Source organism: Ammospiza nelsoni, chromosome 16, assembly GCF_027579445.1.
Source record: "Ammospiza nelsoni isolate bAmmNel1 chromosome 16, bAmmNel1.pri, whole genome shotgun sequence".
Classification (NCBI taxonomy): Eukaryota; Metazoa; Chordata; class Aves; order Passeriformes; family Passerellidae; genus Ammospiza; species Ammospiza nelsoni.
The window spans coordinates 18453700-18736679 of NC_080648.1; the positions used below are offsets into that span (position 1 = coordinate 18453700).

General features: G+C 52.9%; 3 protein-coding genes across 9 annotated transcripts; 1 reads left to right on the forward strand and 2 right to left on the reverse strand.

Moving 5' to 3' along the window:
• Positions 1-12679: 12679 nt before the first annotated feature.
• Positions 12680-113394, forward strand: ARHGAP26 (Rho GTPase activating protein 26). 3 transcript variants are annotated; one of them, XR_009419567.1, is made up of 23 exons: positions 12680-12971; positions 29638-29733; positions 30618-30679; positions 30995-31066; positions 32215-32316; positions 34470-34580; positions 34801-34905; positions 35477-35606; positions 35839-35939; positions 37780-37874; positions 44017-44095; positions 59132-59168; positions 64415-64480; positions 65176-65250; positions 69548-69635; positions 70715-70773; positions 71509-71614; positions 84861-85020; positions 86385-86523; positions 90134-90287; positions 103988-106758; positions 108843-108934; positions 110659-110702. XR_009419567.1 is itself a non-coding variant. In XM_059483644.1 (23 exons), exons 1-23 carry the CDS (start codon positions 12818-12820, stop codon positions 110745-110747), a joined length of 2283 nt encoding a protein of 760 aa, XP_059339627.1. In that variant the 5' UTR covers positions 12680-12817; the 3' UTR covers positions 110748-113394. The 3 variants fall into 3 exon arrangements, 2 of the variants coding, with proteins under 2 accessions (XP_059339627.1, XP_059339628.1); XM_059483644.1 differs by having other exon boundaries at positions 106648-106758; positions 110659-113394; XM_059483645.1 differs by lacking the exon at positions 103988-106758 and having other exon boundaries at positions 110659-113394.
• A 4721-nt stretch (positions 113395-118115) lies between these two features.
• NR3C1 (nuclear receptor subfamily 3 group C member 1) lies at positions 118116-179776 on the reverse strand. Of its 5 annotated transcripts, none has more exons than XM_059483280.1 (9): positions 179558-179776; positions 176553-177741; positions 142385-142548; positions 138433-138549; positions 134540-134818; positions 131893-132037; positions 126413-126543; positions 123132-123289; positions 118116-122281 (listed from the first exon to the last, which is right to left on the reverse strand). In XM_059483280.1, the coding sequence occupies exons 2-9, from the start codon at positions 177725-177727 to the stop codon at positions 122129-122131; spliced, it is 2322 nt and encodes a 773-aa protein (XP_059339263.1). In that variant the 5' UTR covers positions 177728-177741; positions 179558-179776; the 3' UTR covers positions 118116-122128. The 5 variants fall into 5 exon arrangements, with proteins under 5 accessions (XP_059339263.1, XP_059339266.1, XP_059339265.1 ...); XM_059483283.1 differs by lacking the exon at positions 179558-179776 and adding an exon at positions 179017-179073; XM_059483282.1 differs by lacking the exon at positions 179558-179776 and adding an exon at positions 178498-178979.
• Positions 179777-273196: 93420 nt separating this feature from the next.
• YIPF5 (Yip1 domain family member 5) lies at positions 273197-279524 on the reverse strand. Its single transcript, XM_059483779.1, has 6 exons — positions 279439-279524; positions 279130-279238; positions 277815-277981; positions 276778-276923; positions 275053-275234; positions 273197-274228 (listed from the first exon to the last, which is right to left on the reverse strand). The coding sequence occupies exons 2-6, from the start codon at positions 279228-279230 to the stop codon at positions 274066-274068; spliced, it is 759 nt and encodes a 252-aa protein (XP_059339762.1). The 5' UTR covers positions 279231-279238; positions 279439-279524; the 3' UTR covers positions 273197-274065.
• Between the last annotated feature and the right edge of the window lie 3456 nt (positions 279525-282980).

The following is a 282980-nucleotide window of genomic DNA, read 5'->3' on the forward strand; positions in this document are numbered from 1 at the left end:
AAACTGAGTCTTTGCATGACTAAAACTCGTTATAGGTCCCTGTGATGAGTCTCAGGAGATTCAGATCTGGGAGAGGCTGGCTTGGCACTGACTGCACAACACCAGGGGCAGGTGACACGTGGCACCAGGGGACAGGTGAAGGACAGACCCACCAGGAGAGCCTCCAGTCAGAGGTGGCTGAGATTTGGGTCACAGAGAAATGGGTCATCTCAGAGCTGGGCTACAGATGTGAAAAATTCAGGTCCAAAAATTAAATGTCACTTATTTTTTCAGCCTATTTCCGAGTCTTTACTTTAAAAAAATATTCCATATATTAAGTATATGTCAAATCTATTAAATATAGTTTAAATATGTAAAGCCATTAAATTGTATGGTTTGTATTAAAGACTTATTTAATTGTTTTCTTATTCCTGCTTCCCATTAAGCAGTTTTATGTGAAATAAGGAATTGATGTCTGACACTTACCAAGTGCTCTCTTTTTGGGGGAACTCTCAGCAGGGCCAAAGCTTTCCTCTTGCAGTCTCTCCAAATTGGGGTTTTTATCCTAACAAGGTGGGTTTTGGTGACCAGAAACTTCTACGGAGCCACTTTTCCCTTCAGCGATCTTTGAAGAGGGAAGAGGGGGAAATCCACTTTATAAAGGTAACAGAAGTTTTAATGAAGGAAAAGGTGAATAAAATGAGCTGGGAAAACCGCGTGGCCGAGGGAGGGAGGCGCAGGGAGGCTCCGGGGCCGCCAGAGGGCACCGCGGAACCGCAGCAGCGCAGCTGGGCACAGCTGGATGGGGACGGGCACAGCTGGATGGGCGGGCACAGCTGGATGGGGGCGGGCACAGCTGGATGGGCAAGGCGGGGCGGTGGCAGACACAGGACAGTGATTCTGTCTTTGCCGTGGTCTTGAACGCGGCTCTCTGTGCCGGCTCCCTGGCCCTGAGGATCCCCCTGCAGTTTCCCAGTCGCTGTTTCCCAGGAGGGAGCAGCCCCTCCTGAGGAATGACTCCCAGCCTTTGTGTTTTAACAGCTGACCTGAGACACTGACCCCAGCGCTGTTTACTCGCTGGGCAATAGCTCAGAGTCAAGAGCTGCCTCCCAGAGGGCTCTCCTGGATACCCTGACCAGGAGGCCTCTCTGTAATTGCATTCCAGGGAAAACAGACATCTCCTGATTCATTTAATATGTGCCATGTTGCATTTAGATATGTACCAGAAGCCCCGTTACCTTAAAAGTCCTGCTGTTATCAAGTACTGCCTTAATTACAGTTTTATCTAAAAATAGATCAAGTTAGCTTGACAGAATCCATTTGTCCTCCTCCCCTGCCTCCCAGACATGTCTCCTCCTGCAGCTCCTGCTCCATCATGACCAGCAGCAATCCTCTGCCACAGCTTTGTCCCAAAAGCTGCTCAGATCCCATGGGCATGTTTGCTATTCCCTCATTACAGTCCTCCAAAACCTGCCAAACACAGGATCACAGACCCATGGAATGGTTTGGATTGGAAGAAACCTTAAAGCCCAACTTGTTCCAGCCACTGCCATGGGCAGGGACAGCTCACACTGTTTGTATTTGTATTTTTATATTTGTATTTACATGTATCTATTTGTGTTGACTCCCACTGACAGCGGGACAGGCTGGAACAAGGATGGACAGACCTGGAGGATCCCAGCTCTCCCTGAGTGGCCCTGGGCATGTTTCTGTGCCCCAGAAGGTTTTTGCTCCCTCCCTGGGTGAGGCAGGGCAGGAAGGGCAGCCCAGGACCCCGGCATGGGGGCTCACTCAGAATGTCATTGCTCATTGAAGCACTGGATTTTCTGGTCTGAACCCATGAGGAAAACAGAACTGGGGCTGCTGTGTCTGAGGGCTGCTGCAGGGGATACCTCACTGCCCAAAATCTCCAAGAATTCCTCATTTTGTCTTTGTCAGCCCAGCTGCTTGTGCAAACACTGTCAAGCCAGGGCTGGGCACACAAAGCAAGGTCGGTTGTGAGCCATTCTCCTGGAACAGAGGCATTTGGAGCCGGCACAAAGGAATCTCTGTCTCTCCCCTGCACTGGCATCCTGGCAATTAACCCGGGGAATTGCAGCCTGGGCTGTCCTGGGCCGAGTTTGGGGCTGTGCAGGGCCTGCCCCGGCTGGGAATGGTGAATGGATGGATGGATGGAAACCCCTCTGCTTCCAGGGAGGGAGGGAGGGAAATCTGCTGGGCTTCTGCACTGGCTTTGAGAGATGGAGGTCTGAAAAGCAGAAAAATTAGCAGTCACCTAACCAGAGCATCATGGAAGAGCCTGAGCTGGAAGGGAGCTCCTGGCCCTGCATGGGACATTGCCACCAAGGACACCACGGATCCAACCTGGGCAGAAGGGAGCTCCTGGCCCTGCATGGGACATTGCCACCAAGGACACCATGGATCAAAGGTGGGCAGAAGGGAGCTCTGGCCCTGCATGGGACATTGCCACCAAGGACACCATGGATCCAACCTGGGCAGCTTGACAGAAGCTGGAAGGGAGCTCCTGGCCCTGCACAGGACATTCCCACCCACCACACCATGGACCAACCTGGGCAGCCTGACAGCAGCCCCGAGCTGGTGCCATGCCCGTGGAGCAGCATCCCCACCCTGCTGGGGACACGGCAGTGCCAGGGGAGCCCAGCCCTGCCCTGCCCTGCCCTGCCAGGACACAGCAGCCATCAGAGCTAAACGCAGCACCCTGGGGAGGGCTGGTGAGGCAGATAATGTGCAGGCACAGGCTGTGACAGCCTGCTCCAGTGTGTCACAGCACTGCCACCACCGTTATCAACACGGTAATTGGGTGCCCAGGCTGGGCTGGTGGATGTGCAGGGGAAGTACTCCTGAGTAGTTAAGGAATAGTCTGCATTTGTGTTTTGGGGTTGTTATATTAACTTTTTTTGTTTAATTTTTTGCTATGTAAAGCCCCTGGCAAACCTCCCTGCAGCTGATAAAGGCACAAAGAGTGAGGGAATTAAAAGTACAAAAAGGAAGGCAATGAGGAAGAGTGTAAGTCATGTTTAAAGGATATTGTAGAAACTGCAGTTCACCCAAGTCCAACCCACGAGGAAACAAATATTTAATTGTACAGTAAATAACATATTTTTATGGTTCCAAACCAAATCTCAGAAGCCACATGAATATAAACAGGAATGAGATCAGCTCAGCCCACCTGCATCTGCCATGGGATGGGGACAGCAAAGGGCCAAGAACAGGAGGGGAATGGACAGGGCCAGACCTGTTAACTGGAAATTGTGACTGGTGTCTGGGGACAGATTTGCAGGCAAAGGAACCACTGCTGTCTGCGAGGCAGGATTGGAGAGGAGACTGCTGTGAGGGAATGGGCATTTCCATGCTGGCCCTGGCAAGCTGGCACTCAGCTGGGCATGGGCAGAGTGGGCAGTGGTGCCCGTGGGATCCCCCGGGGCTGCTCTGGAGCCGGGAGCACCTCGGGACCACTGGAAATGCCCAGCTCAGGGGCAGTGCCCAGCTCAGGGGCAGTGCCTGGCCTGGGGGCAGTGCCCAGCCTGGGGACAGTGACCTGGCAGCAGGTATGGAGTGAGGAGCTCTGCAGGCACCGGGTGTTTTTAACCGCAAACAGAACTGCTGCCCATCATTGCTATCTTATCTGCACCTTTCAAGGGCACGTCCTCTGGCAGCAGCGCTGTGAAAGCCAAGGCAGGCAGTGCCTGGGCTGGCTCTGCCCAGCGAGGAGGGTGCGAGGGCTGGCTCTGTGCCCACCCCCGGGCTGCCCCACACCTCACACCGCACCCTGGGCAGGGGAAATCTGTCCCTGGAAAACAACAGAGATGATGAGGGTCATTTTGTTCTGCTGCTCCCGCAGCTGCCGCCTCACCTGCAGCTCCTGTCCCCTCGTCCTTGGCCCGGCGAGGCCACCACGGGGGACAGGCAGGACCTGGCCCGGGGCTGTGCCGCGGTGCTGACACGGGACAAGGCACCAGGACCTGGCCGTGCCTCCCCTGCAGCAGGGCTGGATGGGCACTGCCCATCCTCACCGCCACCGAGGGATGTCACACACCTGGGCGCTGCCACCTGCCCACCTTGCACCGTCCCCGGTGTCGCTGGGGCCGTGTCCCACCCCACGCTGCTCCTCGGGGGCCGTGTCCCACCCCCAGAGCCCCCGGGGCTGCGGGCACAGCCGGCCCTGGCCGGGAGGGACAAAACCGCCCTGAATTCACCGCTGGAGCCGCAGTGCCCGTCCTGCGGCTGCCGGACAGCCTGGCACAGCTCCCGGCTCTTGTTTCCCTTCCTACAATCATTAACTTTAAAATGTAAATGCTTTCTGGTATTTCTTCCCTTTTCTTGTAAGTCAGGCGGGCCGCAGCGGCTCCGTCCCGGCCCTTCCTGCCCCTCCAGGGGCTGGCCCGGCCCTGCGGGGACTCCCCAGCGATCCCGGCCCTGGGCACCCTCCGGGCACCCTCGGCGATGCCACCGCTCCGTGTGCCATGACAGCCCGGGGCATGTGCAGAGAGCCTGGGACAGGCTGAGGAACACGGGCACAGAGGGTGGGGACAGCACGGGGGTGCAGGGACACCGGGGTGCGCAGTGGCACTGGGTGGATGCAGTGACATTGGGGGGGATGCAGTGGCACTGGGTGGATGCAGTGACAGCACAGGGGTGCAGTGACACTGGGGAGGGGATGCAGTGACACTCGGGATGTGCAGTGACACCACGGGGGTGCAGTGACACCAGAGGGATGCAGTGACACTGGGGAGGGGATGCAGTGACACTGGGGAGGGGATGCAGTGACACTTGGGATGTGCAGTGACACGACGGGGGTGCAGTGACACCAGGGGGATGCAGTGGCACTGAGGGGGTGCAGTGACACTGAGGGGGTGCAGTGACACTCGGGATGTGCAGTGACACCACAAGGGTGCAGTGACACCAGGGGGATGCAGGGTCAGGCAGGGGGAACCAGGACTTGGCTCCTCCAGCCCCAGCCCCAGGAACAATCCCTTTGTCTGGGCTTCCGGGCAGGCTGGGATAGCTGGTGGGGATTTCCACAGGAATTTCGAGAAGCTGTTTGAAGATATTTTTATGCAGGAAAGGCAGTGGCCTTGCCTAATTATGATAATTAAAGCGATTTGCGCTGAAGCTGACAGGAGGGAGTTGCTGTACAGTGGCCCATGTGCAGGGCTGGTCTCTGGGCGCTGGGGAGAGAGAGGAAAATCCCCATCCAGATTCCAGGAGCAGAGGCAGAAAGAGAGGGAGCACAGAGGGCTGAGCAGCAGCAGAGGAAATTGCTATTTACACAGGGAGAGGCAGAGCTTCCATCCCTGAACGGGCTGCACCAGGGCTAATGCACAGCAGACACCTCTGGAGCCCCTCCAGAAAGGAAACTAGAGTTTGGTTTGGGAACTTCTGCTTCTAATTCCTGGAAACACAGCTTCAGCTCAATTTCACAGTGGTTTGTGACATTTTTCCAGTGGTTAGACAAATTTTGGGAAAACATTCCTCTCCTTGGAATTGTCTTGTGATAATATAACCCCAGTTAAGTGGTTGGGGGTTTCACATGGCTTCACACCCCTCCAGAGGGGCCGTGAGGAGCAGCCCCCATGTGCCTGGCATGGCTCCTGCCTCCCTAGCCGCAGGAATCCTCGGGCATGGGGTGTCCTTGAGACTTTTTACAGTGCAGGTGCTGAGCCCTGGCACAGGGTGCCCCTGCATCCCTGGCGGTGCCCAAGGCCAGGCTGGACACTGGGGCTGGGAGCACCTGGGGCAGTGGGAGGTGTCCCTGCCATGGCAGGGGTTGGAATGAGATGTTCCTGGATGCCTTTGGTGTCTCTGGGCTCCCAGGTGCTCCCAGGTGCTCCCACCTCTGCACAGGTGCTGCTGGGAGGGGCAGCAGCTGCAGCGTGTCAGTGCTGGTGGATCCAGCCTGGGGTGGGCTATAAATGCTGCTGCTCTGGTGCCTTTGGCTTTGCAGAGCTCCTGCCTGGGGCTGCTGTGCTGCTTGCCCAGCCTGGGGGCCCTGGGGCCTGCTGGGATCCCCCCTGGAATCCTGCCTGGAGCTGCTGGGACCTGCTGGGATCCCCTCCGGAGCCACTGGGACCTGCTGGGATCCCCCCTGGAGCCACTGGGACCTGCTGGGATCCCCTCTGGAGCCACTGGGACCTGCTGGGATCCCCTCTGGAATCCTGCCTGGACCTGCTGGGACCTGCTGGGATCCCCCCTGGGATCCCCCCTGGAGCTACTGGGACCTGCTGGGATCCCCCCTGGAGCCACTGGGACCTGCTGGGATCCCCCCTGGAATCCTGCCTGGAGCCGCTGGGACCTGCTGGGATCCCCTCCGGAGCCACTGGGACCTGCTGGGACCTGCTGGGATCCCCTCTGGAGCCACTGGGACCTGCTGGGACCTGCTGGGATCCCCTCTGGAGCCACTGGGACCTGCTGGGACCTGCTGGGATCCCCTCTGGAGCCACTGGGACCTGCTGGGATCCCCCCTGGAATCCTGCCTGGAGCTGCTGGGACCTGCTGGGATCCCCTCCGGAGCCACTGGGACCTGCTGGGATCCCCTCTGGAGCCACTGGGACCTGCTGGGACCTGCTGGGATCCCCTCTGGAGCCACTGGGCCCTGCTGGGATCCCCCCTGGAGCCACTGGGCCCTGTCTCCAGCTCCTGTGAGGCCCAGGGCCCTGGGGTGGCACACGGGGGTGTCCAATGCAGGGGTTGGCCAAAGCTTTCCTGCCTTGGCTCTGGCCTGGTGCCCCTCTGGGTGCTGCCTGCTGCTGCTCCATCTGCAAGGGACACAGGGGAGGGTTTTGGGATGGGATGAGGCACTCACAGCCCTGGATCCTCGGGCTCCCTGTCCTGCCCACAGCCCCTGTGCCAGCCTGTGGAGTGCTCACCCATGGAGCATTACCAGACCAAAGCTCCCCTGCAGAACGTGGAGAGAGGATGATCTCTTATGTTTGGAGGGGAAATGAATGGCAGCTGCTTGGCTGGGCCTTTGGGGGGATTTTGTATTTTTCTCCCAAAAAGGAGAGCAAGAATAGGCTGACTGTTCAGCCTTTCCTGACAATGAAACTTTGTCATCTTTATAATTAACCCTGTTATTTAAATACTTCTTCCATGGATATCACTGACAATTTCATAGCCCTTGGTTCCCTTACTTTTCCATTTCAGCTTCCTCCACTGCAGTGACTCCCAGGGGCGTGACTAATTTCACTTTTCCATTTAATTGAGAGCTTGTTTCTGACTTTGTGTGTTTAACTGTAGCTTGGCCAGCTGCTCAATGCCTTGTCACTGCCCAAAATGCACCTGTCAGGCTTTTTCTTTTCCTCCTAAGGAATTTAGAGAACATCTCTGACCAGCTCTTTTTTCAAAAACGTTTCCATCACAGTGAGGTGTGGTGGGTTTTCTGTATTTCTGTGTGCTGTGTCTCAGCACTGAAATAGGGGACACAAAGCACACATTGAGAGTGGCAGCCAGGCTCCAGCACCCTGAGGATCATCCTGGAAACAAAAGTCAAACTTGACATCAGGCTGGGAAGAGCCAGAGGGGTTTGTGAGTACCCTGTGCCCTGAGGAGGATCCTGGTTTGGGGTTCTCTCAGCAGGCAGGGCTGGGGTCAAATATTCCGACAGGAGGAGGGAGGTTTGCAGGTGCTGGAGCAGAGCTCGAATTTAATGAAGTAGTGAAAATGTAAGTAAGCTGCCCCTGAAATTGAAGAAGGGCAAGACAAGCAGCACTCTGGGGAATTGTGCCCAAAATCGACAGAGCTGGGTGAAGTGCCACCTGTGCAGGGTGACAGGAGCAGGGCAGCAAAGCTGAGGGCAGCTCCAGGGCCAGGGGTACACACAGCTCAAGAGTTTTCTCCTATTTTTAACAAAGAATCCAAGGAAACAAGCCTTCCCCACTGGCTGAGAGCACCAGGAGCCTCTCTCCAGCCTGAGCAGTGTCCCTGTGCCTCCTGCACGGAGCTGGGTCCTGCTGGATGTGCTCTGACACCTGCCAGGGCAATGAGAGGAATGTGCCTCTTCTGGAGACAGCTCCCCTCGGTGCACAGCCTGGGGCTTTGTCCTGGGGCTCCTGCTCTCCCTGGAGCTCCAGACCTGGCAGAGGTGGCACAGCCAGGACCTGGGCATGGCCAGGCGGGTGTGAGAGCGGCACAGCACGAGCAGGAGGTGAAGCCAATTGGCTGGAAGAGGAGAGGCTCAGGCTCAGCTGAGGTTACAGGGAGAGGAACTCACGGCCCAGGGTGTGAACGTGGGCTCAGGGAGCTGCAAGGAGCTGGATGCGGGCATTGCTGTGGCACCACGGGCTGACTAACAGGAGATGGCATTGATATTTCCATTCAACGGGAAACCAGCTCCAAAACCAGTTCCAAACCTGTGGTGTCTGGGCAGACTTGGCAGCACGAGTGGCAATGATGAGTCCTGCAAAAATTCATGGGAGGTTAATGAGCTGGGAATTGGAGAGGGGTTGGGAGCAGAGACCCCAGCCCGGTTTGCTTCTCGTTTCAGGGGAGCTGTCCCCCTGCAGGCACTCAGCTGTGTCACTGCTGTTCCCGTCTCCTGTCTGTCTCGCCCACCCCTGCAAATCTGCCTGAGGCCAGGAGGAGTGAGCGCAGGGAGAGAAGTGAGCTGCAGAAGGGAAAAAAAGGAATTGAGGGGGTGGAAATTCATGTGTGACTGTGAGAGGTGCAACGCAGCGAGGAAAAGTACTGTTCCACTCTGAAATAGCAATATCTGAAATCATGTTCTACTCGTGAGCGCTCGGCGGAGGGGGCACTGTCACGCTGGAGGTGTCACCGAGGCTGTTTGCTGCAGTCACATGGAGGAGTTTCAGACAAGAATATCCCCACAGCACATCTCAGGGTAGCGCAGGAGAAGGGGAAGCCCTGGCTGTCTGCCCCAGAGCTGCATTCACAGCCAAGGAAAGGCACAAGGTCAGGGATCAGCCCTCAAGGAGGGCTGTCAGTGCCACAGGCCAGCACACACCCTTTGCTTTACAACGGGGAATTCAAGGGCACGCCTTATGGTGGTCTGATGGGTTATCTGGAGCAGGGCTGTTTTATTTTTGCCATCTACAATGCCTCATCTGTGTCTAGCCCAACAAAAAGAGTCCTGGGAGCAGGGAAGATGTGAGTGTGATACACAGCCACATAACAAGCAGACCTTGAACATTGCTGCCTGAGGGCAATTCCAGGAATCCTCTGCTGTAGCTCCTGCATTCTGGCAGTCGGGATGCCTGCTGCTGCTGCTGTCTCCTGGGCTTTCATGAAATGCATTCGTGCCCGAGTGGGTGGTTTTCCACTCTCCCTGCCCCTCTAACACGGGTTCTGGTTTTTGCAGGGTGGGACAGGGGAGGGAGGCTCCAGGATCCCCCGAGGGCAGTCAGGGGTGAGGGTTTATCTCCGAGATGCCCCGAGGAGAGCGAGGGGTGAGGGTTTATCTCCCTGGCAAGGCTCGGGGCAGCCCCTCATGGGGCTCTGTGGCTCCGAGCTGCCCAACGGAGCCGGGAGATGCCGCGGGGCTCGGAGCTGCCTACGGGGACGGGGATGGAGCTGCTCCTCACCTCCCGCTCCCGCTGTCACTGCAGCTTTCCCCGATGGCCGAACCTGAGTGGCAGAACGCTTTCCCGGAGGAGAAGGGGCTCCTCGTGCCGCGTTAGCCGTGGATGTGTCACGGCAGCGGTGACAGTGCTGCGCCGTGAGGACGGGGTGCGGAGGTGGGAGGATGCTGCGCTCAGATCAGGGAGCTGATCCAGCCGAGAGCTCGCTCTGGAAAGAATTGCTGTTTTTCAAACAAACCGGTTGGATCCAGCTGGTTGTGGGACCCACCCAGAGATAACGCTGGGGAGAACAGCTGGGGCTGGGCTGATGCTACTGCAGGGAGAGAGCCCCAGACTGGTTTGGGATGGAAAGGGCCCCAGAGATCACCCAGTCCTAAGCCCTGCCATGACAGGGACACTTTCCACTGTCCCAGGCGCTCCCAGCCCTGTCCAGCCTGGCCTTGGGCACTGCCAGGGATCCAGGGGCAGCCACAGCTGCGCTGGGCACCTGTGCCAGGGCCTGTCACCCTCACAGGGAAGGATTTCTTCCCAATATCCCATCTAACCCTGCCCCAGCAGTTATTTGATCCAGAGCTATCTAATCTAGGTAGAAACTGCTCTCTCTTTTTAATTTTTTATTTTAATGCTGGAGAAGTTTTCTGCAGATGTTCCCTGGGCGAGCGAGCTGTGGGATGTGGGTTGGTGAGTGAGGGAGAATGTGCTAATGTGTGGTCAAGGTCGGCTCGGGGGTGGGAGTGTGGGATTAGGGCAGCCACAGCTCCCACGGCTCTGCGGGGAGGGTGTGTGAGCCCAGCCCTGCCGAGGCTGGCAGCAGGGCTGCCTGTGGCCGGGGCTCTGTCCTGTGCTGCTGGATCCCCTCACCGTGTCCAGCTGGGGGTGAGACAGCCCAGCTGCTCGGAACAATAAATCAAAGCAGGCAAACGTGGCAGGGATTACAGAGGGATGCAAGCTGTTGTATCCACAGGCAGGAGGATGTGCGAGTCTGGGGTGTTTGTTTGCTTATTTTTCCCTTCAGTGATAAACGTTCTCAGGAATGTGGTGGGATTAGTGGGGTGTCTGCGCAGGGCCATGAGCTGGGCTCGATGACTGCTGTTTGTCAGGATATTCTATGGTATTCTTTTGCAGTTTGGATGCACAATCCCAGGGAAATGGGGCTGGAAGATATCCCTGGCTCTTCCTCCCCAGTTCTGCTGCCCTGCTCCCACATTTGGAGCTCAAACACAACGAGTGTCTCCTGCTGAATGCAGCCAGAAAAAGGGGAGAAGATTCCTCGCTGCCTGCCTGAGGCCTCACTTCCAGTGGTATGTGTGGCAGAGCTTTGTATGGCCTCGATTCTGTCCTCATCAGAAAATGACAGTCTGAGCATCATCATTTTCTGTGGTACTGGAAAAGTGCTGAAAAAAATTCAATTTCAAGCCCCAGATATTTGCAGCCTCTAAGGCAGTGTCCTATAAATCTAGTTATAGGTTCTTCTCTATTAGCAGTAAGTGCTGGAGCACTTTTAAATATGAACAATGATGATGGAGAAGGATAAAACCAAAATAGTGCTCCCGTGGCTTTGTGCAGGGTAGAATTAGGGAGCATAATCCAAATAATAACATCTCATGCTTTTATGGGTGCATATGGCGTAAATGACAGCTCATTAAACTTTATATCCTGCCTACAAGATAAGCATGTAATTAGTATTACATCCTTTTTTATAATTAGGAGGCCTCATCCAAAAAAATGTGGCTCACAAGCCATATTTGAAGGCGGTGACTCAGCCTGAATTAGGCTGTGTTGTGAGGATGAAGAGGATCGTGCTTTAGAGGACTGAAAAACAGGGACAAAAGGTTGAGCCGGTGTCAGGCTCCTGTGCCTGCACCCACCCGCTGCAAAACACAGGTGGATGAGGTTTTTAGCACCAGGAGTGGCAGGAGCCGGTGCTGCCAGCCCAGCTTTGGGCCGGACCGAGCTCCGGGAGCGCTGGCCCGGTGCCGGTCACGGCTGGGCTGGCAGCAATGAATGCTCGGGGCCAGCGGGGCTCGCGTTCCCCGGGGCGGCCGAGCGGGGATCGCAGCCCCTCGGGGACTGTCCGCAGGTGTGGCTGTTTGTCACAGCCCGGGGGGACAGGTCACAGCCTCACAGCCCGGGGGGACAGGTCAGGGCCCGGGGGGACAGGTCACAGCCTCACAGCCCGGGGGGACAGGTCACCGCCGGCATCCCTGCGGCTCCGGCCCGGGGCTTGGGGCACTCCGCTCCCGCCTGGATGCCCGTGCTGGTGCCGGGTTTGTTTTGGGGTTTATTTTGGGGTGTGCCCAGCCCGGGGGATGGCGGTGCCGGTGTGTCCCGCTGTCCTGGATCAGTTCCCCGGCCCCGCGGGGAGGGGCAGCTGCCGTGTGCCCGCTCCGGGGAGCTCCCGGCCGGGCAAGGAGGAGGCTCCTGGCCCGGGCCGCATTCCTGGCGTGCTCCTCAAGGCTGTGCGGAGAAGCCACCGGGGCTGTGTGTATGGCGACAGCCATCGGCTGGGGGAGCAGTGACGGCATCCGTCCTCTATGGAGGGAAGCGGTGACGGCACCGGGGCCGATGCTTTTGGGGACACGGTGCGGGGACAGGGCCCCACAGCTCCTGCCGCGGCCGCTCCACATCCAGCCCTTCTAGGAGATTACGGCTTGATTCTCTCAGATCACACCACTAAGCCCGGGCGATAATCTCCCACACAGATGTGCGATGATGGGAGCAGAAACGTGCGAGCCGCCTCCCGGCCGGGCGCGGAGCGGCCTGGAGCGGCGCTCCCGCAGGCCGGGCGCGGGTTTCCCCGCGGCGGGGCCGGGCCGGGTCACGGGGAGCGGGAGGAGAGCGGGGCAGGGCCGCGGGGAGCGGAGCAGGGCAGGGCCGGGCCCGCCCCGGGCAGAGGCGGCTCCGCAGCGGCGGCTCCGGCCCAGGTGCGGGAGCGGCGGGGAGGGCACGGCCCCGCCCCGCCCCGGCAGCTGATTGGTCTAGCGGGCGAAGAAGGCGGGGATAGGCGGCTGCGGAGCGCGCCCATTGGCCGGCAGCGTGAGGGGCGTGGAGCGGGCGGGCCCGGCCCGGGCGGGGCCCCAGCGCGGCCGCAGCGGCTCCGCCCCCGCGCGGCTCCGCTCCCGCCGCTCCCCGGCCCCGATCCCGGCTCGGCTCGGCTCGGCCTGGACCGGCACCGCGCTCCCGCCGCCCGCCCGCACCGGCGGCCGCGCGCCTCGCCCCGAAAGCCCTTCCGTTCTGCATCTTGCCTGGATTTTTGCGCGCTCGCCCCCGCCGTGCCGGGCAGCATGGGGCTGCCGGCGCTGGAGTTCAGCGAGTGCTGCCTGGACAGTCCGCAGTTCCGGGAGCGGCTGCGCTTCCACGAGGCCGAGCTGGAGAGGACCAACAAGTTCATCAAGGAGCTCATCAAGGACGGGAAGTCGCTCGTCGCCGCCCTCAAGAGTAAGTGCGGGGCTGGGGGCGGCCCTGCGGGACCCCGCGCCCCCTGCCCGCCCGCCGAGCCCCGCCCGGCCCGCGCTGCCCCCGCACGGGGCTGCTCCATCCGGGACCACCCGAGCCCCCGCTGCGGCCGGGCCTGGGGCCGTGCCCGCTCCCGGTCCTGGTCCGGTCCAGCGGGACGTGCGCGGTGCCCGGGATATGCCGGCCGTGGTCCGTGGGCACAGCGCGGTCCTGGTTCTGGCCCATCACACAAGCACGGCCTTGCCCCGGTCCATGCAGGCATGTGTGCTCCATCAGGGCGCATCCATCGGGACGTGCCGGGCTCCGGCCCTGCTCCATCGGGATGTGCGTGGCCGTCGTCCCTTGGCACGTGTGTGGTTCTGGTTCTGCCCCAGCAGGTCCCGCTCCGCGGCCCTCGAGAGTCCCATCCTTTGGGAGCGGTTTTTGGGGCGATGCGTTGGTGCCTGGTTCCCCTGCCCCTCTCCCGGCTGGCCTCTGTCCCGTGTCCGCCCAGGGTGGGGATGCCCGGAGCCCCCGGGATGACCCCTCCAGGGCCATTCCTGGCTGTGACCAGAGGGTCCCTCCAGGGCCATTCCTGGCTGTGACCAGGGGACCCCTCCGGGGCCATTCCCGACTGTGACCAGGGGACCCCTCCGGGGCTGTTCTCTGTCTGCAGGGGAAGCGGAGGTGGCTGCCGAGCTGCAAACCGGGTGGGAGGGGGATGCAGCGGTGCAGCTGTGGCTCCGGGGCTGGGGACGCCCTCACCTGTGGCTGGCAGCGTCCCGCTCCTCCCTGATGCCCGGGCTGGGCTGCTCATGTCCCCACGGCTGGGGCTGGGGACATCTTTACATGGCTGCCAGCGTTGGCTGGGCTGTGCCCTCGGGTGCTGTGCTGGGTGCTGTGCTCCCCAAGCTGTGTTTCTGCTGTTCCCTCATGGGGTCATTGGGGTTTGCTCTGTTTTTGCGTTTATTTCACCCAAATCACAGGGTGTTTCTCTATCCAGGTGTGCCAGTACCCAGCACGCTGGCAGCACATGTTGTCACCAGGCTGTGCCGTGGGGTGACAGGGGCACGTCACAGACACAGGTGCCATGGAGCCTCTGCAGCATCACCTGCCGTGAGCCAGCCTGGCCGGGGTCACCCCGGGGTGCACGGGCAGGTGAAGCATTCCCAGCACCCTGTCCGTTCCCAGAAGGGCTGGTTCTGCTCCCTCCCCTCTGATCTCACAGCGAGCCCCATGGGTGTAGCTCCTCTGTGCTGAAATAGCAGCTGGTAACATCTGGCTCACAGGGACTGCCATTGTACCAATTCTTGGCATTTGGGGTTAAAAGAATCTCAAACCCGACAGCTGTGGGTGCATTTACGGTTCTGCAGGTCTGGGCTGTGTTCTGCTGTGGAGCTTTTGCTGAAGGCAGCAGTGTCTGGCCCTGCCTGTAGCATTCATTTTACCCCAGAACAAATCCTACAGCGTTGCTCTTCACAGAAAATACATTTTGGGAGTGAGCTGCTGAGTCGTGAGATGTCTCTGGCTTACTCAGTTAGCTTGCAGCAGGTGCTGGCTGGGGTGCTGGCTTTGTCTGGCCCTGGGCACACTGTGTGCAGGATTTTGGGGTGTGCTGTGAGCCCCCGTGGGCTCCTGTCCCCTGGCCATGCCCATGGCTCTGCTGCACGGGCAGGAAGAGCGCTGCTGGCCTCTGGAGATAAGGATGTTTTTATGGCTGAATTGTTTTGTAGCTCCTATTGAATGTGTTCCTGGATTAGCCCTTAATTCCTGCACAGGGCTGGGGGAGTTCCAGTGGTGCCCAGGCTGCAGGGACAGCAATAATGCTGATTGTGCTGCAGGGTAAATCAGTGCCCGCCCTGCCTGCCCTGTGCCACCTCCCTGGCACGTGTGGCACCGAGGTGACCCCAGGGTGCTCTGGGGGAGGCTTTGGGCCATGTGGGGCAGGGAGGCTGGGAAGGGGTGTTCCCTCCCTGGCTGGGATGCTCTGGGCCCTCTGTGCATCCTCCTCCTGCTCTGGGGGTGACTTTGGGGGCTGTGAGGCTCTGACTGATCCCTGGTGCTGGGTGGGATCTGGGCTGGCTCTCCCCACCTGTGTCACCCTCCGTGTGACAGCTCCAAGGTCTGCTGTGTTGTGTGAGCCCTTCCAGCCCATCCCAGTGTCCAGCTGCAGGGATGGAGGTGCTGTGCTGCCTGTTGCTGGCTGCTGTATCTGTGTCACTGCTGCAGGGGCTGGCGTGTCACCCGCTGAGCCAGTGCCCATCTGGGGCCATTCCTGACTGTCACCAGGGACTTGCTTTTCTAAGCCAGCTTTTATTTTTCAGTGGTGTTTCCAGGTGGTTTTGGTTTGTGTCCCCATGGCTGGGCATGGTGGCCTTGTCTCGCTGTCATTGTCCCCATGCTGCTCCTCAGCTGCTGCTGTGCCTCGTGGCTGTGGAGCTGGGCAGGCCGGGGCAGCAGACCCCAGGCTCAGGACTGTGAGTGAGTGAGGGGCTCTGGGGGTTTTGGGCCCTGGGGCAGTGCCTGCCTGCAGCCAGAGTTACGTGAGGGCTTGGCCATATCCTCTCTCCTTTTCCTTCCTCTTGCCTCTTTGGCTGAACGTTTCACATCCTCTTTGTCTGAGGGCAGGCTGGGAACAGCGTGTAACTGTGGGGCTGCTGGGCTGGGCAGTGAGGGCAGGAGGATGAGGAGGGAGGAAGAGCCCTCTGCAGAGCTGGGCAGAGCAAGGCACGGGCATGCAGGGATGGTGAGACTGGAGTGAGGACATGAACAAAGTCTCTGCCAGGCTTTGCTGAAAGGGCTGCTCTGCCCTGCTTTTGCCCTCAGTGTAGGTACAGAGAGAAACAGGAATGATTCACAACACTTTCTCCTTCCCTGAGAAGAAAGAATAAATTCAGAAGGTTGAAAATGATCCTCATTTGCTGAAGGGCTGGTCCTGCTAAATATCCTCAGATGCCAAGGGCATCTCTGGAGTGTGTGTGTGTCTGTGTGTACATAAATGCTGTTGGATCTTTTTCCCCAGCGAGTTTCTGTGCCTGTTTCCATTGTCTCCCTTTGCTGCTTGGCTGGTATTCAGTGACCTGGTTTTCAGCAAAACGTGTCCCTCTTCCTCCCTGATCCACCATCCATAAATTATTCAGAAAGTTTTGCAGATGCAGAGACTTCAAGTGTGACATAAATAATGAACTGGAAGCCTGGATGCCGTGAAACTCGTTCTCCATCCAGCACAGGGGCTGTGCTGGCCGTCAGGAGCAGGGATGCTGGAGGATTTCATCCCTTCGCATGTCCCTGTGCCCGTGTGAGGGCAGGCAGGCTGGTCCCTGTGCTGGTATCACCTCCAGCCCTGTGCTGGCATGGAGGGAGCTGAGCCCGGGCACCCAGAGGGTGATGGGGAGATGCCCACAGCTCACTTTGGGAAGCCAGCAGCACACCTGGGGATGGAGGATGTGGGGCTGCAGGGCTGCCAGCCACTGCCTCCCTTGTGCTGTGGCACAGGGCTGAGCCTGGCACCCTCCTCTTCCTCCTCCTCCTCTCCTCCTCCTCCTCCCTGTGCTGTCGGGCTCCGTGTCCCAGTGGCCGTGGGGCTGTTGTCCCCTTCAGGCCCTGCCTGCAGCCTGGTGCCCTGCCACGTTTCTGCTGCTTTGTTTTCCTTTTCCAACTCCCAGGGACTAATTTGAAGCCACCAAAGCCGTCCCCGCCCTGGCTGTTGCCCTGCTCCCATGGCACAAACTGCAATTTGTGTGCTGGGGCTGGGCTGGGGCGGCTCTGAGAGCCCCCTCCCCACAGGGCGCAGGGGCTGGGTCCCAGTGGGGCTGTGCCATGCCCTGGGCTCCCATGGGGAGGGCACAGCTGGGCTGGTTTGGGGTTCTGGGTCATTTTTCTGGCCAGGTCACTGCAGGGCTCAGCGAGGAGGGATGGGATTGAGGGGTGATGCTGGGCTGGACCTGGGTCTTGCAGTGCCTGGGAACCCCTCTGGCCCCCCTGGCTTCCTGGGGCACATGCTGGGCACTGTCCCACAGGTGCCCTGCCAGCTCTGCCCCCACCAGCGTGTCCCCTGTGGCTGTGGGGAGCAGCTGGGAGGTTTGCTGTCACAGAGGTGTGGTGTCCCTTCCGTCTGTGCCTGCAGGGTGTGATTTCAGTGAGCTGCCCCCTGTGTGCCTGCAGCATCCTGTGCTGCCCCATGGGAATGCCAGCAGGGCTTTGCTGCAGCCCTGGCGTGTTTCCTGGGACACATCCTGCTCTGGTGCAGCTCTAAACGTGCAGTTGGCTGCTGGGATGGTTCCTGGTGGTGCTGTTGGTGCTCCAGACTCAGGGATGTGCTTGCTCATGCGTTCTGTCCCCATCTCTGCAGCTGCTCGGTGACACTGAGCCCCTATGGGGTGTCTGTGCCCCTGGCTGTGGGGTGGCAGAGCCTGTCCTGGATGGAGCTGCCCCTGGATCTGCAGCAGAAGCGAAAGTGAAACTTTTGCCCAGTGTTTACTCAGTTCAATTGACACAAACAAGGCTTGGGCTTCGATAAGGAAACTGTCGGGGATTGCCCCCTTTGCCACTTTGTCATTGTTTGTGCATCCTGCTCCCCACGGCCTGGTCCAGCTCACCTGGTGCCCCTGGCTGGGTGGGCACAGGGCAGGTGGAGCACAGGCTGCTGTGCCCTGCAGGGCCCTGTGTGCCTCTGCAGGGACAAAACCCCGGGGTATGCTGAGATGGTCCCAGCCTGGGGCTGCTTTGTGACCTGCTGCCATCTGGGGTGACAGGCCCTCCTGCCCAGGTGTTTGGTGATGGGGAGAAGGAATCCAAAGCCCATCTTACGTTATTTTCATCCTTCTTGCTCTTCTGGTCCCTGAAGAAAACAGCCACAGCCCAAACCCTCTCACCACCTTGGAGCCCAGCTTTAGGTCTGGCCTTTCCAGGAGCAGCCCCTGTTTGTGCAGGTGCAAACCTGAGTGCCCAGAGCTGCGCTCCTGCCCAGGCAGGAGAGTGCTGGGCTCTGCAGGCTCCAGTTTGGAGCAGAGGGAGCCCTGTGCTTGCTGGAGGCTGCAGAACCAGCAGTCAGCCCCTGGCTGGGTTACCCTGACCGCTGGCACTTGTCCTGCTTGTGTTGTGCTGTGAGGGATGGTGCTGGGGGCAGCCCAGTGAGTCACCTGTGCCTGCCCAGGGCTGAGCCTGGCACCCTCCTGTCCTGCCCAGCACTGGGAGCTACTGCCTTGCCACAGGGAGGGTTTCCTGGAGCGTCCATGCCTTTCCAAGGAGCTCCGACACTTGGTTCCGTGCTTGGATGGGCAGGGGAAAGTCCCTTCCTGCCCCCCTGGGCTCTCCCTCTGCCTTGCAAACCGCAGGGAAAGCACGTGGCTTTGGGTTTGGCTGCTAAAATGATTGACTTTGATTTTTTCCTGCTTTGTTCCCCCAGCTGAGGTGTAATGAGTAACAAGGCTCTCCTTGCCAGGGTGCCTTTCTCCCTCTTCATTCCTGTAGGAAATGTTGGTGCAGGGAATACTTGGGGCTGTGGAGGTGGGACATGGTTATGGCTCAGCCAGTCCTGCACCAGCAGAGCCAGAGGCACCAAGGACTTCTCTCTCCTCCTTTGCATGACCTGTGTTGCTTGTGCAGCCACATCTTTAATAACTTGTCTGGGATTTTATTCAAACGAGGGACAGGACAGGTGATAATAGTGTGCTTCAGTTTGAGCACAAGCTGATCCTCCTCTTCCTCCCCAGTGGAAATCAGCAGCAGGAACAAATTCCTGCTTGGGAGGTGGTCTTGGTGATGGTGGGTCTGCACTGGGAGCCCTGGGGGGACCAGCAGGGCTGGCTCTGGGGTCTGCACACTGATCCCACATGGCAGGGCTGGCTCCTGAGGGAAGCACACTTATCCCACCCAGCTCTGCCCGAGTGTCAGAGGGAGCTCTCCCTGCTGGATGCTGCAGTGGCTGTGGTCCATGCAGGAGGATCCTCACACCCAGGAGTATTCCCTGTATCCCCAGGGAACATTCCCACATCTCCCAGGGGATCCCACAGTGCCGGCAGGTTTGGGGACTGCTGCAGGGAGCCAGGGAGGGCAGGGTGGGCTCCTGGGCTCCTGCAGGAGGCACTGGGGGGGTGCTGTGGGGCTGGGCTGGGCTGGGTCTGGCTGTCAGCAGCACTGACAGAGCCCCATGAGCACCAGGGCTGGGTGTGCAGGAGAGGCTGTGTTCGTGATTCCATCTTTCACACTGTGCTGACAGAGGGCTGGTTAACAGGGCTGGGAGATCTCTGTAATGGGGAGCATGCCACAGAGCACCTCTGGGCACGTGTCCCCATAGCTGGGCTGGGGACAGAGCCCGGAGCAGCTGCAGGGCCTGTGCTGAGCTCTGTGCCATGCCAGGCTAAACCCAGCCCTTTGGGATGGCAGGGGATGGCCTGGGACAGAGGGCAGCTCTGAGGGGCAGGGCTGGCACTGCCAGAGCTGGAGGAGGCTGAGAGTGCCCAGCTGTGTGCAGGGAGGGACTCTGGGCAGGGCTGTGAAGGGCCAGGTTGGATGTCCCTGTGTGACCAGGAGTCACCCACAAGCTGTGTCCTGCTCGTGCCTCCAGCATGGAGCAATGTGCCTGATTTGGGTCAGGAGGCTGTTTTCCCAGGGCTGCAGGTGTGCTGGCACAGCCTGAATCATCTGTCTGCATTTGTGTCTGCAGTGCTGCCAGACCCAGAGGTGCGTGGCATCACCTGTGGCGTGCGTGGCATCACCTGTGTGCCCTGGATGTGGGCTGGGAGGGGTGGGCTCTTCAGGTTTCCCCTTTTCCCTTTGCTTTGCAGTAGCAGCTCGCAGTGACGTTGGGAATCTGAGTGAGGAGATGCTGTTCCCATGGTTGCTGTGGAGGCTGGGAGGTGCCTGCTGTCCCTGCGCTGTCCCTGTGCTCTGTGCAGGCTGGCACACGGTGCTTGCTGTCCCTGTGCTCTCTGCAGGTTGGCACACGTGGCTGATTCAGTACCAGGGATGGCATAGGGTAAATTGGTTCTGCCCTTGCTCTGTGCCAGACCCTCCCTGGCTGGCACAGGGGGACCCCCAACCCCTTTGTTTGCACCCTAAAATTGGGGTGTGCTTCTCCCTGGAGCCCAGGAGCCACAAACCAGGGCAGGGCTGCTCAGGGGTTGGCATTCCTGCACGTGGCAGAGGGGCTTCAGTCACCCACCATGCCTGGGGGCAGCAGTGCCAGTGGTGCCAAGCCAACCCTGTGGATCTGGTTTGGGCATTCTGGGCCCCTTTGCAGCATCCAGCAGTGGGACAGACAGGGGACAGACAGGGGACAGGCTGTGCCAGGCATCCCTGGCTGGTTTGGCTTACTTCATCCCCCCTTTTCCCGGCTGTGATGAGTCGCTGTAGCGTGACCGTGGTGGGTGGGTGGGAGGGGAGGCAGAGCAAGGGGGAGCTCGTAGGAACCTGCACAGCTTGGAACCTGCACAGCTTGTTCACTGTGCTGTGAATCATCCCCTCCTCCTCCCCCGGGCACGCCAGCGGCTGTCACCGCCGGGACGGCGTGTATTCCATGGCTGCCTGTGACAGGGGTGCTCTCCTGGGACAGGGATGCTCTCCTTTCTTCCTGGGACAGGCGTGTATTCCATGGCTGCCTGCGACAGGGGTGCTCTCCCTGCTCTCCTGGGACAGGGGTGCTCTCCTTTCTTCCTGGGACAGGTGTGTTTTCCATGGCTGCCTGTGACAGGGGTGTTTTCCCTGCTCTCCTGGGACAGGGGTGCTCTCCCTGTCTGCCTGGGACAGGGATGCTTTCCTTTCTTCCTGGGACAGGGATGCTCGCCCTGTCTGCCTGGGATGTTTTCCTGGGACAGGGATGTTTTCTCTGTTTTCGTGGCACACTCCCTACACCAAAGGTGCTTCCACCTGCTCTGTGCAAGTGCTGGTGGCCCTGGGCCCATGGGCTCTGATAAGGGTGGATCTTTAGGGTATCACCCTGGCTGTTCATGGCAAGGATGGTCTCCATCACCCTGGCTGTTCATGGCGGGGATGTTCATGGCAAGGACGGTTTCCAGCATGGCTTGGAGGAGCTGGGAATTGGCTCCTCTGCCTTGGCTCCCCATGGGAGCTGGGGGGTCCTGGCATGCCAGGGTGCAGGGGGTGTGCTGGGATGCTCTGTGCTGTGGGGACTGAGGGGGAAGGGGTGTTTGTGCTGTGGTGCCAGGCGGGTTTCCAGCACAGCAGCCTCCAGACCATCTGGCCCTGGCACGGGGAGCGGTGGGCACAGCGTGGGGACCAGGGACAGCCCAGGGCTGGGGCTGCCCCCTCAGCCCTCCCTGCAGCCTCAGGCAGGGCTGGGAGCAGCCTGGCACAGTGGAAGGTGTCCCTGCCCATGGAATGGGATGAGCTTTGCGGTCCCTCCCAGCCCAGACCAGTCTGGCATTCCATGATCCACAGTGAGGGAGGTGTGAAGGGCTCTCTGGGCCAAGTGACCTGTAAAAAGAGCTGGTGTGTGCCTTTTCCTCTCACTGCTACATTGTCCCTGTGCTGGATTTTCATTCTTTTTCTCGCTGAAGCAGCGTCTGGCCAGAGCGATGCCCTCGCTGAGTGCTGGTTGCTAAGCAATGTTTTACAAAATCCCAGCCATTGCAGAGCAGAGCTTTGGGTGTCTCTCCCATGGATTCCAGGGGAAAGCCCAGGTTAAAGGCAGTGATTTCTTCCTGGAAAGGGTGGTTACATGCTGGCACAGGCTGCCCAGGGCAGTGGTGGAGTCACCATCCTGCAGGGGTTTTACAGGTGACGACAATGGTGATTGTTGGCTTTGGCAGTGCAGGGGGAACGGCAGGATGTGAGAATCTTGGAGGGCTTTTCCCACCTAAACTGTTCCGTGGTTCTGTGCTACACCCTGGGCTGCGCATCCTCGTCCTCACCCTGCATGCCTCCCTAGGCTCCACTAGAGATTTTAATTTATATTTCTCTTTTCCTGCCCAAGCAGGAAAAATTGACTCACTGGCCACTGATGTTCCTGCGAGCACAGTGGGATTTTTCCTGTTCTTGCAGCTGAGGTGGAGGAGCACCGGCGACAAAAGGATTTCCGCAGCCTCCTTGGGAGGAGGAGGAGGAGGAGGAGGAGGAAGGAGGTTGAGCAGAGCGGTTCTGAGGAGCTGACCCTGCCCTGGCTGTGGGATGGGGACAGGGGACAAGGGAGGCACTGCCCCGTGCCATGGCCAGGCTGGGAGGTGCCAGCAGGGTCTCCTGTCCCCCCTGCCCACAGGGACAGGGTGCTGGTCCCCTCCCCACCTGGGACACGTGGGTTTTTGGGCCCATCATCCCCTGGGCACCCCAATGCTTTGCTCCTGCCCCTTGGGAAATCAAGGGAGCTCCCTGTGGCCCACCTATTAGCTAATTAGATGTAATAACTAACTAATCCAGAAGCAGAGCCAGTGCCTGAGGCAATCTGCTCTGGTCTGGCAGGGGCTGTGCCTCAGCCCCCCTGCCAGACCCCCTTCTGCTCCACTAATGGGCATTGCCTGGGTCAGGAGCAAATTTCTTCTGGATTAGTGTCCTCTAAATCGATTAGCTGTCTCGGGCAGGGCGTTCTGTCCTAATGAAATGTGATTCCAGGCTCCAGTCGATGAAATATTGTGGTGACAAGGGTAAAGTCATCTGCAGCCTTCCTGTGGGTCGTGCCAGGCTTTGGAGGGGAATCACAGAGATACACCAAGACTGAGGGTGGAAATGACCTCCAGGATTATCAAGTCCAGCCTGTGAGCCATCAGTGTCTTGTCAAGCAGCCCAGAGCACAGGGTGCCACATCCAGCCCTTCCTTGGGCACCTCCAGCCATGGGGGCTCCACCACCTCCCTGGGCAGCCCCTTGCCATGACTGACCATTCTCTCCAGGAGGAAATTTCTCCTGATGCCAACCTGAACCTTTGCTTGGAGGAGAAGCTGCAATTACTGGAGCAGTGCTGTGCTGGTAGGGACTGACCTGCACTCCCAGCGAGGGAACTGGGGCCCTGGGGAGCTGTGAGTAAAACAGGAACACCTTTACTCACAGGTGTAAGGCTGGAGGCGTTTACATGACCTGCCCGGGGCAGTGGGGCGGTGTGCAGGTAGAGGGAGATGTGATACTCAGAATCTGGTTTTGGGATCAGTAGTCAGGGCTTGGGGTTTGAGGGTCAGCACTCAGTGCAGTGGCACAGCTGTGCTCAGCAGCTCTGACATCTCTCTCTGAGCCAGCACTGTGCCCAAATCCCTGGCCTGGCTGGGACACAGGGATGGATTTTCACTGCAGCTTCCTCACATTGTGTGCTGGTGCAGCCGGCTGCCCCTGGAAATGCCAGCCAGGGTGGGAATTTTCCATTTCATTACCACGTCCCTGATGTTTTCCAGGCACTTAGGCTGTTGCCTGTGTTTGCTGTTTGGATGCATCCCTGCTCTGGGTTGGACTGGTGAATATTTACCCTTGATTTTGTTCAGGGACCGTGCCTGCTCCCACCTGAGCTGCTGTGGCTCTGATGCCTGGCTCCCTGCCTGCCAAACTTTCCTGCAGGCTGGGACAGGCCGTGGGTTCTGCCATCAAACAACACCAGGATGTGAGCAAAAATAAGCACAGGGAGAAGTGCCAGACATGGGAGCTGGGTGGGGAAGTGGAGAAATGCCGTTTCATTTTGTTTTGCCGCTGAGTGCACGAAACGCTCCGTGTCCAGCACAGAGCCTGGGGATGGCACCCGGGGGATGCTGCCCTGTGCTGGGGTGGGCTGAGCCCTCCAGGAGCTGCAGGCAGTGATGCTCTGGGGCTGTGGGAGGGCTGGGATGTGCCATGTTCGTGCAGAGCACCAGGAAGGCCCTGGGCAGGGCTCTGCTCAGTGCTGGGGGCTCTGCTGATCCATGTGCTGGATCTCTGCATGGTGATGGTCAGCCTGGGGGCTGCCTGCCAGGGTGCTGGTTTGGGCCCCTTGTCTTCCAGGGCCATCCTGGGCTATGGAGGGGCTGCCAGGAGGGCTCTGGCCTGCCCGTGTTTCTCTGAGCCCCTCCTGGGAGTGAGGACTCGTTGGGCTGTGCCTCCTGCAGCTGCAGACATCTGTCTGCTCAGGCTCTCCAGGAATGGGAAACCTTTCCAGGGTCCTTTACATTCCTGGGTTTCCTATGTTTCCTGGCTGCAGGCAGGACGGGCCGTGCTGCCTGGCACCTCTGGTACACACCCCAGAGCTCCTGGGCACTGCAGCTGCCATCAGTGCCCTTCATCCCACCTGGCATCTGCACCTCTGTCCAGTCCCCACAGTGGTGTCTGAGTCAGGAGCTGCTGCAGCCCTGGCCCTGCTGCAGGATGGCACACTGGGCACACTGGGCACACTGGGCCGGCCCTGCTGCAGGGTGGCACACTGGGCACACTGGGCTGGCCCTGCTGCAGGGTGGCACACTGGGCACACTGGGCTGGCCCTGCTGCAGGGTGGCACACTGGGCACACTGGGCCGGCCCTGCTGCAGGGTGGCACACTGGGCACACTGGGCCGGCCCTGCTGCAGGATGGCACACTGGGCACACTGGGCTGGCCCTGCTGCTCCTTCTGCCTTCATTTCTCTTGGGTCTCCAGTGCCTTCCATCAGGAAGCTTGGGAAGCTTTGCAGAAGCGTCCTGGCCTGGCAAAGCTGCCGTACAAGTGTGAGCAATATTGATTTGGGGGTGCCCGGGGTGCTGGGCTGGTGGGCAGCAGGGATAATTTTAGCTGTGCAGCCAGGCAGCCCTTCCAAGGGACAGCTTTGTTTTTCAGGATGTGCAGAACCTTTATCTGTTAAAACCCTGTGAAACTCTCAGTGTCCTGAGCGTGTTGCTGAGCTCTGGTGTGCTGCTGGGGCCTGTCAATGGTGCCATTCAGCACACACAGGGCTCTGTGTCCCCGTGCCCAGCGCTGCCATATGGGGCCAGCTGAGCCTGGGGTCCGGGCAGACGGGGATGCTGGGCTGGCAGCAGCACCCAGGAGAGTGGCAGCAGCGCCCTGGGCTGGCAGCAGTGCCCAGGGGAATGGCAGCAGTGCCCAGGGGAGTGGCAGCAGCGCCCTGGGGAATGGCAGCAGTGCCCAGGGGAATGGCAGCAGTGCCCAGGGGAATGGCAGCAGCGCCCTGGGCTGGCAGCAGTGCCCAGGGGAGTGGCAGCAGTGCCCTGGGCTGGCAGCAGCGCCCTGGGCTGGCAGCAGTGCCCAGGGGAATGGCAGCAGTGCCTTGAGCTGGCAGCAGTGCCCAGGGGAATGGCAGCAGTGCCCAGCAGTGCCCTGGCTGCAGGGCAGGTCTGGGGCACCTCCTGGACCTGCCCTCCTGGGGCATCCTGGGCAGAGCTTCAGGTTTTAGCACATCTGAGCGATTTTGGGTTTTCTGCTCGAAGCGTGCTGTGTAGGAATGTGTGCTGGTGAACTCGGTGAAAATGAAGTGCTGGGCTTTGGCCTCCCTGGGTGTGCTGCTGAGGCAAGGCCCAGCTGGAGGCTGTGTGTGGAAAAGGCACCAAAATGGGCTCTGGGGGCCTTGGGGTCGTGCCTGGGGTGGCTGCAGGGACTGTGCCCATGGCCCTGCTCCTTGGGGTCACCCTGCTGTCCTTGGCACCCCCTAACCTCCATCTGTGCCAAGCTGTGGCAGCCTCTCCGTGGCTGTTGTGCAGAACACGATGGCAGAAGCTGTGCTGGAGGTGGGGTGGGCTCTGCCCATCTGGTTTTATGTGTTTGCTCATGATGATTCAGAGGGGGAACCTGCCAGCAGCTGCCAGCCCATCCTCAATCACTGATTAACTCCAACCACCTGGTGGAGAAGCTGTTAAATGAACAGATCTATGCTAATTCTGCACGGAGGTGACTCTGGGGCTGGGCCAGGTGGGTGTCTCACGGGAGCAGGGCTTTGCTGACCTTGCTATGAAGCTCAGAGAGGGAATTTAAACCTTCTGCAGCAAGTGAAGCGTTTGTGATGCTGCCCTGACGCTGGTGCTGACCCCAGTGCTGCTGGGGCTGGCTGGGGGAAGCTGCAAACAGGCAGCTGCAAACGCTGCTCTCAGGCACCAGGTTCTCGTGGCACCAGGTTCTCGTGGCACCAGGTTCTCGTTGCACCAGGTTCTCGTTGCTGGATTCCTGCAGGAACCACAGGCCCAGGCTGGGTGGGCGTCCCGTGCAGAGTGCTCCGAGCATCCCTGGCCAGGCCCAGCTGGCCTTCCCCAGCTCTGACCCTGCCCAGAGCCCCTCCCTGGGCATGCCCGGGCTGCAGCAGTGCAGTGTGAGCCCAGAGGGCTGCTGTGCTGAGCCCTGGCTGGCTCTGGGCACAGGCACCATGCTGCTGCTTGGTGAGCAGCCTCAGAGGCAGGCTGTAATCCGGCGCTGATCGCAGCGGCTGCTCCCTGGATTACCCATCCTGGCTGGGCCCTGGGAGCTGGGAGGAGCTGTGTCTGCTCCCTGCAGCCAAATGAGGGCTGGGAGTGCTGATCCCCCAGGTGTGCCCTGCTTTTGGGGCACAGGGGCTGCTGCTGGGGCTGGCATTGTCCTCCTGTCCCTCCCTGGGGCTGGCAGGGACAGACAGACAGCCCGAGCTGCTGTTCTGCTGCTCTTTGCTGTGGGGGAAGGAAGGGGCAGGAGTCTCAGTTCCTGTTGTCCACTTGAGCAGTAAATACAGGCTATTAAGCAGTTTTCTTTGCAGGAAGTGTAGAAATCCTGCTCCGTGTGAGCCCAGAGCCCCAGCAGCATCCTCTGCTCCCCCTGTGTGGCACATTAACCCTTCACGGCCACACTCAGCAGCAGGCTTGGCTCTAACCTGAGCCACCCCTCCTGCTGCTGCTGCTGCTGCTGCTGCTGGCCCTGTCCTGAGGCAGAGCTTTGTGCTGTTTGCAGCTTGTGCACAGAGTGGCTGCAGAGCCAGCTCTGGGCAGAGCCCCCATCCCCTCTGAGCCAGCAGGGTCCCTGTGCCCTGGCTGCCCTGAGCTTCCCAACATGGCACCAGGCTGCAGGGCCAGGCAGGGGGGATGTTTGTATTCCTGACATCTCAGTTTGATGGGCTGTGGTTCCTGCCTGTTGTTTTGGGGTGCTGGCTGCAGACCTGGCTCAGTGGGGTCACCCCAGGGTGTTGCACTCGTGGAGGAGGGGTGGGAAACCAGGACACAATCCTTCCACAAATGGCCTTCTTCAGTAGTTCCAAATTCCTTCAGAAGAGGCTTTTCATGTCAGAAGCAACCACTTCAGTTTAACTTTTGTGGTAACAGCAGCCACTTCCCAGAAAGTCTGAGCTGAGGGGGAGGAGGGACATGGGGAGCACAAGCTGCTCCCTTGCTGCTGATCCTTGCAGGACTCCTGGGGCTGGAGAATTCCCTTCAGGCAGGTTTGGGGAGCCCTGGAGCTGCAGTGTGTGCCTGGGATGGAATTCAGCCAGCAATTCCCTGGCTGCAGAGGGAGGGGGACAGCGGGGTGAGCCTGGGCTGGGTGTGAGGGAGCAGGGACGGCCACAGGGGTTATCTGGGTGTCTGAGCCTGCTTCCAGGACAGGCTGCTGCCCTCTGACCTGCTGGGAGCTGCCCCTGCTGTCCCTGGGTGGGTGTGCAGGATGCAGTGGAAGGGGGGGGGGGATGCATCACTTTTAAAAGGGCATTTATTTCAGATCCCTGGTTGCTGGAGCTGGGCAGGTGGGCCTGTGTGTGTGCCAGTTTTCTATCAAGGGCACTTTCCTGAGGGGATTGTCCCATCCTCACCAGCCCAGGTGGGAAAGGGGAGCCATGGAGGTGGTGATGGTGATGGTGATGATGATGATGATGATGATGATGAGACCTGCAGCCTGAGCTGGTTGTGTTGTGGAGGCAGGTGGGTTTTTCAGGCTTTTTGTGGTGGTTGGCTGATCAAGCCAGCAGAGATCTTGGGAGGAACACTTGCCAGCTCCTGGTGTGACTCATGTGCAGGGTCTGGGTGTTCTGCTCGTGCCTCAGAGGAAGCAGCAGATTCTGTTGAGCCTTTGCAGGATTTTGGGGTTGCTTGTTCACAGCCCTGGGGAAGAACAACCCAGAGGATTGTCGGGGGGGTGCCCTGCTCTCCCTGTGCCTTCCTGCTTCCCCTGCAGGGCTGCTGTCCCAAAATGCAGCTGAGGGGTTCCTGAAGAGGGGGTGCTGGGCATGGGTGGCCTGACAGTGGCCTGGGGAGGACAATGGGGCCCCAGGGTGGGCATGGGTGCCCCTCTCTCCTTTTCTGGCTGATCCTGCTGCTAATTTTATCCTTTATCACTGTCACTGCAGGAGTTATCTCCCTCTCCCCCTGCCTCTCCCTTGCCTATTTATAAGCACCATTGCTGTCAGTGCTGCTGGCTCCAGGGGCTTCCTGGCTTTGCTCTGGCTCCTGCCTGGTCCCAGAGCCCTGAGCTGCTCCTCACTCTCAGGTGGAGCAGAGGGTGACCCTGGAGAGGAGACTGTGGAGAAGGTGACATTGGAGAGGTCAGGACAGGCCTGTCCCTGGCTGGGGGAGCTCAGCCCCCCAGGTGTCCGTCCATCCATCCATCCATCCATCCATCCATCCATCCATCCATCCATCCATCCCTGTGCTGCAGGAGCCTCTCCAGCTCTGGGGTCCTGCCCAGGGCTGTCCCAGTGCCCTTTGCTCAGCCCTGTGCTGAGCTGGAGCAAACCCTCCCTGAATCCCTCTTCTCAGTCCTGCCCAGGAGCACTGGGGAAGCTTCCCCAAAAAACGTGTGTCCCATTTCTGTGGGTGCCAGTGGAGGCTGCTGGCAGCTCCAGGCACAGGAAGGGTGTAAAAGCTGTAAATCCATGCTCGTTCCATCCTCCAGGGAGCAAAGTGCAAATCCTGCTATGTGTGAGCCCTCTCCTCCAAGAAGCCCCCTCTGTACTTTTCCACTGGGAAGGCTCCCAGGATTTCCCTGTCCCTGCCTGCCTTGGCTGGGTGATTTCCTGCTGCCTTAGGAAGCACTTGTGTGGGGGCAGCTGGGACTGAACCGGGCAGGATTAACCCCAGGCTGTCAGCAGCAATACTGGGAAAACAGCTTTGATGCTCGGAGAAAGTTGCCAGCTTGCTTATCCCACGGGGAAAGCAAAACACTGGGACTCTGCTGTGGTTATCTCTTGGCTGTGGTGCCTGACAGGAGGAAATGGCCTTTGTGTGCACACACATTTTCCACCAGTGCTGGGAAAGGGAAAAACCCTGGAATTTTGGGTTTTGGGTGAAGAAATGCACTGGGGAGTGAGCACTGTGAGTTCCTCACACGGGCAGGGCTGCAGCCACACGGGGCCTTCGGTGGCCCCAGTTCTGTCTGTGTGTGCCAGGTTAACAGGGCTGGCCTGAAAAGCCAATCCTGGATGCACTCAGGTCACTGTGAGTAAGAACTTAATAGGATGCAGATCTCAGAGGGAATCTGCAGCTGGGGAAGCACCAAAGCTCTGTGCTGCTGCCTTCCCTGATGCCAGGGGCATGGCAGAGGGGCCATCTCCTGGGGGCAGTGTCACTGTGTGTCACTGTGCCCCATGGCTCTGGCTCTGAGCTCTGGGGTGGCTCTTTGGCTATTCTGAAATGCCATCTCCTGAAGGCTATTTTGGGGTGCTGAAGGGACCCCACAGAGCATCCCTGGGGTGGGTGCAGGAGGGCAGCGCTCTGGGGCTTCCCTGGGGCAGGGGTCCTTCTGTGGGTGTTTCCTGGCTGGGATCATGCCTGCATCCTGCTGTTGGGGCCCTTTGCCGTTGGTGATGTCCCTGTGTCCCTGCTCCCACAGACCTGTCGGCCGCCAAGCGCAAGTTCGCCGATTCCCTCAACGAGTTCAAGTTCCGCTGCATTGGTGACGCTGAGACTGACGATGAGATCTGCATAGGTGAGTCCTGCTGCTCTGCATAGGTGAGCCCTGCTGCTCCTGGAGCCAGCCCCGAGCAGGCCACCGAGGGAATCACACCAGGACACCCAGGGAATTGTCTGGGTGCCCTCTGGAAACGCCTTATTCCTCCTGGTTCCAGGAGCACAGCCTCCCCCAGGGAATCACCTGTTGCCTCTTGGCCTAAATCTGTCCCTGCCAGCTGGGAAAGGGAGAAGATTGCCTGTGTCTGAAACCACCTTGGTTAGCTGGATGCTTTGCACTGGAGAGGAGCATCTGGAGGTGGTTGTGGCTGGACACACTGTGAAGGGCTGTGCTCTGAAGCAGAGGAGCAGCAGAGTCACACCGGGGGGAATCAGCAGTGCTGAGCCTGGCAAGGCTCTCTGAGCTAAGCCTGGCTCTGCCTGAGCTTCTCCTAGCACAGGGCAGTGGCTTCAGCCTCTTCCCTCTCTCCTCCTGCCCCAGCTGAACTTTCAGAGCTTATTGTGCACATCGTCTGGAGCCAGGAGAGCAAAGAAGCTTTAGCCCTGATTTAACTTTGCTTGTTTATTGGTGCCCAGTCTCTCAGCAGAAATAGCTCCTCATGCAGGTCTCCCTGGTGCTGGGGAGCTGCCCCTGGTGTGCTGGGCATGGCTGGAGGCCAGTGCTTGCGGTGGGGCTGGTTGGTGACTTGGGCAGAGCAGGTTTGAGTGAGTTGTGTCTGTCTGGAGGAGGAAGCCTGGTCCTGGGGATGCTCTGCTGCCAGCTGTAGGCAGCAGGAGCCTTTATAGGGAAAGAGCAAGGATAATAAAAACCCCAACCTCCCCACCCAAAACACAGACAAAACCCCTCTGTGCAGTTCCTTTCTTTGACAACCGAGTGTGAAATGCTGCCTGTGTCCCTTCCAGCCAAGTCCCTGCAGGAGTTTGCCACGGTGCTGCGGAACCTGGAGGATGAGCGGATGCGCATGGTACGGCCCAGCTGGCCTGGGAGCAGGGGTGGTGGCACCTGGGGCACTGTGGTGACAGTGACTGCCTGGCCCAGTGCTCCTTCCCTCGCTGGTGTGGAGCCGCAGGGGAGGGCAGAGAGAGGAAGGAGAGGGTGGCTTGGTGGGGAAACACTTGGAAAGCATCAGGAATGGAGTCTTGCTGTTGGAGAGCAGCCGAGCTGCTGCTGGGGGGGTCACAGGTGTGCAGAGACAGAGGGGTGAAGCCTGGGGGTGTCTGGGCTGTGGGAGGGTTCCCATGGAGCAGCAGAGCTGAGCTGTGCCTGTCTTTGCCCCCAGATCGAGAACGCCAGCGAGGTGCTGATCACGCCGCTGGAGAGGTTCCGCAAGGAGCAGATCGGGGCTGCCAAGGTAACCCAGGCACTGCCCCCGAGCTGGGCAGGAGCTGGCACTCTGCAGGGTGGGCTCGGGCATGGCAGGGGGCGGTGGCTGCTCTGGGATGGGCACGGGGCGATCCAGCTCCTGGGAAATGCCTCAGTGTTCCGAGTTCACCCACAGCCAAACAACTGCCCAGGGCAAAAACAGCATGCCAACCAAAGTGAACTTGTTTCCTTACTCCGAGGAAGAATTAGGATTGTTTGGAGGGGCTCACACTCTCCTGAGTCCCCCAGGCTGCCCTCCCCAGCCCAAGGATGGCTGGGGGCTGCAGGGGAACTCGGACGCTGCTGGCAGGACGGGGAAGCGCCGCTGTGGCTGAGGGCAGCCATGAGACAGCCTGCCCCCCCCTTCCTTTCCTGCCTTTGTTCTGAAATGAAAACCACTGTCTGTGGCTCCCCTGTTGTTATAACAACCTGCTGCTGCCTGCAAGCAGCTCATGCCAGCTCCCCGGGCTGCGTTTGCATGGCAGCAGTGCCCAGTGCAGCTGGAAACAAACACAGAAACCCAGAGAGGGTCCTGCAGAGCACACCTGCTTACCTGCAAACACAGAGAGGGGTCCTGCAGCACACACCTGCTTATAAACACAGAGAGGAGTCCTGCAGAACACACCTGCTTTACCTGTAGCTGCTGGCATGGATTGAGGCCTGGTGTTGGGCTGGCCAGGCTGGGTCAGGATGCAAAGGAAAGTGAAGTTGGTGTCCTTAATGCTACTGCCACAAAGAGCTGAGGTGCTGTGTCATTGTCCCACGTCACACAGAGGAGAAGCTCTTGTAAGTGGTGGTAGAGCTGGGATGTGGAATTGTGACCAGGTTCTGCTTAGAAAGCACTTTCCTCGCTCTGTTGCTTTTGGAGCTGGATCTGGATGTTTTACCAAGCCCTGGGCCCCAGGAGCAGAGGAGGGGTTCCCTCAAGCCTTGGGGTTTGGCAGCACAAGCTGCTTTCCTGTAGCTGCTGATGCTGGCAGATAACAGCAGCCTCACCTGCTTCCAGCTGCCGCCCCCAGGTCCTGTCTCATGGTAGCTCCCACCTGGCACTGCCACGCTGCCCAGTCCACAGGGATGCTGTCACAGCTGCTCTGGGACCCTTGTGTTCAGTGTCACGCTTCTTGTCCTGTTCTGTAGGATGCCAAAAAGAAATACGACAAGGAGACTGAGAAATACTGTGGTGTCCTAGAAAAGCACTTGAACTTGTCTTCCAAGAAGAAAGAATCCCAGCTTCAGGAGGTGAGAGCGACCTCTGAGTTTCCATGTCTGGCTGTCACTGTGGAGAGCTTTTTGAATGCCTCACACTGTTTATAACAATGGTTCTCCTGGCTGTAAACTCATTTTTTCCTTCATTCTGGCTGCGGGTGCTGGGTTTTCCCCTTTTCCTGTAATGAAAGGATATGGAGCTTTCTTGGTGAGTAAAACAGAGAGATCCCAAAATGGATAGCAATCAAAAAGGAGAGAGGGTTTATAATTAAAGAGTGTAACAGAAAGGAACTGGTTCTGCTGCAGGCTTCCCATGTGCCAGCACAAATCATGGATGTCTGGTCTCCTTCTCTGCAAGTGGCTGCTCTGCTCTGTGCTCCAGGGGAGGAGGGAGCAGGCTTAGTGCCTTAAACCCTTTAGGAGCCCTCAGTGATTCAGGATGTGGTTAGCTGTGGTGACAAGTGCTCCCACTGGATGAGTATGCTGAGTTTTCAATCACTCCTTTCAAGTCTGGAGTTCCTTGTGCTGGCCCAGGGTGGGTTGGTCCTGCAGGGTGTGTGTCCTTGCCCTTGGGCATGGTGCTGGTGTGCTGCCTGTCCCTCACTGGGGGCACTGGTGGGCTCCTGTACCTGGGTGGTGGGACCATGCCCAGCAGAGCAGAAATACCTGGGACACAGGTGGTCATCCTCCAGCAAATGAGGGCTGAGGAGGGCTCAGCATCTGGGCAGGTGTGCCTGCAAGCCAGCTTTGTCCTTGGGGTGTGTAAATAACACCCATGTGTGTAAATAACAGCAATGTGTGTAAATAACAGCAATGTGTCCCAGGGAATGGTGGCCTTTAAATGAGCCCTGGTTTAGTTTGTGTTTGAGATGCTGATATGGGGCAGGCAGTGGAAGGAGTTCTGGCTGGGCAGGGAAGGATCCACTCAAGGCTGTCAGAGGTGTGATCTGTGCCCTGGACAGAGCAAGGCCCTGGGGGCTGCCTGGAGGTGCCAGATGGGTGCAGGTGGGATGCAGAGTGAGATGTGGGTGGGATTCAGTTTGGGATTCAGCATGGGATGTGTGCGGGATTCAGTTTGGGATTCGGTTTGGTATTCGGGTCAAGATGTGTTTGGGATTCAGCATGGGATGTGTGCGGGATTCAGTTTGGGATTCGGTTTGGTATTCGGGTCAAGATGTGTTTGGGATTCAGCATGAGATGTGTGCGGGATTCAGTTTGGGATTCAGCATGGGATGTGTGCGGGATTCAGTTTGGGATTCAGCATGGGATGTGTGCGGGATCAGTTTGGGATTCTGTTCAGGATTCTGTTTGGGATGTGTTTGAGATTCAGTTTGGAATTCAGCTGGGGATGTGTGCGGGGTAAGTCCGGGATTCAGTTTGGGATTCAGTTTGGGATTCAGCACAGGATGTGTGCAGGATCAGTGCGGGATTCAGCTCGGGATGTGTAGGGGATCGGCGCAGGATTGAGTTTGGGAACTCTTTGGGATTCTGTTCGGGATTCAGCACAGGATGTGTTCGGGATTCAGCTGGGCTGTGTGCGGGGTCAGTGCGGGATGCCGGCCCGTGCCGGTGCGCTGGAGCAGCGCTGCCTGCTGGTGCCATCTGGTGCCATCTGGTGCCATCTGGTGGCATCTCCCACCCGGGCCTGGCTGGGGCCGCTGCCGGGCAGGCAGGAGGAGCCCGCTGGAAGCAGCTCCAGCTCAGGGGCCGGCTCCTGTTCCCCCGTGCCGGGGAAGTGTCCGTGGTTTGTGTGGCTCAGACCCCCGAGGGAGGGCTTACCTTAGAAAGAGGATTTGGTGTGGAGCTGTGAACTGTGGATGTGGCATCCCTGGCGAGGGGAGTGCTCTCCAGAAAAGGGAGAGTTGTCTTTTCTTGTCAAGTTCACAGATTTCCAGAAAAGGGACAGTTGCCTTTTTTTCCCAAGCTCACAGTGATTTCCATTTCTCTCACCTCTACTGCATGTTTTGTACCCAGCTGTTGGGGAGGTGAGAACATGAGTCACACACCCGTTTTCCTCAGCTGAAGGAAGAGCTTGCTCGTGTGGGTCAGGTTTACGTGTGTTCCTGTGCCATCTGTGCCGCTGGGCCTGGGGCTGGAGCTGGGTTTGCTGTGCCTGGGGGTGCTCCCATCAGAGCCTGCTGTGCCCTGGTGGTTCCTGAGCTCTGTTTCCTCTGCACCCCCTGCAGGCAGACAGCCAGGTGGACCTGGTTCGGCAGCACTTCTACGAGGTGTCCTTGGAATATGTCTTCAAGGTGCAGGAGGTCCAGGAGAGGAAGATGTTTGAGTTTGTGGAACCTGTAAGTGAGCTCTGAGTCCAGCTCAGCCTGCACAAAGCTGGGGGGCTGTGGTGAAACGGGGTCATGGGGAGCCCTCACCCCACAGCCCCTCTCACAGAGAGCCCACCAGGGAGCCCCTCCATCCCGGGGGGCTGCGGGGCCCCCTCCCCTCAGCACTGGTGGCCCTGGGTGCAGCTCTGGGTCTGCACTGACCATCTCCATCTGCTTTTCCCCAATGCAGCTGCTGGCCTTTCTGCAGGGGCTCTTCACGTTCTACCACCACGGCTATGAGCTTGCAAAGGACTTCAGTGATTTCAAGACAGAGCTGACAATCAGCATCCAGAATGTGAGTGTGCCCAGGGTGTCCCTGTGCCCTGTGCCCATTGCTGTCAGAGTCTCCAAAGCCACGTCACCTTCTGGTGTATTTAATCACAGAATCCCAGACTGGTTTGGGTTGGAAGGGACCTTAAAGCTCATTCAGTGCCGTGGCAGGGACACCTCCCCCTGTCCCAGGTGCTCCCAGCCCTGTCCAGCCTGGCCTTGGGCACTGCCAGGGATCCAGGGGCAGCCACAGCTGCTCTGGGCACCCTTTGCCAGGGCCTCACATCCTCACAGGGAAGAATTTTTTCCTAATATCCAATCAAATCTCTCCTCTTTGAGTTTAAATCCATTTCCCTTGTCCTATATTGACCCATGTCAAAAATCACTCTCCCTCTTTGTGTAAGCCCCCTTATAGTTCTGGCAGGCCTTGCCAATTGTTTTAATATTTTTGCTTTAGCTTAAATCCAGGCCCAGGAAGCAAACCTGCCCTGTGGCTGCCCCTGGGCTCCCCACAGGGCTGTAGTGCCCTAGCTATGTCCTGCAGAGCCAGGCTCAGGTCCCTGCACTGGAGAACACATTCCTGTTTTAATTTGCAGACAAGAAACCGCTTTGAAGGAACAAGGTCAGAGGTTGAAGCTTTGATGAAGAAGATGAAGGAGAATCCCCACGAGCACAAAAACATCAGCCCCTACACCATGGAGGGCTATCTCTACGTGCAGGAGAAGCGTAGGTGCAGGGCTGGGGGCCTGGGGGTGCAGCCTGGGCAGGGGGACGGGGGCACAAAGGCCGATCCAGCAGGGACAGAGCCCTGGGAGTGGGGATGGGGCAGCCAGGGAGAATCCTGCCAGCATTCTGTTAGGTACAGGAGCCTGGCACGTGAAATGATGGTCAGACACAGCAGGGTCTGATGGGGGGCACTGGAACTGCTCTGGGCATGAACCCTGTGCTTGCTCTGCAGGTCACTTTGGGACTTCCTGGGTGAAGCATTACTGCACCTACCAGAGGGAATCCAAGCGCATCACCATGGTGCCCTTTGACCAGAAATCAGGAGGGAAAGGGGTGAGTGAGGGCTGGAAGCAGGAGGGAAAGGGGTGAGTGGGTGCTGGCTGGGAGCAGGGCCGTGTCCCAGTGCTCCAGGGCCGTGTCCCAGTGCTCCAGGGCTATGTCCCAGTGCTCCAGGGCTATGTCCCAGTGCTCCCAGGGTATATCCAGGGCCGTGTCCCAGTGCTCCAGGGCCGTGTCCCAGTGCTCCAGGGCCGTGTCCCAGTGCTCCAGGGCCGTGTCCCAGTGCTCCAGGGCCGTGTCCCAGTGCTCCAGGGCTATGTCCCAGTGCTCCCAGGGTATATCCAGGGCCGTGTCCCAGTGCTCCAGGGCTGTGTCCCAGTGCTCCCAGGGTATATCCAGGGCAGTGTCCCAGTGCTCCAGGGCCGTGTCCCAGTGCTCCCAGGGTGTATCCAGGGCTGGCTTTGCTGCTCTGTGCAGCAGGAACAATAGGCCCCTGCACAGAGTTCCCAGCTGGGACAGTTTGCAAGCACAATCCCCTTGCTGGGGAGAGCCTGGGGCAGCTGGACAGGCTCCCACACGGCTTCCTGCTGGCACAGGGAGCCAGCTGTGGGCAGGGAAGCTTCTAAAATTAATTTCCTCTTGCCTTGGAGCATCTTCATTATAGCTCAGCATTAACATATCCCAGCCCTGTAATCAGCAGTGGCTGTGTACTGTGTTTTGTCTGGTCCCTTCCCATCACAGGGCTCTCCCAGCACCCAGGGCTGTGCAGGGCCAGGCTGAGCCCCTGTGCAGGGCTGTGCTTCACCTGTGGCTGGCACCACCCTGCCATGAAATGGTGCCCGTGCTGGGCTCCAGGGTCTGTCAGTGGTGACCACCATGTGCATCTGGGCATGGAGCAGCGCTGGGGCTTGGGGCTGGGAATTCTGGGGTGTGGCTGGGGATTCTGTGGGATGGGCAGGACTGAGTGCCAGGGAGGGTTTGGGTGCCAGGAGATGAATGGTGGTGGCTCTGGGGAAGAGTTAATGGATAGGAACCAGGGAGTCACCCTCCCTGGGGGCATTTAATGGATGTGTGGTTGTGGCACGTGAGGACATGGATCAGTGGTGGGCTTGGCTGTTCTGGGCAGCTTTCACACTCTGATCTTTGAGGTCTTTTCCAATCTAAGTGATTCTAAATGTGTTTCCTGGAAAAATGGTGATGTCAGGGAACAGGGTGGTCAGCCAGGGTGTCATCAGGAACAGCACAGGGAGCCCAGAAAAGTGTCTGTCTCCAGGAACTCCTTCAGAATTCATTTTCTCTTAAGTCATGAGTGGAATTTCACAGTTGCAGGAGCAGTGTGTGTGCTGGCAGGGGCTGAGGCAGGATTCCCTCCAGCAGAGGACAGCAGTGCTCACAGATCCTGAGCTCAGCCCTCTGGAAATCCAGTTCAGCTGGGATGCAGAGAGGCATTCGCGGGCTGGGAGAATGGTTTTGTCATTGCTTTGTTATACAATAAACATTTTAGGACGTGTATGCTCCTGTTAGGAGTCCTCGTGTGCACAGTGCTGCCAAAAATGCAGCGTGGAGTGCAAACTGCCAGCAGGGGTGTGTTCAGCAATGGAAAATAAAGCTGATTTTGCCCATGGTCCAGCAGTACCTGCCCCATGAAGAATGGGTTGTGTGGTGCTTTATGCACAGATTGAATGGTGGGCACCCTGAAGGGAAGGCTCCTCATGAAAGGTGTTGGACTAAGTAAGGGTAAACAGACAAGTCCTCCTGTCAGAGATGTAAATGGATGTTTTTAGCAGGGTGCTGTTGCCAGATCCTCCAGGTCTGAACCTGCTCATTGACAGCTGGGGACAGGCCTGTGGCTCTGGTTGCTCTCAGCCTCAGCTGAGATTTTGTCTCTTCTCAGGGGGAAGATGAAGCTGTCACCCTGAAATCCTGCACCCGGCGGAAAACAGACACCATTGAGAAGAGGTTCTGCTTTGATGTGGAGGCTGTGGATCGGTGGGTGCTGCCAGGAACCTCCTGGGGCTGTGCTGGCCTGGGGAGGGAAGGGAGGGGAAGAGCTGTGCTCCTGCTCCTTGTGCTCCTTGTGCTCTGTGCTCCTTGTGCTCTGTGCTCCTTGTGCTCCTGTTCCTGTGCTCCTGTTCCTTGTGCTCTTGTGCTCTGTGCTCTGTGCTCCTTGTGCTCCTGTTCCTGTGCTCCTGCTCCTGGCTGTGGGACAGTTCCTGTGCAGTTCCTCTCTGTCAGTCACACCTCAGTGAGTGGAAAGCATTAATCCAAGGAGTCACACCTTTCCCAGCCAGGTGCTCTCCGTGTGTTGAGTCAGTGCTTTGGTTTACAAGCCTCTCTGACTCAAGTCTCTCTGGCTTTGAGGGTGTTTTAGCACTTCTGCAGCCTCTGGCCACACAAGGTGAGGGTTGCCAGCCTGGAGAAGGCTCTGTGGCTGTGCTGGAGGAATGTGCTGCCTCTTCCAGCATTGGAACAGTGTCAGCTTTCCTGCTGGGCTGGCTGTTACTGGTTCATCATGGATGCTGATAATGGACTCTGGCTCGTGCCTCCTTCCATTCCTTTTTCCTGAAGAAGGAAAACACTTCATCTGTGACTTATCCCACAGCAGCTGGACCAGAGGTGTGTGTGGGTTCAATCTCTGGCACCAGGAGTGGGAGCTGTACCATATCAGCTGGCATCATGCATGGCTTGCACTCACAAACAGGAAAGCCAGGCTGCTGTTGCTGTTCCAAGAGGAATCAGTCACTGCCTGGGGTCTCCTCACTGCAGGAGTTCCCTGCTCCAAAGGCACTCAGTGTGCTCTCCCAGTTGTGTGCCTGTCCAGCTCTCCTCCCATCTGCAGGAATTCCTGGAGGTCTCAGAAAAACCCAAGTTCATTGAAATCTGGGTGTTGGGTAATGCTGGAATGACCCCTGTCCAGCCTTGGGCAGCGTTTCAGTGCCAGCCCGTGGCAGGGAGGGTTGGGTGATGGAGCCCTGCCTGTGCTGGCTGAGGCTGGAGATAACCTGGGGCTGCCTCCCACTCTCTGGGGCTGTGCTTTTCTCCAGAAACCACCAGTGTTTCTGCTGACACAGAAAATTTTTTTTTGCTGTGCCCTGAGGATATTTTTTAATAATGTGAAAACCAAACGAAAAAGCGGGAGAAGGAGAGTGGAGCCTCAATAATTTTCTTTAGAGTGTTCAGAGGCAGCTGAAGCTTCCCTTGATGTTTGGAGCCTGCCAGGCATGGGATCAGGAGCTGCTCCAGAAACCTGCATGCTCCATGTAAATCATGGCAGTGGAGTAGCACAGGAAGGGGAAACCTGGGGAATTTCTCCTTTCACGTGCACGTTCCTGCTGCAGGGATTTGCCTGAGAGAGCAGGACACACCTGAAGGAAAAAGCTGTTTTTTCCCCAATATACAGGCAGCTCTGCATTCTGTTGGTATCGGAATTTGTCATTAGATGTCTAAAATATTGGATAAACTTAAGAGGAAGAGGAAACAAGTTTTGCTGTGCTGTGCCCAGCCTGTCTCCCTGTCCCTGGGGCGGATCTGGGTCCTGCTGTCAGTGCAGGCTGTGCTGAGATCGCCTCCATCCACCCTGCCAGCTCCAGGCTTGGCTGTCCCACAGCTCCCAGGCAGCCTGGAGGTGGCAGCCTCGGCCTTGCTTCACACACTGAAACACAGAAACTTTTGTCAGCCCTGCGCTTTGGGAGCTCAGACAGCACAGGCTGAGGGCTGGAGCTCAGCAGGAGCTCCCTAAATAGCACCAGCCAAGAGCTGTTCCTTCCTAGGTGGGAAAAAAAAGTGTGTTTTTCTCCTGTAAAGATGATTCAGCACAACCAAGCTGAAAATCTGGAGCCTGGTCTGTTATTACAGCATTGCTTCCTTGTCTCAGCATCCCAGAATAGTTTCTGTTGGACCTTAAAACCCATCTCATCCCACCCCCTGCCATGGGCAGGGACACCTTGCACTAGGCCAGGTTGCTCCAACCCCCCTCCAGCCTGGCCTTGGCATTTACAAATGGCTCTCATGTTCAGTATAGCAAGTTAGAAGTGTTGTTACAGCAAAATTAACCCCAAGTGGTGTTTTGGGTCTGCCTGAAATACACCCCCAGCATGATGGACCGTGTGTTTTACTGCTAATGCTCTTTTCTCATTAACTGAACTCGTTTGTAGTCTCTGCACATTAAATCAGGTTTGTAAACAAGGTGAGCAGGGATGTCAGGCAGTGTCTTACCCTGGGGAGGAGGAGGAGGATCTCATTTGAGTGATGACAAAGGCTGTGTCATTTAGGATAATGTAGGTCATTGCTGTGGGCCAGAAGCAAACTGCTCTGAGTGCCAGCTGGCTTTTAGGGGAGCAGGAGCCCTTCAGATGCAGGGTTTGGTGTGTCAGGAGAGCAGTGAGCTCTGCAGGCACCACCATTGCCCTGTGGGTGCCCCCAGGGTGACTGGCACCACAGCTGTATTTTTGGGGTCAATCTCCCCCTTAATTCCAGCTTTGCTCCCCAGCATTTTGGGGCACATTTTGGCTCCCCAGCATTTTTGGGGTCACACCTGGTTGCTGGTGCCAGGCCTGTGGCCATGGGCTCCTGTCAGGGCTGCTCTGCTCTGGGAACATCTCAGTGCACTCAGCCCCTGTTATTAATGCACTCTTGTGTGTTTTCATCAGCAGTTTAGATTGTCTCGCTGTGATAAGCTGCTACAGCAGTTGGAAGTTCTTATCTGTTTCTATTGCTTTCCTTATTTGTTTGTTTTCCTAGAAGAAGGAAAAGCTATTGCAGTTTCTCATTTTCTCAGTGTGCTTAGTCACAGCTCCTTAAGGCCAGGCCATTTGTCACAAAAGCTGAGATATTGAGAAAATTCAAATTTCCTGTGTGGTCTCATATGAAAAATCTTCCATTTTTAGATTGTAGCATATTGAAAATATTCTTTCTTATTAAGTGTTTGCCATGTTCTGCTCTAGTCTCACCCTCCTACACTCACCCCATTTATAAATGGATTTCTTCTGATCCCAAAATGTCCCTTCCCCTCCCTGTGTCCCAGAAAAAGGCAGAGGGCTGTGGTGGGAAGTGTGGAGTGCAGGTGGAGATGTGGGATGCAGCTCCTTGGTGTGTTTGCCACAAGAGCTCAGGTCCAGGAGGGTGTCCTGCTGCCCTGGGGGCACAGCTGGGGCTGGCTGGGGTGGGCTGGCTCCACCTGGGCACAGGTACATCCTGTGCTGGGAGGAGGTGGGAGCTGCCCACAGCAAAATCTGTATTTACTGTGTGTTATTTTATAAATAATTATCTGCATAAGTGACCCCCAGGATTCGGGGTTGTTTGTTGGGTGAAGGGACAAGGACAGATCAGTTTTGCTGCTCTTTTGGGAAAGGAGGGCAGAGCAGGGTTTTGCCATGGCTGTGAGAGGGGTTGGTCCTGAGGAGGCTCAGTGAGGATGGAGCTGTGTGCAGGCAGAATTTCCTGGTTCTGGTGAGGATGGAGCTGTGTTTCCAGCAGTGTTTCGTGGTTCTGGTGAGGATGGAGCTGTGTTTCCAGCAGTGTTTCGTGGTTCTGGTGAGGATGGAGCAGTGTTTCCAGCAGTGTTTCCTGGTTCTGGTGAGGATGGAGCTGTGTTTCCAGCAGTGTTTCATGGTTCTGGTGAGGATGGAGCAGTGTTTCCAGCAGTGTTTTCAGCAGTGGTTCCTGGTGAGGATGGAGCAGTGTTTCCAGTGCCAAACACCCGACCTGGCTGGGAGCACACAGAACCCCGTGGGCCTCGGCCACATCCATAATGGATGAGGCGTAATGTGTGGGTGCATTTTAAATTTATCACAGCCAGGAAGATGGTTCTGCTCAGGAAAGTGATGCAATGGGTGCCCTGGCAAATAAACACTGGGGGAGGAAATGCAGGGCTATTTGCAATGGAAATTGGGTTTGATTCAGTTTCACAGCCCCTCCCCTCATGCTGTTAAAGAAGTTTGACTTTGAAGTGAAGCCCGAGGAGTTGTTATCTGCTCAGAGGCCGAACAAACATTTGTTATCACCTCTCTGCCCTGTGCTGAGGGAAGCTGGCACTCCAGATACCAGCATTGCCACTCAGGCACCGTGCTCTGCTGGACTCCAGTGCCCAGCATGCCATGAACGGAGGGCTTAAATTTCTCTGCTCTCTTTCTCTGGCTAAAGAGACAGAAATGCCAGTATTTCCTTTCCTGTGTGTCTGTAGCTCAGCTAGAGCCCTTCCAGGGCTTTCTGACTGAGGTGTCTGTGCCTTCAGCAGCAGCTTGGCTTAAAGTCAGACCTAAGGCCTGGCTCAAGTGGCCACTGCAGCTCCCCAGGTACCAGGGGCTGCTCTTGAGTCACTCTGTACCTGCACAACAAGGAGCTTTGTGCAGTGTTTTGAGCATATTTGCTGCTGGATGTGGAGCATTTTCCCTCTCAGATGAGGCGATGGTTAAGTGGTTTCCTCTTCCCTCCTAAGTGAGTAAACTTCCAAACCACTAAGCTGGTGAGTATTGACTGACTCACCAGTGGGATTAGCAGAGATCAAGCACATTATGTCTGGTTTTTGGACCTGGGCACAGCTTCCCCTGGTGGGACAGGGCTGAGCAGCCGTGTGCCTGCTGAGAGCTGGGCTGGCTGGATGGGGAGTGCAGTTAGGAGAAGGGTTAATCCTCGGCCCCTGCCCTGTGCGTGCCACAGAGCAGCAGCCGAGGGGCCAAGCCCACCTCTTGAGAGCCCCTGTTAAAGTTTAATTTTCTTACAGGCTCTTATCAAGGACCAAAGGGCATCTGCAGAGCATTGGTGCAGCTCACGTTTTCTGGCTGAACCACCCTTGGGGAGTTCAAGTTAGAAATCACCCCTCTGCCCACCTTTATCAGGTTTGGGGGTCGAGTACTGAGCAGAGCCTACGTGCTCAGTGCACACTCTGCAGGTGGTTCGCAGCTCCTGAGGTTTAATCCCCTTCCCTTCCCTCCTTCCCTGTGCCCTGCAGCACTGGAGCAGTGCTCCTGTGTCCTTCCAGAGCCCCTGCTCTGCTGAGCCTGGGAGCAGCAGCACCAGACAGACACACAGACAGGTCTGTCTGTCTGGGAGCAGCCCTGGGGGGATGCAGACCAGCCCAAAGGCACAAGGCTGGGAGGAGCAGGCTTGGCCAGCTGAGCGTGTTGGGATCCAGGCTGCAGGATGGGCCGGGATGTGGGGATGGAAACCCTGGGAGCTCACAGCCAAGCAGGGCACAGAGGGATGGCAGCCCTGGGCTGGGGTCACGGCTCCCACCCTCTGTGTCCCCACACCTGAGGCTGTGCAAACACTGTGTCTGGTCAAATCCACCCCTCGCCCTGCAGGTCACAGAGCAGGCAATGGAGCTTTGACTCCTTGCTGGCAAGGGGTGTCCAGGAGCAGGCACAGCATCCACTGAGGAGCATGGAGGTGGCGTTGGCCCTCGGGCAAGGGCAGTGCCACTGCTGTCCCTGCTCCTGTGCCGTGTGTGCAGCGCCCTGGCCTGTCCCTTCCCCTCTCATTACAGTAAATGAGCAGTCCCAGGGCTGCTTCTTGGAGGCTGGGTTGGCAGGGCAGCCCAGGGCTGTGGTGTGTGTGACAGTGCTGGGGGCAGGAGCAGCACCCTGGACATCCTGGGGCTCCTGCCCTGCTCCTGGAGGGGGACACGGGCCAGCATCGTGTCACTGCCACTGCTGTGTCCTACAGCAGGGTATGGACAGGGCACAGCCATGAGGGCACAGACGCCTCGGGGATGAAACACTTCGCACAGCAGAAGGTCTCCTCTATGAGCCTGGTGCTTGGGGTGCTGCTGAGACACGGGCTGGGATGTGTGGGGCTCTGCTTGCTTGCTTCCCTTCCTTGCCTTCTCCTGCCATTGCATGCACGTGCTCTACCCAGTGCAGGTGAGCTGGCTGGCCGGGGGCCAGAGGAGGAATTTGGCACCCAGCTCTCACACAAAACCACTGGAACGGTGTGCTGATTGTCGGAGATGCCCTCTGCTCCTTGCTGACCCTGGCCAGGACCTGCAGGGGTGTCCATGGCTTTTGTCTTCCTGTGCTGGGGCTTGCCTGGGAGGGAGCTTGTCCTGCTTCCCTCTCCCTCTCATGAAACCTTCATCTCTGCCGCCCTGCTCCCCATCCTGCAGTTCATTGACAGCGTCCCCTTTCTCCCGCAGGCCCGGGGTCATCACCATGCAGGCGCTCTCGGAGGAGGACCGGCGGCTCTGGATGGAGGCCATGGACGGCCGGGAGCCGGTGAGCAGCGATTTTGGGGCACAAAGCTGAGAAAATCGTGGTGATCCCTCAGGAGCCTGGGCAGAGCACTCCCTGCAGAGCCTGCCAGCCAGGCAGGGAGCTGTAACCGTGGGGCAGCCTCTGCCTCCTGCCAAGAGAATCCTTTAATCCCTTGGTTAAATATTTGAGGTAATACTGTATCTCCCGTGCTTGGATCGCTTGGAGGTGCGGTGGAGAGGAGGAGGGTAGGCTTGGCCAGCACAAACATGCTGCTCTGCCGTGCTGAAAGGAAAACATGGCAAAAAGAGCAGTGGAAGAAAGTGCGTTGTAGATTTGCAGGGCTTTTGGAGTCCCGCGGCTCCTTGGCAGCCGTTCCTGGGGCTGCTGGAGGATCGGAGCTTTCGTGTGAGCGGAGGAGTGCGGCCCCCGTTCCCCGTGTCTGCTCCTGCTGTGCCAAAGGCTTCCTCACCTCTGGAAGGGATTCTGGAGGTTTGCAGAAAGCTCACTGTTGTTAGTTTTTATTTTGGAATGCATTTGCAAACCTCACTGCCGGCTTGGGGAGCGTTGGCTGGCTCTGAGCAGGTCCCTCAGGGGGTGCTGGGGTCACGGTGTGGCACGTCCCAGCTTTGTGGGGTGACTCTCCTGTGGCATTTACAGCGCTGCTGAGCAGCCAGGACAGTCTGTGGCCTCTGTGCCTGTGGCCAACAGCGTTTTGGGATATGGAGAGAAGCCATGTGGAGAGCCAGAGCAGCCTGGGCTATTTGAGCAGGTTTGAGCAGACCCCCCCAGATCCTTGGAAAGGTTCTTGTTTGTCAGGAGAAATGTTCATTGGAGCCAGGTGAGGCATGGACACATGAGGCTGTTCTGAGTGCTGGACCTGGTCAGGCACTCGCTTTTGGAACGTGCAGCAGCTGGGGGAGCAGGAGGCTGCGTGTGGGAGGTGCTGCCCTGCATTTCAGGGAAGGGATTGCGTGGTGGATTGCAGCCAGGTCCCAGCCTGGAGCTGTAGATCCATCAGGTAATTCAGGTAGGACGGGAGCTCAGGAGGTTTCTGGTCCAGCCTCCTGCTCAGAGCAGGTTGCTCAGGTCAGGAGCTCAGAGCATCCGAGGGAGGAGAGGGCACAGCCTGCCTGGGCTCCAGCCCAGCTGCTGCCCTGGCCTCCTGACCCCAAGGTTGAACCTCTCTTGCTCCAATTTACACCCGCCCAGAGAAGCTGTGGTTGCCCCATCCCTGGTCCAGATTCAGGTTGAACAGGGCAGAGGGTAGGACTGGATGAGTTTTAAGGGCCCTTCCAATTTAAACCATTCCATGATTCTCTGGTTCTGTGACAGCCTCTGCTCCCTTTTTCTGTCACCTGTTGGAAAGCGGCCCAGCCTGCTCCTCCACCCTTGGCTCTTTATCCCTGAGGCAGCTATAGTAGCACAACCCTCTCCAGCTGCAGGTGCCAGCTGTCTTGATCCCTCCTAAACAACCCCTGCCTTGATTCTGGTGGCACCATTTCCTCAGAAACAAAATGGGCACTGCTGCTCCTCATCTGAATGGAGTCTTGTGCTCCTCTAGCCTGCTCCCCTGCCTCCCACTGCCCACCCCTGCTGTGGCAGGGATGGCAAAGCCACTCAGCTGCCATGGGAGCCGCAGGAAAGCGGTCACCCAGCTGTGTGTGAGCTGCTGATGGTGCCAGGGGCAGCACAGGAGCAGAGCCGCTCTGCAGAGGTGCAGACACACATCCCGGGTGCTTGCAAAGAGCTGTGCATGCCAAAGGTTCTGTGGAGCAACCAGGACAGGGCTGTCTGGATTATCCTGTTCCACAATCTGGTCATGAGAGTTCCTTCCAAACCGCCTGTGTGCTGCTGCTCTCCCCTGTCGTGCCCATCAGCTGAGCTGAGGGCAGCTGGCTCACCCAGCACGGTGTCAGGGCTGTGGCTGTGCATTAATGCCATACCTTGTGGCACTTCATTGCTCACACTGCCCTTGCAGGTGTGGAGCGGGAGCGATGGGAATGCTGCCTGCATGGAAAGGGATCCAGGACACACTTTGCTGCTGAAGGTGGAGTGTGTTGACACATGAGGCAGCTCCCTGTCCTCAGCTATCCTCCTCCATCCATCAAAAATGCAGCTGTGGGCTGTTCTGTTTGGGTTCTTATCTTACGACACCGGGGTGCAGCGTGTTATCTTCGTGTTACCTATTCCATGGGGATTTCCTTGAGCAAGAGATGAGAGTTTGACCTTTGGACTCGTAGAAATATCCATCCTATGCTTTGACTGTACTTCTGTAACCAGAACCCTACTGGAAAGAATGTCTGGTTTTCCTTTGATTTGACTGCAGAGTGTGGGGAAGGATTGGCACGGTGGGGATGGTAATTCCATGAGCAAATTCAGCCTGTGCAGAGATTAGCGCGGACTGGAGTTTGTGTCTTAATTATAATGAAAAAAGTAAACCCAAATGTCAAATTACATCTTAGTGAGACTTAAACATAGAATGTGGCTGCATTAGCCAAGACATTTGTCACAACTTGAGAAGATTTACACTGTGTCTCCCAGTCAGAGCAGCTCCAGACAGCCCTCATCACGCCGTTAACTCTTACCACTTGTTATTCATTTGGATAAAGCCCCCGTGTTGACTTTGGGTTTTCTTCCATGTTGCAGAGGCTGGAAACAGGAGAAACTGCTAACTCCATGACGGAGCAGCGGTGTTTGGTTTTGTTAAGATACTCAGGATCAGTTTCTTATGGATTTTCTCCTCTGCTGATGCAGTTTGCAAATGTATGTGGTGGAGGCCAGGGCGATTCTGAAACTTCCTTGGAACCTGAGTCAGGAATAAAAGCTGTGTTGGCTGATGGTGGCTGTGCTGGGCTGTGGGTTTAGGAGAGGCACAAATTAGGCTGTGTCTTGTGGCAAAGAGCAAGGTAAGTGTTTAGGTAAGGTTGTGATGAATGAGTGAGGAGGAGGGAGGAGGAAGAGGAGGAGGAGGCTCAGGGGGCCCTTGTGGCTCTGCACAGCTCCTGACAGGAGGGGACAGCCAGGGGAGTCGGGCTGTGCTCCAGGGAACAGGGACAGGAGCAGAGGGAACGGCCTCAGGGTGGGCCAGGGCAGCTCAGGGTGGGCACAGCAGGAATTTCCCCATGGAAAGGGGGCTCAGGGTGGGCACAGCAGGAATTTCCCCATGGAAAGGGGGCTCAGGGCAGGCTCAGGGTGGGCACAGCAGGAATTTCCCCATGGAAAGGGGGCTCAGGGCAGGCTCAGGGTGGGCACAGCAGGAATTTCCCCATGGAAAGGGGGCTCAGGGCAGGCTCAGGGTGGATACAGCAGGAATTTCCCCATGGAAAGGGGGCTCAGGGCAGGCTCAGGGTGGGCACAGCAGGAATTTCCCCATGGAAAGGGAGCTCAGGCACTGGAGCTGCCCAGGGAGGGTTGGAGTGCCCATCCCTGGAGTGCCCAAGGAAGGGCTGGAGGTGGCACTGGGGGCTCTGGGCTGGGGACAGAGTGGGGAAGATGGGCTGGGAGGGCTTTTCCCCCAGCAGTGCCGGAGCCGTGGCTGCTCCCCACTAGATGGCAGCTGAGACCGGCCACTCTCGGCACCTGTGCCCGGGGTGACGCCGCGCCCGCACCCCCGGGCAGTGATGTGACCCCGGCCCACACCCAGGGGCTGAGGGGCTGCTCGGAGTGGGGACAGCGCTCACCTCCCGGCTGTGTCCCCAGACTCACAGCCCCAAACCTCCCGTGTCCCTCCTCTGTTCTCTGCCTCCCCCTCCTGCAGTGTGTCCCCTCAGTGTGTGCTGGCTCCTCCACACGGGCTGGTGTCACTCTGGATGTGCCTCTGGAGCTGCCCGTGCCCTGCCCCTGCCCCAGTGCTCCTGCTGGCACACCTGTCAGTGTCCCTGCTGGCACACCTGTCAGTGTCCCTGCTGGCACACCTGTCGGTGGTCCTGGCACATCTCTCAGTGCTCCTGGAGCTCCTCCAGCCCTGCTGCTGGAGATGCCACCCGTGTTCCTGTGGCACTGGCAGCAGAGCCCAGCCCCACATTCCTGCCCAGCACACCTCTCACCTCCTCCTTGGATATTGCTTCTGGGAATTCTTTCTGAAATAGTTTTTCGTTTTCCTTGTCTAATTATACAAAATGGTGAGAGATTTATTTCCCAGTGGAAACGCTGTCCTTTGAACTCACTCCAGTGCTTTCAACCTCGGCATTCCTGTTATTTTGGCTCATTCAAGAAATAAATTCACTTGAAGGACTCCAGTCCCAGTGTGGCTGCAGCAGGGGGAAGGACAGGCACCCCCTGCTCTCCTCCCAAGCCCTTGTACTGCCCTGGCACTCACTGGAGCTGCAGATGTGCTCTGTGCTGTGAATCCATCTCAGCTGTCAGGGATGGTGGAGGAAGGCTCGCCCAGAGCACCTGTGGGCACAGGCAGTGTCTGTGGCCTGAGCTCTGAGCAGGGGCAGCCCGTGGGCGAGCGCGGGTGATCGCCGTGTTCCTGTTCCCTGCTCTGCTCTCCCTGGGTTTGCTCCCTGCCTGCCTCTGCTCTGCTCTGCCTTCCCTCACAGCCCTTTTCATGCTCAGCTTTGATTAGGCTCTCAGTCCCACAGACGTGTTTTTGTCAGCTTGCTGGAAAATATGTTTTTTTGTGTACTCTGTCTTGCAGGTTTTCATGGCCTTCATCCTGCCTGGGTTTGTTTGCTTACAGCAGATTTCTTTTGTTGTTCTCTTTGACCTGAGTCATCCCTGTTGCTGCTTCTCCATCTCCCTGTCTCTCTCTTTAGTGAACAGAACATTTTTTCCCCACTCTGCCCACTCCTGTGTCTAAGTTTCTATTGTTTGCTGCTTCTCTTTGCCTCCACTCTGTTGCCCAGCCCAGACAACCCAGTGAACTTTCCCTGAACTGGGGCTCAGTCTCTCCATGCTCTGGGGGCATCATCGGTGCCACCCCCCAGTGCGGGGAGCTGTGGTGATGGTGAGTCCCCCTGGGACCCAAACCGGCCCAGGGCAGCCCCTGCTTGGCTTGTTTTGCATCCCACAGCTCAATATTGTTTCCCCAAAAAATGCTTTGTCCTTTTTGGGGACAAGATGGTAGCAGGGGATCCTCAGAGAAGCACGGTCCATGTCATGTTCTGTGTTATTCTCAGATCATGTGCTCTTGCTGCTGCTCCCTCCCTCTCCCTCTCCTGTTTGGTAACCCTTTAAGCCTGTAATAGCAGTAACTTTACGTGGAGTTTGTAAGCTTTTATTTTGCTTCTAAAGCACTTAAGCCAGCGAGGTCTTAAGCCTTGACTTCAGGCTTTTATTCCTGGTTCCAGCAACTGCTGCTGCAGTGGCTGACGGCTCGCCCAGCTGGAGTCCTGTGGCTGCTGGGGTTTGTCCTCTGCTTAAGAAGCAGTTTCAGGGAAAAATACTTAGAGAAGCATTATAGATAATTTTTAAAAGAAAAAAGAGCCCTCTGGATTGCTCTTACACACCTAAAAGTGCTGTCCCACCCAGTTCTGGCAAGTGAGTGACCTCTTGTTGCAGCTGTGCTGTTGGGGTGTCCAGGAGCAGAGCAGAGCTCCTGTCTCTGGTGTGAATACCTCACCGTGGCTGTAATGCATTCCTTGCTCTTCCTTGGGGCCTGTGCTGCAGAAATTGGCTGTGGAAGTTTGGCTTTGCCTGCATGCTGGGCTGGCTGGTCCCAGGACACCAGTGGGGTTTTGCTCTCCCTTTGGTTGTCTCTGGTGGGGACCCAGTGACAGCCACTGGTCTCCTTCTGTCACTGCTGATAACCCCAAGAGGAGCTCACAGGGTCAGGGCTGGGGATGAGGCTGTGGGTCCTGGTGCACAGGACATGGCACAGCAGTCATCTCCCACGTGGGACAGCCACCAGCTCTGCTGCAGGTGTGTTCAGGTGGGTTTGGGCTCAGGCTGGGGTGAACGTGGTGCTCAGGGTGGGCTGGGTCTGTGGGTGCCTGGGCCATGGGGATAATTGAACCTGGATTGCAGCACAGATGTGGAACAGGATGGAGCAGCTGCGTGCAGCAACTTGTTTGTGAGCCTGGGCCCAGAGAGGTGAGCCAGCCCCAGGGCAGGGAGCAGGGCGCTTGCATCCAGGGATTTGGTGTCATGGTTTGGTGGGAACGTGCTGTCCACCCTGCAGCCATGCTGGCAGCCTCAGCAGGGAGGCACAGAGCTCAGCTGGAGTGACACACCAAAGAGAGCACACTCACTTTCCTTTCCTCTCTTTATCACCTCTGCTTCAAGTTATTTGATCAGGCAATTCAACAAACATGTAGAAATTCAGGGAATAGCTCCATGTTGGGAGAACAAATTTCCCTGCCAATTTAAATAGACTATTAGAGTATTGTTTCCTACTTTAAATTAAAAATTAAAGTAAATGGTTCATGCTACAATGACTCACAAAGCCAGCCTCTTCCATTATTTCCTCCTTTATTGGGTCTTACATTTGGTTTTAAGCAGTGATTTACTGTCCTGCTGAAGCCCCATTACCATCCCTCACCCAGGGGTTTTTCTCCTCCCAGCTGCAGCCCCAGAAGAAGGTCTTTGGACTCTGTTGTTTTGATAATTTTATTTCTGTGTTCACCCTGGGTTTGTCATTGCTGGCAGATCTGTGTGTGGAGCTGGGCTCTGCAGGATCAGGAGCAGGACTGAGATCAGGATTGGATCAGGAGCAGAATTGGGATCAGGAGCAGGACTGGGATCAGGCTCAGGCCATGGCAGGGTGGATGTGTCCCGTGCTGTCTCTCACCAGTATTGTTTGGATGGTGGGAATGGTGGTGGGGAGTGCTGGCAGCCCCTGGGTGGGTCCAGGCAGGGCTGAGGGTTTCCCAGGGAGGTTGGGAGTGTTGTGGAATTTCAGGCCCTGTCTGGGAGGGATAAACGTGCTGCTGCACTTTTGGACAGGGACACCAGGAGCCTTTAAAGCTCCATTGGGCTGGCTCCCAAGGCCAGGAAAGAACCTTGTGCCACATCCCAGGATTGCCAAGAAAGCTCTGCAGCCACCCTGGGCTTAGAGAAGTCTCTGTGGGAGAGGAGGGGTGGGACTGTGTCCCCTTTCTGCTGCTTTCCCACAGTGTCCCCAGGTGCAAAGGGGGGTTTGAAAGGGGTCTCAGCTCAGGGTGTCCCAGTCCTTAAAGCTCCAGGCAGCGGTGCCTGAGCCGGTCCTGGCACGGAGCCACCCGGGCAGTGTCAAACCTCTCTCACAGAGGAGGAGCACCAGGCACGGCTGTGTTACAGTTGTTTTAAAAATAAAGATGACACTGTCATTTAAAATTAGGCTGGTTTTGATGTGTTGAGAGCCCGTGTTCGTCAGCAGACGTTGGGAGGAGGAAGGGCGTGTGTGCTGGCCGGGCTCCAGGCAGGGCTGCCGCAGGAGGATGTGCGAGCTGTTGCTCAAGCATCCCAGAAAACTTGGGGGAAGCTTAGAGCAGTGCAAGTTTTCACTTTTAATCAGTTATTCAGTGATCCCAACATGTCTGCTTCGCTGGACCCGCTTAGAAATGCCGCTCTGGGAAACTTTAGGCGCTTTAGTTATTCCAGAAATGTATTTTGTTGGAGCAGTTGACCTTTAGCTGGGTTATTCCAGGCTGCAGCGTATCTGACACGCTCAGCTCCCCTCGCTCCCACCCAGCCCAGCGTGGCTGCTGCTGCTGCATTCCCTGCTCTGGCTGAGCCGTGGGGAGCTGGCAGTGTCACCCAGGTGGTTTCCCCATCCTGACCCAGGTGATTGTTCCCTTGGGTGACAAACAGGGTTGTATAACTGCGCTGAGCTCAGCAGCCCAGCTGGCTGGCGGGGAGCCCGGCTGGCCTCGGCTCCAGGGGCCCTTGGGAATGCCTGCACTTGTAATAAAATGTGGGCTTGCTGTTAATTAGAACCATCCTTTAGCTCAGCTCCGAGAGACAGAGGAGCAAGACCCATGTAGGGGATTCATGCCCCCCGGATGCTGCATTTGTGATAGATTTCTCTTTTCTGTCCTTTGGTCAGGCCCAGGGTATAAGTTTGAAGCTGGAATTTGTGTTGGAAGGAAGGAGCAGGAGAGAGAAAGGGGGACACGAGGTGGGAGGTGGCTCTGACTGTGATGAACAGTAGGTTGGGAGGAAAGGAAGGAAGGAAGGAAGGAGCTGCCAGGGTCCCTGGCCACCCTCTTCCAAATGAACAGCTTTGTCTGCATGACATAAACCAGCATTTCACAGTGGGGTTCTGCTGCCCTGCCAAGTTCTCCACTTGGGAAAGTAAGGCATAATTTTCCCTCCCCTCCTGCTGCAGAGAGGTTTGCAGGGATGTGGGCTGGGAGAGATCATACTCCTATCTATATCCTTCTGGCTCTCAGAGCAGGGCAGGTTATTTCCAACCACAACACAGTGTAGTCTAGCTCTGAAAATCCTGCTTGTAGTATGAAAACCTGGCTCTCAGACAGAAATAGAACAGGGTTGATAAGGCAGAGCCAGAAACAAGGGCTGATTTCATCAAGGTTGCCAGGTGTCCTGCTTTTAACAAGGAAACAGGCTTTTTGTACATGAGCTTTGCTGGGATGCTGCTCCAGGGCTGTGTCCCAGTGAAGCAGCTCCCAGTGCCGAGCTCAGGGGCACGTTTGGAGGGTCCATCTCCCTTTTCTCTTTCTTCTCTCCATTCTTCCTCTGAGCCCTTCCTGCTGCTGCAGGGACAGGGTACAGGGTGCCCCCTGCCCCAGGCCTGTGCCATCTCTGGGTGCCAGAGCTCCAGCCCCGCTCTGGCCACCCCCGTGCCCATGGAGGGCCTGCAGGACAGGCTGGGGGCTGTGGGGACACGATCAGGAGCATCCCTGGGGTTCTGGTGGGGAAGGCATCAAGAGGAAAGGCAGCTGAGGTGTGGAGAGGGAAGTGTGGGGTCCCCAGCTCTCCCTGCTCAGGCAGGGCTCTCTGGGGTGCTGGGGGTGCTGCAGACACCCAGCAGCAGCTGAGTCAGCCAGGGTGGCCAGGCTCCAGCTGGAGCTCTGCTCTCCAGCCCATTTGCCCTTATAAAAGCGTTGCAAAACACTCGTGTGGAATGTCTGTGCTCCTCTGCCCATGGCTCCCCAGGCTGGCCCAGCGTGGCTGGAAAGCCACTTGGGCTACCAGTTCTGAGGGAATGTCATATCTATTTATACCCCTTGGGCTTGTGCATCTCTGGAGCTGAAAGTTGAGAGACTCATTCCTGGCTGTTTTGAGGATTTCTGAATATGAATCACAAGGAAATTGCATAACACTGCAGCATTTCCTCCCATTGCTGTGGACCTTGCAAACACCCCTCTTCCCCAGGGAGCCCAGGGAACTCTGGCAGGACTGGCCCACTCTGAGAGTCCAAATGGAAACTCTGGCTGGGAGGGAAGGTCCCAGCACCAGGGAAGGGAGGGTGAGGTGGAATCTTCCACAGCAGGACATGGAGCTGAAATCCTCCTTGCATGGAGATGCCCCTCTCTGCAAAGCAGGGCTGCTGGCCTCCTGCTCTCCAGCTTTCCCGAAATCCCTCTTTCCTCTGAGCAGCTGGGCAATCCTTTCCTCTAGATTCTAGCCATCAGGCAGAATCTCACACCAGTGTTGGAATTTGAAGGTTTTTGGGAACTGTGCTGAACACTGTGCAGCCTCCAAGGGATGCAGCTTAGGTTGGGCCATTTTGGATTTTAAAGGAAAGTGAATGAAACTTAAAATGAAGCAAGTGCCTTAGGAAATCATAGCCCGTGTCGTGTGGGGGTTAATGAGCACCATGGGCAGCAGCGTGACCTCTGAAATGAGGAAATAAAAATGAAATTACGCAACATCATCTTTTTGTAGTTCCCCTTCCAACCCCAGCTACTTCCTTTTCCTTTCCCACAGTCCAGTGTCATCCCAAACCATTCACAGACCCATTTGCTCTTTGCACGTCATGTGTGCAAAGTTTGGTTAGGATCAGGCTGGAAATCTGATGGGTTGAATTCTTCTTGATTTATCTGTGCACAAGCAGGAAGTGCATCAGGTGATGGAGAGTGGCTGTAGGACTGTTTGAGGCTCTGGATGGTGTTGTAGAGGTGTTTCAGGCTCTGGATGGTATCTGAGGGGTGTTTCAGGCTCTGGATGGTGTCTGAGGGCTGTTTGAGGCTCTGGATGGTATCTGAGGGGTGTTTCAGGCTCTGGATGTGTCTGAGGGCTGTTTCAGGCTCTGGATGGTGTCTGAGGGGTGTTTCAGGCTCTGGATGTGTCTGAGGGCTGTTTGAGGCTCTGGATGTGTCTGAGGGGTGTTTCAGGCTCTGGATGTGTCTGAGGGCTGTTTCAGGCTCTGGATGGTATCTGAGGGGTGTTTCAGGCTCTGGATGGTATCTGAGGGCTGTTTGAGGGTCTGGATGGTGTCTGAGGGCTGTTTGAGACTTTGGATGTGTCTGAGGGCTGTTTCAGGCTCTGGATGGTATCTGAGGGCTGTTTCAGGCTCTGGATGTGTCTGAGGGCTGTTTCAGGCCCTGGGTGGTGGCTCTCGGTGGCTGTAGGAGCATTTTAGGCCCTCAGTGATGGCCATCAGTGGTTGTGGAGGTGGTTGAGGCTCCAGATGGTGGCTGTCAGTGGCTGTAGGAGTGTTTGAGGCTCCAGATGGTGTCTTTCAAAGGGTTTCTGATGAGGAAAATCCACAGCTGACGCTTGCATGATGCACAGCTCCAGTGTGGGGTGTGTGGCAGTGGCAGGACTGAATCTGGAGGGCAAAGCACCTGCAGTGCTGCTCCTGCCCAGGCTGTGGTCCATGAGAGGTTGGGACATGGATCCAGGAGCCAGCAGTGTGGGTGGGTGACCCCAGCTCATCCCTGGGCGCCATGGAGCAGGGAGCTCCTCCTGGGCCCTGTGCTCCTCTACCACACCCTCCAACATCTCAGAGCTCTTAATCATCCCTATAAAACCATTTCCTCTGCAAAACAAAGCATGCGTTTGGTGAAATGTCTCAGCAAAGGAAATAACTGGTTCTTTGATGAATTATCTTAAATATCAAGTTCATAATAGTGCAAGTGTCAAAGTAGTCATGAGTTGTAACTGCTCTCATAAAATTTATCTTTTTGGATTACTTACAGATGCATCTTGGAATTTTTCAATAATAGCTTGCAAAGGTCTTCTTTAAGCTTCCAGACAGCAATTATCCTGCAGGAATGAAGCAGCAGTGGCTTCTGCTAAAAAAAAATTATACAATCTGGTTTTGTTCAGGATATTTTACCATCTACAGTAGGAGTTTAGAAAACTAAATACAAGACATGAAGGTCTGTAAGTTTTGTACTATCTCTATATATATTTTTTCTATACACATCATTTCTGAAACTGCCTGGGAGGATATTTTGGCTCTGGAAATACAATCAAAAGGGAATAATTAGTGTGAGAGACGTTGGAGCATGGCAGTGCTGCAGGGCAGGGATTTGTCTCCTCGTTAGTCACTGGTCCCAATTCTGGGAGTTTTATAACCCAGCCTGTTCCCACACGTGTCTGTGGGCCACAGCCCCTTCACCTCCCAGCAATGTTTCTTCCCTCTCATTTCTCATCCCTTGTCAGTGACTAATGCTGCAAAGTGAAAGAAGCTTTTCATTTCACGAGAAAGTCTCTGGGTTTGGGGCTGTTTCCTCCAGAGTGTGTTAACAACAGGACAAACAGCATGCGGGCATAAAAATACACTCATTTATTGGTGTTTTATTGTGTATTTATTGGTGTTTTATTGTCTGGCCCGTGCTGGGTGATGTGTGTGTCTGCAGATCCTGCCTGCCCTGTGCTGGGCAGAGCTCAGAGCACTGTGCTGGATGCTGTCACTGTGACAGTGGCACTGTGCTGTCCCCTCGTGCTCCCCTGGCCACAGCCTGGGCATGGCAATGGTGCAAGCACCTCTGAGAGAGGGGCTGAGGGCAGGGAGATCAAATCCAGCACTGGCAGCTGTGTGGAAGAGGGTTCAGGAGAGCTTTTCCAAAGTGTTCTCAGCCCATCTCTGCCAGGACAGAGGTGCTGCAGCCCTGGTGTGGGAATAGCAGGAACCTCTGTGGAATTCTGCACCCTCTCCCTCACCCTTGGTGCATGAACTGCCTCACGTGTGTGTGAGGCTCAGTCTTCAAGTGCATCTTCTGCTTTAAGCCGTGCCTGCTATCAGAGCTGTTTTGAAGGACTGGAATATCAGCATCCCTGGGCCAGGCTGGGCAGGGGAGCTTTGCCAAGGCACGAGCCCAAGGGCTCCAGCAGGGCAGGGCTGACCCTTGGGCCACTGGAGGAGCCTCACTCCTGGAGCTCTATACAGCAGCCCTTTCCTCAGACTTGGAAACTTTCTCTTATCCAGAAAAATCTCCCTCTAAAAGACTTGAGGCAGAATAGGAGAAGTATTTTTGAAAAAGGAAGGGATATTGCAGACTTGGGGCTTAGCTAAAGCCCTGCTGGTGTGGAGCTGTGTTAGTGGATTAACAGAGACAAGGGATAAAAGGTTTGTCCTTGATAAGATGGGTGTAGGGTGGCAGTGACTCTGTGTTTTATGGCTGCCGTTGACCTTTGTGTGAAACTTCCCTCTTGCTGTGTGCACACTTTGCAGTTAATGGCAAAGGCATATTGTGTTTCCTTGTCTGCCCTTTCCCCTTGTTTTATAGAGCAGTCTCTGGTGATAACAGCCTCTGCTGTTTCATGGATCCAGACTGGAAGAGCGCATGTGCAGGCAGGGGATGTCCCTGGAGCTGCTGTGCACCAGAAGTTGGAATGGTTTGGGTTGGAAGGACCCTAAGGCTCCTCTCATCCCACCCTGTCCCAGGGTGCTCCAAGGCTGACCCTTGGCTGTGTTTAGTGTTACCTGTGTGTGAGCCAGGGCACCAACTGTGTGTGAGATCCCAGGTTTGGGTGACTTTGGGTGACAGGCTGAGCCCAGTCCCTGCTGGGACCCCCCAACAGAGGCTCTGAGGTTGGAGGGAGAACTTCCCCAGGGAAGGCTGGCTGTGGTGGGCACTGCTGCCAGGGCAGCCTGCGGGTGTTTTCCTACCTTTTTCCCCTTATTCAATTTTCTTGATATAAACACTGTTCCTAGAGGAGAACTCTCTTGCTGACTGCAGCTGCTTTTGCTGCTGAATCATCCCCCGCTTGCCAGATGTGGCTGATGGATTTTCTCTGCAAACAATCCTCTCTGCTCGGGCTGGTGTTACACAGCCAGGTGTCCTGGCAGGGGGACAGGGAAGGAGCTCCTTGGAGGGGCCAGAACCTGCCCAAAGCCCAGCTCTGAGCTGCTCCATTGGGTTTGTGCTTCCCTGAGCAGGTCCTGGGTGGTGGAGCTGGTCCAGGGTGTCCTGCGGTGCCCAGCTCAGGAATGGCCTGGGTCTGGGTCACCTCCAGGGAAGGGATCTGTTTGTGTGCCCTGCTGCTGCCATGCCTGGGGTGGTGCTCACAGGAGCAGGGGAGAGATGACAATCTTGACTCCATGTTTCAGAAGGCTGATTTATTATTTTATCATATATATTATATTAAAAGAAAATGATACATTAGAACTAAAAGAATAGAAGAAAGGATTTAATCAGAAGGCTAGCAAAGGAAAGGAAGGAATGATAATAAAAGAATAGGAAGGAATGATAATAAAAGGATAGAAAGTAATGATAATAAAATCTTGTGACTGACCAGAGAGTCCGAGCCAGCTGACTGTGATTGGGCATTAATTAAAAACAACCACATGAGACCGATCCCAGATGCACCTGTTCCATCCCACAGCAGCAGATAATCAATGTTTACATTTTGTTCCTGAGGCCTCTCAGCTTCTCAGGAGAAGAATCCTATCAAAAGGATTTTTCATGAAACATGTCTGTGACACATGCCCTGTGGCACACAGCCTTGCTGGGAGCTTTTGGTGCTGGGGTGATCAGTAGGGCGTGCCAGCAGTGCCAGCAGTGCCCAGGCCTGGCTCTGACCCTCTGAGAGGCCCCAGGCTGATCCTGCAGCTCCTGGGGGACATCCCCAGCAGGGACCCTGGGGAAGCACAGAGCACCAGGGCTCCTGTCGGTGCCAGGGCTGGGATGCTGGAGCACAGCCCTGCCCTGTTGCTGCTGGTGTTGCTATCAACACGGCCTTTGGAGGCTTGCCCTGCTGGCTATTTTGGGAGGCAGCATGTGATGCGGGCAGCTGCCCTTGCAGGGGCTCCCAGCCCTGCTCCCCACAGCCTCAGCAGCCTGGGTGCTGTTCTGTGCCCCCTCAGCCACATCCAGGTGCTGCTGTGGCTCTGGGCTGGGTGGGAGTGCTCCTGGTGAGCACTGAAGGATTATCCTAAACCATTTTACTCTGTTGAGCTGGGGAAATACAGCCTGTCTGAGGGCTGATCTTCTTACAGCTGCTGTTGGTATTATCCTGGGCTTTTAAAGTGCCCTCACATGGTGATTAAACCTTGTGCCAGTGTTTTCCCTTTTTGTTGTGTCCACTGAGGTGTCCCTTTGCTCTCCAGCAGCCAAGCTGTGGTGATGGGGTGGGAGGAAGAGTGTGGATGTTGGGAGGCTGGAGAGGTTTGGGATGGAGCCCTGGTGGTGGCTGTGCTGGGAGCAGGGCTGGCTGCACTCAGTGCCTCACCCTGCTGCACTCCTTGTGCTCTCTAAATCAAGGACGTTTCTTTTCCTCTCCCTCCCTTTGCCTGGCTCTTTGCCCAGGCTGTAGCTGAGGAGGGGATGCCCGCTCCCTGCCCCAGCTGCACCTGCCAGGGGTTCCTGCAATGCCCATGAGGGAGTTGCCTGCTTTGCTCTGAGTTTACATCCTCTGTGAGTGGCCTTCAGGAGAGGAGTCAGAATCATGGAGCAGTTTGGAGGAGTCACAGAACCATGGAGCAGTTTGGGTTGGGAGGGACCTTTAAAGCTCATCCAGTCCAACCCCACCTCCATTTTGTTTAGAAGCCTCTAATTTCTGTTTTTACCTGGTCCATCCCATTTGCATTCTTTATTTCAAGAGCTGTCCTAGGCAGTATTTTAAATAACTCCAGAGCTGGGCCAGCCCAGCATTTGTGTGCAGAGGTCGTGGTGGTGTCTGGGGACCTGGCTGCTGGGGGAGGTCTGGCAGCAGCCACTCTGTGGTGGCACCAGCTGTGCCAGGGTCTTCACAAGGCTTTCTGCTTGTGTTTTCCAGGTGTACAACTCCAACAAGGACAACCAGAGCGAAGGCAGTGAGTATTTCTGCTCCAGCCTGACCCTGAAGGTGGCTGAGCTGTGGGAGGGTCAGCAGGGGATGCTGGTGGCACTGGGCTGGGGGGTGGCACTGGGCTGGGGGGTGGCACTGGGCTGGGGGTGGCAGGGCTCAGTGAGGGCACCCCAGGGTGGCACCCAGCAGGGACCAGGGGCAGAAAGCTGCTGGTGGGACCTGGGGCTGTGCAGAGCAGGGCCAGGCAGTGCCTGCATCCCTCAGGGTGTGTCCCCTCCTGCCCCACACCGTGTCCCCACCCCAGTGGCACTGCAGGGTGGCCTGGGGACCTCTCCTGAAGGTGACACCTGGGACCAGGCAGCTCTTCTCTCTGAGCCAGAATGTGCAGGGTGAGTGAGTCTTTCCAAGGGGGAATTGGAGCAGAAATACAGGAGTAAGGAGGTCCTGCCTTGTCAAGATTGTCAACAAGAGCCCTTAAAAATAAAAGTCTTTTTATTGTGGTTCGGGCAATCAAAGCCCTGGGTCAGGAAAGCACTTGTTTTCTTCCTAGAGGAGCAGTTGCACCTGGTCCTGCCTCTTATGTCCTGTGTTTTAAAACCCTTAATTGAGCCATTTCCCAGTAGGTTGGATTTGCCATAATTGCAATTCTGCAGCCCCAGTCCCTTCCCTCAGAGCCAGGGCCAGGCCTGGGTTGCTGTTCAGTGCTTGGTGCTGCCTCAGACACGACATTTCCATCTGCAGCCCCAGCATTTCTCTCTCAGTAATTGGTTTAATTTGCAGCTGATGTTCCTCACACCCATTCCAGCCCTTGCACAGAGCAGTCTCTGCCCCCTCTGTGGTTCCCCTTCCCTCTGACCCCCTCTGCCATCAGCTGCACATCCATCCTTTCCTGCCTGTTCACCTGCTCTGTGCCTCCAGGTGACCCGGCAGAGCTCAGGGCTGTGCTGGGAAGGGCAGCGTGGTCACTGTCCCTGGGCTGGGAGCCCTGCTGGAACAGCTCCCCTGTCCCTTTTTCCTGGGGGCAGGAGGAGTTTGTGGGGTGCAGAGCCCAGGGTGACTCAGCTCCGTGAGCTGTCACTGCTCCCTGTCCCTGCACACAGCTCTGCCAGCTCTGTGCCTGCTGGTTTAGCTCAGGACACCGTTTGGGCTTTCTTAAAAATGAGAATGATCCTTCTTGTGTGTCCTTGTGTGTCCTCCCTGGTTCTGGGAGCAGGCTGGGACCCTTGGCTGAAGGTGTTTCTGAACCTTTTGCTGGGGCTGGTGTGAGCAGAGGGCTGGCTGCTCCAGCCCCACTAAACCCCTGTTCAGAGCTCTGCCTGCCTCCCAGGCACTCTGAAATCCATTCAGCTCCTGCCTGGCTGCCAGCAGCCCTTGATGCAGGCTTTTCCTGCAGGGACCTGCAGTGAGTGTGGGGATGGAGGGGTGTGGATGCAGTTCCTGATGCACCCTCCACACCTCTGCCTCCTGCCTGCACCTCTGGAGCCTGGCAGTGCCTCCCAGTGCTGTGGAGGCACTTTCAGAACGCTGTGGTTTTGCAGAGATTCTGGGTTTGCTGTCCTGCTGTGTGGCCAGATGGCCGTGGGGCTGTGGGGGATTTATCGTGTGCTGTGGAGGGGCTGAGGGCTGTCACTGAACCATCAGAGCCAGGGGAATTGAGATGCTCTACTTTGCTAAGCAGAAGGACTTGCCCTGCTCCATGGAAACAAATCCTCCAGGCCATTTGTGCTCACTGCATGGAACAGCACAAAATTCCTCCTCTCCCTGCCTTCCTGCCATTTCACTCTCCATCCTCCGCATCCACTCCTGAGTCCCTTTGCCTGCCCTGTCTGCTGTGCCCTTGTCTCGGTGCTCTGGCCCTTCCCAGCAATCACAGTCATGGAATCACAGAGTATTTTGGGTTGGAAGGGCTTTAAAGCTCCTCTCTGCCATGGCAGGGACACTTCCCACTGTTCCAGTTTGCTCCCAGCCCTGTCCAACCTGACCTTGGGCACTGCCAGGGATCCAGGGGCAGCCACAGCTGTGCCAGGGCCTGCCACCCTCGTTGTAAAAATCTTCTTCCATTTCTCTAACCTAATCCGACCCTCACTCTTCCTTTCCCAATCTTGGCAGCTCACTGGTAGTCAGAGCCCTGAGAACTCATTTCTGGTGAGACCTGAAAGCTCATTCCTCTGGTCTCTGCTTCATGATTTCCCCCCTCCCCTGTGGTTCTTATTTCCAAAATGTCTCTGAAAGAATTCAAGCCCGAGGTGGTTGCATGGCCCAGTGTGGTGGGGAGGCAGAGGAGCTGCTCTGACCTTGCCCTGCCCTGACACGGCTGGAGCCAGGCTGACAGAGCTGATTCAGCCCCTGCCCCCTTCCCTTCACCCTGATGTCACACCAGTGTAAAGGGAGGGAATTAATGGATTAAATAGAAATAATCTGCCAGGCAAAAATAGAAGGGGATGAGAGCAGTTGAGTAGCCCTTGGAATGTGATGCTGCTGAAGGTCAGGTGAGCTGGGGGGGTGTGGGAACAGCTGCTGTGCAGGTGTGCGTGTCCCCTGTGCTGATGTGAAGTGTTCCTGGAGGGGTCCAGCCTGGGCAGGGCACTGGATGCTGCTGGGGGAAGAGCCTGAGACACGTGTGGGGGCCTGGAGCTGAGCCTCACACCTGGCCTGGGCAGGGAGAGCTCCAGGGAGGCTCCTCCACCTGGCCTCGGCCAGGCAGGGACAGCTCAGATTGGAACATAGGGAGGATTTCTTCTCTGAAGGGGCTGTCCAGCCTTGGCACATCTGCCCAGGGCAGGGGGTGCCCATTCCTGAGGGGTTCCACAGCCATGTGGCTCCTGGGGACAGAGCTTAGTGCTGGGGGAATGGTTGGGCTTGATGACCTTGGGGGCTTTTCAAGCCCAGATGATTCCATGGATCTGTGATCCCAGATGGAATCCCAGGTGATTCCATGGATCTGTGATCTCAGATGGAATCCCAGATGATTCTCTGGATCTGTGATCACAGATGGAATCCCAGGTGATTCCATGGATCTGTGATCCCAGGTGGAATCCCAGATGATTCCCTGGATCTGTGATCCCAGGTGGAATCCCAGGTGATTCCCTGGATCTGTGATCCCAGATGGAATCCCACATGGTTCCATGGATCTGTGATCCCAGATGGAATCCCACATGGTTCCATGGATCTGTGATCCCAGATGGTTCCATGGATCTGTGATCCCAGATGGAATCCCAGATGATTCCCTGGACCTGTGATCCCAGGTGTAATCCCAGATGGTTCCATGGATCTGTGATCCCAGATGGAATCCCAGATGGTTCCATGGATCTGTGATCCCAGATGGAATCCCAGGTGATTCCCTGGATCTGTGATCTCAGGTGGAATCCCAGGTGATTCCATGGATCTGTGATCTGGACAGCAGCAGGTCCAGATCTGCCTTTGGTCTGGGCCATTGCTGAACTGAGTCATGTGGTAAATGGCTGGGATAAAGAGCAGATGCTCCGAGAGAGGGGAAGCCAAGCTTTTACGATGCTCATCAGAAGTTAAGTTTAAGGATGAATAAAGGCACTTTGGAAACTTAATCAGATATTATTTCTGGATATAACTACTGCAAATAAATCCCGATCTTTCCCAATGCAGAGTATGACAGTGAGTGGAGGAGCCTGTTCCTCTGCTCAGGGGGATTGTGCCAGGTCACTTCACCCAGAGGCACTGCTGGGTCTCCTGCTCCTGCTGCAGGGAGGGATGCCAGCCCTGCCTGGCCCTGGGGTGCTGGGCCCTGCAGGGTGGTGGAGTCATGAATGGGTTGGGCTGGAAAGGACCTTAAAGCTGATCCAGTTCCTGCTGTGGGCAGGGACACCTTGCACTATCCCAGGCTACTCCAAGCCCTGTCCAGCCTGGCATTGGGGGCCCAAGCAGGCAAGGGGCTAAGGGAAAGCTGCTGCTCTGTGGGGTGGGCTGGCAGAGAGCCTGGGGCAGTGATCCAGACTGTCAGCACCACACAGGGATGCCCACAGGTCAGGGTCACGCCGTGCCAGGGCTGAGCAGACCTGCTGAGCTGGGCTTGCTGCAGCAGGACAGCTTCCACAGCATGGCTTTGAGCTGCTCAGGTACCCTCGTGTTTGTCAGTGCTTTGGGAATGGCAGCTGTGCCAGCTGATGGATGGCACGCTGGGTTCGCGCTGCATCCATGCTGGGAGCCCTGAGGGTGCCCAGCAAAGGGCCCTGCAGCCTCTGCATTGTCCTCACGTGCCGTGGCACAGCCGTCTGCACTCTGTGCTTGTGTTGGCTCAGCACTGCAGCCTGCTTGCCCAGACAAACAGAACGGAGCTGTTTTCCTTTGCACTGCTGTGGGTCCCCGTGCCACTCACCAGACAAAGCCCAGCCCCAGCACGGGGCTCAGAGCAAGGGATTAGGAAGGGCTGGAGCTGGCAGCTGCCCATGGGGCAGGGGAAAAGCAGGGAATGCCAGGGAGGGGAGCAGCACGTGCCTTGCAGAGGGCACTGCCAGCCTGGGCTCTGCTCCCTGCCTGCCCTGCCCTGCACTGAACGAGCTGTGTCTGTCCCATCACAGCGTCCCTGGGGTCTGGAATGGCTTTGCCCTCTCCCATCACAGCATTCCATGGGGTCTGCAGCCCGGGGTGGCTTTGCCCACCCTTCCCTCCCCTGTGGAAGGTTTTCCAACCCTTTCTCTAGGGAGGTACTAATTTTCCATAACAAATAGCTGGGCAGTGTTTGCCAGGCAGTGGTGGAAAGCTCTCTGTGGGGTGAATTCTTCCAGCAGCTGTTGGGGTTCCTGGATTAGTAATTCCTTGACCTTAGGAAATCCTGCATTGGCACAGGTGAATTGAGTGGTACATCCCATTAACTCTCATTTTTTAGCTCTCACTCTTGGGCAGAGGCAAGACACCTCATGTGCCATTTCAGGGATTTGTTGTGTCCAAATGTCCAATTTCATTTCTTCCCAAGCAACCCGTTGTCAACTTTCCAGACGAATTTGGGTTATCTCACCTTGATCCTAAATTAATTTTGTCCATCTGCAGTGGTAGCTGCCTGGCAGAGCCCAGGGCTTGGTTCAGAGGGATGTGGAGGCTGGAATGCAGATCAGTGGCTGTGTTTGCCCAGGTTACAGCTGGTACAATCTGCTGTACTTGTGTTACTGCCCTCATTTATCTCCTGCTGCTCTGGGCAGTGGTGCATTGCTGGGATGGTTCAGCAGGAGCCTGGTGCTCCCTGTGAGGGCCTGCCCTGCCCTGCCAGCCGCTCACCCTGCTCTCTGCCCTTCCCTGCAGCTGCCCAGCTGGACAGCATCGGCTTCAGCATCATCAAGAAGTGCATCCACGCTGTGGAAACAAGAGGTAGGGCAGCCTCGGGCTGGGCTTGCTCTGGGGCAGCTGCTGGCAGGGGAGCAGTTGCTTTCCTGCCCTTTCCATGGACAGAATGACTCACGAGCCCTGGGACCCACATCAGATGAGCCCATGACGTGCTGGGGCTGATGAGAGAGGCGTTTGCCCCACGGCTGGGCCAGCAGGACTCACAGACATGGGGCAGGGTGAGCCAATAACACCCTGGGACAGGACCAAGGGGGTGTTCACCTCAGCATCCTTCCTGCAGGAATGCTGCCAAGCACGTCCTCTCATGTGGGATTGTGTCCCCAGAACCTCTGTGAGGCTCCTTGGGCACAGGTGGGGTTGTCCCAGCCCTGCAGGGGCAGGTCAGATGCAGAGGGCTCAGACCTCAACCTGAAGAACTTGGCACAGTAAAATTTTCCCAGATTACCCTGGTTAAGTGCAGATCCTGCTTGGGGCTGCCATGGCTGTGGGAAGGAGGAAAAGAGTGCTCAGATCCTTGTTCCTGAGCTAACTGGGGTAACAGTTCTAATGAAAGGATACGTGAAAACCTTGATATCAACCCCAAATTTTACCATCTTCTGTGGCTTTGTGTTTGATAGGTGAGAGGGTTTCATGGGCTTTGCTGTTTGAGAAGGCAAAGGAGTGGAAGCAATGTCAGCAGCCCTTGTGACCCTGTGCTGACAGGTTCCTTGTTTCCCCAGGGATCAATGAGCAGGGGCTCTACCGGATCGTGGGGGTGAACTCCCGGGTGCAGAAGCTGCTGAGCATCCTGATGGGTGAGTGGATGGAATTTGTAAAGGCAGTGGGCTGTGCTGCTCTGAGGCCTTGCCAAGCTGGAGCAGGGGCTCCTCTCAGGGTCCCTGATGGTAGTGACTGTGCCCTTAGGACCGTGTTGAAGCCAGGAGGTGCTGGGCACCGTGGGCAGGTGTGAAGGTAGGACAGGACTCGTGTGGGACTGGCTTCACCAGGCCCTGCTGCAGTCACTGGTGTCCTGCTCACACATGCTCTGGGCTCTGGCAGCCTTCCCAAATGCAAACCAAAATCTTCAAAGAAATAGCTGAAAGCTTTGGCTTTTCATCTCCTATCTGCCCCCTTGTTCCCAGCACCCTTTGAAATGATTTTCTCTGGATGTTGCATGCTGCCTGTGGCTGTTCTTGCTTTCCCCACGGACTTTCTTGTGCCTGTTTATCTCAGCCTTGCCCAGAGTTTTCCAGCATGTTTCCCTTGTGTCTGAGGCCTTGGATCCTGCATTTCTGGATGCTCCAAGCTGCTGGCTCTTGGCACAGCAGAGCTCTGCTCTGGCTGTGGGGACAGAACCATTTCAGCCCTGACCTCACAGGCAGCATTTCCATCCCACAGCTGCAGCCCTGGACCAGTCTGTCCGTCTGTCCAGACATGCCTGAGACACAGCAGTGGAGGAGAGAGCAGAGCTGGGCAGCTGCCCTTGGCCAGTCCTGTGTGGTGCTGCTCAGACTTGGCAAAAGCACAGATGAAATAGCTGCAGGAATAGGGAAACAAATGCTCACTAATTTGTTAGTGCCCTGTTGAATGTGTTTGTTACTCCTTGGGAAGATGTGTGGCATTTCTGGTCATCTTCTTTCCCTGCACTTATTATCTTTTTTTCTACATGATTTCCTTTTCCTTGTCCTCACAAAACTCCAGTGCTCCTTTCTCTGCATATTTCTTCTCACAGAAGGTTTTCATCTGTTGTGTTTCAGCATCTTTTCCTTTTCCAATTCCTCCTTGTTTTGCCACCACTAAGGTGTTCAGTGAGCAGAGCCCATGGTGGCTGTCACAGCTGTCAGTGTTAACCTGTGGAAAACAGATAATGCAGGTGACTGGAGTGGGAGGGCACAGCTCCAAATCGGGGTGCAGGGCACCTCTTTGCTCTTGTGGCATTTGGAAAGTTCACATTTGCAGTCACGAGACTGGAGGCAGGTGCTGTTATTAGAGGAGTTTGGCACAGGCTGGGGATGTGAAGGTGCCCTGCAGGGCTGTGGGGAGCCAGCAGTGTCCTGTGGCACCCAGGGTGGGCACGGGGACAGCGCCAGGAGCACTGCTGACAGGAACAGCCAGGCTTGGCGCCCCGGGACAGGTCCTGGCAGGTCACAGGCAGGCCCTCAGTGATGCCCATCACCACATCCCACAGATGGCAGGGCCACGGACCCCTTCTCCTGGCACGGAGGTGCCAGTGCTGGTGTCAGCCCCCAGGCTGTGACAGATGGCAGAACTGGCCTGGGTGAGGAGCTCTGCCGAGCTGGGAGCGATTCAGTTCTGGACAGCATCCAGCATCCATTATCTCCTCAGCCACCGAAGCCACTCAGCTGTCGCCCCTGTGTCTCATAAGGAGGTGATAAATGGCTGGTGCTTTTCCTTTGTCCTGGTGTGTCCTCCTTGGCTGCTGGGGCTGGAAGCCCTGCTGGAGGCAGTCAGGGCTGGCACTGGGACCCCTTTTGGGAATCCCCCATGGTGTCCATTCTTGGGCTGCTTTGCAAACCCACAAGTCCATAATTTCTCCAAATTGTGGGGGATTAAATCTCCATCACCCTCGGCGTTTGGGCTGTGTGTGGAGTCAGTGTCACAGGAAACGTGTCCCTTGTCAAACCCATCTGTTCTCGCTGCCCTCGGGCTCCCGTGAATGGAGGAGCCAAGCTGTGCTCCCACTGTCAGGTTTCCCTTATATTTAGAAATGAATGTGGGCAGCCTCGCTGCTGCACATAGAGCTGAAATGGCAAAAAGATCGAGTTTCCCTGAGCTGCTGTCAGGGCACTGCTGGGAAGGGCTTTGGCAGGGGGTCCTGCAGGAGGGCACTGCTGGGCCAGGGGCAGCCCCAGCCCCTGGCTTGGCTTTCAGGGCAGATCATGTCGGGGTCTGGACTGGGGTGATGCGCTGGGGGTGCTCCCGGGGCTGGTGGGGGCAGATCCTCTCCCCAGCATTCACTGGTACCACGTGCCATCAAAATGAGGACAAATAATGGGACAAAACCCCACAAATAACCAAACTCTCACCAGTGGGAGCTCCCGTGAGAGGGTTTATTGTGGCACTGTGGGGCCCCAGCAGGGCCGAGCTCTGCAGAGGGTGAGTTACAGCATCTGATCTGCTCCTGCTCCTTTGCCACGTGGGCCGTGAGTGGGAGTGGGGCTCCTTCCAGCCCCTCACCGCTGGGATTTAGGAAATCTCTCCCTGATAATCCCACTGGGGTGATGAGGTGCTGCCCCTCACCCTGGAGAAACGGTGGGAGACACCAGATCAGGGGTTGGCAGCAGGGTTAAAGCAGCTGCAGGGTTAGTGCTGCCCCTGGCTGTGGGTGCCCTTCCAGCCCTGGTCCCACGTGCCCCAGTTCCTGTGGAAGTGTGTCCTTGTGGGAGGCAGGGCTGGCACAGCCCCTGCCTGGGGACAGATGCTGCAGCTGCTGCAGCTCCTTGCAGCCTCATAAATGTGAAGGTCAAGGGGAGCTGATTAACTGCGCTGAGCCCTTTCATGGGACCGACTGTGGAATTTCACCTCGTGTTCAGTGATCCAGCCTAGAAACTGCTGCCTGAGCCTTTGCAAAGACACACTGTTTGTTCTGCTTTGGGTAAAAAGTTTCTTGTAAAAAAAAGATGGAGTTTTGTTTGTTTTTATTTTTTTTACTATGCCGAACTTATCTTGACTCCTTATCTTAAAATTCTCTCTTTGCAAAGGCAGTGCTGTAGGAAGTTTCCTGGGCACTGAGTCAGGAGGATGGAGGTCATTTGTATGATTGCTGAGACACACATGATCTTTGTGTGAATATGCATTTCTTATGTATTTACCTTTCCAAGCTGCCTCTTGATGTTTTTTTAAATTAAAATAAACCTTTGCCCTGAGGGAAAGCTGAGCTCTATTCGCAGCATTCTTTTAAGTAGGTTAAAAACTGCCCAATGCTTATGCGGGGCTTTAAAACTCAGGAGTACATTGTTTGTGCGTGTGGAGAGGCAAAAAGGCCCTGAGCTGGGCCCGTGGGAGCAGATGGTGTTGGCAGCTGGGGCTGTGTCACCCTGGGCCTTGGGGACAGTGGCAGCCCTGGCACCCAGGCTCCCTAGGGACACCTGGCACAGGGGGGACCCTCACCAGGGACCCCGGCAGGGAGGTTCAGCTGGGAGCAGGATCCTGGCTGAGTTTCCAGATGGAGTCAGCAAAGACCATTGGAGCAGCATCCAGGCAGGAGAGATCAGCACATGGGGCACTTCCATGCTGGGCTTTCCATGGCCTTGGCTTGGTGCTCCCGGCCTTGGCTGGGTGCTCCTGGCCTAGGTTTGATGTTCCTGGCCTCAGTTTGGTATTCCTGGCCTTGGTTTGGTTCTCCTGGCCTCATTTTGGCACTCCTGGCCTTGGCTTGGTGTTCCTGGCTTCAGTTTGGTGCTCCTGGTGTTGGTTGGGGTTCCTGGCCTTGGCTTGGTGCTCCTGGCCTTGGTTGCATGTTCCTGGCCTTGGCTGGATGCTCCTGGCCTAGGTTTGATGTACCTGGCCTTGCCTTTTGGTGCTCCTGGTCTTGGTTTGGTGTTCCTGGCTTCAGTTTGGTGCTCCTGGCCTTGGCTGGGAGCTGTCACCATCTGGGTGTCAATGCTGTGCCTGAGCCCACTGTCCCTGGCCTGGTGGTGGCTCTGCAGGTGACTGTGCAGGTGACTGTGCAGGTGACTAACCCTAACCCTACCCCTAACCCAGGTGACTGTGCAGGTGGCTGTGGCTGTATTTGCCAGCCAAGGGCTGGGTGGCGAGGTGGCTGCAGGGTGACAGTGCTGCCCATAGTGGGGAGGAGGGTCCCTGGTCCCTGTGTCTGTGCCTGGCTGTCACTGCTGTGCCCGGTGTCCTGCACACTCCAAGCCACACAGCACTGTCCTTGCTCAGGATGGAGGATTCCCTTTTTCTTCTCTTGTCCCGTGTTGCTGAGTCTGGCCTGTCCTACAGCCCCACACCCCTGCAGACGTGTCCTGAGCTGGGAATAGCAATAAAATGGGGTGTGATGGTCTCCCCACACAGCTGAGCTGGCACCAGCTGGAATTGTCTTCAGTTTCCTTCAGTTGCTGGTTTTTTTTTGGTCTTTTTCCATAGATCCCAAGACAGCCACAGAGACAGACACAGAGATCTGTGCAGAGTGGGAGATCAAGACCATTACCAGTGCACTGAAAACGTACCTGAGGTAAGGAGAAGAGCCTCACCTGGCTTCAGGAGGGGTTTGGTGCTGGCCTGGCATTTTACTGCCTGTTATTGCAGACCCTTAACAACAGCACTTTTATAGAAACAGAGCAGAAACTGCTCTTAGGGAATTTATTCTGGCTTTTCCCTGGCTTTTTCCTGGCTTTCCAGTATGTTTGAGTAGGATCTGGAGAACACACTCAGCTCTGACAGATACACATATTATACAGACATGATTTAAAAAGCTCATTCTTGCATCCCCTGCCTTGATTAAAGCTTTTCCCTGAGCTTTTCCCAGTGGACTCCCACCTTCTGAGCACGTGGCGGAAGGGCAGGGCAGTGCTGTGTAAGGGCAGGGGCTGAGGAGCTTCTCCAGAACTGGTGCTGAGCTTTATTGTAGCTCTGATTTGTGTGTGTCAGGCAGGCCAGTATTGTCCTGGGGATCTTCCCAACAGTGTTGGGTGTTGGCAGGCAGCAGCATCTCATTATCCACAACGTGCTCCTACCTGTTGTGACCGCAGCTCCTCGCTCTCAGCGACTGCTGTGTGCAGGGTTGTGTTTGAGGGAGCACAAGAGAGAGCCTAAATCCAATTAGGGTGATAAGGGTAATTAGCCTGGTGGATCTCAGCCTAGAAAATCACAGAATTTTGCATGATTGGCAACCTTTGCTCCAGAGTCTGAACTGTTGGCTAAGCAAAGAGGAATGTGGGCAGCACCAGCGTGTCCCTCTGAAGGGATGCAGCAGTGGGAGGGGACAATGGGAATGGGGATTGGGAAAGTTTTACAGCTAGGCTTGTTTATTTTTCAATTTCTTTTCAAAGTTCCTTGGAAGTCATGGGCTCAGCAATGCACTGAAGCTGTGTTACTGAAGGAATGCTAAAATTAAAGATTAATTTAGTGGTGAATAAATCAAAGGTCCTTGCATAGATCTTACTCCTTTGGATGGGGGAATTAATTAGAGTTGGTGTTGCTTAATTCTGCCCTTTTCAAAGTGGAGCTGAGTTTATTGTAGGGGCAAAGCTTTCTCAGTGTGGATTGTGTTCCTCAGATGTGTTTTGTGCCTGTTTCCTTTTTATCTTCCAGAATGCTCCCAGGGCCCCTGATGATGTACCAGTTTCAAAGGAGCTTCATCAAAGCAGCGAGTGAGTCTGTTGGTGTTTGTGGCTCCCACAGAGGAGCCTCTCTGCCTGTGGCTGTGATCCCCCTGCCCTGCTGCCTCCCCAGGGCTGGTCCTGGCCAGCAGAGCAGGGCTGGAGCAGGGGCAGGCTGGTGTTGGGGGTGACAGAGGAAGAGGAGGGAGCGTGGGCAGTGCCAGGAGTGGTGCTGGTGGAGGCTCCTGTGGTTGGGACCATTGGCTGCTGTTGAACTGCACCATGGGGTCTGGGGGGCTTTGAGGGGCTCCCTGCTGCTTCACACATCTGGGCCATGCCTCCTTCACTGCCCAGGGGAAGGGGCTTTGCTGGGAGCAGGGCATTTTCTGTTGGCAGTTGTGCAGCCTTTGGATATCAGAGTGGGATGTCAGGAGAGCCCTGTGACCCATGGCCATGGCAGTGCTGGCCTCCTCCAGCAGCTCCCACTTGGCACCATGGACCCAAGCAGCCTGTGGAGCAGCAGATGCTCCAGCCTGGCCTGCACTGGGCACACTGAACACGGGGATGTGCCCATATTCCCATCCCTGGAATCGCCCCGGTTGCAGGCAGCCCTGCCCTGCTCACCATGCTGTTCACGTGGTGTCTGCTCTCAGCTCACTGCAGCATCTGCAGTGCCTGGCTGTGGGATGGAGAAGCTCCCTGGGATGTCTGTCAGGGACAGTGTTAGGCCTCTTCCCATAACAGCGCCCTAATGTGGAGATAAATCATCTTCTGTTCCCCATGCAGAGCTAGAGAATCAGGAGTCCAGGGTGTCGGAGATCCACAGCCTCGTTCATCGGCTCCCAGAGAAAAACAGGCAGATGCTGCACTTGCTCATGAACCATTTGGCAAAGTACGTTTATGACTGATGTGTTTTTCTCTCCTTTTTCCATTTCCTCTGAAAGTTAATAGTGGTGGAAAAGTTTCCTTGTGTGTGTGTGGTGTTGAGTCATTTCTGGTTGGCAACGGGAAACCCGTGTGTGAGTGAACCGAGGGCTGAGAGAGTGAGAGGGGTGGGAGGGAGGATGAGGGAGGGAGGGAGGGATGAAGGACAGGAGCTGCCCAGCCAGCCCCCCAGCCCCATGGCAGCACCAGGAACCCATTCCCTGCTGGGAACCTTGTGTTGCTTTGGATGGCCTGCACTGGCTTTGGCTCCCCAGGCTGCCCAGGAGGCAGAGCGGAGCTGAAGCTCCTCACGTGGTTTCAGAGCATTGAAGGACTAAAAGTGATTTCTTTATGCAACAAATGACTGCTCTGGGGCGTATTTTCTGCCTTTCTGCACCCCGATGAATCAATATTTTTGTGTTACCTTGAAACTTTGCGAGGGCGAAGGAATGGGATAATTTTTTTTCTTTCGGTGGTAGAGCTGACCTGTAATTTCCCACCTTCTTCCTGCTCCTGCAGGTTCCCATGGAAACCTTTGATTAGTGTTTTAGAAGTGAAAGCATCATCAGGTGTTTGTGGCAGCCTCAAGGCTGCAGGGTTGGACCTGCCCTTGCTGTTTGCACCAGTGCTGCAGGAGCAGCAGGGCTGGGAGAGCTGGGGAGTGACTTAATTGGGATAACTGCTCAGGAGGAGATCTGCAAGAATCCAAGTTATCTGTTTTAAAGAAAAAATAACAGATGATGCTTGAAATAGGCTTAAACACAACTCCAGATGCTATCTTGTCACCAGATCTTGTGTCTGCTCCATGGGGTCCTGACAAGGCTGTTAGAAACCAAATGGCTGCTTTAGGTGTTGGTTTCAAACCTTCTGCATTTGCAGCCTGAAGCCAAGGCCCCATGGTTCCAGGTGCACCCATCAGCCAGATGGGATTGCCCAGAGAAGCTGTGGCTGCCCCTGGGTCCCTGGAAGTGTCCCAGGCCAGGGTGGATGGGGCTTGGAGCAGCCTGGGATAGTGGGAGGTGTCCCTGCACATGGCAAGGAGTGGAACTGGGTGAGCTTTAAGGTCCCTTCCCACCCAAAGTGGGTGATTTTGTATGTTTTGTATGTACAGGGAATCTGTAATTGCTTCAGTGTTTTCCATCTAAAGAAAAACCTGGTGATGGAATAGAGATGTGGAGTCAGGTTTACAGTGGGGTTTGTGCTGCTTTAGTGGGGAAGGAATTCAAACCAAACAAACAGTGTGTGTGGTGGTGTGTGCTATTTTAGGAAGAGAAACAGCTCATAGTGTTATTTAATAGGAAAAAAATTATCTCAGAGAAGGGCAGGAAGCTGAGGAGCAAGAGCCTGCTGAGCTCCCCAGCCCTGGTGCCATTCCTGGGGGATCCTGGGCTGGGGGGGCAGAGACACAGCCAGCCCAGGTGTGGGCTCACAGCATCCCTCTGGGGCTGGTCCTGCAGCTCCTGCTCTGATCAGGAGCAGCATTCTGATCCAGGAGTGCCCATTGCCCTGACCCAGGAGCATTGCCCAGTGCCCATTGCCCTGATCCAGGAGTGCCCATTGCCCTGATCCAGGAGCTGTGCCCATTGCCCTGACCCAGGAGCATTGCCCTGATCCAGGAGCTGTGCCCATTGCCCTGATCCAGGAGCTGTGCCCATTGCCCTGACCCAGGAGCTGTGCCCTGACCCAGGAGCAGCATTCTGATCCAGGAGCTGTGTCCTGATCCAGGAGCTGTGCCCATTGCCCTGATCCAGGAGTGCCCATTGCCCTGATCCAGGAGCTGTGCCCTGATCCAGGAGCAGCATTCTGATCCAGGAGCTGTGCCCATTGCCCTGATCCAGGAGTGCCCATTGCCCTGATCCAGGAGCTGTGCCCTGACCCAGGAGCATTGCCCTGATCCAGGAGCTGTGCCCATTGCCCTGACCCAGGAGCATTGCCCTGATCCAGGAGCTGTGCCCTGATCCAGGAGCTGTGCCCATTGCCCTGATCCAGGAGTGCCCATTGCCCTGATCCAGGAGCTGTGCCCTGATCCAGGAGCAGCATTCTGATCCAGGAGCTGTGCCCATTGCCCTGATCCAGGAGTGCCCATTGCCCTGATCCAGGAGCTGTGCCCTGACCCAGGAGCATTGCCCTGATCCAGGAGCTGTGCCCATTGCCCTGATCCAGGAGTGCCCATTGCCCTGACCCAGGAGCATTTCCCTAATCCAGGAGCATTGCCCTGATCCAGGAGCTGTGCCCATTGCCCTGATCCAGGAGCTGTGCCCTGACCCAGGAGCTGTGTTCTGGTCCAGGGACAGTGCCCTGATCCAGGAGTGCCCATGGGGCAGCCAGGGCTAGGCTTTGTGTCCATTACTCTCTAAAAGAGCTGCTTGAGGCTGCAGTGCCACTGAGCCAGATTCCAGACAAGAATGGAGAGAAAGCTTCACATCTGCAGCAGATGTTTGCAGGGAGGGGCCATGCTGCCCCGGGATGCTGCAGAGGGTGGGACCTGCTGGGTCTGGTGCTGCTGAGAGCAGGGCACCCACAGCCAGCAGGGGCACAGCCCAGGGCCTCTGGCTGCCCCTGCCAAGCTGGGCTGCCCTGCTTGCAGGGGTTTGTCTCATCTGTTTCTGTCTGGGTTTTTTATTTTAAGTAACGTATGAATAATCAAGATTTGCATGTTTATCAGATGAGCTAAAAAAATATTTCTCACAGTCTTGCTGTGAAGATTTCTGACACTAAAACCAGAACTTGGGCTGAGTTGGTCAAGTAAAGAAAGAGCCTGTCCTGGGTGGTTTCTGACTTCTGTTTTTGGGGTGTACGTGCTCTGCTGCACTGATGGGGCATGTGGGGCTCCTCATGTGATGAAGCTGCAGTTTTTATTAGCAGTAATAAAACTGGTAAGAAAACTGAAATGTTCAAAAATAGCAATTATTAAGCCCAGTATCAGACAGGATGAGTGCCTTGGAGGTGGTTCAGCAGTGCCCTTCTCCATGTGGTGGGTCCCATGGCAGCTGGGGCCACAGAATTGGGGTGCAGATAGAGGGGCACAGAGGAGTGAGAGGACAAATCTCAGGAACAGGCACAGACAGGGTAGAGGAAGAGGAGCTTTTTGATAGACAATTATTTCAATTTCTGCCTCTTACTGCATCTCCAAGCCCATTTGTGCTGCCTTCTGCCTCATGCCCACATGTCCAGGCAGTTGTTCACCATGGCCCAGGGAGCAGGAGCTGTCCCCATCCCTGCTCCTTTAGCTTTCCAGCCTGAGCCAGTCTGGGATTCTGTGATTAAACCAATTTGTTTTAATGACAGATAAGTCAAAGTGAAACAAGGTGCCTGTGGTGCTGCTGGGCTGGTGGTTGCTGTGCCAGGGCTGCTGCTGGAGTGGAGCTGGTTGCAGAAAATTGCCATTTTTGTCAGTGGAGCTGCAATATCATCCCTGTCTCCTTCTTTTGTAGTGTACTTTCTCACCCAGGAGTCAATGCTGTGGAGGTGCAGAGCAGGGGGATTTCACTCTGATTATATTTCAAGCATTTAGGGAATTATTTTTCATGCATGGCCATAATTTGACACCTGAGCTTTGCTTTGTTCTTGTGGCAGCAAGTCCGGGTTCCCCAGCACAGGTGGTGCCAGGCTCATGCCCCTTCTGTGGGGCTCCCAGGCCCTTCTGTGGGTTGGCATCACTGGCCCATACACCCCCTGATCCATTTACCCCCTGCTCTTGTGCCAAGGTCAGGCCATGGAGGAGGCTGCAGCCGAGCTGGGTGTGCGTGTGTTTAGCAGAATTAATTATCTCTAATCACTCCCAGCTGTGGCCTGGCCAACCCTGGCTGGTTCCCTTTGGTTTTGCTGTGGCAGGGTTTTCTAGTTTACGTGTTTTAACCAAGATGACAGCGATTGTTATCTCCTGCACAAATTGTTTGCTGTTTATCAGGGCCTTGGTTTCCATGGGCTCTGCAGGGCAGCTGCTCATGGGGATCCAGCAAAACCCTCATTGGGGCAGGAGCTGGACATGGGGCCTGGCGTGTTCTGGAGGGCTCGCTGCTCAACCAGGGACGGCTGGCAAAGGAGGAGGAGAAGAAATTCCTCCAGGTCTTGTGCCTGGAAATGAAGCAGGGTTTGTTCTGCTCAGCGTGGGCAGCTCCGCGCTGTGCCAGAGCCGTGCTGCCCTGCGGGAGCTGCTGCAGTGCCCACCACGCTGCCCCTGTGCCCACCAACAGCTCCAGGAGCCTGCAGGGCGCGTGTGCAGGGCCAGGGTGGCTGCTTTCCCCCAGCAATGTGCTTTTCCCTGGGCTGCTTTCCCCCAAGGTGCAGCAGCAAGGAGGCGGACACCTCTTGGCACAGCAGGTCTGATTTCATCCCCGTGGCAGCTGTTTATGCTGCTGGCTGGTAACTATTCATTGCCTTGATTTATGTATTGCTTCCAGTAAGTCATTCTTGTCCAGGACGTTCTGGAAATTTCCACCAGCCGCTGAGGCCTCTGAGATGCCCCTCTCTCATGGGCTGCCAGAAGCAAACGGGGAGCTGTGTCTGAGCTGGTGTGGCTGGGCCAGGCAATGGGCCTCCTTGCTGCCTTTGGGAATGCCATTTTTATGCCCAGTGCCTGTTTCTGCTCCCTTTGGGTCATGGCAGTGCTGGATCCAGGCAAAGCCATGGAGTTCAAGTGACCCAAAGGATCTGGGTGCTCCTGTGGGTGGTAAAAGGGAGGTGATGTGGAAGGAGACTCCCTGTAGGCACATGCTGCCTTGCAGGGCAGGGAGAATCCTGCCTGGGGCTTGCCTGTCCTGGGTCAGGTTCATGCTCTGCTCTTTTACCCCTTTTCATTTTTCCCTGGTTGGAACGAGTTGGGCTTTGAGGTCCCTTCCAACCCAACCCATTGTGTTGTTCCGCAATTCCATGGTTTGTGCTCTGGAGCTGGAGGTGCCAGAGCCTTGTGGGGAGCAGCAGCACCTTTGGTTTCCCCTTTGCTCTCCTCTCCCTCAGGTGTTTTGGTGGAGGAGTCGCTGATGCTTCCGCAGAGGCGAGACAGCCCTGCAGGACTCTGTGCCTGCCTTGCCAGCTCTGCCTCCCTCTCACTCCTCTGCTTTTGTTTTTAATATAAGATACTGGATTCTGCAGAATTACAAACCACCACAAAAAGCCCTGTAGGTGTACGCTGGGTTTTTTGGGCTTGGCTTCCTGTAATGTGTAAATTAGCTAAAGGTTTTGTTCTGCTTCTGCAAATGAACTTTTAACCCCCTCTGTCTGGATTGTCCCTGGAGCAGCTGTGTGGGTGCTGGTAGCTTTTCCTTCCACGCTTCTCTAAAAGCTCCTTGTATTTCATGCAGGCTCTTCAGCTTTTAGCTGGAGGGAAATGTGCCCCAGAGCCTGCAGTCCCTTGTTGGGTTCTTTTGCACCCACATCCTGCACAGGACTCAAGTCTGGAGATGGGATAATGGGGTCTTGGACTAAAGCTGGCATCACCAGCCTGGCATGATGATTCAGCAGCTCGTAACAAAGCACCTGCTGGGCTTGCTGGGGAGTTTCTGTGGTTTAACATCTCTGCTGAGCTCCTCCTGGATCTCCAGGAGCAGCACCAGGCATTTTGCATTTCTCAAGTGTGAATTCTTGTGGGCTTGTGCCTGAGCTTGGTGTTGTTGGGTAGAGGTTGTTGATAGCACATAATTTTTTAATTGCTTATCACAGTGAAACTGAAACTGGATATGGAAAGAGATTGAATTGGGAGTGAGCAAAAGATTTCCAATAACTGACTGGAGTCTCCCTGGTGGTGTCTGCACCGTCCCCGCAGACAGAGTGGGATGGAGATGCTTCACGAGCACGTCCTTTGATGGCTCTGTATGAGCAGACCCAGAACCAAACTCAAAGAGAGAGATTTTAGTCAGACAGTCTTTCAGCAGAAGAAAGGAGACTGGAAATCACCATTTATCATGCCAAGATATCTTTGAGCTGCAGTTTTTGTCAGGATGCTTGAGTGATCCCTGGCCTGCAGAATCACAGAAAGGTTGGGGCTAGGAGGGACATTTAAAGGCCATCTTGTTCCAGCCCATGTGTGTGTGGCAGGGGGCTCAGAACTGGGGGAGTGAGGGCTGTTTCCAGTCATTGGGCAACACCTTGTCCCTCTGGTGAAGGTGAGAGAAGCATTTTTCCTGCTGCTGTTCACATCCTTAATTCTGAAAGCTCCTTATTCCTACATTCCCTTTCTTCCAGCACTATCTTCTAGGAATGCAGTATTGTGGAGGGATGAGCTCCAACCTTGCATTTGTGATGTGAATGAGCTCCAAAATACCTCTAAGGGACAAGTCAGCCCTCCTCTGCTGCTCTTCCTTTGTTCGCTGCACTCGTGCGAAGGTGCAGGTGTGCTCTGGCACCTCGTGCACGTGGCCCTGGGACCTGCCTCTGGCTTGGGATGGTTCTGTGGGGATGTGGGAGCTGCACTGCTCACCCCAGTGCTGCTGCTGCCGGGAGGCTCTCTGGGAGCCCGTTTGCTTTGGCTCTGTTCCATGCAGCAGGTTGTAGCTCTGGTGTGGCACTCGCCGTGCCGGCACATCTTTCAAAGGGCTCCTTGTTAACCCAGAGCTGCTCTGTCGGGCTCTGCTTGCCCTGCTGGCCAGGGGGGGTTGTTATTGCAGTGTCACAGCACCACTGAGGTCTGGTTTTGGAGGAAAAGCTGCCCCTGCAGCAGGGCTTTGCTGAGGCTCTGGCACTGGGGTACAGTGGCACGGTTTGCAGCCATGGCAGGCCCTGTTCCAGCCCCCTGCTGGGGTGTTTGAGCCTGAGGCCCCTTTGCTGGCTGTGTTTGTGCAGGTGGAAACCATGGTGACATTTCACATCAGCTCTGGCTGTGCCTGTGGTTCTCACCAGGCTGTCAGTGGAAACCTGCAGTGCTGCCTTGCTGGGCACAGGGAATTGCCAGCCCGGTGCTGCTCAGCCCTGGGCTGAGGGTTGGTGAGCAGGGCTGGGCTCGCTCTGAGGTCCCCCCTCCAGCTCAGCTTGCCCAGAGCTGCAGAGGATGGCTTTGGAAACCCCTCTGGCTCAGTCTGGGATGCCTGAGCCGCAGCAGCGTTGAGCTCCCTGCGTGTTTCCCTGCAAGTCGCAGCACGTTTGGTATTCACGCTGATCTGGCTCGCTGATACTGAGCCTCACATTTGGCCTCCGTGTCTTCTCAGTGCAACATGAGCCCTTTTTTTTTCCCTGGGAGTGAACCCGAGCATCCAGCTGTGGCCAGATCCACCCAGGAGAAAGAGCAAGTCGTGTTGGAGCAAGTCAGAGCACCCGGGATCAGCGCAGGCGCAGCTCTGGTCCCAGCCGAGCAGGGAGCCCGAGAGCAGCGAGGGGTTTGCATTCAGCAAGCTTCCCCTTGCCTTCACTGGGAGGTTTTGTCATTCCTTGGTGATCTGTCCTCCTTCTGGATCCACTGGCCTCCATGTGCATTGCTCAGGCTTGGCTCTGCTCTCTGGAGCAGTGGGGCTGGGGAGGCTGCAGAGCTGTGAGCCCACGGCCCAAACCTGCCTGCAGACAGTGGGCTTTGCCCACACTCCCCATGGTCCCAGGGGGCTTTGCCCACACTCCCCATGGTCCCAGGGGGCTTTGCCCACACTCCCCATGGCCCCAGTGGGCTTTGCCCACACTCCCCATGGTCCCAGCTCCCACTGTGTGCCTGAGTGAGCCCAGGTTGCTGCTGCTGCTCCAGGCTCCTCTGGCCCTTGCAGAGCCCCCCTGCATCCAGAGCAGCCTGAGGCAGGTAGGGATGTGCTGGATAAGCAGGCAGGATGGAGGGATGGGGGTGCAGGGTGGGAGTGTGGCCTTCTGTGCCTGTGTGCTCTGCCTTGGGCATCATGCAATGTTTAAATTTGGAAAAACCCACCAAGATCATCATCTCCAGCCATTCCCCCGGCACTGCCAAGGCCACCACTACCCCGTGTCCCCAGGTGCCACATCCACGTGGCTTTTGAACACAAGATGAAGCAGAGCTGGTTGTGCTCCCTGCTTCTCCATGGCTGTCTGCCAGCAGCCACTGCAGACCAGTGTCCCTGTCACCTCCTGCCATGCACATGTGCCTTTTAGGAATGTGTGATTGACTGATTTAGCTGCCAGGCACACCAGTGGGTGCTGCTGCAGCTGGAATTGCATCACTGGTTTCACCAGCTCTGTGCTGGGTGCCAATCACACATTCCTGCAATAAACACCTGCTGCAGTCCCAGCCATCAGACACATTCCCAGCTGGGAAACCCACCGTGGCTTTGGGTGAGAAGTGAGACACCCCAGGGAGCTGCAGGGCTGCCATCTCTGGGGACAGGCTCCAGCAGCCCCTGGAGAGGGGAGAGCCTGAGGGGTGCCCACCCAGCCCCTCTGCACTCATCAGTCACAGCCCAGTTAAACCCAGTAATGTGCAAAATGCACCCAGGACATCTCCCAGAGCTCATTGGATTGTATTCCACAAATGCCCCCAGTTGTGTGTGCTCAGGCTGCCGTGTCTGTCTGTCTGTTCCTGGTGAGGTTAACAGGCTGGGAGTGGGGGCTGCTATCTGATAAATGCCCCCAGTTGTGTGTGTCCATTGTCTGTCTGTCCATTCCTGATGAGGTTTAACAGGCTGGGAGTGAGGGCTGCTGTCTGATAGATACCCCAAGCTATGTGTGCTCAGGCTGCCATGTCCGTCTGTCTGTCCATTCCTGGTGAGGTTAACAGGCTGGGAGTGGGGGCTGCCAGGGCAGGGGTCCCAGCTGTGTGTGCTGCACAAAGCCCAGCCCTGCTGAGCCTCCCCAGTGCTCTGTGCTGCCCCAGGGGCAGAAGGGAGCTGTGGAAGGTCAGGAGCACAGGGCTGATGAGGAGCAGCTGAGGGAGCTGGGAAGGGGCTCAGCCTGGACAAAAGGAGGTTCAGGGGGGACCTTGTGGCACTGCACAACTCCTGACAGGAGGTTGGAGGCAAGTGAGTGGCATTCAGCCTTTTCCTGGGTTACAAGTGACAGGACAAGAGGGAATGTCCTCATGTTGCAGGAGGGAAGGTTCAGGTTGGATATCAGGGAAAATTCCTTCCTTGAAAGGGTTGCCCAGCCCTGTCCCAGGCTGCCCAGGGTAGCAGTGCAGTCACCATTGATGGAGGGATTTAAAACTGTGCAGATGTGGCACCTGAGGATATTGCTTAGTGGTGGCCTTGGCAGTGCTGGGGAACAGTTGGGTTTGATGATCTTGGGGGGCTTCTCCCACCTAAATGACTCCATGAGTTTTTGCAGATACTTTTATGGGAGCCAGGCTGGTGGCTCTGGTGCCACAGGTGCCTCTCCACCCACTGTGCTGCCTCTACTCCCTCTGCTTTTTACCTTCCCTGTATGTCCAGAGTCAAAGGTGTTCAATTTCTATCAAACTGCCCAAAACAGCCTCAATAATTTTGGGGATTGCTGGCTGTGTGACTGGCTTTTCACATTAAACAGATGCTCTTGTGGTGGCAGACAGGGGATGGATTTTCACCTGTGGCAAGAGGAATGAGCAGCATTATTTTCTATCCTAGGAGGAATTGCTAGGCCAGCCACAACAAGCACTTTGATTGCAAATGTTTGTCCCAGGCATGGAAATAGAAACACTCCAGACTTTCCTTTTGTTCCCTTCAGATGGTTGTTTGCTCAGGAGTTTTGTTCTGAATCAGGGAAGATATTTGAACTAATAATGGCACTTTTGGCTGAGATTCAGATACATGCATTCTATATATAAAATACGTGTTTATATATAAAATAAACACACGGTAGTTTATACATACATATAAATACATCTATAAAATTCATGTAGGAAGTAATTCCAGCCATGGGAGGCAGGAGCTCTGTGGGAGCAGAGCCAGGAGCCCCTGTGGCACCCACAGGAGCTCCGACCACCCTGGAACATTTTCTGTTCCCTGCTTCCCCTACACTGAACCTTGGCTACCAATTACCCCGTATTAAATTGTGTTTGGTCATGGCAGTGATTACACAGTATCCAGGCAACCCAGGCATAATCTAATTTAACACCCAACATGGATTTACTCGGCTGCTGCTCTCCTTTGTTGTGCTGGAAGGGAGTGAGAAGTGAGTGGTGTGCAGGGACACCCTGGGCATGGCCTGGGCACCGATGGTGCTCCCTGGGCTGGGCAGGGCTCTGTCCCAGTGTCACCAGCTGGGTGCTGCCAGTGCCCAGCACTGCCTGGGCATTGCCTGGGGATGGATGATGCTCCCTGGGCTGGGTGTCCCCAGGCTATGGCAGGGCTCTGTCCCAGCAGCACCATCTGGGTCAGATCTTGGTGGAGCTGCTGGCTGGGGAGGCAGTGCTGGGCACAGACCTTCCCCTGACGCCAAGATCAAAGGGGCTCTGCCTGTCCCACACCCCCAGGCTGATCTCCCCTGATGCCCAGAGAACCATCTGGGGATGGTTCTCTGCCAGGAGAAGGAGCAACCCAGAGTCCCAAAGCCACTGTGAGCAGGAGGGAAGTGAGGAGGTTCTGCTCATTCCTCCATCAGTTGTTGCTTTCTCCTGTGCTGAAGGTCCTCCTGTAGAGTGGGGAGCAGAAAAAGGACCCATAGAAATCAATGATAGTGCATCAAGGGCTGGAAGGAAACAGCAGGTTAAAAGGAAAATACAGTGCCTGCTTGGAAAACTTGTAAAGAGCAGCTCAGGAATGGCACTGACAGTCCCTGCTGAACAGCCCCAGCATTAAGCCCACTTTGGGCTGAGAACGGCCATCTTTAGAAACTGCAGCGTTATTTCCTAGTACAAAGGATGATGAAGAGCTATAATTTAGAGTGAATTATCCTGTGGGTAATGGATGGGGAATTTGAAGGATGTGAAAGGTGAATCATGTTTTGGAGCACGGCTGTGCTGACCTGGTACAGGGATGGCTATTGCTGGAAAAGTACCCGGGCTGCAGAGCAGGAGTTGGTGTGACCCTGAGGTTTGTTCCAGAAAGGAGCTGGGTTGCACAGCTGCAGGACAGCTCCAGGGGCAGAGCAAAGCTCCCTGAGCAGGGGGTGGTGCTGGAGGTGAGGGCAGCACCCGTGGGTGAGCGGGCAGCCCTGGGCTGGTGCTGTGGCACCATGTCCTGCCTGGGAAGCCATTAATAGCCCAGTCTGAAATAATTGCCAGGACCATGCTCAGCTGCCTCCCTGTAATGAGCTGATGACAGTGCAATTTATTAGAGTGATGTAGGACATGGTAACGGTAATGAGAAATGGAGGCACCTAATTTTGTGCGACTTAGATCAATTCAGTTGTTTTTTTATAAATGAACATTGTTTTACTAACCACAGAAGATCATTAAAATTATTATTTTATTAATGCTTCTGAAAGCCATTTGGACTGCAGCTGCGTTTTTCCCTATCCAATTAGGAGCATGTGAATGTGTGTCTGAAATGCAATTTTGCAATGCAAAACTGTCATTGGGGTTTGTGAGTGATGTGGGTGGGAGTGGGGGGTGGGTTTGTATTATTTAGTATTATTTATTGTTTGTATTATTTGTATTATTTAGTATTTAAGTATTATTTAGTATAAATTGTTTTTTATTTAACCTGTTCTGCCTCTCTTGCTACTCCATGAGGTTGTGAATCCCTCAGGAGAGTTTGTTTCCCCTCCCAGCTCAGCAGTGCTGGCATGGCCATGAGCAGCTGGGTGAGCTCTTGGCTGTGGTGAGGATGAGGATGAGGATGGGGATGGGGAGAGGCTCTGTGCCTGCCCAGGGGTGGGGATGGCCAGCCTGGCTGGCTGTGAGCAGCATGCTCCCCAGGGGTGAAATGTGCACCAGTGTGAGGCTCCTTGCCCAGGCAGTGGGTAGGGCTGGTGCTGCTGCTGGGGAAGTTAAACCAGCAGCCCTGAGCCCCCCTGAGATGTGCCCCTGCCTGCTGCCTGAGGAGCTGTGTGTAGGGATGAGTTCTTTGCTGGTTCAGGTGAGATTGAGATGGAAAAGGATGGAAAGCATCTTTTGTTTTTAGCCAGCCCTGGGCTTGCAGTGTGCTGAAATATGCTGAGCTTGCACACAAATGTCTTGACCCCAAGATCAATGTTGGAAACTCATGGCTGTAAATATTAGGGTCAGTCCAGCAAGGGAGTGTGAACCTCACTGTGTGCTGGCCTGCTGCATTTGTCCAGGGAAACAGGAGAGAAATAGAAAGAACAGGCACTAAAACTCCCTCAGGCTACAACTGTGTGAGCACACAGCCTGAAGCCACCACATTTCCTGGTTGAAGAGGTCAGGAGCCAACCACAAGAAAGACTCCTGGGGCTGCAGGGCTGCACTGCAGGTCACGGGCATGCACGTGTCCCTGTGTGACCCAGCAGTGCCCAGGGGCACACAGGTGTGACTCAGCAGTGTTTAAGGGGCACACAGGTGTCCCTGTGTGACCCAGCAGTGTCCAAGGGGCACACAGGTGTCCCAGCAGTGCCCAGGGGCACACAGGTGTCCCTGTGTGACTCAGCAGTGCCCAAAAGGCACACAGGTGTGACTCAGCAGTGCCCAAGGATGCCTGCCTGTGTCCCTGCTGCTGTGTCCCTGGGGGTGAGGCAGAGCACAGGACGTGCCCCATTAGGGCTGCTGGGGCTTTGCCCCTCTCAGACCAGGTGCCAGCTGCAGCTGCTCCAGGGTAACCCCTCAAACACCACGAGCAGGGTGCCTCATCCTCAGCGTGAGCTGCTTCATTTGCTGAGCTGCTCTGAGCCCTCCTGTGAGCTGACAGAGGTGGAGGTGGTGAGGAGGAAGGCTTGGGTGTCCCTGGGTCCCCATCTTGTGCCAGGAGAAGGGAACACATGGGGATCTGGGGGCAAAGCCCCATCTTGGCCTCCCAGCAGCCTGGCTGGGCCAGAGGGGACTGACCTCTGGTGCTGGAATGGCTGGGAAGGAATTGGCCTTTGGAACATATGAGGTCACTCATTGAGTTGGAGAGCAGCATGTGTCAGAGGTCCAACAATTTGTTTTCAGAAGGGTTTTAAGCATTAATGATTCAAGATGTTTTCCTGGGAGGGGTTTGCAGCATGAGGCTCAGTGGCTGGCGTGGGGCTGAAGTTTTATGGGATTAGTCAGTTCATGGGGGCTGAGAGGTCCCCAGGAACACAACAGTTAAATTTGTACTTTTCCACATGGCTGAGCCTTCAAGGAGCTCACCAGGAGCGTGAAAAATGTAAACAGGGTTGTGAGCCTTGTGCCAGCCACGAGGCAGGGAGGGCAGGGAGGGGGTTCCCTGTGGATTAGTCCCATCACCTACTTCATTCTCTTTCTCTTTTTTTCCCAGAGTTGCAGATAATCACAAGCAGAACCTGATGACTGTTGCTAATCTGGGTGTGGTGTTTGGGCCGACGCTGCTTCGACCTCAAGAGGAAACTGTGGCTGCCATTATGGACATCAAATTCCAGAACATTGTGATTGAGATTTTAATAGAGAACCACGAGAAGGTAATGGCTTCCCTTGCTTCTTTCATGTCAGGGGTTTATGGACAGGAATTGGTCTCTCTTTGCCCATGGCAGCCCCCTCTCTCCCCATGGCCAGTGGCACCACGATGGGGCTGTGCTGGGGAGGGGGCAGCTGGCACCTCATTCTTGGGCTGTGGTTGTGTAACCAGTGCTGCTGGTAGCCAGCCTTGTTTATGATCATCCCTGTGTGTCAGCATGGCTGTGATTCCATCATAGAAATTCCCTTTCTCCCCCTTCCCACTGTTTAATGGGAATTTGTCCTTGGTGTCAAGAGAGATGAGTGCTAAAGCAAACCAGTGAGATGCACACCTCAGCTGGCTCCTGCTTTGCTGACCAAATCCAGGTTTATCCAGTACTGGCTTTATCCACAGTGTTGATCTGAATCCTGATGCATTTGTGTTTGCTGGCCATGCATGTTGAGATCTGCAGTGGTGGCTCGGTGGGGCTGAGGTCCTGGCCAGCCCTCCCTGGCTACATGTGCTTTTTAAAAAATGCCATTTTCTTCTAAATGCAGCCAGTTCCCTGATTATGATCTTTTCTTAGTCTGGTTTGGATTGGAAAGGAGTAACGGATCTGTGCATTTGGGCAGCGAAGGCAGAAGTAGAAAGCAGCTTGGCCTGGCTGGGGAGGCATCACGGCTCCAAGTCCACATCAGTTCTGTCTTGAGCAGAGAGCTGTGCCAACGTGTGCTTTTCCTGTCGGGAAAGCCTGGCTGTGCCAGCTGTCTGTCTGGCAGGGGCAGGACAGCAGGAAGGACACTGAGGAATGGGTTTAATGGACTCCCAGCAATAGAGAGAGGCTTTGAGAGAGCTGGTCTGGAGGGGTCACTGCCCTTCTCTGAGCCTGCGGGATCTAGAAAAGGAGCAATACACAACCAAATATCAGCAACCAGCAGGGCTGCTGCCCTTTGGGCTCATGCAGTTTTAAAATTTCATCCCCTTGAGAAAAATGTGATTACTCAGTTTTCTGACAGCTGTAGCTGGAAGTTGCAAAGACTTTCCCAAGCTGGTCTGCAGCCGTGGGAGCGTGGGCGCTGGGGTCACGCAGTGGGGCACAGGGGGGACACTGCTGCTCTGTCTGGGCTGCCCATCATCACCTGCACCCCCAAAAAGTCAGCGGAGTGCCAGAGTTTTTAACAGCTTGCAATGTGCATCTTGGGTGAAAAAAGGAGGAGTGCAGGCAGAGTGGAAATGTGGAATTTAGGAATCTATCCCCAAAACGTTGCCCTGTTGAGTGCATGTCCTCCTCACAGGCTGTGCTGGGGAGCGGTGCAGCCCAGGCAGGTGGGCAGCTGTCCTGTTCCACGGGGTGATGCCAAAGAACAACTTGTTTATTATTTCTGACAGATATTTAACACGGTGCCAGAGGCTCCGGCGTCGAACTCGCAGCTGCTGTTATCGCGCAAGAAGAGCACGGAGTCGAAGCCTCCCTCGTGCAGCGAGCGCCCGCTGACGCTGTTCCACACGGCCCAGCCCAATGAGAAGCGTGAGTGCCTCCCTGCCTGCCTCCAGCTGTGCCCTAGCTGTGCCTCACAGACTGCCATTGCCCTGCCATTGCCCTGCCATTGCCCTGGCATCCCCCTGCCATCCCCTGCCACTGCCCTGCCGTCCCCCTGCCATTGCCCTGCCATCCCCCTGGCATCCCCTGCCATTCCCCTGCAGTTTTCCTGCTGTCAGTGGAAGGGCTGATTCCATAACAGGGTCAGGCTTTGGTTTCCTCTGCTGTCGTGTTGGTGGGGAGTGGAATCTCTGCTGGCATCCAAGCCCTTAACTGGGGCTCTGCATGAGGCTGCCTTAGCACAGGATAAAGTGTTGCTGTCCCCTCCCCACCTGACGGGCCCCTGCGTGTCTCCTTCTCATGTTCCTGGGCCCGTCATCGCTGCCATCAGCTGCCAGGACGCGGTGCCACACCTTTGGCAAGGGCAGCCACCACAGGGCGGCCCTTTTGGGATGCCCTCGGGCACTTTGCCTTTTACAGACAGGAAAACTCGGCCAGGAGGTTCGGCATTTTCCTGAGGATTATGTACCGTGGCAGTTTAAAAGTGTTCGAGCTCATCTTTCCATTTCTGTCACTAATTGATGCTCCAGATATTTGGGTGAAAGAGCCAAGGCCCCAGCCCTGCTCATGGGGTGGCAGAAATGTGTCTGCTCAGGCTGTTGTTTCATGTTACAGAGTAAACCCAGTTCCCAGCTCTCTGGTCCTTCCTGCCCGTGTGCTCCTGGAGCCAGGCAGCTGCACACAGGGAGCTCTCCCAGTTTGGTAAAAAAGCAGGAGAGACTCCTGGTGAGCAGGGCTGGGGATGGGCAGCTCCCCAGGGCGCACAGAGTGGCTGCTGTGGGCTTTGCTGACTCCCCAAACACGTGGGTTTGTCTGATTAGGTTACTGTTAACTAGCAGGCACTCTCCTTTCGGAAAGATCCGCGTGGGTTTGAGGAAGCAGAGGTGCCCCGAGCGTGCTCTGGAAATGGTGTGGGACGACTCTCGGTGAAGCCTCAAATATCAAACGCTGCTTTTGAAAAGTTTCAGCCCCAGTAATTCATCTGCTGCTAACTAAGCAGTGGCCTGTCAGCCTCCAGGCTCTCCATGTGCCATCCTCCCCATGCCTGGGAGAGGAACTGAGCTCATTTCTCTATTTCTGCATTTATTTATTCCCATGTGAAACAACATTTTCTTGGTGTTCCTTCTGACAGTCTATAACCTCCTGTGTCTTTGGGAAGCCACTACTGTTTTATTTGCCTTCCCTGCTGCACATCACGAGAAATATGTGAGGTTTCCTTTCTTCCTCTGTTCTTCTTCCTTTCCTTTTTTACTGGTCTGGAGACAGACCAAGGCTCTGAAGTCAGGGTGAAACACAAGGGCTTAGGCAGCAGCTCAAGCCCAGCTGAGCAGCACAGAAATTGAAAGTTGAAATTGAAGCTAGAAGTGTTCTAAATGGGAGCAGGGTGCACAGTTTTTAAGACTGGGAGCAGTTTGACATAAAAAGAAGTGGAGTGGGACAGTGGATTTTCCATCACTTGAAACCTGTTCATCCAAGTCCAGTATCTTTCTATTTTCACTAGCATTCATCATACCAAGCTGTGTCTAAGTCAAAAATTATCATGTTCAGCACAACAGGGAGCAGATTAGATAATCATGATTAATCTATGATTCTAGTGATTATTTTGTTGTTAAACATTTACATTTTTATCCGCATCTGACCCAGGGAGTAGCTCTTGTGACACGAGTGTCACCAACACAGCAAACACCATTTCCTTATCAGTTCTTTTGTCATCCCCTCTCTGCTCCCTGGGGTCACTGTCACCAAGGTGCCCTGGGTCAGTTGTCAGGGTTCCTGGAGACAGAGCCTCTGGGGAGGCTCCAGTGCCTCTGCCTGCCTGACCTCCCACCAGAGACAGGAAGGTTGGGTAAGGGTGAAAGGCTCTTTTCTCTGCAGGCTGGAAATGCTCTTGAGCTGATGGGCAGCTCTGCTCCTGCAGCTGTAAGACCAAATCAAATCTTCCAGCTAAGAATCCTTCACATGAGCTTCCAAAAACATGAAGCAAGGTACAGTTTCAGCCTTTTAACAAGGAGGAAATAAAATGAAGCAGGAGTTTCAGATTCTGCCATTCATCCCCCTGAGCTGAGGCACTCCCAGCTCTGTGGCTGACAAGGACTCCACTCTTGGCTGGTGGCTGCTCTGGAGATTAGAGGGACAATCCACACTGAGCTGCCAAGCTTATGGAGCTTATTCCCAGCCTCCAGCCTTGGGCAGAAGATGTTTGTGAATAATGAGCTGGTGTCAGTGCACGCTCCAGGGGCTCAGGGCTCAGCACAGGCAGTTCCTGGCCTTGCCCAGCTGTGTACAGGTGGCCTCTCATGGCCTGCCTAAAACTTCCTCTGGCACATGCAAAAACGGAGGGATTTGAGGTTTTTAAGTCCTTAGACAACTTAATTTACTTGTTTCTTCATCTGCTGGCTATCACATCTGCCTGTCAGTATTTGTGTGGAGGTCAGTACTCTGCTTTTCTTCACTTTTCCCTCTTTGTCTTCTGCATGGATCATCTTTTTCATCCCAGGGTGCTGGTGCCCTGAGAGTTGAACTTTTGCAGAGCTGGGGACAGAGAAATGTCTGTGCTGCTTGTTCCCATAGTGGCTCATTGCAGATGGAGATTAATGAAATCCACGTTCAGAACACGTTGACACGTATCAGTGTCACCCATCCTTGGCTCACCTCTGGAAGAGAAGCTCAACCTGAGCTAAACCAAGCCCTGTCCTGCTGCCCTGCAGGTGCTCATTCTGTCCAGGTGCCTGGGAAATGCAGCAGCTCCAGGGCTGATGTGGCATTTCCCTTTGGGGTGATGGCAGAGCTGCACCAGCACCCCAAGACAACCCTCCTGCCAGGCTGTTTTATGGCAGTTCCTCTCTGCTGTGTGCTCAGGATTAACCTTTCACACCACCCAGGAGTTCCTCTTGCACTCCTTTACCCCCCTTTATATGTGCACAGGATACAAATTAATATTGCACATTCTCCTCACTCAAAAAGAGGTGGAATTGAAAGAGATTGGGAGCAAGAATTCCCTCTCACTACATGCTTTTGGGTTGTGGTTTGTCCATGTTATTGTGCACCACAAAAATAATTTTGGACAGAGGTATCCTTGCAGTAGGACTGTGTGTTTTCCAGCTGGTGCCTGCCTTTCAGGAAAGCAGCATCCCAGAAGCAGCCACTCTCTGCCCAGGGCTGCTCTCGTGCCATCAGCATTGCTAATTGCTTCTCACAAGTGCAATTACTGCTCCAGTGGCAAAGGCAGCTCCTGGAAATGAGTTAATGGGATTTTGGGTGGCCTGGCAGAGCTGAGGAGGGGGCCTGGGCTCGGTGGCTCTTTGAGATGCACAGTGCTGTCAGTGCTCACTGCATCTGGAGCCCAAAGGAGCCAAAGGGTCCCTGGTATTTCTTGTGGTTTAGTGTATAATGTGTCTGTAACTAACTGAGCTCTGGGGCGTGTCCCTGTTTGCACTGGCACAGACTTTCCTGGGAATGCTCAATGCCTTCCCAGCCATTTGCTCTTCACTTTGGCTGCAATGGCAGCTGATGATTCTTGGGTTTTGGTGTTTTTTAGAGGAGAATAGGAACAGCATCATCAACTCCAGCCTGGAATCTGTCGTCTCTTCAAATGCAAACAGCTTCCTCAACTCCAACAGCGCTCCCCAGCCCAGCCTGAACTCGAGTGATCTTGAACTAGAAGTAATTAAGCCCAACAGGCCAAATTCCCTGTAAGTACAATGGTAATTAGTGTTTTATAGACTCTCCATCCTTAATCCTTAATCAGAATAGTTTCTTATTCTCAACTTCAGCAGTCTGCTGAAGGATACAGTTTAACATTTGAATTTTTAATGGGCACCAAACATTTGCCTCAGTTTTTAACTCGGTCTAAGCAGTGGAATTAGTTACTGTGGGTTCCATCTGCCATGGGTTCCAGCTCTGATGGCTTTGCCCATGTGGAATATTTTTGAGCAGAGCTCTCCAGTGCTGCCCGGCCCATCTGGTGATAACTCCAACACACACAAAGGACTTTTCTTCTGAGTTCAATCCTGTGACTGTTGTCAGTACAGTTGATCTCCGGCCAAATCTGTGCTGTTGCTTCTGCTATTGCTTCCTTCATCTGGAAAGTTCAAGGGAAAAAGCAGTGACCTTAGCCGTGCCTCCCTGGGGAGGGCCGGGTTATTTCTGAGTCCCCGAAGCTGCCGCGGCGGAGCCCTGGCCATGGCGGCTCCGCTGGGGGAATTTCCTTCCTGCCAGCCCCGGCCAGCCCCGCAGCACTTTCCCACAGCAGCTCCCCTCCCCACCACGCGAGGATCTGCTCACATCTCCAGGAGATGCAGCCTGTTCCCCTGGAGCTCTGGGCACGCCCTGTGCATCCCCGGGATGGGAAGTGGGAGCACTGGTCCCCTTCCAGAGCAGGGACACTGTCCTTGTTCCCCTTCCAGTGCAGGGACACTGTCCTTGCCATCCCTCCCAGTGCAGGGACACTGTCCCTGTTCCCCTTCCAGAGCAGGGACACTGTCCTTGCCATCCCTCCCAGTGCAGGGACACTGTCCTTGTTCCCCTTCCAGAGCAGGGACACTGTCCTTGCCATCCCTTCCAGTGCAGGGACACTGTCCTTGTTCCCCTTCCAGAGCAGGGACACTGTCCTTGCCATCCCTCCCAGTGCAGGGACACTGTCCTTGCCATCCCTCCCAGTGCAGGGACACTGTCCCTGTTCCCCTTCCAGTGCAGGGACACTGTCCTTGCCATCCCTTCCAGTGCAGGGACACTGTCCTTGCCATCCCTCCCAGTGCAGGGACACTGTCCTTGTTCCCCTTCCAGAGCAGGGACACTGTCCTTGTTCCCCTTCCAGTGCAGGGACACTGTCCTTGTTCCCCTACCAGTGCAGAACACTGTCCATGCCATCTCTCCCAGTGCAGGACACCATCCTTGCCATCTCTCCCAGTGCAGGGACACCGTCCTTGCCATCTCTCCCAGTGTAGGACACTGTCCTTGCCATCTCTCCCAGTGTAGGACACTGTCCTTGCCATCTCTCCCAGTGCAGGGACACCGTCCTTGCCATCTCTCCCAGTGTAGGACACTGTCCTTGCCATCTCTCCCAGTGCAGGGACACCGTCCTTGCCATCTCTCCCAGTGTAGGACACTGTCCTTGCCATCTCTCCCAGTGTAGGACACTGTCCTTGCCATCTCTCCCAGTGCAGGGACACCGTCCTTGCCATCTCTCCCAGTGTAGGACACTGTCCTTGCCATCTCTCCCAGTGTAGGACACTGTCCTTGCCATCTCTCCCAGTGTAGGACGCCATCCTTGCCATCTCTCTCAGTGCAGGGACATCATCCTTGCCATCTCTCCCAGTGCAGGACACTGTCCTTGCCATCTCTCCCAATGTAGGACACTGTCCTTGACACCCCTCCCGTAGTCCCTGATGCTCCCAGTCCCCACTGGGCCATGCCTGGGGTAGCTGGGGGCCAGTGGGTGCTGGGACAGGAGCTGTGGGCCTGGTGAGCTGTTGCCTTGGCTGGGTTGGGTTTGGGGTTTGGGGTGCAGCTCTCTCTCTGGCATTCGGGATGGCTCCAGGCCCTGCCAGGCTCTCCAGGCAGGAAGGTAAGTGTAGAACAGACACAGGCTTCATCCAGCTTCACCATCTGCTCTGCTTCCATCATCCTCCTCCTGCCACTAAACCCTGAGCTGCAGCAGCCCCACAGTGGCCTGTCCTCATCCAGGGATGCCCAACCCTGTGCCGTGCCTGCTCCATGGGGATCATCCCACAGCAGGACAGACCTCCCAAAGGTAGGACGCCTCTAAATCAAGGCTGTGCTTTACATATGATACCTACAGAGCAAAGATGCTTCTCTCTCTCGTGCCTGGTTGAAGCTCTGCAGTCACATCCCATTCCTCAATAGGATGGCTTTAGTTTATCCTTCAAGGGGGAAAAAATGGTGTGTCTTGTCACAGAATGAGGTTTGTGAGCGTGGGTCTTGCTGAGACCTTACAAGGATTGGCTGCCAAATTCACAGTTTTTCAGATTCCAAGAGTTGTCTCTTCCTGATGATTTCTTTCTTAGGGGAAGTTGCAGAGGAATTCAGCAGCATAAGTGAGTTAAAGCCATGTGAGGCTCTGGGGAGCGGAGGCACCGTGCTGTTCCCCAGGGATTAGGTGAGCAGGCTGGCACTCAACCAGGTGTTTGTGCCAGCTCCAGAGCCTTTAGCTCTGTGAGCTGAAACAGGGCTGAGCAGGACAGCACTGGCAGCTCGTGGCTCTGACTGTGCTGGTGGCATTTGGTGCTTTTCCACAAGCCCGGTGATTGTGAGATAATTTCTGCACATGCAGGAGCACACAGGGTTTTGGTCTGTGTTGGGCTGAAGTTTGAAATATGGATCCTCAGGGGGCTACCACAGGGCAAATATTCTCTGTGACCCCAAATATTTAAATCAAATGTCTTTAATCCAGTCTTTCAATGAAGCAGCTATCTTGATTTTATTCTAAGTGTGTGTGGCTGTCACTCCCCTGGCTTACCCAGGAGCAGGGACTGTGTTTGTGAGAGCTCCATGGGGTTCTGCCCTCGGTGGGGCTGGCTTTGGTGAGGATGAGGAGGGTGAGGAGGCTGCCAGCAGCGGGTCTGTGCCCAGCCCTGCCCTGTGTTTGCAGGCTGGGCCAGGGCAGGGTGTCTGAATGGTGCCAGTGTCCAGCAGCTCCGGCCCTGCTCCGCGGCCTGCCCAAATCCTGTGTCCATAAAGCCGCTTCTGTTTGGCCAGGCAGCTGAGAAATGTGGGCTCTGCAGGCAGCCCCGGGCAGCCACGCACTGTGCCCCGGGCTGGGGCAGCTGCTGCTGCTGTGTGGGGTTCTGGGGCTCCCCTGGAATCACCTGCCCACATTTAGGGTCTGTGGCCATGGGAGGGTCTGGAGCTGCCTCGGGGTTTGTGCTCCTGAGCTCTCCTTCAGAACTTTGGGGTTTTCCTTGTGTTCCTCACAATGTTCTGTGATTTTTAGCTGTGAACCAGGGCTGCAGTGCTGGGGAGCTGTTCAGGAGGGGATCTCTCCTGGCAGCCCCTATGAGCCCATTGGGAGCCTATGCCCACCCAAACTGGGAAGCTGCAGGGAAAGGAGTTGGGTCATTCTGATGATATATTGATTCAGAATATCCTACTGACATTCCTGTGGAAATAACTCCTGTGGATTTCAGAGGGAGGCTCCTTGGAGTGCAAATGTTGAGGCTGCAGGCCTGGGACATTTCTTGTGTCCCATTTGTGGCCGTGAGCACTGATGTGTCCGAGGTGGCCTTTAAATGTAAATGTGCCAGCTGTAAATTGTGAGCACCATCTGTGAAATGAGAGATGTTTGTTTGAGCTTCTGTTTACAAAAGCCCTTGGCTCCCTGCTAAATGCTCGTGTGTCCCCCAGGTCTGCTCTGCCAGGAGCTGGGCCAGCTCCTAAATCCCCCTGGTGAGTGAGTGTCGCTCCTTCCCAGCTGCTGCAGCAGTGGCTGTGCTGGGCTGGGGTCCCCCCACCTCGGTGCTGGTTCCCCTGTCCCCTCCCCAGGGGAATGGGCTCCTTCTGAAGTGCTTTCCCTGGAGCACAGGCCACAGTCTCCAATCCAGAGGGAAATTGTTTTGCTGCCGGGCTCAGGCTCTTCCTTCCCAGCCACCGATCGGGCTTTTACGATGGGAATGCATTTATTTATTAGGGCTGGGTTTATTTTTATGGAAAAACTGCTCTGGGCAGGAGTTGTACTGGGTGAGTCAGCAGGACTGCTGTCCTGTGCCAGGAGCTGTCACTGTGCCTGCAGCTGCCTGGGCACCAGAGCCTGGGCAGGGATGGTGCCCAAAGCACTGCTGGGTCTCACAGCAGGTTTGTGTGTCCTGTTGGGTGTCTTTGTCCTGCCCTGCAGAGAGCATCTTCCTTAGGAAAAGCCAAGCATGAAGCAGAAAGCAGTGTGCCTCTGGCAGAGACGTGTCCTTAGCTGAGCCAGGGGAAGGACAAGGGAATGGCTTCATACTGATAGGAGAGGGTTAGATGGGGTATTGGGCAGGAATTTTTCCCTGGCAGGGTGGGCAGGCCCTGGCACAGGGTGGCCAGAGCAGCTGGGGCTGCTTCATCCCTGAGAGTGCCCAAGGCCAGGCTGGTCAGGGCTTGGAGTGACCTGGGACAGTGGAAGGTGACCCTGCCTGTGCTGGGGGGGCACTGGATGGTTCCAGCCCAGGAGATAGAACCAGTGTAACACCCATCACATGTTCATTAGTGCCTCCAGGCCTGCCAGTGTTCCCAGTGCTGGTGCCCATCCTCAGCCCAGGGCACTGCTGGAGATGGGGCCATGGGCCAGGCTGAGCCCCCACACTGCCAGCCCTGGCCCAGGCTGATGCTGCCCCTCCTTCACCCCAGGGACTTGGCATTTAGGGAAATAATAACCTTGGGAAACTCAGATTTAGTCAGTGCATGTCTATTTGCATTTAATTTCATTTCCTCACTGACCAAGTATGGCTATTTCTTGCCCTCTGTGGGTATGGAAAGAAATGAGGAGCAGATCTAAGGTCTAGTGGACATGAAAAAATAACCCAGTTACTCCAAGGAAGAGTGGTTATTCCCACATAAATAAATCTTCATTAGGCATCCCAGTTAAAATTGAACATTTCTCTTTCCATGACTTCTAATGAGAGAAATTTCAACCATTACTGTCTCTATCAGGGACTTCTCCAGGTGGCTGGGAGGGAGCTGTGGGGCAGGGGGACAGGGGACAGCACACCGGAGCTGTGGGGCTGGGGTGATGCTGCACCTTCCTCCTATTGCTCCGTTCCTGTGCTCTGCCCTGAAGGCCCTCAGCATGCCAGCATCATGGAACACACACTGCTTTGGCTTGGGATGACCTTCAAGTTCATTTATCCCACAGGCAGGGACACCTTCCACTGTCCCAGGTTGCTCCAGCCCTGTCCAGCCTGGTCTTGGGCACTGCCAGGGATCCAGGAGCAATGGATCAAACAGGGGAGGTTAGAGTTTCTTTGGAAAAATGGTCTCTTAAAAATGCAGGTTTCTTTGACAGTTATCAGCTGGGGCACATGAAAGCAGGAGCACGTGAGGTCAGGCAAACAGACCTTTCCCTGCTGCTGGTGCCTGTCCTGGGGAGCTGGGCAGGGCTGCAGGAGAGAGCAGGCTGTGCTGGGCTGTGCTGCCCATCTGTGCTCAGCAGAGGGGCTGTGCTGAGCCAGGAATGAGTCCTTCACCTGCCTGACCTGCAGTTCCTGTCCCTGTGCTCCCAGGCCCTTTTCTGCTGAGCTTTCATGGCTCTGCTGGGTGGCTCCTGTTGTTTATATTCCTGAAGAATAATGGCAATTAGAGGTGCAGAGGCGCAGGTCCCACCCTCATCCTGCCTTCCCGGCAGCCACTTTGGGAATGTCCCTCTGAAATGGCATCTCTGGGACTTCTGTTTAAGAAATTTACTCATAAATCAGCTGCTGCTGTCCCTGAGGAGCCTGGATTCTCACCCGCTCTCCTCCCACCCTGATATTCAGCCCCACTTTAGCTTGGAAAGAGGCCAGGAAAATGCACTGGTGTTTTGTTTTGTTGTGTGTCAGTATATAAACAGTGACTTGTGCTCAGAGGGGTCCAAATCAGGAGGAATTTCCCCATGGAAAGGGAGCTCAGGCACTGGAACTGCCCAGGGAGGGTTGGAGTGCCCATCCCTGGAGTGCCCAAGGAAGGGCTGGAGGTGGCACTGGGGGCTCTGGCCTGGGACAGGGTGGGCATCGGGCACAGCTGGGACTTGATGCTCTTGGAAGTCATTTCCAGCCTGAATGGCTCTGGGATTCTGTGTGTTCCTCCTGGATGGGGAGCTGGTGCCCAGGGGGTGCCAGGGGATGGTGCTGGCAGGGGTGGTGCTGCCAGCCTGCTCCAGAGGCTCGCATTTTACACTGGACCCTCAGGGCCCTGCGTGGTTCTCGCTGTAGCAAAGACGTTTCTATTTCACATTTCTATTTCACGTTAATTTCGTTTTCTGGTTCTCTGTTGACATGGAATTGCAAACCCTGCGTTCAGCACAGGGGCTCTCCATGGCCGGGAGCTGCCTGGGGTGGGACCATGGAACTGCGAGGAAATAGGAACTTGATTGATTGCGAGGCTTTGGGCAAAACAAAGCTGTTTCTTCTTCCTTCCAGTGCATTGTGGCCGCCTGGCCGGGAGCCACGGCGGCCCTGGAGCAAGCCAAGAGCTGGGAGAGGCGTGCTGGGGCCAGCAGAGCAGGGCTGGGGCTCCCTGGGGACCCTCCCCTGCTGCCGTGTCCCCTGCTGCCCTTCCTGGGGGCTGAGCACCCCGGGCGTGCCGGGCACCCCTGGGTGGCTGCAGGGACCCAGCTGGACGCTGGGGCCGGGGGAAGTGTGTGCCCCCATCTGCTCCCTGCAGCCACTCAAGCTCAGCCCAGATCCCAAAACTGGGCTCTAATCTGGGTTTGGATCGCCGGGGCCAGCCTCGAGGGGCGGATCTTCAGCTGCCAAACAAGAAATGGCATTTTTGGGGGATTAGGTAAAATCTTGTCATCAGAGCAGCTCCAGAACAGCCTTATCTGAATGGCTCTTTAAGAGGAGCAGACCAGTTCCCAGCTGTGGTCCCAGGCTGGGACAGGGGGTTTTACACCCAATATCTGTGGTTCCAGCAGGGTGGGATGGCTGGAGCTGGTGCGAGAGGTGCCCTGGTGGCTCCCAACCCTGATCCCCAGCCCAGGCTTTTGCTTCTTGAAGTGTTGCCTTCCAGGCAGGGTCAGGGTACTCGATTATTTCACCTCCCCTCAATACCTCCTTGTGTGGCTGCTCAGGGTTGGCATCCTCTGTGCCTCACACGGGGTTGGTTTGTGCTCAGGAGGAGCAGAGATTGCTGCCAGGCTAGAACAGAACCCGCCTATCTCCCAATCCTCATACTTGAGAAAAGCTCCTAAAATTCCCAGTCTGCTGCTTGGCTGATTCCAGATGACATAACATTCAAACTATCCTGTGACTTATTTATTTTTTTTTGGTGCAGACTGTTGTGAGGGTGTCTGTGTGTTTGTTTCTTTTAGAGCAGTTTTAGCTTGGGAGCCCTAGATCATGCCTGTGGTGAGAAAGCTCCATAAACCAGAGTGATTCAGGGCTCTGGCAAATGTCCTCAAACCTGGCTCATGGAAACACAAGCAGCAAACTCAGTAGACTCCACAGATAAATATACTTGAGGCTTAGTTGCTGATGGCCATATAATCTTTAAATTTATATCTATATCTCCATATATACATGTATATGTACAGATTCCATGTAGAAGGTTGAACTTTATGATCTTGGAGGTCTTTTCCAACCTTAGCAATTCCATGAATTCCTTCCTTTGTTGTGCTTAAATAATGTATTTTCTGAGCATCTGTATCCTTCCAGGAGGAATTTTAGGATGTGTGGAAAGGAGCAATGCCTGTGGGCTGCAGGAGCAGGGGTCGGTTTGGGGAGGACAGAGGTGGATTTCCCTTTGAGGTGGGATGTTCCAGGCTGTTTGGGCAAGAGAAGGCCCCAGCATCTCTGTGTGCTGTGGGGAAAGCTGGGCTGTGTTTTCCTGCTGTGTGGGCTCTCCACGGGCCCTGGAGTTTGGCACAGCAGCTGTGCAAAGCTTGAGCTCCTTCACTTTTCAGTCAGCTCTTGGTCTAGAAACTTTCCACAAATTGAACTTGAAAGTGGAGCCAAATACTCTCATAAAAGAAGTCTCCAGCCCTGTGGGCAGCCCCATGTGACCCAGTCATCACAGATCAAAACATTTCCTTCATCCCATCCCCTCAAACAATGGCAATGTGTCAGGCTGAGAGCCCTCTGCTAACGGCAGCAGGAGGAGTTGGGTGGCTCTGAATCCTCTGCCTGGCCCTGGCCATGGGCTCTGGTGGCACAGGGGTGTGTGAGAGGCTGCAGATGGACAGACAGATGGACAGATGAACTTCAGAGGCTCTGCACTCCAGGCCACCCCGCAGCTCCTGCAGCCTGACTCCCACCATCCCAGCTTTTCCCAGTGCTGCCCCTCAGGAGACTCCTCAGTTGTTTCTGCCTTTGAAGAGCGCTGTTCTATTTGGGTGATGCTCTGGGAACATCTAAGGGTGCTTCTCGCAAGCTGAATTAATTTAGATTTCCTTGCAAGAGTTCTAAAAATGCACCTTAAACTTCAGCAGCACATGATGCTTAAGAGGCAGCTTTCTGGAAAGCCTTGGAAAAAAAAGAGATCTTGCACTTGCTTTCCTAATTCCTGTAATTAGTGTGGAGATCGCAGCATCTTCTTCAAAGAAACTGCCTCAGACAAATATTGGCTAATGGAAATTTTACTTTCAAATGGAGCAGGATTTGAAATCTGTCCCAGTCACTGCCTGCCTTCCCCCCTTTGATTTTGGGGTCCTGGGTGTTCTGCCTGCCCCAGCCTGCTCAGCCCCCCATCCAGCTCTGCTCCCAGCCCCATTGCTCAGTCAGTGTCTGAGTTTCCTTTGGGCAGAATCTCAAGTGTGAGCCCAGCCAAACCTTTCATTGAGCCTGCTGAAAGCAGAGTGATGGTACATTAGGTCTTCCTGCCACCTATAAATGTCACCCCAGGTGAAATATAGTAGAGAAATGGCCAAGTGCATTCTTTGGTTCCTCTTTTTGCAGAGAGGTCAAATTCAGAACCGGGGACATGGCCCAGACTCTCCCTTGTAAGTCTTTTGACAGCTCTGGGGTGTTCCTGAGGCAGTGCTGGGCTCCAGCCCCAGCACACAGCCCTGGAGTGCTGAAAGCATCCCACAGCTCCCCCGTGGCCTGGCTGGAGGGAGCTGGGCTGGCACGGGGGACGTGAGCAGCGTTCAGATGGGGACCACCCCATGGGCCACCCCTCCCACCCCATCCCATTTCCCCTTCCCCAGCAGAAGGCTGACAATGCCCCCAAAGGACTGAGCAGAGCAGGGCTGCTGCTCACAGAGACATCGTGTCTCCTCTGAAAGGGGATCCTTGTGCCTAATTAATCTCCTAAATTAGCTGGAGCTGCAAGGCCTCTGCTTTCCCCTCACGTGGGGGTAACCCAATCCCGTGGCTGCTGTGCAGACACCGGTGACAGGGCAGTGCTAAGCTGGGACATTGTCACAGCCCCTGCCTGTCCCCAGGCTGGCACCGTGCCCTGGGCTGGCAGTGGGGGATCCTCAGGGAAGGTGTCCTGGCTGGGCACAGGGGAGGGAACTGCTGGGGAGCTGGGTTGGACATCACAGCAGTGGGTGCAGCGCAGGGAGATTGGGGAAAGCACACAGGAAAAGGAGTGGAAAAATAGCTAACCATGAAAAAGTCAATTGAATGCATTAATCTCTGCTCTATTTGATTACTGGGAAGGTTCTCCAAGGCTACATGTCCAGCTTGATGGCAGAGAGAGAAATTGAGGCTGGGCCAGTAAACTGGGAGGGTTGTGGTGCTCACACCTCCCAGCTGTGCGACTGCAGGAGGAGAGTTGTGCTGGTTAGAGCTGCTGAGGCAAAAATGTTATTACAGTTTGGTGGTTTTAACTCAAAAAAAAGATGGAAAAAGAAAGAACAGAACTAACATGGTGTTTCTTTTGATAAATATGATCAAGTTGGATTGTTTCAGTGTTGTGGTCTGTGGGGTTTGCAGAGAAAAGCTCTGATCAGCTTTTGTAACTGGTGTGTGCAGAATGCTGCAGAGCAAAGCAGCATGAAGCCAAACGGACAAAACGAAATCAGGGAAACCAAGAAGATGCAGAAAATTATTATGCATTCTCTTTAATCATCCATTATTCTTAAATCACCTTCTCAGGCCCAAGTAATCCCCATTGTTTTTCCCACTGCGTGTGCTCTCCGTGGGCAGCGCTGGCTCCTCGTGCAGGGAGGAGATTTACACACTGAAAAATGAGAGTTTGAGCCCGTGGTGCTAATGAGGCTCAGAGGAGCTGTCTTTGTTTTCTGTTAGGATCTGAGCCTGGAAGTGGCCTCCTATCAAGTTATGTTGGGAATTTTCCTTAGCCAGGAATGAATTTTTTACAGTGGGGAATAACTGTTCTGGTCGTTTCCAGAAACAGCTTAAAAAGTGAGAGGAGCCTCTCTCCCTTTGGAGAGCTGACAGTGCAGTCCTGGGGGGAGTTGTGCTGCCATCCTGAGGTCTGTGCCCTCCTTGGGGGGTGGCAGAGCACTGTTTTCCCCCCTGGGAGCTTGTGGGGCAGAGCAGGGGATCCCCCATTGCCTGCCTTGGGCCATCCAGGATCCTTCCTGCAGCAGAACAGCTCTGCCAGCCAGAGCAGGGCTCAGCTTGGGGAAACAAGGACCAAATTCCCTCACTTTGCACCCAAAGCCAGGCTCCCAGGGTGCTGGGGCAGCACGGGGTGGGTGCTGCAGGGCTGAACCCCCCGGAGCCTTGGGCAGGGGTCAGGGCTGCCCTCCCTGGGGCAGGTGGTGGTGGCTGGCAGCAAGGACAGCACCCTTCTGTGTCGCCCCCTTCCCTGCAGCTCTGAGCTCCCAAAAGGAGGTCACCCTCAGCCACACAGCTCCGTTTGGCTGCTGCTGGCTGGCAGAGCCAGCTCGGCAGTGCCGTGGGGCCGCCCGGGGCACAGGATGTGTTTAGCTCAAATATTTGATCCTCCTAAACCCCCCACAGCTGAGCTGGGAGCTGTGATCCCACAGGGACTTTAATTTCCTTCATTTTCCAAGGATCCCATATGGCTGTTGGGGTGGCAGATGGGAGAGTTTTCTTTTCAGGGGGATGTAAGATTGCAGTGCATTGAATGCCAGAGAGGAGTGAGATTTCTGGAGGGCTGTTGAGTTCTGCTTAATTGCAAACAGAATTTGTTGGTGACTAATGCGCCCAGCCTTGCAGCATTATCTCATGTTAGAAGCTGTGGCACGATGGAGAAGCCATGACTAAGGCACTGGCTCCTGATTTACCAACACTTCCCTCCTAAACTGCTGCTTTGGCTCTCTGCTGCCACATTACAACTTTTCTATTAATAATTAAGAGCTTTAACACAGTTTAAAAGCACTTGGTTCAACATAAAACCTTCCAGCCTGATTTTGAGTCAGCTGAGAGCCTTTTGGGCAGAGAGGAAGAGGGAGGGGAGTATTGATGGAGCAGAAAATGCAGCTGCTGAGCAAAAGGTGGAGTGAGATATTGGGAAGCAATCCTTCCCTGGGAGGGTGGGCAGGTGGCACGGGGTGCCCAGAGCAGCTGCGGCTGCCCCTGGGTCCCTGGCAGTGCCCAAGGCCAGGCTGGACAGGGCTGGGAGCAGCCTGGGACCGTGGAAGGTTGGGGTGGCACTGCATGGGCTTTAAGGTCCCTTGCAGCCCCAGGCCATTCTGTGACTCCAGGTCCTGTCCAGGCAGGTTCATGAGGAGCTGTGGCTGCCTCCATTCCCTGCCCTGCCTATCTCCCCTGCCTGTCCCAGTGCTGGGACCATGTGAGAGCAGCCACTGCTGGGTCTGTGGCTTGCTGGTGGTACTGGTAATTCTGGTTCGATCAAGTTGTGCAGCTGTCACTGAAATGCTGTTCCCTGTTAAGATGTCACCATGTCCCATTACCTGGAGCTCACCTGGCCGAGGACACCTGTGCTGGCACCAGGCTGGTGCTGCAGCCTCCTTCCTGCAGTGCCTGCAGCGCTTGCTCATGCTGAGAACTCTCCCACTGCTGACTCTCTGCTTGCTCCCCGACTGTCTCCAGCACTAGCAGCAGGCTCTGAGCTCCGTGCCAGCATTCTGTACCTGTCACCTCCTCCCTGTGCACCATCGAGCACCACCGTCTGCGCCTGGAGATGGGAATGTGGGACAGCAGCTCCTCCCCAGAGCCAGAGCTCATCCTGGGCTCTCTCCTAGTCAAGTGGAAAAGCTTTTGGATGGTTTCTGAAATGACTAAAGCAGGGAAATATTCCCACACACGGGAAATCAGCCAAGCAGCAAAGTGACAAGACAAACCCATGTGCTAAGTGTCATCAGGATTACAGAGGGACACGTCCGTGTTGTTGGAAAGAAGATTCTGAAATCTGTGCTGATGGAGATGGGGAACTGGTAAATGGAGATGTGGGGAAGGTCTGTACTGAAGAATTTGAGGCTTTTTGGACCAGTTTGATCAAGTGATGCTGACCACAGGCCATTCCAGCTGCTTATTTCTTTAAATTTCTTTCAATTTTTCCCACCCAAATGAGCATGCAGCAGCATTGCTTCTGAGAGAGTAACAGTGCAGAAAATTAAACATAATTTTTCTTGCATTAAAGTACCAAGCACAGGAAGAGCCCTGCCAGACTGGAGTCCTGTGAGCTGGTGGTCAGGTCTGGGGTTCTGCCAGGGGTGCCCAGGAGCTGCTTCCTAGAGACTATCACTCCAAGCTTTGCTGGGACCTGCTGCACTGCTTGAGCTCCATCAGCTTCCCAAACCCACGCTGCCTTCCATTTCATTTAGGCAACAGAGCCATGGCTGCTGGTGAGCTGCAGTCTTGTCCTTGTTTCAGCAGAGCTGAAGTGCTCTGGCATTACATAAAGCTGTAATTTTCTTTTTTCTTGTTACCTTTGAGAAGAACCTTATGTTCCGCAGCTTTGTTCTATAGGAACAGATCAGGGAGCAAAGGGCTGGGTGGTCCTTGATGTATTTTTCTGCAGTCAGGTACTGATCATGTCAGAAGGGGAATATTGTTGTTTATTCTTGAGGTGATTTCATGAAAGGGCTGGAATGCATCAGTGGGCTCTGCCCATCCATAGCTCTGAGATGTTCTGTGGCAGAAATAGCCCTGAGTTCCACAAAAATAAACAGGTTGTAAACATGTTTGAAGTGGAGCTGATGTCCTCTCGGCCAGGAGATCAAAGCAGCAGAAGTTGTCTGGAGACCTGCTGAGAGGGGCTCTGAGAGCTGCACATGCCTGGGGGCCTGAGCCGGCCGAGGAGCGCCAGAGGCAGCTGGGGGAGGAAGAGCAATGAAGAGGCAGCTTAGGAGAAAGCACAAACATTTTTTTTTTTACCTCTAACAACTCCAGCAGAGTCTTGAAACAAGAGTTACTGCTTTTTTTCACATGTTGGGGCAGCAAACTAAACATCTGCATGGGAAAGGCAGTGGTACGGCCGGCAGGGGAAGCAGGGAGGAGGATTTAGCTCCTAAATTCGTTTCCAAGTATTGTGTTTGCTGGAAGAGTGGGATTGCCAGAGGGACACATGGAGTGGAAGATGCAGGTGCCCCTGCAGGTGCTGTGGCACAGTGCCCCCCTTGCCCAGCCCATGCCCAGCAGAGCTCCCTCCCTGTGGGATCACAGCCACTGCCTCCGAGGCGCAGTCAGACCAGCCTCAAGATGCCTTGGGCTACGGACTTGTGGAGTTCCCCCAGCTGCTTCTGCTAGGGAAAGGTCCATTCCCACCTTGGAAGACTAATTTGAGCCATTGCTTTGTTTCCTGCTTCTGATGGTTTTGGTTCTTAGCAATTTTCTCTGTTTTGTTTCCACTGTGCACCCAACAGGAAGAGCCCCTCGCAAAGCCCTCCTGAGTAAGAAGAAGAAAAAAACGTCCAGCTGACATTTGCTGCCTGCAGGCAGCTGCCAGAACTTCCCCTCAGCCTCTCACCATCTCTGCTCTTTTTGTGAGAAACAAAGGAAATTGGATCCTACAAGAAAACTGTTTTCCAAAACACCAGAGACCTCGGGATAGCCCGTTCCCTCCTGTGTACTGACATCTCCAGCGAGGCAGGACTTGGGTCTGGCAGTCACAAAAGCTCAGGAAGGTGAAACTCAAGCAGCAGCTTGAAAATAAATACCTGTGTTTCATGGGAGGGAGGTGAACCCTTCATACCCATCATACCCCAGGGTCTGTCGGTGCTGGGCAGCAGCTCTGGTGAGTCCTGAGCTGTCCATGGGTTCTTCTTGAGGAAATGTTCTGGAAGGACTTGCAGAGCAGCTTGGTCACCATAGGACCATGTTCATCTCCTCTGTGAGCACCTGATGGGTGCTCTGCACACCCCAATGCACACACTGGAATTAGTGACCCTCTCTCTCTGTGGGTTTGCTGGGCACAGAGTGTTTTCTGTGGCACCAAGGATCCAAAGACACCAAAATCCTGCTCCAAACTACTGGTAACTTCTCAGGCAGAGGCTGGGCCAATTTCAGGCTTTTTTCCCTGATAATTCTGAGATCCTGCTGGTTGCATTCCCCGCTGGCATGAGCGGAGCAGGCACACAGTGGTGGAGCAGTGACAGCGCCTTGAGGAGAAATGAGAGCTGCATTCTTTTGCCATGATTTCATCTCAAAAAGTGCAGTAGCAATTTCCAGTCCTGGAGCCCTCTGTCACTGGATTTTCCTTCCTTTGTGCAGTGGAGAGGACCAGGGCTGGTGGCAGACACTGTGCCCATCCTGTGCTGGCACACCCAGTGCCATGTCACAGTGCCCATCCCATCACTGGCACACCAGTGCCATGTCACGGTGCCCATCCTGTGCTGGCACACCCAGTGCCATGGCCTCTTGCACCTCGAGCCTGCTGCCCACAGCCACAGTGCTGAGAGGGTTGGTGGGTGTTGGTGGCCACTCTCAGCAGGACAGGCTCAGCCACATTTTGGTCACCAGCTCATTGCCCCTCCTAGTCCCACCTTGGGCAGGCTCCTCTTGGAGAAGGGAATTGCTAAGCTATCACTTTGAAAGAAGTGGTGTTTAAATGGTTAATTTTGGCAGTTTGGGATTATTTGTGACCTTGGTAGCACCTCCCATTAGGGGGTGGGGATAGATGGAGTATCTGGTAAGTACCAATGGCTGTCAGGTTTGGTAAAGACCAAGGAAAGCTCATTTTTCAAAAGATGGACAGTTTTTATGATAGAATGCTGAAGGATTGTTTTAAATAGTGATGATTATTAGCAGAACATTTGGAGGATCTCGTTGATAGCCTGCCTGACAGCATTCCATGTTTTCCAGCCTCTGGTGAAGTCATGCTGCACACGCTGCTGTATCCATTTCTCTATAAGTGTAATCTTCTGACATAATAAAGGTGTTGCCTGTAATTTCAGAGGGAATTAATCAGTGTCTGTTGAATCCAGTGACACAGCTTCTGCTGTTCTGCTGCTCCCACATCTCCATTTACCAGCCAAGAGTTTGGCCTTAAGCAGAGATGGTCCAATTTCCATGGGGAAAGCATCCATGTCATAAATATCCCCCTGTAGTGGCAGCCAGAGGACACTGGGCAAGGTTAAACCTTGGTCTGAGCTCCTGCAGAGCTGAGGTTCTCCACGTGTTCTGGAGCCACCATTCCCTGAATCCCTTCCCTCTACCCCAGGAGGCCCCAGCTGAGGGATAAGGACACAATTCTGGGGGTTGTGCCCTGTCCCCACCTCATCAGACCTGTGTGATCAGAGGTACTGTCCCTCGCTCAAGGAGGAAACATAAGTCAAGATGCTTTTACAAAACTTTTTGTTTTTACAGAGGCACTTGCAGTGTGGAGAGAGATTTCTGGTGTTTTATCAGGGATGGAGTTTCTAATCTGAATTGGATAGGGAATACCAATGAGTGCTAAGCAGAGAAGCAGTAAACTAATCACGCTGGTATTTTGGTACAATAATTGCTTTTTGGTGAACTTGAGAATGACCTGAATTGAACAGTTTGGAAGGACCCAAAAACTTCTGTGTGAAATTACCAGTTCAGTAACTCGACTCAGCTCCAGTTGACTCCTGAAGCTGTGGCTTCAGGAATCAGCACAAGGGGAAAAAGGGATGTAAAAACATGGAGAACAAAATCAATGTCATTTTTATACACTGAATGTGTGAGCACCACAAGTGACAGACAGAGGGGGTGGAGGCTGCTCGCAGGCATCATTAACGACCAGAAATACCAGCAGCTCTTTCTGGGAGCTCTGGGGGAAGCACAGGCAGGTAAGTGGCCGTGCTGCAGCACACGGGGTGCCAAGTGCCATGGATGGGCAATGGAGTGGGGTTTGACTGGAAGATCCAGCTCTTGTTGTCCAGATGAATGCAGACTCAGCCTTGAAACACTCCCCAAGGTCTTGGCACCTCATTCTGTAGCTGTGTCTCACGCTCAGAATATCCCCAAGGCACTCGCTATCGTCGGCTGCCGTCTGTGTGTCTCTGGTTGCTGTTTGTTGCTGTGCTGGCACGTTGATAAGGTCTCTGGTTATGTCTTGCAGCCCTCAGAATCCAAGCCCAACGTCACCCCTCTCACCGTCCTGGCCCATGTTCTCTGCGCCATCAAGTCCTATGCCCACCTCCTCTACGTCCAGCGACTCATCCCCCATCAGGTCTGTTGCACAATTTGCTTGGCTTCTTGTTGCTTTTGCTGCTTCTGTTGGATTTCCCTGGTTTCCCCCACTTCACCTCCCTTTCCCTTGGCATACTGCTCAAACCCTCCCAAGCACTGTCTGCACTCAGCAAGAGGGGAGCTTTCAAAGCCTCAAACCCTCCCAGAGAGCCCCTTGGAGCGCCCTGAGCCAGGCTGGAGCCTGCCCCCAGGTGAAGGGAGCAGGAGCTGTGCTCGGTGTCCCTGCTGGGCCCAGCTCAGCTCAGCTCAGTGCTGTGCTGGCTTTGCTGTGCTCTGTAACAGGTAAGAAGTGTGCTCTGGGGTAGCACCACAGCTGGCACTGCCCAGGGTCCTGTGCCCTTGGCACCAGCGATGCCATCATGCCCTGAGTGCACCGTGAGCCTGGAAATTCCTTTTGTTTTCCACCTGATGGTCTCAAGCACTCCATGTGAGCGGTGCCTCCTGGCAGTGAAGGACCCTCTGGAGTGGAAGGATTGTTTGCCCATCCTGGTTTTTAAGTGTTTGGGAGCTGCTCATATCAGGCAGCTGGAATTTGGAGAAGAGAGATCTCCATCTCTTAGCAGCAAAGCCAAAGCCATTCCCAGCTCCTGGGAGTTTGGTGTGAAGGGGAGCTGCTCTTGCCTTGCTGCTTCCCTGGGCTCATCCGAGGAACTCAGGAACTTCAAGTCCTTGGAAAGATAAAAACTGGTAAATGACTGATCTGAGAATGGTGACACCTTGTTCCTCACCCCAGCAGCTCCTGGGATGCTTCATCCCTTCCTGTGGCCGTGTCCCAGCTGAGCAGCAGTGCTGGATGTGTCTGGCTGCTCGAATGACCAGCGCCTGGCTGGCACTGTCACTGTCACCACAGCCTGGCAGTGTCCCAGCTTTCCACCAGCCCTGCTCCAGCCCAAAGCTGGGAAGGATGGGTGGGAATTCCAGGTGCAGGGACAGCTCTGTGTGCCTGTGCTGTGCCTGGGGAGCCCTGAGCTCCCTCATTTTCCTCTCTCTGCCAGCAGTTGCTCCATTCCTGGCTCTCGCTGCTCCAATTCCCTCCCCTGCAGCGTGGGCACGCTGACACTTCCAGCAAAATCTAATGGCTGTTAAATCTTTTCTACCTTCAGGTACAGGCTCTAAAGAAGTGCAGCAGATTCTTCACAGACCTGCTTGTCTTTGTGTTTTGAAATAACCTTCCCCAAGTGCTAATTCTTCCTTGTGAAATTGTCCTAATGGTTGCAGCTGCACTTGGATGGGTTTGGCAGAGCAGGCCCGGGGCAGTGGGTCAGTGCCAGCACCTGCTGCCACCTTTGCTCTTTGCCAGCCTCTGGCCAGTGATGGCCCCTCAGATACAGAACATTCCGACTCCAGCCTGGAGGAGACGAGGGGACCCCTGGCTTGGGCTGGTGCTGTTTGGGCACCAGTGTGGGCTCCAGTCCAGCTGGGCTCAGACTGGGATCTGCACTGGGGTGAAACGTGGCTCATCCCGAGAGCCTTCAGCCTCTGCTGGTGTCTCCCTCCCTCCTGGGCAACAAGGTAGCCCAGCAGAGCGGCAGAGCCCTGTGAGGGCTGTGGGGTGCCCAGCCCTGTGAGGGCTGTGGTGTGCCCAGCCCTGTGAGGGCCGTGGGGTGCCCAGCCCTGTGAGGGCCGTGGGGTGCCCAGCCCTGTGAGGGCCGTGGGGTGTGCCCAGCCCTGTGAGGGCCGTGGGGTGCCCAGCCCTGTGAGGGCCGTGGGGTATGCCCAGCCCTGTGAGGGCCGTGGGGTGTGCCCAGCCCTGTGAGGGCCGTGGGATGCCCAGCCCTGTGAGGGCCGTGGGGTGCCCAGCCCTGTGAGGGCCGTGGGGTGTGCCCAGCCCTGTGAGGGCCGTGGGGTGCCCAGCCCTGTGAGGGCCGTGGGGTGTGCCCAGCCCTGTGAGGGCCGTGGGGTGTGCCCAGCCTGTGAAGGTTGTGGGGTGCCCAGCCCTGTGAGGGCCGTGGGGTGCCCAGCCCTGTGAAGGGTGTGGTGTGCCCAGCCCTGTGAGGGGTGTGGGGTGCCCAGCCCTGTGAGGGGTGTGGGGGCCCTGTGCCCACTCTGGTGCCTCTCTTGCAGCTCCCCCCTGCGCAAGGCCCGCGCTCTCTACGCCTGCAAAGCCGAGCATGACTCCGAGCTCTCCTTCACGGCCGGCACTGTGTTCGACAACGGTGAGTGCTGGGCCCCTCAGGCCAGGGCTAGCTCTGCTCCCAGCCTGTGCCACAGGCCCTGCACAGCCTCTGGGCCCCTCAGGCCATGGCCAGCCCTGCTTCCAACCTGTCCCACAGGCCCTGCACACCCCCTGGCCTCCTCCAAACCCTCCTGTGCCTCCTGACCCCTCCTCTAAGCTCACGGGAGACCCTGGTGAGCTGTGCCTGCCTCAGCATTTGCCATTCCCTGAGTTGTTCTGTGCAAGGGAGATGAGATTCTGGATATCAGCACCAGAAATACTCAGGGTAGCTGCTGTAATGCTTTGTGCAGGAGATGGGAAAGCCACGTGCGCTTTTTCCCTCAGGATATGAGCGCTGGAGCAGGTGGGCTTTGCTCACTCAGACCATGCTAATGAACTCAGATTTGGTGTTTCCTGCACCAAGAGTTTGTGCCCCATGGAGCTGAGCAGCTCTGGCTTAGTTATAATCCCAGTGTAACGAGAAGACTTTTTACTGCTTTCCAAGTCATTCTTGGCTTTTAAATGTTAAGCATTGTCATTTGGGAAGCTGCTACCACATGCACTGTTTTTGCCCAGGGATATAGAGGCGAACACAGCAGAAAGGGGAGGAGAATGAATACATGTGAATTAAAGACAATCCTTCTCTGAAGCAGCTCCATAGTCATCTTATAAATAAACATGGTCTCCCCTCTGAGGGCCCGTGGGAATCAGAGCAGCTAGGAGGGGAACAAGTTTGAATTAAATACATTATGTTTGCTGATAAAAATCAATGGATTATTCAAGGGAAAAAGTACACAGCGTGTTCCAGTCACTCAGCAGCACAGCCAGGGCTCACGTTGGCTGGGGGACATGAGGTAGAACCAGCCTGGCTTGGTGGGACTCTTGCTGTGATCAAGGCCTTTTCAAACCCCAGTGAAGGCAAAGGAGTCTTGGCAATACTTGGAGCCAGGTTCCACTTTGAGCTGCTGTGGGGCTGGCATGTGGCTGAGCAGCAGCTTGGCCCAGCTGGGCTTTGGGGCTGAGCAGCACCCACAGGGCACAGTGGCACTTTGAGAGCTCCAGTTCCCTGGCCCACACACGAGTGAGGGAGTGAGGGCAGAGCTGCCGAGTCACAGCAGCTCAGGGAGCTCCAGGAGCTCTGGAGCACAGGCTTCCCACCGTGGCTGTGGGAGGGGGGATGTTCCTCTGCCTGCAGGCGTAGCCCTGGCCTGCCTCCTCACAATCAGCAAATATTTGGGGGTTGATTGAATAAGGAAAGGCTTTTGAGGACTGATCAGGTTTCTGGTTGCGCACAATCAAGTTGCAGGGTTTAATTTCCCCCTGGGATTGTTCCCTAATGCAATTTCCCTCCCAGCCTGGGCCCAGGCCAAGGCGGGATGTGCAGAGTTACCCTGTGATGGAGCTAACCACGTTCTCTCCAACTTCCACGAGATCTTAGCTCAAATCAAGAGGAAGTTTTGAGCCCAAATGCTTCACTTGCCTCAGCCCAGCAGCCCCAGAGAGTATTTGGAGTCTGCAGCTCACTTGGTGAAGGAAAGGCCAAGGAGTCCTATGGGTAGCAGGCAGGGACAGAGCACTTGAGCTGCCTCAGCCCCTTGGTGTGTTCACAGAGCCATGGAATGGTTTGGGTCAGAAGGGACCTCGAAGATGATCTTTAACTCTGTTAGTACCCTTAAAAATGAGCCCAAATGAAAGGTCTGACGTGCCCTTCCCCTGTCTCTGCAGTTCACCCATCCCAGGAGCCCGGCTGGCTGGAAGGGACCCTCAACGGCAAGACAGGACTGATCCCCGAGAACTACGTGGAGTTCCTATAACTGTGGGGTGCACAGAGCCGCTGCTGAGCATTCCATGGTATCCATGGCCAGTCCTGCAGGCCCCTGTGCCCCCGTGTGACCGGGGTGGGGACAGCCCTGTGCCCGCTGTGGATGTTTGTGTGCGTCAGACATCGCCTCTCGTCCTGCAGCGCTCCTGGGGATATGGAGAGACTCCAGTGCCCATCCCAGCGATGGAGAACCAGCCCAGGGACAGCCAAGTGCTCCGAGAGGCCGAGCTGAAGACTGGGAATGGCCGGAGCTGCCCCAGGGGCGTTTCCTGCAGGGGGACATTCCCTGGCTGCACCCTGCAGGGTCCTGTGCTCCCCGTGCTTCCCTGGAGCCCCAGGCACAGCCCTCGGTGCTGGCAGGGGAAGGGCAGGGGGGCTGAGCCCCCATGGTGGCCGGGCAGCCCTGGCAGGTGTCCCCTCCTTATGCCACCACAGTGCTGGTGGCTCTTGCTGGCAAGAGTGAGCCCCGGGAGGGCTCTGCAGGGCCCAGGGCTGGCAGGGCTCAGCAGGCACCTGCTCACTGCAGAGAGGATGCTTTGGACCAAACCTCTCAAAGTCTTCTTTTATATTTCCAGGATTTTGATTTTGTGGGGTAGCCCTCAGTCTGTGTGAGGTGAGCAGCCCGTGCTGCCTTCCTGCTGCAGCCCCAGGCCAACCCCACTCCTGTTGTTTGGCTGTTTGGTACCTGCCCTTCCCAAATCCCACTGTACAGACCCCTCCGTGCTCCCACCCGTGCCCAGGCCCTGCTGGAGCTGCCTCTGCCTCTCTCCAGCCTCGTTTTTCAGCCCTCCCCTTGCTTGCAGCCTCGTGTGTGCCAAGTCTGTGCAGTGCTGGTTGTGCCAGGTGAATTATTGCCATCCTTGTTGTTGGAGTGGCCAAGGTGGGGCTGTGCAGGGCCAGGAGGAGCCTTTGGCTGCCCCAGCCCAGCTCCTGCCTCCATGGACACGCCACGAGGGCTGGGCAGGGTGGGAGTGCAAACCCCTCAACGTTCCAGGTTGTGCTGAAGGGGGAGGGTGGGACAAGGAGCCCTGTTTGGCTGCAGAGCCGGGATTTTGAGAGCTGGAATCATATTTTATATAAAGAAAGTGTCGGCCCCCAGGCCGTGGCGCTGGGGATGGATGTCGTGGCTTTTGTAACAGTTTTAAAGACTCTGAGTGACTGAATTGCTCTATGTGTCACTTTTTATTTTTGAAAGGATTAATGTATAAATAGAGTATCTTAAAATATTATGAGGAAAAGATCTATATTCGATATTTTTAGAAGAGCTGTAAGGAGAGAAGCAGAGGACATTTGAGGCTGGTCACCAAGAGGCTCCAAAGCCCCCGACCCCAAGCCTGGAGCTGCTGCTTCCTTCGCTCTGTGGTGTCACTTAGAGAGAAGGCAGCTGAAATTTCAGCCTTCTTCACATTTTGTGCACAGTAATTAAACTTCCTGGGCTTTTGTCTTGGGGAAAAAAAGAGGAAAAAGGCAATAATTTTTTTCCTGCTTTCCAGGGTGGGTGGCACAGCTCATTCCCATGGGATCACCCCCTCTCCATAGCCCTCTGACACCTTGGGGAGCACTCTCAGGTGGCTGGTATGGCTTGGGCAGGGGTGAGGTCCCCAAACTGTCTCATGGTCTCTGTTCTCAGGTGTTGGATGAAGAGGGCCAGGGGCTTGTAGGGATAAAATCCGGTGTTTCCCTAGCACGTTGCTGGTTCATCTCCATCCTTGGATTTTATAGCCAACTTTTGTGCTATTTCTTGTCTTTCCTGAGGCCAAGGACGAGGCCAGGCTTTATCCAGCCCTGGCATCAGACAGGCCTGGGCTGTATCCAGCCTTGGCTTAGGCTGAGGCCAGGCTTTATCCAGCCCCAGCATCGCTCTGTGGCTGTGGCTGGGACCTGGGGGTGCCTGGGGTGGGTGTGAGAGCCCCTCCCTGGGGCTGGGAGAGGATGGGGAGGGCTGATGGAAAGGATTCTAAAAACCCTCCATCCTTCACCTGTCAGCACTGTTTGTGTGTGTTTGTACCTGTCCTGTGCCGAGCTCCCTCCTGCCTTGCCAGGATGCTGCTGGAGCAGTGCTGGGGATGAACGGGGATTGCAAACCTGCCAAGAGCCCTCCAAAAGGCATTATTTGGGCACAGGGTGTTTGGGACCTGCTTAGCAATGCTGTGTGAGCACTGCACCGCGCTGCTCCCGCCGTGCCCCCACAAAACCTCTCTGTGCAGGGTCCCCCTCTGGCTCCTTGGATACTCCAGTTACTCCAAGACCACAGTAATTCCTTTTCAGAGGCACTTGGGAGCTCTTGGATGTGCTACCTAGAGGGTTTCTGGGAACAAAAGTCCCACACACATGTATTTACGAGATGTCTCCTGGAGGAAAGGAAATCAAACCGAGGCAGAAGTTATTGCTCTTACAGGAGAGCCAGTGGAATATTGTTTTTTTTAATTAAAATTTTCCAACAAGAAAAACTTGTCTGGAACGCTTACTAAATGTTCCCATTTTGGGCCAGCTTTAACACTGTAGTAAACATTGGTTTATTCCAAGAGAAATTAAAGGTAGGAAATATTTTTTTAAACCAGCCTGACACAGCATTTGATGGTTACTATTAAAGAAATCAGTCAAAATGAAACGAAAGGTGGGTGGTGACACTGCTGAATGGCAGAGACTATCTCGTGGCCTCTGGTCAGTCACAAAAAAAAGAGAAGGTGCAATGGTGGCTGTTGGAGCTGGCATCAGAAGAGTCTCTTGGTGCAGCCCTGCCATGTTTCACATCGATGGCTGATGTTCCACAAACACACCGTGAGTTTGGGCTGGGTTTGGGGGCAGTTGGATTAATTGGGGTGGGCTGGGCTTGGTGTTGGGCTGCGTTTGGGCAGGGAGTGAGTTGGGTTGTTGGATTAGTTGGGCTGGGTTTGATGTTGTGTTCGGTGTTGGGTTGTGGTTGGGTTGGGTTTGGTTTGCAGGTGGACTGGGGTTGGGGATGCTCGAGGCCATCTCCTCTTGTCCTGTCCCTGGCTGCCTGGAGAAGAGAGCACAGCCCTGGTTCATGGCACCAGCAGAGCATGAACGGGATGGATCTGGGGCAGATGAAGGGGAAATCACCTGCACAGAGCCAGAGCCCAAGAGTGGAGAGACATGTTAGTGAGTGTGTGCTGGTTTAATACTCCAAACCAGAAACCTCAAAGCAATTACAGTTTGTACAATTGGGCTAATTCAGATTTTTAGCTTTTGGAAAATAATGATTAAAAGCAGAGGTTTTTAGAGAAATGGCCGTTTAAAGCTCTGTTCTCTGGGTGAGGAGCTGATTGTTTACAGGTAATTTAGCACGAGGCTGACAGCTCACAAGGTAGCACCTACCTATTACTTATTGTAAATCCTCCCTTTGCTAATGAAGCTTATTCTGCTTCTAAAGCTCAGACAAAAGGGTCTAGAAAATCACACCTGGGCTCTAAACTCACTGACGCAGGCAGGAAGGGAAAAAGTCTGCAGGGGCCGGGTGCCCCGGAGACCAGCCCGGCTTGGATTAGGAGGGGATGGCAGAGCAGGGTCTGGAGCTGGAGCAATCCCATCTCCACGGGGGATTTCTGTGTCCCTGCCATCCCTCTGGGAGCCCCCACAGCCCCCATCAGCTGCTCCCCAGGCCTGCCCTGCCCCAGGACCAGCTTACCCCGGCAACCATAATTAAATATCTGCAGCGTGCTCAGAGCTCTTGCTCACAGCTAGCTGTGGGTGAAGAGCAGGGCAGGAAGGACAGGGGATGGGAGAGCTCCGGGGATGAGCCCCACAAGGGCTGGAATGTGGCTGGCAGTGAAGGTTCCACTGGGGTGATCATCTCCCTGGCACAGGGGGCTGGAAAGGGCTTAAAGCCCATCCAGTGCCACCCCTGCCATGGCAGGGACACCTCCCACTACCCCAGGCTGCTCCAGCCCTGTCCAGCCTGGCCTTGGGCACTGCCAGGGATCCAGGGGCAGCTCCAGCTGCTCTGGGCACCCTGTGCCAGGGCCTGCCCACCATGAACAATTCCTAATTCCCAATATCCCATCCATGCCTGCCCTCTGGCACTGGGAGCCAGTCCTGTCCCTCAATCCCTTGTCCAAAGCCCCTCTCATGGTCACACAGAGGTGAGTGCTCATTTCCAGCCCATGGCACCATGTCCCTGCTGTCCTGGCAGCCAGCAGGGAGCTTTTCCCAAGGCTGCCCCAGCTCTGGAGCAAACAAGTTCTGCCCTGGGTACCTCAGCCAGCCCCAGCCCTGCCCGTGGCACTGCAGTGGCACCTCAGTGACACCGGGCTGGGACAGTGCCACCTCCGCTGGCCCCATGGATGAGGACAGGGATGGGGCAGCCCCATCTGCCCTGTGCCCAGCTGCCCTCCCTCTCCCACTCCCACAGATCCTGGAGATGCTTTGTTCCTTTTTAAAGCTCATTAATTTTGCTGCAGCCGTTATCATTAATATTTCTGAGTCTGGGAGATGCACATGCTGCTTTTGCCTCTGTTTTGCCGCTGGTTATTTTTTGCCAAGTTTGGGTTTGGCTGTTGTTGGTTTTGCCCAGTTTTTGTTGAGTTTTGTTGCCCTGTGTGGTACCCGGAGTGCTGCAGCCCCAGCCCCAGCAGAACCAATGACATCCCCATCACACTGTGTTTATTATTTATTTCCCCAGCAACGGGGATATATTTAGCCCGAGAGCTTTGAGCTGTTTCAGCCCCATTCTGCTCAGCAAAGCCAGCAGTGAGCAGTGGCCGAGGGGCAGCAGGAGTCCCCCAAGGACCCCAGCAGGGACCCCCAACCCATCCTTGCCCCGGGCAGGGGCTGCAGGAGGGGAGGCTGTGAGAGGCACATCCCTCCAAGGCTTCCCTTGGACTCACCAGGGCTTGGGCTGGGCTGGGCGGATTTTTAGAAATTATTTTTAGTAATTGCTGTGTTTGAGGCTGGCAGGCCAGCGCTGTGTTTGTTTGGGGTAGGAACACGTGCAGCGTGGCTGCAGCCAGCTGCAGGAACTCTGCCTGCGAGCCAAAAAGGGTAAAAAGGAAAAGGCTAGGAGAGAAATGAGGAATTAAAAATGCTGGGTTTTAATTCTGGATTTGTTGTTGCAGGAGCCCAGATAGGCGTGGGCTGGGGCCAAGGCAGGAGCCCAGGATGGCAGAACAGCCCCCTGACCCATGTCACTGCTTGTCCCCCTGTTTGTGCTGGGGCCAGAGCAGAGCCCAGGGTGACAGGATGGCATGGGACAGACCGCTGACCTGTGTCACTGCTTGTCCCCCTGTTTGTGCTGGGGCCAGGGCAGAGCCCAGGGTGACAGGATGGCAGAACAGCCCCCCTGACCCGTGTCCCCCCCTGTGTCCCCTCTCAGCTCCTCAAGGATGCAGCTCCCCGTGTCCAGCCCCTGGAGATAATTTCCCCTCCATGCTCTGCTCCTTGGGGACACATCCCCCTGGGCACATCAGGTCACCTTCCTCAGCACCTCCCATCTCCTGTATCAGGAGCACAATTAGTGCCCACATCTAATGCTGCCTCAGCAGTCTTGTCGCAATATTTTAATGTGGTTTGATCTCAAATCAACAGATCCCTTCATTAGAAGTATTCCACTTGTTATTTTTTTAACCTAAGGCTCCCTGTTGTGCCCTCAGGGAATATCCTTCATTGTGCTCTGCAGCTGTGCCAGGCCTGTGATGGATTGGATAAGGCTATTTACTGCCACCCCCCTCCTCCAGGAAGGATTTTATCAGCTGACCCATGGGCTCAGGCACTGGACATCAGTGCACTCCCTTCTGAGGGTTCCTCTCTGTGCTGCTCCTCCAGCCAGACTTTGACAAGTTCAACATTTACACTTCTTTATTTTGAAATGTCAATGTATTATGTATAATATACAATATATTTCCAGGTTCACCAATAATTGAAGTTATCAGTAACCTGGTGAGGAAATGCACCAAACCTGCTGGACCCTGGCAGGAGCTTGGCAAGAGCACTGAGAACATCTGGGAGCCCCTTTGGGATAAGCAGTTCCATGCAGCCAAGGAGTCTTTTATTGTGTAAAACCCCAGAATTTGTGCCTGACATGGACCAGCTCCGTGTGCCCAGAGCTCAACACGAGCTCAGGCTGCAGAGAGGACACAGCCAGGGACAAACCAGCCTCCTGGGGACCATCCTGGGGGCAAACACCAACTCCAAAGCTCAAATCTTAAATGTCAGAGCTGTAAAAATGGTGTTTAATGGCATCTTCTAACCAGTCTGAAATGCCATCATTTTACTGGGATAATGTGAACACAGCAGAAATAATGAATTGCAATCGCATGCTGGGCTTCACCCGAATTTCTTGGAAGCTGAGGATGGAGCCCAAGACAGCAAAGAACAGCAGAACAAGGTGGCAGGTGAGGGAGGGCAGCAGCCCCATCCCAACCCACCCCAGGGCCATGGAGCACGGGAGGGTGCACAGGGAAGGGGCAGAAATCCCACAGATGCTTCTGCTATCAATGCTTTTGTAAATGGAATGGGATAAAGGGGATTTTGGGTGGAATGTGACCACACTGAGGACTTGGTGCACTCACCATGAGGCTGGAGCCCGTCAGGCACTGAGCAGTTCTTTATCTGAGTGTCTGATGGCTCTCCTTAAAGCATCTTTCCATAAGTGTGGCCCAAATAAACATAGTTATGGTAAATCCCATCCTTGCCTTGCCTCTGACCCCCATCCGCAGCCATCCAGCTCGGGAATTACCGAAGGGAAATTTATGTAAGCTTTGTTTTAATTGCAAACAATTCAAAGAAATTGTTCCCTGCTGGGAACTCGGCCTTTTCTGCTGCAGTTAAATGAGATTTTATTACAGCAGGCCTGGCTCTGTGGCTAGGGGGAAGGCTGAGCTGTGCTGGGGAAAAACCACGGCGGTTTGAGGGGCTGGAAACGTCAGAAACTCCAACGGGGCAGGGAAGGAGCTCCAGGGCAGCATCTTCTGCTCCAGGACGGAGACCTCCTGAACCTGAGGGCAGCATCTTCCCAGCCAGAGAGGCTCCTTTCAACCCTGCTGATTTACCAAGGCCTCTTCCCTTTTTCCTGGGTTCAGTTCTGTCTCTGCACAGGACCCCAGGGCAACTCAGCCCCCACACCCATCCCCAGCCCACACTTGAGGCTTTTCAGTGCATTTTATTTCCCTCTATCACTGATGTTTGGCAGCTGGCACCTGCCTTGGAGGGAGCTTTTATCACATCCTGATGAGTGTCAGACAGTTGGGAACCACTGCAGTGACAAAACACATTTAAAATCATAGAATTAAAGAGGGATTGAGGTTGGAAGGGACCATAAACTCATAGAGCTCCTCTCCTGCCATGTCAGACAGAACCCTCTCCGAGACCACAACAAAAACTCCACAAAACCATTTTGGAACCATTTAATGAAAAAAGCAGAATTTTATTATATGGTTTCTGTCCATTATTCGGCATTGCTGTAAATGGCTCACATTTACTGCAACTTCTGTACAGATGTGTGGCTTTGTATTACCAGAACAGCAAATTTAAATGAAAAAATAAATGTTCAACAATTCCACACAAGCTTTTACAGTCCAACATTTCACTGAGTAGGTGAAAACTACAGACTTGTTACTACAGAATTATTCAGCATGAATAAAAAACTACAACTTTTATTTTTAAACAGGAGTCACTGGTTTAATTTTTTTTTTAATGCTGTTTAAAATTGCTGTGATAAAAATAATGATTTTTTTAATAATGCCATACACTGGTATGATATAGGATTTGTCCCCAGTATATATCTTTTTGTTTAATATACAAAATAGAGTAATGACCCATCGCTGCCTCTGCTGTGGGCAGGGGGCTGGAGGTGGGGCGTTCCCACTCTCTCCCAGCCTTCCCTCGGACACGAGGCCTCTGGAGAGGCCTCGACCTTCATGGAAAATTTGGTTCCTATGAGACATCGATGGCTCAGCAAGCCCTGGCCGCAGACTGGGATGGGGCAGAGCGCGCCTGGTCTGTGACCACGAATCCCAGCCTGAACTGGGTCGGAAGGGACCCTAAAGCTCCTCTCCCCACCCCTTCCACCAGACCAGGCTGCTCCAAGCCCCGTCCAGGCAGGCCTCGAACACTTGCAGGGATTTAATAATACAATCTTTATAAAACCTCACTCTAAGACATGTCCCTGAAGTTCTCCCTCTCTGGAGTTTGGCCGCAGGACGTTCCCACAGCCCGTGTTCATCCAGGCACTTCCTCCTTCCCTACCTTTTCCTGTGGAAACGGCGAGGTCATTTTTCAGCATCGATTGGCACCGGTCCCCAGCCCCCCGCCCCCCCCGTGTCCCTGTCCCCGTCCCGGTGTCCCCCTAAGGCCATTGCGAGTCCTGAGCTGCCCCCGCCTGCGGGCGGATCCGTGCACTTTGTGATAAGGCACTGAAGGGCCAAGGCCGAGTTCTCCCTGCTTTATCCAGAGTGCAGGGACTCCCCACTGCTACACGGACCACGGATAACAGGACACGGACTTCTCACTGCTGGCTACAGCACTACGGAGTCTCACTGGTGAAGTTTAAACTGAACAGCATGTACAGGACGATTCTTCCTCGAACATCACAGTTTCCTCTGACTCTCCCTAAATCCAGAGACTAAAAATGAATATACAGGCAAACAGACACAAGGGGCAGAGAGCCTCTCCTCCTATATGACCGGTTCTCTCACGGGGGAATCACAGAACCCCAGAATTTGGGTTGGAAGGGATCTTAAAGCTCATCCAGTTCCAACCCTGACTCCACCACCTGCTGGAGTTCACTGCAGTTGCTTTTGCTGGCAAGAACGACAATTTGGGGTCTCTGCACCCCGACCCGCACACGCTGTCCCCAGGCTCTGACCGAGGGCTCTGGGGATGCAAGTTTATAAAACATTCTCCAAAGAAAGAGCAGGTTTCCCCTCCCCAGGACCCCCCAGCCCCACCAGTACAAACTCCTATCTGTATCGCAAACGGGCGCGGGACGATTCCCAATGACTTGGGCTGGAAGTTGTAATTAAAATCCTGACCTTTATCTATTACAAAATGTACATATTCCTTACAGATCAAAGAAGAGAGTGATTATTTTCTTTTATTAAAGATGCTATTTTACTCCAAAGTACTGAATATAGGATCTTTTTTAATAGGTATAACATTCAAAAAGAGCTTTAAGAAAGGATGAGAATTGAGTTTCCTATTTCAGTTGGAAACCAAGGTCTGCTCAATGTAGAAATGTGCTGTGAACACCCCACGCTCCGTATTTACATATTGCTGGCACCTGGATGTGGATTATTGCCCAATTTCTAAGCTGTTTTTGCTGTCAGAGCTGTGACAGTTTTGCAGCGGGGTCTGGTTCAGCCGTGCCTCGGGAGCGGCTCCCGACCATACAGATAGGAGTATCCCCCCCAAACCAACGGGAATTGTACACAGCGATTCCATGAACACAACCCAACCCTACAAACACCCAGGAGCACAGGTTTCCCCTCTCAACAGAGCATTTCTTTGGATACCAGCACCGACAGCCCCGGTGCTGCCTCCGGCCAAACCACGCGCGACGGTTTCCACTCAGCATATCTGTGACCCCTACAAAAAATATAATTACATGTATCATGATAAAGCAATCTGTCATCTAAAAATCATCCTTATTATACACTATACAAGCTATTTTACAATCATTTAATAAATTGCTTTTAAAGCTGCAGTAGCCCTTCCCTTTTTTTCTTGGATCAGCGAATATACCGATTATACATATTTGAAACTATAACTAAATATAAAAATATATTAGGTTTTGTATTTTCTCAGACGATCTTTCTCATTTCTATTACACAAACGATCTGGCCACTTTGAGTATAAATCAAATTTTAGAGTGGCATAGTAAATATTTCAGTTTTGAGATACAGAAAATTGTTAAGGTGCACGTAGAAAAGGCTACTACAGCTTCTAAATGTCGAAAATATCCTCATCAATGGCAACAAGGAGAAATCCACAAGGCCTATGGGAATTTATGGCACGCCAGGAATTCAATGTGAAGGGCTGCAGCCTTACAAAGACAGAAAGTTTGACGGACAACTCTAAGACCACGAACTCAGTAGCGGAGCTCTCCTGCTCTCCAGGAAAGAGGATGGAGCAGTCAGTGAAGGGTGGAGATGTGGAATTGGGTCTCTAACCAGGGGAGTTCGGAGCTGGGAGATCCATCCCAGCTGCGTGGACAAGTCCCCGGAGAGGAGGATCCTGGAATCCTACAGGAGAGCAGCCCCGGCCGCTGGGTGCGCTCGGTCCTCCCCTGCTCCTGGGGTCTCCAGAAATTCTTGTGTGATGGCAGCTTTAAGTGTATAGAAAACGGAGTTTCTCCACACAGAAGTAAACTTTTCTGAAGCTATGCATATTTTCCTGAAAATTTCCTGATGGGCAGTCAGGACTGATCTTCTAGGCATCAATGCAGCCCGTGACTCTTTGCGTTATGGCTGTTGCATCTTATGCAAAAATCAGGCTTCTTTTTTTTTCAATATATAAAATAACCTGGTCATTTACATCCAGTTAGGACTGGGTTAATTTTCTATGAATCTGCATATCCAATGCTTTTGCAATGTACCAAAAGGATTTGTTTCATCTGGATCTACTGAAATGAGATTTGAGAGTGTTCTCCCACCCACCCGGGCCCTTAGAAAAAACCCAATTTTTATGGCCACTCTGCCGGTTGAAAGCATTAGGTTAGAAAAGCCCAACCCAGTTTCACATGAATCTACTTGAGTATTTACTGTCTAGAGGTCATTTAGGAAAGCTACGAGCTGCCCCACCTTAAAAAACCAGCTGTACAATAGGCATCTTGAAGTATTACAAAAAAATTATGTAAGAAAAAATGAACAAGCTGAGTTCACGGTATATAAAGTTAAAGGAAATTGCTAAAACCAGACAGTAATAGCTATAAAAGGCACAACTTCCCTTTTCTGATATACACTTGTAAACTTTCTTCAGGTTACATGCATAAACCAAAATACTACCTTAACTTTAAAAAAAAAATCCAAAACACTTTACTAAAATAAAAAAAAAAAAAGCCTAAAAAATTGTCTCCAGCCAACTGCAGCAATTAATTAATTAATTAGCAGAATGTTCGTAACAGCCTCAGAGCTTGTCACTGGTGGTTTGATGCATCCAGGGATGGTGCACAAGGGGAGAGAGAAAATTTCTGCCACAACCACGATTTCCTTTCCTTTCCTTTCTCCCCAATCCTTTCCCCAACGCGAGAAATCCGCTGCTTCTCCAGCCTAACTCTTGGCCCTCTGTAAACCACATGTAGTGCATAATTACAAAAGAAACACCTGCGAGGACAAAAGGAACAAGTTCTGTAGGTTTTCTCTTTACAAAACAAAGCTATCGTGTGACGGTTTCTTAAGGCAACCCTTTGTGTTAAGGCAGTCACTTCTGATGAAACAAGAGCTTCTTGATATTTCCATTGGAATATTTTGGTATCTGATTGCTGATGATTTCTGCCAACATTTCTGGGAACTCAATACTCATGGATTTATCCAAAAATGTCTGGAAGCAAAAGCTCAGAAGATTTTCAACCACCTACGAGTGACAAGACAAAGAATTACTTGCAGATGAAGACGCTCAGAGAACATCCACCTCCCTCCTCCCCAGCTCCTGCCCACAGGATGGGGCTCAGGCAAGATGTGCACAGGAATCCTCATTTAGTTCATTAATTATTGTCCGTGGCACTCTGATATAAACCAGCCAAACAGACTGTGCAAGGCTTTACAAATGCTGAGGAGATCTGGTACCAATTCCCATTCCAGCAGATAAATAACGCACACATGGGTAAGCTAAATGAGATCTTTCCAGGTGCTTGGTACAGTTACAAGAAAAAAACCCAGTAATTTTGAGGTCTCAAAGTTACCGTTGTCTTAAACACTGCTTTGTGCTACATGTGTAATTAGAATTAAACTGCCAAAGGAGACGGTCTGAATTGGAGATTCCTTCAAAATTAGATCATTGCTAACACCACACATACTGCTGAGGCATTGTTTTAATAGAATTTCCAACTATTCCATAAACTCTTTAGTTCTTGGGCTCTGAGATAAGACTGCTTTTAAATGCCACATTTCTGCTTCTACTGCAAAGTCAGTTACAGCTCCTGAGCTCCTCCTTTTTAAAGCAATGCGATTTTTAAAAACGGCAGAGACTGAAAATGAGATTAATTATACAATTAATTGCTGTGGATTGCACTGCAGAGGCAGCCTGAGAGGACCACGCTCAAGGCTCTCAATTTGCCCTTCGTGAGACAGCAGAGGAGCATGACCTCCTCCTCCTCCTCCTCCCTGATATTCATCTCTTTAAATGAAAAGAGCTGGAGGAGCTCGCTGTCCCTGCCCCAAACGTATTTCTCTGGAATGCCTGCAGCATTCCTGTCAGGACTTACATCATGCATAGAGTCCAGCAGTTTAGTCAGTTGATAAAATCGCTGCCAGTTCTGGCTGGAGTTCCCTTCCCTCTTGACGATGGCCTTGCCCAGCTCCTTGATGTACGTCATGCGGATCTCCTCAAACAGGGACTGGCTCTTCAGGCCCTCCTTGGGAACTGCAACATGGACACCCACTTTACAACACTGCCAAACTGAACTCTTAAGCTCTCTTACATTAGTTTCATGGAGAGGGAACCTTCATCAGGAGCTGGAGTGACAGGAAAAGGAGCAAGAGGGGAAATTTGGGGTAAAATAGGGAGTTCTTCCCTGTGAGGGTGGGCAGACCCTGGCACAGGGTGCCCAGAGAAGCTGTGGCTGCTCCTGGATCCTTGGAAGTTTAAAGACCAGGATGGAATAAGATGAGCTTTAAGGTGCGTTCCAACCCAAACTATTCTGTGATTCTATAAATATGAGCAAAAGGAAAAGGACTTGGACTGACTGAAATGACAGCAGAGAGACAAGGAGAGAGCAGGGTGGGACAGCGACCAGCTGAACACAAAGCACAGGCCTGCTGCAAAATAAAAAATAACCTCCAAAGGTATTCCACCAAAAAACAGCAGGAGGGGAACTGGACCATGGAGGAAACAACACCCAGCCCTGGAAGCACCCTGATGGAGAAGCACCAAGGCTGGAGCTCCTGTGCTCTCCAGGCCTGGGGAAATGTGACACTGGGAAGGTTCCTTAAAAACTCTGTGTGCCCAGGGAAGAGCAAGGGCAGGATCACAGGATGGCTTGGCTTGGAAAGGATGTTGAAAGATCATCTGGTTCTGAGCCTCCTGACATGGATCAAGTAACGAGGCCAGGCAGCGACAGAGTGGACAACAAACACTGCACCAGCCATGGGAAACTGGGCATGGACACAGCTTGTTTGGGGCAGGGCTGGGCAGGCAAGGAGCTGGGACAGAAATCAGAGCCTGGGCATTCAAACCCAGCTGAAGTCCCCGTGCCTATCTCCTGTGGGCATGGTCCTTCCACAGGCCAGCCTGGACTAATGGAGCACGGGGACTCCAGAGGTCCTTCAGGTGCTTCCCCTGAGGCCTCTGATCACCTCGGGGAAGTGAAAGAGTTGAAGACAGAGAAGAGAAAGAGCTGAGACAAAGGTGACCAAAAGCAGGAGAGCAGGACAGAGAGCACATCGCCTTCCTTAGGAAATCCAACCTGCCTCGCACTGTCAGCATCTGAGAGATTCTGGAATGAAGTCTCTTGTCTGTCTTGCCTACACAGGAGGTGAAACCTGTCAACTGTTTCAATATTTCACGTGGAAAAGGTCTCTGAGCTACGTCTGTGCGTGAGCTACAAGTCTAGACCTGTGTGGGATTCCTGTTTTACTCCTCCTCTTCTCTTCTCTTGGAAAACTTAACACAGAAACACAATAAACAAATTCAGATTGTCAAGTCGTGGATTCAAGAGCTATAGAAATCTCAGCTATTAAATTGCAGAAGCTCCCTGATGTACCACTCACACAATGTATGTGCTTGGCACAATGAAGACAAATTGTCTCCCACTGGAAATGGAGTGCAGAGGCCTCTGGGCAGTGCCAGCCGTGCCCAGCCCTGCTGCTGGAGGGGCTCAGTCCTGCCAGTGCTGCCTCCTCACCACTCCTGCCATGGAAATTTCCAGCTCCTGGGAGGAAAGCTGGCCTACACCACACCCGAAACACTTGAGGAATTTTTGGGAGAGATTTCAGAATCAAACAGGAACTGTTTGAAATCTGCAGTTTCAGGGAAGTTTTAAGTTCCTACAAAGCCCACGGCCATGAGAGGCTGAAAGTCTCCTCTGAAAAGAGCCCTTGTGCAGTTCTGGGCTTGGCAGCGAGGCAGGGCTGGGCACTGCCAGGCTGGTGGGGCACTGGGGGAACTGGCCATGGCACCCTCACACTGCCCACAGCCACCACCCTGCCCTGACATGGGAGCAGTGCTGGGGCTCCCAACCCTCCTGCTCCTACCCAGAAAAAACCCAAGGTGAACAAAGTCTCCTTTTGTATGAGAATCAATGCTATTATTCACTGGAAACATTAAAGATAAGGAATGCTTACACCTTCAGTGTAATAAACTTAACAATATTTACTTTTTATCACATTTCAGGTCCCTTCCAAGCCAAGGCAGCTGATGAGGATGATGCACAAGTACCAAAGTCTGTTGACAAATCCTCACTTGCTCTGCTGCTGCCTTTCAAACCTGTTGGCACCTCTGTCACTGCTCTGAAGCAAAGCCCTCGTGCCAGGCAGGGGCAGGAACACGTCAGTCCCTGCCTGAGCAGCTCCCTGGGGATCCTGGAGTGTGAGATGGGATGGGATGGGATTTCCCAGGACACAGAGGCTGTGCTGGAGCGGGGTGCCCAATTCACAGCCACCCCAGCACACTGACACACACTCACACTCACTCACTCACTCACTCACTCACTCACTCACTCACTCACTCACCCACCCACCTACCCACCCCAGCACAATCACACACACACACTCACACACACACACTCACACAAACTCACACACACATTCACCCCAGCACACTCACACACACTCACACTCACTCACTCACACACATACACACACTCACACACCCCAGCACAATCACACACACACACTCACGCACTCTCACATACATACTCACATTCACCCCAGCACACTCACACTGACCCCAGCACAATCACACACACACAAACACACACTCACACACACATTCACCCCAGCACACTCACACACACACACACTCACACAAACTCACACACACATTCACCCCAGCACACTCACACACTCACACACACACACACAAACACACACTCACACACACATTCACCCCAGCACACTCACACACACTCACACACTCTTTCTCCCTCTCCTTGCCCTGTGAGTCCCTGGATTTCAGCTGAGCCTGGGCTGAGCTCAGACCCTCAGGCAGCTGCAGCCCCACGGGGCAGGGGAGAACAAAGTCACTGGCTACCAGTGCTATCGAGAGAGGGGAAAAACAACACTGTGAAAGGTATTTACACATAATCACTTAGATTAGCTTAGTTTATTTCTGTATATTCTAAAAGCACGATTTTTGCCACTGCCCTTTGAACTTCCATGCAGTACAGACAGAATTTACTAAGCTGTGACTTGTTTAACTCCAGCATACCCTACCTAAAGATAAAACCAGCATGTAGCATACTGTACAAATCTATCTCACAATACCTACTGCAAACCCACCACATACTTGTGCAGAAGCAAAAAGCTTGGTATTGAGCTGTTCACCTACTTGTAGAGAGGAGAAGCAAGGTCTTCATGCAGAGATACTCCTCGTAGGAGACTTGCAGGCGGGACAGCTCTCGGGCCACCATGAGCATGTGTTTGCATTGTTCATACATACATGGGAGATTCATCCTCTGCCTGAGGAATAAAAGCACAGCAGTTAGGGCAAGGTCAGGCTATCTGCACGCTCTGCTCTGGTTTTCCATGCTGCAGATGAGGAGCTGTACGTGACCCAGGGCACAGCAAGGAGGCTCCATTCCCAGGGTGTCCCTGAGGTGGCTGCCCTGGTGGCACAGATCAGTGCTGGCCTGAGGGCAGGAGGAGCCCTGTGACACCCTGAGTGCCAGGGCCCTCACAAAGGGAGCCTGTGTGCACCAGGGACCCAGCAGCAAGCTCTGCTCTCAGCAGCCCCAGCACCAACGCGGCACAGAAATCAAGTTCAGTCCGAGCTCCCCTCTCATGTTCCCAGGGAAACACGATGGAGTGCCACACTAGAGCTGGGATTTCTCTAATTCTTTCAATGCCTTTGAAATGTGCACCTAATTTAATGCATGTTTATGTATTTAGGAGTATCTTCCTGTAACTCCTCAGTTTTCAAAGTGACTTTATACTTGTGCCCATCTGTGTTCCTGAAGCAATGACCAGCACTGCAATTAAACTTCATTATCTCTGTACTGTAATAAACTTGTTTCTAAACATAAATGGAAAATCATGTTGACAAGCAAAGGCAAATCTTGGAATCAGAATAACAAACATTATGTTTTTGTATTTTGTTTTCCTATTTCAATGAAGCCTTGCATTAAGACAGGAACTGCTTTTATCTAATACCTCATCTGGCACAACAATCTTGCTTATCTGTGCTCTTACCGCTGGTTACTGTGAATATTGCAGAATTAGTTTTGAGTGGGAAATGAAGAACAGACTAATTCTGAACAGTATAAGACAGATTTATAATTTTCCATGGGCTTTCTTTTGTAGAGAAAAAGAAAAGCAAAATAACTCCATGTAATGAGTACACAATCTCTCTGCAGTGATGCCAGCACCTCATTTTTTGTTAATAACGTGTCACCTTTCCTTGGTGTCACCTATACAGCATTATAATCTACACAGAGACAAAATGGGATCCCTGTGGGAGTTACGAGTAAGATTTGGTTATGAAACAACAATTCCTCCAAAGCTGATCACTCTTCCATTCTCTCTCCCTCAGACCTTCAGGAGGATTATACAACGTTCCCTCACAATCTCCTGAGTGAAAACAGGGTTGGCCCATTCTCAAGGTGCGAAACCCAGGGGGATTCTGATGGCTTTGGAAAGATAGAAACACAGACTACTGAAACAGCATTGAAGCAGACCAAGCACTAGGGTAAAACCCCAGCATTTCCAAATGCAGCTGTTGGACAATTCCTTCCCCACGAAGCTGGGCCATGTGTGGCACTGTGCCACCCCTGCAGCTGCACTGTGGGCACTGAGAGCAGCCCGGACACCCCAGCCCCAGCTCGGGTTCCACCCGCAAGGAGCAGCAGAGCACACGAGTGAAGCTGCAGGACACAGGAGTCAGGCCCTGCTGGGCTCTGGGACGTTTCTCAGGACACCTGGCACAAAGCCACACTTAGCCAGGTGGCAAACGCTGTCCTGGCCCCTCGGGGCTGTACCAAAGGGCATCTCACACACTTCACATTGAGTAATTTAAACCCATTCTCTGCCAGGGCTCAGCAGTTTTCCTCATGTAAAACTGTGTCCACTTCTGGGCAGAAGGTTAAAATAAACATTATGAAAGGGGTCAGCCTGCTGTTTGTTTCTGCCTGCTGGGAATGCAGGCCCATGCAGGAGGCTGAGGATGCAGAGGAAGGCACAGAGCTTTGGGCAGGGCCAAGGCTGCACAAGCTGCAGCTCCCGGAGCACGGGAACAGCCACGGCCCCTGTGCCCAGCCAGGCTCTGCCCCGTGCCCACTGACAGAGCACAGGGAGGTGATTCACCAGCCTGTGCCAGGTCCCAGCGCTGGCACAGCTCTGGGAACAGCTCCCAGCCAGCCCCATCCTGGCCAGGGCACATCAGATGATCTCAGCTGGCACGGGGAGCTGTCCTGGGGACACAGTTGGGACAAGGGCAGGGCCCAGGGCTCTGCCTGCTCAGATGCCAGCTGCCCTCCCTGCCCAGGGCACTCACCAGCCCCACATGTCCCACACAGAGCAGGGAACCCTTCACGAGGTGCTCATGGAGCAGGCACAGAGCTGGGGAGGACAGCACACATCTGCCTTCCCTGGGCACCACCACTGAGCAGGCTGCTCCAGCTGAACCCCCCTTGCACCCTCAATGCCCACCCCTGTGCCCAGCCCAGGCCCGGCAGAATGGGGAACGGGGATGGGCAGAGGGATGGACATGGGGATGGACAGGGGGAGGGACACAGGGGGATGGACACAGGGGGATGGACACGGGGATGGACAAGGGGATGGACATGGGGATGTACAGAGGGATGGACATGGGGATGGACACGGGGATGGACAAGGGGATGGACATGGGGATGGACAGGGGGAGGGACACGGGGATGGACACGGGGATGGACACAGGGGGATGGACATGGGGATGGACATGGGGATGTACAGAGGGATGGACATGGGGATGGACATGGGGATGTACAGAGGGATGGACATGGGGATGGACACAGGGATGGACACAGCAATGGGCACAGCAGTGGGCACAGGGATGGACACAGCAATGGGCACAGGGAATGTACAGGGGATGGACACAGCAATGGGCATAGCAGTGGGCACAGGGATGGGCACAGCAATGGGCACAGCAGTGGGCACAGGGATGGGCACAGCAGTGGACACGTGGGTGAGGGAAGCACGGCAGGGATTTTGCACTGCTCTGAGTTTCCTCAGCAAAGCTGCACAGCACTAAAGCCCAGCAAAAAAGATGCTGCTGTTCTGAAAACCAGATGGCACCGACTCCACAGAAGGAGTTACAAAAGAATGCTGGGGGAAATCTTCGGGGAAAAAGGGAACTGCCAAAGCACTGCTTACAAAAGTGAGCTCACTTGTTGTTTTGCTGCTCCTGGGCAGCAGCACAGCCACCCTGCGTGGCACACGAGAGCAGCAGCACAAACGCGTGACCTCACTGCCCCCAGCAAGGAGCTGCAGTGACGAGCACAGCACCAGAGACAAATCCTGGGGCCCAGGACTTCCAGGAACTTGTGTCTCCAGCTGGACAGCAATTAAATGGCATCTGCTACTCGAAGAACACCACTGTGCTCGGCCACTGTGCTCACTGTAATTTTGGGCACCCTGTGATATACCCAGAGGACGAAAGCTGAGACAGAAGCAGTGCCAGCTCCAGCAGGGCATGTTTTCAATCACAAACTGGGGAAACAGTTATACAATACTGCAAAATCACAGGTTTAAACCCTTTCCAAGTACTAAATAATGGCCTAAAGCCTAAGATTTATTCAGCTGCCAAACTTTTCAACAGCTTGAATCAAGTTTCATGTGTATGTGTATAAAAACACGTATAACATATATAAAATTGCCAGCTAGTATAGACATACCTCCATAAAAAATAAATAAATTATAGGAGTACAGACATAAAAGTGGAATATTCAATAAATATTAAATTTTTAGGAGAAGACTGAGCAAATGACTAATATGCCAGTTTAAAACATAAGAAGAGAATTTAATCCTCTTTCCTACCACAGATTCTGAGCTACTGGATGTTGCTGCTCCATGTAAGTAGCAGTAAATACACAGGAACACCCTGGACAGGGCTGGCACCAGGATAAATGCATGAAGGACTGATGCTGCTCAATGCTTGAGCAGATACATGAGGCTAAAGAAAGCCTAATTAATCCCATAAAGAAATCAATCAGTAAGTGCAGTTAAGTCCAAGTGAACCATCAAGTCTTGGAGTTTCCCTTTGTGAACTCTACTGAACAAGAGGGTAAGTCCTGAGAGCCCAGGAACAGAGGAAATGGTTTCTAAACCCCCTGTAAAAGCCCAAGGGAATTGGGCAGGAGCAGCTGCCCCTCTCTGCAGCCACGGCCGTGTCCCCAGCCCTCAGCTCGCCTCCCCACGTGGGCACAAACCCAACCCAAGGGAATTATTTCTGTCTGCCTGCCCACGAGGTCTCCCTTGGTGTCTGTCAGGTTCTACCCGAGGTGGCTCTGTTTTATTGAGGGATGGGACATAAAAAGTTACGACCAGAGAGTTTTATGGAGAACCTGTAGCTCACTGGAAGGAGCTGCAGCGCTCTCAGGCAGCTCAGTGTTTTATTGAAAACAAATGTCACTCTGATCTACGATTCACCAAACTGTAGCTGGATGGAATCTGGGAATTGCTGTTTGCTGGAACAGCATTACCCTTTTGTTTCTGGAGGTTTTCAAGAGTTCCAACACCTAGCAGTGAAGCTCTGTGGTTTTGACCCACTGATAAAACAGCAGGAGACCTCTGGCTTACAGCAAATTAGATGTTATTGCACTTAGTGACAACATCAATTATTTCAATTCCACCATATAGAGACTATTCCACTCCAGGGACACATTCTTAGCACTTTAATAAACACAAGGACATAGATGGGCCCTCACCTGCCATCTCCTCCTTAGCTTTTTTAAAAAAATATTATTATGAGGCAATGATTACAGTTTATAAAAGCCTGGATAAATATTCACAATAAAAAAAAGCAAGGGAATAAATAAAGATGAACTATAAATCGCTGATCCCACAGAAAATGTAACAATTATTATATTTTTTTAAAGCACAGAAAATATTTGGGATTTTGAAGTGAAATACGACCAAAAATATTAATCTGTGCCAAAGCAGGCTAAAAGTACTGCCTCCATATCAAAACCAGAAAAGAGACAGATGAATAAGATCCAACCACCTCAACAATCTCAAATTCCCTCTTCCCCTCTTCCACAGCACAGAATTACTGCACAACACAAGCCTGGAAAAGTACAAGGAAAACGATGTGTGGTGCAAGAAAATATATGTTCAAACATTCCACCAAATTCAGCTTTGCTTGAAAGTTGACAACACAGTTCAACAAGAAAATATAAATCAGGCAGGTTGTTCCATCTTTAAGCTTGTCTTTTGAGCCCTAATTCCATCAGACCAGACAGAAATGTTTCACTCTGGCAAACTCCAAGGGCCATATTGCCACTTTGATACACTAAACAGACAGAACATTATGCAATTTGCCAAACTTTTCTCTCCATCCCAGGCATATTTTTAGCTGTGACTGTGTTGGCTCTGATAAAATGAATGATTCTAGTGAATGGTGCAGGAACAGTCACAATATGGAACCTTAAAGCACAAACACCTCCCACAAAAACTTCTGGATATAAATACACTTAATATCTCAATTACCTTCCGTTTGACTTAGAGGGAAATGCGAAGCAAGCTGCTGAGAACACCAGGGGGAAGGAGAGGTGCTGGGGTGTCTGTGAGCACTGAGCAGCCCCCCCCCAGCCCAGGCACAGCCCAGCTCCCACTCACTCGTTAATGATCAGGTCTGGAGCAAAGCACAGCAGGTTGCCATTGGACTGCTTGTAGGATCTCCAGCCTAGAGCAAAAGCCATCAGGAACATCCAGGAGTACTGCAGAAGGGTCATTTGGTCATCCAGGTGCAAATTTCGGAAACCTGGGGAAATACAAACGGAGGGGGGATCAGCTGCAAAAAGGCAACAAAGGACAAAAAAGTTGCATGGCTTGGAAAGGGAGCAGGGTTGTGAGCAGCACAACTGCTGCTATCAGTTAACTGTGTTATCAGTGCACACGTACTGCAGGGAGTAAAAGAGATGTAATATTAAAAAAAATCACAGTAGATATGTGTGTGGTTATCTGGAGCTGATGGTCAGTCAGATACATCACAAAGGCAACAATTATAGTTCACACACACTGTAATTCACTGGGCTGCCTTCCAAAAATAACAGGGTTAGCTCCTTTTCACAAGAGCAGCCTGCTAGACAATAAATGATTTAATATCAAATGTTGTTCTTATTCAACAACAATTGCACACTGAACCTACAAAATAAGCACTGCACTAGTTACCAGCATGAACTGCTTCTAATCTCACATGTAGCATGAACAGAGCCAACTGAAGAGGGAGGAAATGAGTAAAACCTGGCAACTGGTTCCTCAAAGAGTCTGAAAATGCCACCAGCCTTGGATCTGCAGCATCAGCTCATATCAGATCCAGCCTACACTTACCAAGAAACCATCGTGCCATACGGAGCCATTATTAGAGCCTGAATACAAGTTGATTTTATCTATTTTTATTAAGCATCTGACATCTAAAGAGCTCATAACATCTGAAGAGCTGCTTCCTGAAGCTGTGCCAACAGACAGAGCCAGTGGATGAACGTGTAACTGACCTGGTGGGTCCAAACACAGCCCCTGGCTCTGGAGCCACCAGCAATGACCAGCTTCTGCCTCCACATTATAAAGAAAGGGATTCAAAGTGACTCCAGTTTTTCTGGGTCAAACCTTGAAATGTGTGCTCAAACCCTCCCCAGGAAAAGGTTATTTTGAAATCCCAGCTAAAGGGTTTGGCAAGGAATGCTGGCGTGCTGTCAGCATGGCTGATGGGCTACAACGGGAGCAGGATATACAAATTAAACACTCATGAGGAACCACCTCAGCAAACAAAAGAAAAGAGATAAAAATGATAAGAATAGTTGCTATTAATGTAGCTATTAAAGAGAAGATTGGCATTTTCATTGAGAGCATAAGCCCTAACCTGAAGGGCTTGGCTAATTACAAACATCTCTGCTCAGCAGAGATGATGAACAGAGAAGTGTTTTATAAAATGGAATCTAAATCTGGACCTGGGAATACCAGATGGTCTCCCAAAAACCTGTCCCAGAAGGAAGTGTGTGCATGTGAGCCTCTCCTGGAGCAGACTGAGCTAATTCAGCACAAGTGCCCAGTGCAAACAGCCCTGACACAGAATGCCAGAATCACTGAGGGTGGAAAAGTCCCCCAGGATCACTGAGCCCAACCTGCCCCACCTTGTCCACCAGACCCCACACAACTCTCCAATCACATCTCTGCTGGACACAGATGTATTTGAGTTTTCCAGCCTTTCTTTCCCACTATTAATTTATTTCCCCTGCTCAAAGAGACACAGTTATGACTCATAAATCTCATTATCAGGCTTTTTTCTTTTTTTTTGGCAGACCTGTTCTGTGATGTTATTTTTGGGCAACCTATGCGTCACGGAGGTGTTTTTGCCAGGGATTTTGAGAACAGGTAGTGAAGAGCACTGACAGGGGTGAGAGGGAGATAAACACTGGGCTTTGTTCTGTAGGAACAAACACCTTCAGCTCCCCTTGGCCCTGGCCTCTCCAAGACGCATGCCACGTGTCACGTCCAAGGCTGAGATCTGACAACACTTCTTCTGTGTGTCACTGCATCTTTAGGTGGGAGCTAGAACAGCAGCAAACCTCCCTCTTTGCCCAGGTAGGACTCAGTCTGAGCACAGCTGGAGAGAAAATAACACCTTGACTTCCACCCTGGAGCTGGACAGTGATGGGGAGTCAGGAAAGACCGACCCATGAACGCAGAGCCAATGAGCCAGCACAGTGATGTTGGGCTGCAGAAGTCAAGAGAACCTCATTACTAGAAGTATTCAAGACTTAATTTAGTGCCCAGAGCAGCTGTGGCTGCCCCTGGATCCCTGGCAGTGCCCAAGGCCAGGCTGGACAGGCTTGGAGCAGCCTGGGACAGGGGAAGGTGTCCCTGCCACGGCACTGGGTGAGCTTTAAGGTCCTTCCAACCCAAAGCATTCTGGCATTCTGTTAATCTGAGGTGGAGACAGAGCTAATACAAATAGTTCTCTGTAATACTTTTACAACAAATATCCATTTAAATAAGAATTTCAATATTCAAAGTGTTCAAATAAATTAACCTAATTTGTGGTAAATAAATGTTTGCATCTGCAAGTTTTTCCGCTTTTCTGCTCCGGAAGCACCTGAGCCGTGAAGAAGCCCCGGTACTACCAACAGTTCACGTGCACATCTTTGAGGGCAGAAATGCAGATTTAGGTTGAGCAGGGAGCCAGGAAGGCAGGTTTAGGTTGAGCAGGCAGCCAGGAAGGCAGGTTTAGGTTGAGCAGGCAGCACTCCCTGTGCCTGTGCCTCACCTGGGATCGCCTTCGCCCACTTGACCGCAGCGACCACCTGGCGGCCGCCCAGCATGTTGAGCGTGGAGAGGATCCTCCAGCTGGAGTCGGGCAGGGAGCTGTCGTAGCCTGAGTAGAGCACCTCGGGCTCGATGACCTCGAGCAGGGACACCAGGGTGGGCGTCAGCTGGGGCAGCGAGGCGGGCACGATGCTCTTGCTGCCGGCCGCCTCCGGGGCCTCGCGCGCGCCTGCCGCGCCGCCCTGCTGCAGCCCCTTGATCTTCTTCTTGGTCTTGCGGGCTGCAAAGGGAGGGGAGGCACAGGTGAGGGCTGGAAACGGCCACGCAGAGATAAACACGGCAGAGGAGATGCTGCTCTCCTCCTCACACAGCTGGCAGCAGGGCAGCGGAACCCGCACGGCACCGCTTTGCAAGGTCAGGAATTTCACACTCGTTCCAAGCAAACTCCCAGGGAAAATAATACCTTACGTTTTAATAAAAGTCACATTTATGCCAATGTTTCAAAATGTCCAGTTATGTCTGCAAGTACCTTACGAGGCTGACCCTAAAATGCAAGGCTGACCCTAAAATACAAGGCTCAATGCCACCACTGGAAAGATCTGCAGGACTGCACACTTTAAAAGTTCCTTTAAATAGCAAACATAGAAACTAGGCAAAAGAAAGGAAAAAAAAATATTTAATGGGTAAGAAGTTACTGGATCTTTTGAGCCAGGGAAAATGTTTTTTTTTCTAAAATGCTGGGCAGGAGGAGCTTTTTCTCTTGCCAGCTCTCTTGCATATAAATCACTGCTGCGTAATTAAACCATAAAACTCATTCGCCAAATAAATAAAACATCACAGAGAGATGTTAACTGTAAACTACAAAAAGTTGGAGCAACAATTTTATTAGCATCTTGTCCCTAACGGAGTCTCCTGCTTGGCTCTGGCTCTCCTGGATGCAGGCGGCCACACGGAAGGCGCTCGCTGTTTAACAGAGCCCAGACCAGCCCAGCCCCTGCCCTGGGTGCCTCAGCTCATCAACTCATCAACTCATTTCTGCTCTGCAACTCCCAAGATAAATCTGCAGCCCACAAAAGCATCAGGTAATGTGGTCGTGCATTCCAAGTCCCTCCTGAGCTGTTCAGAATCCCCAAAAGGCACCAAGGCAGCCCCAGATCCCCCTCCTGGACCTGCTCCCACCTCTGGCTGCCACAGAGCCTCCAGAAACCAACTGCCAACGACAAGGAACCCTCCACAGACCTTGCACAAACTGCATTTTCCCAAAGTTTTGTAGACTGGCCACATGTGCCAAGCCTGCCATGAGGGAATAGCAAGAGTTGTTTCCTTGGAGCAAAGAGCTTCTTGTTATTCTCATCTCAATTTTGAAATGGCTGCTTCAAAATCCTTTCATATTCTGGCTTTTTTTTGCCCCTTTATCTGTGTTCTGAAGAGCAAATGAACTGCTTTGACTTAAATTTAGAAGCACATGCCTTCAGCTTCCTGCAGACACCTGGATGGAGTATTTCCAGCCCAGAAAGCCTGATAAAATTATAATCAAAATAAACAGATCTGATAAGACAAACTATTATGCAAGAATTTTTATCAGGCTGTTTCCAGTCCTGACTTAGATATATAGCTGTACCTCACAAAAAAAAAAAAAAAAAAAAAAAAAAGAAGGTTGAGATGGTTGAGATAATGTATTTAATTGCAATTAATTTTCAATAATAAAAAGACCACTAATTTAAAGTCAGCTCCTTAGGGCACCTTACAGGAGATAACCCCCACAGATAAACTCAGCATGGAGAGAAAAGCATCCAAGATTTTCTGTTCAAAACAAACAAAACCCCCCCAAGCCCCAGGCTCCTGCAGTCTGGCATCCACCAGGCTGCAGAGGCTTCCTCCTCCCTGCCTGGGGGCAGATGGCCCCAGCACCTGAGCCAGGTGGGCGAGGGACCTGCCACCACCCCAGGGCCACCAGGCACTGCCCTCCTCCACTGGCAGCCAGAACCAGCCCGCTGCAGGGCAAAGAACTGGAAAAATATAAAAATTCCTCAAAAAACTGAAATAAATTCCAAGTGAAGATTGCAGAAAAAACTAATTAATTGCCAAGTTTAACTGTAAAATGCAGCATGAAAAGCCAAAAAAATTATGAGACTGTTTTTTTACAGGCATAAAACTTAACAATAAATCTTTTCTTCCAGCACACCACAAAGGGAGAGGGTGCCAAGGAACACCAATTAACAGTGGGAGCGGAAATGAGAACTCAAGGAAATAAAGGCTGGAGTACAAAATATCATCTTTGTGCTCTGTAAATCTCTGGTACCTGCAGCCTGACAGTTTGATGTTTTTCCAGTCCCCTACGCCCCAAAAACCATGCAATAGAATAAAGAAAGTTCCAGAAAAGGATGATATGCAGGGCTAAAGGGATGACTGATGGACCTGAGGTCTTTTCCAACCTTAATGATTATAAAAAACACGAATAGAAAATTATCAAGTGACTAGAAAGAGCCACTTTTAATGGGTCAATTAAAATACTGCATGATAGAATGAATGAATGAATGAATGAATTTAAATATAAATTCATTTTCTACCCAATAGCTAACAGTGAGATCCACTGTAGGCACCAGAAACTGAGAGAAACCCAAAACAGGGCAGGCTCCTGGAAAAAGTCCAGCAGGAAGCCAGGAGAGTGCACCGGGCCCAAGGATGGATGGGCTGGACACTGAGGTCTCTTCTGACCTTCCACTGGTTTGCTTCAACCATTGTTCATGCACTGGGGATGCAGCTGGGGACTTTTCAGAAAGAAATTACTGTCTAAAAAACATGCAAATTTAATTCTCTTTTGAACATCAGTCATTCCTAAACTGTGACCCTAAAATAGACAAGATAAACTGGATTTTAGTCTGTTCTGCACTTTATGCTGCCTCCCAGTTTGCTTTTCTGCATGACCACTTCTCCATCTGTTCAGATCTGTCCCAAAAATCCTTGTTTTCAGGGTGTTTTTCACTCTTTCACACTACTCTGGGTTCTTCCATTTTGTGCTCCTGAGTTTCTAGATTCCTTTTCCCTCTCAGCCATAAAAGTTTCCCTTTCCCCACCAGTCTGTGCTTCATTGATCTCTTTAACTTATCATTACACCTCACCAAGGATGTTAGCACTCACCGAAATGAAATTCTGTTCATCCTTGGAGCTGACAAATACATCTTTGACATTTTTATTTTATCTGACAATTTTGATCACACACGTACCACCAGGATAACTGCACCAGTAAGTGCTGCGTTAATCTCTGCTGCTCAGGGAAAAATAGCAAACATAAAATGAAGCTGACACTAATAAAAGTGCTTTATGCCATTTTACAAGTGCTGCTAAATCTCTGGTTGATGTGGCCTTCAGATTCTCAGGAGTCATTCAGGACTCAGCAGAGAACAATGATGTGGTGGTATGTTAAAATGTTTAACCAACACTTTCCAGAGAGATTTTGTCAGATATTTAAGAAGCATCCACAGCATGAACAGAAGTATTTCAATTTTCCTAAGCTGGAAGATGCAATCCCCACTCCCATCCCTGTCCATGGTCTCAGAGCCAGGTCACTCAGACAGCACACCCTCCCACAGGTGTCACCCCTCCCTCCAGGTGTTCTCCTGGAGCTCTGCTGTCCCACATTCCATGAAAAAGCCACGAGACGTGCTGACAGGGATGGAGAACAGCCCCTGTTTGTGTGCGTGCCTTATCTGTGCTGGACACACAGGAGAAGGTGCAGCACAAGCCCTGCTGTGTCGCCGTACAATGCCCAGAGAATGCAGCACGGACTGAAGCTGCCCCCAGCAGTCCCCCAGAGTTTCCCCAGAGTTTCCCCATCATTTCCCCATCATTTCCCCATCATTTCCCCAGCAGCCCGGCTGGCAGGGCTGTTACCTTCCAGGTTCATGCCCGCCTGCAGACACTTGCGGTAGCGGCACGCGGGGCAGTTCTTCCTGCGGATCTTGTCGATGATGCAGTCGTTCCTGCCCGCACACAGGTAGTTGTGCTGCCCTGGCACGAACACAGACAGACAAACATCAGCTCCCCACGCACAGACCCTGCCCCAGTGACAGTAAGGAGCACAGCAAACCTTCCCTCGCTGCACTGTCTGCCTTGCAAAAACATCGGTACCCACTGATTTCACATATCCAAAGCATTTCTCATGTTTAGATCTCAAAGTCAATACATTTAGGTAAAAACATTATTTTCTATTTGTTAACACCAGGGAACTTCTATTTTTAAAACTATTTCCCCTTGCATTTACCAAAGCCGCCTTCTCCAGTAGGTTTCCCATTTCTGTAAATAGTTTGACAAGAGACATAAATAATGTGCACAAACACAGTCTGAGAAAACACTTGTAAACGTTTCTACAGAGCACAGACACAGCTTCATCAGCTGGACAGTCGTGAAACCTTCCTGGAACTTACAGCCTGACCTGGACAAACCAAACTCTCTGACATTTTTATGGATTCACAGATTCAGAGCAAAACTGGCCCTGAAAACACAACAAGCTGAAGTACATAAATTAAAATAACTGTATTGCTTAGCTGCTTAGAGCAGGGCAACAGAAGTACCTATTCTTAATTATATGAGTTATGTGAGTGCATGAATGTCTGAATGTAACTTATTTAGGGAAAGGTATTACCAAAGAATAGATCCTTCTCCCAGACAGGGGTCAAGGAGCATGTTTTTCCAGAGGGCAGAAAGCTGCAGCCTGCGCTTTTACTCTGTATTGCAAAGTACTGACAGTACAACATTGTGAGAAACAAACAGATTTTCCAAACACTGAATTATTAACAACAGAGTCCAAGAGTTTTCTCACAGGAAAACAGCTTGGAGAAGGAATTTCTTACAAGTCAGCTGTGAAAATTATGGGCATGCAGAGTTCATTCCTATGGCTTTGGCCAAACTTCTCCTGTGAAGCGTCTCAAGCTGATATTCCAAGGAATGTTTTTCTGAATGACTGCCCCACCTCTTCCACTCAGGGAAGAGGAGCCTTCCTGACCCTTGTGCCAGCTTTGTGTTTGATTAATGCAGACAACAGATCCTCCACTCACCATTCTGTTGCCATTAGCATCCTAACACACAGAAACACACACAGAACATGAACTGATGCCCATGTGCCAGCGCTGCAGAGCAGCAGAGACAACAACAGCTCCCTGTCCCTCCTGTCTGATGAGATCACAGTTCCACACATCAACACAGGCACTCAGGTGAGGGTCCTGAGCTGCTCCTGAGCTGCTCCATTCTATTTGCACAAATGCTTGGTTTCTTGTTCTTACTGCTCACCTATTCCTGCCTTTCCTAGGACCAAGCTACACTATTTCTTTCTATTACACTAAACCCAAGCCTCTTGTCCCATGACCATTTGGGGGAGAACGAAGGGAAGTTGGTGCTCCACGTCCTCCTCCTGCCCAGGGCTGCGGAATGTGCTCCAGTTCTCTCTGCTGCTCAAACCCAGGCACTCCACAAATACTCTGCTAAAAACCAGGGGTGAGCCAAGGCAGGAGTTTCCAGGGGGATCTGGGGCACACAGGGGCATTTTTCAGAGGCTGGTCAATGCCATCCCCATCCTCATGCCCAATCCCATCCCCAATCCCATCCCCATCCCCAATCCCAATCCCATCCCACCCACTGCCTCGCTGGCACCGGGGCTCTGACGCACTCTGGCACCAACAGCTCTGGGCCCATTTGGGCACAGCAGCCCAAAAAAGGTTGGGAATTGCAGACAAAGGACTCTGGAGGATGGAATGGAAAGTGCTGACGAAGAGGCTGATCTGGAGCAGAGCAGGAGGGAGGTGTGAGGAGCTGGGAGGATCCAGGCTGGCACATTGGGTGAAGGGCTGGGAGCTGAGCAGGGCTGGGGCTGGACAAACTCAGCCACAAGGGCTCTGGGCTCTGAAACACCACGAAATCAGAACTACAAAAAGCTGTCTCTGGCCAGCCTGGGCTCCCGCAGAAAGACCTGTGAGCCTGAAGAACTGCACATAAATCGACAGCTGCTGTCCCACCTTCACCCTTCCTCTTCTCCTCTGGTTCTACTCTTTGCTGAAAAAATGCACTTTATACTGACTTCTAGACACTGACACTTCCAGTTTCTGTGACTATTTCTGTCCCAGTACACAGGCCTGGAGGCAAAGGTGGAAAAAAGGGCTTTGGCTGAAGGCCGGATAATGAGTGTGCAGAGTCAGCTTGATCTGAGCACTAACAGGTGCCTGGCAGCCACTAATAAAAAGGATATTGCAGAAACAAATTCTTTTTACATGTGTTCCTAATAAGAAAAATGCCTATAAAAGACAAAACCGAATTATTTGTTCCTTAAAGTGAGGACTAGGACTAACGGATCCTGGAACAGTCCAGCACATCCATGTCATGGAATGGAAGGGTTTAGGGTGCTCAGCCCTTGGTGCTGTGGCCCAGCTGACTCGGTGGTGATCCATCAAAGGCTTCACTTGATCAACCTGGAGGTCTTTTCCAACCTTAATGGTTCTGGAATTCTGTGAGAAGTGGGATAATTTGTGGCACAGTCAAAATGAAGGCAGAGGTGAGCCTCGAGGAACTACTGCCACAAGCCTGTTTACATTTTTAATACCAAGACAGCTGATTTATTGTGTGTCAAACCCAAAAGGAATCACTGGGGTGATTCTCTCCTGTATCAATACTTTTGTGATTTATTTAAGCTTGAGAACAGGCAAACCCATGGCTATGGCACGTGTCCAGCTGCCTTACAAACTGTCTTCTGAGGGATCTCTGGTGACCATGTTTTAATCAAAGGTACAGAAGACTATTTGCTTTGCACTTGAGCTCATGCTGCCTTGTTATACCTCAGCCGCCACAGAGCCAACAGCCCTTTGTGACCAGCAGAAATCACGACATGAACTTGACTTTGCTGTCCCTCCGAGGGGCTCTGCCCTTCCATGGAGCTCCCCATGGCACCTGTGAGCCAGAACTGGGGAAAGTGCTGCTGCCGAGGGCTGAATGGGGGTTTGTCTTTGTCAAAGAGCCTTCCCTCTCCTCCAGTGACCCCAGCTGCACAAATGTCAGCAGAAAGAGCCTGGTTCAGAGAGGGCTGCATGAGGCAGGCACGGGACAGGAAACCCTGAGGGCCAGAACTAGGAATGATGTTCTCAGACCTCAGGAATCGCCATTTTCCCAGAAACACTGGGAATACGCTCCGGTTTTTTTGCACGTGATACTGCAGCACAGTCTGATCTTGAGGTACAACCTAGTCCCTCACAAATGGCTACTGACGCACCCAAAATCCACACAGCCCTCATTCACATTAGTTTTCCATCATCTCTGCTTTCCAGAATGGTTTTCTCTAATCCCAACTGGACAGAAATCTCAGTGATCCAATCCCACACACGCCCCTGGTACCCCGTGTCCCTGCAAGTAACACCCAGGGACATGGATGCAATTCAACCAACGTTGTTTACAGGAAAACTACAACAACCTCACACACAACACATTTACCAAGTTCCATGTAAGCCTTCTACACAAACCAACTAACCATAAATTTAAAAATCACAAACTTTACGAATCTATTCCACACAGACAAATATCTGTATAAAACCAGGACAAATAAACAAAAACAACAGTGAAAGAACATGAAAGAGACAAAAGCCAAAACAACAATAAATTCTTTTACACTGAGTGAATGGGAGCATTTTACCAATGTGAATGGAATCCATGCTTTGGATAATGCACCATTATCAATGTGATTTACCATGACAAGATCAGTGATCTAATGGGTGGCTTGTTCAGCAGGACTCTGGCAAAGCCATGGATGCTGGGTTTGAAAATGGATGGTGTGTGTGGGGATCTCGTATTGATGAGGAGGTCCTACCTTCCACTGCCCTTTTGAAGAAGACTTTGCAGCTGCCACACGTCAGGACACCGTAGTGGCACCCCGAGGCCTCGTCGGAGCACACCAGGCAGAGCTTGGGAGGTGGTCCCGTGGTTGCTGAAGTTGTGGATGGAGAAGAGCTTACATCTGACCTCATTCCAGGGCTGAAACAAAGCAGAGAAACACCTTTAATTGGGATGGAGGGGAGCACAGCTGCCAGGAACAGCTTGGTGGGGCAGCTCTGCACACAGAGAGCACCAGAAACAGTTAAACAAGGACTTCTGTAAAACCCCAGAAAAGCTGTATGGATTTTTCACGGCCTATTTGGCTGCATCAAGATTCCTTCCCTTACACGTTTCTGAAGCCAAGTTTCTTGCACAATTATCCCAGCCTTTAAAATTGACTCTTTAAACACGCTCTTACTGCATATTGTTTCCATTACTGCCACATTCCCTGCAGTCTGCACAAGGGCTCCCTCCCAGCAGCACCACCGGCTGCTCCACTGGGATGCTGTTATGCAAGGAGCTGTGCAAATTGGGCCATATAGCAACAAATATTCACAGTAACACGTGATGGCTTCACCCCAGCAGTTTGGGAGTAGAGCGAGAAATACCCCTCATTTCAGGATTTGGATGTAAACACCCAGCCCTGCCACAAATGAAGGATTGGTTTGTTAACAACAAACAATCCATCCCAATCACCTTGGAGCTGCTCCTAATCCTCAGGGCTGACCCAGCAGTGCTGGGCCAGGGCTCAGGGGCTGCTCTCATGGTGGCTTATCTTCTCTGCTCTGAAGGGAGCTGCATGGCACTCGTACAGACCAACCCTGATCCTACAGACCAAGCAGGCACTGCCCCACAGCCCTGGAAAGGCCCAGCTGTTGTGTTCGTCCACACGAGGAAGAACGTCCTTCCATGGAGGTGGCAGGCACTGGAACACCAGGAGGTCAAGGAGTGTCCCTCTCTGACACATCCCAAACCCTCCTGGGCACGCTCCTGCCTCCCCTGCGCCGGGTGACCCTGCCTGGGCAGGAGGTTGGACTGGATGATCTCCAATCCTAGCCATTCTGTGATTCCCAACTAAGTTTGAAACGCCTAAAACATGATTTCTATACTGCCTGCTTCACTTGAAACTGATTTTCACAGAAAATCCTGTTCACCAGGGTTCCAGCCACTCTCCAGATGAAGCTAGAAAAATGACACTTTTATTTAAGGTTTTGGTGCCTCGCCTTGGAAACTCTCCAGACCATCCACGTTCCCTGATGTGGGTTTAGCATTTGTATGTGGGATGGCTTTTGCATGGAAAATTCCTTTTCCCTTCCTCAAGGAAGTCTGACTAGATTTGCTCACACATTTAAAAAAAACTACAGCTCCAACACGCTCACGCAAACCCTAAAATTCCATCCCAAATGAAGACATTCCAACACCTGGGAGCTCTGCTTTTGCACAGGTCCATATGTCCCATCTCCAGAAATGGCCCATCCACCGATCCAAAGGATTTTGCCATTGTGCTGGTCCTTTCCTACAGGGATGGATTGAGGCAATCAAAAGACAAGGAGCAGGATCCTCCCACTCAAACACAGAGGGATCAAAGTCAAACCACAATAAATGTGTCAATGAAGTTCTCACTTTGACAAAAATGGAACCAGAAGGCAGAGAGAAGTGAAAATTACTTGTGTTAGGGGGAAAAAATGAGACAGCACAGGCAGCGAAGACCTAAGGATGTGCAGAGCCCCTAAAAGCAGAGTCTGAGCTGGGGAGAAGCTGAGCTGTGTCTCAGAGCAGAGAGGCTGAGCAGAAGAGAAAACCAGACAGGAGCACAGCAACAGCTTCAAGGTGCTGCAAGAGCAGTGGGAAGGGGAGAGCAGAGCAAGGGTGGCGCAGAGCCCTCAGCAGCAAAGGCTGGCAGCAGGAATGGAGGAGAATGAGTCAAACCTGAGGAAAAAGGGAAGAAAAAGGCCCCTCTTTTCCCAAAGGGAAGAATGCTTCTCTCCAGAACTTGGAAAAGAACTCAAATCTGTCACATCGCTGCTCTGCGCTCAGAAGCATCTCTGGAACGCTCAACACTTCTCCTCCGTGGCTCTGCCACGAGGCTGCCAGCCCCCACAACGTGTCTGTCAGCTGGAGAGGGCTCACTGAGGGACCACATCCCTGCCCATCACCCATGGCACGGCTTTCCTGGCTTCTCCAGTTAATGAATCTTCTTTTAAAGAGCTCTGATAAACCCCTCTGGTTGCACAATGCACCCCGCAGCACGGGAGCCATGGCAGCATGAAACCCAAGCCAGTCCCACCAACTCCACGCACCAGTTCTGAGCACAGAGCTGCAGCTCGTGGGGCTGCAGGAGCTCACACATCCTGGGAAGGCAGCTGAGGATCCACCTCTGCTCCTGCTCTGCTGCTCCAGGGGACCCCAGGAGGAGCCCAGACACAAGGGGAGAGCCTCAGGCTTGAGAGCCACCTTGGTTCTCTGCTCTCTCACAGCTTTCCTGTCTGACCATCAGACAAGTAATTCTGACCTCAAGCTTTGCTTCCTTTCATGTGATGCACATATTACTTTCTTCTTTCATTTTTTTTTCTTCTCTCCCCAGCTTACTGATACGTTTGGAAAAAGAAATTTGTTTCTCTACTTTTAGACTGTCATATGCAAAAAACCCCCACATAAAAACCCCGACACTTACCTCAAAACCAAGCAATACCACTTCTACAAGCAGCAGTCACTGCCTTATTTTCTCTAAAAGTTTAGGCCAATAGCTCCTTTTCTAATAATAAATATCTCAGATTAAACACTGAAGTACAGGCTAGGAGCTATGAGTTTAAATAAGGAATATAGCACTTGAGAACTTTGCTTCATTAAAATTATTAAAAAGATGGAAACATCTTTCTATGTATAGTTTTGAAGACAGCTAATTTAGATACAAAAATAAAACTCTTTATACCTCTCACACTTCTGACAAAAGCATTTTTAAGGAAACATTCATCAGCTGTCAGGGAAACCATGACAGTGCCAAACATATTCCACTGAAACTTTTCAGCCACCTTTAATTTTTAAACAGGGCTCATTTTCTGTACCAGCCCCACAGAAAATGTAATATGAGAAAGAAAACAGATGATATGACTTCTGAAGCTAAAAATAAATGATTACATTGATTAATACAGCAGTAGCCAGCAATCTAATCCGGGCTGCAGGCATATCTTCCCAGCCTGGCTGTATCAGATAAGGGCAATATTTACTGACCGTGCGGAGAGCTGCCAGCCAGCCCTGCTGGTGAACAGCACCAGGAGGGACTGCAGGGCTCTGCACGACATTCTGTGTAAATCCCTCACCTATGCAGGTATAGCAGCCACATTCAGTGTAAATCCCTCACCTGTACAGGTATAGCAGCCACATTCAGTATAAATCACCTATACAGTTATGGGAACCACATTCAGTACAAATCCCTCACCTATGCAGGTATAGCAGCCACATTCAGTGTAAATCCCTCACCTATACAATTATGGGAGACACATTCAGTATACATCTCTCACCTTTACAGTTAGAGCAGCCACATTCAGTGTAAATCCCTCACCTACACAGTTATACACAGCAAAAGGCAAATGACCACTTCCTAAGGAAGAGGTAAGGCAGGGAAATTACACTCTGAGATAATATAATAATGGAACAGCTTTCAGTATTTACGGAAACTACTTTCAACTCAACAAACCCTAATAAACTATGAGTCCTATCTAGATAAAATAAAAAACCAAGCAGCATAGACGAGAGAGGAAAAAACCTCCCAATTTTCACCGTTCAAATCTGTAAAAACTTAGATTAAATTTCATTTTGGGAGGCATGGCATTGGTATGGGGCACTAAACTTAGTACATTCCCATGTATATTTCAGAAACTATTAATATACAATCTGATTTTATTTATTTGCATAGATGTGATTATCATTTCCACTCAATGGAACATATGGGGGCAAAATGGGAAACCTTTATGAAGAGGGTGAAATAGGAAATTTTAATGAAGCGCGAAAATGGAAAGGCTTAATGAAGATGGCGCCCCAGTAACGAGCTGTGCAGAAATTGAGGTGTTTAAATAAAGCCATTCCAGGGTTAACCATTCACCAGGGACTTCAACCCCGGCTCAAGGGTCACCTGCAGCAGGCGGGCATGGCAACGGCCGGGGAGGGCTCCTGTCCTGGGTCCTGCTGGGGGACGGACAGACACAGCCCGGGCAGCGGGACACACGGACACATGGACAGGGACACACAGGGATGCGGACATATGGACAAATGGACAGGGAGACACAGACATGGGACACAGACAGGGACACACAGACGGGACATATGGACAGGGAGACACAGACATGGACACACGGACAGGGGGACACGGACACATGGACAGGGACACACAGACATGACAGGGACACACAGATGGGACACACAGACAGGGACACACAGGGATACACAGACATGACAGGGACACACAGACATGGACACACAGACACATGGACAGGGGGACATGGACACAGACACATGGACACACGGACAGGGACACACCGACATGACAGGGACACATGGACATGGACACATGGACACACGGACAGGGACAAACACACAGGGACACACGGACACATGGATGGGGACACGGACACACGGACAGGGAAACAAAGACAAGGATACACAGACACATGGACAGGGACACACACACAGGGACACACGGACCTGGACACATCGACACACAGGGGCGGGACGGGTTGATCCTCAAGATCCCTTCCAACCCAAACCATCTCACGCTTCTCTGACCCTATGGAAGACAGCTCTAGTGGGACAATGGCGAGGGGAAGAACACCTCCAGGAACCCAAATTACCATTTCCAGCCTACAGCCTGCACCCATTTTCACCAGTGTGTGAAAGCAATAGCCAGCCTGCACCACATTCTGTCAAACAGGAGTCACTCCTCACACCCCCAGACACCAAAACACGGCCCACCACACACCCTGGCTCTGCAGCTCCACTGAACCAACCGCTGGGAATGGATTCCTAAAAGCAAGTTACTTATTGGTGTAAGTGTATCACCAAACTAAGAGTAAAGAAACCATTTTCAATGTCATTGCCATCTGGGTCTCCTCCTTATCTTCCAGCAATGAGAACAATGTAAACACTAGGCTGTGGACACTGCCTGATTACATTTTTTGAGTTGTTTATTTATTTCTTCATTAACTAGAGAAACTATTAATTATTTTTATATCCTCTTAGGCAGGGAAGTAGTTTTGAGTTCAAGCAGGAAGAAATTTCAATCCAGGACTGTTGACACTAGACTTGTCATGACTATTAAAACACGAGTGTGTTTGCCAATTGGAAATAATTCCAGAAAGGCATTTTGCTGAGAACCTGAACCATTGGCTTCTTCTGTCTCTTGAAATGTTTTCACTTCATTCTGAAGAGACTGCAAATTGGTAAGAGCCCAGTTTTTCCTCCCAGGCCTGAGCTCTGCAGACACAGAGCCAGCCCTGGCTGGCCGGGTGCCACAGAGGGGGCACAGAGCCACTGCAGAGGCACAGACTGCCATGGGGACAGACCCCAGGCTAAGGTGTCCTGGGGTGCTGACTGCTCATAGAGCCACAAATCCTCCCTCCACACAGCTCCCTTACAGACCTACCCATTCTTCAGCTCTCTTTTCTATTTTTGTTTAAAATGGAGATCCGGATGGTTTTGGTAGGAGTGCAGGTCTTGACAACAACCATGTCCTCAATGATGCCATAATAAATGAAAAATCAACTCTGGAGTATTTAACCAAAGCCTGTAGACAAAAGCCCCCAGCATTTCTGGTTTCCAGCTGCTCTGAGAACCAGGACGATTAACACGGTTTCCTTTATCGCACACCCAGATAAACACTGTATTAAAAAACCTCCGATAAGCCAGGAAATCAGATGCTGAGCTAACGGTCTCGTTCCGCGCAGCACATCTGTGACACGGCCAAGATAATGGCACCGGGAGGGATGTGGCACTGCCGAATTTCCTTCACTGCCAGAGCCACAAACTCATGGCACAGCAGCTCCTGGTGCGCAGGCAGAGGGGCTCTCCCTGCTCCTGACCCTGCCACAGTAAATGCTGCTAGGGGACGCCACGGTTCTAACAGAAAAATGTAAAATATCAGAGATCCCTCAAGCAGCAAAGTCTCGGGATCATCCCCACCTGCAGAACACACCTTTTACCATTCCTTCACACAACCAAAGCCGGCTGCAGGATCTGTGGGTTTGTACAGTCAGACAAACAGTGCTGGCAAACGCCAGCAGCACGGAAGCAGGGCAGGAATCTGCAGATTGCCAACACAACACATGGAGCAAAGCCGCCCTGGCAGCCAGGGCTCCCCAGGCCCAGTGGTGTGTCCAGCCTGCACCATGGCATCCCCAATCCCTGAGGAGCACCCACCCTGCCCAGGGCACGCACCCTGCCCAGGGCACTGCAGCTCCAGCCTGCACCCTGGCATCCCCAATCCCTGAGGAGCACCCACCTGCCCAGGGCACTGCAGCTCCAGCCTGCACCCTGCCATCCCCAATCCCTGAGGAGCACCCACCCTGCCCAGGGCACTGCAGCTCCAGCCTGCACCATGGCATCCCCAATCCCTGAGGAGCACCCACCCTGCCCAGGGCACTGCAGCTCCAGCCTGCACCCTGGCATCCCCAATCCCTGAGGAGCACCCACCTGCCCAGGGCACTGCAGCTCCAGCCTGCACCCTGGCATCCCCAATCCCTGAGGAGCACCCACCCTGCCCAGGGCACGCACCCTGCCCAGGGCACTGCAGCTCTCAGGGAGCACCACAGCCATCCCCAATCCCTGAGGAGCACCCACCTGCCCAGGGCACTGCAGCTCTCAGGAGCACCAGGAGGGGCTGCTGGCAGCTCCCCAGGCTCCAGCCCCGGCCCTGCTGTGAAATGGCGCCCGCTCCCATCTTGGCATCACCGGGAGTGACGCCGGAGCAGCGGCCGCGCTCCCGCTGGAGCCTCTCCAGAGCGTAAAGGCTTCAAGGGCATAGGCAAAGCTTTCTTGGAATGGATAAATGGTAATTGATGTTGCAGCTGCAACCTCAGCCAGAGCTCTTGGGATTTCAAATGCACTACAGACCTAAAGCATTTATGGCCAGAATATGATAATTAAATTATATGTTCTAAACTTTTATATTTATTACAGTGCTCCAGTAAAGCGGCCAAAAAGTCTTACCTTCAAGGGTAGAATTCATTTCTATATGAATCAATTTAGGCATACTTTTCCAAAGCTTTGTGCTGCTTTTAAAATTTCATTGTTCACCCTTCCTTCCCTAAATAAAGAGGCAGCAAAAAAAGAGACCCAGACACAAGGCAGTACCTCTATACTCAAATACAAACTTTGCATAAAAATATGGAATCAAATCATCCTGGGCCATACCAATTGTTTAAGCTTTGCTGGATGACAAAATAGCCATTTGATCTAGCTGTATTTACAGCCTGTGGATCATCTCAAACCTGCAGGCACAGGGAGATGTTCTGTGCTCACAGACTGAGGTGAGCCAGGACCGGGACAACTGAAAAATAATGCACTCTACAATAGAGCGCTAAGGTCTGAATAAAATTAGATTCTTTTTTTTTTAATTTTCAGTGCATCCCAAGAAATGTCTCAGCTTGGACTTGGTAACATTAAAAGTCTTTTCCAACTTCTGTGGATTCTGGGGCTCTGTTTCAGATCTCAGCAGCCTCAGAGATGCTTTATCTTCCTTAAAAGCAGGTTTTTAGTTTTCTGAACCTTGCAAACTAACCAAGAGTCAAACTAACTGCCCAAAAATGTATTGTCTAAACACTGACCCTTTAACACACCAGTTCCATGGGCCAGCACTTGGAATTCAACAGCAGCAGAACTGCACTGAGACATTCTGTGGCGATCACAAGAGATTCATGAGCTCAGAGCAGCCCCAGCATTTTGGCTCTTCCTCCACAGTCAGCATAGATCGGATCTGACCCCTTATTCCAGCACACATTAATGTTGTACCAGAGGAACTGAACTTAAAATATTAAACAGGACTTGTTCCATTAATGACCTCAGCATGAGCCGTGTCCAGTGCTCGTGTCAATCACAGGACTGTGTGCAGGCTGCCAAACGATGCTGCTAGGATAGGAGAGACACGTCTGGAAAGCTGATTCTAACATACATGGAAAAATATTAATGATACAGAAAGAAAGGCAGTCAAATATTAAAGTAAACTGTAGTAGAATCATAGAATCCCAGAATGGTCTGGATTGGAAAGGACCTTAAAGATCCCCTGCCATGGGCAGGGACACCTCCCACTGTCCCAGGGTGCTCCAAACCCTTCCAGCCTGGCCTTGGGCACTGCCAGGGATGCAGGGGCAGCCACAGCTGCTCTGGGCACCTGTGCCAGGGCCTGCCCACCCTCAATGTCCCATCTAGCCCTGCTCCCTGGCAGTGGGAAGCCATTCCCCCTTGTCCAAAGTCCCTCTCCAGCTCTCTTGGAGCCCCTTTAGGCACTGGAAGGGGTTTCAAGGTCCCTTGGAGCCTTCTCTTCTCCAAAAGCCTCAAAGCTGCAGTATAGTCCTTCCACAGTCAAATAACCATCAAAGACATAAATAAATTTAGAGCTGCAATTAGGAAGTTCATTTCTTCTATTCTGAAAAAACACAATAAAATCAAGACTCTCCTGCTGCCAGTGGAACAGTGGTCTGGACCTGGAGCTGTATCAATGTGGACACACACACTGATTTACCAGCTCATGCTTTTAGCTGCACTGCAGAGCTAATTCCTGCTTTACAACAACGAATATCAGTAGAAATACAAAAAAAGAAACTAAAAGCAATGCAACACAAATAACAGAGCAGAAATAACACCCTAACTCTGAGGAAGAGGAGAAGGGAAAGATGAAGAGAAGGCAAGAGAAGCAGAAAGGAATGTTTTTCCCTCATTCCTTCTCCAGCCCTTCCAGGAAGCTCTGTTCAGAGGGAAGGTGATACTGAAGCAGGTGAGGCTGCTGAATTCCCCGGAGCACAAACCCCATTTCCCTGTCTCCTGGTCCCTCTGGAGGGAGCCCTGCAGACTCAGGTCCTGCCCAGCACGGGCTCCCTCAATGGGAGGCACACTCTCACACATGCAGCCCTTCATTATGGAATATTAACCAGCGTGTTGCACTCCGGGCTCTGCTTCAGTGCAGATCTATGGAGAACAGGGATGGGGACCTGTGCCAACTTTAGGTTTTGGCCTCGGTCCATTTGGTGCAGGGCCAGAATGACTTGGTTGACTGTTGAGTCATCAGTTGGTTCAATTGACATTATTTTACATTTGACTGGTTATTGTTCTTTAAACTTTGAACAGGAGTCCAGAAGCTCAAAAAACACCAGTGGACCAAAAAGAAAGCAGCCAAAACAGAGTTTAAATAAGGCATGTAAGCAAGAAAAATACTCTCAAATGACGTTTGCTATTAGCAGAAACTACTGAGAAATCAAAATCCACCTCGTGGTTTAAAACGTGTCTGTTATATTCCCAGTATATGTAGGAAGGAAAGCAAACTTTTTCCCCCAAAATAAATCAACTGGCAAATGAGAACTGTATTTTTAACAGTAGCATATTCCTGAGATTTTGGATGGGCAATGGGCACACTGGTCATTTGCTTCAGTGCTCAACCTACAAGTGACAATGAAAAGATTTAACCCCCAGAAGGTACTACTTCAGTACTGAAGGCATGCTTCTGTTTGGCAGAAGAGATGCCCATAAACTGTGGTGGTTTGCGACATGAAATAAACTCGTTACACAGATAATCTGCATTTACCAACAGGAATCTGTACTGAAGGTTCATTCCGGTTGTTTCCACACTGTTTACTAAACTCACTGTGTTTCCACTCTCATTTCAAGTATGTATTCAGTATGTTTTGATCCCCTGAGAGGGAAATTCATTGTTATAGCCACTTATTTTCATCATCAGCTAAAGAAACAGCCGAGGAGGAGGAGCCTGAGCTGGCTTTAATGAGAAGAGCAGTGGGAAGGGAGACCGGGCTTTGCTACAATAAACCCGCCAGGACAGAATCAGCTTTTGTGACGGCTTCCAAGAGCATGGAAAACAAACAAACCCCCATAAAAACATCATATCCTGGGTACTTTGCTGGAAGACAGAAATACTGGTGATGATTTTGAGATCTTAGTCACAGGGATGACGACTGCAAGCTGCTGTCAGCGCCATGGGCCCGAGCCGAGGTGCAGTGCCAGCTCGTGTGGATTGTGCTCCCTGTTTAGTCATGAGCACCAACGTCACTTTAAAGGGTAGAGATTCCTTTTTACCATCTTACAGAGGGAACAGGAATTCTTGCAGGAAAGACAAGGAGCAAATTCAAAATTCAAAAATCAGAAAGTTGCTGACGGATGAGCACAGTGATGGCTCAGGGCCCTGAGGGAGAGGCTGAGGCCTCCCCCCAAACCCAACAAAAGCTTTTCTTCCTGTTTCACATTTAGTTCATGGTGCATTTTATCTTTCATATCCAGATCTGTGTGTCTACATAACAGAGTTTAAAACTGAGTGAATCTGCTTAAAAAGCATTTCCCAAACTCTTACAATCACTTTTAGCACCCTTCAAAACACAATCTCACTTCACTTTAACTGGCCCCTGACACAGGGGATGCAAAGAACAAATACGAAACCACTCTTCCCTGCACAAACAGGAAGAAAAGCACGTCCTAAGTTTGTCTATTGACACGAAATCAGCCACAGAAACTTGTGTAATATTCTCAAAAGGGCCAGCGAGGAGCAGCACCCCAGACCTGTATGACGTGTATATTGTATGTCATTTCCAAGGCATTTTAAGTCAACTTTATTGAATTATCCTGAAGAGAGCTGTAATTACTTTTGTCAACACTGTTAAGCAATTACAGATACAATTTCTGCTATAACATGCACACACAGTAGGTTATTACCTGCTTTTATTTCCACTTGGCAACCATGTCACACAAGACTATAAAGATGTTTCACCACATCCCTCCTGCTGCCCACACCCCGCCTTCGCAGGCAATTCTCACCTTGGGGCTTTGGGCTCCTTTGTGGTGCGCATTTTTCCCCCCATGACACTTTTAGCTCTCGCCTTCTCTCCCTCTCAGGGCTCCTGGTATTTTCTGTGCACTTCCCTCTGTCCTCTCCCCTCCCTGCCAGCTGAAGGAAGCTCTATTCCTTCCTCGCTGAACCCCGCGCTGTTTCCTGGCCGCATTGTTCGTCTCTGCCTCTTTGTGTATTTTCTCTTCCTGAGCAGCACTGGGAACCCCTCCCAATTAAACTCCATCTGTAAACTTCATTAATGGGCTGTTTACCTCTCTGCCACAGCCACCACGACAGGGACAGACACACAGACAGACCCCGAGTCCTCCCCACCATCCCTCTCCTCCAGAGCACCTCCTGCATCCTCAGGGCTGAACTGACTGCAGGTGTCCAACAGCACCAACCCCAACACTCCTTCTGAAAAGTACTAAAAACTCTCCTGATGGCAAACTCTTTTCTTTTCCTGAATTAGAACATGTCACAACAGCTCAGATCAACATTTTAACTGTGGTCATTACTCAAGATTTACTCAATGGAGTATATATTGCATTCACAGCTGCAACAGGTTTTGAAGACATCTGAAGACTGTTCCAGTAGGAGAGCCGCAGTATTCCTCATGGGAAAATTACTGGGTGTTTACTACTGAAATGTGGGAAAGGCAGAACTCACTGCACGCTGGGTTTGGGAGGTGAGCTCACTCTGCTCAGCACCTGAAGAAAACAGGTGCTTAATTCAGTTTTAAGACTATGCATTAGTCCCCAAGTCCTTATATTCTTACATAAGCATAATTACACAGGAGGTGAGAGAACAGGTATGGCAATCAGTTTCCCATATTACTGATGAAATCAAACAATATAAAAATATCAAAAAATGTTTTTTGAGCTGCAGCCAGGAAGGGTTTCAAAGTATGGGCACCTGAACAGAATGTATCAGAGACTAAAATCTGACAAAGCTAGACCCAGGATAGGGTAGGAAAAAATAAAAGTTCATCAGCCAATCCTTTCAACCCATCAGATGATCAGTAAATCCAACAATCTCACCTTTAAAAAATATTAACATAAAGCAAAGGAGAAAAAAAGATCCATTTCAATCAGACATTACTGAGAAGACCTCACTGGGGTACAACTTCATTTACCTCAGTCCCAGCTTTATAATCAGCTTTTTCAGCAGCAAGTACCAGAGAAACAAACCAAAGCAGCACTGAAACTCCCAAGGTGCAGACCCCATACAGCTGCAATCACACACACCAAACAAGCTTTTAACTCCAAAATAACAGGGGATGCTGACATTCACAAAGCCCTAAGTTTTCAAATGAAAAGCACATGGAGGTGCTTTTATCTAAAACACAACATCCAGGTTCCAACAAGCATTTCTGTATTGCTTTAACCATACAATAACTTCCACTGCTGCATCTTTGAGAGACACTGATCCAATGGCTCAGCCAACTCCAATGGGGATGAGGTTCCCTCAGAAAAACAGCTTTTGTACCTTTGGGAAGCTTCTCTGAGATTCCTGGGGTTTCAGAGGAATTAACCCCGAAACAAACCACCTTTAGGAAACAGCAGAGGGGTTAATCTTTCCCTGTTTTTAGCAGTGGCTCCAAAGCAGCACGTGAGGCTCCGGACACGTCAGCACAGCCAGGGCTGCGAGAGCAGAGCTGGGACCAGCATGGGAGCCAGCACAGGCTCCCACCCAGGCTCCCACCCAGGCTCCCAGCTCCCCCAGAAGGGGCAGCTAACCCAGGAGTATCTGCAAGGTGCAATAAACACATGTGTGCCCAAAGCCTGCTGTACTTCCAGCTAAAATCCCTCCCTAACTGCTGTCATGTCACTCGCATGTTCTGTCTGAGAAACATTAAACAAAGGTCACGCTGGCAAACACAACAGGAACAAACCCAGCTCTGGCTGCACACTTAACTCTTTGTGAGGAGAGGGCTCTGCTGGGACCTGCACACAAAGCCCTCTTTGGACAGGGCTTCACCTGGCACAGGTTGGTGGCTGCAGGTGCAGGGCAGCCAGCAGGACCAGAGGGTGTCAGATGGATCTGCTGAGCTGGCCCTTGCTGGGGAGAAGGAGCTCTTGGTGCTATGGAGCCATCCACCGATTCCCAGGAGAATAGGAACCCTCTGCTTTTATGGAGCCATCCACTGATTCCAGGAGAACAGGAACTCCTGGTTTTTATGGAGCCATCCACTGATTCTCAGAACAGGAACTCCTGGTTTTTATGGAGCCATCCACTGATTCCCAGAACAGGAATTCCTGGTTTTTATGGAGCCATCCACTGATTCCCAGAACAGGAATTCCTGGTTTTTATGGAGCCATTCCACTGATTCCCAGGAGAACAGGAGCTCCTGGTTTTTATGGAGCCATCCACTGATTCCCAGAACAGGAACTCCTGGTTTTTATGGAGCCATCCCACTGATTCCCAGGAGAATAGGAGCTCCTGGTTTTTGTGGAGTCACCCCACCACACAAAGGGCTTTTCCTTTCCACCCTGCCTAGGGAAGCTTCCACTATCCAATCTACTCGTGGCAAGGCAATAGAGGATCTGGTTGAGAGACAAACCAGGTTAAAAGTTAAGACAACACCTGGATCATGCAGGATGATACAGTCATAACATTTCAGTGTCCCAATGTTCAATCTGTAAAGTATAATTAAGATTATCAACAAATATACCACCACCACAGAAAATTAAAAATAAAAGAACTACAACACATCCTAAGAACAAAATATTTAAAAAAAAACTAGGGTCATTTTTTCCCCCAAATTAATTTCACCTCACTTCAGGAACCAAAAGAGGTACTAATTTTAGAAGTATGGCTACAATGAACACTTACCTGGCAATACAGAGAAACACTGAACAGCCAAGAACAATCCAAGCCTGTTTCTCCTCCCCACTGCCTCATGGAGAAAACTGAACTATGGATAATTATGCTCTTAAATTTGAGTCCTCAGCACATCTGAATTTAGATGAGATTAACCAACGCCTGAATATAAATTATCATCAAAGTGACAGGAAGGAATGTTTTAAGTTTTGTATTTTCTTATTCGTGATGCTGAACACGCCATCATTATCTGCAGCTCTTCCTACCTGTAATACAGATATTCCTCTCACCCTACTCTGAATGTGGAACCTACAGCTGATCCTGGGAGAAAAACCCAGGAAGCACCATGAGAGAATTACAGTAAATGATAACACAACAAGAGCAGACCCACCAACCATCACTGCTGCTGCTTCTCAGTATTTCAGAAGCTGTGGTGCCTCAGAAAGCTTGGAAAAGCCACAAGTTAACCCCATTTTGCCCAGCAACAACCCACAAGGAAATACCAGATCCAGGCTAAAGGCTGCAGCTCCTCACTCAGCTGGAGATGAGCAGGCCAGCCTTTCCAAGGAGACAATGATGAGTGCTTCCCTGGACTGACTATTCTTGCAACTTTCATCACAAATCCTGCAGCATCTGGCGCTTCTCCTTCAGCTTCACTTAAGGGCTGACAATTAAGAGAATCTGTCTTTTCTCAGAAAATCTGTTCTGGGCTGAGAAATGTATGTGCAGAAGAGCTAAAGAACGAAGCAGCACTTCTGATTTCAGCCAGGGACAGAAAATGGGCTTAAACTGCTGCACAAAGAGAAGGGAAAGAAAACATTATTGCTCCCAGCTCCTGGATTCTTCAGCCTGGGATAAGGTGTGGGCAGGTTTGGAGTGCCCATCCCTGGAGGTGCCCAGGAAGGGCTGGAGGTGGCACTGGGGGCTCTGGGCAGGGACAGGGTGGGCATGGGGCACAGCTGGGACTCGCTGGTGTTGGGGGTCTTCTCCCACCTCAGTGATTCTGGGATCTGTGCAACCTTTCCTCAAAGACTCAAAAGCTTCCTTCCAAACTGCCCAAGCCCCAGTATCTGAGGAGCTCTTTCCCTAATTTTAATATTTATGACAGGAAAGCAATTTAATTGGAGTAAAAAAGTTTTACTTTTTGCATTTGAAGGAAATTACAACTAAATCTCACGATTAGGTTGAACCTCGAACCATGACCTGGTACTGTTTTTAAGCTTTGTAAGAAAAACTTGAGATGTTTTATGGACTTTGATGAAGCAAGGACCAGATTCCACGGCTCAGTGCTAACAGCAGGTGCCAAATCCCAGCTCCATATCCACTGCTCCCAGGGTGCAGGAGGTTCAGGACCTGTGGCTGTGCCCACAGCCCTACATGCACGGTCAGGTTTTCTCCAGAAATTCAGTGGGAATGTGACGTGCTCAGATGCCTGAAGCCCTGCAGGGACTGCACATGGCAGCCTGGCAGAGGACTCCTCACAGCATTAATGTGCTCCCAGGGCTCAGAATAACCCATGGGTACTGCTCTCTGCTCAGAACCAGCCTCCTCCTTCCCCCTGCGAGAGCCACCCAGGAGTGCTGCAAAGGCAGGAATAACCAAATTCATTCCTCCCAGAGCCACTTTTTCTGCTCGGCATTTTTTAATAACACCACCAAGTAAAAAACAGTTTTATAAATACCACAGGGACTGTCATTTACAGAAAGCAAGGCCTTGAGAAGATCAGAGAAACCACCAAGTAATCGCAATGTGATCATGGAGACGGGAAATGGACTTGATAGGCTTCAAAGTGCTCAAATGGAAATTAATAATGAAGACAACTATTCAAAATACTCAAAACCAGTTTCCACTAAGTATTATTGATTTCAAAACCAGCATTTAAATTCAGTCCCCAATTACAATATGAAAAGAAAGTTTTTAAAGGCAAACTCCCTCACACCCTTGGTGTGTAAAATAAGCATTTTATTTGACATTTATTGGAGGCAGCTGGAAAAGAAGGTGGCTCCTATCATCAGCCTTCACTCTCCTGAAAGCCTCTGCAATTCTGATTTCCCAAGATACAGAATGCTGGGTCTCTCCTTAGCCTTTCTCCAGCCTCTGCAGGAGCTCAGAGGACACATCCATGCGTTCAGCCCAGAGTCTCCTCAGCACTGCGCCACGAGCAGGGGCAGCTGTCACTGTGTGGGGGCAGCTCTGTCACCCCAAGGAGGCAGAACCAACCCAGGAGTCGCCAGAAATGCAACTGCTATTGCAAAACAGCATTGCATGGACAGAGACACCAGATCGGAGGGAGAGATAAAATTAAGCTGGGAAGAGGGTTCTGTGGAATAAGTAAATCAACCCCAAGATCACCTGTGCTGCTGTTTCAATCCCATTGCCAAGGCACCCTCTGATTTCTTTTTCACTTCTAACTAGAGCCAAGAACAGAGATAATCTCTAAGAGGGCTGTGTAAGAAACGATTACTGTGAAGCTCCCTGCAAAAGCAGATTTACTCCAACACCCAACGATAAGTCCTTGGTATATGTAACACTGCTGAAAGGATGCCATCACAATCACAGAACCATTTAAGCTGGAGAAGACCTCCCAGCCCATTGAGTCCAGGCTGTGCCCCATGCCCACCCTGTCCCCAGCCCTGAGCACTCAGTGCCACCTCCAGCCCTTCCTGGGACATTCCAGGGATGGGCACCCCAACCCTCCCTGGGCAGCCCCTCCAAACCTGCCCATACCTGATCCCAGGCTGAAGAACCCATGAGTTGCAGGGAATAATGCACACATTGTGCTGGTGCCCTTGAAAAAAATCCTCCTCAGGTCAAAGAAGGAGCCACAGCCACGAGGCTCAGTTCACGTGCTGAGGCTTTCCCAGCCTCAGGGAAACAGGGATTTTGCTCTGGAGTTTCTGAGCACATTTTCAGGGGAGAAGGAAAGGGATGCGGGAAAGGAAGCAAATTTCCTGGCAGGTCTTTAGTATAATAACCAGCAGAAAGATCAATTACAGGCATGCATTCAGTCTAATTATTCTCCAGCTTACAGCACAGACATTTTTAACTGCACGTGACAGAAATGTGATCACTCAAATATTGGATGAAAACTAGTCACAGTGGTGCAAACACCAGGGTACTGTGGCCAGGTATGTCCCAGGGTGCTGCAGGTCATGTTCTGAGTTGCCTTCTCCACCCTGGAGTTCAAAACACCCTTGTGCAGAAAACACCCTTGTGGAAGGGGATTTTCCAACAGAGGAAAACCTCAGGCTCAGGGACACAGCTCGTGATCAGGGCACTGCCCCTCGAGGGCTCTGTGTGCCCCAACACCTCTCTGGGGGCAAGCACAGCTGCCACAGACAAGGCAGGCCTGAGCCAGGGAGAGAAATTCAGTGTTGAACTGCCCCACAAAGAAAGGAGAAAAAAGAGATGAATTTCAAGCCTGGTCACTTCCCATCCCAGTGAGTGCTCCTCAAGGGCTTCTGTGCAAACTCAAAAGTTTCCTCCCAAATTGCCCAAGCCCCAATATCTGAGGAGCTCTCTCCCTAACTTCAATATTTAGGCCAGGAAAGCAATTTAATTGGAGGAAAAAAAGTTTTATTTTTTGTGTTTGAAAGGAAAGGAAATGACCAAGCAAACAGGCATTCTTCTGGGGCTGAAAGCAAGTCCCGAGCTGCCGGCTGCCAGGGCCAGCTGGCCAGCAGCCCATGTACAGTACGTGTTTACTTGTTGTCTAACCACTGATAACTCCAGCGTGCATCCACGGATCCAAGAGAGAACCAAGTTTTCTGGTCACAGAGGAAGGAAGAACAAAGCAGACAACAACAAAAATACTCACTGCTGATGGCTACTACACTCACTTCTGAATATATACAGCCATGAAAGAGTCCAGGGTCAAATTAAAACTTTTATGCATCAAACCAGCAAGAGCATTTAGATACAAGCAGGAATTATACTATCATAGAGGAATAATGCTGCTGTGTACATGCCCCCCATGTGGAACCCCAGCTCTCAGGATTCCCCGCTCCTGAGCAAGCACAAGCACAGAGCACATGCACACCTGAAGCAGACACACAGCACAGATGCTTCCTTCCAGGAGCTCTCAGTTATTTCAGAGTAAGCTTAATCTTGTGATTCAAGTGAAAAACCCTGCTGATGAGTGCTGGCAAACATTCCACAAGCCAAGTCCTGTAGTGTACACAGAACACTGCCACAGCACCTCCATTTGGGAGTCACAGTGCTGGTGGCTGGTCCCAGCCTCACCAGCCACGTGCCAGGGGAGCTGGAGCCTTGGCACGGCTTTGGCAATGCCTCTGACCCTCACCAACAGGGAGCAGTGGCTTTTCCAAGCACTTTCTCCTCCCTTGCAGTCATACAGAGCAGGAAGCTTTGGGCTGAGCCCCTTGCTGACCCTGAGCACTGCAGGAGTGGCTGCTGCAATCCCAGCCTGAGCAGCAGCCCTGGGAGCTGCACAGACAGCAGGGGCTGTGCCACCAGTTGGGGAGAAGGTGCCTGATCCCAAACAGGGAAAGGTGCCTGATCCCAAACAGGGAAAGGTGTCTGACCCCAAACAGGGAAAGGTGCCTGATCCCAAACAGGGAAAGGTGTCTGATCCCAAACAGGGAAAGGTGTCTGATCCCAAACAGGGAAAGGTGTCTGATCCCAAACAGGGAAAGGTGTCCGATCCCAAACAGGGAAAGGTGTCTGATCCCAAACAGGGAAAGGTGTCTGATCCCAAAGAGGGAGAAGGTGCCTGATCCCAAACAGGGAAAGGTGTCTGACCCCAAAGAGGGAAAGGTGCCTGATCCCAAACAGGGAAAGGTGTCTGATCCCAAAGAGGGAGAAGGTGCCTGATCCCAAAGAGGGAAAGGTGTCCGATCCCTGACAAGGAGAAGGTGCCTGATCCCAAACAGGGAAAGGTGTCTGATCCCAAACAGGGAAAGGTGTCTGATCCCAAACAGGGAAAGGTGTCTGATCCCAAACAGGGAAAGGTGTCTGATCCCAAACAGGGAAAGGTGTCCGATCCCAAACAGGGAAAGGTGTCTGATCCCAAACAGGGAAAGGTGTCTGATCCCAAAGAGGGAGAAGGTGCCTGATCCCAAACAGGGAAAGGTGTCTGACCCCAAAGAGGGAAAGGTGCCTGATCCCAAACAGGGAAAGGTGTCTGATCCCAAAGAGGGAGAAGGTGCCTGATCCCAAAGAGGGAAAGGTGTCCGATCCCTGACAAGGAGAAGGTGCCTGATCCCAAACAGGGAAAGGTGTCTGATCCCAAAGAGGGAGAAGGTGTCTGATCCCAAACAGGGAAAGGTGTCTGATCCCAAAGAGGGAAAGGTGTCTGATCCCAAAGAGGGAGAAGGTGTCTGATCCCAAACAGGGAAAGGTGTCTGATCCCAAAGAGGGAGAAGGTGTCTGATCCCAAACAGGGAAAGGTGTCTGATCCCAAACAGGGAAAGGTGTCTGATCCCAAACAGGGAAAGGTGCCTGATCCCAAACAGGGAAAGGTGTCTGATCCCAAAGAGGGAGAAGGTGTCTGATCCCAAACAGGGAAAGGTGTCTGATCCCAAAGAGGGAGAAGGTGCCTGATCCCAAACAGGGAAAGGTGTCTGATCCCAAACAGGGAAAGGTGCCTGATCCCAAACAGGGAAAGGTGTCTGATCCCAAAGAGGGAAAGGTGCCTGATCCCAAACAGGGAAAGGTGTCTGATCCCAAACAGGGAAAGGTGCCTGATCCCAAACAGGGAAAGGTGTCTGATCCCAAAGAGGGAGAAGGTGCCTGATCCCAAACAGGGAAAGGTGTCTGATCCCTAACAGGGAAAGGTGTCTGACCCCAAACACAGAGAAGGTATCTGATCCCAAACAGGGAGAGGTGCCTGATCCCTGACAAGGAGAAGGTGCCTGAGCCCAGGTGCTGCTGGGCTGGGTCTGCAGCTGCACGTCAGCCCCAGCTAATCCTGCTCTGTGATTCCAGAGGCACAGGCTGCAGCACAGCTGATAAGGAGCTGGCAGGGGAGCGTGGCTGAGCTCTCCCCTGCCTTTACGTGGACAGTTACAAAACCCATGGTTTGTTAGGAAATAGCCTCGGTCCCTGACCATCTCTCACAGGCAGACACCCTAATCTTGTCCCACAGGCTGGGGCTGACCAACAGCCTTCAGACCTGCGACTCAAACTGCTTGTCTGACATTTGCATGTCTACCCCGAGACAAAACCGGCGCGCTACTTCTCTAAAAATATTAAACAGCAAATATAGACCTGCTACATGTGCCTTCTAATCTAAGTAGATACCTAAGTAGATATCTAAGTAAATACAAGTTTCATAACAGAAGATTTAAAATTTGCATATGGTAAGAGATATAATCACAGCTGGTGATTTAGCAGAAAAGGCATCACTAGGGAGAAGAAGCAGTTTTCATTGAGCAAAAGGCTTCACCAAGTGCATTCCAACATGCCTGTCCTGTCAAATGCAAACCCAGACACTGCTTATTTATCAAAGGCAATTGCAAAACCCAGACTGGCTGGCCTGAAAACTGAAATTTGGACTGGCAAAAGGTTACTTAGAAGGAGAGAAAAGGCGCTTTCCTTTTTTACATGGGCCTGGGGAAAGGCTTTAAAGTGACAGAGGGAAGGGTTGGATGGGATTTTGGGTGAGGCCCTGGCACAGGGTGCCCACAGCAGCTGTGGCTGCCCCTGGCAGTGCCCAAGGCCAGGCTGGACAGGGCTGGAAGCACCTGGGACAGTCGAGAGTGTCCCTGCCATGACAGGGGTGGCACTGGAGGGGCTTTGAGGTCCTTTTCAACCCAAGAGGTCCTTTTCAACTATGATCCTGTCTTCACCATGCTGACAACAATAAAAAAAGAAAGTAGAGACTTCACCAACTCAGGGGTCCAAAATAAAAGGTGACTGTGTCAGTGCTGGAGTGCTACAAAATTATCATCAAATATTGGACTCCACTTTTTGAGATGAAGGATGGTAACAGACACAGCCCCTCCCCAGACAGCAGCAGCCTGATGAGCGTGACGCTGCAAAGGCATTCATAAAGGCAGGTGACAGCTCAGACACCTGCAGAAAGAGGAAAGGAATAACGTTCTGCAGATCTTCCGCGAACGGAAAATAACAGCAACAAGCCAGCAGGTTTGGTTAGAGCAGCTCCAAAGAGTCCAAAGGAATTCAAGAGACAGGCTGTGAGAGGGAGCATCTCAGGTGGTCCAGGGCAGGGAGAACAGTGGAACTGCTCTTCCTGGAGAAACTGCTCCAGTGTGCAGTGACACAGCTCTGCTCTTCCACTTCTGTGCCCCAACTGTGGCATCCTACAGCAAGGACAGCACTGCCCAAAGACTGACTTAAACCAAACAACTTCTGCTTTGGAAGCGATCTGAAAGGCTGAGCTCCAGAAGCAAGAGCAAAGCAACGTGCCCTGGAGCAGAGCAGCAGCCATGGAGGATGGAGCCATCAGCTGCCTGGTCTCACTCATGGGCACACAAAGGTCTCCAAAGCACAGGCTGGAGAAGCAGTGATTGTCATTTTGTCATTTTAACACACGCCTCCCAGGCAGCGTCTCACCGCCAGCTTGTTTGTATTACTGCTAATTTTCACATGTTGTGCGAGGCTCAGTCCAAGCAATTAATGCTCTGCAGTATCTGCACGATGACTTTCTACTGGAAAGAATTAGAAACCCCCTCAGGGCAGAAATAGGCAAAGGATTCCCAACACCATTCCCCGCTCCGGCATCGAGAACAGCTTTATTCACTGAAACTACAATTCTGGGAAAACGGTTGAGATTCATCATCACCCTGGGAAATGTACAGCAGAAACACAATGTACTGCACACACGGGGTGTCTGAGGAGGGATGTGCAGGAGGGACGTGCGCCCTGGCATCCCCAGCCCTGCCCTGCAGACCCCAGCACAGCCAAAGCAGGGGCAGCTTCTCCAGCAGCTCACCTCTCACCTTGGAAACCCCCTCAAATTTTATTTTTTAATTAATTTAATGCACCCTGAAACCAGGAGGCTGAACTACCACAGCACACTGTTAACACAGCAGCAACACACATAATCACCTTCCCTGGGAAAGAATGATTAGAGAGGGGAGAGCACCGAGCTCTATCCTTGGCAGTTAGAAAGTAAAGAAAATAAACTGCTGGAATGGATAGAACATGGTCAAGTTCTTGTTTTTCTTGAACAATTAAAGCTCTCCCTTGCTGTGTTTGTAGAAAATACTTTGAAAGTTTACATTTCAGTTACAAATCTGTATTAATTCCATTAAATTGATATTCATTCTACTCACTACAATCTCCCTGCAGTTAAACTAGCAAAAAAATTGATTTTTGGCAAACCGGGCTCTGGCTGCTTTGGTGGCACATCCGTGGCAGCAGCACAGGAGTGAAAAGAACATTTCTCAGAGCTGGTACAGCAACCCAAAGCGTATGGGGACAACAGGGACAGCCAGGGAAACTACTGACAGCAATATGTGTGACAGAGTAACCCATCTTTATAATAGAAGATTTTAATTTCCTAGATGTCTCTGGAACGATGACTACAGCATGGAAGAAGTGAAGGATGGCTTTCAAGCCCTTAGGAATTCTCCCAGGCAGCATCTGGCAAAGCCTGTTTCCTATAATCACCTTGATTTATCTGAAATTTTAAAGACAAAATGAAGTATGGAATTTACCACATGGGGTGGGGGGAATACACAAACATGTGAATATCCCAATATCAGAAATGAGGAAAGGAAAAAAGTGTTGTGCAGGAAGACATCACCATAACCCCCCTGGATTTGTCACTGCCTCCCTCCAATTTGGCTGCTTATCTGGTGGCACCTGGGGACCATTTCTAAAGCACTGGAGCCAAAGCCATGCAGAGAAGTGCTCTGGGAGCCAGCCAGGAGCAGGCAGGAGGGAAGGGGCAGCGCTGGGATGGCAGCACAGCCACAGCTGCTCCTCCACCCTCCCTGGTGACAAACACCCTCATCCACCTGCACCCTGAGCTAAGGGCGTCCCCAGAGGAGCAGGGACAACCCAAACCCTTCCTGAGCCCCAGCTCTGAGCTCCATCCTGTGCAGATGCACAGACAATACTGCCCAGGCTGCCAGCCCTGCCTTTCCAGCTGCAGCTCCCTCTGCTCCGTGCTCACAGAGCTGTCCAGCCTGGCACCCAGCACCCGAAACAGCTCAGGATCAGCCAGCCCAGACCCCCCTGTGCATGCTCCCTGCCCAGCCCAGTGCTGACACACAGGGAACCAGTCCCCAGCCCCACCAGGCACCCCAAATCCTGCCCCACTGCCCAGCCCACAAAGAACTGCTGTACCAGTTCTGTGACAGCCTGGGGGGGTGTTGGGTTGGTTCTGTCATTGGAAATGGCCTCTGGCAAGGAATCATGTCAAAGACTTAAAGGAAGGAAAAAAAGCAATTCCAGTCGATACAGGTGGACTGGATTTCCAGCTGACCGCCATCCTCAGGGCAGCCCAGGACACTGATGTGGGTATCCCAGTATCAGAAATGATGTGTTCCTTCCAGGAGCAAGGACAGCTCTTTCGCAAGAGCCTCCACGTGCTCCGTGACCTTACAGGTTTACAGGCTGCCCTGTGCCAAGGGCCAGAGCTGGGCTCCCAACCTGTGCCAAGGGCCAGAGCTGGGCCCCAACCTGTGCCCCTTGCAGGTTTACAGGCTGCCCTGTGCCAAGGGCAGAGCTGGGCTCCCAGCCTGTGCCAAGGGCAGAGCTGGGCTCCCAACCTGTGCCCCTTGCAGGTTTACAGGCTGCCCTGTGCCAAGGGCAGAGCTGGGCTCCCAACCCACCCTGCTCCAGCTCCTCGGCAGCTGCAGGTGCTCCATCACGGTGCTGGTTCACTGCAGACACCATCTTTGAGGGCTGGCAGCTCTTCCAGGTGTGCTGGGCAAAGCCAGCCTGGCCAGGGGATGGCTGGCACTGCACTGACCCCACAGAGCTCCCCCTGCCCAGACCCTGTGCCAGCAGCCCCACTGGGCTCTGGCCATCCCTTCCCACCCACCTCCTTCACCACCTCCCACCTGCCTGGGCTTGCAGAGCTGCCTGCCAGGTAAAAATGGGATGGTTTGGAAGTTTTTGATAAAATCTGGAATGGCAAGTTTTGCTATTCCCATGGATTTCAAGGGCTTCCCTTGTTAGCCCCGTTTCATTCTGAAATCAGGACAGTTTTAAGATGTCCACACCTTGAAGCGCCGCATGCAGGAAGCCAGTGCTGGTAGCACTTCTGAATACTTGGAAAGATTCAGAGAGCCAAATGCTGCATTTCCTTTAAAGCTCTTCCTCGGTTCTGAGGCTGGGGTCAGCCAGGAATAGAAACCCAGTCACTTCCTCCTCCCCACTGGTATGCCTGAGCCTCGGCCGGGCTTTGATCTGCCACACGGAACGAGCTCAGCCACTAAAATACTAAAATAAGGGGACTCAGAAACCTCCAGATTGTTATTTAATGAAAGATCACATGTCCCAACCTTTAACGTGCTAAAAGAGTCTTTAAAGATTTATCTTTAAAGTGATAAAATAAGTCCAAGCTCATTTGTCAAACCAGTTGCTCTGGTTGGAAAGTAGCTGTCAAGTATCTCGATGACTCAGGATGTTGTCGTGCAGGCATCCTAATATTAACTGCTCCCCTCAATAAGGGCTGAAAAAGGAATGCTCTGCTACTCATAATACAGAATTCCAAGCACCCGGGTTCTTACAACACTTACATTTCACATGAGGGAGTTTCAGCACTAGATTTTTTTATCAAACCATGAACTTGCAAATCACCTGGCACTGCATGAGAACAGACTTGTCTTCTCCAGCTATGGAAACCAAGTCAGCACAGAACTTGTTAGATGGGTTTTGTTAAAAAAGAAGGTGTCAGAGAAGCTTCCTTTTCAGTTCAGAAAATGGCAGATGTGCAGGGCTTAGCAGAAACACGTGTCCAGGAAGGGCAGAACTGGTACAGCGACACGAAAATGAAACCAAGGGAACTCAGACCCTGCACCAGAGAACCTCCCCACAGCCAGGGTGGCCAAGGCAGCTCTCAAAGGCCTGGGCTGGGCCAAAGTAGGTCAGAGAAAAAGCCTTTGCTGAAGTGTGGATTAAAGCAGCACTGCTATTCCAGCTGGGAGGGCCTATCTGTGATCCAGGATCATGGCTGCACTTTGTGCTGCTTCAAACAGCCGCACAAATTCAACCTTCTGTTTTCTTTTAACCCTAAAGCTTATCAGGATTGTTGGGTCAAAGCAAATAACCCCAAAAGCATTCCAAGTCTCCCTTTTCCCCTAAGTGGGATTACATAACTTTTTAATCAAAAAGCAAAGATAGAAGATCATTCTCTACAAACTAATTTTAATTCATGTCTGGAAATTCCAGCAAAGCACAGAAAACAACCTGGACATGGCACTCAGTGCTCTGGGCTGGTGACAAGGGGGGACTGGGCACAGCTTGGACTCAATGGTCCAGAAGGGCCTTTCCAAGCAAAATGATTCTGTCTGGAAATGACTTTTTAATAAAAGCCAGGTCTGGGAAACCCCAAAGGTGACTCCAGTGCCATCACTGGGGTCACTGCCAATCCTTACCAACAGCCAGTACCTCCCCCAGTATGGTATTATTTCAATAAACATGTGATAAACGTGTATTATCTTACTAAAATTAAGGTGTGGAATGAAATTAAATTCCACACATCTTCAGCATCCAAAAACTATTCTGCATACGAAGTTTAAGATTTCTAATTGTTAAAGCTGTTTTAAAAGTCTGTTTTCAGATACAACTTTTTTTCACATATTGGCTAATGTGCTAATCTAGTCCCTGTTTTAACAGAACCAAGATGCAGAGTCAGTTATAAAAAAAAGTCTAATTATACCTATATCACTCTCATATGGGGACAGCACAATTGATTTGGGAGCAATTCGTATGGAACACAAGATTAACAGAAATTCATCAGGCAAAATAAACCATCAAACATCCTAGTAGCAAAAGTAATAACCCACAGAAGAAAAATACAAGAGAGAAAAAAACAGCCGGGTGGTAGGAAACTGAAATCCACACGCAAACTGAAATCCACATGAAACTATCAAGTCTGTCAGTTCTTTATTTAGTTTTGGTTTTTGTTTTTGAAGTTAACAAGCCTGAAGTGCATTCTTGCACAACAAATCCACACATGTGCATGCAGAACGTGCATGTTTTCAGCACGGATTTATCCAAAACCTTGCTGATGGCTTTAGGAAGTTATTGCTTCAGAAAGGTAACAGAAACTCTTAGGGGAGGGAAAAAATAAGAGAAATAATATATGGGTACACAGCAATGGACAGCATGCCTGTGGATAGGTGTGCTGGTTTAAAACATTATTCTGAATTGACAGTATCTGGCCAACTGAAAAGCTGCCGAAATCCCAAATAAAACGCTGAATTTAATACATCACAGCTGTACTCACAGCCACCCTCACCCTTCATTTTTGAGAGAGACTGCTCTGAGACTCAGCTCTGTGGGCACGAGCGAGGAGCTCAGCACAGCACAGCAGCTTGGCACAGACCCCTGAGCCCACCCTAGCCTGGATCCCCCTGCCCATCCAGCCCCCGCCGTCCCAGCCCGGCCCGGTGGCACCGCAGTGCCAGAGGTGCTCCGACAGGGCAGCCTGGCCCTGGCACAGCTCCCCGGCCACACCGAGCCCTCCCAGACCCCGTCACCACATCCCTCCGCACCGCCACACCTCGGAGCAGGTTCTCCGAGCCCTGACAGCGAAAACAAACAGCATCAGCTGCTGGTCTGTGCCACAGATTCCAGACTCCTGGCTCGGGGCGGGGGGGACCTGCTGGAGCTTGGCAATAAAAGGCCCTGAGAAGCCCCAAAGCCCAAGTGGTGCTCTCAGAGCAGGCGGGGAGGGCAGGGGAAGGCAAGAGGACACCACGCAGGCTGAAGCCCACAGCAAGGCCAGGTGCACACACAGCACAGCAGCCCTGTCCTTCCCAAAGGCAGCTGGGAAGGAAGAGATCCATGGAAACCCTCTGGTCACACCCAATTCACACAGCTGGAGAGGAGCTGTGCAACGCCTGCAGGACTCTCATCTAAGAGCAGAACCCCACGTTGTAACACTCTCACAGAATGTCTAACCCCAGATATCCTGTTTTCACACCCCCCTCACCACTGAGATGCAGCCAAGCTGCTGCCCACTTGTGAGCAAAGAGGTCACCCACCTTCCAGCCCCTCTCCTCCATGGGAACTGCCAGCAGACACAGGGATTCAAACATTCGGGGACAGGGACACACACACAAAACCCCCCAAATCACCCCTGCCTGCAAAGCTTCTCGTAAGGAAAGACTGAAGCCCCTGCTGCAACCAGAAGTGCACCACAAGGGATCCTCTGGGTAAGGACAATGACAGGACCCCTTCCAGGTTTCTTGGAAAAAAGAAAACCAAGCCAGGGAGCTGTGAAATCACTTCCATTATTTGCTTCTAGAATAGATGACACATTTCAATGATACTTCATGATTTGCTCCTCCTTGACTCTACAGCGCATTTCGGAGTTTCTCAAGTAGTATTTTGAGGCAAACTACTCATTTGTGCCCTCATTTCCTTATAAAAAGTCCCATCCTGAGCAACACTTGCTAACTTTAAACTCAGTTACATAAATAAAAGTAATGAGAAATAAGAAGTGTCTGAATAAAGCAAGACAAGAGTAAATGGCGCCCTGCTGCTCACAAGTTTCATATTAAATCTTGTGTGACCGTGGTGCAGAAATTTGATGATCTCCAGCTGCTTTCTGACACACAGTAACTGTACAAACATATTACAAATAGTATGAAGAATGTATTACTGTAAAATCCAATATGAAACTAGTTTTCTTTACTAAATTACAGTAGCAGTGAGCTGAATTCAAGAAAGACATGATCATTATTTTAGAATTCCTTCCCCAACAGTACTTTTGCATTTGCAACATCACAAAACCCAAGATATTTAATCAAAAAGGGGAACTTGTGTATGATATTGCATCCCCACAGCAAGTATCAGCAGTCTGTGGGGTATTAATTTCCAATTAATCAGGATTGCAATTTTCTAGGAAGATTTAGCACGGACTGGCAGCTCCACAGGTAGAGCTGAAGCCTGGAGGTTTAATGGTGACCCACTGGCACTGGCTGGATTGAAATACACTGGGCTGGTACAGAAACATTCTCCACACACCATGTCAGGATGACTTCTGAAGAGCACAACTTCCTCCAGAAACCCAGACAATTGTGGTGATTATTGATTTAAGGCACCAGGCTACAGAACTCTACATGATATCCTGGGTAAGTAACACCACGTCCTGGAGTCTAAAGCAGGGAGAAATCCTGACCTCATGTCCATCCCCTGCACTCCAAGCCCAGCTCCAGGCTCCCTGAGCCCCAGGAGCTGCAGCTGCTCCACCTCTGGGACACGGAGGTGACACAGCCAGCAGGCCAGGCCACGGGACAGGGAGCAAATCCCTTTCTCAGGTGTTTTGTAGTTCTATTTCAAGCAATGAAGGCATGGCTTGAGCAGAGGGAGACGCTGCCTCAGCCAGGGATGGAATCCCAGCAGGAAAACCCCATGGCAGAGGTTTGGGGAGCTGAGTCAGACCAGGACATGGGAGGCACAGGCACAGCACCTTCTCTGGAGTGAAGGTGAGGTAAGGAGGAAAATCCCCAGATGAGACACAGTAATTGCACTGAGCTGTACCCCCAGCCCAACCCTGCACTCCTGGGAACACAGCTCCTCACACCCCGGTAAGGAGCTGGGTGCTGGACCGGTTTCACATGGGGGCAGCCCACCCCTGCTGCTTCTCCTGCCCACAGGCAGCAAGAGCTGCACGGCCAGAGCCCCCCAGCTGCCCCCAAGGCTGTGGTACCCAGTGCTCCAGCCCAAGGATGGAGCTCACTCCGTGCAGGTGACCCTCTGCCGACACCCCTCTGCAGGTGACAGCAATGCCGCAGCCACAATGGTCGCACCTCACAAAGGGGCAAAGAAACAGCCAGTTTGGTGTTTTGGTTTTTTCCCACAGATAGCCCAACAGAGCTGCTCTGGAGTCAGAGCCAAGACAATGAGATGGAATTATTCTTTTTTTGCGTGTGTCATCTCTTCCAGCTGTACGGGTTCACTCCTGTCCCGGGGGACGAGGCCATCCGCTGACAGCATCTGAGCAGCGTTTCCAGAGCCAGCACTGAGAGCAGCATTAACTCCTGCTCTGCAGGGCCTGGTGGGCCGAGCAAGGGCTGTGCTGCAGAAGGGCATCACTGGAGCTCACTCTCCAGGGGCTGTTACTAATGGTTATCAATGGATCTCACACTGCTCTGAATCAGCCGGAAAATCCCTGCAATGAGAACAATCATCTGTGCATGCAACAGTGCCACACATTAATTCTTCAGCAAATAAGATTAAAATCTGTGCATACTTGAGACTCTGGGAGACAAAGGCTGGGAAACCAAAGAGAGTTTAACCCAAACTGCCTGGGTTGGGTGCACAGCACTCAGCACATCCAAGTGTTCTGCCCAGAAACCACCCTGCTGCACACACACTTGTTCTGTGCTCCTGAGTTCCAAGCTGATCACTTCGCAAAGGCATTTCCAGGTTCCTTTCCCTACACCAGAGGTGATGCTCACGGTTATTTTAACAGCACAAGCCCAAGGTAATTGTAACTACAGCTCTACAAAGCTTTTCCCATCGCCTGTAACTTGGATTGAAAACGGGATTTTATTGGGATGGCGTTTTCCCCCAGACTGATGCCATGGGGACTGTTTGCAGAATGCACACATGACACTACAGCAGCACCTTGGGATGGGAGAGCAGCTTGGGCTGACTCCAACCACCCCAAAAATTAATGCCAGTCCAAAGAGGACTTGGGAATCTTTTACAGTGCAGAAATAATTCCAGCTTGCAGTTACATATACACACAGAATATGCACCACTTGCTCACTTCCAAAATGAGCAGCAATAAGGGAAGAAGGGAAATTTGCTTCCCCCAAGATAAATTGCTCTCACTGTAAAAGTAATCTTTAGCATGGTAAATATACAATGTAGGAGTTGGATAATACCTGTATTTCACATTTCTGGGAAGATTCGTGAGTGGGACTCATTCAACCACAGCTTTGCCTTCACTGGCAGCAGGAGAGCACAAGGGTTTAACCATGGAGATAAATTTAAAAAAAATTGTATGGACAACAAAAATAAGGTTGCTTTATAAGCCAGAATTAAGTTTAAAACAAAGATCATTGTCAGGAGAAATAAATTTGCAGAAGTTAACCATTTGCACTGGACTTACAGCAACCTCCTTGGCTATGAGCTCAGCGGAATGATCAGCCAAAACTGGGAAAAGTGGATTACATCTCACATGACCTCTCATTTATCTAGTTACCTTTCCACAGCACCTTAGAGCACATTCTGCAGGACATTCCTGATCCACCCCTTTCTGCCAGAACAACTGGATTTTTCACCATGTGCTTCCCGAGCACAGTACTGCATTAAGCTGACAAATCACAACACAGCCTGCTGGAACCCCGAGCACTCCGAACACCACGCCTGGGTTTTCTATCGCAGCAGAATGATGAAAAAAGCCCCGATTGCGGATGTCCCATACATTATCCCGTGCTGAGTCAGGCAGCACTGAGAGCCCTGCAGCCAGCCCTGCCAAGCCACCGGCCTTGGCCAGCAGCCGAGGGAAACAAAGCGGCAAGACAAACGGACAAGTGACCTTTACCACTGCTGGCAACAACCACGTCCTTCCCTTCCTTCCCACAGCACCTGAGCCCAAGAGAAGCCCAGCTAAAGAGCCAGGGGTAGAAGGGCAGAAGGGTAACTTCTGGAAGCAAGGCTTTGGACTGGGACCGACTAGAGAAACTTCTCCTTCCAGACTCTCCTCCTCTTTAATGGCTTCTCTCAGCTCTTGCCCTTTCTTAAACTTCCTTAATGATCCTTATCCCCCACAAGCTTAAGTACTAGGAACAATTTCAACTGTAATAAGAGAAGCCATAACACTGCCAGTGGGGCCCAGTTTCTGTGAATTCTGGCTGTGGGAGCAAACCCTGCACTGCTGGGCTGCTTCTCAGCATCCTTCACTCCCCCCACAACAAGCCACATCTCCAGGAAGTCAGAGCAATAGGAGCTGAGGGAAGGATTTAATGTATATACCATGCAAGAGCCCCACGATTGTGTGTTGCTAAAACCATTTCCTTGAAATGGAACGGTTTTCCCTGGGTTTGTGCAATAAATCACAGCAACATCCCATCGCAGACAGACGCCAGCAAACCCTCCAGCTCCTCAGAGAAGCACTGCAGCACGATCTGCTCCTCTTCCAGCTGCTGTCTCACTGCCATTGAGGACAATCTAAGGTAAAATGTCTGTTATCCTACTTCTTCCTCCCGTTCATTCTGTCCACCCTCTTCATGGGCTGCACTGCTCAGAGGGGAGACCCTGAAGGATCCCAGGCAAAGCCGTGCTGCTGGCCAGAGCCTCCCTGCTGCTCAGAGCTGGAGCCAGAGGAGCTGCAGCTCAGAGCTTCACTGCTCAGCACAAGCCCCAGCTGGCTCTTCCACCAACAGCAGCCCATTGATTATTGCCAATTCATTGCCATCAATCAAACTCCTGAAGTTTGCATTCTGCTCGTTAACTTCCGGATCCCTCCTGCAGTTCACTGCAATCGATTGGTTTGCTTGGGCCTGATCATCACTTGTCTCATTAAAGCCAGCGTGCTGGGCTACCTGGAGGAGCAGAACCACTCAGATATGGCATGACATCAGTTCCAGCCTGGGTGGACAGAAAACAACATTCCAGGTTTCGCACTAAACAGGCAGATTAAATACAACCTGAGCACCAGGGCTGAACTGCAGCCTTTCTTCCCCTATGTTCAGTCTACAATTAATATGTTATTAGTAGACAAATAATTCTACAAACACCAGAAAGTATTTCCTCCTGGAAACTGAAGCTTCTCAAAATCCCAGCCTCCACCTCTCACATTTAGTACCTAAAAAAAACAGACCACGGGAACCTGGCAAGAGAGTCCTTCCTTTGTTTCTAAAACAAATGCCAATTTTGTTAAGCCTTCTGCAAGAAAAACAAACAAATCCACAATACATCACCTTAAACTAACCCAGTTTAGACCAAATATTTCTGGCAAGGTTCAAGAAGAAAAAAAATTCCTGCTTCAAACCCAAGGCTCATTAATACCTCAAACACTGTAAAAGGAAGATGGACTTGCCTGAATGTTATAGAACAAAAATAATAAAGCAAACCCAAACAATGCTGTTTTTAGAAATGGACTTCATAGTTGAAGTGTATAAAAATCCTTGGGAAGTAAGAACAGCTTCCACAAACTTGTGAATAATGCATTTTTATGCAAAGCTCAGCTAGGAGCCACCTCAAAATTCTTTACACATTCCATAAAGAAAAAAAAAAAAAAAAGCATTATCTTACAGCAAAAAGGAAGCAATAAAATGTAAGATGACCTTGCAGGAAGCAAGAACGTCAATGCTGAAGCCCCAGCATGGATAACCCTGGGCAGAGGAGGAGGCAGCTGGTGCTGGGATGCTCCAGGACGGTCCCTGCACTGCCCCAGGCACTGCCCCAAACTGCTCCAGAGAGCCCAAAACATCTCCCCCTCCCTCCAGGACAGCTCTGCCATGCTCACAGCCCGGAGGAGCTGCCCATCCCTCCAGGATCACACAGGACACGCTGCTGAACCCCAGGGCTGGGCACACATCTCCTGTCACCCACGCCAGGGCACAGGGCTCTGCCCACACAGCCCTGCTCAGCACAGCCGGGCAGCACCTCCTCGGATTTACCCTCACAAGTGACATTTCCATCACCTCGGGGGAACCTGCTTATTTAAACTGTCCCTGAAAGCCTCCTCCCCAGAGCAGAGACATTTCTTGCTTTGACACAAAGTTTATGATTATCATTAAAGATACAGTGAGAACAGAGGAAATAAACTCAAAAAAACGCCCACGAAACAAACCGAACACAACACGGAATCGGACAAATTATGCAAAAGGTTAGCACAAAGCTTTTCTAGTGTGTTGAAATAAATGGTGAGACACGCTCAATATTCACGTATCAAAGTGGAGTCCAATCACAGATTTTGATTTTCTTTTTTGGATCTCTTACATTAGAAATTTAAATACTTTAAAGAAAAAAAACCCCAAAATTTTGAACACTCCAAAGAAAAAAGAAAACATTTACAACAGAAATCAAAACCTATAAAAGAAACTGAGAATGAAAGCAAGCTAAAAGTTTTCTTCCTGAAACAAAGAAGGAATCCTCGCACACTTCATTCCAGCCATGGGAAAATGGAGCAAACATCGTGCAGGGAGAGCCCCGGGACTGGCGGAACACCCTGGGGAGCCGATTGTCAGCAGAGCAGTAAAACCCACAATGTTAAACCAGATCCTTCATGAAAAGCCTACAAAGGCCAGGTTTCTGTATAGGCACTTACAGGGCCATTTTCTAACAAATCCCCCTCTTCTGTGGCAGCCACACGCTGCTGGTGCAGAGTTGCTGAGCACAGAGCAGCTGAGGGAGACACAGCTGGGTGTTCCCCTGGAACCAGAACCATTCCAGCAGCACACCTATCCCAGAGCTGTCCCAAAACTGTCCCAGAGCTGCTCCTCCAGCAGCGCTCCCCTGCAACAGCTGCACCTCTGCATTACGGCAGGAAACACACCCACCAAGGCACCGGCCACAGGTAGGACCCAGCTCCCCACACCCCTCCTGCCGTTCCACTTGGAGTTACATTCCAGCTCTGTTTAAGCCCGACTGCAAATACTCTTATCTCTTTAAAGGCAGTTATTGAACAAGCTGCTGAGTATTCCCCACTCGGAATCTTCTTGTCCATGTAAGGTAAATGCCTTACATTTAAGCACAGCAAAAACTTGAGTTCAGCTTAAATGTAATTCTAGAAATTTACCCAGCAACCAAGTTATTTTTGTGCATAACATTTAAGTAATGCTAGGAAAGAAAAAAAGCCCACAGTGATTGATCCTCTGACCCCTGGGAACGAAGGAGCTTTTGTATACATTTAAATACTTCCTCCCATACTGCCCGTGTATGGATCCTGCTACCACATACTCGATTCTCCCTCTAGGCTGTATCTTGGAAGTTTTATTTTTATTTATTTACTTTTTAGACCATGCCAGCTCCCCTCAAGTTTTCTTCCCTTTAATACCAATAATTAAGTAGTTGCTTAAAGCTGATGTACTGTGGGATAAACACTCCCCAGTGATGTCTGATCATCCACACATACCAAATGGAAAAGGAAAAAAAGCCCAGGCAACAAACCAGCATGCATGGAGCTGTGCTAAACACGCTTGTAGCGTTTTAATAAAGAGCAACACAAACTAATTACCTTGAATAGCCATTAGAGAAAGCAGGTCTGCCAGAGAGGTTGAGCGTTCCCAGTGGAGCCAATGCCTCGTCCCCTGATCCCTGGCACCTATTCCAATTTTCTGACCCGGCAGGAAGAGATGGAATGATATTAAAAATTGGTTTCTGATCCTGCTGCTGGGAGAGCGATGCAGTATTTAAATCATAGTGGTACATCTGTCCCCCAGAGGTGCTGACACCGTGGATGGAGATGGCCGAGACTTTCGTACCCAGCAGGTTAGACCCGGAGAAGTTGGCCTGGCAGTAAAGCGGGCCCATGTTTTCCTGCTTGATGCCGGGAGTACACAGTTCGATGAAGTCTTCCTTTTCTGTTTTCACTTGAGGCATTGGCATTTTGGAACTGGGTAAAAGGTCACCACGGTCATTAATTTTAGGTTTAGTGTCAGATAAAAGAGGAGGCTTGCAGTCCTCGCCGAGACTTCCTTCCAGGAGAAAGGCGTCGTCCGCGGATATGGGGGACAGCAAGCCGCCGTCATCGAGCAACGGGTCCAGCCGCCACGGGCTCCCGTTGGGCTCCTTGCCCGGCGACACCGGCGGCAATTCCAAATCCTGGAGGATATCCAGGGTGCTTTGGTCTTCAGAGAACAACTTCAAGTTGCCGCCATTCGAGCCCACCTGGCCTTGGACCGCAGCTCCCGACTCCGCGGGGACGCTGCGCCCGGCCATGCCTGGGAAATCCGGCTCGAGCGGCACCTCAGAAGACGCGGTTCCCTTGGCGTCCTCGGCCAGGCTCGAGGACTTGTTCAAGCTCGCAATACTTTCCTCCAGGAGCCTGAAGTCCGTGTCTCCAGAAGAGATGCCGATTTGGCCCTGGTGCGGAAATCCAAGGTCGTTTCCCATCACTTTTGCGTCTGTTTCACCCATGTACAGTCCCATCGAGAGCGACACTGCCTTGGAAAGGTCTGGCTGAGGCACATTGTTTCCTAATCCTTTTGGAAAGTCAGCCAAAGCAGGTTGCTGACTGGAATCTGACTGAGAAGATGCAGGGAGAGGAGATGTAGACACAGGGGCTTGGACAGTAGCTCCACCCCTGAAGGGTGGATGGAAGTCCATCACGATCCCTCCTTTGGTACTGATGAGTGCATTTTTCCTGGTTTCATCTTGATCCAACGGGTTAAGCAATTCTTTGGAATCCATTACTTTACCATTAACTATAAAAAGATGAGAAGCAGTCAAAGTCAGCACAGCAAGGACACATTAATAAAAGCTTTAAAATGAAAAGTCTAAATCCTTTGCCTGGCAAACCTGGCTCAGCTGCTCTGAGAGCAAAGGCACGGCACACCACGCTCTGGGCTGACACGTGCCATGTCTCTCAGACACACTGCACTTGTTTTCAGGGGGTTTTAGGTTTTGGTTTCTGTCTAGCGAGGAGGAACTATGTATTTTAAAGCTTTGCTAAACCTGGAGGAAGGGGTAAGTCTACCTGCACACAACTTGGAATCAAGCTGCAGCACACGACATCTGTGCACACACTCTCCAGCTCTGTCACCCATCCCAGCACTAAGGAAATGTAAGAATTGTTAAAGGACCCAGTTTACAAATTTTGCCAAGTAAATTTCTCTGATACGTAACTACAGCTTGAGCAGGGGAAAAGGACATTTGCCACCTTTCCAAGGTAGCTCTCCCCTTGCAGAGCAGGTCTGGAGCTCCCAGAGGCGGCACCTCTGTGGTTTGGCATTCCCCAGGACTCAGCCTCCCCACCATAAAACACAGCGTTTGCCACCTTTGCACGGGTTCAGCCTTAAAAAGGAACCCACCTACCTCGCAGTAAACCCCGCATAATTCTTTAAATACATCTCAAATTTATAAATAAAATCTAGCTAAAAATAAAGCAGGATTTTTACTACCTTACAGCACTCTACCCGTTGACTGCTGCTCTCCAAACACACCCGACGCTGAAAACAAACCTCGTAAGTTTCAGACGCTTGTATTTGCTACATGGTTGTTGGTTTTGTTTTCGTTTTTTTTTTTTTTTTTTTTTTCAGCGGAGAGCATAAATATTTGGAGAAATACTGTAAATTCTTGGGCAAACTTCCGACACGGTGTCCGGCCTTGCCTCGGCAGCGCCCAGCCCGCACTGCCGCAGTCCGGGGGGCACTGCCAGCCCGTCCCCTCCCGCCGGGCACGGGGACACCGCCACAGCCGCGGCCCCGCCGCTATTTCTGTGCGCAAAGTTAAGGCTGCGAGCGGCAAAAAGGCCCCACGTGGAAAACCTTAAGGTGGCCCGGGCGAGCTGGTCCCGGGCGGGAGCGGCGGAGCGCCGGGAGCTCCGGGCAGCGGGGCCGCGGGGTCCCGTCCGCGCTGCCCGGCGAGCGCAGCCCCAGAGCCGCAGCCCGGAGCGCGGCCCGCGGGGCACCCGAACCGCCGCGCTGCTTAAGGTGGACACCCCACAGCGACCGGAAAAAACACAGAAAACACAAGAATACCTCCGGCGCTGCCTTCTTCCTTTTTTACACGGAGGGGAGGGAAAAGGTAGTTATTTCATTTGACAATTCCCCCAACGCCCAAAAAAAACAAGGCAGCGAATCATCCAGCGTAGGAAACGTGTCAAAAATCAGCTGCGAGAGTCTGCCCAAGGGCGGAAAACGCTGCAAATACTTAAAACCGCCGGATTGCAATAAAATCGCCTTTGCAAAGTACAGTTTTCAGAGAAATGTGTCGGGACCTGTTGAGCCGTCTCCCGGCACACCCACTCCAGCAGCAGCAGCCCCGCGCGGGGCTCGGCCGCGCTCCCCGCCCGCGCCCCCCGCTCCCCCGGGACACGGACACCGGGGGCCCGGCCCGGGGGTCCCCGCGCCCCGCCGGGGCGGCCCCGCCGCCGCTCCCGCTGCCGTCCCGCCCGGACCTCCTCTGGGGGCGGCTCGGCCCGGCTCCCCCCGCCCCGGGCATTCCTGCGGGCACCGCCGCACCCCCCCGGCAAGTTCCCCGGGGGTAAGCGCGGCCCCGCGGGACCCCCGCCGCCCTTACCTCGTCCGGGGGAGGGCGCTGGGGCTCCTTCAGCCGCCCACGGCCATGGCGCCCCGCGGCGGGGGCGGCAGCCGGCTGGGGGGGTCAACAGCCGCCCCTCGGGGCCGCGGCGGCGGCAGCACCGCTCGCCCCGCCGCCGCTGATGCCGCTCCGGCCGCTGCCGCTGCTCCTCCCGCGGGCCCCAGACCCCGACCCGTCCCCGCCCGCCGCCGCGGCGCCCCCTCCGTTAATTAGCGCTAATTGCCTTGGCGGACCTCGCCCCCCCCTCGCTCCCCGCCCCGTCCCTCCGCCGGGCAGCGCCGCGCTCGGCGGTTCTGCCCCCGCCACAAAATGGAGGACGGCGGCGGCCGCCTCCTCCCCGTCCCCTCCCTCTCTCCCTCCCTCCCTCCGCCTCCCCGACGTGGAGAGGGAGTGGAGACAGCGGCTCGGCGAGGGGCGGCCGCGGCCGGAGCTGCTCCGCGCCCCGGCTCGCCTCGGCTCTGCTGTGCCGTGCCCAGCCCCGCTCCGGCCCCGCCGCCGCCGCCCGGCTCCGGGGCAGCCCCAGCCGAGGGCGAACGGTGCGACCTGTTGGCCGAGACGGGAAAGTGCAGCCGGGCCCGGGCCCGGCCCCGAGCGGGCACGGCGGAGCGGGCACGGCGGGGCACGACAGGGCAGAGCTGGGTAGGACAGAGTGGACAGGGCGGGACGGACAGAGTGGACAGGGCTGGGCAGAATGGGGCAGGACACAGCAGAGCAGGGCAAGGGGAGATGCTCCTGCTCAGCCCTGGCGTGGCACAGCTGGAGCCCGTTTCCAGCTCTGGGCTCTGCTCTATAGGTGAGACAAGGAACGACTGGGGAGGGTCCAGCAGAGGCCGCGAATATGTTGAGGGGTCTGGAGCATCTTTCTGATCGAGGACGGACTGTGGGAGCTGAGCTGGGTTGGTCTGGAGAAAACTGACAGGGATCCCATCAATCCATACAAACATCTCCAAGGGCTGGCTGAGGATGGTGCCAGACCCTGCTCATGGTGCCAGTGACAGGACAAGGAGCATTAAACTCGAACACAACAAGTTCCACCTCAAAATGAAGAAGAACTTCCTTCGCTGGAACAGCTGCCCAGGGAGGGGCTGGAGTTTCCCTCTCTAAAGACATCCCAAACCCACCTGGACACATTCCTGTGTCACCCCCAGTTGATCCTGCCTTGGCAGAGGCTTGGACAAGGTTGAGATTTTACAGCACAACTATATACCTTCTTGGTGTTTTTTAAATTATAAGTTTTTTTTCAGCCACATTGACTTTTGGAAGCAGTTGTTTTACTTTTAAAATGCAAAACACATGCACAAAATGTTACATTAACATTATTTTCCCCCCACAAGTTATGAAAAATGGTTCTAAAAATTGTAGCTTTTCCCCATTTTTGAAAGATGTGTTTAAAGCAGCCCTCAAAACTGTCTTGCGGTGCATTTTGAATGATGCAATGGATTTACAGCTCGCAGGAAACGCTTCTTCCCATGCAAGGGAACTGGAATAGCAGAAGTCAGAGCGTTCACAGAGACTGTGAAAGCTCTGTCACCAGTGCAGGCTGTTGCAGAGGTTCTGGCTGTTCAATAAAGGCAATGACGTCTCTCAAAGCATGAAATCCCAAAGTGCTGCCGGGACCTGGGAAATTTACACTATTGCTCTGTGAATGTCCCGCTGCAGAAACTGTCCTGCATTTGGGGACGCCTCTCACCCCTGCAATTTGGGGAACTCAAATATTAGGGTACGTGTGGGAGAACACCAGCCTGGGGGAGAGCTGTAGCTCCTTCTGTAGTCTGGGGAAACTGGAATAACCAAGCTGTTTATTTCTAAGACATTTAGATGAGAACATCTGTTTATAAACACCAGTTCAGATGCTTAATTACAGCTGGGTTTGTACAGTAATGGGGAGAACGCTCCTTCTCTAATGAATAATCCTTTATCTTAATGTCATTTTGATCCAAAAGAACCTGATTTCAGTTATTATACAGAATTTTACTGTACCCTGGCAGGGTGGGCAGGCCCTGGCACAGGATAAAGAATGTTACAGACTCGCCCTTCTCCAGGTGCTCCCGGGGCAGGGGCAGCCGGGAGCGTTCCAGGGGCAGTGACAGTGACCGGGGATGGATGGATGGATGGATGGATGGATGGATGGATGGATGGATGGATGATGGATGGATGGATGGATGGATGGATGGATGGATGATGGATGGATGGATGGATGGATGGATGATGGATGGATGGATGGATGGATGCTCCTGTGCCCCAGGCTCCCCTGGAGCCGCACAGACCTTTCTCACACAGTCCTCTGGGGCTCAACCATCCCACAAACCACCTCCCCTCACTCTCCTTGGGACACAAGTGTTCCCTAGGACACTCCTACACTGTAAAAATAAATGTAATGTAAAAGCTGATAGGCTGTGTGTTCAGGCTGTTTTACCACATTAACGTGAATCCAATACAGAACAACTTCCAACGTGTTATGTGATGATGGTCAGAGTTAAGTACAACTCGTCTTTGCTAGTTTACACAAATGCATGAAGTAAGTTAGGCTTTAAAAAGTCTTGGTTTTTTTTTTTTTTCAAGTAAGTGCAGGTCTGGTGGGAGCCCAGAGCCCCAGGAATTTTGGGGAATCACAGAGACAGTGGTGCCAATTGTCATACTACAGATTTCAAAAATCTATAAATGGCTGCACATTCCTATGCCACAAAGTAATAATACTGCAGAGATAATGAGCCTTGACCTTAAAAACACTAAATATAGACTTAAAAATATAGAAGTGGAGAATATTATTAAATCATTAAAACATAATTACGGCTTTCATTGAGGAGATCAGGCAATTCATGGAAGCAGGAGGCACTTTGAGCTTTGTGTGGAGCGTTCCAAAGGTCAGAAAGAACATCTGAAGGGAACTCCTATGGCTGCCAGATGCTGCCATAAATCTGCCTGGGGTCAGCGTGGACAATGGGGGCACCTGGAGATAAGCAGATCCTGTCACATCTGACAGAAGGGAGCGTGCAGAACGCGGGCCACAGGAAGCATCTCAGAGCGGAGTCACACGGGGAAAGATCAGAGATTTACAGAATGAAGGCTGTATGGACTCCACACATAATAAATCCTAAAGTCCTTAAGCCTGCTTGGACGTACTTCCAGAAGCAAGGGTTGTGTTGCCTTTTCCTATGAAATGCCAGCTCCGTAGCTGTGCCTCAGACAGCTCATGTAAAGCAGAGTTCTATAGTTTCATCCTGCTCCTCCCTCTGCAATCTGCTCTCTCCCACAAGGGCAGTGACATGCCCAGTGTCTAAGGCTCTTCTCAAGCCCAAATCTTTGAAGATCTCGGTTGCCTTGTAAGGAGCTGCATTTTGTTTCCTATCAGCTTGAGAGTAATTCTGTTTAATTCTTGAGCTTACATCAAAGTGGCTCAGGCAGTGCCTGCAGCCTGTCAATAGCTCTGCAGGGAAGCCAGAATGGGATAAGGATGTTCCCCAGCTGTGGCTCCCACGGCTCAGGAGCTGCTGCTTTACCAGCAGGACATCACAGCATCCTCCTTGTCAGGGGAGGCTCCTAGCTCTCAGCTCGCTCCAAGAGTGCTTTTGCCATTAGCTGTGGTCAGACACAGAGAGGCACAGAGGGGCTGGGCCATGCCCTCCTAACTCCTCCTCGCATTAATGACTCCTGTATTTTTCCTATTTTTACCATGTTTTTTCCTGTATTTCCCAGGGTAGCCCTTGTCTGCTGGGGTCTATTTTGTGCTTTGATTTCCCACCAGGTTCTTCATTTCTACATGAACCACTCTGTAGTTCTCCCCCTGTGACATTCTCCTTCCCACCTCCTTCCTCTTTTCATGTATTGATCTGCTTCATCCTGAATCCCTTTGTTCCTTCCCCTAAAGGATCGTGGAATGGCCTGGCTTGGAAGGGACCTTGCAGCTCAACCCATTCCTGTGGGATCTGTGACAAAGGGCTGACACTCCAAGGTGCTGGGTCAGAAATGGAGGGGAGAATGGGAGAGGAATTAACTGGGTTAATTGACGAGGAGGAGGAGGAGGAGCACTTTGTGACAGGCATGGGGTGAAGTCATGTGCAAGTACACACAAACAACTTTGTTGTTCTGGAGCTTTGCAGAAACATCTGGCAACAACATGCAAGGAAAAGGAAACCTTTGGTTTATGCATCAAGACCTCTCTATGAAAAAAGAAAACTTGAGCTAATTACAGGATGCCTGCAAGAAGAGAGCCACCTTTGATTGCAGCCCTATTTTTTTCCTGCAGCACAGTGCCTGCTGAAATCCAGTAGCCAGTGGCACAGAGATTTGAGTGGAGCCTGGGCTCTGTGGCATTGCCAGGGCAGCCCCTGCACGGGCAGGGGGGTTGTAGGGGCTCCCTGTGTCACTGAGACCCAAAGGCAGCTCCTGGGGTCACCTTGGCTCAGCTGTCCTTGGGGACAGGGAGAAGTTACCTGGACAGGTGAATCAGTGAAGGCCTGATGTGGCTCAGCAGTTCCATGAATTGCCACGTGCAGAGAGCCCAGGCAAGCAGAAACCATGAACAGCAGTGTTGGGAGCTCCTTTGTTTGTTTGGGAATGTTGTGGTGCTGCTGCTGCTGCAAAGGGGCAGTTTGCCACCAGTGCCAAGGCAGTGCTGAACCAGCGTGGGCACAGCTGTGTGCTCCCAGGGACTCTGGAACTGCTTTCCCACCTGATTCCACCATGGCAGAGCCAGTGCAGAAGTGCACCACACAGCAGGCTGACACCTCTTGGTTTAAAGCAAGTTCTACTTCCCCATGCTGGTGATTCCAAAGCACGTTCCATAAATCCAGGGCTTGTCAGCAATAGAGCAGAGTTATGTGCAGCTGGGCTCACTAATGAAACAAATTCAGCTGTGACACTGGCAGAGCGTTCAGCTCGGACTCAAGAGTGAAATATGTAAGGAAAGGTATGAACAAAACAAAAATGTTACCACTAAAAGCGTGTTTTATGAAACGCCACTTGCCTTTTAAAACATCTGCCTTTACAGCAAGAGTTATAGTGCCTCTTCAAACTGAACCCATAATTCCAGACTCTGCCATGTTTAGTAGCCTGGATGGCTCCTAAATTAGAGCCTGAGGCAATCCCTGGGGCCAAGGGGAAGGATTCTTGGGCTTGCAGCATGAGTGCCGTATGAAGAAAGGATTTTTAAACCTTTTCCTAACTATTACAAACCCAAAATGGGAGAATTCAAAGGGAGTTAGGTAAGGAGATGGGACATAAAAAATTAAAATGCTTTTTCTGGAGACAAGAAGGGAATATGGTAAAAATTAATTTGATGCAAGGTCTCGATCTTTTAATTTCTTATGGAAAAAGAGCTTAATTGTCCTTATCCTTTGAGCTCCATCCTCTCTACTCCCTGTGTTTTGTTGTTCCAATATTTACATGGATATAACTTTCAAAGCACTGCTGTTTTATAATGGGCATTTTCTGTGATTTAGTTGGGCGATATTATAAAAAACCAAAAGACTTACTAAGGTATTTCCTCTGTGGGATTGTGCTTGTCATCAGACTGACATCACAGAAATTGGAGCTGAAAAGAGAAAACAAACAAAAAGAAAATCATATTGTCTTATCTTATTTAAAGATGAGTTTAGAGACAGCCCAAACAGTCTGGAAACACAAGGCTCTCCAGAACAGGTGGTTATTTTGCCACCTGAGAGTTTCTGTGTTGCCAGCAGCGCTGAAACCCAGACTTGCGAGTGGCTCTGAAGCACTTCAGTGTAAATAAGCAGCAGCTCTGTCAGAAACAGCCTCACTTGAAGTATTTCAAGGAGCAGGGCCTCTCGCACTTTTTGTTCAGAACTGGCCTGGAGGCAGCCCCTGCAGCTCCTGCTCTCCCTGCAGCCCTCGCTGGGGCTGGGCTCAGGACTGGGAGCAGGGGGCATGTGTGTCCCATGTCACATCTCGTGTCACAGAGCTCCCAGGGCAGGGCACAGTGACAGGAGCCTCAGCCCCGGCTCCAGCACCACGGAGTCCAGCACGAGTGTGTGCTCTCCAAAGCTGCTGTTTTACCCCAATCCTATCACCTGGTCTTTTCCACACCTTTTAAATCGAACATATACTTGCTGAGAGGGGCGACCAGAAGCACACACACGACATGAGACATGGTCACACAAAGCTCTTTTCTCTCCCTTCCCTCATCATTCTGAACATTCCAGCTGATTTTTCTGAAAGCCAGAGGGGAGTTTGTTTCAGAAGAACTCCATACCTCCGGTGGCAATATCTAATTTACAGCTTGTCATGGCACACGCTCATTTGTTTTTCTTGCTTTTCCTTGTGTGCCTTATAATCTTCAGTGCATTGTAAATTCAGCCTGGCATTTGATCGCCTGTTCGCTCTCTTGGACGCTGGTCAGCTACTTCTGCAGCTCTTTACAGTTAGATTTTGGGTCTGAATAATTTATTTTCAGCAGACATCTTTGTCACTTCCTGCCACCTCCTGCCACCTCCTCTCCCTTTCCAAGTCATTTATGAGTATTTGGAATGGCAGAGATCTCTGTGGGACTCCACTTAGCTGTGAAATGATCTATTTCTTCCTACCTTTTGCTTCCACATTTTAACCACTTTTTGACCCTATAAAGGATCCTCTCTGTTTCTCTGGGCAGCTCAATTTGTGTGACACAAAAGCTGTCTTGAAGGGGTGAGAAAGCAGAGAAGGAGCCCGACCTTTTATTAAAACCCAGCAAAGAGAGATGAAGGCCCAGCTGTGCTGTGGGTGTCAGCACAAGGAAATCAGAGATTCCTGCTGAGAGGAGCAAGAGCCTGACTCACCCTGCAGACAGAAACCCTCAGCTGCAGCAGCGAGGAGGAGCCAGGGCTTTTGCCCAAGCACAGACTCGCTGGCGGGATTTAAACTCCTCAGTTTGCAAACTTCTCCCCAGGAGAACACGAGCGAGGTTAATTGGCTTAGAGGCACTAATGAAGCTGCAGGTTTGGACTCTCCTGTATCAATGCAAAACTTCCTAAAAAAAAAAAAGTTTCTCCTGAGAAACAAGTCTTCTCTGGTTTTTCAGGTATGGTGTGGAACTCCTCGTTAATTTGCAGGTAGGAGCCAACCGCACCCCTGCTGTCACAGCCGAAGGGGCTGCGTGATGGCAGAAGTCCTGCAGGTGGGATGATTTATAGGGTTTAGCAGAGATGAAGAGAACTCGGGGCTCAGCACTTGCTGGGAATTATTACAAAAGTTTCTCACGTCTCTCAGGAGCTGAAGCTCCCTGGGTGCTGCGAGCAGTCCAGTATTGAGCCTTGCAGCATCGTTTGTCTGCAGGAGAGGATCTGCCATCACAGGGGGGTTTGTTGTGTGTCAGCATCCCTGCCATGGCCCTGCATCCATGGGCACAGCCACCAGGTCCATGGGCACAGCCTCCTCAGGGCGTTCTGAGTGCCACGGTTTGCATTTCTTTTAGGGAAGGCCAAAGGAAATGTTTGGGGAATTAGGGAATGCCAGACTGGTTTGGACTGGGAGGCCAGAAAGGATGATTTTGATCCAACCCCTGCCATAGTCAAGGACACCTGCACCTTAAATGAGCAGTGTCAGAGGCTATTCCCCAATGAATGGATGGGACAGAGAAATATTTACTAATAAACTGATAAATACTAATTTAAAATAACTCAGTCATCATCAGAGAGGAGGGGAAAAGCAGATTATGAACAGTAACTTTATAGAGACTTGTGAAGAACTACAGAAGTCCTCGGAGGTTGTTACAGTGCCCCAAAAGGCTCTTTAGTGCTTACACGCAAGGTCAGTGTTTGACTCCTTCCATTACTGCTTAACAAGGAACAGGACCCGAAACAACTGCAAAAGGCAAATAAAAGCTTTACAGCGCGGTCTCCGTGCCAAGCCTCTGCTATGGCTGCAGCCTCCGAAGGGCTGGGACAGAGGCCAGAGGAGAGCAAACTGCGGCCCGGGGCTCGGGGCTCGGGGCTCGGGGCTCGGGGCTCGGTGCTGCCCCTCCCGAGGGCCGCACCAGCTCCCACCGGGCTCCTCAGCCGCTCTACCGAGGGATTTCTACAAAGCGAAACCGCCTGGCAGCCTCCGCTCTCCCAGGCAGAGCGAAAGTGAAACTCCCAGGTGGTTCCGGGCCGTGCCCCCGGGCCCTGGCACGGCAGCCCGGGCCCCGCGGTGCCCAGCCCAGGCCAGGCCCGGCCAGGAGCAGCCCCAGAGGGACAGCTGCGTGCTTTTATTGAGAGAGAGAGACATCTCTAAATAAGCGGCAGAGAAAACAGGAAACCACAGCCCTGCAGAGCGGATGGACACGGTCCCTGTGCCTGCTCCCCCTCAGTGTCCTGCTGCCTGCTGAGCCTGAGACCCTGCGGAGCAATGGGGACACTCGGAGGAGGGCAAGACAATGCCCTGAGTTGCCTTCTCTTTCTACCAGTACTGGCACTGCCACGCAGAACAATCCCAAAGTTAGAGCCAGAGAACCCAGCACGGTTTGGGACCTTAAACCCCATCCTGTTCCACTCCTGTCACGGGCACCTGCCACTGTCCCAGGGTGGCCCAAGATGGCCCTATCCAGCCTGGCCTTGAGCACTGCCAGGGATGGGGTGTCCATTGACATTCCTGAGAAGGGATGGGGTGTCCCTTGTTCATAACACCTTCACAGCCCTGAGCCAGGGATGGGGTGTCCCTTCTCAGCCCTGAGCCAGGGATGGGGTGTCCCTTCTCAGCCCTGAGCCAGGCTCACCCCAAGAGCTGACCCCAGACAAGGTTCCCAGGGGGTACAGAGAAGAATCCTCTGAGAGCTGAGGAGTGGCAGAGCAGGGCAGGGGCAGGGATGCAGGGGCTGGAAAAGCAGTGTACTGTCAGTCAGAGCATCACACACCTCTGGCATTTGGAAACAGCTGATAACAATGGCCAGGAGAACAGTAACGTGGATCAATGTGCAAATTCAATTAGGAAGAGAAAATGAAAATATTACGTGGATTACTAAGCTAACCTGATATTTAGCCTTGAGTTTAGAATTTGTTTGGTTTAGAGGAGATGTTCTAATCGGATTAAAAGTAGGTTTCAAAAAAATTAATAACAGATGTGAATGAAATAGATAATGATTTTCATTCCTGATTATGTGACCAAGGTTATAGATGGGAGGAGGGAATTTAATGGAAATAATGTGGCCATGATGTGTACTTAAGTGTGCTTATGCTTTTCTGATAAAGATTAACTCTTTGCAGTTTCTCTCATTTAGCAAGTGCCCAGAGATCCATTCCTGACCGACCTGAACCCAGGAAGGAGAATTGACAGTCTCAGTTTCCGCCTGATGTTCTTGGAATGTAATCAGGGTCTGAAGGATGTGATTCCTTCTGTGGAAGGCCAGAACACCTTCCCAGAGGGAAGCCGTATCGGGGCTATCCTTCACCCTGAGAGGATGCTACATCTTCAGCCCAGTCCATGAGATTTCCAGCTCACCGGCTCAGGGCACACACAGCCCCAGGACCTGCTCTCCACAGCCAAAGCTTTCCTGATGGACTTAAACTGTTAGAGCCCAGAGCAGAAAAAATAAAGAAATCACCTCTGGAAGCAGGGACAGCCAAGTGCACAAAGCCCTGAGGCAATCTGGGAACTATCACTTCACGGGGAGCTGAATTTCTGGAAGTGGATCATTCTGCACATGGAAGAAGAGACTCTGTGGCTTGTGGCATTTTCCTGATAAGCACAACTCGTGGAGGGACCAGTTGGACTCACTGGTGAGACACCATCACTCCTCCCCTGTCATTCCTGCCATTTCCAGAAGGAGAAAGAGTGATGGTAGAACCTCTCCATCGCCCCTGAGATGGCTGAGGAGCGTGGTGGGGGAGGAGAGCGGTGAATGCTGCAGTGAGGGCATTGCTGTGGAGCACCCAGGACACCTCAGCCAGCAGCTCCAGGTCACTGTGTCCCACATAATTACCTGGGAGCAGCTCTGCTGCTGTTTGCCCTGCTTGGAAAAGCCTCCATGGAGCCCAAGGCTGCCAGGGTGGGTGCATGTGCCCCCTGTGGCTCCATGCCAGGGAACACAGCTTTGCTTTGAGAGGACGGCTCTGACCCCAGCACTGTGGGATCAGTTCCTGGGAATTTACATTCCCCGCCCTTCTCAGATCTTCTGTAACTTCTGAAATGTCTCAGTTGCAAGGAGGAATTTTGGTAAATGAGTCAAATCTTGTCTTTAGAACCTGTTCAAGCTAACAGCCTGAGGGGTAAGGGATTTCAGCCCTCCCCTCTCGTGTCACATTTACTTGGTTGTGTTTCACATTTTTAAGCTTTGGAGTGAAGAGAGAACAGAGACAAATATGTTGTTTGTTTTCCCAATGCCAGATGGATGGATTCAATTTTCAGATTCCTTAAACTGCCAACACTGCAAAATTGTAAAGAAAAAACACCAAAATCATTTGTTTTAAAGATCTGTTGTGGTTTCTATAAACTGTATAGAAATTTTTTGGCATTTAGAACAGAATTGATGCCACATGGACATTCTATCACTCACATATTTTAGTGAGAAGTTTAAGTAAGGTAAAAATGAGCCAATATAGTGCTTCTTTTTTTGCTACTACCTTCATTTACCCACAGAGCTGCAGGTAAAACTCCTCCCAGCCTGCCTTGTGTGTGAGTAGCACACCTGGGCTGTTCACAACCCCACCTTGGTCCTGTACCCTGGGGTTACCCACAGAGCTGGTGGCCACCCCCTGCCCACCCTGCTGATGCACTGGAAGTCCTCAGGGAGCAGAAGAACTGCATGGAAGAGTTCTTTCCAAATGTGCATTATTCCCAAACAGGCTCTGTAGACTGAAGAGCATTTGGAGAAGGAGCTCTCTCTAGCAGTCTACGAAAGGCTTGTGTGAATCACTAAACTATCACAACAATCTGGAATAATTGGCAGTTTTCCACTCCAAACCCCTATTTTATTCTGCTTCTGTCTGCTGGGTCTGGAAGGAGCTGTTTTTGTACAATATCCAGAATTCCAGGAAAACCTGCCGTTCCCATTACACTGCCACTTCTCCGCTTCCAGAAACAATCTGCCACTACCCAGAGCCTCCCAGTGCTTCTGCTGGGCTGACTTTTGCCTGTTAACTGGGGAATGTTTGTGCCCTCTGAGACCTTCCCAGCTCCTGGATGAGGTGAGGCTGCTCCTCTGGCCTGGCAGAGCTCGCCCAGTCCCTGCCCACGTCCCCATCCCTCCGGTCCCTATCCCAGCTGAGAGCAGAGCTCTGCACTTCCACTGCAACCATGCAGGGGAAGGGTGAAGCTGCAACCCTGCAGCTGGATCTGCAGGATCCCTGTGCACAGGGAAATCAGGGACACCCAGCAGCCCCAGGATGGGAGGGACAGCCAGAACTGGGGGCAGCTCTGAGGTCAGGGGGGAACAGCAGTGCCTTCCCTGCTGTGGAGCACTTGGAACCACAGAATCATGGAGTATCCTCAGCTGGATATTGGATTTAACATTTCCTGGGACTGGACCATTAGAATGGAATAAAACTCCAGCATTTTAGATAAAACCATGAGGATTCTCTCCACCTGGTGCCCCAGGGCTCCAAGGGTTAACCAGTTTTCAGCAGTTCTGCAGGGGCTCATCCCAGAGGGGGCAAATTGCTGCAAGCAGGCTGTGCTGTGGAGGTAGGACACCCCCAGGGACACCAGCAGGAGATTGCTGTGGGTACCATCACACACCAGAGCCAAGGGCAAAGTGCTCCCTGGCTACTCTCATCCTGAGAGGGGATTGCTCCCCTTGGAAAGGGAATTCAGCACAAAGGGAATTGGGAAAGGGGGCTCAGCACAAGGGGGATTGGGAAAGGGCGCTCAGCACAAAGGGGATTGCTCCCCCTGGAAAGGGGGCTCAGCACAAAGGGGATTGCTCCCCCTGGAAAGGGGGCTCAGCACAAAGGGGATTGGGAAAGGGGGCTCAGCACAAAGGGGATTGCTCCCCCTGGAAAGGGGGCTCAGCACCAGGGGCCCATCGTGGCTGTTGCTCTGTGTGTGCTGGGAGCTGCAGGAGCAGCTTCTTGGGGTTGGGCTCCTTTGTGCTGTAATTGAACATTTCTAAACCTGCAAGGCAAAGGGAGCACAACTGGATTTAAATGGCCTTATTTGAATTTAACAATCTATTATTATTTTTTTTTAAATTAGAAAAGCTCTGGCCACGCAACAGGAGCGAGGGCTTACCACAGCCTTGAGCAGCAATAACTATGACTCAGACTTATGTGGTTTATTCACTTATTTTCTCTGATTACAGCAAGAAATGCAGATTTGCCATGGCAATCTCTTCATCATATGTCAGGACACCCATTCAGACATAAAGGGCTCCTCTTCCAGAGACCCTCTGAGGTCACTGCTGCTCTGAGATCTTTGGGGACAGAATGTACACAGTTCACTGAGAGGGGCTTTTGATATATTTTAAGAGCAAGATGGTCTCTGGCTGCAGAAGTAATCTAACAACAGCCTTCCTTTGGTAGATTGTTTTTCTTCTTTTTTCTTTTTCTTTTTTTTTTCTTCCCTAACATAGCAGGAGAGTATTTTTAAAGGCTTTTGCCTGGCTAAAATAGATATGAAATTGTATGAATTCCAAGGGTTTAGGGAGATATTAATTAGTGCTGGAGAAAAAATTTTAAAAAGGAATAAAGATTAAGAAATTTAGGTTAGTACCTGAACAAACTTAATATTTGACAGAGCCTAGATATTTGATCTAAGCGTCAGCTCTGTTTTTCCTTTAAGGAGCTACAAAGACTGAAATTCCTGTTTGCCAAAGCAGGATGCTGTCAGTAAATCCCCTGTGATGGGGAGCCTGAGCCTGCCCCGGTGCATGGCTCCCACTCCTGCAGAGATCTTTTCCAAGAAACGGAGTTGGGATGAATCCTGGCATGGTGAACGAGAAGAGACAGAATTCCATCTGCAGCATCTCAGGCACAGGGCACTGTTTAATTGCTGTGCAGTCAGCTCAGGAATGCAGCCAGCCCAGGGGCAGCAGGGCAATGGGGTTTGCCCTCAGCTGGGGAAGGGGCGCTCCTGGAGGGGCACTGGGGAGGCAGGAGCAATCCTCACTGCTTGGGAGCCACACTTTTCCAGATCCTACATTTCAATTTCCAATAAAACACAGCCTGAAACTCTCAGTCCTCCTCCCTGACCAGAGTCCAGCACAGGTGGGGTCCCATGTGCACCCCAGATTCTGGGGACTGCCCTGAGCCATTTACTGTGAGGAGGTAACACAGCAAAGTCTGAGGCCACAAACGCCTGAAGAACCTGCCTGGCACTGGGAACTTTGCTCTGTCTTTGCAATAATTCCCATTCCAATCTCCCCAAGACAAAATCCTGAGAAAACAACCCTCAACACCCACGGAATTCTGCACGAGTTAAAGCACTTTGTAGATCAAGCATGAGCAAATATGCGATGCAAGGCCCTTAAAACGAGTTAAAAGCAAGATGGTTTTGCTCAACGAGATTATGCATTTAATAAGAAACTTCTAAAGAAGCTGCTCTTTTCATCTTTAGGGAAGAAGAGCCCGTGTGTGGGGGTGATGGAGCCGTGCGGGCAGCTCAGCCCTGGCAGCACCTGCGGCACAGGGGAGGCAGGGGCACAGCCTGGGGTGCTCTGGCTGCACACAGGGACAGGAGGAGCCGTGCTGGGCCAGCTGCAGGATTGGCAGTGGCAGTGGCAGTGACAACGGCAGTGACAGCAGCTGTGTCCCTGCCAGGGCTGCAGTGCCCAGCTGCTCAGGGAGCAGGGCTCTGCCAGCCCAGACTGCAGTCAGAGCCTTGCCTGGGGGAAAACGGGGCATTAAATCAGTGTTTGGGCTTTCAGGGGACAGGGGCAGCAGTAAAAGGACAATGAAGTGCAGGTGTGGCCCCGGCTGCCTTTGTCCTGCCCAGGTGCAGCCCTCAGTGTGAGCTCAGTGCTGGGACCCTGCTGTCCCTGAGCTGGCAGAACCTGGAGGTGCCAGCCCTTGGCAGCACCAGCTGCAGGGACACGCCTGTCCCTGCCTGGGGGGTCACAGGGACAGCAAGGGCAGTGCAGCGTTGACCATTTAAAGTGCATTTAGCATTTTTTTCTGAAATAAATACTCTCTGGAGCATTAGGAAGTCGCTGAACGGGACTGTGCTAGGCAGAAATAATTGCCTTGCCATCAAAGCGAATGCAGATGTATGATTAACACAGTATTTATATAATTTCTGGGATCATATAAATAGAGTCACTGTGCAGAGATGGAGTCTGTGAATCACTCATTTGCTTTATGAGAGTGCATAAGCTTTGACTCCATCAGTATCATCAGCTGTGAAGAAACAAGCCTGGTGCTGTAACCACAGATCCTTTTACTGGAATTATTATTTCCAAGTTATCTCTAAAGCAAAATACATGATTTCAAATTATCTCCAAAATCAAATACTTCCAGGTTAAACATAACACGAGAGATGCTTCCAACCACAGCCAATGTCGTCCATTCCTTAGGAAGGCTTTACCTGTGCTTGAGGTCAGTGAAACTTTGAATTAGGGGGAATTAACCATTTTTTTTTTTAATGAAAAGGGATGGATGTTCCCCCTCTGCTTTCCTGCTGGCAGGAAAATCCACTGCACCCATTTACCTGTGTCCAGAGCAGTTTCAGCACTGCCCTGGCTCCACTCCCACCCCAGCAGGACGAGGGGCCAGAGCCCCTGTGCTCAGCCCCCTGCCCATCACAGCCCTGTGCAGGCAAAGCCCTTGCCATATTTTCAAATCCCAAGATATTCTTAAATTATTTTTTTTAATTAGAGCTTGGAATTTTTTGAAATTATTTCTGGCTGCCTGGGATTCTTGTTCATTAAAAGGAAAAAAAAAAAAAAAAGAATCTTTAAATCTGCAGTGACTTACAGTACAATTTTATTGACTTCATATTTGAGGTATATTACCTGACTCCAACAAGGCTGCAGAGGGAATTACAAGTCAGGCCAGAACATATTTCCAGCTAAGACAAGCATAAAAACTTTTCAAAATCCATAGTTCAATACCAAATGCATCATTTAAAAAGAACTGCAATAATTAGCCAAGAGGGGAAAAAGCCACGGAGCCCTAGGTGGAAAACAAACGTCAGAGCCCGTGTCCTTGGAGGGGCCAGCCCTGCTCGTGCTCTGCAGGAGCGCCAGGCACAGTTTCAGGGCTCAGCAAGCAATATGTCAGGAACTGTTCACGTATGGATGGGCTCAGCCATGATCAGGCCCATGTGTGGAGTCACTGAGGGTGAGCAGGGCGCTCAGGGCAGGGCAGGGTCCCCTCCCAACGCCCCCGGGGTCACAGCCAGCCTGGACAGTGCCACCCTCCTGCCCGGGGCGTTCGTGTGCCCAGATGGGAACTGCGCCCAGCGCCTGGGACAGCACAGAGCCACCCTGGCCACGGGCTGGGCCGAGGAGCAGCAGCTCTCACCCAGCAGCTCTCACCAAGGCCAGGGCACAGCAGCACAGACTCTGCTAGCTGGGATGCCTTGCCCATCCAGGAGGCACAGATTCCATATTTTCCTTCCCCCCCCCCCCATAAAAAGCATTTGGTTGTGTTCAACGTGCATTGCAAACAAATTTCTGTCTAAGAGCTTTCCAAAAAAATGACATTCTTGTGTTCCAGCCAGCCCTGCTCACTTCTGCAAATTCAGTATTTTGATAACACAGTGAGGGCTGAGCAACAAATTGGCCAAGAAATGAAACTGATTTAAAAATCCCCCTTTCTGAAGAGATGCCCTTTGGGAAACTCTTTATGGGCTCCTAGAACTTGAAGAAATGAGTGGAGTTTTTTATCACTTTTATAACTTTAGACAAGCAGAGAGAAAAAACAGTGTTTTATGGAGCAGAACTGCTCCCCTCAGAGCTCCTTCACCAGCCTTCCCACAGGAGGGGGAACTGAGGCTTTGCAGCTCTCTGGGCAACTGAAAAGTAACTGAAGAACACTGGATAAAGATTTAATTGGCAGGAATGGTTTGTGCTCTGCTCAGCTCAGCAAGAAATTGGCTGCAGGTCACAGATATGGAGACAGGGAGAGGTGAGGTGGAGCCCCAGCCAGGGTGTGAGGAAATCCCAGTGCTGGGGAGGAGATGGGCAGGGGAAATTCCCAGCCACAGAAGTGGGAAATAGCTCTAAGCACTAAGAGAGACCTGTGATGAACATTTATTTAGTTATTCACTGTCTGCTGTGTCCCCACATCCCCACCAGGTTTGGAGGGAAACGCTGTCCCTGCCCCTCAGGGATCTGTGAGCACACCAGGTGGGAGCTGGCGCAGGCTGCAGGACAGGTGCTCACCCAGAGGGAAAGCTCCAAAAATACCACGGAGAAGAGCCCACATGGGCTTTGGAAGGTCAGATCAGTGGGAACAGCTCTGCAGGGCCCCCAGTAACCTGCCCCAGAAACTGGAGGCAAACCAACTTCCAGCCCTGCTTATCTGGAATGCAGGATGAGTTATAGAAACTATAAAACCCAAAAGATTTATGGCCCATAAAGGCCAGGGATGCTCAGTTCTGCCTCCCCACATTTGACTATACATGGTGGGGATCAGAGGTGCTGCAGACCTGGGAGGAGGACGGGATTAGCAGAGAAAAGGAGGCTTTGGAGCGGCGAGCTCGACAGGGGTGACACACTGCAGGCTGCCGTGCCCATCCCAGCAGAGATGCCAAGCTCCTGGCAGCAGCTCCAGGGGCTCCAGCACAGCAGATGAATCCTTCTGGAAGATGTACAGTACAGCTCTCGCTGCTGCCAAGGGCTGAGGTCATCTTGGAAGGAATCTTGTTTATTCAGGAAATATTTCTGGAAATATTTACATGTCAGGACTACATGTTTAAATTCTTTGACAAAGCAAGCTCTGGGCCACTTGCAGACTTTCTGAAGAGCTTTGCAAGTATTTCTGTGGGGTTTTCTGCAGACAAAAGGCTTCACTGCATCACCATTCTGATGGAGGCATCAATCCCTTTTTCTAAACTAAAGAGATGCACTTCTGTGCTGGAGACTCCAGTCTGAGCAGGAGGCTGCAGCTTTTATTCTGTTCAAAGACAGGAGCCACTTCCTATGCATGGGCTCAGGACGATGCATGCAGAGCCTGTTTGCCAGTGCAGAGCTGTAAATACAGTGAAATTGCTGCCCAGGAGAGGGAACCCAGCTGCCTGCCTGCCTGCCAGGGCCCCACATCCAGCTGAGGAAGCCCTGGAAGCTCCTCTGGCCCTGGGCATGGTTAATATTTTGAGTTTCTGACAGACCTAGGCCGGAGTAAGGGAGAAGGTTTTCAGTCTTCTTTAAACATATGTATGTATATGTGTATATATAGATATATAGATATAAATAAAGTTGTTTCCAGCTCTGCAAGGCCATTACCAGCAGGAAGAGCAGACCCTTCAGGGAACACTCCTGCTCTTGACAGACACAGTGAAGCCCTCCGAGGCATGGTCTGTCCAGGAGAGTGGCTTTGTGCTTCCCTCGGGTGCTGCAGGGGGCAGCAGGAGATGAGCAGGGCTGTGGGAGAGCTGTGGGTGAGAAAGGAGCAGCCAGGGGCTGCAGGGCATGGGGAGGGGACCCAGCCTGCAGAATGACCAGTGGGAAAGAGAGAGGAGCACACCCGGAGTTACCACAGCAGGGCTGGACAGAGGGGAAGTGCCAGCTCCTGCCCACCCTGCTCCTCTGGGGACATTCCCTCTTTTCTGCTAAGTGACAAGTCAGTTATTTGAAGCCAGAAAATGAAGACAGCATGAACTGACAGCCGTGTGTGTTGGTTCTGATTTGCCAACATGCTGCAATATCTACTCTACCTTCCTCAAGCTATTGCCTAATTCATGAGGTCGAGGTGAAATTCCCAGAAGCACAGAGGAACTGTGGCACAGCACCATCTCATAACAGCCTCAGCAGTGTTATTCCCGGGGTTACACACAGTATTCCTGAAGTTACAGCCAGATCTGTACTCTGCCTGAAGCATAAAAAAATCAGGCTAATTAAATACCAGACAAGAAGGCACTGCAAGGTAGGTGAGATTATTCATAGAGCTTCAGGCAACACCACCTTATCTGGTTAATGATAAAATCACAGCTATTCCTGTGAGAAAGAAATACAGCAAGCGGGCAGGAAAGCCTTGCCCTCAGCCTCTCCATGGCTCAGCCTCAGCCACACAAACCCACCTTGGGCAGACTCAAAATCACACAAAGTATTCACAGAAAGCACTTTTTGGAAGAAGCCCCAAACCACAACAAGCAGAGCACAAAAGTAACTCCCATGTTTTATAACACCAGGATGCTTTTGCTGTGCCCAGGAATTCTCAGGGAGGCAGCCAAACCATTCCCACCTGAGGGGCTGCAGCACAGGGAGGATTTTCCCCTCAGGCTCCCTCTGGAGACTGCAAAGAACACCAAGCAATTCCTCTGTGTAAAATAACAGAAATCCACATGGAGAAGCAGAGTAGGGGTGGCCTGTGAAACAGCCTGTCCTGGATGGATGCTCCTCACACTCCCCTGGAAACTTCTGGCTAAGGCTTGGATGCTCATCAGCATTATTTATGGCATACATATGAAGATAAACACAACAATATATTCTTGAAAGAATATAATTCTGATGAGATTGGGGAGATGCTGAGATACAGGAGCCCTGGGATTAACAGCCTGAACTAATATTGCGATTGTCATCGCGTTTAGAGGCTCTCGGGAGACTGGAATATTGATATAACTGTGGTGTGAAATCAAAATCTTGTCATTTATAACGGGAAAAAAAATGTCCCTGGCATGCAGACAGCTGGTTAGGCTGGAGTGTAGCACATACAAACCACAGCGTTAGAAAAGCCCCAGGAGAGGCCGCGATTCCGCAGCAATAAATACAATCAAATACTCAATATACCCAAATGGGAAAAGTTCATCTTTAGCACACTCCTCAATCAGTTATTTACATCATTTCAGGGCTGTTATCCTGTTTTTCCTTTGATATTCCTTATCAGCACCATTTGTGGTAATTGTGCTGCGTGCAAGACTTTGATATAAGGCAGAGGTGCTGCCTGCTAGGCAGGGAGGGGCAGCAGAGCTGGGGCCTGTGCCACACACAGCCAATCCCCCAGTCATCCCTCAGCCAGGGAAGGGTGGGAGTGCTCCCACCTCCCCTCACCACCACCACCGGGCTGGGCTGCACCAGCGACTCCTCAGGCAGCCCATGGAGCAACATCAGCCAAGCTGCTCCACCAAACACCCACCTGAATGGCACCTCACGCACCTGAATGGCACCTCACCCACCTGAATGGCACCTCACGCACCTGAGCATCATCTCACCCACCTGAATGGCACCTCACGCACCTGAATGGCACCTCACGCACCTGAGCATCATCTCACCCACCTGAATGGCACCTCACGCACCTGAATGGCACCTCACCCACCTGAGCATCATCTCACCCACCTGAATGGCACCTCACCCACCTGAATGGCACCTCACGCACCTGAATGGCACCTCACCCACCTGAGCATCTTTCTCACCCATCTGAACACCATCTCACCCACCTGAGCATCATCTCATCCAGATGAACATCATATCACTCATGTGAACATCATTTTACCCACCTGAACATCATCTCACCCACCTGGACAGCACCTCACTCGTCTGTGCCACCTCCACACTGCCATCTCCACCTTCACACTGCCACCCCACAGTGCCACCTCCATAGTACCACCTCTACCTCCACATTGTCACCTCCACCTCCATGCTGTCACCTCCATCATGACTCTGTCACCTCCACACTGTCATCTCCATGCTGTCACCTCCATCATGACTCTGTCATCTCCACAGTGCCACCTCCACCTCCACACTCCCACCTCCACCTCCACACTCCCACCTCCATGATTATTTGGGAGTTGCTCCTTGTGGTCACAGCTCCAGCAGCCCCAGCTCCTCCCATTTCACAGAGCAGGACACAAACCTGAGCCCTAAAGGATTTTTTGCTTTAGCCAGCCAAGTTTCTGTTGCCCGTGGAAGGCAGAAGGCCAGATATCTTTTAGCACCATTACAGGGCATGCAGGAAAATGCAGCAAATTGGATCCTGCTGGAAATGCCCCCCCTGAACCACTGGCTGAAAATAGGAGTAATTTGAATAGGAGGGCTAAATGATACCTGTACCCATTACATTTTCCCAGTCCTGATTATAATATAGACATGAAATCTGGATACTTAACTTAGAAAATGTGCATCTATAATGAATAGAGCTGACAATTAAATGAAGAAAGTAAATTAAGTGCTCATTTCTTCATGACTTGAAGGTAAAATGAGCAAATAGGTATTTCACCTGCTGATATGTAATGCAACCTAAAGCTAAATTATTACATTATTATTATTATATTGTATGCCCAGAGCAGCTGTGGCTGCCCCTGGATCCCTGGCAGTGCCCAAGGCCAGGCTGGACACTGGGGCTGGAGCACCTGGGACAGTGGAAGGTGTCCCTGCCATGGCAGGGGTGGCACTGGATGAGCTTTAAGGTCCCTTACCATTCTGTGGCTCTGTTATTCCATTCTAGTTGCCAACATCCTGGGTGACATTAGCAGTGTTTGAACTATTTTATTTTTATTGTCTCCTCTTGGGAAGGAAAACTGATTTTGAAAGTGATTTTTCCATAAGGAGGGCCCTGTGGGCTTGGATTATCAAGGTGTGTGGATGGAATAAAGTGCTCCAGCTATTCCAGTGCACTCTCACAGGAACACGTGGTGGGAAGTGGAAATGCAAACACCGTGTGCTCTTATTGAGGTTGTAATTGATGTATTTGGGAAAGGAACCAATGTAAATTATTTCTCATAACAGTGAGCCTTTATATAGGGTTGGAGTCTTTAAAAGCCTGCCCAGTGTGTACAGGCAGTGAGGGAAATGTCAGGCCATGTTTATGAACAGTCAAGGTTGAGTTGAGTTTTGTCAAACTCTGCAGTAATGGTTTCTAATTCTGACATGCAGGAGCTCAGGTCTCCCCCACAGCTCATAAAGCACCTTTCAATCCAGGTGTCAGTTACTCTCTGCACCCTTGGGGTGGTGAGGGCTCACCGTGCCCATGCCAGGCCTGAAGGCACCGGACAGGCTGGTGAAAGGTTTAGTGGAGTTCCTGTTTTGGATACTGGCACCAGCTGCCCAGAGAGGCTGTGGATCCCCCTCCCTGCAAGGGCCCAAAGTGGGAGAGGGGCAGCCAGAGGCACCTGCTGGGCTGGGTGTCAGCTCTGCAGGGAGCTCCATCCATCCCTGTATCCCTGCATCCCTGCATCCATCCATCCATCCCTCATCCATCCATCATCCATCATCCATCCATCCATCCATCCATCATCCATCCATCCATCCATCCATCCATCCATCATCCATCCATCCATCCATCATCCATCCATCATCCATCCATCCATCCATCCATCCATCCATCCCTCATCCATCCATCATCCATCATCCATCCATCCATCCATCCATCCATCCATCATCCATCCATCCATCCATCCATCCATCCATCCATCCATCCATCATCCATCCATCATCCATCCATCCATCCATCCATCCATCCATCCCTCATCCATCCATCATCCATCATCCATCCATCCATCCATCCATCCATCCATCCATCCATCCATCCCTCATCCATCCATCATCCATCATCCATCCATCCATCCATCCATCATCCATCCATCCATCCATCCATCCATCCATCCATCCATCCATCCATCACTGCATCCATCCATCACTGCATCCATCCATCCATCCATCCATCCATCCATCCATCCATCCATCATCCATCATCCATCCATCCATCATCCATCATCCATCCATCCATCATCCATCCATCCATCCATCCATCCATCCATCCATCCATCCATCCATCACTGCATCCATCCATCCATCCATCCATCCATCCATCCATCCATCCATCCATCATCCATCCATCCATCCATCCATCCATCCATCCATCCATCCATCCCTGCATCCATCCATCACTGCATCCATCCATCCATCCATCCATCCATCATCCATCATCCATCATCCATCCATCCATCATCCATCATCCATCCATCCATCCATCATCCATCCATCCATCCATCCATCCATCCATCCATCCATCCATCACTGCATCCATCCATCCATCCATCCATCCATCCATCCATCCATCCATCATCCATCCATCCATCCATCCATCCATCCATCCATCCATCACTGCATCCATCCATCCATCCATCCATCCATCCATCCATCCATCCATCCATCCATCATCCATCCATCCATCCATCCATCCATCCATCCATCCATCACTGCATCCATCCATCCATCCATCCATCCATCCATCCATCCATCATCCATCCATCCATCCATCCATCCATCCATCCATCCATCCCTGCATCCATCCATCATCCATCCATCATCCATCCATCCATCCATCCATCCATCCATCCATCCATCCATCCGTCCATCCATCCGTCCATCCATCATCCATCCGTCCATCCATCCATCCATCCATCCATCCATCCATCCATCCATCCATCCTTCTACTCTGTGGTGGGAGATGGACCTGGGCAGTGGGAGAAGCCCCCCAGCAATGGAACCCAAATGAGCAGATGCTGCTCTGTGCTTGTCCCCATCTTGAACTACATTATTAATGTTCATGGAGTTGCAGTTTGGTGGAATGTGGTTTTTGTATGAGTCTCAGTGTTCCCTGGTTCCATGGGACCGTGGAGCACACCAGGGTTCAGGTTCTGGTCCCTGCAGGCCCAGGCTGGGTCCCAGCCCTCGGCCCCCTGGAAAAGGCTGAACTGAGCTTGGCCTTAGGCAGCCACAGCTCCCCAAAGCCTGGCACAGACAGCCCAGGAGAGGGGAAATCAGCATTCAACATTTCATGCACCAGAAGATGATTAATTTTCTCCCAACTAATTAATGAAATGAGATAATTTTCCACCTCCTGATCCGGTGTCCAGCAAGATCAGCAAAAAGCCTCACGTTGACTTCCGAGGACTTTGCACGGTGTCATTTCATGGTTCAGTTCAGCAGGATGATACATTCCTATTGGGAAAGGGAGGTGGGGGGCTCTGCTAGGAACAGGATCATTTTTCAGAAAGAAGGATGTTTACCTACATTTTCTCTGCTGCCACGGTAACTGAAATAAAGCCTTGTTGTTTTGGTTTTAATTAAAGTTTTTAGCATTCATCTCAGCCACCATATTGGCTTTTTAATCTATGAATAAATATTAAAAACACATATATTTTATACTCCCTGCTCTGCATTTATTCACTGCAACTCACAGGATTCTTTCCAGTGCCCTGAGTTACACATTTTCAGCAGCATCCTGCCACATCTTAAAAAAAAAAAAAAAAAAGTAGGGCAGAAAAACCACCAGATTAACCCACAGTGTCCCAAAACGAGCTGTGCTCTGCTCCCAACAGCCTCGGTGGGTTCTGTGCCTATCTATAGCCAGGAGGCTACAGCATTTCTGAGACATCCTGCAAACGTTCCACCTCTGCACTCCCCCAGTGCTGCCAGGCAGCATTTTGCTGTTTACAGACTATGGGGATTGATTCCCAGAGACCCCAGACACCCCAGAGACCCCAAAGACCCCAGAGACCCCAGAGACCTCAGAGACCCCAGAGACCCCAGAGACCCCAGAGACCCCAGAGACTCCAGACAGACACCCCAGAGACCCCAGAGACCCCAGAGACTCCAGGCAGACACCCCAGAGACCCCAGAGACCCCAGAGACCCCAGACAGACACCCCAGAGACCCCAGAGACCCCAGAGACTCCAGACAGACACCCCAGAGACCCCAGAGACCCCAGAGACTCCAGACAGACACCCCAGAGACCCCAGAGACTCCAGGCAGACACCCCAGAGACCCCAGAGACCCCAGAGACTCCAGGCAGACACCCCAGAGACCCCAGAGACCCCAGAGACTCCAGAGACCCCAGAGACTCCAGACAGACACCCCAGAGACCCCAGAGACCCCAGAGACTCCAGGCAGACACCCCAGAGACCCCAGAGACCCCAGAGACTCCAGACAGACACCCCAGAGACCCCAGAGACCCCAGAGACTCCAGACAGACACCCCAGAGACCCCAGGCACCCCAGAGACCCCAGAGACCCCAGCGACCCCAGACAGACACCCCAGAGACCCCAGGTGCCACCGTGATGGGCCCAGAGTGCCCCTCATGGATCCCGGGGCTGGGGCTGCAGACAAACAGCACAGCCTGAGCTGAAATCATCCCTGGGTCAGAACCCAAACAGGCTGGAGGAACCTGCTGGGTTCGAGACATTTTCCACAAGCTCCTCAGCCCTTTGCCCTCTGCCCTGAGCTCCCCTGAGAACGGGATCCCCCAAACCTCCCAAAGGCTGCCTGGGCATGGGCCTCCATCCACCAAGGCACCCGGAATTTTCAGCCTGAGCTACCTGAATACTCTCAGAGCTGCCTCCTCACGCCATGAATAGTCAGGCAGAGTAGGGTAAGGAGTGCAGGAGGTTCAGCTTGCCCAGGAACAGGTTTTCCCTGCAAACAGCCCCGTGGGTGCCAGCTGGAAGCTGCCCCGTGTGCCCATCCCAGCAGGCGTGGGGACAAGCTGGCAGTGCCAGCCTGGTGCAGGGCTGGGGAGCACAGACAGGGCACAGAGCGGGTGTTAACGAGGTGATAAGCTGGAGCTTCTGTGGAAAGGTTAATTAAAGCAGCCAAGCTCACTGGCAGACCTGCCACGGCTCTTTTCCCTTTAAATATTCTGCACACTGAGGGGAACTTCCCTCCCCTCCCTGCACACACACAAATAAATAAATAAATAAATAAATAAATAAATAAATGGAGTGAATCAAGCCACCACAATTCCAATTAGTCCCAGCTGTTATTTCTCCATCCTTCACGGCCTCGTCTGCAGCGCCTGGCAATCCTTACACATGGCCTCGTGCAAGGAGACATGGAATAATTGCTTCAATCTGAGGCAAGAGTAACTAGTTTTGTTCATGTTTTATTCAGAGTGGCAGGGACATTACTGTAATACCTCCTGCCTTGTTCCATCTCCTCCAGAATGGCGGATAAAAAGGCATTTGCAGCCACACGAAGGGGGATGAGCCACATCTCTGGCTCCACCTTGCCCTGATCCCTGTTTATTTTTAACAGCATCCCCAAATCACACGGTAACCATGCTGCTTTTCATAGCTAAGGTTCATTTTGGCTGGAAGGATGAGGAGAGCTCTTCCTGAGCCAACGTGACCTGCTACTGATTTAGCAGCAATGGATGATGCCACTGGAAAGAAATGATTCTTTAGGATTTCTCCTTTTCCTCCTAAGCACGGAAAGAACGACTTTGGTAAGTCAGTCAGCAGGAAAATTAGGAAATGACTGTAAGAAAGTCTGCTGGGAGAGGACACCTTTTGATGCCAATAAATTTATTTATTGGCTGTTTATGGCCGTGCACATTGCAGCCTAACTTTTAAAAGTGTGTATTGTGATTTACTGACCTGGCAATGCATTTCAAATAAAGGTGGTTTGAGTTGTCACTGTTGAATAAAGTAGAGAAAGAATAAAAGCAGGGGTAAAAATAAAAGGAAAATAAAAAAGAGCCAAGACATGAAAGATGACAATGGGATGACACATGCACCTGCATGTCAGCTTTTTAATGGAAATGAAAGTGATAAAACTCTTAAATAAGTTTCTTCCTATAAGCATCAAAGTCACCCTGATTTGAAATCTCTGGGACTGCTCAAATATTGAAGTTTTCTCCTTTTTCCACCCTATGTATCCATTACCAGGCATTAGGAGCCAAAGGCCAAATGAAAGACCAACATTATGGTTTTGATTACAAAAAATAACATGGACACAGTCTGAATCTTTCCAGGAGGGGTGACAAGGAGACCCAAAGTGGCTCCAGGGCTGGGTGGCTCCTGGGCTGGTGGCTCCCAGCTCTGGTTGTTGCCCATGTGCAGATTGAGCACTCTGGAACTGAGAAGGAGCCCAGCAGAAGGAGTTTCCAGCTAATCAGTCAGAATATTTACCAATATCTAGTTAATAAACGAGTAAACACATTAGCAAATATGTTGGGGAATGAATTAGTAAACAGATTAGTGCGTGTGTTGGTGCACAGGGCCAGGAAATCTGTCAGAGCGTGGGGCTGGTGGCTCAGAGCTCACCAGCCACACAAACAGCTGAGCACAGCCAGAGGACAAAGCCCATTCCCCACACAGCAGTGATGCAGAAGTTACTAAGGCATTAGAAACCTGATGAAAGACAACACATTTTTTCCAAAAGCAGCAGAGCTGGGTGGGCAGAAGCATGTCAGGGCCTGCACACAGAGGGTCAGGTGCTGGTTTCCAGAGGTTCCTGCTGACTAATTACAGCCTCTGCACTTACCACAGGGCTGCTATGATTCCCCAGCACAGAGACATCTTGTTCACTCAGTGCTGAAATGTTTATTTACTTATCACATCCCTTTCAATAGCTGAGCAAGGAGGAGGTGAGGGTGACCCACTTCTGGTGCCCTGAGCAGTCAGATGGTCCTTCAGCAGAGAAAGGGCAGCAGAGTGCTGTGAGAGAATCCCCGGCCTGTAAAACCCTGTTCTCATCCACAGAGCTCGCTCACACCAGCTCAGGATTAGCTCAGTGCTAAAAGTTCACCAGAAGGTCTCTGTGGAAAATGTGGGAGCTGCAGGAGTGACAGACAGACCACCCAGCCGGGCAAACTTCCCACAGGTTCTTCTCTGTGCATTTCCCACTCTCAGGGGTTTTACTGCAATTCAAGGGCTGAAGTAATAGGTTAAAATGGTACGTTGTAGTAAAACCAAAATAAATCCCTGTGCTGCATGAGCCTTGGCAGGGGAGCTGAGGAAAGTCTTGTCAGCTAAGGAAACCCTGCCATGAAATTCCTGATAGCATCTCCCAGGCTGGCCATCCCCAGGCTGAGCGTGGTCAGTGTCAGGCTGCAGAACAGAGGTGCACCTTGCTGCCAAACCATTCCCCAGCTGCAGGCACCGTCCCTGCTCAGACCCACGGCCCCAGGGCCGAGCTCTGCTCTCAGTGGGGCCTCTGCCGCGGGGCAGATCCGGTTCCTGCATGCTGAGAGCTCTCTTTCCCTGCTGAACATCCCATGGGACATCCCAGGCAATGAAACCATGTGGTCAGGCACTTCTATTTCAGCATTCTCTCTCCTCTTCATTCTCAGAATTCAGCAGTGACTTTGAGGGTTCCAGGCAGGTCCCAGGCAGCCTCCTGCCTCCACTGCTGACCCCCAGTCCCATGCCCCTCTAACGTGCCCCAAAGAGCAGCTGAGGCCTGCCCAGGAGCAGCCCATGCCCACTCGGGGTCCCAGTGTGCCCAGAGGAGGCAGAGCACTGACCCCAGCCCTGATTTCTCTCTGTTCTCTGAGCTTGGGGCTGCTGCTGCTGCTCCCAGCTCTGGGGGAAGGGGCCCAGCCCAGCCCAGCTGGTCCAGCCTCACAGGCCAGCCCGTGCGGGGTTGGGATCCAGAGGAGGATGGGCTGTGGGAGCCCAGCACTGTGCTGGGAGCCAGCCAGGAGCTCCTCACCACGTCTGGGCAGCCCCTGGTGTCCCCTGGCCCTGCATGAACCCCTGAGAGCCCAGTGCAGGAGCCCCTGGCTCCCCAGCCAGCTCTGCAGAGAGTGCCCTCTGCCATGCCCACCACGGCCCGGGCTGGCTGCCACAGGCAGGGATGGGGACAGCAATGAGGGTTTTCTCCCCAAAAGGAAGACTGAAGGGCTTTTCCTTGTGGTCACCCTACCATGGCTGTGTGACTGCCCCTGGCTGGTTAAACCTCCATGGCAGTGCTCGAGGAGGGCTCTGTGGCCCTGAGCTGTGCCCCCTCGGTGCGGATGCCGCTCTGCCCTTGCCCTCAGGAACATTGAGGATCTTTGCATCCAGGGGCTGTCACTGCCCAAATCACCTTGTTCCCTCTGCCAGCTGCTGAGAACATTCTTACAGCTCTGTCAGGTAAGGCCTTATTCCTTTAAAAAATAAATTAGAAAAGCCATCTGGAGCATTTTTTTCAAACCAACACGAACTCCTCCAGCTGTTGGGTGACCTCATCCTTTATTAATTTCTGTAGACTCGCATTTACCATTGAGATCAACCCTACAAGTGTATAATTTCCTGACTTCTTTCCAGCTCTTTATTAAAGGCTGGGGTTAGAGATCTGCCCCCCGAGTCCCCCTCTCACCCTCCTCTCTCGCAGCGGTTGTTGAGGAGCAGATGATGCATCACAGGCTCCTTTATGGCAGCAATAATTGTTCTGCTTCAGGAGCCACCAGGCCTTATAGACTGCCTTTTCCTGAAATTGTTTTTCTTCTTTGCCTTATTGCTAAGGAAGATATTGGCACCGAAATGTGATTTGAGAGCTCATGTTCCCTCATTTTGCCCGTACCTGAGCCAGGGCAGATGCGGCGCTCGCGGTGCCACCGCTGACATCTGTGTAACCCAATCCTGCCTCATAAACAGGAAGCACAAGTGACAGCAGCAATTGCAGTCGGTGCTTCTCTTCTGCTGGAGCCATTACTTGGGACAGGATGCGTAAATCACGGCGTGTGTGATGTGGCCAGCCCGAGGCTGAGCCCAGCCCTGGCCTGGCTGCCGGCCCGAGGCAGGAGCTGGGCTGGGGAGGAGGAAGAGGGAGGGAAGGGTCATTGCCAAAGCCAGGGATGGGGCTGGGGGCTCTCAGCCGGGGCTGGGGCTTTCTGCAGCAGCAGCAGAGTCACACGCTGCCACTGCAGCTCTGGCTTCCACAGCCAGCTCCTGACAATCGCCGCCAATGGTGACATTTCGGAGCAGGGAGAGGCAAAGCCGCCCCATCCCGTAGGGCCACACCACAGTCCAGGCTGAGAGAGAGGTGGCTGGAACTGCAGCAAAAAGGGGCTGGGGGACAGGGTTAGGGCTGGGTGGGCAGAGGGAGGATGGCACTGCTGGCACTGGGAAGTGGCAAATGCCTCTGATTCCATTGCATTTAAACACCTGCAGCACTGAAAGGACATTTTTTCTTTTTGTCAGTTCCACATTCCCAGTGCATCACAGGAAATTTTAGGAGGATGTCATCGTGCTCCTCTGAAAGGCAGAGTGGGGACTGCAGCCCCCATCCCAGAGGCTGAACAGGATGGGGATGTGGGGATGTGGGGACAGGGGTACATGGGGATGTGGAGATGTGATCCTGGCTCCCCAGGCTCCCAGGACACACCTGAGGCCCCAGCAGCACCTGTGTCCCTGCTCAGGCACGATGGATAAGGGGCAGAGTTTGTTCAGGCCTTATGGAAACAGGGAGATTGTGTTCAACATATCAAGGGGCACAAAAGAACAGGGTGATTTATAAATATTTGCATGCTGTAATTGTCTTTGGGAAAGATCAGCTGGGTTGAGCCGCAGCGGGGCCGTTTCTGGAGGAACAGCCGAGCTGTTCACAGGTTTCATTTCCAGCACTCCAGCACTTAATGGGCAATCCCTCAGTCTGATCACACTGCTGCTTCCGAACGGCCCTGCACGAGGGAGCAGGGCCATGCAGCCTGTTCCTGCAGCCCGGCTGTGGGAATGGCTCTCAGGCAGGCGAGGGCTGCCGGGCTGAGTGAGGGTGAGTGTCAGGGCTGGCACCCCAGCCATGGGGGCACAGTCTGTGCCTCTCTGTGGGGCACAGCAAGCAAACGGCTGGGAACAGCGTGGGCTCAGCTGCCAGCGCCCGGGGGCAGCTCGGGGGGTCAGAGCCCGTCGTGTCTGCGTGGTTTGCTGGACCGTAACACACACGGAGCTGCAGCCTGACCGTGTTTAACTCTGACTTTACCTAATCCGTTCCAAACCGGAGCTGAGGCCACGCTGGGGGGAGCAGGGGAAGCAGCCTGGCAGGATTTCCCCTGGCTAGGAAGGGACTGGAGACCCCGAGACTGTCCTGAAAACACAGACACACTTATGGACATGATCAAATATTGAAATCTTCCTCTCTAGCTCTTCTCTCTCTGTTGGGAGGGGCTTTTCCGAAACTTCAACCCCTCTGTAGTGGGATGCACATGGAGAGAAGCAAAGGCTGTGACAAAGGTGAGCTCAAGGTAACCCTGGGGTGACACAAACCCTAGGGTTTGCATTTAGATCCCAAAGCCAGAGGAGTTCAGCACAAACCACCGACCCTGAGAGAGTTTGGGTGCAGGTGCTGTGGCTTGGGCTCAGCATCAGATCAAGGATTTGGGATGAAGATGCTGCAGGGTTTGTGCAGGTCCCAGGGGCAGATGCTGCAGTGCTCGCCCTGCACTGACCCACAGCTGCAGCACCAGGTGAGAAAACTCAGAAGGGCTCCGGGGATGGAAGAGCTGTGGTAATTAAGACCTTTCCTCTATTTACACTAAAATCAGCACTGTGGAAAGAGGCCATAAATAATACAAGATGTGGTGAGAAAACAAGAGCAAAACCTCCACCCTTCAGTCAGAGAACGAACAGAATTTGCTTCCTTCAATGAGCAACAGGCAAAAATTGGAGTTTATCCTAAGCAGGGCTGAGTGCCCTCTCCTGCTGTGCTGAGGGTGACCATTTACAGCACCCTCACCCATTTTGGGCATTTAATGGGTCCAGAGCTTCCCAGGTGAGGCATGGAGCTGCTCCAGGGCAGCCAGTTGTGTTCTGGCCTCTCCAGCACAGCCAGGACCCTGCTCTGCCTCTGCAAGGCTCTGGCTTGGACAGAGAACCTGCTGTTGATGTGACTGTGGAAGCACCATGTGGGGCCAGGATAAAATACCAAGGGAAAATTGAAGGATTTTAATAATGCCTATTTTTATTTCTACTAGATGCCAACCATCTGAGCTAATAGAATGTAATTGGAAGACTCAATTTAGTAATTTTCTTTATTATTATGTCTTGATGTACTTCTGTCAACTCCAAAATACTCATTACATGTAATTAGGAGGAAGATTAGAGCGCCGTTAAGATGTGGAATAATGATGCAGCTCAACCAGGGCCAGTGGAAAAAACAACCCGCTCAGGAAAATATCTGCAAAGTGCTGAGCAGAGGAGAGCGTTTAAAAACTGATAAAGCTGAGAGCTGGTGCCAAGTAATGAAGATGGGACTTTGAAGTGGGACAGAGTTGATCCGCTGAATCAAAGCAGTTGATGACTCTGCCTCCCTCTCAAGTGAATCCCTCGTGTTTATTTGGATGGCTGAAGTAACATTAATAAGATAATTCCCTAAGAACCACCCTCTGTGTCTTTTTCATAAACTCCCACCCCAAACAGCATAATTAATTTTGCTGTTGTACAGAAGAATAATAATAAAAATCCTTTGGGAGGTAGGTGGTAATTTCTATCTGATGGAAATTGAGATTAGACACAGCACATAAAACTTTTTTGGTAATTTATTCACCAGAAATTGCCGTATTATACCTATCAGAGAGCTGGTGATATGAAACTTAACAAGCTGATATTTCACTCTGATTTCCTTGAGCATGATCCAATTTATTAAATCAAAATTCTAGATTAGCTTTAATATGAAAGAAGATTTTTATATTCCAGACTAATGTATGTCAGAATGCACGAAAGCGATAATGGGAGCGCTGACAGGAGTTCAGTTCTGTGCGGCACCGAGAGACGGGTTCAGGAGGAAAAGGAGAAATTTCCCCAAATTTCTGAGTATTTCTGTGGATCTGGGGGATAAGAGAGGAGAAAAGAGAGCAGGGCTGTGTCGGCAGCACCGCCCAGAGCAGCACAGCACGAGGCATTACCGTGGGGGAAGCTATTTCTGGTTCTATCATCAACTCCCCGTATGACAGCACAGGAATTATTTCAGGACACAATCGCTTTTCCAATGGATACGGAATAAATAGAAAAAGAGCTGTTGAGAAGCCCTCGCTGTTTCCTGTCTCACCCTCTGCAGTGCCTCACTGCTCACAGGGTGCCCCTGGCCCAGCACAGCTCCACGAGGGGCTGGGGGCGACCCCATGGGTCTGGGGGCCACTGCCAACGGTGCCAAAGGTCCTGCCCAGAGGGTGCCAATGGCCAGCCCTGCCAGGTGCCAGTGGCCACCCATGCCAGGTGCCAAAGGCCACCCGTGCCAGGTGCCAATGGCCAGCCCTGCCAGGTGCCAAAGGCCACCTCTGCCAGGTGCCAAAGGCCACCCGTGCCAGGTGCCAAAGGTCCTACCCAGAGGGTGCCAATGGCCAGCCCTGCCAGGTGCCAGTGGCCACCCATGCCAGGTGCCAAAGGCCACCCGTGCCAGGTGCCAAAGGTCCTGACCAGAGGGTGCCAATGGCCACCCGTGTCAGGTGCCAATGGCCACCTCTGCCAGGTGCCAAAGGCCACCCGTGCCAGGTGCCAATGGCCACCCGTGCCAGGTGCCAAAGGTCCTACCCAGAGGGTGCCAATGGCCAGCCCTGCCAGGTGCCAGTGGCCAGCCCATAGGTAGGGCTGCCCACGATGCCCCTGCCCCTGGCAGGCTCTGCACAGGTCTCACATCTGTCTTTTCTGTCTCTCCTTTTGGGTTTGCTGGTTCGGGTGACTCTGCAAGGCCCCTGGCTTTGCTCGTGCCCTCCTGGCCCCTCACCGGAGCAGGAGCAGGGTGGAGGGAGCAGAAGGCATGGCTGGAGCAAGGGAAGCTGTGCCAGGGCTGTGAGGGGTCCAGCCCTGGAGAGAGGAGAGACGCGAGGATTGTCAGGCCAGCTCCCTCCCCAGTGTCCCTGCAGCAGGTGTGCCAGGGCAGCGCCCAGAGCCAGCCCAGCCCTGCCAGTGCAGCTCCACGGCCGAGGGACCCTGAGTGTCCCCGTGTCCCCTCGCGCTGGGATAGCCGGTGCCAGCTGCGGGCGCAGGGCACGCACAGGGCACACACGGAGCGCTGCTGCTGCTGCTGCTGCTGCTGCTGCTGCTGCTGCTGCTGCTGCTGCTGCTGCTGCTGCTGCTGCTGCTGGGGACATCCGGAGCGGACACACCGGGAGTGCGGATGGACCAAAGCACAGCGGGGTAACCCAGAGCGGCGCTGGGGAGCGGCCGCTGCTCGCAGCCAGCGGTGCCAGCTCCGGGCTCAGGGCACGCACAGGGCACGCACAGTGCTGCTGCCGCTCCGGGCACATCGCTGCACCGGGCACCACAGCCGGATAACCCCGGAGCAGAACTGGGAGCGGCCGCTGCTCGCAGCCAGCGGTGCCAGTAGTGCCAGCGGTGCCAGCGGTGCCCGCAGCCCGCCGCGGCACCGCCAGCGCTGGGGACGGGACCCGGCACTGCCCGATGGCTCCCCAGCAGCCCGATCAATCCCCTCGCCTTGTTTATAAGTATCTGTGACTCACAGACGTTTTTCCTGCTCCTTAATTGCCAGTTTCCTGAGAAACCATCCCCGGCAGCCAATGGGCTGCGCAGCTCCGGCTTGGAGACTGGAGACAACTGGGAAAAATAAATCCGGCGTTATTGGGAAATTGAACGGCACTTTCCTAAGTACAGCACGTATTTATAAACAACACATCTGCGGGAAGCAGAGCCCCCTCGCTCGGCTCAGGGCGGTCTCTGGTGCCGCCGCCCTCCCCTCCCACCCTGGGCGGTGATGGATGCACGGTCCCGGGGCTGCCCGGGGATGGCTCTGTCCCCCGGTCCTTTCCCTGCTCCCCTTCCCTTCCCTGGGGCTCGGGGTGCTGGGGGTGCACACCTGGGCACAGCGGGCAGGGGAGGGGCACAGATAGCTACCTGTTCGGACAGCATCCCTCTGTCCCTGTGTCCCGCTGACCCTCTGTCCCTCTGTCCCTGTGTTCCTTTATCCCTCTATCCCACTCTCCCTGTTCCTCTGTCCCTCTACCCCTCTGTCCCTCTGTCCCTCTATCCATCTATTCCTCTGTCCCACTGTCCCTCTGTCCCTCTATCCCTCTGTCCCTCTGTCCCTCTATCCATCTATTCCTCTGTCTCACTGTCCCTCTGTCCCTCTATCCCTCTGTCCCTCTGTCCCACCGGCTCTCCCTTACACTGTCTAATCCTGATCTGAGTGCTGGATCCCCCAGAGCATCCTGCCTTCCTAAGAGCCCCTACAGACTGGTGCAGCAATTTCAATAAACACGCTGAAATCCTTGGAGAAGCCACAGTACAGCACTGGTGATATTATTCAGCACGATTTTAAAAGTGATGCACGAGATCTAAATAAGAGGAGAAATCTCTGCACTCCGTGTTAGTCACTGCTCAGTTGCAGCTCGATTCAAAGCTGTTCCCTGGTACAAAGACATCAGCCTGTGAAGTCCCCCTAGCACAGCCTGCGCCTTCCTTTGTGCTTCAGCGCATGATGGTGTTTGGGAAGCTCTGAAGTCTTTTTTAGTAAGGAAAAAAAGCCACTCTGCTAGCTGGTGAAAGGCTGGAAACACAGAGCCGGTTAATTTGGGAGGAGTTCACAGGGAACTGGGGGAAAGGATATAAAAATGCAATGGCACAAAGCTGGGCTGGGCTGGAGGAGCTCCACAGCTGTGGGCACACGGGCAGGGCAGGGCTGGGCACTGGGGGTTTGTGTCCCCATGGCAGAGCTGCCTGTGCCCAGCCCAGCCTGGGGACTCCCCCTGTCCCTCGTGGGCACCGAGGGCACCATGGGCACCTCTGCCCCCTCCATGCTGGAGCTGGATCCATGCAGAGCTGCCCCAACCTCCACTGCAGGGAAACTGAGGCAGGGACAGCTGGCACAGCAGGGAAACTGAGGCAGCAGCCCAGGGGCTGCCCGAGGGGCAGGCAGGAGCTGTGTGCCCTGCTGTGGGGTGGGAGCAGGGGTGATGTTGGTGGCACTGAGCACCCCCAGACAGTCCCTGCCAGGCCCGTGCCCACAGAGCCGAGGGCAGCACCAAGGCTGGGGTGAGGAGCTGGGCACCCAGTCTGCATCCCCAGAGCTGCAAATCCCTCTCTCATCTGTCTAAAATTCACATCTCTGCTTCAACTGCTCAGAACCTTTGAGCACAGAGCAGGCAAAGTCTGCTTGGAGTAATTCCAACAAGGGGTCTTGGAAATGAGCAGTTTGGTTTCTTTCTTCCCCTGCAGCAAATCCATCATTTTTCTGCAGGGTGACACTTAATCTTTGTGTTTGCCCTCACAGCCAGAGCTCCCACTGTAGTTCTGATCAAGATCAAACTAATTTCAGCTGGCCAACTCTCACCATTTGACATTCCACCTGTTTGAAGCAAAATTGGAACCGGTATTTATGACGAAGATTAGCTCATGGCCATTAAGTGCTCTGGGCTGAAGATGGATATTTGCTGTCAAAGCCGTGCTGGTGATTTATCTCACAGAAAAGTTCCCCCGGCTCTCTGAAGTGACTCTCACAAAGCTCTCCTGGCGCAGGAGCCCGGCAGTGTTCCTGAGCTGCATTTCTGCACAGCTCAGGAGCTGACCCCAAACGCTCCTGCAGAGACAAGAAGGGAGATCTGGCTCCTTCCCCCCTCAGCCTGGCCTGTCTGAATCACTGGGTGCTGGAGCAGCATCAAACACATTGTGGAGAAAAAGACAAGGAAATAAATTTTTCTCTACAGTCTTTGTTGGTCAAAGAGGACGGGGATTAAAGCAAATCTGACAGTTGCAAAAATTCCAAAGCAGGTCCCAAAGTCTGGGTTTAAAACGTGCCCTGAGAGTGACGGCAGCCACAGCCCAGCCACGCTGGGTCAGCCCTCATGGCCAGAGCTTCCAGAACCTTCTGTCTGCCACAACCAAGTGCTTCCAGAACCTTCCCTGAGCCCCAGCCCAGCACTTCCAGAACCTTCTGTGTGCCCTGGGCAGGGCTGGGAAGCAGAGCTGAGGCTGCACAGGGCTATGCCCAGCTGCAGACTGTGCCCCAGCAGGGCCGTGCCCCCCTCATGCCCCCTCCCTGCTTTTCCAGATGAAATCCTGTGGCAATGGAGGGCAGGGATCTCTCCCCCTTTGCAAACCAGCTCAGCTCCAGTGCTGATTTCCCACATCCAGGTGCCAGCAGGGCAGGCTCCAGTGGGAGCAGCACACCACGGGAGCAGGGGATTGATCACACCCCTCAGATCACCTGAGCACAGACTGCCAAAACACACACCGCTCCCTTCTTTCCCACGGCAGCGTTTTTGAAAATCCACCACATTTTTCTTTCTAAATAAACCAGCCCAAACTGCCTCCAGAGGGTTTTGCCATCCTTACATTTACTCCAGCAGAGTAATCTTCGTGGAAGATGAAATACCAGAGCAGCTCAGGGAAGTGCTGAGCAGACAGGCACAGACCTAAAGATGGATATCCAAGTTCAAGCTTTTCAAGCCCAGAAAATAAATCAAGATGACAACAGTCCCAAAACATCAGAAACCCTCAGATTTCTGAAAGCCAGAATCTCATAAGTTAATACATTTCCAGCTCAGATGTCTGGAGCCACAAGCTGTGTTTCATACTGCACACAGAACTGGCTGCTGGTGCCTCCAGCCCCGTGCCAGGGCCAGAGGGGCACACAGGCAGGTCAGAGGGCAGCAGCAGGAGCCTGGGCTGCTGCCAGCCATGCCAGGAGCCCAATTTACCCCAGGTTACGGCGAGGAGGACGGAGCCCTCTCCTCAGCCAGGGCTGCCCACCTGGGCTTGGCCTTGCTTGGCAAGAGGGCTCTGGGAGCCTCCTGTAGGGTGATGGGCAGAGCCCTCATCGCCCAAACACACACCTCTCTCTGTTCCTGGAAAATTCTCCTGCCGAGGATATTAAAACTGTCTCTTCCAATTCAGTTCAGGGGCTCTCTAAGCAGTGTGTCAATAAGGGCACATAATAATAATCAGATGTTTCAGCTTGGCCCGGATCAGGGAGCTCCTGGAGAGCAGCCAGGCCGCTCTCACTCACCCAGGTCAGATGCCAGCTCGGAATGAGGAGCAGTGCTAAAAGCCAAACCTCTTCAGCTTTATCTAGGAGTTAAAATTAGGAACCAAACCAAAAGACATGTTCTTGGGCAAGGTCGTGTTGAGGTTTGGTTACAGAGGCTGGGATAAAACACACGAAGATATTCACTGAACATAAACTGCATTCAGTCATGCCCGGGAAGAACCCCCTGGAGCCCCATTCTCCTGACACCCTTGCCAAGCCCTCAGCTCTGTGCCACCCCCTGGGCCAGCCCAGGCACCCTGGGCTCACCTGAGCCCTTTATCTGTCAAGTCCAAATGCCCAAAATTGCAGCTGGTCCACAACAGCGTGGAGGCAAAACCTCCACCTAGAGCAGTTTGGTGTTTGCAGTCAAAGTGCAGCTACTGACATTTGAGTTGCAGAGCTGAGAATTCATCATATAATTGGGGTTTTTTATTCCCTCCTGATTCCTACAGGCTCTGCACAGAGGGATGTGTGATTTCCCTGAGAGTCCTCCTCCCCAGGCCATCATTTCTGTGCAGTGCCCTTGCTGCCACTCTTGTCACCTTTATTGGCACTGAGCACCAAAGGCTGCCAAGCCCCAGGGGCTGCAGAACGGGGAGGAAACTGAAGGAGCTCAGGGAACGATGTTCTGAAAGGAGAAGGATCCCCATTAATACAATCATGGGTTTTTCAGGGTGCCTAAGCTGGAGGCACAGGATAATTAGAAGGTCATACGGTGGCAATCAGTAAAAGTGCACCAAAATTTGTGTTAATCTCATCATTTGATTGCTTCTCTATTTAGACATACACTAAATATAAACAGGCAAATGGAAGAGAGCCCTTTTGAAATTCCAGCCTCAGTCTAAATTCACCATCAGTCACTAAAGCACCAGGAGCGGTGCAGGTGCCCCAGCCACTCTGAACTCTGCTTTACACCTCCTGCAGATGGGCAGAGTGCTGGCTTATATTCAGAATAAATGCTCAATGAACAGCAATTTCCATAATGTTGCCTCTATTCCATTATCACACCACTGCTCCCCAGTGCTCAGTAGCATTTCCTTAGGCCTTTCACAGGGTACCCTGTTTAAATTACCTTTAAAAACCTATTTCTTTGCACACTTCTCACATCATTTTGTATCGGCCTGGCTTGTGCAGATGGAAGAGGAGGTAATTTAATACTGGCATCAAAGGATGGGCAAGAGCTGTGGGTGTTACGAGTTTGCTGATGGCAGAGGGCTGCAAACACAGCTTGTGACAGGGGTCTGCTCAAAGGCGAGGCCAATCACTCAGCCAGTTCAGCTAATTGCATTGATTAGCTCTGCATCGACCAGCCAGTTACTGGGGAATTGTTTGTGTCTCTCTGCTGAAGCATCCCTGGGTTTGGGAGGCAGTAACAAGCACTCAGAGCCAAACAAAGCTGTTTCCATTTGACTTCTGCCCAGGCTTGATCCAGTGCTGGGTGTCCAGGCAACAACTGCAAAAAGCAATTTTAATGTTGAATTTTAAGTGCCGTAGAGATTCTGGCATAGTGTTTCAGTTTGTTTTAGCAGACATAATTATTTTGAGGATGCACATCAATGTTATTTATTACTCTTTAACCGAACCCTGGGGGACCTGATTCTGTTCTTCTGTCACTTTTGCAGAGGGAACCTCCAAGCTCTGCTCCTCATGTAAAACACTGACATTAAATCCGTGTGGAATCTGCCTCTGCACTGAAATTACAGCTCACAACACAAACTGTCTTGGATGTGAGGGCTGGGGAGAGTTTGGATTCAGTGTCCATCACACAGGAAAACATTCAGCTGCAAAGCTGGAGCAGAAACCTTCAGGCATGGAGCTGCATAAAGACATTGGCTGAGCTCCACCACGGAGACTGTCAGAGTAAATATTAAAGAGAGTTTTGTAGTCAGCTGAAATAGCTGTTTACAGATTTCTTCTGCTGAAGCTGCACACTGTACACTGAAACGAGAGCTCCAAAGCCATTTCTGTTCTAATAACTTTATAAACTCTGCTAGATATTTTATGGAATTTGAGTGTATGAGTGGTTGGCCCAGAACTGCTTCTGCAGGAGATGACTGGGGAAAGCATTACCATATGTCAGGAGCATGGCAGCATCCCATGGATATGGAGAGGGTCTCAGCCCAGCCCAGCCTGTGTTTACACTGGGGCAACATTTCCATCCTTCATCTATTGGTACCTCTGCTTGTATAAACAACTTTATGGCCACGGTTGTCAAAGACACTTAGAGGATTCCAAGGAAAATAAAAGTCAATTTCTTCTTCCATATTTTCAACCCCCCTGCTCCTGCTAGGCCAGCTCTGCTGGTGAGAGAGCCTGGCCACCCTCCCTGTGCTAGGCTGGCCCAGAGCCTGCCCCAGGGTTCTGGGGGTGCCTGGGGTGCCCATGGGTCAGGCTGAGCCTGCAGAGCCCAGCTGAGCCTCAAGTGTGAGTCTGAACCAGAAAGGGTGAACAGAAATCATTATTCAACAGTCAGTTTATTTTTCCTCTTCCCTTACTCCTCAATACTTGCAGATGTAGCTGGAGGGTGGAGGGAAAGGGTCACCCCTTCCAGCAGCTCCAGGCTGTCCGTGGGGAGCAGTGAGGAGCTTGGCTTTGTCCCCTGAGCTCTGGCAATCACTCATCACCCCAGATCCATCTGCATATGATCCCAGATCCATCTGCCCATCACCCCAGATCCACCTGCACATGACCCCAGATCCCAAATCCATCTGCACATGAGATCCCAGATCCCAAATCCACCTGCACATGATCCCAGATCCACCTGCACATCACCCCGATCCATCTGCTCATGATCCCAGGTCCATCCCCAGCTGTAGCTTCTTGCACTGCAGGATTGCAGCACCCAGTGACAAATGGCTTATCCAGAGCTTTGTCTCCTCACAGGACCTAAGGGAGGTGTTTCCAGCTGCCCCAGACACACCTGAGCACACCTGAGTGGCCAGTGGTGCTCAGGACACAGACAGCTGGCTCAGGGTTTGGCTTTGCTGTCACAAAAGACATCTGTCACAACTAAAGATTAATATTTACACAAGGGAAGCTCTGTCCTGTAGTTGCACAGCTTATGCTATGCCACACAAGCATTTATTTGGGAATAAAACATCTGTTTAAGAACCCTCAACATTGTCTGGACAAGCAGAACAGCTTTTCCTGAAAAATAAATACTGTTCAATGTCAAAAATGACAAGGAAGTCAATTGTGAAGTAATTTTTCAGCAAAGATATGAAAAATGTATTTGCTAATAAAATAGGATGGGAAAGCAAACCCCAAAGGCACCCAGAAGTACCAGTTCAGACTCTTGAGGATAAAACATCTAAAGGCTCCCAAAACCATTGGGGGGATTCTCAGACAGCTCTTCCTTCCAGCAAAGACAGATGGAAATTCTGAGAGGCTGCTTTATTTTGTAAGAAAAATAAACAGCTTCTCATTCTGGTAATGAAGGCCAGAACCGAGATTTTATTGGTTTCCGTTGGGCTCATTTGGGATTGACAAGCCCAATTAAGAATGCTAATTAGTATCTGATTCCTTTTCATTAAGTCAAAGCAGAGGCTGGGAGATGTTGGTGCTGTTAATTTGACCTTTGTGTGTGAATTGCAGCACTTCCAGAGGATGGAACCGTGGCCACACATTCCAGGTGCTGCCTTGGACAAACCCTTCTGTGCACAGGGAGGAGCAGCCACATCCCTGTGACCCAGCAGGGCAATGCAGGAGCTGCTGCTCCACTGCCCTGCAGCCCCTGTCCGGGCAGGGATTGATTCCCCCAGCTCCCTGCAGCCCCTGTCCGGGCAGGGATTGATTCCCCCAGCTCCCTGCAGCCCCTGTCCATGCAGGGATTGATTCCCCCAGCCCCCTGCAGCCCCTGTCCATGCAGGGATTCCCCTGCAGCCCCTGTCCATGCAGGGATTGATTCCCCCAGCCCCCTGCAGCCCCTGTCCATGCAGGGATTCCCCTGCAGCCCCTGTCCATGCAGGGATTCCCCTGCAGCCCCTCTCCATGCAGGGGTTCCCCTGCAGCCCCTCTCCATGCAGGGATTGATTCCCCCAGCTCCCTGCAGCCCCTGTCCATGCAGGGATTGATTCCCCCAGCCCCCTGCAGCCCCTGTCCATGCAGGGATTCCCCTGCAGCCCCTGTCCATGCAGGGATTGATTCCCCTGCAGCCCCTGCAGCCCCTCTCCATGCAGGGGTTCCCCTGCAGCCCCTGTCCATGCAGGGGTTCCCCTGCAGCCCCTGTCCATGCAGGGATTCCCCTGCAGCCCCTCTCCATGCAGGGATTGATTCCCCTGCAGCCCCTGTCCATGCAGGGATTGATTCCCCTGCAGCCCCTGTCCATGCAGGGATTGATTCCCCCAGCTCCCTGCAGCCCCTCTCCATGCAGGGGTTCCCCTGCAGCCCCTGTCCATGCAGGGATTCCCCTGCAGCCCCTCTCCATGCAGGGGTTCCCCTGCAGCCCCTGTCCATGCAGGGATTCCCCTGCAGCCCCTCTCCATGCAGGGGTTCCCCTGCAGCCCCTCTCCATGCAGGGGTTCCCCTGCAGCCCCTGTCCATGCAGGGGTTCCCCTGCAGCCCCTCTCCATGCAGGGGTTCCCCCGTGCTGGGCTGTGCCCTGCACTCCTCTGCATCCCCAGATTTCACTGTCTGAGGCACGAGCCAAGCAGGGTCAGACCTCCCTTCCTGTGGAGATGATCCCTGTTCCAGAGCCAGCCTTTTCTCCTACTTAGCATTCACTACTGGGCCAAAATTCTTCACTTGAGGATCAGACCGGCCGTGAAACCCTCCCATGGCCCTTCAGCAAGGCAACAGTGAAAGTGTCTGTGACCTGACTGATTCTCTGAGCAGGATCTGCTCCAGCCTCAACACCACCACTTTGGTACAGCTGCAGTGAGGCCACAGGAGAAGCTATGTGGGTGAAATTAACAAAAATTTACTCAGGTCCAAATTCTGGGTGTTCTGGGTCTTTTATAAGAGTTTGTGTGTGATGCTTTTCTCCTTTTGTTGTAAATTGTTCATATAAGCTGTAGCTTTTTAGATGAGAGGAAATTACAAATTCAGACCATTAACTTTTGTTCCTCTGAGACTTCAGAATCATCTCTTGGCAAGAAATAATTTTTTTGCGCCTTTCAGTGACAGAAATCCCAGAGAATGGAGCCCAGCCCTGCAAACAAGGGCTGGCATTGGGCACAAATCTCACCCTGTCCTAGGGGCTGGCAAGGCTCCCGGCCCAACGCTGGGAGCTTGGGAGCTGAGAGGTGAGCAGCTTCAGCAGCACAGTTTGCAAAGCTGTCACGGCCAAAGCGCTGAACTTGTGCCCTCAGAGCGCACGGAAAGTGTGTTATGGGTGAGCAGAGAGAAGGCTCTGCCCGTGTTTGCCCAGCAGCTGCTCCTCACACAGACACAGCGTGGGCCGGCCTCGAGCTGTCCCAGCTGGGCTGGCAAACACCGGGGAAATGGCAGCCTGACGGATTTGGGGAGCTTTCACCCAATCAGGTGCACCTAGAGCAAACTGGAGATCAGGCAGAAGGTAAAACAATGGAATATCTGGAGTTAAAAGGGACCCGTAAGGAGTCCAGCTCCACGTTCCTTGCAGGAACACCTGTCCTGTCAGAAACAGAATCCATTTATCAGCACTTTCCCCTCTGCCAGCTGGGCTGGATTTAGCAATTTAAATGTTTATCCAAGCCCTCCTCATTGCAGTGCTGGTGTCCCCTCCTGTGAGTCCCCATCAGAACACAGCTCTGAACAGGTGATGGCACCTCCTTAGGGATGGCACAGCATGCCTTGGTGTGCTTTTCCATCCTTTGGGAAAAGATTCAATATCAAAACTCCCAGACAGCCCTGTCCCACTGCTGGGTCACCTTTCTAGGAGTCACCTCACTCTGTGCCAGGCACAGCAGGAGAGGCAGCATGGGCAGAGCTTTGGGGGCTCTGTGACGCCCCCCAGCCTGGGCAGAATGGGCAGAGCTTTGGGGGCTCTGTGATCCCCCCAGCCCTGGGCAGCACGGGCAGAGCTTTGGGGGCTCTGTGATCTCCTCCAGCAGCACAGGCAGAGCTTTGGGGGCTCTGTGATCTCCCCAGCCCTGGGCAGCACGGGCAGAGCTTTGGGGGCTCTGTGATCTCCTCCAGCAGCACAGGCAGAGCTTTGGGGGGCTGTGGGATCCCCCCAGCCCCTCCACAGGCAGAGCAGAGCTTTGGGGGGCTCTGTGATCCCCCCAGCCCTGGCAGCACTGACCCTTCCCTGATTTCCTCAGCCCAGCTCCCCCGTCACACATGAACAGAAGCAGGGACAGCCCAGAGAGCCCCCAGGATGTCCCTCAGCCCCTGTGGAGCTGCCCAGACCCCTGGGCAAGGAGCAGCCCTCGGTGAGAGCCTCTGCTCCGGGTTTGCCATTAAAGCGGTCACATCTTCCACAGCTTGTTTCCGTCGGCAGCCCCGGGGCTGTCCCACATTTCTCCCCAGTGCTGGCACAGATAACAGCTCACTCCTCGCCCCAGCACAGAGCCCAGACACACTGTGCGTGGTGCAGGGAGCACAGCTTATCCTCAGCTGGGCACAAAGGGAAGGAATGGCCAGGGCAGATGATGAACAGCCTGTGGCATTTGAAACTGGCCCCCAGGCAGACCCAGAACCACCCAGAGCCTGGCTCCTTTGCAACACTGCCCTTGTCCAGGCTGAGGGCTGAGGAGGAGCTGCCTCACCTGCGTGGTGCTGCCCAGGGTTCACCCCACAGGGGCACACCGGGGAATCTTTGGTTCAGCGCCCTTGCATCACCCACATGAAGGCATTAGCCAAGATAAGGGTTTCTGCCCCTTGGAGCTGTCACCAAAGAGAAATGTAATGGCTCTGGAAATAAGGAACACGAGACTTGCTCCATTTCTTGCAGGAGATTAAATATACGCCATCCAAAAATAGCTGATGTACATACTTTTCTCTGGAAAATGGAGACAATTCCAAAATCCAAGGTGTCAGCCAGGGATAGAATTGATGCTGCAGAGGCAGCCCAGGCAGTCAATGGAGCTGGTAGCAATTTTCATAGCAACCCCCTGGCAAAACATCTCCCACTTTGGATATGATCACCAACCCAAACTCCGCTCAGCTCGTGAAGTTTTCAGCCAAGCTCAGCCATAGAGGAGAGAATTCCTGCAGGAGGCTGCCTGCCTGGGCAGCTCTGAGCCCAGGACGGGGAAGAACAGCTCAGCACTTCTGCACAGCCTCCCCTCTGCCCCTGCAGCTCAGTGTCCCAAGGGGATGCTGGACAGACCTGCAGGGCAGGACTTTGGGCAAAGCCTGCAGGAGCTGATCCCTGTGCCCTGATCCCTGTGCCCTGATCCCTGTGCCCTGATCCCTGTGCCCTGCAGGGGCTGATCCCTCTGCCCTGATCCCTGTGCCCTGATCCCTGTGCCCTGATCCCTCTGCCCTGATCCCTGTGCCCTGATCCCTGTGCCCTGATCCCTGTGCCCTGCAGGGGCTGATCCCTCTGCCCTGATTCCTGTGCCCTGATCCCTCTGCCCTGATCCCTCTGCCCTGATCCCTGTGCCCTGCAGGGGCTGATCCCTCTGCTCTGATCCCCGAGCCCTGATCTCTCTGCCCTGATCCCTCTGCCCTGATCCCTGTGCCCTGATCCCTCTGCCCTGATCCCTGTGCCCTGATCCCTGTGCCCTGCAGGAGCTGATCCCTCTGCCCTGATCCCTGTGCCCTGATCCCTGTGCCCTGCAGGGGCTGATCCCTCTGCCCTGATTCCTGTGCCCTGATCCCTCTGCCCTGATCCCTGTGCCCTGCAGGAGCCGATCCCTGTGCCCTGATCCCTGTGCCCTGATCCCTGTGCCCTGCAGGGGCTGATCCCTCAGAGCAGGATGGAGCAGGGCCCTCGGGAGCTCAGCCCATGGTTCTGTAGGGTCTCACTCCTTTGTGTGCTCACTGAATGAGCACAGACTCCTGTCCTTTAATTCTTTCTCTCTTCCTTGGCCCATTTCTCACCTATGGGTCCAGAGAGCACAACCACTGCCACAGCTGGGGGCTGAGAGGTCACACACACAGGGAATGATGGATTCCAGGGGGAAACACACAGTGCTGGGACACCAGGGCTGAGAATCCATCAGCAGCGTGAGTCAGGTTTCAATCCCCTCACTCCTGCTTCCATCGTTTCTGTCCCCATATGCGAGTGCCTGAGCCTTGCTGGGATGCCTGAGCCCATCTCAGAGAGGCAGGGCACTGACCTGGCCTTGGTCACCCCTGCTTCTTCCCCTGGCAATGGGAAAGGGCACTGAAATGTCCAGTCCCCTTTTCCTTTTTGTGTTCACTCTAAAAAGAAGTAAAGGGGCACAAAGCTTTTCTGGCAATAACTGGGCACAACCATTCACTAAAGAGGACACAATGGTTTTGTACAGAACATTTTACCTCATTCAGGTGTTTCACAGCCTGTCAGGACTGGGACAGTCTGAGGTGGGAATGAGCTCTCAGGGCTGGGTTCTGCTGGGCTCGGTGCAGCCACAGAGGAGTGGAGCAGAACCCTGCCAGTGTTACTGGCTATAACCTTTACACACCCTTCCCTCTCTGCTTGGCCTGGCCTGGCTCAGTGGGTTTCATTTTCTGAAAAGCATCCTCGCCTGGAAAAGCTGCCGGGAAATAAAACCCAGAGTGGTTTTATTTGGCTAAAGCTCACCAGGCAAGTTCTGCACGTCCCGAAGCCAAAATCACTTGTGTGGTTTGCCTAAATATTCTAATTCCAACTTGCAAAGTCACAGGGATTTGGAAAGCAACTCCAGCTTTGGCCCACCTCTGTCAGGGAATGTGAACTGGGGTATCTGCTGTCAGGGCTGCAGATTGCTGCCACTGCAGTATTGCAGCTTGAATGAAGTGGGATGTCTGAAAGGAGTCACAGAGTGTGTGAGAGATGACACACAGCTGTGATCTGAGGTTATCTGGCCACTGCCACCACTTCAGTCCCTGTGCCTGCGGCTTTGGGTGTGAGGAGCTGTTCCAGACTGCTGGGTGTCCTCTGCCATCCTGCAGTCAGACACAGGGGAGCAGCCCCAGCAGCGTGCAACAGCTTCATACACAAGGCTGAAACGCCCATTCTGAACATCGGAAATGTGACATCTGCATCTACATCTACATCCACATCCACATCTACATCTACATCTATATCCACATCCACATCTACATCTATATGTACATCTACATCCACATCTGCATCTATATCTATATCTAATATATCTATATCTATATCTATATCTATATCTATATCTATATCTATATCTATCTATCTATCTATCTCCACAGAGCCTGGGGAAGCAGATGTAAAGAGTGACTAATATAATTGCTTTGTTAAATTAGAAAATGAGCAAATGATACGTTCCATGGAGGTTTTTAAGGTCAAGCCCGTTATCAGCACTGCGCATCAGCTGTGCTGTTAGTCACTTCACTTGAGGAGTTAATGAAGCAGCCCTGAGACAGGAGCTCAAGGAGAGCCCCCTCCTCGCTGCTCACTGAGTCATTTTCTGAATGCTCAGCTCTTCCTTTGACCTAACCTGAGCAGTATTTGCTTGACGCCCTCTCTGTTCTAACTCTCATTTGTGGAACTGAAGGGTTTGGCTGGCTCTGCCCAGGGGCTGCAGCTCCTCCTTCCACCCCCATCCCCACGTTTGCCTCTCTGGGGAAACACCAACTCCAGGCCACTCTTTGCAGCACAACAAACCCACCAAGACACAGGAGAGGGAAAAATATTTAAATACTTAAATATTTAAATGTTTAGAGAGGTGGAGCTGCATCTCCAAGAGGTTCAGACCTCGACATGTGCGAAATTACAAATTGTGTCCAACTATTTGCACGCTCAGTTGCAATGTAGTGAAAAATTCCCCTAGAAAGAGGGGAAGGAACATTTGGAAATACTGAACCATCTAAATGCAACTCTATTTTTTGAGAATTTCTTGGAAATCATGCAAAACAAGAAAGAAGAAGTCATGCAGTCCATTCTCTTGCTCCAAGTCAAGATCAATTATAGTTAAATCATTCCTGATAATAACTGCCAAAATTATTCTTAAAGACTTCTCATGATGGAGTTTCCTTAAGCTCTGCTGGCAGCCCAGGCCCTGCCTCACCATTTTAATCATTAGCAAGGTTTTCCTGCTGTCTGGCCTAAACTGCCCTCGCTGAAATGGGATGTTTCATCAGATCTGCTCGCTTCAATAAAGAGCCTGATTCTATTAAAAGGGATCTGCATATACAAATTACAGATTGCATTGGTAGGAAACTGTTCCATCAGGAAAAGCGTTCACAGCTGCTCAGTGCAGAACCAGGGAGCTGCACCACCGATGCCAGGACTGAGCTGAGGGTCCAGGGAGCCAAAGTGCTTACAAGTGACAATGGAAGGGCTCCATTCCACACTCTGGAATGTTCTGGGTTTCTGTTTGCACAGACAGGCCTATGAGCTGGCCCCAAAGAGGGGGTGGGATAGAGCAAAGGGAATTTCTGCTCCCTGGGAAGCACAGAGCAGTTTCCCCCCAGCCTGGGGACTGGGAAGGTCCCGGTGGGACCCCAGCTCTGCAAGGGCAGGACAGAGGGGCTGGGCTTCCCCCGACACATGATTTAGTCTCATTTGTTCAAACTACCGAAGCAAAGCAGCTAAATACTGTTTTGATCAGGATTTGAACCAAATGCTAAAAGTAATGCTTTAAATACCATTTTGTGCCTCTCAGCCTGCCCCCTCCTTGTTCAGCGCCTTACAAGAGACAGTTGCTCTTGGATTCCTTGGAAATGAATAGAGGCTGCTTTTGTACTTTCAAACCAGTCTAGGAGAAGAAAATTGCAAGAATGTTTTCAGGTTAATGAGTCTGAATTACAAAATCCAAGACGAACATGACACTAATCACTAAATCAATGCTGCTCAGAGCACAGTTTCACCCTGCAAGTCTCTTCTTCTCGTTATTGTGACAGTGTGCAAAGAAGCATTTGTCAAATAAATGACATCTTTAAAAAAGAACATGGATTTCAGCAAATCATGCAACAATTATTATGTTACCAGTCCCAGTGAGAAACACTTGGGGCCAATGACGCTGGGTTTGGAGACGGGCTGGGGAGGATCTGGTGCTCTCCATCAATCCTGGGCTGCTGTTCGTGTGCAGGGATGCCCCAGGGCAGCAGGGACACCCTGGCCAGCCCCAGGAGCACACCTGGGCCCTGAAGAGGCAGCAGAGCCCCTTGGCCAGTGTGGGATGGGCTGGGGAGGCCACTGAGGGGCTGAGGGTGAAACATCCAAACTCATCATCCCTCAGCAAGGCTGGAACCAAACCCCAAACCCAACCAACGTGGGCTCCCAGAGTCCCCAAAGCCATTATGGGGCTGGGGATTTCCTTCCCAAGGGCTGAATGTGGCATTAAAGGCAAATAGGAAACTGTTCTAGGGGACAGAACCACAACTGCTGCTCCACACATTGCTGACATTTCCAAGGACTCTCTATTTTGAAAATATCATTCAATAAGTGGTATTTTCCATAAGTATTTTTTGCATCTTTCCCTCTACCCAGCAAATGTTTTTCTCCAGCACTTTTACCAGGAGAGAAGTGTCTGGTGCTAGAGAAAATTCAGTTTTGCACTTTCAAATGCAAATATTAACACAAGCAGCCTGGCTTCTCTTGCTGCTTTTGGCAACACAACATGAGGTTTTTCAACTACAGGCAGAACTGTCACAGTCTGAATAGCAAATATTAAATAACCACAGAAAAATACTCAGAATTAACTCAAGGAAATAAAAATAGGGAAAAAATATTATCCTGGTATTACAGGAGGAGGAAAATAGAATAAATTGGAAAAATTGGAGCCACAGAGATCAAGTTCCATAGGTTAGTTCTAGAAGACACTTTCCAGTTGTTAAATTCCAAAGGACCCGGCAGTGTAGGTTGGAACAGTTGGTTTTGTTCCCATTGGTTTGGTTTGGTTGGTTCTCCCTCTCATTGAGTACATTCTGCCCTTATTCCACACAAGGTGAATGGTTTTAGTCTTTTCAGTCCCTTTTGTTCTACTCAAATGTGCTCCTGGAGCTGAGCACGTCAATTTATGTACAACAAGCCTTCTGCCTGTATTTTCAATTTCTAATTACACACAAACAGGGACAAAAAATTCCCCCAAGGATGAGCTGAACGATGATGTTCCTGTGGAGCTGCACTGTGATCATCTCTTCTCAGAAACCATCCCTTGCAGCGGCCCACGGGGAAGCGTGGTCCCCCAGAGGGGAAGAGCTGGGCTAAAGGAGGGACCATGGTGGGGCTGGAGCTCCTGTGCCACCACAGGACCTGGAGCGGCCCCCAGAGCCACAGGGCAGCACCAGGGCAGCAGCGGGGCAGCCCAGAGCCCTCTGTGCCTCAGCCTGGCTGGCTGTGCCCAGAATGGCTCAGGGATGTGCCCCAGGTGTGCCCAGAACTGCCGTGGCTCAGAGATAAGCGCCAGGTGTGCCCTGGCTCAGGGATGTGCCCCAGGTGTGCCCAGTGTGACCTCACTCAGGGATGTGCCCCAGGTGTGCCCAGAACTAATCTCACTCAGGAAAGTGCCCCAGGTGTGTCCAGTGTGCCCTGGCTCAGGGATTTACCCCAGGTGTGCCCAGTGTGCCCTCACTCAGTTATTTACCCCAGGTGTGCCCTGGCTCAGGGATGTGCCCCAGCTGTGCCCATTGTGCCCTCACTCAGTTATTTCCCCAGCTGTGCCCATTGTGCCCTCACTCAGTTATTTACCCAGCTGTGCCCATTGTGCCCTCAGTTATTTACCCCAGCTGTGCCCATTGTGCCCTCACTCAGTTATTTCCCCAGCTGTGCCCATTGTGCCCTCACTCAGTTATTTCCCCAGCTGTGCCCATTGTGCCCTCACTCAGTTATTTACCCAGCTGTGCCCCAGGTGTGTCCTCACTCAGTTATTTACCCCAGCTGTGCCCATTGTGCCCTCACTCAGTTATTTCCCCAGCTGTGCCCATTGTGCCCTCACTCAGTTATTTCCCCAGCTGTGCCCAGAGCTGGTGCTGCCCACCGAGGGTCTCAGCCCTGCTGCCCCCCTGCCTGCCCAGCTGTGGCTCCAAGGGGAGCCTGGGTCTGTTCCTGGTCTGTTCCTGGGTCTGTTCCTGGGGAGGGCAGGGCTCTAGGGGCACACAGGGATTTGGGAAGAACCATTTGAAAGGAACCATTCACAGCTGTTCCCCGTTTGCTGCTGCCAGCCCCAGCTCCCAGCCTGGACCCTGGGCTCCCATTCCCACCAGGATGGGCCAGGCCCTGCATTATTTATCTATCCCTGATCCTGCTGCTGGGCCTTTAAACTTTACTAAAATTATTTCAGAAGGCAGAAGGTGACACTTTAAAGCAATAATTCCAATTTTGTTCTGGTGTGACGCCTTCCATGTGTAAAGCCACAAAACACAACTAACCATGCATAGCCATGGAAGAGCTGCCCCAAGCTGGGAGCTGCTGGTGGCTCAGGAACCTCCATTTCTGTGCTCCCAGCTGCAGTTTCACACCCTCAACACCCAGACTTCCATCAAGTGTTGATGAGAGCAGCATTTGGTTTCATTTTGACTTTTGCAGCCGTGATAGTTTCAACCCCAGATGCACGCTGAGCTCTCCTGGCAGGAGAGGCAGGGAGGAGCAGGGCTGGCTGGGCTGCAGCACTGCTGGGAGGTCACTCCTGCTCACCTGCCCCTCAGACGTTTGTCATGCGGCCCAAAAGCTTGTCCTGCACTTGGAACGAACATTGTGCTTGGCTTTTGAAAGAATTCAAGTTGGTGCACAAGAGTGAAAACCTGGGAACAAACATTCATAAAACCATGTAGAAACTCAGATGTTTTTTCCCCCTGTGTATCTATTTATGATGAAATAGAGACCCTGGAATCTGAAGATGCAATTTGAAGAGTTGGGTTCATGACCATGGAGGAAGAAACATGCCTTTCTATTGATTGCCACCGTTACTCATCATCCTTTTACTGTTATCAACAAGACAGGAATAGAATGAACAGACAGCTAAACAATAAGGCAAAGTTCTGCAGCTGCTTAAAATAAAATAACTTTTATTGACGAGGTTATCAAAATGTCAGCTGTGCCAGCTCAGCTGGCATTCTTCTCTGCCTTTTTATTAAAATCTCATAACAAAGTAGAACAGGCAAGCAGAGAGTTCAGCATTTGGAGCCTTTCCTGACCTGATGGCTTAGGATCTCTTTTTAAGGATGGGTTTTCAATTGGCATCTGTACATAAGGAAAATGCACAGATGGATGGGCACAGGGATTTGGGTTTTTGGTGTGCAAGAATCACGTCTCTGCTGCAGATGCACATTCCCACTGTCTCTCCCCCATGCTCCCAAAGGAACAGCAGGATTGGGGAAGAATTCTCTGTTTCTGGGCTGTTTGGGATGGATATTGCTGCTGAGCACAGACACTCCTGCCAAAGGAACCTGCCTGGCTTCTAAATGAACCTGCCTGCTCCTTCCCAAGGAAACTACCTGGCTTCCAAAGGAACCTAAAGGGCTTTTCCAAAGGATCCTGCCTGTTTCTTTCCAAAGGAACCTGCCTGGCTTCCAAAGGAACCTGCCTGGCCTCCTGCTCTTGGTGCCCACCCTCAGCTGAAGAAGTGAAGCCCCCAGAGCCCATCTCCATCCCTCCATCCCTCCATCCCTCCATCCCTCCATCCCTCCATCCCTCCATCCCTCCATCCCTCCATCCCTGACTGAGCCCAGCTCTGGTTCCAGCACCCCTGGCCCTGCTGCTCTGCTGAGAGCCCCACATGTGCAGCTCCCGGCCCTGGCATTGCCTTGGCAACATTTTTTATGCTTTGATTAAGGAGCAACTGATGCAATATTTCAGGAGACAGGGGGAAAATGGTTTGATACTGAGAAAAACATTCTGGCTGTTCTGTATTGTCCTTGAGGACTTCGGCGTGTGCCGTCACCCAGTGCTTAGCAACAGATTGGTGGTGGCTGCAAATCAATCTCTGCAGAGCACAGGCACAGTTTACAATGCAGCCTGTTCCAATCCCAGGGATGCTATTGGGGAGCTATATAGGCATCAATTATGGGTTTTTAGATGGAGTTAATTATAGCAGGGAGAACTCTGATCAGAAATCAGCTTTCCATACTCCCCCTTCTGCCTTTTAAAAATCACAGGAGAATTACTATAGATTAGCAAATTAGAAATCGCAAAAATGTAATTATCCAAAATTAAGATGGGTTGTCAGGCTCTGTTTCCGAATGGATTTGTGCCAGAAAAGTGAAGAAAAATAAACTTGCCATCCTTTAAAAAGTTTTAAATTGAATTGTAATTATTCTGCAGTTTGGTTTTTGCTTTTTTTTAATGTACTATTAAAAACTATTCTTTTTAATTGGAACTATTTTTATATAGGGCTCTATTCCCAAAAATATACACAGACATCAAAATAGAAAAGAAAGTGGACAGCACGAGTGAAATGGAATGGAGAGGAGTTAAGGAGAATAAAGGGGAATCAGGGACACCTCTGAGGAGCTGGCCCTGGCACAGGGCAGGGACCTGTCCCTGCTGCTTGCCCAGGCTGGGAGCTGCACTGGGCACAGGCTCCATCCCAGCACAGCCTCGGGCTCCCACCACACCATTCCCAGCAGTGCCCCTGTCTCTGCCAACATTTAGCCCAAAACGGGAATATTCTGTGTCCTGCAGGAGCAGAGGGCAGGGACTGAGTCCCTCTGCTGAACCCGGGCACCGACAGCCCCATGGACAGCGCCTGCAGCCCTTCGGACAGATCCCACAGCCCCATGGGGAGCTCAGATCCCACAGCCCCATGGGCAGCACAGATCCCACAGCCCCATGGGGAGCTCAGATCCCACAGCCCCATGGGGAGCTCAGATCCCACAGCCCCATGGGGAGCTCAGATCCCACAGCCCCATGGACAGCGCCTGCAGCCCTTCGGACAGATCCCACAGCCCCATGGGGAGCACAGATCCCACAGCCCCATGGACAGCGCCCGCAGCCCTTCAGACAGATCCCACAGTCCCATGGGGAGCTCAGATCCCACAGCCCCATGGGCAGCACAGATCCCACAGCCCCATGGGGAGCTCAGATCCCACAGCCCCATGGAGAACACCCACAGCCCCATGGAGAGCACAACACAAACAGCCCCACAGACATCCAAGCCCCAAGTGGGATTTCCCATTTCTCATCCCTTTTGCTTCAGATGCAGTGAAAAGCCTGGCATGGTGTTTGACACTTTGAAGTCTCAGCCAGCACCTAAAGAATCCAACAACACCTGAGCTCACAAATACTCCCCTGTGTCTCCAGCTCCCAAAGGCTTCCCTGGTTGTTCACATGCTAACTGATCAATAATCGGACAGAAAGAACAAAATAGGTAGAAATTACAGCACGTTAACACAAAGGAATGTCACTTGTGCACACGTATTCAAAGAGAATTTAATTTCTCTTTTGGAGTTTCTCCTGGTTTAAAAGCTTGAAATGGAGATTAAAAGCTTCCCTTTCCCGGCTGCATCTTATCAAACACGATTTCATATCTCCACAGCTTTCTGGAATCCCTCAACTATATCCCTTAAATTCTGTGCTAATTGAATTTAAAATTAGTCCCCAGTGGGGACTGAGTAGAAGCCAAGTAATTTAATGGTCAGACAATTAACAGCTCTGCATTAACCAGAGCTCTGAACAACAACCGTGCTGGGCTCTGCACACTGGGCAGCTCTGCTCCCTTCAGAGAGGGAGACACAGCTCAGAGCTATTGCTGAAAATGCCACTTTTACTGCCACAGCACGATTCAACGGTGGCATTTTTTCCCAAACAGAACAGTTTTGTGGGCCCCCTCAGGTCAATTTTATCTTAGCAGCTTCTTGCTCTGTTTTCATGCCTGATAGCCATATCTGGGCCATTTGCAAGGGTTTTCATTGCAGGCTGGGCAAAACGTGCTTCTGTAGCAGGCAAATGTCTGGTCACAGCCTGGTACTGATTCCAGTCAGCCCTGGCAATGGAGTTTCCATTTGCTGAGTGTTCTGGAGCCGTGGAAATGTCAGCATTTTTAAAAACAGGAGCCATCCCACATGGATACAAATATACCAGCATCACTGCCCCTCATGTGGGCACACCAAACCACCTCTAAACTTCAAACAAACCCTCCTGCAGAGGCTGCTGCTCGGAGCTGCTGCTGCAGCAGAGGCTCCTCACACCTCACAGGGCCCGGGACTGCACAGCCTGCCTCACTGCAGTTCCACCAGTGCAGCCCAGCAAGGCTCCAGCCACGGCCGGGACCTCACTGGGGATGGCACCATCCCTTCAAAGGTTCCCCAATGAATCCCAAAGGGTTTGGGCTGGAGGGGACCTTAAAGATCATCCCATTGCACTCCCTCATACCTGTACCTAGGTACATTACAGCGAAATGCTATTTCCTGCAGTGGTTACAGCTCTCTGCTTCACTGGGTTTCAGTATTGCAGCCCCTGGTCTGGGACCAGAGCACCCCAGGAGGGTCCAGCCCTGCAGAGCCCTCAGAGCCCTGGAGGCTGCAGCTCTCCAACAATCCCAGGAACTCCACTTTGCCATTTATCTGGGGCTAATGAAGACAAGACACGTGCTCAGGAGCATGAAGGGTGGAAGTCTTGCAGCTTGGAGAGGTTTTGGAAGTGAGTTCCAGCCTCCTCCCTGCCTGCTCCACAGGAACATCAAACTCCCTTCCCCTCTAACCAAAGGACCAAAAACACCTTCAGAAAGTCCCTTTCCAACCCAAGGAACTAGCAACAAAATGGGCAAACCTTCAGCACAGTCACCTCTGACAGCACAGGCTGTGCCCATTGTAACTCTCCAGCTCTGAACACACAGAGCAAAAGTCAGAATTACTGGGAATCCTTTCATGAAATGCATTTTTAAGTCCTGTTCAGTGCATTATGGCTCCAGCAGAGCTGAGGTGCCTCTCACACTCAGTTTCCCCACCGATGCCCCTGTGTGTGCCTTGGCCCTGGTTCTGGGGGTTTTCCCTGCTGGGAGGGCAGGCACAGTCCCAGGGCAGCAGGGAGGGATTCCCAGTCTGGGAAAGGCACCCAGGGAAATGATCCAGGAGAGCAGCAAAACCACAGCCCCTGGAGGGGCACAGGCACCTGTCAGAGCAGGACCTCGCCTGCCCCAAGGCCAGAGCAGGAACGGGACTTGCATTGTTTCACTCAGACAAAACAAACCCTGCTCTTTTCCTGGTACTGAGTACACTTTGAGGGCCACAATTAGAAATAACAGCTCACTAGGAGGGGGGACAAAACCAAACAGAGCTGCCACCCCAGTTATTTTACCCTCAGAGCAGGGGGAGGAAGAAGAGGAGGAGGAAGGAGCAGCTTGGTCCTGCTGCCCTGGAACATGTCCTCCATCCCTGCCCACCACGGTGCCATCCTCAGGAGAGGGCACCCAGCCCCAGCCCCAGCCCCAGCACCCAGCCTCTCCCCTGAGCACCAGAACAGCTGCAGGCCAGGTCAGCTGCTCAGGGCACCCCAGGGAGTGTCCCCTGCCCTGCCCTGCCCTGCCCTGCCCTGCCCTGTGTTTATTGTCCCCTCTCTGGGCTAGGAGCACCCAGTGTGCAGGGCTGGAAAGGGAATTCTCCATAAACCCTGCTGGGATCTGAGAAATGATCAGAAATGGATTATTGTTCAATAAACATCCCAGAGATCAAATCTGTGCCATGGCAGAGCCGTGGCTGCTCCCCATTCTCATCCACAGACTCCTCTCTCCTGGCTCTCCATGGCAGGAGCTTCACTCCTCATGGTTTCCATCCTCCTGGCAGCAAGTGCCATTTATAACTCAGACAGGCTGTTTCCATTTTTACTTTGACCAAGCTCCATTGGTTTCTGCAGAGAAATCCCTGCACTCTCAGGCAGGAGGAGAATGGAGCACGTCCAGCTCCAGAGATGTCAATTCACAGAGCCAGAGGCTCTGAGCCCCTGCTCCTGCTGTTCTCCCACCCCCTGGGCTCAGGGCTGCCAGTTAAACCCCTGGGATTCGCTGAAATGTTTATTCATTCCCCCAGCACTGCATCTCTTGAATGGTGCAAAATGCACATCTGAAGAATAAGAAAAGGCAAATGGGATGAGCTGAGTGTGAATGTGGGAGGTGATAAATGGGCACAGCATCAATTCTGCAGAAGGAGGGATGATCTAATGCGCTGCTCTGTGCAGCCCCACGTGGTGCAGCCTCATTTACAGCACCCAAAGCCATCCCTCACCCTTGCCAGGGTGCAGAAGGGCATCCCCATCCCATGGGACAGGCACAGTGCTGGGGGAGAAGGGACAGTGCCACCCGAGGCTCTGTCCTGGGTTTGTCACCTGCCCTGCCAGGCTCTCAGAGCTGCAGCCTGTGGTGAACACGAGGTACATCTGCATCTCATTCTCACTGAATCCTGCACGGGCACCATCCAGCTCCAGGAACTGCCTTTGAAGCTGCAGCCTCATAATTTTGTGAGAGAAGTTGGAAAAAATGGTTTCACTCCTTTGAAAGTTAAAGAAGATTTTGCATTTCATGCTCAGGCTGGGTTTGATCAGAGTGTTCCCACCTCTGGTGGAGCTCCTGGTGTCCATTCACTGAAATCAGGGACGTCTCTGAGCCGTCCCAGAGTGGGTGGCCCAGCCACAGGGACAGGAGGGACTGGGGGGAAGGAACCTGAGGGCATTCCAAGACCTTCCTGATTGTTTAATGCTTAAACAGGCTGAGTGACATGAGCTGGGAAATCAGGGAGGAAAGCAGGCTGAGTGTGCACAAATGAACAGGACGGGGCTTTCTCCCCAGCCTGCTCTCTCAGGAGCAGCAGGGACAGAAGTGCAGCTCCCCATGGTGAGAAATGGCAGCAGCCTCCATTATCACAATGACTACATGCCCTGGATGGAGATAAGGTGCTAGTGCATGAAAAATAACAGAAAATGTTTTATTTAACAGACTTGCCCAGGTGAACTCATTTCCTTTTGCACGGCATTAATTTTTTAATCTCTCTGCTGCTGCTTTGCTTCCACTTCTCGTCACAGCACAGTTATTTAAAGCTCCAGTTTACGGCTACAATCCCTATGCAAAAATTTAAATAAATACTAATGCATCATTAAATACCAATTAATGAATTCTTTCCACGTATCCTCGCTATTTACTTCCATTTGAAGTTAGCTCTTCTCCTCTCTGCATGGAGCAAGATTCTGCATTGCTCTGATTCACACACAGAACCATCTGTTTGTGCTGCTCCATTCGCAGTTGGACTGGGCAGAAAAACTCTGCAGATTCAAAGAAATCAAGAGCCTGAGCACTGGGAGGCTCTGGGAGCCTGCACTCACTCAATATTTCAGTCCAGAACATTCCTTGAAGAAACAGCCTGTACCTGTATCCTTGTGCCTGAGCAGGCAGAAAATGTTTTCCTTTCAACTGCATCGTGGTGAAACATTCTGAAATTTCCATGCCTTGGCAAGCCAATCAATCCAGGGAAAATACAGCATCCAAATACAGCAGCCAGAGTGGGAGCCTTCCCCTGGCTGCAGGAGAAACACCCTCCCTGTGGGGAGCTGGGACCCCGCCAGCCCTGGGGGCTCACCCAGCCCTGGGCAGAGGGTCCCACACAGAACCACTGACAGAAACCCCTCTGGGCACCGAGCAGCCCCAAACCTGCTCCAGGAGCTCTGCTCTTAGCACCTCAGCTGCCAAGCTTCATGCTCAAGTGTCTGTTCTGTTCCTGCTCCCAGCTGACAATCCATCAAGGGCGGCGAGGAAAATCCTGCAGGAACTACAACAAGCCCCGTGCCAACAACAACTGCTGTGTTAACACAGGCAAATAACGCTGCCATTCATGCTGGGAAATGCACACTCTGGCCTTCCCCGAGGAGAGGTGCCTTGCAGGAGCTTTTTCTGCTACTCTGCTTTTCAGCTGAGCTGCCAGTGCACGGAGATGTTTGCAGGAGTCACATTATTGTACTCCAGGGGTACAACACAGCCCCAGGGAAAGACACTGATCCTCCTCTCCTCTCCTCTCCTCTCCTCTCCTCTCCTCTCCTCTCCTCTCCTCTCCTCTCCTCTCCTCTCCTCTCCTCTCCTCTCCTCTCCTCTCCTCTCCTCTCCTCTCCTCTCCTCTCCTCTCCTCTCCTCTCCTCTCCTCTCCTCTCCTCTCCTCTCCTCTCCTCTCCTCTCCTCTCCTCTCCTCTCCTCTCCTCTCCTCTCCTCTCCTCTCCTCTCCTCTCCTCTCCTCTCCTCTCCTCTCCTCTCCTCTCCTCTCCTCTCCTCTCCTCTCCTCTCCTCTCCTCTCCTCTCCTCTCCTCTCCTCTCCTCTCCTCTCCTCTCCTCTCCTCTCCTCTCCTCTCCTCTCCTCTCCTCTCCTCTCCTCTCCTCTCCCATATATTCATGAATTCTGCCTCAATACAGGATTTCTGTGAGCAGCCCCGTTCCCCAGTGCTGACTCTGGAGGTTTTCAGTGTTTTATTCCCTGTGCACACACAATTCCTGATGTGTCACTCCCAGTGCTGGCAGCTCTCACAGTGCCCCTGCTCAGGGGTCCCTTTGGGCCCATGGTGATGGTTTGGGGGCTCTCCCTCCTCAACACCCCACGCTCAGCCCTGTTCTCACTGCTGGTGCCATTAACACCCAGTTAAATGGACCCAAACCCTGCAGCTGCACTTCGCAGTTATTTTGCCTTCTAGGAATGCTAAGCTGGCTGTCTGTACCTGCCGTGAGCTCTTCTCCCAGGCTGTGGCTGGGATTTCAAAGTCTGGATTTCAAAGGAATTACCCACGGGGAATAATTCCAGCCTGAGGACCCAGAGATATTATTTATTTCTAAGTGAGGTGAGACTGTATCTGTGCTCATGTTGTTGCCCTTGCTGTTCAAGAGATTACAATTAGATTTTGGAACAGTCTGTGCTCGGTTTACATGCACACAGCTTTGGGAAATGACATTTCCCAAGGGGATGTTTTCAGCCCTGGCCAGGGAAACCCCTTGGTGCAGGGACCCAGAGGGAATTCGGGGTGACACAAAGGCAGAGGTGCCTTGAGGAGCCCTCCCTGGTGCGTGTAGGTTACCTGAACTGGAGTGATTTCATTTGCTTCCAAAGGCTGTAAAGGTGAGGCACAAGCTCAAGGGGAGCCCCAGGTGTCACAGGGTGCCCCATTTAACCAAGGCACCAGCAGCAGAGGCAGATGAACCTGGACAAGAACCACCAAACTCCTGTCCAGGGCTCCTGGAGCGATGTTTAACATTTTACAGCTGCAGTCACTTATCCAGGAGGGATAAATGTTTGCTCCAGATCTCACGAAAGATCAACAGCTCAGGACAGAAACCCACAGAAATCCAGGTCTCTCTGCTTGCACTGTCAGCTCTGGGATCAGAGGAACCCCAGCCTGGGCTGCTGCTCCCAGCTAATGAGTGCTGCCAATTAACCCGGGCACCTGAGGCTGGGGCAAGGACTGCACGGGGGCAGGGACCCCCAGGGACCCCCAACCCTGGGCAGTCGCACACAGGGACCCCTCTGCTCTCCTGCCTTTGGAATTCTCACCACTGCTGAGTAATGGGTTTCACTATAATTTGAATTAAATACTTCATTTGACATCAAACGTTGGAATTCTCTTTCATTTCAGGTGCTGATTGATGGGCCAAATCCATGTAAACTCTGGAAGTAAACCACTTCCAAATAGATTTCTGCATCTTTTTTTCTTAAATCTCAAAAGCTAAATCCTTTTCTAAAACAAATACAAGCCTCATTGTGGTTTTCTGAAAGTTTTATCCCCCTTTTATAAAACTGAAAATAATTGCTAGCTTAAGTCCCAAACAGGGTTTTTTCTCTTGAATAGAAACTTCCTACCTGAGAGTGAATAGGTTTTCACATATTTCCTTCACATATTATAGAAGAAATGACTTAAAATTAATCCAGGCTTGCCCATTTGTCCTGGAGGGGATAGTTGGGGATTTTAAGAGCAAGGAAGGATCTTTCCCACTCAGCTTTTTGAGCTTTTCCTTGTCAGCACAAAGCAGATGTTTTCCAGCAGTTCAGCCGGGACACTCCATTGCAGACAAACAAATAATATCAATTTCAGGGTATATGGCAGTTGCTCAGGCTGACATGAATTCTGCACAGGCAATTGTGACTTTAACTCCTGAACAGTGGCATGAGGAGCCACCTCTCCCCAGGCTGAGGCACACACAGCAGGGCAGGATACAACAGAACATCTGGAGCACACAGATAAACCCAGCTCTAAGCACACAAACAAACCCCTGCCCCTGGAAGCCTTTTCAGCCCGGATCTGAGCTGCTCACAACACCTGCGACTGGAAATGGATTTCTTTGGGGTGACCTGCAGAGACTTTGGTGCCACAGCATGCCAGAGAGGGGCCTGGCAGCAATGCCCTGCAAGGCTTGGCCCCAGGATGGTTCTCATGGCGTTTTTGCTGATCGGTAAACACAGCGTAATTTGTGTCACAGAGATGATTTGCAATTAAAAACTTATTAACCAAGTGCAACGATAACAAGAGCAATAAAATGCCAAGATGTGGAATTGCTTAATTATGTGCAATAGTTCCACCAAACCCAGGGCTCCACGGAACATTTTCCCCCCTCTCCGGTGAACAATCAGTTCCCTCTGAATTCTAATTAGCCTCAATAATGCCGATGCCTCTCAAGTACTAGCAGAGAAAACCAAAGTGTTTCATGAAAGCATTGCCTTCAGGGGGCAGGAGCTGTGCTGCAGTCCCTCCAGCCAGAGCAGGGGTCCCAGGCCAGCCCAGGATGTCCAGGAGGAGCAGGGCTGACCCAGGCCAGCCCCAGGATGCCCAGAATGACCAGAAAGCCCAGAAAGCCCAGGATGTCCAGGAGGAGCAGGAGGCCCTTGCAGGCAGAGCAGGCACCTGTGATCTGCAGGAGCCACTGTCACGTCGGGCTCTTGCCCAATCTGTTCCTCCCGAGCAGATTAAGTCTGTGAGCTTATCCAGACCTGTTTTAAAGCCTATTTGATCTCGAAATAGGACTGAAGAATCCAACAAGAAGAGGCTTGCAGGAGATTTTCTTGTTTAATTGACACTGGAAAGGCAGGAATTGGAAACTTAAGAACAGACCCCCTTCAGCACCTTCCTTCTGCCAAGATTACAAAGCAGTGAAGCACTTGAAAGTGAGATGACAGCTCCTGAGATCTGCCAAGCCTGAGCTGCTCCCCAGCCCAGCAACCACGAGCACAACAGAAACCATGGGGAGAAAGTTCTGGGAATTCTGCAGACACAGATCCCGGTCCCTGTCTGGTGCCATGGCCCCTCTCTGCCTCCTGCCGGGCCGGGACTGAGCTCAGAGCTCTCCTTACAGAGCTGGGACTGGGCTCAGAGCTCTCCTTAGAGAGCTGGGACTGGGCTCAGAGCTCTCCTCACAGAGCTGGGACTGAGCTCAGAGCTCTCCTCACAGAGCTGGGACTGAGCTCAGAGCTCTCCTTACAGAGCTGCGACTGAGCTCAGCTCAGAGCTCTCCTTACTGAGCTGGGACTGGGCTCAGAGCTCTCCTCACAGAGCTGGGACTGAGCTCAGAGCTCTCCTTACAGAGCTGCGACTGAGCTCAGCTCAGAGCTCTCCTTACTGAGCTGGGACTGGGCTCAGAGCTCTCCTTACTGAGCTGGGACTGGGCTCAGAGCTCTCCTCACAGAGCTGGGACTGAGCTCAGAGCTCTCCTCACAGAGCTGGGACTGGGCTCAGAGCTCTCCTTACAGGGCTGGGTTCAGCTCAGAGCTCTCCTTACAGAGCTGGGACTGAGCTCAGAGCTCTCCTTACAGAGCTGGGACTGAGCTCAGCTCAGAGCTCTCCTTACAGAGCTGGGCTCAGCTCAGAGCTCTCCTTACAGAGCTGGGTTCAGCTCAGAGCTCTCCTTACAGAGCTCGGCTCAGAGCTCTCCTTACAGGGCTGGGCTCAGCTCAGAGCTCTCCTTACAGAGCTGGACTGGGCTCAGGGCTCTCCTTACTGAGCTGGGACTGAGCTCAGAGCTCTCCTTACAGAGCTGGGACTGAGCTCGGCTCAGAGTTCCTCCTGCAGGGCTGGGACTAAGCTCGGCTCGGCCCAGAGTCCCTCCTGCCCGGCTCTAGGCTCGGCCCAGAGTCCTTCCTGCTGGGCTGGGCTGAGCTCAGCTCCCTTGGGCTGGCAGGGATTTACTGACCCGGGTCAGTGCTCATTTCTCTGCAGATCGGTCACGGAGCTTTCAGCCCCACACATCCACCCCTTCTTATTGCTTTGCCATTTCAGTCCCAAGGGCCATTTTCTTCCTCTCTGGGTTTTGTCCAAAACCCGTAAATTACAGGTAAATTACCGTGCGGCACAGTCGTGCAGGGCAGGCAGCATTCCTGCAGCCCCAGCGGGGCAGACCTGTCCCTGCACAGCTGGGCACAGCCAGCGCCAATGCTGGCACCGCACTGCACCTCGCTGCACTGCCCTGCACTGCCCTGCAGCTCCCTGCCCTCAGCCTGGGCTCTCCCGGGGGCACAGCAGCCCAGCTCAGCCCGGCACAGCCCAGCCCAGCCCAGCCCGGCACGGCACAGCCCAGCCCAGCATGGCACAGCTTGGCCCAGCCCAGCCCAGCAAAGCCCAGCATGGCACAGCCCAGCAAAGCCCAGCATGGCACAGCCCAGCGCAGCCCGGCCCAGCACAGCCCAGCACGGCCCAGCCCAGCCCAGCACAGCCCAGCACAGCCCAGCCCAGCACGGCCCAGCCCAGCCCAGCACAGCCCAGCCCAGCCCAGCACGGCCCAGCCCAGCCCAGCACGGCCCAGCCCAGCCCAGGCCAGGCCCCTCTGGGGGCATTTTCCCACACTGCCGGCCCCTCTCGGGCCGTTTCCTCTCCCGACCGCCCGAAGCAGTCTGTGCACAGGGGAACCACAGCAATCCCAGCAGGGCGCACTCGCACTGCTGCCCGTGATCTCGCACATCCCCTTGGCAGCCGCTCACACGCCTTTCAACGCGCCTTTCATGCGCTTATTGACTTTAATTAGGGACTACGTGGCCGAACGTGAAAGCGGGAATTGGAGAGTAATCCCCGAATGAGGAGCAGTCAGTTCCCCCCGGGGCTCTGCCCTCTCACCCACTCGGGTTTGTGCCACCCCCGTGTCCTTGGATGGAGCAGGATCCAGAGGGGTCCCAGCTGTCCCCCCTGGATTCCCCCCATCCCTGGCTGTGCCCCCTGGCTCCTGTGGGACACCCCAAGGTGGGATCTGTGCAGCCCCACAAATCCCAGTGCTGCCCCGTGCAGGAGACCAGCACTTCTTGGTTCATTTTAGCAATCCCTGAAATAAAATCCAATCGCTAAACCTTTGACCTGACCCTAACCAATCTTCTGGAAGTCCTGTGATCCCTTAATCTGATGAAGCATTCTGACCTCAGAGCAGTGGTGCAGTAATGCCGCCACTGCCTTTGCAATAATTACTCCTCAAAGTCTCACACGACACAAAAATCTCAAAATGCCAAGTTCAGCCTGAACTTTTGGGGTTTTCTCTAGAAATAGCAGCTCCTACTTTTTCTGGGGTAAAAATCAATTACCCCAGATTTTCTTTTCAGCTCATTTTTCCTTACACGTTACTGCCTATTGTGCCAGAGAAATTACTGAAAACCCCCACATATTCGTTACTCCTCCCTTTTCACTTTCATCCTTATTTCCAGGTAAACATCTGGATATTACTGGATTTAAACTCATCATTCCTAACAGAGGGAGCCTGGTTTTGCCAGCAGTGGGTAGGACGTTGTTGGCAGGACACCCTTGCTAGGCTTTTGGTTTCGACCAGCCTTGCCCAGGGAGGTGCCCGTGGTGCCCAGGCACAGCCCCAGCCCTCAGCCTCCTCCCCAAATTAATTCCTTGCTTCAGTAACTGAGGATGCCCCATGGGGAACAGCAGCTACAGGAGGATGATCTGGTTGATTCCAGCTTGATTTCTGTACGGCAGTGTTTGGAGAACTGAACACACAGCTCCAGCACAATGGAGGCGCACAGAGCCCCAGCCTGCTGGATAAAGGCTCACAAAGGGCCCTTTGTGCTATGCTGGCATTCTGCTCATCTCAGACATGTTTTGTGTCTAAAGCACCTTTTATCCCAATCTGATGCAGCACACACAACATCTGGCTTTGCCCACACGCCTGGGTGTTCTCAGAGCAGTTTTACACTGACACTTTTGCTGTGCAGCTCCGAGGGCAGTGGGTGAGCCCTGGAGGAGCCTGCCTGGGGTGGGCACCCTGCAGTCCAACCGGCACCACCTGAGCAGGGCAGGAACTGGAGTTAAACCACAATCCTTCCACATTCCCTTTGGGGGACCCAGAGTTTTCTCACACAACCCGAGCAAAACTCTTCAGGGAACGTTTGGAGCTTTCACAGCAGCAGAGGGGGATCCTGGGGCTGTGCTGGTCAGGTTGGCAGGGATTCATCCCAGTGATGCCCCTGGGAGCCGTGGGCAGTGCAGCACGTGGCCGCCTTGGAACGCTGCTCCTGCCAGCCTGGGCTGCTCTCCCAGCCCTCCAAGGTGCTGTGAGGAGTGACCCTCACCCAGCTGTGACCCAGGAGCATTTTGTGTTCTTCATCCACTTTTCAGCACAAAAACAGGACTAAGACCAATCCTACCTGACTGCCTGATCGCACCTGGAGGCACATCGTCTGCCATCCCTCAGGGATCCTGTGAAACCCATGAGCTCAGTGCTGCCAGGATCCTGCTGCAGCTGTTCATCTCCTCCTGGCCACAGGGGTTATTTCCTCCTGTGCAGATCATCCTCACCGGGGCCAGGTCTGTCCTGGCAAGGTCAGCACACCAAGCCCTCTGTTCTTGCTCCATCTCCTTCTGGGAGTCCTGGCAGCAGCCTGGCTGGATTTAGGGTTTCATTTGGGTGCTGGGGTCTTCACCAGGGCAGCAGCATCACTCTGACTGCAATTATGGCTGCATTTGGGATCTTCAGCAGGGCAGCAGCACCACTCTGGCTGGGTTTAGGGCTGCATTTGGGATCTTCAGCAGGGCAGCAGCACCACTCTGGCTGAGTTTAGGGCTGCATTCAGGTGCTGGGAGCTCCGTTGAGGCCAGCAGAGGTGACCCCTGCTCTGGCAGCAGTCAGGGCTGCAGATGGCTTCCCAGGTTCCTGCTGGGGGAAAACAGCTTGGATCAGACTTTAACATCACTCTGTGTGTGTGTGTGTGTGTGTGTGCCCTGAACAGCTTGGATCAACTTTAACCCTGTGTGTGTGCCCTGCCCTGCAGCACCCCATGCCCAGCCCTGGCAGGGACACCACAGGGAAGGGCAGCCAGGGCAGACCCTCCTGAGGGAGCTGAAGGGCACAGGAGATTCCCTCAATGATGTTTCACAGTGAAATCTCAGAGCAGAAATGAAATCACAGCCTCCTGTGAAAGCCTCTGCACAGGGGGTTTGTGCTCCAGGTTTTCCCTGTCACTCAGGGCTGAGGAAATCTCATTGCCCTTTGCTGAAAACCCAAAGTCCCTGAATTCATTACTGCCATCCACTCCTCTCCTTTGGGCACTAAGCACTAATTCACTTCTCCAGGCCCCACCTGCACTGAGTTCATGCAAGTAAAACTTTGAGGAAGTATATTTTAAAATCAAAGTTGATAGATAGTAGTTAATTTTATTGCAAGTGGCGTCCTCTATTTGTCACACTGGGAAGTATTTTCACCTGATACTCTGGAAATGAAGTCATGACTTTTAATAACTCCATTTAGCCTAAATGAATAAATAGAGCTGGGAGAGAATTGAAAGTCTTCCCCAGTGCTACCAGAGTATATTCTCTATATCTTGTTGTCATTAATAGCTGATGAATCCAGCTAATAATGTCAGAGGACATTGTCAAGGTTGATGGACCCAAAACTTGTCCTTGTTTTGGCAGTGTTTCCATGGAAGAGGGTTTTTTAGGGAAAGCCATTACCCAGGCAGTGAGAGTGGTCTCCAAGGAGCAGATCTGGATGGATGGGCACCGGGAGATGGATAGAACAGGATTTATTTCTTCCTTTTCTTTTAAAACCTCCAATTCTGACCCACCCTGATGCTCAGCTCTGGTTCTCTGCCAGGGCTCAGTGTCAGCTCTTGACTCCCCACGGTGCCATGAGCAGCAGAGCAGAGCCAAGCGCTCCCAGATTTTGTCAGGAATTGTTCTCTGCTCCTTTGCCTGGTCTGTCACCAGGTCTGTTCTGCCCTTTGGCTTCCCCTGCCTGGCACGAGCCCCCCTCGGCATTCTTGCAGACATTTATCACACTGCAGAGCTGCTGGGTGGGCACTCATCAGCCAGGGGGGAAAGGAGCAAGCTTTCCACAGAGATCCAGCTGGGACAGGCTGGGAAAGGCTGCCCTGGCCCCTCTGCTGAGGGGAGGAGAATCCCATCAGTGCCATCTTCTGCCCTGGACAGCACCTCTAGTGCCATCCTTCCCCTGGGATGCCACCAGGGCAGCGCCCCTAATCTGAATTTTTGTATTTATCACACTGATCTGGCTTCTACCAAGCACTCCCAAGGCAGTAAATCCAGAGGGAGCTGAGCACTCGCCTCAGGGCTGCCTCACTCAGGGGCTGGCTCAGATTTTCTAATGGAACTGCATCCCAGTTGTTAAACCAGGCGCTACGAGTGGAACATGGGCTTTAAAAAATCTGCATCAATCTTTAACTTTACAGAAAAAATACATTTGTTTTGCCAAATTTTTAATCTAAAGCCACTTCACACGTCAGGGAAATAAGAATTGAGGCTATAAATCACTCAGCATTGGTGGGGAGAAACAAAGAGATACTGGACATGCTTTTGTGTTTTTCATATTATCCTGTGCAAGATAAGGTTTACTCTATTTGTAATATCTCTGCCTTGATCTCCCCAGTGAAATAAAGAGGCTCGGTGAAGTCAGGAGGAGAAATGTGTTTGTGGGGTGAGTGCAGCTGGCAATGGAAGGAAGAGCACAAAGAATAAGGAGTGTCAGCAGGAGCTGGGCTGGGCTCTGCTGCCTTCTGCCTCCCAGCAGAGGCAGGCAAGGAAGGAGACAGGAATGTTGAAGGACTTGGATTCGTTTCAGATTTGCAAATATCTGTGATTTTGCAGGACCCCACAGGTTGGGATTTTTTTGTTTTTTGATAACATCCCAGAATCCCAGACTGGTTTGGGTTGGAAGGACCCCAAAGCCCTTCCAGTGCCAGCCCTGCCATGGCAGGGACACCTTCCCCTGTCCCAGGGGTCCCAGCCCCAGTGTCCAGCCTGGCCCTGGGCACTGCCAGGGATGCAGTGCAAGTGGTGATGCCACTTAGAGCGGGGTCACACAGGAAAAACCCCACAAACCTGGGAATTTTATCCCTCTAAGGTGCGGATTCTCTCGCGTTTTGCATACAAGAGAGCTCTCTGTGGAGCTTTGAATTTTGTAGCCCCAACTAAACTGTGAATACATTATGAAGTGACCTTGTATAAATTAATAATCATTAAATAAAATGCTTTGAACTGCTAAACAGCATTACACAGCGTGCACTCTAATTATTTAAGTGACAGAGGCCAAACCCTCCTCTCCACACCAGCACCAGCTCAAAGCAAATCCATTATTTAGTGGGGAATTACTCTGTCTGACATGAGCACAGCTGAGATGGAAACCTGGCCCCTGCTTTGCCTGCTCTAATGAAGTTCAATTGTGCAGAGCACTTGAAAGCTTTTTCCCTCCAGTCTGCAGTGTGTACAACCAGGAACACTGGTCATTTAAAAGATAAAAAAGCTAAACACCAAACCTGAGCATATGTAGATGTTTAGGCCACCGGGAATAAAATTCTCCAATTAAAATACTAATAAATGCAGAATATCCCCTCCCTTAATTAATTGGTTAAATAAACAGTGAGACTAGGTGAAATACTGCCATGATTATTTAACACAGAGAAAAACCAAGAAGGTTGACTGAATAACAATTCCTCAATTAACACACAATGAAGAACATTTGAGTTTTAATTAATCCTTATTGGCACTGCAGTAACTTCCACGGAGAATCTGTTCCGACTCATTTCATAGGCAGGCCTTTCAAGTTTAGGTAATTTTAACATTTGGTGCCCAATATAAATCTCCTTATTAAACCTGATACAAATACAGGGATTAAGCTCAGAGCCCAGGGACACTTGGGGAGTTATTTCCTCACTTGGAGCATTGCTGCTGTTGACAGAACACAGCTCCATTTCCTGCCCTGCTGATGAGAAATGCTTTGCATCATCACCATCATCATCATTATTATTACTATTATTATTATTATTATTATTATTATTACTTGAAACCCTTTCTTGTGAGTGGCCAGAAACAGATGAACTGTTCTTGTTCTGTCCAGCTGTGGCTGCTCCTGGAACCCTGGCAGTGCCCAAGGCCAGGTTGGGGCACCTGGGACAGAGGGAGATGTCCCTGCCATGGCAGGGGTGGCACTGGCTTGGCTCTGAGCTCCCTCCCCACCCAAACCATCCTGGGATTCTGTGCAATGAATAATTTCAATTTCTGGGGTTTGTTGACATGAACATGGGTAATCTAATGGAAAAAGATATTTAAGCACATTGACAACACTGTTACGGGTAGGACTGGGTAACAAATACTGTAAAAGCCCTTTCAGGTAAGATCCAATAATTGTGTAGCTAAATGTTGCTTTTACAAACAGCACCTGCAGCAAATTTGCTGTTGTGCTGCATCTCAATCCTCAAACCAATTTCTGAGTTATGAGTGAGGAAGCTGAGAAGCAGCTCCTTGTCCTGCAGTGATGCCACAGACGTTTTAAAATTTTCATTCTGATCTTTCATAACCTTAGTTCCTCTTTCTTGCTCAACAAAAGTCTTTCTGTTTGGATTTATAGCTATCTCACAGAATTCTTTCTGTATTCTAGCTTGGATAAATATCATCCATCCATCATCCATCCATCCATCCATCCATCATCCATCCATCCATCCATCCATCCATCCATCCATCCATCCATCATCCATCCATCCATCCATCCATTCATGGATCCATCCATCCATCCACCCGTCCGTCCGTCCGTCCGTCCATCCATCCATCCATCCATCATCCATCCATCATCCATCCATCCATCCATCATCCATCCATCCATCCATCCATCCATCCATCATCCATCCATCATCCATCCATCCACCCGTCCGTCCGTCCGTCCATCCATCCATCCATCCATCCATCCATCATCCATCCATCCATCCATCCATCCATCCATCATCCATCCATCCATCCATCCATCCACCCGTCCGTCCGTCCGTCCATCCCTCCCTCCTGCAGGGCTCTTGGTGCCCCCGAGGGCAGACCCAGGGCTGGCCCTGTGGATGGCACCAGGTGGATCTCAGTTCCCTTGCTCCAGGCACAGCCCCGTGTTTGCACAGCTGCAGCTCTCTGCTACACACCAACACACCAGCACTTTCTGAGGGGCTCAGCATTTCCACCTCACCCTTTTTTTTTTTTTTTTCAGGAAACCTAATGCCTAAATGGGAAAGATGAAATTATATCCGGAGTGGGGAATGGAACTGCATTAATCCAATGGCTCCTTCCAAAAAAGGGGCTTTTGTACAAGAAATGCCACGGCAGAGTTCTGTTATTGGGGCATGTTTACATTAGAGATGAAAAGCCTGTCTCAATCAAATAGGAACCAGAGCAGGGCTCTCTCCAAGGCTTGTCTAGACAGCCCAGCAGCAGCCAAACCACAGTGGGGCCGTGGCAGCTGCGGGGCTGTCCCAGCCCTCCTGGGCTGTGCCCTGCTCAGCCCTGGGGATCACAGGGGCTGCAAGGGACCCCCAGGATCCCCCAGTGCAGCCCCTGCCCTGCCCAGACCCCCAAATTCCACCCCGTGCATCCCTGGTGCACAAAGGCTCCTGGAGCTCTGGCAGCCTGAGGCTGTGCCCATCCCTGGGCAGCCTGGGCAGTGCCAGCGCCCTTGGGGAAATCAGAACCTTTCCTGATCCCCAGCCCCCAGGGGCTGTGCTGGGGGAGCAGAGCTCCCTGTGCCCCCCAGCTGTTGGGGCAGTTCCTCAGAGATGTGATCCCAGCATCGCCGAGCTCACACACTGCGAGCGCTCCGTGCTGGCAGCAGCACCTCCAAACCTCCTCCAAAAAGCTTGAACTCTGCTATTGCACTTCATTAAGAGCCCTGCAGAGCTAAAAGGAGAGGTGTGTGAAAGGGTTTGCGAGCAGCAGAACACTTGCCGTCCATCCTTGACTGAATTTGGTAAAGATGAGGCGCGAGGAAGGTCTCTGGCTGCTCTGGGAGCAGAAGTGTTTTAGGAAGGAGGCAGCAGGAGCTGCCTGTGCCCAGATGCAGCCCTGCTGGTGTCCCTGCTCCCAGCCAGGAGCTGGCTGGGGCACAGGAGAGCAGGGGATGAGCAGGTGTGCCTCACCCAGGCCCTCCCAGCCCTGCTGTTCTTTGCTTATCCACGTGCAGCATACAGAGTGATTCATTCCACACCTTCCCTGCATCCCCATCCTACTCAGCTCCGGGCAGGATTCTTACCAAGCACCAGCAGCAGCCTGTGTTGAATTACTGAGTCTGGAAGAGCCTGTTCAACTCAATTTAGTCAAACCAGCCCCAAAGCTGCACATGCTGTTGGAGTGGGAGCCTTTTCTCACTCTGCTTTTGCCTTCATTCTGCCTGGACGCCTTCATTTCAAAGTTAGTTTTGCTTATCTTTAACTTCCAGCTCTTACAGCAGAATATTCCCCTTCCTCAATTTCCACCTGGAGCTCAATGATTTCTTAATTATCTCCTGTCAGTAGCAGAGCTGAGAGCTGAACCCGTGCAGAGCTGCTCCCACAGTTTGACACACTTTGGAGAACATTGGGTGATGGATTTGTTAATGTCTCCTCTCATTCTGCCCCTGTAAAGTGTCTTTGTGCACCCTTTAAATGTTCAATAGCTGGAATATGAGGTTAGACACATCCAGTTTGGGGGCCCTGAAAAGGGAAATACAATCCCAAAACTACCTCTGAAAAAGCATCTTAAGGCAACTGCGAGCAAATGAAGGGATCCCAGGGGCTGTGCTCTGTGTGCTGCCCAGGCTGCAGAGGAAATCCCTTTGTTCCCTACAAGAGCAGCTCTAAAGCCAGCGCCGAGGAACCAGGAGGACGCATCGGGGCTGGGGCAACCAAAACCTCCCCAGAGCTGTTCTCAGCACACCCCATCATCTCCCCTGCACAGCTGGGGCTGAGGGAACCCCAGGTGAGGGGGGCTCTTGGGCTCACAGCAGCCAAGGTGAGGTGAGGTGCCCAAGAGCAGGCCTGGCACAGCACTCGTGCAGGGCACGGCCCTGAGCCATGGAAATGCCCTTTCCTGGCTGAGAACGCCTGGGAGCTGGGAGGTGGCAGCTCAGAACCAGCTGCTCCCAGGTAAATCCCACCGCGTGTCCCGCTGTGCCGGCTCCAGGCTGGGCAGGCAGGCTGGGGGTGCTTTGGGGGCACTCTGGGGCTGCAGAGCACTCTGCCTCTTGCAGGAGCAGCCTGTGAAGAGAAGATGAAAGCCAGAGCCTGGAGATGGAGCTGTGAGGGGAAATGAATTCCCTTTGTACTCAGCCATGTGCACAGGAGGGAGGGAGGGAGGGAGGGAGGGATGCTCCCAAGGTCCAGAGACATTGAAAGAACCTGTCCGGGCCCAGCAGGGAGCTGTCACTGCTTGCCAGCAGGGTCACAGGGTCAGAAATGATTTCTCTCTGTCTCCCAGCCCTCATGAGAACGTGAAGCAGCTCGTGGGGAGGATCCTGCTGTATTTAAGGGTGTCCTCCAGCTGCTCGGCAGCGGCGGAGCCGCATTCCTGCCAATCCTGCCTGGAAATGATGCAGCTCCTTGCGTGACCAGAAACTGTAAAGAAACCCATGTAAAGGCAGCCAGGCAGCCCTGAATGCACAAAAGCAGCCCCAGATTTTATACCCTGGGTTAAGGCAGGAAAACTTTGTTTGATCTGATTCCAGGAGAGGACTCAGGGCAGGAGCAGGTCCTGGGCACAGCCCTGCAGGCACCTCCTGCTGCCCCTGCAAGGTGCAGCTCTGGCCCTGTGCAAGGTGCATTTGTACTCCCTGCAAGGTGCAGCTCTGGCCCTGTGCAAGGTGCATTTGTACTCCCTGCAAGGTGCAGCTCTGGCCCTGTGCAAGGTGCATTTGTACTCCCTGCAAGGTGCAGCTCTGGCCCTGTGCAAGGTGCATTTGTACTCCCTGCAAGGTGCAGCTCTGGCCCTGTGCAAGGTGCATTTGTACTCCCTGCAAGGTGCAGCTCTGGCCCTGGTAGCTCTGGCCCTGTGCAAGGTGCAGCTGTGCCCCTGCAAGTTTTCCTGCGCATTTCCCTGCAAGGTGCAGCTGTGCAGAGAGCAGCTCTGTCCCTGCTGTATTTGGGCTGAAAGGAGCCCTTTCCTTTGCCCCCTGTCCCCAGGCACACAGCAGGGCAGGCAGGGGACACTGGGGGTCACTGGGGTGTCACCTCCTGCCACCAGCCCTGCCAGGCCTGGTTTGGCACCCTCACAGCAGCTCTGCTGACAAACGGCTCCCAGAGGAGGCACAAAGGGACCTGGTGTTCCATCAAAAGCTCCAGCTTGAAGCAATACCCATGGCTCTGGCCAAAGGGCTCCGTGTGACTCCTGCACGTTCCCATGGGCAGGAGTGCTTATGGCAGCTGCATAAATCAGAAATAACTGGGGGTATTTACTACAATGCTGAAGCTGAGGAATGAGATACTTGACCTGGGTTTGAATGCCAACCATCACATTTAATAACTGCAGGGAGCCCATTTATTCCCTGGGCTCTCCCAGCACCCATGGCAGCGTGATCCATCCTGTGTGCAGGGAGGGGGATGTTTGTGCAGGCTCTCAAGCTGTGAGCCCACAGATTAAATTATCAACCTCTGCTCCTGGCCCTGCCCCAGGAACGTGAGGGTTTGTTCCTGTGCTGTCCTGGCTCCCAGCGCGGCCGGGGCACGGCACGCACACAGCTGGCTGCATCTGCACGGCCCCTCTGCAGCACCGGGACACCCCCAGCAGCAACAGCAGGGGGGTGCCACATCCTCGAGCTGTGCTTAACGCTCCTGCAGAGTCAAGGGAGCAGGAGGAGAGGAGCTGAGACTCAGATCTGGCAGCACCCCTGTACAGCAAACACATCCCTGCATCGCAGCCCCAGGCCAGCCTGGGCTCATCCTGCTGCTCTCACACAGCAGCTCCGGCTGGGACTCCTCCTGTGGTGTGCACAGAAACCAATTGGTTTGCTCAGGCTGCCTCACAGCACCCTGTCCCAAAGAGCAGTGACAGCATACCCTCACCACCAGTAACAGCTCAGACATCCCCAGAACACGGCCCAGAGCAAAGCCCCGTGGTAAACAGGGCTGCATGACTCATTCCCATTACAGCCTTCATTTAAAAGGAAAATAAATTAAACACCTCCTCAGAAATTAGGAGGTTGGAGGCCCTAGCAACAACAAAGTGCACACGTGTGTTTGGATGTTAAAGCAACGTTGGGCTCCATCCTCATCCTGTTCTGGTTTCCCACTCCCAGCCTCTGCGGGGTTTGTGGGCACCTCTGAGCTGGGATTGCTGGGAATGACCTTGTGTAGCCCTGAGACAGAATCCAGGATTCGCAAGGTTGGAAAAGACCTTGGAGAGCATCAGGGCCAATTGTCAGCTCAGCCCCACCACGTCCACCTCGAGGTCCTGCAGGGAACAAAGCCCAAACCCAGCCCTGCCTCTGGCCCTGCAGCAGCGGCAATAAAATGTTAACCCTGGAGATTTACACCTCTTCCCAATGTCATTCTGCTAATTGGACCTTACATCACTGCACCTAAAATAGTTCTGTGACTGGGCACATGCATTGCTTCAAAAAAAATTATAGAATTACAGAGATTTCCCCCCATTACCTTCCTTGCACCCCTGGTGATTTTAACTGCCTGGCAAAACACACCTCAGAAACTTTGCTGTGCTGCTTTGGCAATGCCTGGGGTCAGATACCAATCAATCCATCCATCAATCAATCAATCAATCAATCAATCAATTCATCAATATTTTTCCTCATGTTTCATTGGTTTTATTGCACAGTTTAAGGCCCCTCTGTCCCAGCCCAGTGCCACCCCTCTGCCTGTCACTGTCCCCAGCACCAGGACCAGCACTGCTCCCTTTGTCCTGCTGACAGCACACACCAGTGGCACCAAGGTTGTGTGGGGTGTTTTATGATTGGATTATACAACACCAAATTAATTTGCATACATTATCCTAAGCCAAAAAGGAAAAATGAAGCAGGATGTCTTCTAGCCAGTTAACAAAGATGATTAATTAAGGAGCAATTGAAGAGTAGAGAAACAGCTTTTTGCTAAATATTTTATTCCAGCTGAGATTTTAATCAGGAGTCTAAAGAACATCTCTCCAAAGCTTCACAAGTTGCTGAGAAGATTTACATAGGTAAAACCCACTGAAAATAGTTACTTGTACCTGTCACTAATATAAATATTCTCATTCTTAGCCTTTTCTTTTTTGAAAGGACAAGTTTGTGATGTTTGTAAAGCTGCTCTGCTGTGCTTTGAAAGCCAAGAATACAAATCCCCCTCTAAAAACAGCAGAATAAAACAAATCTGGCTGGATAAAAGCCCAAACACAACCCAGCACAGAGAATTCCAGCATCATCCTCAGGCACCAAGAAATTCCCAGGTGAGGAACGCTCCCACCCCACCTCAGAGGCCCAGCAGAAGCAGCCCCAGCCAGGGCCCACTCTGTCCTTCACAGAGCTCTCTCGGGGGCTTCTGGGACTGTTTCTGCAGAAAAGTTTGAATTCCCCACAGTTTTAGACATGAAAGTGCAGAATTCCTTCTCCAGGGTTGACTCATGAGCTTTTAGAGATCCAGTGGCAACACTTTAAAATAATGGCCAGGCCATTATTCACCGCCATGACATTTATTTTAATAACATTAATCACAATGAACTCATTTGCTATTAATGCAGGTGTCACAAGGCCTTCTATAGAATTCCTCAGGCATTCATTAGGCTGGGCCATTATTTTTATTATTTCTCTAAAAGTTAATTTAACTGTGCCTGAAAGGTGCTGGGCTGGCAGAGCCCAGTTGGGCTCTCTGTTTACCCAGGGAAAAAGCAGAAATCAGCTCCTAAAGCCCAGAGGCTTTGGCTGGGCTCTGGTGGGATGCAGCACCATTGCCCTGCTGTGCCCAGAGCCCCTCAATCCCTCACTCCCTCACCATTCCCTGCGCTAATAACCTCGTCTCCCAGGCAGGCCCGCGTCGCCAAGCAGCTGGGAAATGGTGCCAAATGCTGCATCTCTGCAGGAAGCTGTGAAAGCCCTGAATCCCAGAGCCCCCGGGGCTGGAACAGCCCTGCCTGCCCACCAGCCCCAGCTGTGCCCACGCCCAGCCCAGAGCTCTGGGTGCCATCTCCAGGGACGGGATCCAACCCTCCTGGGCAGCCCCAGTGCCTGACGCTCCCTGCCATGGAGAAATTCCTCCTGAAAAACGAGCCTCTGTTCCTCTGGGCTGCTCTTTAGGGACCAAGGCTGGCTTGGTGTCCCAGAGCACGCCCAGGGCTCCTCAGAGCCTTTCTCTGAAGCAGATAAGCAAAGCGGCTGATCCAGAGTCTTCATTCCCTAATCCGAACACTGCCTCGTCCATAAATATTTGTGTTTTAGAGCTGCTCGCTCTGCCAGGAGCTCGCAGGGAGAAGGAAAACACTCCAGACATTAAAAGTACAGTCGGGGAATCCTGAGAGAGAAACTTGCTCCTCAGGGAAATCCTTCTTAAAGGAAAATGCCCCATTTGGAGCTGGGTCCGTGAGGAGGAGGGTGCAGCCAGCCAAAGATGGAATGCTCAGAAACATAATGGGGTAAAAGAGAAAAATCAATGCAAAAGCCACAAAAAGAAAACCTCAGCACTGCTGAAATCTCTTCAGCTAAACTTTAATTCAACAGCCACATACCCCTTGGATGACAGCTCCTGTAGGGTGTAACAAGGAAATAATGTGAATTCTGGCTCCCTTTGCTGCTTTATGGCACATTTCAAGGGAGAGTTTACAACCACCCACATCCCTGAAATTCTGGGATTGTCATAATCTTGGAGAAAGCACCCAAACCTCCCAGCAGTAGCACATTAGAAGTCTGTTTTTCAACTGGAAAGGAATTGGATGTGAGGAGAAGGCAGCCTCCCCTCTCCTCTGTGGGGGCAGTCTCAGGTTTGGCAGTACCAAGAGCACTGACATGGGAGCAGGAGGAGTTCAGCACTCGCTGCAGTTGTGGAATTGCTGTTGCACAGGCAGGCCCTGCTTTGACGGCGGGCTCTGTGTCATCTGAGGCACTTTACAACCAGAATGCTTTCAGTTTTATATCCCCGGCCTCTGCAGAAAGAACTTTCCAGTAACACCAGGGTGAGTAAAGAGCCGACATAGCCCTGGGATGAGTCACCCCGAGAGCAGCGATGATAGCACAGGAACCCCGAGCGGCTCAGCCACAGCCGGGCTGGGGGAGCAGCAGCAGGAGGAGGAGGATGATGATGATCGGCAGGCCAACATCACTGCTGGCTCTTGGGAGCGGGACAGCCCCGGTGTTGGGGAAGGTGAAACAGGAAAGCCTTATCAATACGATTGTCTGGCAAAAGATTTTGAGAATATAGAAACTCTAAGCGAGATTGAAATGAAAGCAAGCTTTGAGATCCCTCAGTTACTGAACAACTGGAAAACAATGGTGTGGCCAGCTGAAAGTAATCCCCTTGTGATGGAACAACACCCTCTGCTTGCAGACAGGCCCAAGGGTCAGAGCAGACCCTACAGCTTGGCAGAAGGGGCCCAAAGAGGAGTTTTTAGGGTTTAAAATGTAACCCAGTGTGGTAATGTAATGATTCTTATAGGCTGTATGTAAATGCTATAGGATTTGTACATTTTGTACTAGATTGGTTAGTGAGAATCAGAATATTCAGCACAGAAGAAGGTTTATGGTATTGTAACGGGAACCTCGCTCTCTTACCTCTCTTACCCTCTCATCCTCTCTCCCCCTCTCTTCTCTCAGGCCTACTCTGAGCTGTGGCAGCTCCCAGCAGGGCCCTGCCCCCAGGCCCTGTGCAATGAACCCCAAATCCCAAAAGGCCTCTGCCCCCAGGCCCTGTGCAATGAACCCCAAATCCCAAAAGGCCTCTGCCCCCAGGCCCTTTGCAGTGAACCACAAGTTCCCAGCCCTGATTTCAGAGATCTCTCGTCTCCATCCATCCCCACTGTCCTGCCCCCTGATGCTCCTACACGCGGCTCGGGGGTTCTCCTGCCCCAGCAGAGCAGTCCTGCCCCGTGCTGTGGCACCATCCCTGTCACGGGCACGAGTGCCAGCCCTGAGCCAGCTGATCCAGCTCTTCCAGCACCCCAAAGGGGGGGCAGCTGCCCCTGGAGCAGCAGGAGCACACAGGAGCAGAGCCTGGCACTGCTCTGGCATTTGATGGAATGTCAGAATGCCAGCTCCCGTGCCCACGCAGACCCCTCCAGTCACACCCGTGTGGCACCGTGCTCACTCCGGTTATTGAAGCAGAGCGGCGCAGCCATTAACCATCACCAGTTTTGTGCCCCTCTTGGCTGTGGGAATAAAGACCCCAGTTTCTGAACCTGCAGCAGGCTGGCAGGAGAATTGAGCCAGACCAAGAGGCCACAATGGCCCCGGCCGTGTCACTGGCAGGAGAAGCAGAGATGCATTAGGTGCCTTTGTGCCTGACATTACAGCATTCTCCAGGTACAAGACTCCCAATACCTTTAAAACCCTGTCCTTGAAGAGGTAATGGCTGTGTCAGACAATGAAGTTAAAATAGGAGATGTGAAAGTAATAAAACACTCTGTGTACAGCAGAGCAGGTCCCAGCCTTTCACCCCGGCACACCAGGATGTCTCTTTCCCCAAAGATAAGCTGAGAGAGATGACTACTCTGAAAATTACATTTTAGCTCCAATGAATCACATTTTCCAGCTTGAAGTCACTCACAGTGAAAGCACTTTGTGCCCAAGGACTCTTTATTTCCAGAAATAATGCTTGGAGTGGCAGGGAAAGGCCCAGATGCAGAGGCTGTAAGGATGCAGGGACACTATGCAGATGTGCCTCAAAATCTCCTCCAAAGACCACGACCATCCCTCTATTTTTAATCCCCCAGGTCTTTAGCAGAGGACATTTGTGCTCATTCTTTTCCCAACCCAGCAGAGGGTTATAAATACCCAGAGGTAGAGATGGGGAGAGAGAGCCCAGGCAGAGGAACACAAATTGTCTTTTCTTGGTGCTCTCACATCATTTCCTTTCCCACTTTCTCTCCATACTTTGTTTTCTCCCTCTGCTGCCTTCTCCATGTTCTGCTGGCAGTGGTAATTATGGTTTTAAATGCAAGATGAAAGGGATGAGCTGGTTGCAGAAAATCCTAGCGCTTTATGTACTCACCAAATTGAATGTTTTCCTTTTCTTGGATGTTCACATGAGCTATTAATTTTGTTTTCTTTTAGGTATGGAAGTCGGAGCTTCCAAATAATCACTTGGCTTGTTTATTTGCAGAAGATTTTCTGATTTAATTATTTATAAGAATTATGAATTAAGAATGATGAATAAACATGTGTGACAATTAATGGATTCTTTGTTGAATTCTCCTATGGAACCAGATGGTCTGACTGATGCATGTAAACAGATCATTTATTTCATTTGGAATTCTGAATATTGAATAAGAAATTAGATATTTGCAGCTGAAGACCTCACCAAATGTTTAAGCTCATTCAGAGCAGAGCTGGGGAGTGGGTTGTACATGGAGATCAACCCAGGGCCTCACCAGAGTGACCAGGGTTTAACAGGAGCTCGTCACAGCTGCTCAGTGTGCACAGGAGGGAAGCGTTTGCCTGTTTGCCAATCCCAGTGCCCAACCACAGCCAGCCCCTGCCCGGGCTCAGGGGCTTTGCCTCCACAGCAGGGGCCTGCCCACAGGGGTGGGGGCTCTGCCCTCTCGGGGTCTCTGCTGATCACAGTGACCCCCAGAGGTGTCACAAAGTGGTGTCACCCCAGAGGTGTCACAAAGTCTCTTTTCCCAGCCCGGCCCTTGAATAAAGAGTCAGGGCTCTTCATTTCTCGCTCTCAAGGTTGTTTATTGTATTTTATCTATAAAATTCTTTCTCCTGCCCTGTGGAGGTCCACTCAGCAGGACAGTTCCAGGCACTCTGCCTGCCCCAGGGTTCTGTTATCTTTTTATACTAAAAACTACTTGTACACTGTTTCAATTACTTTCCAATACCTATCACCTATGTTAGACAGTGAGCTTCTACTCTAAACCAATCTGTCAGTGCCACAATCACAGCAGGAGATGGAGGCCAAGAAGAAGAAGAAGGAGAAAGGCTGGACATGCCCAGATCCCTCCATCTTGCCCCCTGAACCTCCATTCCAAAAACCCCAAAATCTACTTTTCCACCCTGTGATACCATTCCGCTTAATTTGTCACGGCTTGCAGTTCCTCATCTAAGGTTGGTCATTTGCTCCATGGGTCATAATCAAACCCACAGGGGCATTCTGGGCTCTGAGTCAGTGTCGGAACTCAGCACATCCCTCCAGGTGTCCAGAGTTGCCCAGGACCCCGTTGGGGGGGCTCGGAGACCCTGGCACACAGCCCAGAGCACCTGGGGATTTGATTGTGACCCCTGGAGCGAGTTACCAGCTTTGTATGAGGACCTGAAAGTCACACAGGTTTGAATAGTGCAATAACAAAATGATCACAGGGTGAAAATGTAGATTTTAGGATTTTTGGTGTGGGGGTTATGGGGACAAGATGGAGGAATCAGGGTGTGTCCAGCCTTTCTTCTCCTTGTTCTCCATTTCCTGCAGTGATGTTGGCACTTTGGGATTGGTTTGGAGTAGAGGTGCACTGTCTACCACAGGTGATAGGTATTGGGAATTAAGTGTAAATATGTTATACACAGTTTGTAGTATAAAAGGACAACACAGAGTGCCTGTGGCTGCCCTGCTGAGCAGATCTCAGCTGCGCAGAAAGAACATTTTATAGATAAGAATTAATAAACAACCTCAAGACCGAAAAGTGAAGAGCCCAGACTCGTTCTTCAGCCGCGCAGGCCAGAGCAGAGACACCCTGCTCATCTCGGGGCAGCAATAAACAACCAAAACCCTAGATGCCAGGGTCCCTGAGCCCCCTGGCAGGGTCTGGGCGGCTGGGCACAGCCTGAGGGGCGTGCTGGGTGCTGGCATGGCCTCCCCTGAGCCCAGCTGGCACCTGGGCACAGCCAGGGCCACCAGCAGCACCCGCTGGGCACAGCCGGCCTGGCAGGGCTGGGCTGCCCTTGGGGAGCTGCTGAGAGCCAGGGCACAGACACTCTGTTCCCTCTCTGCTCTGGAGCACTTTGGTATCGACTACAACACGATTTTCCTGGGCAATTACTGCAATGAAGCTATTGAAAAGGCAAGGATTTAAAAATGGACTCCCCAGCTATTAAAAAAAGTAAAAAATCCAATAGTTAAAGTGTCATTAGTGACAAAAATCACAAAGATTTTCACAGCTTTTAACTATAGGTGGAAGAATGAAAATTTTATCTCTAATTTTGGGGTTTGGGAGGGCCTGAGGTCCAGCTGGGATGATTGGAGTCAGCAGCACCAGTGGAAATCAGCCCCTATTCAAGCACTGAACAGAGGTTTAAAACAGCAGCATTATTGTTTATTTGACAGCTCATCAGCCTTGGGTTTAAATTCTAGGAAATGCTGGGCACACACCTGGAAGCCCAGTCCTGAGCCAAGGAAATCTGCCTTGGTGGCACAGCCTGGGCAGGAAGAATGCAGTGCTGGTACACGGGTGATTCATGCAAATGGAGAGGAGATGATGCTCCCTTTTCCCTCCCCACTCCCAGCACCTCCAGCCATATCCCATATCACTGCAGGAGAAAGCCCAAGCCCAGCTTTCCTGCGGGTTTCTTAGGGATTCTCTTTAGCTGTGCAGTGCACAGGACACAGAGCAGGGACCCAGGGCTGTGTGTGCCACCCTGCCAGGGGTGGCTGTGCCTGCAGCACACACGGGGCTGCCAGGGCAGGAGTGCACCCTCAGAGCTGTGCCCGGGCACACAGCAGGATCCCAGGGTCCCCAGGGCTGGAAAGCAGCTCCAGGAGCATCACACCCAACCTGTGCCCATCTCCACATTGCCCCCAGGGCCCCGAGTGCCACCTCCAGGGACACTCCAGGGATGGGCACTCCAACCCTCCCTGGGCAGTGCCAGTGCCTGAGCTCCCTTTCCATGGGGAAATTCCTGCTGTGCCCACCCTGAGCCTGCCCTGGCCCAGCCCGAGGCCGTTCCCTCTGCTCCTGTCCCTGCTGGCCTTGGGGAAGAGGCCAAGCCCCACCTGACTACATCCTCATCCTCCTGTTCCTTAATGGAGAAAATGGAAAAGCTCACTTGAGGGGGAAAGGTTTCTTTTATCTTTGTTTTTAATTTCTAACTTTCCCTCTTGCTTTCTGAAGAAGCTGAGCTCCCTTCCCAGCACACAGCACCCCAGTGAGCCCTGGGGCTGTGTCTGTCCCTGCAGAGCCCCACTGGCTCCTGGCTCTCTGCCCCCAGAGCAGGCTGAGCTGCCGCAGCCCCCGGGAACCCCAGAGCTGAGGTGGCACCGAGGGCCAGCAGCACCATCAGCTCCTGATGAGCCCTCCCAGGGGAACCCAGTGCCAGCCCTGCCCCTGGTGCCTCTCTCCCAGCTCCCACTGCCAGGTCCTGGCCCGACCCCGCAGGAGCTCCAGGCTCCAGGTGGGATCTGGGACCTGCCCTGGGAAAGGGGAGGCTCAGCCAGGCTGCTGGGGCTGGGGCGGGTGTGCTGCTGTTTGGGGCTTTGGAAGCCAAAGGGACCCCGTGAACAATGCTGGGGGCTGCAGCAAAGCAGGGCCACTGCCAGAATTTAAATGATTAGCTGAGCTCAGGAGATGCAGGCACCTCTGAGTGACTATGAATATTCAGGTAAATATGTTTGGCTGAAATATTGAGTCAACAGCAGACACTACATGCACAAAATGTACTCCTGCCTATTTGTCCTTAATTTCAGCACCGTGCTGGCCAGCACTGCTGGCAGCTGCACTCCAGGCAGGCTGCTTCCCTGGCATCACAGGGCACCAGGGTACAGCTCCTCACTGCACCTGAACCTCCAAATCCGCAGGGATTGCAGCTCAAAGGGGGCCTGGAGCACAAGGAGGGGAAGAAAGGGCTGGATGGCCCAGGGAATTGGGGAGGATGGTCCCAGAGCTGTGCCCACCCTGGGGATGGGGCTGTGCCCCTCTGGGAAGGGGCTGTGCCCACCCAAGCTCCCCTCCCGTGTCCTGTCCCTCAGGAGCCCCCAGGGCCGGGCTGATGCTGTGGCCACCAAACCCCCCAGTGCCCCCAGTGCTGCTTACTGGGCAGCTCAGGCAAGGCCAGCGTGGCTCCCCAGGGCGAGCCCCTGGGAATTATCCAGTGCTGAGTCAAAAGGAAAAGCGTGACATTGGAGTTTTATGTCCCAAACGCTGCCCGAGGGGCATTTTGGCTGCCCCCTGCCCCCGGGACAGAGGTGGCTCTGTGGGAGCCCCCAGGAGCTCTGGGGCTCTCCCTGAGCTGGGTTGGATGTGGCTCTGCCCCTGTGCAGTGCCAGAGGTGGCGCCTGATCCAGGACACTTTATAGGCAGTAAATTGGATGTTAGATGTGTAAGAAAGGACCAGATGTGTACATTGACAGCTGAGGGAGGGGAAGGAATCAGTTCTCCTGTTCAGGGGGAGCAGATTCCAGTGAGCCCAGCACTTCCATGCACTGCACTGAGACCAGGGCTTGGAAAGCTGCAGCCATTCCTACCCATTCCCTGTTTTCCTTGGCCAGTTTCTCCCCATCCCGGGCCATCCCCCCCAAACTCCCTGGGCCATCCCGTCCCCATCGCAGGCCATCCCCTCCCCGAAGCCCCGGGCCTCCTGGCGGAGCAGCCTCTCTCTCTGGCTTTGCCATTTTTCATGCAGCTGCAGTATAAACAGCCCCAGCTGTGGGTAAATGTTAGCTCTCCCTGACAGCCCCTGCACATATAGATTGCATACAGTTTACTCTGCCTGTTTTGCTTAGAAGGTCACAGGAGCGCTCAAATATTTGGAAGAGGCACTAAGTTTACAGCACCTGAGGAATTACAGCACACACACACACCCCTATTTCTGTGTCTGTACGCACAGGGAGGGCTCAGCCCGGCCTGGCAGTCTGTTCCTGTGGAGCAGCCAGGCAGGGAGCTCCTGCTCCTTGGCAGCTCCCTCAGCTGTGGCACACAGGGCCGATGCAGATCTCTATTTACATTAGCTTTATTTAATTAAACCGATTTGGTACACACAGCCGTGCAGCTGACACTCGCGGCTCCCCTCGGTGCCCGGGGAGGTTTCCTCTCTGCGGCCCCTCTCCAGATGTTCGTGTTCAGAGGGCGCAGGGCTCCCCCAGCTGTGCAGGGCAGGGAGGGGGCAGCAGGGACGGCACCGACCCTGCCCTGCTGTCCCTGGGTGAGCATGGGAGCCCGTCCTGCCCTGGAGCTGACAGCCCTGGCAGTGCCAGACCCAGCTCTGCCCTCTGGGTGAGCATGGGAGCCCGTCCTGCCCTGGAGCTGGCAGGGCTGGCAGTGCCAGACCCAGCCCAGAGCCCATCCTGCCCTGGAACTGACAGCCCTGGCAGTGCCAGACCCAGCTCTGCCCTCTGGGTGAGCATGGGAGCCCGTCCTGCCCTGGAGCTGGCAGTGCCAGACCCAGCCCAGAGCCCTCCCTGGCAGCTCCAGGGCAGCCCAGCCATAACTCATGGGAGGACTGCAGCTGCAGCTTGGCTTTTGACACAAAGCTCTCCTCCCTCCAAGAGTGGCTGGAGTTCACTGCTCCCTGCACCCCAGGGGCTGGCCCTGGGCAGCTCCTGGGGGTTCTGCAGTGACAGCAGCGCTGGGTGAGCCCCGAGCAGGACAGGGTGAGCCCCAGGATGGCACTGGGTGCCACTGCCGTTGTTTTTAAGAGAACAGACTCAGGCTCAAGCGTTGCCTTTCCCAGCACAGAACGAGTGGGAAAAGCAAAGGGGTCAAAGCTCCTGAGCTGGGTGACAAAGGGACAGCGAGGGCAGCCAGGGGCACATCAGAGCAGCTCAAATCCTGGCTGCAGGCTCCCTGTGAATCCACTGGCCACGATGCCAAAAGATGATTGATTGTCACCCTTTGCCTACACAGGCACCGGCCCACAGCAGGTCCTGCCCCAGCGCTTGCAGATCAGAGAATCCAGACTGGCTTGGGTGGGAAGGGACTCAAAGCCCCTCCAGTGCCACCCCTGCCGTGGCAGGGACACCTCCCCCTGTCCCAGAGACACCTCCCACTGTCCCAGGGGCTCCCAGCCTGGCCCTGGGCACTGCCAGGGATGCGGGGCACCACAGCTGCTCTGGGTAACAGAATCCAGGCCATGGAACAGCTTCCACCAGCAGGGTTTGCTCAGGAAGATTGTTAACTCAGCCCAAAGATGAAGTTTTCCCCCAGATGGAGTTTCAGGACTGGGACATTCAGTCTCTGGGCAGGACCCCCCACAGTCTGAGCCTCTCTCTGCTCTCTCCCAGCCTGGCCAGAGCTGCTGCCCAGGGGCTCTGGAGCATCCCCACAGTGCCCGACCCTTCCAGGCCCAGAGCTGCAGCAAAACTCACACAGACACTTCACAATTCCTCACACAGAAAGCACTTTAAACCCTCATAATTAAAATAAAATGTGGTCATTTTTATGTACATCATCTTTTTCTCCTTGGTCTATTTTTAGAATTTGAGTTGCCATAACAACTTATTTTACCATATAGCACATCCTGAAATGGGTCTGGGCTCCCTCGTGGTGTGCAGCAGAGCCCTGACCACCTGCACAGCCCCAGGGGAGGGGGCTCCCCATGCCAGGGCACCCCCAGCACCAGCACTGGCTCACTCAGAGCAGGGCCAGGGGCCAGGCACAGCCCCGGGGTCACAGGCACAGGGGGAACACGGACAGACAAACAGCCCCAGCAGCTCTGTCCCGCTGCAGCCATCACTGCACAGCCCCCTGGAGCTCCCCACAGCCCAGCACAGCCCTTACCTGCAGCCAGGGCCCTCCCTGCCAGCAAAGGCACCCTCAGAGAACAGCCAGAGCCCCTCTGGATGCACTGGTGAACAGGAGAGGGAGAGGGGGCACGGGGCAGGGGCACCTGTGGGAATGGGCACATTGGGAACTCCCATGGGGATGGGCAAATCAAGCACATGGGGAACACCTGTGGGCACTTTGGGCACATTGGGCACACCTGTGAGAATCAAGCACATGGGGAACACCTGTGGGCACTTTGGGCACATTGGGAACACCTGTGGGCACTTTGGGCACATTGGGCACACCTGTGAGAACCAAGCACATAGGGAACACCTGTGGGCACTTTGGGCACATTGGGCACACCTGTGAGAATCAAGCACATGGGGAACACCTGTGGGCACTTTGGGCACATTGGGAACACCTGTGAGAATCAAGCACATGGGGAACACCTGTGGGCACTTTGGGCACATTGGGAACACCTGTGGGCACTTTGGGCACATTGGGCACACCTGTGAGAATCAAGCACATTGGGAACACCTGTGGGCACTTTGGGCACATTGGGCACACCTGTGAGAACCAAGCACATGGGGAACACCTGTGGGCACTTTGGGCACATTGGGAACACCTGTGAGAATCAAGCACATTGGGAACACCTGTGGGCACTTTGGCTCCAAGCCTCACCCCATCCCCTGGCACCTTTAGGATGCATACTTGGGCAGTGAACATGGTGCTGCTGTGGCACCCAGGGCTGAGGGGTGGCATTGGCTGGGGGCTGCTGCTGCCAGCACCCCTGAGAGCTCCTTGGGGTTAGTCCTGCACAGGAGCTGTCACTGCTTCTGAATGGGCTGGGTATGGGGGCTCCTTCAGAATGTGCTGGACATGAGGGGCTCCTTCAAAGTGTGCTGGATCTGGGGGTCTTCTTCAAAACGTGCTGCATCTGGGGTGCTTTTCTCCTGCTCCAGCAGGACCTGGCTCCCAGGAGCCACCTGTCACTGGTGACTGAGAGCAGGGAGCTGGGGGTGCTGGGCCCAGCTCAGCCCCGTGGTCACAGAGCACGGCCTTCAAACACCTCCAAGGGTTCATTCCCTGCTGGGCTCTCCTCTCTGCAGTGACAATGGCAGTGCTCCTCATTCCCTGCTGAGCCCCCCTCTCTGCAGTGACAATGGCAGTGCTCCTCGTTCCCTGCTTGTGTCCCCTCTCTGCAGTGACAATGGCAGTGCTCCTCATTCCCTGCTGAGCTCTCCTCTCTGCAGTGACAATGGCAGTGCTCCTCATTCCCTGCTTGTGTCCCCTCTCTGCAGTGACAATGGCAGTGCTCCTCGTTCCCTGCTTGTGTCCCCTCTCTGCAGTGACAATGGCAGTGCTCCTCATTCCCTGCTGGGCTCCCCTCTCTGCAGTGACAATGGCAGTGCTCCTCGTTCCCTGCTTGTGTCCCCTCTCTGCAGTGACAATGGCAGTGCTCCTCATTCCCTGCTGGGCTCCCCTCTCTGCAGTGACGATGGCAGTGCTCCTCATTCCCTGCTGGGCTCCCCTCTCTGCAGTGACGATGGCAGTGCTCCTCGTTCCCTGCTTGTCTCCCTCTCTGCAGTGACGATGGCAGTGCTCCTCGTTCCCTGCTTGTGTCCCCTCTCTGCAGTGACAATGGCAGTGCTCCTCATTCCCTGCTGAGCTCTCCTCTCTGCAGTGACAATGGCAGTGCTCCTCGTTCCCTGCTTGTGTCCCCTCTCTGCAGTGACGATGGCAGTGCTCCTCGTTCCCTGCTTGTGTCCCCTCTCTGCAGTGACAATGGCAGTGCTCCTCATTCCCTGCTGGGCTCCCCTCTCTGCAGTGACGATGGCAGTGCTCCTCATTCCCTGCTGGGCTCCCCTCTCTGCAGTGACGATGGCAGTGCTCCTCGTTCCCTGCTTGTCTCCCTCTCTGCAGTGACGATGGCAGTGCTCCTCATTCCCTGCTGAGCTCTCCTCTCTGCAGTGACAATGGCAGTGCTCCTCGTTCCCTGCTTGTGTCCCCTCTCTGCAGTGACGATGGCAGTGCTCCTCGTTCCCTGCTTGTGTCCCCTCTCTGCAGTGACAATGGCAGTGCTCCTCATTCCCTGCTGGGCTCCCCTCTCTGCAGTGACGATGGCAGTGCTCCTCATTCCCTGCTGGGCTCCCCTCTCTGCAGTGACAATGGCAGTGCTCCTCATTCCCTGCTGGGCTCCCCTCTCTGCAGTGACGATGGCAGTGCTCCTCATTCCCTGCTGGGCTCCCCTCTCTGCAGTGACGATGGCAGTGCTCCTCATTCCCTGCTGGGCTCCCCTCTCTGCAGTGACGATGGCAGTGCTCCTCATTCCCTGCTGGGCTCCCCTCTCTGCAGTGATGATGGCAGTGCTCCTCGTTCCCTGCTTGTGTCCCCTCTCTGCAGTGACGATGGCAGTGCTCCTCGTTCCCTGCTTGTCTCCCTCTCTGCAGTGACGATGGCAGTGCTCCTCGTTCCCTGCTTGTCTCCCTCTCTGCAGTGACAATGGCAGTGCTCCTCGTTCCCTGCTTGTGTCCCTCTCTGCAGTGACGATGGCAGTGCTCCTCGTTCCCTGCTGGGCTCTCCTCTCTGCAGTGACGATGGCAGTGCTCCTCGTTCCCTGCTTGTGTCCCCTCTCTGCAGTGACAATGGCAGTGCTCCTCGTTCCCTGCTTGTGTCCCCTCTCTGCAGTGACAATGGCAGTGCTCCTCGTTCCCTGCTTGTGTCCCCTCTCTGCAGTGACAATGGCAGTGCTCCTCGTTCCCTGCTTGTGTCCCCTCTCTGCAGTGACAATGGCAGTGCTCCTCGTTCCCTGCTTGTGTCCCCTCTCTGCAGTGACGATGGCAGTGCTCCTCGTTCCCTGCTGAGCCCCCCTCTCTGCAGTGACGATGGCAGTGCTCCTCGTTCCCTGCTTGTCTCCCTCTCTGCAGTGACGATGGCAGTGCTCCCTCCCAGCCCCACAAGGCAGGGCAGGGCAGCAGCTGAGCCCCCCTGGCTGCCCCTGCAGCTGGGACGATCCCTCAGCCCTGGGCAGGGACGTGCTCAGACCAGCACGGGGCTGGGGAAGCACGTTCCGTGTTTGAGCAGCTGAAGGGCCTTAATGAAAACCAGGGGGAAAAGTTTTAAGTACAGAAAACACTATTTTCTCCAGAATTATTTGCTCTGCTTGAAAGCTAATGCTCTGTTTAAAGTCTGGTTTTATATGTCTCTTGGACTTGAGTTACGGCACATTAATTATGGCCAGAGGCAATGAAGAAGTGTTATTTCTTTACAAAGGAGATGGAGAAATTCAGTTAAAAATAGATTATAAAGCAGCGCTGTCAGGCAGAGGCATTTTCCTGCTCCGCTGGATTTCTGGTTTCCATCGACCAAGGAGGAATTTGCTTGCAGAATTAAGGAATTTTTTCTATTACTCAGCATAATTAAGTGTAGCTGGTTAAATGACTGTGGAGGTCACTAGAACAGCCAGTAACTTTTCCCTGCTAAGGGAAGTGGCACTTGGCCAGAACCCATTATCCTCCCCACCCCTTTCTGGTTTTTTAGCGTGGCTGCAGAGGATTGGGAGCCTCTGTGGGGAGGATGAGGAGGAGCGGGGTGCACACGTGTCCTGTGCCCCGGGTGGCACCTGGGGTGGCACTGGGCTGGCTGCAGGGCACCCAGAGGCATCGTGGGCTTGCTCAGCAGGCACAGAGCCTGGGAACAGAAACACCGACCTTTCCTTCCTTCTCTTCACAATGAGTCCCTGCACCAGCTGAGCTGCTGGGCCGGGCTGGGCTTGGTGATCCTGAAAGTCTCTTCCAACTCCAACCTGGTCATTCTGAGAGTTCTGTGCATCGGGGGGAAGCTCTGGATAATTCGCAGATCAAAGGCAGGCAAGGTTTCTCTCTTGTGCTCTGACACGTTAAATGTCTCAAACACATCACCAAGGCGTATCCAAAAGCAGCCCCAGCCCCGGCTGGGTTTGCCAGGCTGGGACCAGCTCCTGCCCGGCTCCGGGTCCGCTGCTGTGCCAGCTCCTGTGCCAGCTCCGGGACCAGCTCCTGCCGGGCACCGGGTCCGCTGCTGTGCCAGCCCCTGTGCCAGCTCCGGGACCAGCTCCTGCCGGGCACCGGGTCCGCTGCTGTGCCAGCCCCTGTGCCAGCTCCGGGACCAGCTCCTGCCCGGCTCCGGGTCCCGCTACTGTGCCAGCCCCTGTGCCAGCTCCGGGACCAGCTCCTGCCCGGCTCCGGGTCCCGCTGCTGTGCCAGCTCCTGTGCCAGCCCGCACAAGTCCCGCAGCCGGGAGCGATGGCACCCGCATCCCCCCGCAGCATCCCGCATCCCCCCGGGCACGCTCGGGCTGCCATGCCCCATCGCAATGAGCCGGTTGCCATCTAGTGGCACCCAGAGCCGCCCTCCCAGCTCTGCCCCCAGCCTTGGTGGCCCTGGCCGGTCCGTGCCCCTGCAGGGCTGCTCGGAGCCGCGACCCCGCCGCTGCCATCCACAGTGCCCGGGCTGTCCCTGCTGCCAGCCCGTGCCCCCTCCTGCCCACTGGGGTGCCCAGGGCTCCCCTCCTCGGGCACAGGGGGTGCCCAGCTGGCATCATGGCTTTAGGGTGAGGAAGGAGCCGTCTGTAAAGCCTGGGGTGAGTTACTCACATATGGACATGTGCCCTAGGGATCTGTGCCTGAGCAGGGGAATCCCGTGGAGATGTGCTGAGATAAAGCCTGGGAACAGTGAGGAGTATGGAGAAGCACAGCAATGAAAAAGCAGTCAGGAGCTCCTGGTTCAGAGAATGATGCAGGTGCATTGCCGAGAACGGGATTGATGAGCACAAGGCAAAGACACTCTGCTGTTGTGCTGGGGTTGTTTCCCAGCAGACCTGGGGGCCTGGGCCAGGGTCCTGCTCTGTGACCTGCCAACAAACATTCCCCTTCTCTGTGCCCCTGTCCTCCCCCTGGCGTGCAGAAATTACAACAATAATTAACCAACGCCTTTGTGAGCTGCTCTGCAGGGAGAGGGGTCAGTGCCTGAGGGGCTGCAGGGGCTGGGCATGGACTGGCACGGGCTGGGCACAGGCTGGGCACGGGCTGGCAGCGTTCCTGCACCTGCAGCACCCGCAGCCCACCCCTGGCCAGCCCAATCCCCTCAGAACGGGCACTGCCCAGCCCCAGCTCCCTGCAGGGCTCCATCCAGCGGGGTCTGGGGAGACAACGGGGCCATGGCAACCGGGCCAACAGAGCTGGGTGGGATCTAAACACGAGCCCGGCGCCGGCAGAGCGCTCGGGGTTGTTTGGGGGATCACACTGCAGGTTTCCATGGAAAACGCTCCCTCAGAACAGCCTTCCAGACAAATTACTGGGTAAACTGCAGAGGTTTCAGAGCTCCAGCCTGATGGCTTTAATGGGTGTTATCTTGCTGCTGCCAGTGCTTTACAGGTCCAAAACTCGGTTTGCTGCCTTTCCTCTGGGGTCTAGGATTGTGCCTGTGTTTGAAATAATGGGGGTCCAGAAAGGGAGCCCGTGGTTATTCCATCCCCTGCTCAGCAATCCAGGCAGCAAACAGGGAATGTGCAGAGGCAGAAGCAGGGAGAGAGCTGATGGCAAACCCTGCTGTTCCCCACAGGAGCCTGCCTCTGTGCTCTGGGTGACCCCCACAGCTCCCTGGGCTCACTGAGGACTCCCTCGGGCCCCTGTGCCAGCCCTGGGGCTTTATTTCCCCCTGGCATTCTCTAGCCAAACCCCTGTGCCAGCCCTGGGGCTTTATTTCCCCCTGGCATTCTCTAGCCAAACCCCTGTGCCAGCCCCGGGGCTTTATTTCCCCCTGGCACGCTCTGGCCAAGCCCCTGTGTCCTGCAGTGGGTCTGAGGAGTGGGGGATGCAATCCCATCCCATTCCATCCGTGGGCTCCATCCCAGCACAGCGACCCCACATCCTCCCACCCCACCCAGGAATGGGGGAATTAATGGAAACACTGACTGGGGGGGAACTAACCCCAGCTAGGTGTAGGCAGGAGGATCATCTTCATATTCAAACTCTACATCAGGTCTGAAACAGCACTAAGAATAGAATTGAGGCAGAATTAGGCCTTTTAAGCTCAATTAAAGCTCAGGCAGAACATGAAGATCATCAGCACAGGAGTGAAGATCTCTTGATTGCTACAAATTTATTCTGAATTAACAGTGGTGGGAAGGAGGGAAGAATTAATCCAATGATGTGGGCTTGCACTGATCAATCATTTGTAATTATCATCTTCTCTTTTGTCAATAGGCACACTGGAAACTTAATTCTGATGGTGTATCCAGCAATGACAGGGAAATCACCAGGGATGAAGAAGTGAAATGAGGAGAGGCCCATGCAATTAAAAACCAACAAAACCCACACACAGACTTTGATATTTAAAGCAGATAATTAAATAAATGAATGGAAATAAACTACCCCATGGTGTTGGAATTGTCATCTTGACTGTGCAGACATGTGAATGCATCAGTGCATTCTGACTGAAGGTGCTGAAATTCCCTGTTACCCAAGGAATGAAACGCAGCAAAGGTTCCCCATGAATGGGGAGGGATCCCGGCCCTGCAGCATCCCCATCGTGGCTGGAACGGATCCCTTCCCCTGCCAGGGACAGAGAGCCCCTGGATCAGGGCTGTGACCACGGGGAATGTCACTGCTGCTGATGTGGGACACCAGCAGGGAGGGCAGGAGGAGGGAAAGGCTCCCCAGGTCTTGCTGCAGCCCAGCAGCAGCTTTGGGTGCAGGAGCGGGACCGCGGTGCTCGGGTGTTTGCACAGCACCGCACGGACCTGCGTCCAGCAGGGATTTCTGCAGGGACAATGTGTTAACACCGGCAGGGGGTTTGGATCCCCATCCCTGGAGTGCCCAAGGAATTCCTGGCCGTGGCGCCCGCTGCCCTGGGCCGGGACAAGGCGGGGGTCAGGCACAAAGCTGGGGCTTGATGTGCTGGGAGGGTTTTCCCAGCGGTGCCAGGGCTCTGTGCCGGGGTTCTGCAATGGGGTCAGGCACAGCTGGGGCTCCATGGGCTGGAAGGGCTTTTCCAGCGGTGCCAGAGCTCTGTGCCGGGGTTCTGTGCCGGGGGTCGGGCACAGCTGGGGCCGATGGGCTGGGAAGGTTTTCCCCAGCCATGCCAGGGCTCTGTGCCGGCTCGGAGCACATCGGGAGTGCTGCACACCCACCCAGTGGAGAGGCCGCAAACAGCAGCGCCCGGCTCCGCACGGCCCGGCCCTGCAGCAGCCCGGGACAGCCCGGGACAGCCCGGGACAGCCCGGGACAGCCGCTCTCGCTTTGCCCCGTGTCCGGGCAGCAGCCGGGGCGTGGGGCCAAGGCTCGGGCAGCTCTGTCGCTACCGCAGTCCCTAAACCCGGTACCGAGCCTGAACGCTGCTGCTGGCAGAGCCGGCCCCAGGTGACAGCGGCTGCAGGTGACCCCTCCCGGCCGTGCCGGCCCAGCCCTCGCCCGCAGGGCACGGTGCCAGCCCGGTGCCAGCACACAGAGCCCCGGGGAACGCTCCAGCGCTGTCCCTGCAGCCGGCCCTCAGCAGCTCCACACCCACGGCGGTGACAGACGCAGCAGCACGTTAACAACGCAGGCTGGCACGGGATGGGCCTGGGAATTTGGGACAAGAACAGAACCAAACGGAAGCGAACGGAACCAAACGGAACCGAACAGAACCAAACGGAACCAAACAGAACCAAACGGAACCGAACGGAACCGAACGGAACCGAACAGAACCAAACAGAACCAGGGGCAGCAGCTGCCCCACAGCACAGGGGACCTGAAAAACACTGCCACTGCCACTGTCACCAACAGCCCAGGAAACCACGGACAGACTGGGAAAGGCAACTCACAGCTCTTGCAGGGCAGGGCATGATTTCAGTATTGGGAGAGTAACAAAAGGGGGTTTGAAAAGGCAACTGCAGCATTTGTTTGGTGCTATAACCTGAGCGACACAAAGGGAGCCAAAGCAGGATAACGCAGTGCTGAAAGCCAGGTGAGAAGGGTGGGGACAGACTGTGGGGGAGCTCAGACGTGGAAAGAGAAGTCCTAACTGAGAAAGGCAAATGTGGGAGTGCAGAGCTCCAGCTTCCACTCTTGCCTTTCTATGGGACTGGGAGACTGAATCATCTGAAATGTAACTAAAATTGAAGCAAGAACTAGGACAAAACTTCATTACGGAAAATCGATGGGATTGATTTTGGAAAGGCAATAAAGAGTCGAGGCAATCACATTAATTACTGAACCAGAAGTTTGGGATCTTTAAGACAACCACTCTAGACATAACTGGTTTTTATCAAGTCCTCCACGAAGTCAAGTGTTGCCCTCATCTGCTTCTCTCTGCTCCTCATCTGCTTCTCTCTGCTCCCCAGAGACCACTTAGAAATTCAGTTACAAACTGCTAAATTCTGTGAGAGGAAACTCCTGGGTCAGCCCTCGCTGCTGGAGGAGAACGTGCAGTGTCCTCCACTGCTGACTTTGTGAACATTTAAATCTAAATAAATCCCTTTTCCTATGGTTCCTCCAAACTCAGCAGCTCTATTGCCAGGGCAACACTGCGTTGTTCTTCCTGTGCACTCAAGTCTGCTCATGCTGTGGTGAAAGAAAACATTATTTATAGTATTTTATTACCCAGGTGATCACCCTGGAAGGCACCTATGGAATCACTGCAAGGCTGTAAGAACTTTCCCTCTGGAATGTGCAGGCTAAGCTGAATTAGCTGTTCTCAAAGTACAATATTAGAGTGCTAGAACCTGACTTGCTCAAGCAGCTGAGGGAGCTCTTCTGTGCCCTAGAACTGTGTTTAATTAGACTCATTGGCAATCAATGCTATTGAATTGCACAGACACAGGACAGGAGCTCCCTCCTGCTCTTCACTCACTGTAGCAAACACCAAAGCCACCCAATGAATTCAATTTTAAATGCGATTTTGTTTCAACAAGAAAGTCTATTTTAGTAAGTGAACATCAAAAATAAAGGTTAGGAAAATCAAACACCTTTTTCAAAATTTAAGGAAAATTTAATCAATATGCCTTAAATTATTTTACAATAACTACAATACTGACAAGCATAACGTTTTCCAAATGGTGTTTTCCTTGGAAGCACTGTGAGAGAGATTCCTCTTCATCTACCCAGCAGAATATGCACCATGAGGGAAGGAACCTCTGCCCACGTCCTTCAGAAACCCCAGTTAACATAAAGCTACAGACATCCCAATGTGGTCATGTTTCAAGTGTGACAGAATCACAGATCCCTTTCACTTTTAAGCATCTGTTTTCTACTTCATAATTTAAGTATCTTAAATCCTGAAATACTCTCACAGCAAATGAACAAATAATTGAGACTGGAGAGCTTAGGAGGATATTGGTTAAAATACAGGAAATACTCTAATTACTTTTGTTCATCTGTGCATTTTTGGTGAGAGGGGTCAGGAAACAGGTTCCTCTTTCCTGCAGATTTATCCAGAGTCCCCCAAATCCACAGCAGCTCCTTTAACTGTTTTGGATAAAATTCTACCAATTTGCAACTGCAACCCTTCGCCCTCCCCTACAAAACAAAACTAAACGAACAAAAATCACAACCCTCAAATAAACAACGGAAAGTTACTTTTTCTAAATATCTAGGAATGGGAAAGAAATCACAGGAACTTGATAAGCATGAACACGTATTAAAGCTCTGGAATCTCCAGGTCATTGAAAACAGTATTCAAGGTCCTAAAAAAGTGAACACGAGACATTTTCCATTGTTCCAGGTGATTCAAACAGGTCTAAGCTTCATGATAGCAACACGAGACAGTTGTTTGCAGCTGTTTCTGGTCCAAGTCCATGTTCCACGCTGGGATTTTCCTTTTGGCCCCCAGAGTCTGTTCAGAAGACGGAGATGAGGGCGAAGACTCCGTACAGCAACGCGCAGGGGTAGGCCACGAGCAGCTGCTGGCCCTCCATGGCTAAGGCAGAGATAAAGATCTTGGAAGCAGAAAAGCTGCACCAGCCAATAATTCCAGCCGTGAGAATAATCCCCATCATCCCCCTGCAAAGGCAGAAAAAACAGAATTCCTGTGAGCCCTGGGAATGTCCACCTGCAGGAGTCACACCTGGACTCAGCCAACACCTTGTGTAGGTTCTGGGATGAATTTCAGCATTTGGCATTAAATGAAATATTCCCACTAAAAGCACTGGGAAAGCCCTGGCACAGGGTGCCCAGAGCATCTGGGGCTGCCCCTGCATCCCTGGCAGTGCCCAAGGCCAGGCTGGGCAGGGCTTGGAGCACCTGGGACAGTGGGAGGTGTCCCTGCCATGGCAGGGGTGGCACTGGATGGGCTTTCCCAACGCAAACCATTCTGGGATTCTAGAATTTTAGAAGAGTATCAGTCAGTTATGACAGTAGAAAGCCCCCTCAAAATTAACTCTATGCATATGAAAATTTCAAAGCACTGAGTACAAGAACTGTGCCAAGCTGTTTCTTTTCAGTCCCTAAATTTGCAAAGCCAAGACAAATCGCTCTCATTTTCTTGTATTTGTATAATCCTAATTTGTGTCTTCAATAACAATTATTTTCAGACTTTACAGGTGCTGAGACCTGTCAGATTCAGAGCTGGCTGAAAACAAACCTGAGCTTGCTCTTGGAGCCTAGGTATTCAAAAGCTGTTTAATGACTTAGAGGAGGTCAAGGCAGGATTCACCCCCTTCCCCCAGTAAATACCTGAAGGCATTGATAATTAATTCTTGTCCTTACCGAAGATTCCTGCCACACTCAAACGACACACAGCTGCAGCACTGAGCTGCAAACCCCTGGCAGAGATTCCCTCCCGTGGCAGCAGGGCCCCGTGCCCAGGGGCACAGAGCAGCACTTACTGCAGAGAGAAGACGATGGCGAAGGAGGAGAGCAGGATCATGGGCAGCAGGCAGTAGCCCAGCACGCTGGCCACGCAGCCGAAGGACACGCCGGTGATGCTCATCAGGTTCAGCAGGCAGAACATGCCCAGGCAGCCGATGGCGCTGATCCCGTACACGTACCCGAACTGGATCTTGCCAGCCTGCAGCGGGCACAGCTCCGGGTCAGCACGGGGTCAGCACAGGATGGGGTTTGGGATGGGGTCAGGACGGACCCAGCACAGGACTGGGGTCAGGATGGAACCGGCCCAGGACGGAAGCAGCCCAGGGAAGCAGACCCACCCACCCACCCTGGAACACAGCAGGGGTGGGCACAGGCACTGTTCCCCAGCCCCAGCTCCCTCACTCCCATCCCACAGGGAGTGTTTCCCCCCAGAGTCCCAGACATCTCATGCTCCAGGAGCCTGGAATTCCTCCTGACTCTGTGGACCTTAATGAACAGGTTCTGATCTGGTTATTGTTCCCTGATCTCAGCCCAGGAACTGTTTAGGGTTTATCAAGGACTTCTCATGCTGATTGATTATTTGCAATAATGATCTCTACAGAACTGGTATGTAAAGACAACAAAACTGTAATTCAGGAACTTCTTGACAAACCCAGAGCTGAAGCCCTTTAATTTGTGGTAGAATGCACAAAGTTATGGCACAAAGAGAACTGTTTTAAAAATCCCAGGAACAGCTGAGGCTGAGCTGCCAAGCACTGCGTGTGAACTTGATATTAGCTGAGGGAGATTTTAAAAAGCCAAACCCAAATTTGCTTGTTCATAAGCACAGGGGATGCACATGTGGCTTATGTCCATGTATTCAGGGCATCCCCCGGTTTTCCCAGGCTGAGACTGCTGCCTCCCCTCCAGCACCTGCCCGAGGCACCCTGCAGGACAGGGGGCTGTGCAGCTTCCAGAGTCCCCCTCCAACAACTTCTCACTGGATGTGCTTAGACCCAGCTCTCCTCCTTCCCAAGCAGCACAGGAAACAAGCACAACTGTGCAACCTCTGAGCCAGGCTCAGCCCACTTCCTTCCACAACATTCCATGGATTTTTTTAAAAAGCACACAGGAGAAATAAATTTTTAGGAAAAGAAAATCGAAACGTATCTATTCTAAACATGTTCATTAATTTGACTGGCCTACTTTCCATAAATAGAAGTTACTTATTAAAGTAGGCTTGAAGGCCCCTTGGTACCAGAGTGTGTTTTAACTGTCACAGCAATGTGAAATTTCAGGCAGAAATGACAAGCAGTGCCTGAAGCATTTAAAGCTAGAACAGATTAAAACCCCTGAAGCTTTCAATGCCAAGGAACACTGTTTGCTGTCATCTTTGAGCCATTAAAGCACAATTATTCCAATTAAGCTCAGTTAGAAAAACTGACCAGACTCCAGCAGTGCCAACCCCATGGAGCAACACAAGCAGTGTGGGAGCAGGTTTGCTCCAGAGGGAGCTGACACTGAAATCCCACCTGGCGTGACAGAGCTCACCCACCCCAGCAGTGTGAGGCCCCAGCACCTCTCCCATGCACACACAAATTTCTGTGCTGTGCAGGGCGAGGAGCTGGCCTCTGATCATCCCTGGGGGTCCCTTCCCACTCAGGACACTGCACGGGCAGGATGAGCTTTCCTGGCCCCGTGCCCAGCCCCAGGAGCCCTTCCCAGCAGAGCTGTGCCCAGCAGCCCCCGTGGCAGTGCCTCACCAGCAGCAGGGTGGCCCCAAAGGCCAGGCAGAACACCATGGGCCCCGCCAGGTCCGTCTCGTTCATGATGGTGCCATCAGCCACCTTCAGGGGGTGCAGCACCGTTAGTGTTTTCTGCCAGATGTGGTCGAAATTGATCCCCAATTCTGCAAGGGAACACAACACGGATTTCATTTCTTCCCTTCCTGGCTGCCCCACTTGCTCCCCTCTTTGTGTTCCCTGCCTCTCCAGTTCCCATCTCCCCCAGATCCATGGTGGGCACCAGGGCATTGAGCCCTCCCCTCTCTCCTCCTGCTGCCTGCACACAGGCCCAGTCTCGGGTGCCAGGAAGGGCCCAGGTGGTTTCTGAAGGAGCAGGGAAGAGCCCAAGCACAGAGTTGTGGGTTCACAGAGGTGCTTTCAGCCCAGTTCCCTGATCCTGTTTTACTGATGGAAATAAATTAATAAAAAAGCCCAAGGGGTGGAAGGTATCATGCCAGGGGACAGGTGACAGGTGTGACAGATGCCTGTCTCTCCACCCTGTAACAGGGACAGTTTATTCAGTTGCTGGGAAATGAAAAATAACAGAAATAAGCTGGAATCTGATCCCAGCAAGCCAGCCTTAGCTGAATATCCAGCCTGGCACTCTGCACAGGCTGTACTCCACACAGGCATTTCTGCAGTGTTTAGCACTCCTTGTTAGCAACGAAACATTCCCATTCTAACCAAGAATCAACTCACAGCACCTGCAGGCACTTACTTTACAAAGTGGGCAGTTACAATTATTATTTGCAACGTGAGGAATATTGAGTGTTTTGCCACAAAGTCAGGTCTCCCAATTAAATGATTTAATCTGGTGTGAAGCAAGAAAGCACAAATTCCCAACTTGAGAAGTTCACACAAGAACAAGGATTTCACATGCCAAAATACAGGTTAAAAAAATTCAATGAGAACTACAAACGCACTGAGCAGTCGCAGCAGCAGGGAATGCACGCGCTGCTACCAACTTACCCCCAAACTAGGAGGAGTTCTGGATTTAGGCCACAGCAAAGTTATACCTTCTAATAGCGGAGGCTCGTCCTCAAAGTTGCTTCCATAAAAAGACTGTGCTGAGGCTGGGGTGTAGCCCTGCGTGGGCTGGTAGATCTGCCCCGTGTAGGGCTGCTGCATCATGTCGTGGGGCACAAAGCCAGCCTGCTGGGGGTACTCGTAGCCTCCATAGGGCCTGCAAAGCACAACCCCACGTTAGGGACACCCAGAGCTGCTGCTGAAACACCTCCTGCAAGGCAAAGCTTCTTCCAGTCAGTATGTCACAGCCAACCCTTCCATCTCTGTTAAAAAGTTCCACAACGTGGTCCCACAGGTCCTCCACAAAAAACCCCAACCAAAGCCACCCTCTGCCCTAAACAACTCTTCAGGTATTCCTGCCACTAATCTATCCCAAGTCTCACCACAGAGATTTCCATAAACACTTCCAAAATCTTTAACTAGGAAACAGAAGGAAAATGCAGAACTCCTCGTGTCAGCAGAGTCCAGCACAGGGGCACATTTGTTCGGGTCACAAATGGCACTGACCTGCTCACCCATCTCAGGGATCACACGGAGGGAGCAAAGCCCTCAGCCCGAGGCTGGATGTTCACACGGGGCTGCCAGGATCCCCCTGCCCCAGGAACACCCTCCACACCTCCCTGCTGCAGCCTGGCAGCCACCAGGACACTGCAGGCTCACTAAGGTGACACTAATTCCTAGTTCCCAAGTGAGTGGCTGGAGATGGAGCTGCAGAAGAACAGTATTTCTTCTCCCAAGGACATGCAGATCACTCATATAATTAAAACTGTTCATTTGGCTTGTCCTTTAATCTTCTAACACTTGCTCTAAATCTACCAGGCAGAGAATTGAACACAATATTCCTTCAGATCTCCATTTACAGAGAGTTCAGCTCTCCATCCAACAGAACAACCGGGACTCATTTCCAGAAACCAGCAGGTGGCTGAAGTGCCAAAACTTTCCTGGAGACACAGACTGTCCCAGAAGTACCCTAAGGAAGCCTAGAGGAGAGCTGGAGAGGGACTTTGAACAAGGGCCTGGAGTGCCAGGACAAGGGGAATGGCTCCCCAGTACCAGAGGGCAGGGCTGGATGGAATATTGGGAAAGAACTGCTCCCTGGGAGGGTGGCAGGCCCTGGCACAAGGTGCCCAGAGCAGCTGCGGCTGCCCCTGGATCCCTGGCAGTGCCCTAGGCCAGGCTGGGCAGGGCTGGGAGCGCCTGGGACAGCAGGAGGGGTGCCTGCCATGGCAGGGGGGGACGGGATAAGGTCTGGGGTGCCCCAAGCCGAGCCCCGGGATGCCGTGCCCGGCAGGGCACACGAGTTACTTGCTGTACGGCCGCCCGCCGTAGTCGTAGGGCTGCGCCTGGTCCTCGATGCTGTAACTGGTCTGGAAGAATTCGGTGTTGAAGCCGTCGAACCCGGACATCGCCCTCTCTGCAAGAGACCAGCGAGGCGGGTTGCGGCCGGCCCGAGCGGCCCCGCGCGGCGCTGCCCGCTGTCCCTCCCGCCGCTCGGCCCCGCCGCGGGCCCGGGACCTCGCGCTGCGCCCCGCGCCCCGTTCCCTGGGCCCCGGGCCGTCCGTGCCCCGCGCTCCCTGCCCGGGGTCCCGCTCCCTGCCCGGGTCCCGGCCTCACCTGCGGCCCCGGCCCGGCCCCGCTCCCGCCGCCGCGGCCCCTGCGACGTGTCACGGCCGCGCCTCCACTTCCGGGACACCGCGCGCCGCTCCGCGCACGCGCGGGACGGGACAGCCCCGGCCCGGCCCCGCCTCGGCCCCGCCTCGGCCCCGGCCCCGGCCCCGCCCCCGGCCCCGGCCCCGGCCCCGGCCCCGCCTCGGCCCCGGCCCCGCCCCGGCCCCGGCCCCGCCCCGGCCCCGGCCCCGCCTCGGCCCCGGCCCCGGCCCCGGCCCCGCCCCGGCCCCGGCCCCGGCCCCGGCCCCGCCCCGGCCCCGCCTCGGCCCCGCCCCGGCCCCGCCTCATCCCAGCCCAGCCCAGCCCGGCCCAGCCCGGCCCGGCCCGGCCCCGCCTCAGCCCGGCTTGGTCCCGGCCCTCCCTCAGCCCCGCCTTCCCTCAGCCCGGCGCTCCCTGGAGCCCAGGCTCAGCCACACGGGGTCGGTGTGGCTCCGGTGCAGCGGCTTCACTCCCTTTCATAAATCCACAAGAAATATTTTCCTGTGCCACACGAAAATAGTTTTGCTAGAGCTGTGAGTCTTCCTGTATCACAGCCCGGCTGTTGGCCCATCCCTCCCAAATGAGCTGGCGGACCTGGGAATGCGGGGCCACTGAGGGAGCTGACATGCCTGGCACTGTGAACACGCTCTCATGTGGAGAAGCTCCTTTTAGGGTCACTCACTGCTTATAAACAGGGCTGGGGAAAAGGATTTCAGCAGCCTTTAGAAACCTGTTAACTAGAATTTATTTTTATTAACTCTCTCATGTCCTGGAGCTGAGCACAGGGAGGAGCAGCCCAGCTTTGTGGCTTAGGTGGGCTTTGAGGCGGCAGTCAGAAAACCCTGGCTGGGGAAATGCAGCTGAAACTTCCCAATGAGCTCAGTCAGGGCTGCTGCTTTATCCCTGTTTCACACCTCGCTGGTGAGGCTCAGAACTGCACCAGAACCATTTCCATCCCATGCATGATGTGCTCTGAGCTCTGGAAGCCTCCTGGAGCCGAGCACCAGCCGTGGGCACACGACATTATGCAGGCAATGTTCCTGGTTTAAGTATGTGTAGGTTTTTCCTTTGGTTTTTTAAATTCATTTTGGCTCAGGACACAGTTACAGTCATTTTGTTACAAACTTGTGTATGTACAATTCTGCCGGTGAAGTGGCTGTATTTAAATCACAGCCCTGTTCCAAGCCTCACCTGCAAAGCAGATCTGACGGTGCAGAGTCCATGGCACTGGCGAGAACAGGCTCCCAGGAAATATATCACTTTGTAGAGCTGAATGGAGTACAGAGGAGAATTGCAGCCACGGAAAACAGATCAGTAACTGTGCCGTAAGCTGCTTCATGCAAATTTCCGCTTTAGGAGAATGAGTGTTTGGAGGCTGAGACGATGCCAGCGTTCATGCGAGAGCTGCACAGTGTGCGGGCTGCACCTGATGGCTGCGGCTTAGCGCCCCTGGGCTGAGCTGTGTGCCTCGCTGCAGCTCACTGGGCAGGCAAATGAGACACAAACCCCAGGCGCTGGGCTGTGCAATTGGGACCTGCTGGGGAAACGCTCTCTGCCGAGAAACCTGTTTGGGTTTGCTTAGATTGTTAGAATTTCCTGACAGCTTAGGTCGAGCTTTCATTGATGAGCGCTCCCTGCACCAGGCATCTCAGCACTGCTGAAGGGACACACAGGATGGACTCCCAGCCCTCCGGGGCAGGGGTTGCTCTGACACAGCCCGTGGGGTCAAGGGGAGGGCAGGCACTGCAGCTGCACAGCTGCTCCGTCCCGATGGTGTGGGGAGGGCAGGCACTGCAGCTGCACAGCTGCTCCTTTCTGATGGTGTGGGAAGGGCAGGCACTGCAGCTGCACAGCTGCTCCTTTCTGATGGTGTGGGAAGGGCAGGCACTGCAGCTGCACAGCTGCTCCGTCCCGATGCTTTGGGAAGGGCAGCCCACGGACTGCCTGGAACTGCAGCCTGGGGAGGCACCAAACACCAAACTCCAAACACCAAACACCAGGCACCATCCCTTTGCCCAGGCACCAGCTCCAGCTGCACCGGGGGCTACCATGCAATGCCAGAATCCCACACTGCTTTGGGGTGGAAATGACCTTAAAAGTCATCCTATCCATAGCCCAGATTGCTCCAGGCCCCACCTGGCCTCAAAATCCACCTGGACAGGGAATTTGGATTTGCAGGAGACCTTGAAATGGCTCCAACCTGGAAAGAGTAAAAGTACTCCTAAAAGTACTCGGTTAGTACACGGGTTACACAGTGCTGGTGTCATGATAATGTTACCAAAGCGTTGTTTTAGCTGTGATGTTAAAAAACACACTTTAATTACACCACTGTTAATAACAGAATAATTTGAATCAGACTGAGAATAAAAGTATTATTCAAAGAACTCTGGAGGAATGGGAGGATGGGGAAAGGGAGAGGAGGAAGATGTCTGCTGAAATAGGCCTTCTTATGGCAGAACTTGAAAAGGAGGAAGGAAGCACTTTGCAGATGGGAGACTGAAAACAGCGATTTTTGTTTGATTTTAGTCCTCGGTTGCTGATGTGTCCATGAGGTCTCTGCCTGCCTGTATGTGCTGATTCTCTTGCAGGGTCAGGGCTGTTTGTGTAGCAGATTGCTTTGTTGAACAGTGGCCATGGAATTCCAGAGGAGTTGTCAGCACACATATATCAATTATTCTCCAGAATGTTCCCCGATGTGCAGTGATTGATATGGAGATCACTGGAACATGATTCCCTCATACTGTCAGCTTTTGGAAGGCTCAGCCCTTGTGCTGTGCGTGTGCTGTGGGTCTGGTTCTCGCCAGAAGGAGTAAAGAGTTGCTGTGATCCCTCTCTGTGTGATACACCGTGGCAGAAAGCGATGTCGTGTCTCCATTTGAGCCCTGCTCCCAGCCTGTGCTCGCATCCTGAGCAGCTGGGAGAGCTGCTCTTCCCCTTTGCTTGTTTGGGATGGAAATACATTATGCACTTGAGTTATGAATAAAAGATCAAGGGCAAATCTGCGTAATGCTTTACTCTGTGAACAAACCCGCCTTCATGGCACTCACGCTCTTTGCTGGAAGATCCTTTCTCAGGAACACTCAGCCATTTAGTGTTGCTTTATGCTTTTTCTTCAAAGGGAAAGATTTGTTAGGGCTTCCCATTCGCACGTACTGCTGGATTTGAGCAGATGAGAATTTCACTGTGTGTAATTCACACTGCTGGATCAGGGGATAATCTCTGATTTAGCTCGGTAGCACTTGTTCTTGCCTGGCTTGCCTTGCAGGGAGCTCTGGAGCTGGCTGATGGGAAGGATGCAGCCCTGCTGGAGAGGTGTCTGGGTTAGGGGGCTGGAACTCACAGGAGTCTGGGACTGGCTCCTCCCAGGCTCTGCTCTTTGCCGTGGCTTGGGGCTGGATTGGCAGTCCTGTCTGGGAGCACCAGTGCAAGACACGGTTTCTGCCTCTCAGGGAAACCACTGGCCCTCATGATAGACCCAGTGCAGACATTCCTTGTTCCTCTGCCATGCC

Bases quoted from the DNA above. Each gene is read 5' to 3' on its own strand.
- ARHGAP26 (XM_059483644.1), top strand. From the start codon at position 12,818: ATGGGGCTGCCGGCGCTGGAGTTCAGCGAGTGCTGCCTGGACAGTCCG. The intron at 69,636-70,714 runs GTAAGGAGAAGA...TTTATCTTCCAG, and splicing joins GCACTGAAAACGTACCTGAG to AATGCTCCCAGGGCCCCTGA. The intron at 106,759-108,842 runs GTCTGTTGCACA...CCTCTCTTGCAG, and splicing joins AGCGACTCATCCCCCATCAG to CTCCCCCCTGCGCAAGGCCC.
- NR3C1 (XM_059483280.1), bottom strand. From the start codon at position 177,727: ATGGATTCCAAAGAATTGCTTAACCCGTTGGATCAAGATGAAACCAGG. The intron at 134,819-138,432 runs GTAACAGCCCTG...CTCCCTTTGCAG, and splicing joins GGCGGGCATGAACCTGGAAG to CCCGCAAGACCAAGAAGAAG. The intron at 132,038-134,539 runs GTGAGGCACAGG...GTATTTCCCCAG, and splicing joins GTGGGCGAAGGCGATCCCAG to GTTTCCGAAATTTGCACCTG.
- YIPF5 (XM_059483779.1), bottom strand. From the start codon at position 279,230: ATGTCCGGGTTCGACGGCTTCAACACCGAATTCTTCCAGACCAGTTAC. The intron at 277,982-279,129 runs GTAACTCGTGTG...TGTGCTTTGCAG, and splicing joins GGCGGGCGGCCGTACAGCAA to GCCCTATGGAGGCTACGAGT. The intron at 274,229-275,052 runs GTAAGTGCTGCT...CTGCCTTTGCAG, and splicing joins GCCATCGTCTTCTCTCTGCA to GGGGATGATGGGGATTATTC.